We start from the raw sequence: 288,358 nt of genomic DNA, 5'->3' as shown, positions 1-288,358 counted from the left end.
AAATATATCTACCAATATATACCACAAATATATCTACCTATATACTTACCAATATATACCACAAATATATCTACCAATATATACCTCAAATATATCTACCTATATACTTACCAATGTATACCACAAATATATATCTACCAATATATACCACAAATATATATATCAATTTATACCACAAATATATCTATCAATGTATACCACAAATGTATCTACCAATAGAAACACCAGGATCTGCACGTGGGCCTGGTCAATTTGAGCTGGCTTTTGTTTGTGTGTCTAATTTCGATGTGGTAGCAAGTTAACAGTACTTCAGAACTGCAAAACAAACATTTACACTTCAAATCCACAAACTTTTCCTCTAACCTTAATCTATCAGCTAACCTCTCCCTCACCCTGCTGGATGATTAATTCAAGGCTTTAAATAAAACCGGCAGGGTTGATTAATCATAGCAAGGGTGAGGTGCTTGACTGTCCCTGCTGCCATTTCATGGCCCCCTCTGTGAATGTGCAGAGCCAGCATGGGACCTGGGTCCTGTGTAAAAGGCAAAAGGGTGAAGAGCCAGCTGGCAGCATGGACAGTCTGCTGCTGTGACCAGCGAGAGCAAGGGATCAGCAACTATCAACAACGGGACCATTTGTTTTCTTGAGCGGATGGTCGAGGGGCCAGAACATAATTACAAGTCATTTGTAGACTGTAATTTGACCGCAAGAATCCTAAAAGAGACGTGCATTCGGAAAGTATTCAGACCCCTTCACTTTTTCTACATTTTGTTACGTTACAGCCTTATTCTAAAATTGATTAAATAGCTTTTTTCCCCTCATCAATCTACACACAATACCCCATAATGACATCACAATACCCCATAATGACATCACAATACCCTATAATGACAAAGCAAAAACTGTTTTATATATTTTTTTAACTGATATCACATTTACAAAAGTATTCAGACCCTTTACTCAGTACTTTGTTGAAGCATCTTTGGCAGTGATTACAGCATCGATTCTTCTTGGGTATGACGCTACAAGCTTGGCACACCTGTATTTGGGGAGTTTCTCCCATTCTTCTCTGCAGATCCTCTCAAGCTCTGTCAGGTTGGATGGGGAGCGTCGCTGCACAGCTATTTTCAGGTCTTTCCAGATACTTTCGATCGGGTTCAAGTCCGGACTCTGGCTGGGTCACTCAAGGACATTCAGAAACTTGTCCCGAAGCCACTCCTGTGTTGTCTTGGCTGTGTGCTTACGGTTGTTGTCCTGTTAGAAGGTGAACCTTCTCCCCAGTCTGAGGTCCTGAGCGCTCTGGAGCAGGTTTTCATCAAGGATCTCTCTGTACTTTGCTCCGTTCATCTTCCCCTCGATCCTGACTCGTCTCCCAGTTCCTACCTCTATAAAAACATTCCCACAGCATGATGCTGCCACCACCATGCTTCACCATGCTTCACCGTAGGGATGGTCTTGGCCAGGTGATGAGCGGTGCCTGGTTTCCTCCAGACGTGAAGCTTGACATTCAGGCCAAAGAGTTCAGTCTTGTTTTTATCAGACAGGAGAATCTTGTTTCTCATGGTCTGGAGTCCAGGTGGACTCCAATCAAGTTGTAGAAACATCTCAAGGATGATCAATGTAAACAGGATGCACATGAGCTCAATTTCGAGTCTCATAGCAAAGGGTCTGAATACTTATGTAAATAAGGTACTTCTGTTTTTGAAATGCCAAACAGTCTAAAAAACAGTTTTTCCGCTTTGTCATTATGGGGTATTATGATGTCATTATGGGGTATTGTGATGTCATTATGGGGTATTGTGTGTAGATTGATGAGGAAAATGTTTTATTTAATAAATTTTAGAATAAGGCTGTAACGTAACAAAATGTGGGACAAGAGGGAAGGGGACTGAATATTTTTCCAAATGCACTGTATAATACGAATTGTAATTTGTAACATATCATATGAAAATGGTTAATGGAAATCCAAAAATGTATAGATACCATACGAAACATAGCATAACATACTATATGGAGTTTCCCCGGGATTTACGTACAGAATCATACGAAACGCTCTGAGACCAGGTTGAGGACATCAACAGCCAGCCAAGGGTTTCATGACATAAACTATTGACGCAATACTTTATAATGCACATTTAGGCCTAAATTAAACGGATGCCTTTGGCGATGTTCAACTTCAGTTCACTGTGAAGAATAGCTTAGCCTCATTGATAGCCTAATATATTATTTAACATACAGTACTTTTGGAGAATTTACGAGACATTGTAAAGACAAGACATTGTGAGATAATGAATACCAAGATATAGCCTATGTGCACGGTTCTGTCTGTCTGCCTGTCTGCCTGTCTGCCTGCCTGCCTGCCTGCCTGCCTGCCTGCCTGCCTGTCTGTCTGTCTGTCTGTCTGCCTGCCCTGATCCGATCTTCTCTCTACCTTGAAAAACGCTAGTGTGTGTGTTTGGTCTTCGGTGTGTTGCGTGGAGAAAAGCTCAGCTTACTCATTGATAGACTTTACTATAGTGAACATCTTTTGATTTACCGATGCACAGTTCTGACTGTCTGCCTGGTGGTCCAGCATGCCTACTACCTATACCTGGCTGTGCCCCTCCAATCTCCCCCCCCCCCTCTCTTCCCCTCACAAGCTCGCGCTTTCTTGGCTCTGGAAGATGCAAGAGCTTGTGTTCTCGGGAAGTAGCCTACGTTGCAAAAATATTGAATCTTAGGAGTCGATTCCTAGCAGAACGGAATATTACATTATTTACACCACTCTAACTACTCTGATTTACAGTATTTACACCACACCACTCTAACTACTCTGATTTACAGTATTTATACCACACCACTCTAACTACTCTGATTTACAGTAAATACACCACACCACTCTGATTTACAGTATTTACACCTCAGCTCTCTAACTACTCTGATTTACAGTATTTACACCACACCAACTACTCTGATTTACAGTATTTACACCACACCACTCTAACTACTCTGATTTACAGTATTTACACCACACCACTAACTACTCTGATTTACAGTATTTATACCACACCAACTACTCTGATTTACAGTATTTACACCACACCACTCTAACTACTCTGATTTACAGAATTTACACCACACCACTCTAACTACTCTGATTTACAGTAAATACACCACTCTAACTACTCTGATTTACAGTATTTATACCACACCACTCGAACTACTCTGATTTACAGTATTTACACCACACCACTCTAACTACTCTGATTTACAGTATTTATACCACACCACTCTAACTACTCTGATTTACAGTATTTACACCACACCAACTACTCTGATTTACAGTATTTATACCACACTACTCTGATTTACAGTATTTACACCACACCACTCTAACTACTCTGATTTACAGTATTACAGTATTTACACCACTCTAACTACTCTGATTTACAGTATTTATACCACACCACTCTAACTACTCTGATTTACAGAATTTACACCACACCACTCTAACTACTCTGATTTATAGTATTTACACCACACCACTCTAACTACTCTGATTTACAGTAAATACACCACTCTAACTACTCTGATTTACAGTATTTACACCACACCACTCTAACTACTCTGATTTATAGTATTTACACCACACCACTCTAACTACTCTGATTTACAGTAAATACACCACTCTAACTACTCTGATTTACAGTAAATACACCACTCTAACTACTCTGATTTACAGTATTTACACCACACCACCACCCCTGTTTCCTGACCGTGACTACCTCAGAGAGGCCTGTTTCCTGACCGTGACTACCTCAGAGAGGCCTGTTTCCTGACCGTGACTACCTCAGAGAGGCCTGTTTCCTGACCGTGACTACCTCAGAGAGGCCTGTTTCCTGACCGTGACTACCTCAGAGAGGCCTGTTTCCTGACCGTGACTACCTCAGAGAGGCCTGTTTCCTGACCGTGACTACCTCAGAGAGGCCTGTTTCCTGACCGTGACTACCTCAGAGAGGCCTGTTTCCTGACCTTGACTACCTCAGAGAGGCCTGTTTTGTTTCCTGACCTTGACTACCACTACTGACACCTGACCACAGACACACGAGCCTCATTTTATAAGTTGACATTATGTCTGTAATGGTGCTAAAGAGACACCTCCATTCCTACACTCCATTATATACCATCATTCACAGACCAGCACGGGGTCCCTCACACCATAACCAAATATAGATTCATAACTGAGCAGTCATATCATGTGCTCTCACTCTAAGGACAGGATCTGTAACCAACTGCACTTTAATCACAGGAGGCCGGTGGCACCTTAACTAACACCTTAACATTCCGCTGAAAAGGCAGAGCGCGAAATTCAATTTCTTTTTGTTGTTGAAATATGTAACTTTCATACATTCACAAGTGCAATACATCGAATTAAAGCTTAACTTCTTGTTAATCTACCCATTGTGTCCGATTTCAAAAAGGCTTTACAGCAAAAGCACACCATATGATTATGTCACAAAAACACACACAGCCATTTTTCCAGCCAAAGAGAGGAGTCACAAAAACCAGAAATAGAGATAAAATGAATCACTAACCTTTGACTTCATGTTACACAATACATGTATGTTTTGTTCGATAAAGTTCATATTTATATCCAAAAAATCTCAGTTTACATTGGTGCTTTATGGTCAGTAATGTTGTGCCCCGTGTGGCTCAGTTGGTAGAGCATGGCGCTTGCACTGCCAGGGTTGTGGGTTCATTCCCCACGGGGGGACCAGGATGAATATGTATGAACTTTCCAATTTGTAAGTTGCTCTGGATAAGAGCGTCTGCTAAATGACTTAAATGTAAATGTAAAACATCTGGTGATTTTGCAGAGAGCCACATCAATTTACAGAAATACTCATCATAAACTTTGATAAAAGATACAAGTATTACACACAGAATTATAGATATACTTCTCCTTAATGCAACAGCTGTGTCAGATTTAAAAAAAGCTTTATGAAAAAAGCAAACCATGCAATAATCTGAGTACAGCGCTCAGCCACCAAACAGATACCCGCCATGTTGTGGAGTCAGTAAAAGTCAGAAATAGCGTTATAAATATTCACTTACCTTTGATGATCTTCATCAGAATGCACTCCCAGGAATCCCAGTTCCACAATAAATGTTTGTTTTATTCGATAAAGTCCATCATTTATGTCCAAATACCTCCTTTTGTTAGCTCATTTGGTAAACAAATCCAAACCCACGAGGCGCAGGCAAGTCCAGGCAAAAGTTCCGACGAAAAGTTCAAAAAGTTATATTACAGTTCGTAGAAACATGTCAAACGATGTATAGAATTAATCTTTAGGATGTCTTTACATAAATCTTCAATAATGTTCCAACCGGAGAATTCCTTTGTCTTTAGAATTGCAATGGAACGCAGGTCACTCTCACGGGTACTCTCTGCCAGACCCCCTGACTCATTCAGCTCATTACATTACATTACATTTACATTTAAGTCATTTAGCAGACGCTCTTATCCAGAGCGACTTACAAATTGGTGCATTCACCTTATGACATCCAGTGGAACAGCCACTTTACAATAGTGCATCTAAATCTTTTAAGGGGGGGGGGGGGGTGAGAAGGATTACTTTATCCTATCCTAGGTATTCCTTAAAGAGGTGGGGTTTCAGGTGTCTCCGGAAGGTGGTGATTGACTCCGCTGTCCTGGCGTCGTGAGGGAGTTTGTTCCACCATTGGGGGGCCAGAGCAGCGAACAGTTTTGACTGGGCTGAGCGGGAACTGTATACTTCCTCAGTGGTAGGGAGGCGAGCAGGCCAGAGGTGGATGAACGCAGTGCCCTTGTTTGGGTGTAGGGCCTGATCAGAGCCTGGAGGTACTGAGGTGCCGTTCCCCTCACAGCTCCGTAGGCAAGCACCATGGTCTTGTAGCGGATGCGAGCTTCAACTGGAAGCCAGTGGAGAGAGCGGAGGAGCGGGGTGACGTGAGAGAACTTGGGAAGGTTGAACACCAGACGGGCTGCGGCGTTCTGGATGAGTTGTAGGGGTTTAATGGCACAGGCAGGGAGCCCAGCCAACAGCGAGTTGCAGTAATCCAGACGGGAGATGACAAGTGCCTGGATTAGGACCTGCGCCGCTTCCTGTGTGAGGCAGGGTCGTACTCTGCGGATGTTGTAGAGCATGAACCTACAGGAACGGGCCACCGCCTTGATGTTAGTTGAGAACGACAGGGTGTTGTCCAGGATCACGCCAAGGTTCTTAGCGCTCTGGGAGGAGGACACAATGGAGTTGTCAACCGTGATGGCGAGATCATGGAACGGGCAGTCCTTCCCCGGGAGGAAGAGCAGCTCCGTCTTGCCGAGGTTCAGCTTGAGGTGGTGATCCGTCATCCACACTGATATGTCTGCCAGACATGCAGAGATGCGATTCGCCACCTGGTCATCAGAAGGGGGAAAGGAGAAGATTAGTTGTGTGTCGTCTGCATAGCAATGATAGGAGAGACCATGTGAGGTTATGACAGAGCCAAGTGACTTGGTGTATAGCGAGAATAGGAGAGGGCCTAGAACAGAGCCCTGGGGGACACCAGTGGTGAGAGCACGTGGTGAGGAGACAGATTCTCGCCACGCCACCTGGTAGGAGCGACCTGTCAGGTAGGACGCAATCCAAGCGTGGGCCGCGCCGGAGATGCCCAACTCGGAGAGGGTGGAGAGGAGGATCTGATGGTTCACAGTATCGAAGGCAGCCGATAGGTCTAGAAGGATGAGAGCAGAGGAGAGAGAGTTAGCTTTAGCAGTGCGGAGCGCCTCCGTGATACAGAGAAGAGCAGTCTCAGTTGAATGACTAGTCTTGAAACCTGACTGATTTGGATCAAGAAGGTCATTCTGAGAGAGATAGCGGGAGAGCTGGCCAAGGACGGCACGTTCAAGAGTTTTGGAGAGAAAAGAAAGAAGGGATACTGGTCTGTAGTTGTTGACATCGGAGGGATCGAGTGTAGGTTTTTTCAGAAGGGGTGCAACTCTCGCTCTCTTGAAGACGGAAGGGACGTAGCCAGCGGTCAGGGATGAGTTGATGAGCGAGGTGAGGTAAGGGAGAAGGTCTCCGGAAATGGTCTGGAGAAGAGAGGAGGGGATAGGGTCAAGCGGGCAGGTTGTTGGGCGGCCGGCCGTCACAAGACGCGAGATTTCATCTGGAGAGAGAGGGGAGAAAGAGGTCAGAGCACAGGGTAGGGCAGTGTGAGCAGAACCAGCGGTGTCGTTTGACTTAGCAAACGAGGATCGGATGTCGTCGACCTTCTTTTCAAAATGGTTGACGAAGTCATCTGCAGAGAGGGAGGAGGGGGGGGGAGGGGGAGGAGGATTCAGGAGGGAGGAGAAGGTGGCAAAGAGCTTCCTAGGGTTAGAGGCAGATGCTTGGAATTTAGAGTGGTAGAAAGTGGCTTTAGCAGCAGAGACAGAAGAGGAAAATGTAGAGAGGAGGGAGTGAAAGGATGCCAGGTCCGCAGGGAGGCGAGTTTTCCTCCATTTCCGCTCGGCTGCCCGGAGCCCTGTTCTGTGAGCTCGCAATGAGTCGTCGAGCCACGGAGCGGGAGGGGAGGACCGAGCCGGCCTGGAGGATAGGGGACATAGAGAATCAAAGGATGCAGAAAGGGAGGAGAGGAGGGTTGAGGAGGCAGAATCAGGAGATAGGTTGGAGAAGGTTTGAGCAGAGGGAAGAGATGATAGGATGGAAGAGGAGAGGGTAGCGGGGGAGAGAGAGCGAAGGTTGGGACGGCGCGATACCATCCGAGTAGGGGCAGTGTGGGAAGTGTTGGATGAGAGCGAGAGGGAAAAGGATACAAGGTAGTGGTCGGAGACTTGGAGGGGAGTTGCAATGAGGTTAGTGGAAGAACAGCATCTAGTAAAGATGAGGTCGAGCGTATTGCCTGCCTTGTGAGTAGGGGGGGAAGGTGAGAGGGTGAGGTCAAAAGAGGAGAGGAGTGGAAAGAAGGAGGCAGAGAGGAATGAGTCAAAGGTAGACGTGGGGAGGTTAAAGTCGCCCAGAACTGTGAGAGGTGAGCCGTCCTCAGGAAAGGAGCTTATCAAGGCATCAAGCTCATTGATGAACTCTCCGAGGGAACCTGGAGGGCGATAAATGATAAGGATGTTAAGCTTGAAAGGGCTGGTAACTGTGACAGCATGGAATTCAAAGGAGGCGATAGACAGATGGGTAAGGGGAGAAAGAGAGAATGACCACTTGGGAGAGATGAGGATCCCGGTGCCACCACCCCGCTGACCAGAAGCTCTCGGGGTGTGCGAGAACACGTGGGCGGACGAAGAGAGAGCAGTAGGAGTAGCAGTGTTATCTGTGGTGATCCATGTTTCCGTCAGTGCCAAGAAGTCGAGGGACTGGAGGGAGGCATAGGCTGAGATGAACTCTGCCTTGTTGGCCGCAGATCGGCAGTTCCAGAGGCTACCGGAGACCTGGAACTCCACGTGGGTCGTGCGTGCTGGGACCACCAGATTAGGGTGGCCGCGGCCACGCGGTGTGGAGCGTTTGTATGGTCTGTGCAGAGAGGAGAGAACAGGGATAGACAGACACATAGTTGACAGGCTACAGAAGAGACTAAGCTAATGCAAAGGAGATTGGAATGACAAGTGGACTACGCGTCTCGAATGTTCAGAAAGTTAAGCTTACGTAGCAAGAATCTTATTGACTAGAATGATTAAGATGATACAGTACTGCTGAAGTAGGCTAGCTGGCAGTGGCTGCGTTGTTGACTTTGTAGGCTAGCTGGCAGTGGCTGCGTTGTTGACACTACACTAATCAAGTCGTTCCGTTGAGTGTAATAGTTTCTACAGTGCTGCTATTCGGGGGCTAGCTGGCTAGCTAGCAGTGTTGATTACGTTACGTTGCGTTAAAAGAACGACAGTAGCTGGCTAGCTAACCTAGAAAATCGCTCTAGACTACACAATTATCTTTGATACAAAGACGGCTATGTAGCTAGCTGTGTAGCTAGCTACGATCAAACAAATCCAACCGTTGTACTGTAATGAAATGAAATGAAAATGTGATACTACCTGTGGAGCGAAGCGGAATGCGACCGGGTTGTTGAGTGCGGAAGTTCTATTCGGTAGACGTTGGCTAGCTGTTGGCTAGCTAGCAGTGTCTCCTATGTTAAGGACGACAAATAGCTGGCTAGCTAACCTCGGTAAATTAAGATAATCACTCTAAAACTACACACTCTAAACTACACAATTATCTTGGATACGAAGACAGCAAAGACAACTATGTAGCTAGCTAACACTACACTAATCAAGTCGTTCAGTTGAGTGTAATAGTTGCTACAGTGCTGCTATTCGGTAGACGGTGGACGTTTGCTAGCTGGCTAGCTGCTGGGCAGATAGCAGTGTAGACTGCGTTAGGACGACGTAATACGATAATTACGCAATTATTTTTGATACAAAGACGGCTATGTAGCTAGCTAAGAAGAAATTGCTAAGATTAGACAAATCAAACCGTTGTACTATAATTGAATGTAATGAAATGTAATGAAAAGTTATACTACCTGCGGACCAAAGCGCAAATGCGACCGCTCGCTCCAACCCGGAAGTGCACATTCCCCTTCACAGTAGAAGCATCAAACAAGGTTCTAAAGACTGTTGACATCTAGTGGAAGCCTTAGGAAGTGCAATATGACCCCATAGACACTGTATAGTCGATAGGCAATGAGTTGAAAAACTACAAACCTCAGATTTCCCACTTCCTGGTTGGATTTTTCTCAGGTTTTCGCCTGCCATATGAGTTCTGTTATACTCACAGACATCATTCAAACAGTTTTAGAAACTTCAGAGTGTTTTCTATCCAATACTACTAATAATAGGCATATATTAGCTTCTGGGCCTGAGTAGCAGGAAGTTTACTCTGGGCACGCTTTTCATCCGAACGTGAAAATGCTGCCCCCTATCCCAAACAGGATTTATTAATTGAGGGAGGACAGGCTCATAGTGATGTCTGGAATGGAATGGTATCAAACACGTGGTTTCCATTTAAGTCCATTCCAGTCTTTAGTTTGAACCGTACTCCCTTCACCAACATCTTGTGACTTTAATAGTTAACCTACTTAATGTTACTGGGACAGTCAGGCTATTACCAGTTTTAGGGGGGAAGGGCTTGGAATAAATAACATGAATCTGCCTGGGCTCTGACAGGGTTTGGACTAGATGGGATACAGCTTTTAGGTCAGAACTGTAGTATTAATTCAGGATCCCCTTTAGCAGCAGCTAGTCTTCCTGGAGTCCAAACAGGGACATCACAACAACGGTTACATCATCAATAACACAATAAATACATCATGACACATTTACAATATAAAATACACAATACCACAACATCACTGAGTGGGTGTGTGTGTGTAGAGTGCACGTGTTAGTGTGTGTGTTAGTGTGTGTGTGTGTGTGTCTCCACAGTCCGCGTTGTGAGGTGTTTTATCTGTTAGTTTTTTAAAGGATTTAAGATCAGATGTTAATTCTTGAGTTCCCTGATGTGGCATATGTCTCGGTGTAGTACTGTGTGTTTCCCTGAAATCTTTTCTGGACCGTGTAAAGACCCCTAGTTGCCTGTCTTGTGGGGGTATGCATGGGTGAATGAGCTGTGTGTGTGTGTGTGTGGGTATGCATGGGTGAATGAGCTGTGTGTGTGTGTGTGTGTGTGTGTGTGTGTGTGTGTGTGTGTGTGTGTGTGTGTGTGTGTGTGTGTGTGTGTGTGTGTGTGTGTGTGTGTGCATGGGTGAATGAGCTGTGTGTGTGTGTGTGTGTGTGTGTGTAAAGTGCACGTGTTAGTGTGTGTGGGTATGCATGTGTGTGTGTGTTTGTGTGTGTGTGTGTGTGTGTGTGTGTGTGTGTGTGTGTGTGTGTGTGTGTGTGTGTGTGTGTGTGTGTGTAGAGTGCACGTGTTAGTGTGTGTGTGTGTGTGTGGGGGTATGCATGGGTGAATGAGCTGTGTGTGTGTGTGTGTGTGTGTGTGTGTAGAGTGCACGTGTTAGTGTGTGTGTGTATGCATGGGTAAATGAGCTGTGTGCTAGTCGGTTTAAGAACAGACAGTTCGCTGCTTTCAACACGTCAACGCCTCTCATAAAAACAAGAAGTGATGAAGTCAATCTCTCCTCTACTTTGAGCCAGAAGAGATTGACAAGCATGTTATTGATGTTCTCTCTCTGTCTACATTCAAGGGCCAGCCGTGCTGCCCTGTTCTGAGCCAATTGCAATTTTCCTAAGTCCCTCTTTGTGGCACTAGACCATATGACTGGGCATTCATCCAGGTGTGACAAAACCAGGGCCTGTAGGACTTGTTTTGTTGACAGTGTTGTTAAGGCAGAGCGGTGCTTGATTATGGACAGACTTCTCCCCATCTTATCTACTCTTGCGTCAATATGTTTTGAACGTGACAGTTTACAGTCCAGGGTTACTCCAAGCAGTTTAGACTCAACTTGCTCAATTCCCACATTATTTATTACCAGATTTATAGGATTTTAGAGCGAATAATTTGTCCCAAATACAATGTTTTTATATTCTGAAAACTGACTGCAGCTCGTTGTTAAGTGTCGCAGTGATGTCACTTGCTGTGGTAGCTGACGTGTCTATTGATGAGTCATCAGCAGGTTAGGAGAATTAACGTAGCAGGTTAGGAGAATTAACGTAGCGGGTTAGGAGAATTAACGTAGCAGGTTAGGAGAATTAACGTAGCGGGTTAGGAGAATTAACGTAGCGGGTTAGGAGAATTAACGTAGCGGGTTAGGAGAATTAACGTAGCGGGTTAGGAGAATTAACGTAGCAGGTTAGGAGAATTAACGTAGCGGGTTAGGAGAATTAACGTAGCAGGTTAGGAGAATTAACGTAGCGGGTTAGGAGAATTAACGTAGCAGGTTAGGAGAATTAACGTAGCGGGTTAGGAGAATTAACGTAGCAGGTTAGGAGAATTAACGTAGCAGGTTAGGAGAACTAACGTAGCAGGTTAGGAGAATTAAAGTAGCGGGTTAGGAGAACTAACGTAGCAGGTTAGGAGAATTAACGTAGCGGGTTAGGAGAATTAACGTAGCGGGTTAGGAGAACTAACGTAGCAGGTTAGGAGAATTAACGTAGCAGGTTAGGAGAGTTAACGTAGCAGGTTAGGAGAATTAACGTAGCAGGTTAGGAGAATTAACGTAGCAGGTTAGGAGAATTAACGTAGCAGGTTAGGAGAATTAACGTAGCAGGTTAGGAGAATTAACGTAGCAGGTTAGGAGAATTAACGTAGCCGGTTAGGAGAATTAACGTAGCAGGTTAGGAGAACTAACGTAGCAGGTTAGGAGAATTAACGTAGCAGGTTAGGAGAATTAACGTAGCAGGTTAGGAAAATTAACGTAGCAGGTTAGGAGAATTAACGTAGCAGGTTAGGAGAATTAACGTAGCAGGTTAGGAGAATTAACGTAGCAGGTTAGGGGAATTAACGTAGCAGGTTAGGGGAATTAACGTAGCAGGTTAGGAGAATTAACGTAGCAGGTTAGGAGAATTAACGTAACAGGTCAGGGGAATTAACGTAGCGGGTTAGGAGAATTAACGTAGCAGGTTAGGAGAACTAACGTAGCAGGTTAGGAGAATTAAAGTAGCGGGTTAGGAGAACTAACGTAGCAGGTTAGGAGAATTAACGTAGCGGGTTAGGAGAATTAACCCAGCAGGTTAGGAGAATTAACGTAGCGGGTTAGGAGAATTAACAGAGCAGGTTAGGAGAATTAAAGTAGCAGGTTAGGAGAATTAACGTAGCAGGTTAGGAGAATTACCGTAGCAGGTTAGGAGAATTAACGTAGCAGGTTAGGAGAATTAACGTAGCAGGTTAGGAGAATTAACGTAGCAGGTTAGGATAATTAGGAAAATAGTTAGGTCAAGGGTCAGTTAAAATGCAAACATTTTCAACCTTTGATGTACATTTGACAAAAGCTGTATCCCATCTAGCCATGTCCCTCTTACAGGCCTTATCCTTTTTACCTGCGTTGTTTTATCTGCCTTACTCTCTGCCAGGCCTCCAGCAGTGTCCGGTCCTGTCTGCCAGGCCTCCAGCAGTGTCCGGACCTGTCTACCAGGCCTCCAGCAGTGTCCGGTCCTTTCTGCCAGGCCTCCAGCAGTGTCCGGTCCTGTCTGCCAGGCCTCCAACAGTGTCCGGTCCTGTCTGCCAGGCCTCCAGCAGTGTCCGGTCCTGTCTGCCAGGCCTCCAGCAGTGTCCGGTCCTCTCTGCCAGGCCTCCAGCAGTGTCCGGTCCTCTAGCAAAATACAGTCCTGTCTGCCTGCCACTATACAGTCCTGTGTGTCTGCCACTATACAGTCCTGTGTACCTGCCACTATACAGTCCTGTCTGCCTGCCACTATACAGTCCTGTGTACCTGCCACTATACAGTCCTGTGTGTCTGCCACTATACAGTCCTGTCTGCCTGCCACTATACAGTCCTGTGTGTCTGCCACTATACAGTCCTGTGTGTCTGCCACTATACAGTCCTGTGTGTCTGCCACTATACAGTCCTGTGTACCTGCCACTATACAGTCCTGTGTGTCTGCCACTATACAGTCCTGTGTGTCTGCCACTATACAGTCCTGTGTGTCTGCCACTATACAGTCCTGTGTGTCTGCCACTATACAGTCCTGTGTGTCTGCTACTATACAGTCCTGTGTGTCTGCCACTATACAGTCCTGTCTGCCTGCCACTATACAGTCCTGTCTGCCTGCCACTATACAGTCCTGTGTGTCTGCCACTATACAGTCCTGTGTGTCTGCCACTATACAGTCCTGTCTGCCTGCCACTATACAGTCCTGTGTGTCTGCCACTATACAGTCCTGTCTGCCTGCCACTATACAGTCCTGTGTGTCTGCCACTATACAGTCCTGTGTGTCTGCCACTATACAGTCCTGTCTGCCTGCCACTATACAGTCCTGTGTGTCTGCCACTATACAGTCCTGTGTGTCTGCCACTATACAGTCCTGTGTGTCTGCCACTATACAGTCCTGTGTGTCTGCCACTATACAGTCCTGTGTACCTGCCACTATACAGTCCTGTCTGCCTGCCACTATACAGTCCTGTCTGCCTGCCACTATACAGTCCTGTGTGTCTACCACTATACAGTCCTGTGTACCTGCCACTATACAGTCCTGTCTGCCTGCCACTATACAGTCCTGTGTGTCTGCCACTATACAGTCCTGTGTGTCTGCCACTATACAGTCCTGTGTGTCTGCCACTATACAGTCCTGTGTACCTGCCACTATACAGTCCTGTCTGCCTGCCACTATACAGTCCTGTCTGCCTGCCACTATACAGTCCTGTGTGTCTGCCACTATACAGTCCTGTCTGCCTGCCACTATACAGTCCTGTCTGCCTGCCACTATACAGTCCTGTGTGTCTGTCTGCTACTATACAGTCCTGTGTGTCTGCCTGCCACTATACAGTCCTGTGTGTCTGCCACTATACAGTCCTGTGTACCTGCCACTATACAGTCCTGTCTGCCTGCCACTATACAGTCCTGTGTGTCTGTCTGCTACTATACAGTCCTGTGTGTCTGCCTGCCACTATACAGTCCTGTCTGCCTGCCACTATACAGTCCTGTGTACCTGCCACTATACAGTCCTGTGTTCCTGCCACTATACAGTCCTGTGTACCTGCCACTATACAGTCCTGTCTGCCTGCCACTATACAGTCCTGTGTGTCTGCCACTATACAGTCCTGTGTGTCTGCTACTATACAGTCCTGTGTGTCTGCCACTATACAGTCCTGTGTGTCTGCCACTATACAGTCCTGTGTTCCTGCCACTATACAGTCCTGTGTACCTGCCACTATACAGTCCTGTGTGTCTGCCTGCCACTATACAGTCCTGTCTGCCTGCCACTATACAGTCCTGTGTTCCTGCCACTATACAGTCCTGTGTACCTGCCACTATACAGTCCTGTCTGCCTGCCACTATACAGTCCTGTGTGTCTGCCACTATACAGTCCTGTGTGTCTGCCACTATACAGTCCTGTGTGTCTGCCACTATACAGTCCTGTGTACCTGCCACTATACAGTCCTGTGTGTCTGCTACTATACAGTCCTGTGTGTCTGCCACTATACAGTCCTGTCTGTCTGCCAATATACAGTCCTGTGTACCTGCCACTATACAGTCCTGTGTACCTGCCACTATACAGTCCTGTCTGCCTGCCACTATACAGTCCTGTCTGCCTGCCACTATACAGTCCTGTCTGCCTGCCACTATACAGTCCTGTGTGTCTGCCACTATACAGTCCTGTCTGTCTGCCAATATACAGTCCTGTGTACCTGCCACTATACAGTCCTGTGTGTCTGCCACTATACAGTCCTGTGTGTCTGCCACTATACAGTCCTGTGTGTCTGCCACTATACAGTCCTGTGTACCTGCCACTATACAGTCCTGTCTGCCTGCCACTATACAGTCCTGTCTGCCTGCCACTATACAGTCCTGTGTGTCTGCCACTATACAGTCCTGTGTGTCTGCCACTATACAGTCCTGTGTTCCTGCCACTATACAGTCCTGTGTACCTGCCACTATACAGTCCTGTCTGCCTGCCACTATACAGTCCTGTCTGCCTGCCACTATACAGTCCTGTCTGCCTGCCACTATACAGTCCTGTGTTCCTGCCACTATACAGTCCTGTGTACCTGCCACTATACAGTCCTGTCTGCCTGCCACTATACAGTCCTGTGTGTCTGCCACTATACAGTCCTGTGTGTCTGCCACTATACAGTCCTGTGTGTCTGCCACTATACAGTCCTGTGTACCTGCCACTATACAGTCCTGTGTGTCTGCTACTATACAGTCCTGTGTGTCTGCCACTATACAGTCCTGTCTGTCTGCCAATATACAGTCCTGTGTACCTGCCACTATACAGTCCTGTGTACCTGCCACTATACAGTCCTGTGTGTCTGCCACTATACAGTCCTGTGTGTCTGCTACTATACAGTCCTGTGTGTCTGCCACTATACAGTCCTGTGTGTCTGCCACTATACAGTCCTGTGTACCTGCCACTATACAGTCCTGTCTGCCTGCCACTATACAGTCCTGTCTGCCTGCCACTATACAGTCCTGTGTGTCTGCCACTATACAGTCCTGTGTGTCTGCCTGCCACTATACAGTCCTGTGTGTCTGCCTGCAACTATACAGTCCTGTGTGTCTGCCACTATACAGTCCTGTCTGCCTGCCACTATACAGTCCTGTCTGCCTGCCACTATACAGTCCTGTCTGCCTGCCACTATACAGTCCTGTCTGCCTGCCACTATACAGTCCTGTGTGTCTGCCACTATACAGTCCTGTCTGCCTGCCACTATACAGTCCTGTCTGCCTGCCACTATACAGTCCTGTCTGCCTGCCACTATACAGTCCTGTGTACCTGCCACTATACAGTCCTGTCTGCCTGCCACTATACAGTCCTGTCTGCCTGCCACTATACAGTCCTGTCTGCCTGCCACTATACAGTCCTGTCTGCCTGCCACTATACAGTCCTGTCTGCCTGCCACTATACAGTCCTGTGTGTCTGCCACTATACAGTCCTGTCTGCCTGCCACTATACAGTCCTGTCTGCCTGCCACTATACAGTCCTGTCTGCCTGCTACTATACAGTCCTGTGTGTCTGCCACTATACAGTCATGTGTGTCTGCCACTATACAGTCCTGTCTGCCTGCCACTATACAGTCCTGTCTGCCTGCCACTATACAGTCCTGTCTGCCTGCCACTATACAGTCCTGTCTGCCTGCCACTATACAGTCCTGTGTACCTGCCACTATACAGTCCTGTGTGCCTGCCACTATACAGTCCTGTCTGCCTGCCACTATACAGTCCTGTCTGCCTGCCACTATACAGTCCTGTCTGCCTGCCACTATACAGTCCTGTCTGCCTGCCACTATACAGTCCTGTGTGTCTGCCTGCCACTATACAGTCCTGTGTGTCTGCCACTATACAGTCCTGTCTGCCTGCCACTATACAGTCCTGTGTTCCTGCCACTATACAGTCCTGTGTGTCTGCCACTATACAGTCCTGTGTTGCTGCCACTATACAGTCCTGTGTGTCTGCCACTATACAGTCCTGTGTTGCTGCCACTATACAGTCCTGTGTGTCTGCCTGCCACTATACAGTCATGTGTGCTTTCCTGCCACAACAGAATAAATTAGACATGTGTGACAATATGGCTGGGTAGGTGGGTACGAGTTAATGCAGCAACATCCCCGTGATTGACGCAGTGTTCACCACGTACCGTCAAAATCCTCTGCTCAGCTGCTTCCTGTGTGAACTGTCACAATCAGGAAGTATTTATAGCAGGCAGGCACACGGTGTACAGTACGTCTCTCCCCGGGGGTTAAACACAACCCCGGAGGCTTTGCTTTCAGCAGCACAACATGCTGTTTGAGTGACTAATCAAGAAAACAAACATTAGGTTGAGAACTAAATCAACAGCTTCCTAATCCCGTTCAAGCTGACTGTATCACTGTAGGAAGGGAAGGGTTTTGTCACTGGGAATCTACTTGTTCCTTTTTGGGGGCCTTGCCATGTTACCGTAACACGCTCTAAAACACTGTCACCAAAGCACCTGGTGACAAATGGTGACATTTAAAAAAAAGTCGTTATAAATACATTTGATTGGATAAATCTTTACTTTATTATTATATTTTTTTCACCCCCCCAAAAAACGTCGGTCAATACTGAAGCTACTTTTTCAAAACGCTTCAAACAGTCTGCATTACCAGCATGCATCAGAGGGCCAGACCGTTCATCTCTCCTCCCAAACTCACCACCAAACCACCAACACACTTCACACATGTCTCAAAATAAGCTCGTTGGACCAAAACACTGGCAACAGTTCTCACTCAGAAAGCATAACATTGTCTCTCATAACACACCGACCTGAAAAACACTGACAACAGCGAGCATTACATAAATGATGATCTTTTCTCTTTGTAGTTTGAATGATTTTTCACATAAATCAGTATTTCATTATATGTATTGTTTGTCCTTCATGTTCTAATACTTTAATGTTACCCCTTCCTTGTGTTTTTTTGTAATAAATAACACAAACAAATATATATGTATTTTTAAAAGTATTTCATTATAGAATAAGAATAACACATTTTAACTCTATTGACTGTGTCACGAATCCCGCCGAAGATGGTGCCTCTTCCTGTTCGGGCGGTGCTCGGCGGTTGTCGTCGCCGGTCCTACTAGCTGCCACCGATCCCCTGTTCTGTTTCATTTAGTTGTGTCTGATTTGTTGCACCTGTTTCGTGTTTAGGTTTGATTGTGGGCTATTTAAACCCAGTTGGCCCGCCGGCTTCCTTAATATTTGGAATATTAAAAATCCACGTCTTTTGGAACTGCCTCTCTGCTCCTGACTCTCACCACTTATTGAAGCCTTGACAGACTGTACTAAAGTATATGTGACAAGAATGAATCGGAAATTGCAGTAATTTGCTTCATTAGTCTTCATTTTTTTCTATATTTATTTAAATATAGTAATATACTTGTGAAACATAAAAAGTTGAAAAAATAAAATAAAAAATCCTGAAATTCCAGGGCTGCAATAACAATTACAAAAACAACATGTACCTGATAATCACTCGTACTGTACAGTACTGTAATATGTAGTTCAATTATCATTGAAGGATGCTCAGCTCACCTGTTGTTTTGCCAGAAAATCCGTATTATTGATGCAGCTGTTGAACGCTGCAAATTTGGTTGCACATTTAAACCGGCCTCTCTCTCAAAGAGAGACCATGGTTTACCACATGGTCAGTAATTGTGGCCCTTATCTCGTCAGAGACCACCGCTCTTGGTCTTCCTCTCCGTTGTCCTCTGCACATTCCTCCTCTCCCTGACACTCTTCTTTCCCCCACCAACCCGTCTTCCTTGATCCATGTTTCCAAACTAAATCATTCCCGAAGCCGTCCTCTTTTTGTCAGTTTGGTAACGAGATTAAAAACATGACTTTCAGCTGAAATTGCAATCGGCTGTGTTTTGGAATTATTAAATATTCTGCTGAGATTTTCTATGTGTTTCCATCTGGTAACTGCAGAAATGCACGACATTTTGCCATCATTCTGTTTCGAATGTGTTTTTTAACAGTTTTGGAAAAAGTGTGTTTATCATTTGAAAACATCTGCTGCAGATATATAGTTTAGCAGGTGGTGGAGTGTGAATGAGACAAGAGTTGATGGATTTCAGAGAATGTGGTCATTGAATGTATTTTTGTGTGAAAACAATGAAAAAACGATTCACAGTTTGGTCCACACTTCTGTTTCGCGTGAAGAGTTTTGACCAACGTGACTTCAATGCATGTTAGAAATAAAATTTTAAAAAAGTGTAATTGATAAATGTGTTAATTTGTTGAAGGCTGCAGTGTACTATACTACATCACCTCCCATGAAGAGACTTCACATAACAACAAGAGCTCAGTGTCTGTTGCTAGAGACTGGCTGTGTTGCGTATCAGTCACCATGGGGGGCTGGTGGAAGAGCAGACAAAGGAGGATTGTTACATTACAGTCATTTAGAAGCTCTTATCCAGAGCAACGTACCTGTAAGTAGTGGGTCCATATATGTTTCTCACTGGTCCCCCGTGGGAATCGAACCCACAACCCTGGCATTGTGACAAGTGGCATGTTCTACCAACTGACCAATATACAATACAATACAATGTAAGTCGTGAGTCCATATGTAACCGATGTGAAATGGCTAGCTAGTTATCGGTGGTGTGCGCTAGCAGCCTTTCAGTCGGTGACGTCACTCGCTCTGAAACCTTGAAGTAGTGGTTCCCCTTGCTCTGCAAAGGGCCGCGGCTTTTGTGGAGCGATGGGTAACGATGCTTCGTGGGTGACTGTTGTTGACGTGTGCAGAGGGTCCCTGGTTCGCACCCGGGGCGAGGGGACGGACTAAAGTTTAACTGTTACACATACATGTTTCTCACTGGTCCCCCGTGGGAATCGAACCCACAACCCTGGCATTGTGACATGCTCTACCCACTGATCCACAAGGGACAAATATACAATACAACACAATGTCATGCTAGCACGAAGATACATCACAATGCCTGCACCAGTACAGACCCCCCCTCCTCCCCAAGACCAACTGTAAATTATTGATTTTTGACGGTGATGCTTTCGGACAAAACAATGAGACTTTTCCATCTGATCTGTCATCAATAAGTCATGTGATTAAATAGTTCATATCTGTGCGTGGCAACTTCAGCTGACGATGAAGAGGCTGTAGTTCATTTATATTTCAACACTGTAATTACTTTAGTGTGTGTGTGTGTGTGTGATTGCGTTAGTGGGTGCAACTGCTATTAGGTTAAAGTGTAGACTGTCAATTTTAATTTGAAGGTATTTTTCATCCAATAGCAGGTGAACTTGTTGAACATAGTCCCTCCCCCCATTTTAGGGGACCAAAAGTATAGGGAAAGTATTCAGACCCTTTGACTTTTTCTGCATTTTGTTACGTTACAGCTTTATTATAAAATGGATTAAATAAATTAAAAAAATAGCATCAATCTAACACATAATACCCAATAATGAAAAAGTGAAAACACATTTTTAGAAATGTTGCTAATTTATTCAAACAGAAAAACCTTATTTACATAAGTATTCAGACCCTTTGCTATGAGACTCGAAATGGAGCTCAGGTGCTTCCTGTTTCCATTGATCATCCTTGAGATGTTTCTACAACTTGAATGGAGTGCACCTGTGGTAAATCAATTGATTGGACATGATTTGGAAAGGCACACACCTGTCTATATAAGGTCCCACAGTTGACAGTGCATGTCAGAGCAAAAACCAAGCCATGAGGTCAAAGGAATTGTCCCTTGAGCTCCGAGACAGGATTGTGTCGAGGCACAGATCTGGGGAAGGGTACCAAAACATTTCTGCAGCATCGTAGCTCCCCAAGAACACAATGGCCTCCATCATTCTTAAATGGAAGAAGTTTGGAACCACCAAGACTCTTCCTAGAGCTGGCTGCCCGGCCAAACTGAGCAATCAGGGGAAAAGGGCCTTGGTCAGGGAGGTGACCAAGAACCCGATGGTCACTCTGGCAGAGCTCCAGAGTTCCTTTGTGGAGATGGAAGAACCTTCCAGAAGAAACAAGATTCTCTGGTCTGATGAAACCAAAATTGAACTCTTTGGCCTGAATGCCAAGCGTCACGTCTGGAGGAAACCTGGCACCATCCCTACGGTGAAGCATGGGGCACACGGGCCAGGGTCAGTAACTGATATGAGACAGTTATTTCTGTATGGAGTCGGAGAATTCTAATTCAGATCTTGATTAACCGGAATATATTTGTTTCGATATATTGTTGGCATGCCTATCGTGATTATATGGTCTCGTTTTCAGATGGAGAACAGACTGGTCGTGGCAGGTTTTTCCAGAGCCGCCCTCCACAGGAAATCTCTAGCCAAAGAGAGAGTGAATATTCTGCTTTCCTCCATGATGGCCGAGTTCTGACTTTTATTTTTTTGGTTTTCTTGTTTTGTTGCCAGAGCAGTGACTGATTTGGGTCCTTGAAAAAAAAGCAATATAATATTATAATTAACATTGTGTTTGTCACGTTCTGACCTTCATTTCCTTTGTTTTGTCTTTATTTAGTATGGTCAGGGCGTGAGTTGGGGTGGGCAGTCTATGTTTGTGTTTCTATGATTTTCTATTTCTGTGTTTGGCCTGATATGGTTCTCAATCAGAGGCAGCTGTTTATTGTTGTCCCTGATTGAGAACCATATTTAGGTAGCCTTTTTCCACCTGTGTGGGTGTTTGTTTCCGTGTGAGTGTTTGTTGCCACACGGTACTGTTTCGGTTTCGTTCATGTTCACATTTATTGTTTTGTATTTCATAGTGTTCAGTTTATGTTTTAAAATAAACGTTATGGACACTTACTACGCTGCGCATTGGTCCTCCTATCCTTCAAACTCCTCCTCCTCAGACGAGGAGGAAGAGGAGGACAGCCGTTACAGTGTTGTGAGAATTTCATGTGAACTTGCATTCATTCCGTTTGAAACGTTTCAAGTAAGCCACGTTTGAGTTATGTAAAGGAGTACACCTAGGTGTGACGGGTTAAATCTATCTGGCAGTAGTCTTTGTGGAGACTGGATTGTCTCACTTACATTTTACTCTCTCTCTGTCTCTCTGTCTCTCTGTCTCTCTCTCTCTCTGTGTCTCTCTCTCTCTCTGTCTCTGTCTCTGTCTCTATCTCTGTCTCTGTCTCTGTCTCTGTCTCTCTCTCGTCCTTATGTTCTTCCTTCTGTCAACACAGACTGGCTCAAACGGATCGTACACAACAAACGACAAACGAAGTGCTGTTGGCATGACGAAGGAATATTAATGAAGATGTCAAGAAAATAAATGTATAATGGGACAATTTTTTCCCCCGAGGCCACCGACCAGAAATATTTATTCAGTATTTTAGGGGATTCTACATCTGCTGTCAGTGTCAATGTTGTCAACAGATCACTTTGTTTTTATAGACCTAGTACACACTATGTCTATGATTTGACATTTTCAATAAACTCAATTCTTTATTCATTTATAGAGACTATGGCATTTGTATTCAACCTCAAGTGGGAGATTGCATCGATCTTCTACACATCGGTCTTAGGGGAAGTTCCTGTGTACTTGAGGGACACATTGCACGCTCAACAGTCACACGTACTTCACCACTGCTCCTCCGTACCTTTCTTGGTCTGTAAATGTGCGGACAGACAAGTAACTGTCCAGTGACAATCAACTTTTATAAAGTTCATATTCCGTTAACTCCTATCCAAATATTGTTGACTCGTCCTATAATCGTATTTGTGGCCGACTCATGTATTGAAGAAAAACACTTCAAAAATGTGGATCTCAAACAGACCGTTACAAAAAAAAAAAGCTATTTCCTCATAGAATATTATGTATCTCTGAGGAGGATGAGCTGGCCAATCAGCGGTCTAGAGGACTATGAGCTGGCTAATTAGCAAACTACTCCGGTGAATATTTTAAAGAAACGGTGTACGCCCACCACATTCTGTCGTTGGGGGACCGCCCACACCATTCTGTCATTGGGGGACCGCCCACACCATTCTGTCGTTGGGGGACCGCCCACACCATTCCAATACAAAACCAGCTTTTTAACAAAATTTAAAATTAAATTGGAAGGAAAATTATTAACCTTATTCAATTTATGAATCAATGAATGAATCAATGAAATGTTAGTTTCAAATCACCAATTTGCAACCCCTCCCTTATGGGATTAATTGACACATAAACAAACATTACAACAACTCTTGTAAGTAATTCTAGGTCATATTTCATGCAAATCTGGAAACACCGGGCAGTTACTTTAAGTAACGCTAGACTTGAGAGAGGCCTTGAAGATTATCTTGTCTAATCCTGAGTGTGTGTGTGTGTGTGTGTGTGTGTGTGTGTGTGTGTGTGTGTGTGTGTGTGTGTGTGTGTGTGTGTGTGTGTGTGTGTGTGTGTGTGTGTGTGTGTGTGTGTGTGTGTGTGTGTGTGTGTGTGTGTGTGTGTGTGTGTGTGTGTGTGTGTGTGTGTGTGTGTGTGTGTGTGTACAATACAGTGCACCGGAGCAAAACACAATCAGATACTGAGTTAAAGTTCATATCAGGAAATCATTCAACTTAAATAATTTAGGCTCTAATCTATGGATTTCACAGGACTGGGAATACAGATATGCATCTGTTGGTCACAGATACCTTTAAAAAGGTAGGGGTGTGGATCAGAAAACCAGTCAGTATCTGGTTTGACCACCACTTGTCTCATGCAGCGAGACACATCTCCTTCACATAGAGTTGATCAGGCTGTTGATTGTGGCCTGTGAATTTTTTTCCAACTGCTCTTCAATGGCTGTGTGAAGTTGCTGAATATTGGCGGGAACTGGAACACGCTGTCGTACACGTCGATCCAGAGCATCCCAAACATGCTCAATGGGTGACATGTCTGGTGAGTATGCAGGCCATGGAAGAACTGGGACATTTTCAGCTTCCAGGAATTGTGTACAGATCCTTGTGACATGGAGCCGTGCATTATCATGCTGAAACATGAGGTGATGGTGGTGGATGAATGGAACGACAACAGGCCTCAGGATCTCATCACGGTATCTCTATTCAAATTGCCATGGATAAAATGTATTTGTGTTCGTTGTCCGTAGTTTATGCCTGCCCATACCACAACCCCACCGCCACCATGGGGCACTCTTCACCTGCTGAATCGTCTGAGACCAGACACCCGGACAGCTGATGAAACTGTGGAGTATTTCTGTCTGTAATAAAGTGCTTTTGGCCGCCAATAATGACAGAATTACAGTATTATCCTACAACACTCACTGTAGGGCTGCGTCCCAAATGACAGAATTACAGTATTATCCTACAACACTCACTGTAGGGCTACGTCCCAAATGACAGAATAACAGTATTATCCTACAACACTCACTGTAGGGCTGCGTCCCAAATGACAGAATTACAGTATTATCCTACAACACTCACTGTAGGGCTGCGTCCCAAATGACAGAATTACAGTATTATCCTACAACACTCACTGAAGGGCTGCGTCCCAAATGACAGAATTACAGTATTATCCTACAACACTCACTGTAGGGCTCTGTCCCAAATGACAGAATTACAGTATTATCCTACAACACTCACTGAAGGGCTGCGTCCCAAATGACAAAATTACAGTATTATCCTACAACACTCACTGAAGGGCTAAATCCCAAATGACAGAATTACAGTATTATCCTACAACACTCACTGAAGGGCTGTGTCCCAAATGACAGAATTACAGTATTATCCTACAACACTCACTGAAGGGCTAAATCCCAAATGACAGAATTACAGTATTATCCTACAACACTCACTGAAGGGCTGAGTCCCAAATGACAGAATTACAGTATTATCCTACAACACTCACTGTAGGGCTGCGTCCCAAATGACAGAATTACAGTATTATCCTACAACACTCACTGTAGGGCTGCGTCCCAAATGACAGAATTACAGTATTATCCTACAACACTCACTGAAGGGCTGCGTCCCAAATGACAGCCAATTGCCTGTGGGTGCACTATTTTTGACCAATCACCATAGAGTGGTCTTTTCCCTTCTAGAAATTACATTTACATTTTGATTCACGGCAATTTACTGTAAATAATTATTATAGTATTTTACTGTTAGTTTTGTAGTATAATACAGGGGGGGGAAACTGTTGATGTGTATATGGGTGCCTACCAGTGTTAATGTGTTCAATACATGAATCTGCTCCAGGTAGTGGCCAGGTGTTCAATGGTTCTCATCAGATCAGTGGCCAGGTGTTCAATGACTCTCATCATGACTCTCATCAGATCAGTGACCAGGTGTTCCATGACTCATCAGATCAGTGACCAGGTGTTCCATGACTCTCATCAGATCAGTGACCAGGTGTTCCATGACTCTCATCAGATCAGTGACCAGGTGTTCCATGACTCTCATCAGATCAGTGGTCAGTTGTTCCATGGCTCTCATCAGATCAGTGGTCAGGTGTTCCATGCCTCTCATCAGATCAGTGACCAGGTGTTCCATGGCTCTCATCAGATCAGTGGTCAGGTGTTCCATGGCTCTCATCAGATCAGTGGTCAGGTGTTCAATGGCTCTCATCAGATCAGTGACCAGGTGTTCCCTGACTCTCATCAGATCAGTGACCAGGTGTTCCATGACTCTCATCAAATCAGTGACCAGGTGTTCCATGACTCTCATCATGACTCATCAGATCAGAGACCAGGTGTTCCATGACTCTCATCACATCAGTGGTCAGGTGTTCCATGACTCTCATCAGATCAGTGACCAGGTGTTGCCTGACTCTCATCAGATCAGTGACCAGGTGTTCCATGACTCTCATCAGATCAGTGACCATGACTCTCATCAAATCCCTGTATAAATGGCTCATGCTCTCACTGTCACTAATGTGTAATCGGATTATGAATGTGTGTCACCGAGCTGGCAACACAGATTAGCCAAAAAAAGTCAACACAAGGGACGGATTTGATTTTGCCGAGCTGCGGGGGCACCGGGTTTATTGTCTCGTGACGTGAAAAGGGGAAGAGTGGTGAGTGAGGAGAGAGCCCTTCTCACATGGGACAGTAATCTGTACCGCTCGGCCATGTTGTCAACAAGGCAGCATGGCGTAAAGTCTCCATCTCCATTACATCAAATATACGTTTTACATTTTCAAACTTGTTTTCATTGGGAAGACAGAAAGGGTTTTAATCACTTTTGTATGTGAAAACACTGAATTCTACTCAACGCTCCACGTGCTCCTACATCGCTTTTTTGTTTTGAGACGATTTCACCGTGGGGCTTTGAACGGGACTGTCACGCCCTGACCTTGGAGATCCTTTTTTATGTCTCTGTTTTGGTTGGTCAGGGCGTGAGTTTGGGTGGGCATTCTATGTCTGGTGTTCTATGTTGTTCTATGTTTTGTATTTCTATGTGTTTGGCCGGGTGTGGTTCTCAATCAGAGGCAGCTGTCTATCGTTGTCTCTGATTGAGAACCATACTTAGGTATCCTCATTCCCACCTGTGTTTGTGGGTAGTTGTTTTCTGTTTAGTGTATTGCACCTTGCAGAACTGTTCGTTTGTCGTTTTGTTTAAGTGTTTCGTATTTATTAAAAGTAATATGGACACTTACCACGCTGCACCTTGGTCCTCTTCTCCTTCTCCCGACGAACGGGGCGCCTGGCTCAGAACCCGAGAGACAGCACGGTTCCACAACGAAGAAAATCAACTTTAATCGTTACCAATGTAATGGACTGACTCTTTGTAAGGTTTGTTGATGAACACAGTAATCGCTCATCTTTCTATCTCTCCCCCCCCACAACAACAACAACTAAAACATCAGATAATCAGACAAACATCTGTAGTAAACATCCTTGTTGTTGTTGTTGTTGTTCTCGATCAAAACAGATTGATTTTAGTAGAATGTGTACGGACAGAATCCGGGTGGATGGAGACATTGACCAGCAAAACATGAGTCAGTCTGTTTTCAACGAACTCAGTATGATGGTTCATAGAGTTCTGCCTGCATGAGAGTTGAGGATGATAATTAGTACTTAGAGAGTTATGGATGATAATTGGTACTTAGAGAGTTATGGATGATAATTGGTACTTAGTTATGGATGATAACTAGTACTTAGAGAGAGGTATGGATGATAACTAGTACTTAGAGAGAGGTATGGATGATAATTAGTACTTAGAGAGAGGTATGGATGATAATTAGTACTTAAAGAGAGGTATGGATGATAATTGGTACTTAGAGAGAGTTATGGATGATAATTGGTACTTAGAGAGAGTTATGGATGATAATTGGTACTTAGAGAGAGTTATGGATGATAATTGGTACTTAGAGAGAGTTATGGATGATAATTGGTACTTAGAGAGAGCTGTACATAGAACCATCCTAATGATGCAGTGGGTCTGGCAGGAAGCTGTACATAGAACCACATGCAGTGATGCAGTGGGTCTGGCCCCATCAAACGCCTTAGGGATGAATTGGAATGCTGACTGCGAGCCAGGCCTAATCATCCACAATCAGTGCCCGACCTCACTAATGCTCTTGTGGCTGATTGGAAGCAAGTCCCCCCCCCGCAATGTTACAACATCTAGTTATAGAGCCCCCCCTGTAGTCATCCGCATAAAGGAAAAGAAGAAGCATCTTTCATATCGTTAAAACTTCTTCGGGATGGGTGTCCCTTCCCCGGGACGGTTGAGCTAACGTAGGCTAATGCGATTAGCATGAGGTTGTAAGTAACAAGAACATTTCCCAGGACATAGACATATCTGATATTGGCAGAAAGCTTAAATTATTGTTGATCTAACTGCACTGTCCAATTTACAGTAGCTATTACAGTGAAAGCATACCATGCTATTGATTGAGGAGAGTGCACAATTTTTAACATGAAAAGTTATTAATAAACAAATTAGGCACATTTGGGTAGTCCTGATACAACATTTTCAACAGAAATCCAATGGTTCATTGGATCAGTCTAAAACTTTGCACATACACTGCTGCCATCTAGTGGCCAACATCTAAATTGCACATGGGCTGGAATAATACATTATGGCCTTTCTCTTGCATTTCAAAGATGTTTTTTTCTTTGTATTGTCTTTAATCAGATCTAATGTGTTATATTGGGGCGGGAGGTAGTCTAGTGGTTAGAGCGATGGGCCAGTAACCGAAAGGTTGCCAGTTCTTATCCCAGAGCTGACAAGGTAAAAATCTGTCGTTCTGCCCCTGAACAAGGCAGTTAACCCACTGTTCCTAGACCGTCATCGTAAATAAGAATTTGTTCTTAACTGACTTGCCTAGTTAAATAAAATAAAAATATATATATGCTAAAACAATGGAAGTATTTTCGGCCTAAAGGATACATTTTGCTTAATAAATGTTGTTTTATGTTCTAAATCTAGAAAAACATGCCGAAATGCTAACGAAATTAGCCCTGGAACATTCAATAGTGCTATCCAATTAGCATTGTATATTTGTTTTAAAATCCATGAAGATTAGGTTGTTCCTTGACATGGTTATACAGTGGGGAGAACAAGCATTTGATACACTGCCGATTTTGCAGGTTTTCCTACTTACAAAGCATGTAGAGGTCTGTAATTTTTTATCATAGGTACTCTTCAACTGTGAGAGACGGAATCTAAAACAAAAATTCAGAAAATCACATTGTATGATTTTTAAGTAATTAATTTGCATTTGATGTGTGTTCGTGTGTGTTTGTGTGTGTTTGTGTGTGTTTGTGTGTGTTTGTGTGTGTTCGTGTGTGTTTGTGTGTGTTTGTGTGTGTTTGTGTGTGTTTGTGTGTGTTCGTGTGTGTGTTTGTGTGTGTTCGTGTGTGTGTGTGTGTGTTCGCGTGTGTTTGTGTGTGTTCGTGTGTGTGTGTGTGTTCGTGTGTGTTTGTGTGTGTTTGTGTGTGTTCGTGTGTGTGTGTGTGTGTGTGTGTGTGTGTGTGTGTGTGTGTGTGTGTGTGTGTTCGTGTGTGTTTGTGTGTGTTTGTGTGTGTTTGTGTGTTTGTGTGTTCGTGTGTGTTTGTGTGTGTTCGTGTGTGTTCGTGTGTGTGTGTGTGTTCGTGTGTGTTCGTGTGTGTTCGTGTGTGTTCGTGTGTGTTTGTGTGTGTTCGTGTGTGTGTGTGTGTTCGTGTGTGTTTGTGTGTGTTTGTGTGTGTTCGTGTGTGTTTGTTCGTGTGTGTTTGTGTGTGCGTTCGTGTGTGTTCGTGTGTGTTCGTGTGTGTTCGTGTGTGTTCGTGTGTGTGTGTTCGTGTGTGTGTGGCTGCTTTGTTACCCTTGGCTTTGGACTCCATGTTCTTTTTAAAAGCTTCCCTAGTGATCCTTGTTTGGAAACTTGGATGCTGGCTGAACAGGCAAGACAGATCCAATTCCCTTCCATCACTAATCCCCATCTCCTCTCCTCTCTCCCATCGCCTCGCGCCTCTCCTCTCCTTTCTTATCTTCTCTCCTCCTATCCCCTCCCCTCTCCTCTCCTCTCCTATCTTCTCTCCTCTCCTCTCTCCCCTCCCCTCTCATCTTCTCTCCTCTCCTTCTCTCCTCCTCTCTTCCCTCTCCTCTCTTCCCTCCTCTCTTTCTCTCTTCCATATCACAAACCTATCCTCTTACAGGCCTGGAGCACCAGCCACAACTCTCCCTTTGATAGTTACCACAAAGAGCCATGCAAGGCCAGGCTACATCGCTGTCTTGTTAGCTGGAATGTAAAGAGGGTTGTATTGTTGTAATAATGTTAGTCAAGGGTTTGTCTGTCTACAGGGTTCCATCGTAATGTAGCCTGGTCCCAGATCTATTTGTGTTGTCTGTTGTCAAATGGAGAGAAAAGCCATTATGTCGGTGGCTTCCTCCCTCCTTCCCTGTCAGTGCCAATCAGTGATGCGATGATCGTCTATCTTCCCTGCTCTGTGTGCCGCTACTAATCCTGCTCTTTGAACTACTACTAATCCTGCCTGTTTTGTTCTGCTCTGTGTTCACTGTCAAAGCCTTTTGTTTGAACAATGGAGCTGTCTTCTTGTCGACTACTTTAGGAACAAACATTTGCCCTGCATGACTGCCTGCCTGTCTGTCTGCCTGCCTGTCTGTCTGACTGAGTTGTAAACAACAAGCTCTCTCAGGAAAAACTATTAATAGGGCAATTAAGCAGTGTGTGTGTGTGTGTGTGTGTGTGTGTGTGTGTGTGTGTGTGTGTGTGTGTGTGTGTGTGTGTGTGTGTGTGTGTGTGTGTGTGTGTGTGTGTGTGTGTGTGTGTGTGTGTGTGTGTGTGTGTGTGTGTGTGTGTGTTAATTAAGCAGACCGGTAATGAGTTGGATTAGTGCTAATTATGACAAGATTTACTTTGGCATTTGGCTGAGGCAGCAGAGTGTGAAAGTGTGCAGCACACAGAAAGAGAAAGAGAGAGAGAGAGAGAGAGAGAAACCGGGAGAGAGAGAGAGAGAGAGAAACCGGGAGAGAGAGAGAAACCGGGAGAGAGAGAGAGAGACATCCCAATTTGCCCAAAAAAATTAAATCAGTTATAGAATCCATTGCACTCTATGGTTGTGAGGTCTGGGGTCCACTCACCAACCAATAATTCACAAAATGGGACAAGGACAAACATATACATCGTGACTATGTAAAACACCAAACAATGCAGAGCAGAATTAGGACTAGACCCAATAGTTATCAACATCCAGAAAAGAGCTGTTAAAACTTCTTACGGCCGAGATAACGGGATCGATATGACAACAGCCAGTGGAAGTGCAGGGCGCCAAAATCAAAACAACAGAAATCTCATAATTAAAATTCCTCAAACATACAAGTTCACCATTTTAAAGATACACTTGTTGTTAATCCCACCACAGTGTCCGATTTCAAATAGGGTTTTCGGCGAAAGCACCACAAACGATTATGTTAGGTCAGTACCTAGTCACAAAAAAACACAGCCATTTTTCCAGCCAAAGAGAGGAGTCACAAAAATCAGAAATAGAGATAGAATTAATCACTAACTTTTGATGATCTTCATCAGATGACACTCATAGGACTTCATGTTACACAATACATGTATGTTTTGTTCGATAAAGTTCATATTTATATCCAAAAATCTCAGTTTACATTGGCGCGTTATGTTCAGTAATGTTTTGCCTCCATAACATTAGGTGATTTTGCAGAGAGCCACATCAATTTACAGAAATACTCATAATAAACATTGATAAAAGATACAAGTATTAAACATGGAACTTTAGATAAACTTCTCCTTAATGCAACTGCTGTGTCAGATTTCAAAAAAACTTTACGGAAAAAGCACACCATGCTATAATCTGAGTACAGCGCTCAGAGCCCAAATAAGCCATAAAGATATCCGCCATTTTTTGGAGTCAACAGAAGTCAGAAATAGCATTATAAATAGTCACTTACCTTTGATGATCTTCATCAGAAGGCACTCCCAGGAATCCCAGTTCAACAATAAATGTTTGTTTTGTTCGATAATGTCCATCATTTATGTCCAAATACCTTCATTTTGTTCGCGCGATCAGTCCAGTAATCCACATTCATGATGCGCAGGTCAGACGAAAAGTCAAACAATTCCATTACAGTTCGTAGAAACATGTCAAACGATGTATAGAATCAATCTTTAGGATGTTTTTAACATAAATCTTCAATAATGTTTCAACCGGAGAATTCCTTTGTCTTCAGAAATGCAATAGAAAGCAGGTGGCTCTCACGTGACCGCGCATGTTCAGCTCGTGCCAGACACTCAAAGAGCTCTCCTTCCCTCATTCTTCACTGTAGAACATTTACATTTACATTTAAGTCATTTAGCAGACGCTCTTATCCAGAGCGACTTAAGCATCAAACAAGGTTCTAAAGACTGTTGACATCTAGTGGAAGCCTTAGGAATTGCAAAATGACAAATATCCCACTGTATATTGGATATGCAAACCTACAAACCTCAGATTTCCCACTTCCTGGTTGGATTTTGTCTCAGGTTTTTGCCTGCCATATAAGTTCTGTTATACTCACAGACATCATTCAAACAGTTTTAGAAACTTCAGAGTGTTTTCTATCCACATCTACTAATAATATGCATATCTTAGCCTCTGAGCCTGAGTAGCAGGCAGTTTACTCTGGGCACCTTTTCATCCAAGCTACTCAATACTGTCACCCAGCCATAAGAAGTTAAATTCTACAACCACCTTAAAGGAAGTGATTCCCACACGTTCCACCACAAAGCCCTCACTTACAGAGAGATGAACCGAGAGAAGAGTCACCTCAGCCAGCTGGTACTGGGACTCTGTTCACAAACACAAACAGACCCCACAGAGCCCCAGGACAGAAACACATTCAGACCCAACCAAATCATTGTTACAACACTTTACATACACAATAATAGAACATTTGAAATGTCTAATGTTGTTTTAAAACTTTTGTGAGTAATGTTTACTGATTTGTTTATTTCCCTTTTGTTTATTGTCTATTCCATTTGCTTTGGTAATGTAAACATATGCTTCCCATGCTAATAAAGCCCTTTGAATTGAATTGAATTGAATGGAATGGAATTGTATTGAATTGAATGGAATGGAATTGAATGGAAGGAAATTGAATTGAATGGAATGGAATAGAAGGGAATTGAATGGAATGGAATTGAAAGGAATTGAATAGAAGGGAATTGAATTGAATTGAAGGGAATTGAATTGATTGGAATTGAATGGAATGGAATTGAAAGGAATGGAATTGTATTGAGAGAGAGCGAGGAGTTCATCAGCACTGACCAGGATTAACAGACAGTCACAGGGGGACAATAGAAAACAGCCTAACTACAACACAATCATGAGGACACCAGGATATTGCCAGGTCGATGGCAGATATGAGTGTAGCTCTTGATAACACAGTGGGTATTACTACTAGTCTATATAAACTGTTCAGTTTTTGCTCAGAAGGTCAAAGATACAGTTTCCATCTCTAAAGGATCTTTTCACAGACAGAGCCTGATATTCTGTCTGTCTGTCTGTCTGTGTCTCTGTCTGTCTGTCTGTCTGTCTGCCTGCCTGTCTGTCTGTCTGTCTGCCTGCCTGTCTGTCTGCCTGTCTGTCTGTCTGTCTGTCTGTCTGTCTGTCTGTCTGTCTGTCTGCCTGCCTGCCTGCCTGCCTGTCTGTCTGTCTGTCTGTCTGTCTGTCACCACCTCTCTAAAGGCCCGATTCCGACCCAAGTAAATGGAATGGAATTCCCCTTTAAACACACTTTTCTCTCTATGCGTGTTCCGGCCATGAACTTTAAGCAATAATATAGAACATGTAGCCTATTGAATCATTATGGAACACAGACGTAGCAGGTTAAACCCGGAGCCTCCCGGTTCACCACGACTGGACCGTTGTCATACAGTTCCACGATTAGTGAGGATTATGGGATATATAGGACCTTGATCAGCCCCTATTTTACACGTGTTACCACCTTCCAATATTGCATGGATTTTAACTTGACTATCAGGATGTTTTTTTCTTGATTCATCAATATATTTAGAGCGTAAAGGCCAAACCTTTGTTTAATGATCCATATACACTTTCCTAACCTTAAATAAGAGTATTTTTAAATCTGCCAGTTGATGCTAAAACAGAGACAAATATGCATATAAACATTATTAAAGTGACTAGTGATTCTATGTATATAGGGCAGCAGCCTCTAAGGTGCAGGGTTGAGTAACCAGGTGGTAGCTGGCTAGTGGTGGCTGTTTAACAGTCTGATGGCCTTGAGATAGAAGCTGTTTTTCAGTCTCCCGGTCACAGCTTTGATGCACCTGTACTGACCTCGCCTTCTGGATGATAGCAGGGTGAACAGGCAGTGGTTCGGGTGGTTGTTGTCCTTGATGATCTTTTTTGCCTTCCTGTGACATCGGGTGGTGTAGGTGTCCTGGAGGGCAGGTAGTTTGTCCCCGGTGATGCGTTGTGCAGACTTCACTACCCTCTGGAGAGCCTTACGGTTGTGGGCGGAGCAGTTTTCGTACCAGGTGGTGATACAGCCCGACAGGATGCTCTCAATTGTGCCTCCGTAAAAGTTTGTGAGTGTTTTAGGTGACAAGATACATTTCTTCAGCCTCCTGAGGTTGCGCCTTCTTCACCATGCTGTCTGTTTGGGTGGACATTACATTACATTACAACCATTTCAGATTGTCAGTGATCAGAGGAACTTGAGGTTTTTCACCTTCTCCACTGCGGTCCATATCGATGAGGATAGGGGCGTACTTCATAAGGTAAGTCTTAATACCAACTACTGAGAAGAGCGTAGGAAAGGCGTAATTTCCTTAATCGGAATCGAGCCCTATGAGAGCAGAGACTACTGCCGCAAAGCCTGTCAGATTGGAGAGTTCAGTCAGTCAGGGAATGAAGAGAAGGAGGGAGGAAAGGAAGCAAGGATAGGTAGGTTAGTGGGACCTTATCTTAAGCCTCTCCTTTGTCTCCTCCTGCCTTCCTACGGCCACTCAGTCTAACGCCATCTGTGGCACATCGACACAGACTTCTCATCAACAGGAATGTTCATTGACTTGAAGGCTAAAGATGAGAGAGAGAGAGAGAGAGAGAGAGAGAGAGAGAGAGAGAGAGAGAGAGAGAGAGAGAGAGAGAGAGAGAGAGAGAGAGAGAGAGAGAGAGAGAGAGAGAGAGAGAGAGAGAGAGAGAGAGAGAGAGAGAGAGAGAGAGAGAGAGAGAGAGAGAGAGAGAGAGAGAGAGAGAGAGAGAGAGAGAGAGAGAGAGAGAGAGAGAGAGAGAGAGAGAGAGAGAGAGAGAGAGAGAGAGAGAGAGAGAGAGAGAGAGAGAGAGAGAGAGAGAGAGAGAGAGAGAGAGAGAGAGGCCTGGAGAAATCCTTGCTCTTCTTTGAACATATTTATTGAATTATAAAAGAGCCTTAAAGGATCAAAAATATGACTCGAGGATTTAAATATTTCCACGTCAAAGTTGTCATGTGCAGCAACGGCTTTAACCGTGGAATATTAACATGGAATGTTACGGGACTAAACAATCCGGCAATTATGAAACAAAAATATTGGATTGGATGCTGGATAAACAATGTGTGCGTTCCAAATACTATCCTATTCCCTTTATAGTGCACTACTTCAGACCAGGAACCTATAAACAGAAGGGTATTATCAGGCATCAAAGTAACACCCAGACTGTGTTGAAGTAACAATGTTTAATGTAACCTCGGGGGCAGGCAAACGACAGGTCAGGGCAGGCAGGGGTCGATAATCCAGAGGTGGAGCAAAGGTACAGGACGGCAGGCAGGCTCAGGGTCAGTCAGGGTGGGCTGGTACAGGACGGCAGTCAGGCTCAGGGTCAGTCAGGGTGGGCTGGTACAGGACGGCAGTCAGGCTCAGGGTCAGTCAGGGTGGGCTGGTACAGGACGGCAGTCAGGCTCAGGGTCAGTCAGGGTGGGCTGGTACAGGACGGCAGTCAGGCTCAGGGTCAGTCAGGGTGGGCTGGTACAGGACGGCAGTCAGGCTCAGGGTCAGTCAGGGTGGGCTGGTACAGGACGGCAGTCAGGCTCAGGGTCAGTCAGGGTGGGCTGGTACAGGACGGCAGTCAGGCTCAGGGTCAGTCAGGGTGGGCTGGTACAGGACGGCAGTCAGGCTCAGGGTCAGTCAGGGTGGGCTGGTACAGGACGGCAGTCAGGCTCAGGGTCAGTCAGGGTGGGCTGGTACAGGACGGCAGTCAGGCTCAGGGTCAGTCAGGGTGGGCTGGTACAGGACGGCAGTCAGGCTCAGGGTCAGTCAGGGTGGGCTGGTACAGGACGGCAGTCAGGCTCTGGGTCAGTCAGGGTGGGCTGGTACAGGACGGCAGTCAGGCTCAGGGTCAGTCAGGGTGGGCTGGTACAGGACGGCAGTCAGGCTCAGGGTCAGTCAGGGTGGGCTGGTACAGGACGGCAGTCAGGCTCAGGGTCAGTCAGGGTGGGCTGGTACAGGACGGCAGTCAGGCTCAGGGTCAGTCAGGGTGGGCTGGTACAGGGTCAGGACAGGCTCAGGGTCAGTCAGGGTGGGCTGGTACAGGGTCAGGACAGGCTCAGGGTCAGTCAGGGTGGGCTGGTACAGGGTCAGGACAGGCTCAGGGTCAGTCAGGGTGGGCTGGTACAGGGTCAGGACAGGCTCAGGGTCAGTCAGGGTGGGCTGGTACAGGGTCAGGACAGGCTCAGGGTCAGTCAGGGTGGGCTGGTACAGGGTCAGGACAGGCTCAGGGTCAGTCAGGGTGGGCTGGTACAGGGTCAGGACAGGCTCAGGGACTGGCAGGGTGGGCTGGTACAGGGTCAGGACAGGCTCAGGGTCAGTCAGGGTGGGCTGGTACAGGGTCAGGACAGGCTCAGGGTCAGTCAGGGTGGGCTGGTACAGGGTCAGGACAGGCTCAGGGTCAGTCAGGGTGGGCTGGTACAGGGTCAGGACAGGCTCAGGGTCAGTCAGGGTGGGCTGGTACAGGGTCAGGACAGGCTCAGGGTCAGTCAGGGTGGGCTGGTACAGGGTCAGGACAGGCTCAGGGACTGGCAGGGTGGGCTGGTACAGGGTCAGGACAGGCTCAGGGTCAGTCAGGGTGGGCTGGTACAGGGTCAGGACAGGCTCAGGGACTGGCAGGGTGGGCTGGTACAGGGTCAGGACAGGCTCAGGGTCAGTCAGGGTGGGCTGGTACAGGGTCAGGACAGGCTCAGGGTCAGTCAGGGTGGGCTGGTACAGGGTCAGGACAGGCTCAGGGACTGGCAGGGTGGGCTGGTACAGGGTCAGGACAGGCTCAGGGTCAGTCAGGGTGGGCTGGTACAGGGTCAGGACAGGCTCAGGGACTGGCAGGGTGGGCTGGTACAGGGTCAGGACAGGCTCAGGGACTGGCAGGGTGGGCTGGTACAGGGTCAGGACAGGCTCAGGGACTGGCAGGGTGGGCTGGTACAGGGTCAGGACAGGCTCAGGGACTGGCAGGGTGGGCTGGTACAGGGTCAGGACAGGCTCAGGGTCAGTCAGGGTGGGCTGGTACAGGGTCAGGACAGGCTCAGGGACTGGCAGGGTGGGCTGGTACAGGGTCAGGACAGGCTCAGGGTCAGTCAGGGTGGGCTGGTACAGGGTCAGGACAGGCTCAGGGACTGGCAGGGTGGGCTGGTACAGGGTCAGGACAGGCAGAGTGGTCAGGGGGGTGGGTACATGGTCAGGACAGGCAGAGTGGTCAGGGGGGAGGGTACAGGGTCAGGACAGGCAGAGTGGTCAGGGGGGAGGGTACATGGTCAGGACAGGCAGAGTGGTCAGGGGGGGTACAGGGTCTGGACAGGCAGAGTGGTTAGGAGGGCGGGTACAGGGTCAGGACAGGCAGAGTGGTCAGGGGGGTGGGTACAGGGTCAGGACAGGCAGAGTGGTCAAGGGGGGCTGGTACAGGGTCAGGACAGGCAGAGTGGTTAGGAGGGCGGGTACAGGGTCAGGACAGGCAGAGTGGTCAGGGGGGTGGGTACAGGGTCAGGACAGGCAGAGTGGTCAGGGGGGGCTGGTACAGGGTCAGGACAGGCAGAGTGGTCAGAGGGGTGGGTACAGGGTCAGGACAAGCAGAGTGGTCAGGCGGGCTGGTACAGGGTCAGGGACAGACAGAGTGGTCAGGGGGAGCGGGTACAGGGTCAGGACAAGGGTCAAAAACCCGGAGGGTGAGAAAAAGAGAAGCTGGGAAAAGACAGGAGCTGACAGGACAAACGCTGGTTAGCTTGACAAACAAGACAAACTGGCAACAGACAAACAGAGAACACAGGTATAAATACACAGGGGAAAATGGGGAAGATGGTCAACACCTGGAGGGGGGTGGAGACAATCACAAGGACAGGTGAAACAGACCAGGGCGTGACAGATATGAATATACATTTTTACGTTTCTAGGATATGAGTATTACTTGTTATTTTATATATATAAAAACAACTCATATGTAAATGTATGCAGCAGGCTATCATTACAGACGTGACGATTGGGATTGGATGAAGCTCAGTGTTTAATTCAAAATCTTCCTATCATCATATCTAAGCCAATATGAACAGGGTCATTAACAATTTGAGTTTTAAGAGTATTTCTTGTGGCTACCGAGCTCAAATTCTAGACGTCGGATTACAATAACTATAGCGTCAATAAAGTGGCCATTGGACTTAACGAAATGCCGGATTGACTAAGTTTGTAGGTGTAAAATATTTAGCTTGAATTGATCATGTATTGGTCTCACGTGCACAGTTCCGTCCGTTACTAAGAAACAACGATGTGCTACCTTTTCGTAGCATTTCTGACAACGCTAACATAATTTTCTTTTAGCCGAAGTTCAAAGTTCTAACACTGGGTTGGTTGCTCGGCAACAACAAAGCTGCTTGCACCAGTCAGAAGAAGTAAACAAACGTAGGCTACTGTAGATAGCTAGCTATATGGTGGTATTCAAGCTGAGGTTAATCAATAAGCTACTGTAGATACATTTACATTTAAGTCATTTAGCAGACGCTCTTATCCAGAGCGACTTACAAATTGGAAAGTTCATACATATTCATCCTGGTCCCCCCGTGGGGAATGAACCCACAACCCTGGCGTTGCAAGCGCCATGCTCTACCAACTGAGCCACACGGGACCACGCTAGATAGCTAGCTATATGGTGGTATTCAAGCTGAGGTTAATCAATAAGCTACTGTAGATAGCTAGCTATATGGTGGTATTCAAGCTGAGGTTAATCAATAAGCTACTGTAGATAGCTATATGGTGGTATTCAACCTGAGGTTAATCAATAAGCTACTGTAGATAGCTAGCTATATGGTGGTATTCAAGCTGAGGTTAATCAATAGGCTACTGTAGATAGCTAGCTATATGGTGGTATTCAACCTGAGGTTAATCAATAAGCTACTGTAGATAGCTAGCTATATGGTGGTATTCAACCTGAGGTTAATCAATAAGCTACTGTAGATAGCTAGCTATATGGTGGTATTCAACCTGAGGTTAATCAATAAGCTACTGTAGATAGCTAGCTATATGGTGGTATTCAAGCTGAGGTTAATCAATAAATGCAAGCAGAAGTTTTGATTAGCTAGGTAGCTACCTACCGATATTCGGACTTCGGTGATGTCATCTATAAACTAGCCTCCAACACTCTACTCAGCAAACTGGATGCAGTCTATCACAGTGCCATCCGTTTTGTCACCAAAGCCCCATATACTACCCACCATTGCGACCTGTACGCTCTCGTTGGCTGGCCCTCGCTTCATACCCGTCGCCAAACCCACTGGCTCCAGGTCATCTACAAGTCTCTGCTAGGTAAAGCCCCGCCTTCTCAGTTCACTGGTCACCATAGCAGCACCTACCTGTAGCACGCGCTCCAGCAGGTATATCTCTCTGGTCATCCCCAAAGCCAATTCTTTGGTCGTCTTTCCTTCCAGTTCTCTGCTGCCAATGACTGGAACGAACTGCAAAAATCACTGAAGCTGGAGTCTTATATCTCCCTCACTAGCTTTAAGCACCAGCTGTCAGAGCAGCTCACATATTACTGCACCTGTACATAGCCCATCTATAATTTAGCCCAAACAACTACCTCTTCCCCTACTGTAGTTATTTATTTTGCTCCTTTGCACCCCATTATTTCTATCTCTACTTTGCACATTCTTCCACTGCAAATCTACCATTCCAGTGTTTAACTTGCTATATTGTATTTACTTCGCCGCCATGGCCTTTTTTTTGCCTTTACCTCCCTTATCTCACCTCATTTGCTCACATTGTATATAGACTTATTTTTCTACTGTATTATTGACTGTATGTTTTGTTTACTCCATGTTTAACTCTGTGTTGTTGTATGTGTCGTACTGCTTTGCTTTATCTTGGCCAGGTCGCAGTTGTAAATGAGAACTTGTTCACAACTAGCCTACCTGGTTAAATAAAGGTGAAATTAAAAATATTAAATAAATGTATGTGTCATGAATGAACAAAGGTGTCTGACTTTATAGTGAGTACAGAGTCATATGATATAAAGCATTTATGTACAGTACCAGTCAAAAGTTTGGACACACCTACTCATTCAAGGGCTTTTCTTTATTTTTACTATTTTCTACATTGTAGAATAATAGTGACATCCAAACTATGAAATAACACATATGGAATCATGTAGTAACCAGAAAAAGTGTTAAACAAATCCAAATACATTTTATATTTGAGATTCTTCAAAGTAGCCACCCTTTGCCTTGATGACAGCTTTGCACACTCTTGGCATTCTCTCAACCAGCTTCAATGAGGTAGTCACCTGGAATGCATTTCCATTACCGTGAAGTCCAGTGTGATCGCTGGCTTTCTTTGGGAAGTCAGATTAAAGACTCTGATCGGAGTGATAGAAAGGAGGATTTACCAGCTTTCCTCTGCGGCGAGGCTGAGACGTTGAGCTGAGGGCTGTTAGCGATAAACTGTACTGAGCCACATCCCAGGGAAAGAGGATCCACTAATCCAGCCTAATCCCAATCAAAAGACATACCATGTGAAATTACATCCCAGAACAGGTTCGCTTACACAGATTAGGAAGACGGAGTGGAGATCCTGTCATAGTCTACTTAGCGCTCGCCGGGAAGACAAGGGCTGTCTTTAGCCGACAAAATCCTTGCTTCCTCTTCCTCCATCCTTATTTCTTAATTTCCTCTTAATGCTCATTGGAGGAGGATCCCCTCTTCTAACGCACTTAGAGAAGAACTGAGGAAATGAGTCAAGGGTTTGATGCATAGTAACGTGGCGTCAGGAGAAGACGGCCTGTAGCGTCAGGAGAAGACAGCCTGTAGCGTCAGGAGAAGACGGCTGTAGCGTCAGGAGAAGACGGCCTGTAGCGTCACGAGAAGACGGCCTGTAGCGTCAGGAGAAGACGGCCTGTAGCGTCAGGAGAAGACGGCCTGTAGCGTCAGGAGAAGACGGCCTGTAGCGTCAGGAGAAGACGGCCTGTAGCGTCAGGAGAAGACGGCCTGTAGCGTCAGGAGAAGACAGCCTGTAGCGTCAGGAGAAGACGGCTGTAGCGTCAGGAGAAGACGGCCTGTAGCGTCAGGAGAAGACAGCCTGTAGCGTCAGGAGAAGACAGCTGTAGCGTCAGGAGAAGACGGCCTGTAGCGTCAGGAGAAGACGGCCTGTAGCGTCAGGAGAAGACAGCTGTAGCGTCAGGAGAAGACGGCCTGTAGCGTCAGGAGAAGACGGCCTGTAGCGTCAGGAGAAGACGGCTGCTCCTCACTGGGAATAGAGGCAGCTCTACACTGGAAATAGAGGCAGCTCTTCACTGGGAATAGAGGCAGCTCTTCACTGGGAATAGAGGCAGCTCTTCACTGGAAATAGAGGCAGCTCCTCACTGGGAATAGAGGCAGCTCTGCACAGGAAATAGAGGCAGCTCTTCACTGGGAATAGAGGCAGCTCTGCACTGGAAATAGAGGCAGCTCCTCACTGGGAATAGAGGCAGCTCCTCACTGGGAATAGAGGCAGCTCCTCACTGGGAATAGAGGCAGCTCTTCACTGGGAATAGAGGCAGCTCCTCACTGGGAATAGAGGCAGCTCTACACTGGGAATAGAGACAGCTCCTCACTGAGAATAGAGGCAGCTCTACATTGGGAATAGAGACAGCTCCCCACTGGGAATAGAGGCAGCTCAACACTGGGAATAGAGGCAGCTCCTCACTGGGAATAGAGGTAGCTCAACACTGGGAATAGAGGCGGCTCTGCACTGGAAATAGAGGCAGCCCTTCACTGGGAATAGAGACAGATCCTCACTGGGAATAGAGGCAGCTCAACACTGGGAATAGAGGCAGCTCAACACTGGGAATAGAGGCAGCTGAACACTGGGAATAGAGACAGCTCAACACTGGGAATAGAGGCAGCTCAACACTGGGAATAGAGGCAGCTCAACACTGGGAATAGAGGCAGCTCCTCACTGGGAATAGAGGCAGCTCAACACTGGGAATAGAGGCAGCTCAACACTGGGAATAGAGACAGCTCAACACTGGGAATAGAGGCAGCTCAACACTGGGAATAGAGGCAGCTCTGAAGTAAAGAGTGGGAACAAACGTGGTCTGTGACCCAACCTCCCCCCTCTTTTCCCTTTCCTCCCACCCAACCTCCCCCTCTTTTCCCTTTCCTCCCACCCAACCTCCCCCTCTTTTCCCTTTCCTCCCACCTAACCTCCCCCCTCTTTTCCCTTTCCTCCCACCCAACCTCCCCCTCTTTTCCCTTTCCTCCCACCCAACCTCCCCCCTCTTTTCCCTTTCCTCCCACCCAACCTCCCCCTCTTTTCCCTTTCCTCCCACCCAACCTCCCCCTCTTTTCCCTTTCCTCCCACCCAACCTCCCCCTCTTTTCCCTTTCCTCCCACCCAACCTCCCCCTCTTTTCCCTTTCCTCCCACCCAACCTCCCCCTCTTTTCCCTTTCCTCCCACCCAACCTCCCCCTCTTTTCCCTTTCCTCCCACCCAACCTCCCCCCTCTTTTCCCTTTCCTCCCACCCAACCTCCCCCCTCTTTTCCCTTTCCTCCCACCCAACCTCCCCCCCTCTTTTCCCTTTCCTCCCACCCAACCTCCCCCCCTCTTTTCCCTTTCCTCCCACCCAACCTCCCCCCTCTTTTCCCTTTCCTCCCACCCAACCTCCCCCCTCTTTTCCCTTTCCTCCCACCCAACCCCAATCACCCAGCACCAATGTTCTCTGTTCTCCGTGTGACAGACAACCACGTCTTTGTTACTGTCTGAATGGAGGTTAAACATCCCTTGAAATCAGAGCTCTTTGGTTTTCTGGACGCATAATGGGAGTACCAGTCTGCCTGCGTCCCAAATGGCACCCTATTCTCTAATAGGGCTCTGGTCAACATGAGTGCACTATATAGGGAATAGGGAGCCATAGGGATTAAAGCCCAGTGTCCCCAATGCCTTTCTCATGGTAATGTGAGTGTTCTTCTCTCTTTGTAACCATGGTATCGTGGCAGGAAGAAAGCTGGGTGGTGATACGGGGCTTTTCTCTCAACTACTTTCCTACTTGTCTCGTCTCTATCCCTTTTTTACCCCCCTCTTCTCTCTCTCTCTCTTTTATCATAATCGTAATATATAATCTATATGTCATTGAGCAGACGCTTTCATCCAAAGCGACTTAAGTCATATCATCTTGGAGGGCAGGGTTGGAGGGAGGGACGGAGTAAGGTAGGTAGGGAGGGACAGAGGGACGGACAGAGGTAGGTAGGGAGGGAGGGAGGGACGGAGGGAGGGACAGAGGGACGGAGTGAGGTAGGGAGGGAGAGAGGGACGGACAGAGGGAGGTAGGTAGTTAGGGAGGGACGGAGGTAGGTAGGGAGGTAGGTAGGGAGGGAGGTAGGGAGGGAGGTAGGGGAGGGACGGAGGGAGGGAGGTAGGGAGGGAGGTAGGGAGGGAGGTAGGGGAGGGACGGAGGGAGGGAGGTAGGGACGGAGGGATGGATGGATGTAGGGAGGTAGGTAGGTAGGTAGGGGCGGAGGGAGGGAGGGGAGGGACGGAGGGATGGATGTAGGGAGGTAGGTAGGTAGGTAGGGAGGGAGGTAGGGGAGGGACGGAGGGAGGGAGGTAGGGACGGAGGGATGGATGTAGGGAGGTAGGTAGGTAGGTAGGGAGGTAGGGGAGGGACGGAGGTAGGTAGGTAGGTAGGGAGGGAGGTAGGGGAGGGACGGAGGTAGGGACGGAGGGATGGATGTAGGGAGGTAGGTAGGTAGGTAGGGAGGTAGGGGAGGGACGGAGGTAGGTAGGTAGGGGCGGAGGGAGGGAGGGAGGGAGGGAGGGAGGGACGGAGTGATTTACTGGCGGAGCTAAGAAGTGTTGTATTCCGGCTGCTGGATAAACAGGAATAATTATCCAGCCTGGATACACAGGAATAATTATCCAGCCTGGATACACACACAGAAAGCCTCCTGTACTGTTTCCTCAACTTGAATCTATCTGAGAGCAGGAAAGGGAGGGAGAGAGAAGAGAGAGAGAGAAAGACAGGGAGCAGGAACGGAAGAGAGAGAGAAGAGATAAAGAAAAGGAGAGCAAAATAAGGTTTCAGACAGAGTCTCTCTGTGCTGTATTAACACACAACAGATTATTAGATTATCCCTACCTACACAACAGATTATTAGATTATCCCTACCTACACAACAGATTATTAGATTACCCCTACCTACATAACAGATTATTAGATTATCCCTACCTACACAACAGATTATTAGATTATCCCTACCTACACAACAGATTATTAGATTATCCCTACCTACACAACAGATTATTAGATTATCCCTACCTACACAACAGATTATTATATGAAAGGAGTGAAGGACTGAGTGTGTCTGTCTAGGGTGGATCTAGCTACTAATATAATACTTAAAACCCACACCCGTGTTTTCTTAAATAATGGTTCTTGTATCGTTTCTCCCCTCAGCTGTGCGTTAATCATATAACGTATGTGAACAGCTAATTATGATTTTTAACATAAAGAGCATAACGATCCCAATAAAACACCTCTTCATCTTCACATCAAAGCAGCATAATAAATGCTCGCTGGTACCTTCTCAGGGTGTGTAGCTACGCTAAGCTACGACACAAACCTAACTACGGGCTTCACGTTGAATTACCGTAGTGGAATGCAGTCAGTGGATACTTGGAATGAACACAAAAGGGAAGTCTTTATTGTGTGACTTGACTTTCCAGAAGAAGAACTGTGGGAATCGTCTCAATAGTAAACAGTCTTTGCCAACAACATCATCAACAACAAAAAGGGCAGGAACCAGGAGGGTCTGTGACAACTGCTGATGTAAGAAAAGCTTTATCAAATACATTTGATTAATTGAGGGTGGTCCTGCCCAGTAGACAGACAGAAAAAATCCTTGTGACCCAAAACATTGACCCGAATATCCAAAACACAGTGACCCTAATATCCAAAACACAGTGACTCTAATATCCAAAACACAGTGACTCTAATATCCAAAACACAGTGACTCTAATATCCAAAACACAGTGACTCTAATATCCAAAACACAGTGACTCTAATATCCAAAACACAGTGACTCTAATATCCAAAACACAGTGACTCTAATATCCAAAACACAGTGACTCTAATATCCAAAACACAGTGACTCTAATATCCAAAACACAGTGACCCTAATATCCAAAACACAGTGACTCTAATATCCAAAACACAGTGACTCTAATATCCAAAACACAGTGACTCTAATATCCAAAACACAGTGACCCTAATATCCAAAACACAGTGACTCTAATATCCAAAACACAGTGACCCTAATATCCAAAACACAGTGACCCTAATATCCAACACAGTGACTCTAATATCCAAAACACATTGACTCTAATATCCAAAACACAGTGACTCTAATATCCAAAACACAGTGACTCTAATATCCAAAACACAGTGACTCTAATATCCAAAACACAGTGACCCTAATATCCAAAACACAGTGACTCTAATATCCAAAACACAGTGACCCTAATATCCAAAACACAGTGACCCTAATATCCAAAACACAGTGACCCTAATATCCAAAACACAGTGACTCTAATATCCAAAACACAGTGACTCTAATATCCAAAACACAGTGACTCTAATATCCAAAACACAGTGACTCTAATATCCAAAACACAGTGACCCTAATATCCAAAACACAGTGACCCTAATATCCAAAACACAGTGACCCTAATATCCAAAACACAGTGACTCTAATATCCAAAACACAGTGACTCTAATATCCAAAACACAGTGACTCTAATATCCAAAACACAGTGACCCTAATATCCAAAACACAGTGACTCTAATATCCAAAACACAGTGACCCTAATATCCAAAACACAGTGACCCTAATATCCAAAACACAGTGACCCTAATATCCAAAACACAGTGACCCTAATATCCAAAACACAGTGACTCTAATATCCAAAACACAGTGACCCTAATATCCAAAACACAGTGACCCTAATATCCAACACAGTGACTCTAATATCCAAAACACATTGACTCTAATATCCAAAACACATTGACTCCAATATCCAAAACACAGTGACTCTGATATCCAAAACACAGTGACTCTAATATCCAAAACAGAGTGACTCTAATATCCAAAACACAGTGACTCTAATATCCAAAACACAGTGACCCTAATATCCAAAACACAGTGACTCTAATATCCAAAACACAGTGACCCTAATATCCAAAACACAGTGACCCTAATATCCAAAACACAGTGACTCTAATATCCAAAACACAGTGACCCTAATATCCAAAACACAGTGACCCTAATATCCAAAACACAGTGACCCTAATATCCAAAACACAGTGACTCTAATATCCAAAACACAGTGACTCTAATATCCAAAACACAGTGACCCTAATATCCAAAACACAGTGACTCTAATATCCAAAACACAGTGACTCTAATATCCAAAACACAGTGACTCTAATATCCAAAACACAGTGACCCTAATATCCAAAACACAGTGACTCTAATATCCAAAACACAGTGACCCTAATATCCAAAACACAGTGACCCTAATATCCAAAACACAGTGACTCTAATATCCAAAACACAGTGACCCTAATATCCAAAACACAGTGACTCTAATATCCAAAACACAGTGACTCTAATATCCAAAACACAGTGACCCTAATATCCAAAACACAGTGACTCTAATATCCAAAACACAGTGACTCTAATATCCAAAACACAGTGACTCTAATATCCAAAACACAGTGACCCTAATATCCAAAACACAGTGACTCTAATATCCAAAACACAGTGACCCTAATATCCAAAACACAGTGACTCTAATATCCAAAACACAGTGACTCTGATATCCAAAACACAGTGACCCTAATATCCAAAACAGAGTGACCCTAATATCCAAAACACAGTGACCCTAATATCCAAAACAGAGTGACCCTAATATCCAAAACACAGTGACCCTAATATCCAAAACAGAGTGACCCTAATATCCAAAACACAGTGACTCTAATATCCAAAACACAGTGACCCTAATATCCAAAACACAGTGACTCTAATATCCAAAACACAGTGACTCTAATATCCAAAACACATTGATTCCAATATCCAAAACACAGTGACTCTGATATCCAAAACACAGTGACCCTAATATCCAAAACACAGTGACTCTAATATCCAAAACACAGTGACCCTAATATCCAAAACACAGTGACTCTAATATCCAAAACACAGTGACCCTAATATCCAAAACACAGTGACCCTAATATCCAAAACACAGTGACCCTAATATCCAAAACACAGTGACTCTAATATCCAAAACACAGTGACCCTAATATCCAAAACACAGTGACTCTAATATCCAAAACACAGTGACTCTAATATCCAAAACACAGTGACCCTAATATCCAAAACACAGTGACTCTAATATCCAAAACACAGTGACTCTAATATCCAAAACACAGTGACTCTAATATCCAAAACACAGTGACCCTAATATCCAAAACACAGTGACTCTAATATCCAAAACACAGTGACCCTAATATCCAAAACACAGTGACTCTAATATCCAAAACACAGTGACTCTAATATCCAAAACACAGTGACTCTAATATCCAAAACACAGTGACTCTAATATCCAAAACACAGTGACTCTAATATCCAAAACACAGTGACTCTAATATCCAAAACACAGTGACCCTAATATCCAAAACACAGTGACTCTAATATCCAAAACACAGTGACCCTAATATCCAAAACACAGTGACTCTAATATCCAAAACACAGTGACTCTAATATCCAAAACACATTGACTCCAATATCCAAAACACAGTGACTCTGATATCCAAAACACAGTGACCCTAATATCCAAAACAGAGTGACCCTAATATCCAAAACACAGTGACCCTAATATCCAAAACAGAGTGACTCTAATATCCAAAACACAGTGACCCTAATATCCAAAACACAGTGACTCTAATATCCAAAACACAGTGACCCTAATATCCAAAACACAGTGACTCTAATATCCAAAACACAGTGACTCTAATATCCAAAACACAGTGACTCTAATATCCAAAACACAGTGACTCTAATATCCAAAACACAGTGACCCTAATATCCAAAACACAGTGACTCTAATATCCAAAACACAGTGACTCTAATATCCAAACCACAGTGACTCTAATATCCAAAACACAGTGACTCTAATATCCAAAACACAGTGACTCTAATATCCAAAACACAGTGACTCTAATATCCAAAACACAGTGACCCTAATATCCAAAACACAGTGACTCTAATATCCAAAACACAGTGACCCTAATATCCAAAACACAGTGACTCTAATATCCAAAACACAGTGACTCTAATATCCAAAACACATTGACTCCAATATCCAAAACACAGTGACTCTGATATCCAAAACACAGTGACCCTAATATCCAAAACAGAGTGACCCTAATATCCAAAACACAGTGACCCTAATATCCAAAACAGAGTGACCCTAATATCCAAAACACAGTGACCCTAATATCCAAAACAGAGTGACCCTAATATCCAAAACACAGTGACCCTAATATCCAAAACAGAGTGACCCTAATATCCAAAACACAGTGACCCTAATATCCAAAACACAGTGACTCTAATATCCAAAACACAGTGACCCTAATATCCAAAACACAGTGACTCTAATATCCAAAACACAGTGACTCTAATATCCAAAACACAGTGACTCTAATATCCAAAACACAGTGACTCTAATATCCAAAACACAGTGACCCTAATATCCAAAACACAGTGACTCTAATATCCAAAACACAGTGACTCTAATATCCAAAACACAGTGACCCTAATATCCAAAACACAGTGACTCTAATATCCAAAACACAGTGACTCTAATATCCAAAACACAGTGACTCTAATATCCAAAACACAGTGACCCTAATATCCAAAACACAGTGACTCTAATATCCAAAACACAGTGACCCTAATATCCAAAACACAGTGACTCTAATATCCAAAACACAGTGACTCTGATATCCAAAACACAGTGACCCTAATATCCAAAACAGAGTGACCCTAATATCCAAAACACAGTGACCCTAATATCCAAAACAGAGTGACCCTAATATCCAAAACACAGTGACCCTAATATCCAAAACAGAGTGACCCTAATATCCAAAACACAGTGACTCTAATATCCAAAACACAGTGACCCTAATATCCAAAACACAGTGACTCTAATATCCAAAACACAGTGACTCTAATATCCAAAACACATTGACTCCAATATCCAAAACACAGTGACTCTGATATCCAAAACACAGTGACCCTAATATCCAAAACAGAGTGACCCTAATATCCAAAACACAGTGACCCTAATATCCAAAACACAGTGACCCTAATATCCAAAACACAGTGACCCTAATATCCAAAACACAGTGACCCTAATATCCAAAACACAGTGACTCTAATATCCAAAACACAGTGACCCTAATATCCAAAACACAGTGACTCTAATATCCAAAACACAGTGACTCTAATATCCAAAACAGAGTGACCCTAATATCCAAAACACAGTGACCCTAATATCCAAAACAGAGTGACTCTAATATCCAAAACACAGTGACCCTAATATCCAAAACACAGTGACTCTAATATCCAAAACACAGTGACCCTAATATCCAAAACACAGTGACTCTAATATCCAAAACACAGTGACTCTAATATCCAAAACACAGTGACTCTAATATCCAAAACACAGTGACTCTAATATCCAAAACACAGTGACCCTAATATCCAAAACACAGTGACTCTAATATCCAAAACACAGTGACTCTAATATCCAAAACACAGTGACTCTAATATCCAAAACACAGTGACTCTAATATCCAAAACACAGTGACTCTAATATCCAAAACACAGTGACTCTAATATCCAAAACACAGTGACCCTAATATCCAAAACACAGTGACTCTAATATCCAAAACACAGTGACCCTAATATCCAAAACACAGTGACTCTAATATCCAAAACACAGTGACTCTAATATCCAAAACACATTGACTCCAATATCCAAAACACAGTGACTCTGATATCCAAAACACAGTGACCCTAATATCCAAAACAGAGTGACCCTAATATCCAAAACACAGTGACCCTAATATCCAAAACAGAGTGACCCTAATATCCAAAACACAGTGACCCTAATATCCAAAACAGAGTGACCCTAATATCCAAAACACAGTGACCCTAATATCCAAAACAGAGTGACCCTAATATCCAAAACACAGTGACCCTAATATCCAAAACACAGTGACTCTAATATCCAAAACACAGTGACCCTAATATCCAAAACACAGTGACTCTAATATCCAAAACACAGTGACTCTAATATCCAAAACACAGTGACTCTAATATCCAAAACACAGTGACTCTAATATCCAAAACACAGTGACCCTAATATCCAAAACACAGTGACTCTAATATCCAAAACACAGTGACTCTAATATCCAAAACACAGTGACTCTAATATCCAAAACACAGTGACTCTAATATCCAAAACACAGTGACTCTAATATCCAAAACACAGTGACCCTAATATCCAAAACACAGTGACTCTAATATCCAAAACACAGTGACTCTAATATCCAAAACACATTGACTCCAATATCCAAAACACAGTGACTCTGATATCCAAAACACAGTGACCCTAATATCCAAAACAGAGTGACCCTAATATCCAAAACACAGTGACCCTAATATCCAAAACAGAGTGACCCTAATATCCAAAACAGAGTGACCCTAATATCCAAAACACAGTGACCCTAATATCCAAAACAGAGTGACCCTAATATCCAAAACACAGTGACCCTAATATCCAAAACAGAGTGACCCTAATATCCAAAACACAGTGACCCTAATATCCAAAACAGAGTGACCCTAATATCCAAAACACAGTGACCCTAATATCCAAAACAGAGTGACCCTAATATCCAAAACACAGTGACCCTAATATCCAAAACACAGTGACTCTAATATCCAAAACACAGTGACTCTAATATCCAAAACACAGTGACTCTAATATCCAAAACACAGTGACTCTAATATCCAAAACACAGTGACCCTAATATCCAAAACACAGTGACTCTAATATCCAAAACACAGTGACTCTAATATCCAAAACACAGTGACTCTAATATCCAAAACACAGTGACCCTAATATCCAAAACACAGTGACTCTAATATCCAAAACACAGTGACTCTAATATCCAAAACACAGTGACTCTAATATCCAAAACACAGTGACTCTAATATCCACTCGGTATCACAGGAAACGCACACAGACACACACAGTGGAACTACGGCCTATTCCTTCATGGCACCTCCTTTCTCTTCGGAGCCATGGAACTGCACATATCAAATTAGCAGTGCCTCACCCCAGTGTCCAGCTCGGCTCTAAATCCCTCTTATAGCGCTTTTAGATTCACTAGACATGTTGCCAGCGCTCTAACCTTTCATCTCCACTTATTCAGGTTTGATTTAAGTGAGGAAGCATTCTCCCTCCCTGGCAGAGAGCCACTCCGTTCTGTCTCCAAACTGCCCTCTCTCCCTGACAGAGAGCCACTCCGTTCTGCCTCCAAACTGCCCTCTCTCCCTGACAGAGAGCCACTCCGTTCTGCCTCCAAACTGCCCTCTCTCCCTGACAGAGAGCCACTCCGTTCTGCCTCCAAACTGCCCTCTCTCCCTGACAGAGAGCCACTCCGTTCTGCCTCCAAACTGCCCTCTCTCCCTGACAGAGAGCCACTACGTTCTGCCTCCAAACTGCCCTCTCTCCCTGGCAGAGAGCCACTCCGTTCTGCCTCCAAACTGCCCTCTCTCCCTGACAGAGAGCCACTCCGTTCTGCCTCCAAACTGCCCTCTCTCCCTGACAGAGAGCCACTCCGTTCTGCCTCCAAACTGCCCTCTCTCCCTGACAGAGAGCCACTACGTTCTGCCTCCAAACTGCCCTCTCTCCCTGGCAGAGAGCCACTCCGTTCTGCCTCCAAACTGCCCTCTCTCCCTGACAGAGAGCCACTCCGTTCTGCCTCCAAACTGCCCTCTCTCCCTGACAGAGAGCCACTCCGTTCTGCCTCCAAACTGCCCTCTCTCCCTGACAGAGAGCCACTCCGTTCTGCCTCCAGCTCGGACACACAGCTCAGACACACAGCTCAGACACACAGCTCAGACACACAGCTCAGACACACAGCACAAACACACACAGCTCAGACACACAGCTCAGACACACAGCACAAACACACACAGCTCAGACACACAGCTCAGACACACAGCTCAGACACACAGCTCAGACACACAGCTCAGACACACAGCACAAACACACACAGCTCAGACACACAGCTCAGACACACAGCACAAACACACACAGCTCAGACACACAGCACAGACACACAGCACAAACACACACAGCTCAGACACACAGCACAGACACACAGCACAAACACACACAGCTCAGACACACAGCACAGACACACAGCTCAGACACACAGCACAGACACACAGCACAAACACACACAGCTCAGACACACAGCACAGACACACAGCTCAGACACACAGCACAAACACACACAGCTCAGACACACAGCTCAGACACACAGCACAGACACACAGCACAAACACACACAGCTCAGACACACAGCACAGACACACAGCACAAACACACACAGCTCAGACACACAGCACAGACACACAGCACAGACACACAGCACAAACACACACAGCTCAGACACACAGCACAGACACACAGCTCAGACACACAGCTCAGACACACAGCACAGACACACAGCACAAACACACACAGCTCAGACACACAGCACAGACACACAGCACAAACACACACAGCTCAGACACACAGCACAGACACACAGCACAAACACACACAGCTTAGACACACAGCACAGACACACAGACCCCACCAGGTGTTTTACTGTATTTCAGCTCTTTCCTTAAGCTGTTCTTGTTCATTAATGTTTTGCATCATGTTTCATGTTTCATGTGGACCCCAGGAAGAGTAACTGCTGCAATCGCCACAGCTGATAAGGATCCAAATAAAAAAATACCGCTCAAAATACAAATTAACCTACATCACCGCAGTTTACAGCCCTAGACAATAATTGTGTACTCACCGGATATCAATAATACATTCCTCATTGCACTGTGTTGTTGTAGCCTAGGTAGATTTATGTTATTGCAGAGCGCAGCCTGGAGGATCTGCAATTTCCTAATGAACTGTGAGCCGCTTTGTTTTGCTGATGTTGATGGGGGGGCTGTTGTCCTGGCAACCACCCGGCCAGATCACTGACCTCCTCCCTATAGGCTGTCTCATGGTCGTTGGTCCTCAGGCCAACCACCGTTGTGTCTTCAGCTAACTTAATGATGGTGTTGGAGTCATGCCCGGCCACGCAGTCGTGGGCGAACAGGGAGTACAGGAGGGGACTAAGCACGCACCCCTGAGGTGCCCCCGTGTTGAGGGTCAGCGTGGTGGTTGTGTTGTTGCCTACAATTTACCACCTGAGGGGCGGCCTGTCAGGAAGTCCAGGATCCAGTTGCAGAGGGAGGTGTTTAGGCCCAGGGTCCTGAGCTTAGTGATGAGCTTTGAGGGCACTATGGTGTTGAACGCTGAGCTGTAGTCAATGAACAGCATTCTCACATAGGTGTCCCTCTTGTTGAGGTGGGTGAACGCAGTGTAAAGCGCAATAGAGATTGTGTCGACTATGGATCTGTTGGGGTGGTATCTAATTTAGAGTGGGTCTAGGTTGTCTGGGATGATGGAGTTGATGTGTGCCATAAACCAGTCTTTCTAAACACTTCAGGACTACAGATGTAGTCGAAACAGGAATGATGATGATGAAGATGTGGGGATTACAGACTGGAAAAACGACAGGTTGAAAATGACCATGAATATGCCTTCCCAGCTGATCTGCGCATGATCTGAGAACGCGCCCTGGAATTTCGTCCGGGCCCCGCGGCCTTGCCACTGTTGACCTGATTAAAGACCTTACTTACGTCGGCATCGGAGAGCGAGATCACCCAGTCCTCTGGGTCGGTGGGTGCCATCACGGATGGTACGGTGTTATTTTTAAAGTGTGCATACAATGCATTGTGTTCGTCTGGAAGAGAGGCATCATTGGGCAGATCACGGCTGGGTCTTCCTTTGTAATCCGTAACGGACTGTAGCCACGTGGCGGCCGCCGGAGCCTGTGTAATATGATTCCACATTTTTCCTATATCGTTTATTGACTCTGTGGAGGTCACAGCGGGACGACTTGTTTTCCTATCTTCAGCTGTAGCCTCGGGGGTTGTCTGTGATAGCTCTGTGTGCGATAGCCCTGTCCTTTAGCTTAGCGCCAACCTCAGTGTTAATCCAGGGCTTTTGATTGGGGAAACAGCGAACCTTCACTGTGGGGACAATGTCGCCGATGCACTTCCTTATGAAGCCGGTGACTGAGGGGGTTAACTCGTCAATGTTATCGGCGGATTCTCAGAACATATTCCAAATAGCACTAGCAAAGCAGTCCTCTAGCATACTCTCTGATTCGGATGACAATTTCTCAATGGGTACTTCCTGTTTGAGCTTCTGCTTGTAAATATCAAGCAGGGGTACGGAGCCATGATCTGATTTGCCGAATAGTGGAGCAGGGAGGGCCTTGTTTGCTTACTTGTGGGTAGAATAACAGTGGTGTAGGACCCTAGTGACGAAGGAGACGTATTGATGGAAGTTGGTCATCACGTGTCTTATTAATGACGCAGAATTAAAATCGGCGGTGACAAGAAAGGCAGCCGCCGAATACATGTTTTCCTGCTTGTTTATGGCATCCTACAGTTTGTTAAGTGTCAGCTTGTTCAGCAGTCTTATGGCTTGTGGCTAGAAGCTGTTCAGGAGCCTTTTGGTTCCAGACTTGACACTACGGGACCGCTTGATGTGAGGTTGCACGGTGAACAGTCTATGTCCCGTCAAACTCAACTCTGAACCTCAAAGCCAGTTCCACTGCATTTTTTTCAGGGACTGATTTAGACCTGGGACACCAGGTGGGTGATTCCCCTCTAATCAGGGACTGATTTAGACCTGGGACACCAGGTGGGTGATTCCCCTCTAATCAGGGACTGATTTAGACCTGGGACACCAGGTGGGTGATTCCCCTCTAATCAGGGGCTGATTTAGACCTGGGACACCATTTGGGTGATTCCCCCTCTAATCAGGGGCTGATTTAGACCAGGTGGGTGATTCCCCTCTAATCAGGGACTGATTTAGACCTGGGACACCAGGTGGGTGATTCTCCTCTAATCAGGGCCTGATTTAGACCTGGGACACCAGGTGGGTGCAATTAATTATCAAGTAGAAGAGAAAACCAGCACGCTCCGGACCTCGTAGGGTAAAAGTTCCCTGGTCTATGGCTTGGGTGGCTGGGGGCTTAAACAATTTTCCGGACGTTCCTCTAACACCCCCTAGTATAGGAAATGGAAATGAGGCTAGTACAGGCTATAACAGCATCATTTTCCAAATGTGGTTTTGGCAGAGGCACACTTTTGAGAACAGCCACAATGATGACACTACACTGTCATTGTAATGATGAATCTATTAAAATACCTTAAATACGATCTTTGCATAAAAATGACATGAATGGGTTGTTAGATATGCTATGGGTATATTTCACGAACCTTTTTCATAATGCGGTCGGGACCTGTTATAACACGTTCATGACATGCTTATAGATGTGTAATGAATGCCTTGTGGATACGTAGTCAAAGTAAGTCGTTAGCGAACACGATGATTAATGTGTCTAGATGAACCGATGACCTAAATATAGTTCATATATTCACATAGATATCTACTACAGCGATGATAATAATTGCAGAGATACTAAACTGTCAATGTCACCCGTGTAAGTTCAAACTTCCCATACGAACGCTAGTTCTCCATTTAGGTACCAAGTAGTAGGGTTATAGCTAGCCTAGTAAATAAAGATATAACTCTATTAGGGTTATATGCATTTCTTTAACTAGAAAGAGGTTTAAAGTTAAACCCAACGCTAGTTCTCCATTAGGTATCAGCAGTAGGGTTATAGCTAGCCTAGTAAATAAAGATATAACTCTAAAGGGTTATATGCATTTCTTTAACTAGAAAGAGGTTTAAAGTTAAACCCAACGCTAGTTCTCCATTAGGTATCAGCAGTAGGGTTATAGCTAGCCTAGTAAATAAAGATATAACTCTAAAGGGTTATATGCATTTCTTTAACTAGAAAGAGGTTTAAAGTTAAACCCAACGCTAGTTCTCCATTAGGTATCAGCAGTAGGGTTATAGCTAGCCTAGTAAATAAAGATATAACTCTAAAGGGTTATATGCATTTCTTTAACTAGAAAGAGGTTTAAAGTTAAACCCAACGCTAGTTCTCCATTAGGTATCAGCAGTAGGGTTATAGCTAGCCTAGTAAATAAAGATATAACTCTATTAGGGTTATATGCATTTCTTTAACTAGAAAGAGGTTTAAAGTTAAACCCAACGCTAGTTCTCCATTAGGTATCAGCAGTAGGGTTATAGCTAGCCTAGTAAATAAAGATATAACTCCATAGGGTTATATGCATTTCTTTAACTAGAAAGAGGTTTAAAGTTAAACCCAACGCTAGTTCTCCATTAGGTATCAGCAGTAGGGTTATAGCTAGCCTAGTAAATAAAGATATAACTCCATAGGGTTATATGCATTTCTTTAACTAGAAAGAGGTTTAACGCTACAAGTCCCTCAGGAGCCCATTGTCTCCTCTCCTCACTGTTCAGTTCTCTTGGAACATCTGTTAACTCACAGCAGAGATGTATTTACATTTACTGGCCCACTTCCAATTAGTTCCTGTGTTTGAGTACATGTGAGGCCTGTAAAACAACCCACAGCTCCGTTTACATGGTTACTGAAGCACACGCATCAGCCTGGTGGAACACCGATTCACTTGAGATGCATATAGGTACAGGGAGTGTTTCTATAGGCTTAATACACAGGCCATCTCAAGGGCTTTTCACACATGCTGAGCCTCACCAAGCTGTACTGGGCTGGTTCAACCACAGGCCATCTCAAGGGCTTTTCACACATGCTGAGCCTAACCAAGCTGTACTGGGCTGGCCTGGTTTAACCACAGGACATCACTGGCAGTAAAGAGGACATCTCATTGACATGGCTACACTTAGCAACAAAGTGGCTAAAATAAAGCATTGTGGTTAATTTTGTATTAAAATTAAAAAAACGTTTGTTGAAATATCAACAACTGTACACATGTCCAGTGACGATGACCAAAATAACTTGCTACTTAACATTGAAATACCCTCACCCCTTCTACCAGTCCATAATGTTGATAAACCCTCACCCCTTCTATCCAGTCCATAATGTTGAGAAACCCTCACCCCTTCTATCAGTCCATAATGTTGAGAAACCCTCACCCCTTCTACCAGTCCATAATGTTGAGAAACCCTCACCCCTTCTACCAGTCCATAATGTTGAGAAACCCTCACCCCTTCTACCAGTCCATAATGTTGATAAACCCTCACCCCCTCTACCAGTCCATAATGTTGAGAAACCCTCACCCCTTCTATCAGTCCATAATGTTGAGAAACCCTCACCCCCTCTACCAGTCCATAATGTTGATAAACCCTCACCCCCTCTACCAGTCCATAATGTTGATAAACCCTCACCCCTTCTATCAGTCCATAATGTTGATAAACCCTCACCCCTTCTACCAGTCCATAATGTTGATAAACCCTCACCCCTTCTATCCAGTCCATAATGTTGATAAACCCTCACCCCTTCTACCAGTCCATAATGTTGATAAACCCTCACCCCTTCTATCCAGTCCATAATGTTGATAAACCCTCACCCCTTCTACCAGTCCATAATGTTGATAAACCCTCACCCCTTCTACCAGTCCATAATGTTGATAAACCCTCACCCCCTCTACCAGTCCATAATGTTGATAAACCCTCACCCCTTCTATCCAGTCCATAATGTTGATAAACCCTCACCCCTTCTACCAGTCCATAATGTTGAGAAACCCACCCCTTCTACCAGTCCATAATGTTGAGAAACCCTCACCCCCTCTACCAGTCCATAATGTTGAGAAACCCTCACCCCTTCTATCCAGTCCATAATGTTGAGAAACCCTCACCCCTTCTATCCAGTCCATAATGTTGATAAACCCTCACCCCTTCTATCCAGTCCATAATGTTGATAAACCCTCACCCCTTCTACCAGTCCATAATGTTGATAAACCCTCACCCCTTCTACCAGTCCATAATGTTGAGAAACCCTCACCCCTTCTACCAGTCCATAATGTTGAGAAACCCTCACCCCTTCTACCAGTCCATAATGTTGATAAACCCTCACCCCTTTTACCAGTCCATAATGTTGAGAAACCCTCACCCCTTCTATCCAGTCCATAATGTTGAGAAACCCTCACCCCTTCTATCCAGTCCATAATGTTGAGAAACCCTCACCCCTTCTATCCAGTCCATAATGTTGAGAAACCCTCACCCCCTCTACCAGTCCATAATGTTGAGAAACCCTCACCCCCTCTACCAGTCCATAGGATGAATGGAAAGTTACCTAATAATATGAAGACAAAAACACTTGCAGACTTGAGTGATTGAACACAACAGCGAGTGGCCACTCGATAAAAGGCTTAGGGACCAAGTGGTGGGTTTGATATTCAGCCTTGGACAATACAGAGCCAATACCCAACCGTGTTGATCTAGCCCTGCCACCTACATACTGTAGGTAACTGACTGACTGTGAAACATCCCGTGTGCATCAGTCACTAACAGTCCACAGGAGTAAAAGGAGCTAGGCTTTTACATGTGGATGATTTGAGGATTGTATGCAGAGAGAATATACTGTTCAGTTAGTGAACTGGATACACCCCATGAACAGGTCTGGGTGAGATGACCAAAATATATATCACAATATATAGTACTCAACAAAAATATGAACGCAACATGTAAAGTATTGGTCCCATGTTTCATGAGCTGAAATAAAATACACCAGAAATATTCCAAACTCACAAAAAAAGCTTATTTCTTTAAAATGTTGTGCACAAATTTGTTTACATTCCTGTTCGTGAACATTTCTCCTTTTGCCAAGATAATCCATCCACCTGACAGGTGTGGCATATCAAGAAGCTGATTAAATAGCGTGATCATTACACAGGTGCACCTTGTGCTGGGGACAATAAAAGGTCATTCTAAAATGTGCAGTTTTGTCTCAACACAATATCACAGATGTCTCAAGTTTTTAGGGAGAGTGTAATTGGAATGCTGACTACAGGAATGTCCACCAGAGCTGTTGCCAGGGAACTGGACGTCCGTATCTCTACCATGAGCCGCCTCCAATGTCGTTTTAGAGAATTTGGCAGTACGTCCAAACGGCCTTACAATCGCAGACCACTTGTAACCACGCCAGTCCAGGATCTTCACATCCTGCTTCTTCACCTGCGGGATCATCTGAGACCAACCACCCGTACAGTCAATATTTCTGTCTGTAATAAAGCCTTTTCCATGTGGAAAAACTAATCCTGATTGGCTGGGCCTGGCTCCCCAATGGGTCATCCTGGTCCACCCACGGCTGCAGCCAATCAGGATGAGTTGCTGCAGCCCTGCCCAGTCATGTGAAATCCATAGATTAGGGCCAGATTAATTTCTTTCAATTGGACTGATTTCCTTACATGAACTGTAAATTAGTAAAATCTTTGACAATTTCTTTTTACAAATGTTGCGTTTATATTTTTGGTTCAGTATATTTCTCATTTTTGACGGTATGACAGTATTTGATGTTTCAGAATAAAAACATTTGTAAATGTGTTTTATAAGTAATGAATGACCATAGAAGGGTACCCAATGAATTCCAGGGTTTCACCAAAGAATGTAAGAGCACCTCCTTGTGGACTGGCTGCACTAAACCATCATTTAAGGCCTTCCTCTAGATTACAGAACATGGCTGTTACAGACAGACTCTATACAGGGTCCTGGTCTGGTAACAGCTCCATCTCTACTACTCTATACAGGGTCCTGGTCTGGTAACAGCTCCATCTCTACTACTCTATACAGGGTCCTGGTCTGGTAACAGCTCCATCTCTACTACTCTATACAGGGTCCTGGTCTGGTAACAGCTCCATCTCTACTACTCTATACAGGGTCCTGGTCTGGTAACAGCTCCATCTCTACTACTCTATACAGGGTCCTGGTCTGGTAACAGCTCCATCTCTACTACTCTATACAGGGTCCTGGTCTGGTAACAGCTCCATCTCTACTACTCTATACAGGGTCCTGGTCTGGTAACAGCTCCATCTCTACTACTCTATACAGGGTCCTGGTCTGGTAACAGCTCCATCTCTACTACTCTATACAGGGTCCTGGTCTGGTAACAGCTCCATCTCTACTACTCTATACAGGGTCCTGGTCTGGTTACAGCTCCATCTCTACTACTCTATACAGGGTCCTGGTCTGGTAACAGCTCCATCTCTACTACTCTATACAGGGTCCTGGTCTGGTAACAGCTCCATCTCTACTACTCTATACAGGGTCCTGGTCTGGTAACAGCTCCATCTCTACTACTCTATACAGGGTCCTGGTCTGGTAACAGCTCCATCTCTACTACTCTATACAGGGTCCTGGTCTGGTTACAGCTCCATCTCTACTACTCTATACAGGGTCCTGGTCTGGTAACAGCTCCATCTCTACTACTCTATACAGGGTCCTGGTCTGGTAACAGCTCCATCTCTACTACTCTATACAGGGTCCTGGTCTGGTAACAGCTCCATCTCTACTACTCTATACAGGGTCCTGGTCTGGTAACAGCTCCATCTCTACTACTCTATACAGGGTCCTGGTCTGGTAACAGCTCCATCTCTACTACTCTATACAGGGTCCTGGTCTGGTAACAGCTCCATCTCTACTACTCTATACAGGGTCCTGGTCTGGTAACAGCTCCATCTCTACTACTCTATACAGGGTCCTGGTCTGGTAACAGCTCCATCTCTACTACTCTATACAGGGTCCTGGTCTGGTAACAGCTCCATCTCTACTACTCTATACAGGGTCCTGGTCTGGTAACAGCTCCATCTCTACTACTCTATACAGGGTCCTGGTCTGGTAACAGCTCCATCTCTACTACTCTATACAGGGTCCTGGTCTGGTAACTGCTCCATCTCTACTACTCTATACAGGGTCCTGGTCTGGTAACAGCTCCATCTCTACTACTCTATACAGGGTCCTGGTCTGGTAACAGCTCCATCTCTACTACTCTATACAGGGTCCTGGTCTGGTAACAGCTCCATCTCTACTACTCTATACAGGGTCCTGGTCTGGTAACAGCTCCATCTCTACTACTCTATACAGGGTCCTGGTCTGGTAACAGCTCCATCTCTACTACTCTATACAGGGTCCTGGTCTGGTAACAGCTCCATCTCTACTACTCTATACAGGGTCCTGGTCTGGTAACAGCTCCATCTCTACTACTCTATACAGGGTCCTGGTCTGGTAACAGCTCCATCTCTACTACTCTATACAGGGTCCTGGTCTGGTAACAGCTCCATCTCTACTACTCTATACAGGGTCCTGGTCTGGTAACAGCTCCATCTCTACTACTCTATACAGGGTCCTGGTCTGGTAACAGCTCCATCTCTACTACTCTATACAGGGTCCTGGTCTGGTAACAGCTCCATCTCTACTACTCTATACAGGGTCCTGGTCTGGTAACAGCTCCATCTCTACTACTCTATACAGGGTCCTGGTCTGGTAACAGCTCCATCTCTACTACTCTATACAGGGTCCTGGTCTGGTAACAGCTCCATCTCTACTACTCTATACAGGGTCCTGGTCTGGTAACAGCTCCATCTCTACTACTCTATACAGGGTCCTGGTCTGGTAACAGCTCCATCTCTACTACTCTATACAGGGTCCTGGTCTGGTAACAGCTCCATCTCTACTACTCTATACAGGGTCCTGGTCTGGTAACAGCTCCATCTCTACTACTCTATACAGGGTCCTGGTCTGGTAACAGCTCCATCTCTACTACTCTATACAGGGTCCTGGTCTGGTAACAGCTCCATCTCTACTACTCTATACAGGGTCCTGGTCTGGTAACAGCTCCATCTCTACTACTCTATACAGGGTCCTGGTCTGGTAACAGCTCCATCTCTACTACTCTATACAGGGTCCTGGTCTGGTAACAGCTCCATCTCTACTACTCTATACAGGGTCCTGGTCTGGTAACAGCTCCATCTCTACTACTCTATACAGGGTCCTGGTCTGGTAACAGCTCCATCTCTACTACTCTATACAGGGTCCTGGTCTGGTAACAGCTCCATCTCTACTACTCTATACAGGGTCCTGGTCTGGTAACAGCTCCATCTCTACTACTCTATACAGGGTCCTGGTCTGGTTACAGCTCCATCTCTACTACTCTATACAGGGTCCTGGTCTGGTAACAGCTCCATCTCTACTACTCTATACAGGGTCCTGGTCTGGTAACAGCTCCATCTCTACTACTCTATACAGGGTCCTGGTCTGGTAACAGCTCCATCTCTACTACTCTATACAGGGTCCTGGTCTGGTCTGGACACAGACAGGGGTATTGTTTGCTACAATCCACTAGACATGATGTTTCACGTGTTCCTCTCGTGCTTTTGTTCAGTGCTCCAGTAAAACATGTCATTTTCTACGAAGGGGGGGGGGGGGGGGTTGGATAATATTCTAATTACATTTCAGGAAAAGGTCACGCTGGAAAAGGAACATGACAAAAGAAAAGCAGCAAAGATGAAAACAGGAAAATATAAATCCTTTTTTATAAAGATATTCATCGCCCTGAGAGGGAGAGATCCAAGGAGAGGACAGAACATGTACAATTTTTTATTTCACCTTTATTTAACCAGGCAAGTCAGTTAAGAACAAATTAATATTTACAATGACGGCCTACCCCCCCCCCCCCCGGCCAAACCCGGACGATGCTGGGCCAATTGTGCGCCACCCTATGGGACAGGGTCCGGCCGGATGTGCAGCCTGGATTCGAACCAGGGACTGCAGTGACGCCTCTTGGACGGAGATGCAGTGCCTTCGACCACTCGGGAGCCCAATAATACATGCAGAGAGAACCATCACACAGGCAGAACCAGAGAGAGTGGATCTGGACACCAGAATATAAAGGCCTGTTATTCTGCCGTCTTGTACACTAGCTAAACTACTATGTACATTTGACTTTACACAGGCTGCTTCTTCACGCTGAACCTCTCCTCTATCCTCTATCCTCTCTGTGCCGCCGCGACACAAAAAACAAATAGAAAAACTAAATTTCTCTTCTCTTAGTTCTTCTGGAGCTTAACTCACTCAGCTAGTGTAGTGCTACTCCTTAGTCCTAACGAGTGAGGGCCTGAGACACGATACCAGACTGGTCAAGTTTGGCCAAACTCAGCCTGGCCCGGCCCTCCTACCCAGGTCAGCGAAGCATCCCAGATAGCCAGTCAGGGGGGGCTGTGGGCCAGCAGACTCCAGAACGCCAACATCACATCCAGGATGTGTGTCTCTGTGAGGGAGGTAGGAGTAATCCAGTGTTCCTGAGCATGATGAGGTCCTCCACTCCACCATAATCCAATCTGAGGTCCTCCACTCCACCATAATCCAATCTGAGGTCCTCCACTCCACCATAATCCCATCTGAGGGCCTCCACTCCACCATAATCCCATTTGAGGTCCTCCACTCCACCATAATCCCATCTGAGGTCCTCCACTCCACCATAATCCAATCTGAGGTCCTCCACTCCACCATAATCCCATCTGAGGTCCTCCACTCCACCATAATCCCATCTGAGGTTCTCCACTCCACCATAATCCCATTTGAGGTCCTCCACTCCACCATCATCCCATCTGAGGTCCTCCACTCCACCATAATCCCATCTGAGGTCCTCCACTCTACCATAATCCCATCTGAGGTCCTCCACTCCACCATAATCCAATCTGAGGTCCTCCACTCCACCATAATCCCATCTGAGGTCCTCCACTCCACCATAATCCCATCTGAGGTCCTCCACTCCACCATAATCCAATCTGAGGTCCTCCACTCCACCATAATCCCATCTGAGGTCCTCCACCACCTTAATCCCATCTGAGGTCCTCCACTCCACCATAATCCCATCTGAGGTCCTCCACTCCACCATAATCCCATCTGAGGTCCTCCACTCCACCATAATCCCATCTGAGGTCCTCCACTCCACCATAATCCCATCCGAGGTCCTCCACTCCACCATAATCCCATTTGAGGTCCTCCACTCCACCATAATCCCATCTGAGGTCCTCCACTCCACCATAATCCCATTTGAGGTCCTCCACTCCACCATAATCCCATCTGAGGTCCTCCACTCCACCATAATCCCATCTGAGGTCCTCCACCATAATCCCATCTGAGGTCCTCCACCATAATCTCATCCCATCGTCTGCGTGTCTGTCTCTAGTAGATGACCTCGTAGACAGTAGCCTTCTTGTCCCCGGAGCCTGTGACGATGTACTTGTCGTCTGCAGAGATGTCACAGCTCAGGACTGACGAAGACTCCTTCGACTGTAGAGGGGAGATACAACACATTTAGTCACTTACACTCAAACCAAGTGGACAGAGGACATCAGACCACAATGCTATATTTCGTGACATAGATTTGACAGCTATCTAGGCCTATTTCACACTCTCTCAAGCCTTGTTTGTGTTTAAATACATGTAAAAGGTTAAATTGGGAAAAAGGACGGCTGACTAAAAGGCCAGGGCCGGGTTTCCCAAAAGCGTCTTAAGGCTTAAATTCATCTTTAGAACCGTTAGATTCTGGGTGAAACTTGGAAATGTGTTATACTCAGAAGCATAGTATATAAAGGAGTGATAGAGACCGGTTGTTACATCAGTATTACTATAGTATCTGAGGGGTGACACACACACACACACACACACACACACACACACACACACACACACACACACACACACACACACACACACACACACACACACACACACACACACACACACACACGTTTATCTTGTCCTGTGCTCTAGTGTATTGACCAGTATACATACCTGGAATATACTGGCACCATATGGAGTCCTCCAGGCATTCAGCAGATTGTCCTTCCCTGTAGACACAAACCATTTACCTGCAGAGAGGAGGGAGAGAAGGGAGGGAGGGAGAGAAGGAGAGAGAGAGGGGTGAGGGAGGTAGAGACGGAGGGAGAAGGAGAGAGAGAGGGAGAGGCGGAGGGAGAGGAGGGAGGGAGGGACGGAGGGAGGGAGGGAGAGGAGGGACGGAGGGAGGGGAGGGAGGGAGGGAGAGGAGGGAGGGAGGGAGGGAGGGAGAGGAGGGAGAAGAGAGAGACGGAGGGAGAGGGAGAAGGAGACGGAGGGAGAAGGAGAGAGAGAGAGACGGAGGGAGGGAGGTAGAGACGGAGGGAGGTAGAGACGGAGGGAGAAGGCGAGAGAGAGGGGTGAGGGAGATAGAGACAGAGGGAGAGGGAGAAGGAGAGAGACGGGTGAGGGAGGTAGAGACGGAGAGAGAGACGGAGGGAGAAGGAGAGAGAGAGAGGGGTGAGGGAGGTAGAGACGGAGGGAGAGGGAGAAGAGAGAGGGGTGAGGGAGGTAGAGACGGAGGGAGAGGGAGAAGAGAGAGGGGTGAGGGAGGTAGAGACGGAGGGAGAGGGAGAAGAGAGAGGGGTGAGGGAGGTAGAGACGGAGGGAGAGGGAGAAGGAGAGAGAGAGAGGAGGGAGGGAGGTAGAGACGGAGGGAGAGGGAGAAGGAGAGAGAGAGAGGAGGGAGTGAGGTAGAGACGGAGGGAGAGGGAGAAGGAGGGAGGGAGGGAGGGAGGGAGGGAGGGAGGGAGGGAGGGAGAGGAGGGAGGTAGAGACGGAGGGAGAGGGAGAAGAGAGAGGGGTGAGGGAGGTAGAGACGGAGGGAGAGGGAGAAGAGAGAGGGGGGAGGGAGGTAGAGACGGAGGGAGAGGGAGAAGAGAGAGGGGTGAGGGAGGTAGAGACGGAGGGAGAGGGAGAAGGAGAGAGAGAGAGGAGGGAGGGAGGTAGAGACGGAGGGAGAGGGAGAAGGAGAGAGAGAGAGGAGGGAGGGAGGTAGAGACGGAGGGAGAGGGAGAAGGAGGGAGGGAGGGAGGGAGAGGAGGGAGGTAGAGACGGAGGGAGAGGGAGAAGAGAGAGGGGTGAGGGAGGTAGAGACGGAGGGAGAGGGAGAAGGAGAGAGAGAGAGGAGGGAGGGAGGTAGAGACGGAGGGAGAGGGAGAAGGAGAGAGAGAGGGGTGAGGGAGGTAGAGACGGAGGGAGAGGGAGAAGAGAGAGGGGTGAGGGAGGTAGAGACGGAGGGAGAGGGAGAGAGAGAGGGGTGAGGGAGGTAGAGACGGAGAGAGAAGGAGAGAGAGAGGGGGATGAGGAAGAAAGGGAGAGATCAGGCCATGGAGTCATGGAAATAGCAACGGATGGAACAGCCACATCCACAATGCAGATAACAAGCATCTAGGTGGATAAGGAACCACTAAGCCAAGTCTAGGTGGATAAGGAACCACTAAGCCAAGTCTAGGTGGATAAGGAACCACTAAGCCAAGTCTAGGTGGATAAGGAACCACTAAGCCAAGTCTAGGTGGATAAGGAACCACTAAGCCAAGTCTAGGTGGATAAGGAACCACTAAGCCAAGTCTAGGTGGATAAGGAACCACTAAGCCAAGTCTAGGTGGATAAGGAACCACTAAGCCAAGTCTAGGTGGATAAGGAACCACTAAGCCAAGTCTAGGTGGATAAGGAACCACTAAGCCACGTCTAGGTGGATAAGGAACCACTAAGCCAAGTCTAGGTGGATAAGGAACCACTAAGCCAAGACACCCCCAAACAAACTGGACTGGGGCAGATATCCCCTCCTCCATTGTCCTTTTCAGCAAGCTACCAGCCACTATGTAACCAGGTCAGCTCAGCTCAACTTGGCAAAGTAGTGTGTGTTTTCCTGAGCTTCGGTCAGGGCAGTTTGTACCGTGGTGTGTGTGTGTGTGTGTGTGTGTGTGTGTGTGTGTGTGTGTGTGTGTGTGTGTGTGTGTGTGTGTGTGTGTGTGTGTGTGTGTTCTTACCGCAGTTAGCGAACTTGAGGGAGAGGACACAACTCTCATGAAGATGTAGCTGGTACTTGTCAGGTTTGGTGTGGTGGAGGACCTCTACGTTACTGCTCTCCATCCCTACAGCTAACCACTCCCCTGTCGGACAGTATCCCAGAGAGAAGATCTGGAGGAACAGATTGATCTTTAGTAATACATTTGGACTCTGAGTTACATACAATATGCTGAGCTTTTTTTAAATATTTTTTTTACAAGGAGCACGTGTATTGCTTAAGTTGGAAAAATGTAGAAACACACAAAGATATTTAGGAGTACAATGAAAAAATATTTGAGTTAATAAAGCTAGAATCCTTCATTTTTCCGAGACGCACTGGTGATCCTAAAGTAAACTTCCTGTTCGCAGAGCAAAACATTTTAGACACATTTGCAAGTAAAAAGGTCACACTGTAGAGCCCTGGTTTTGAGGGTTATAAGCCTTACTCAAGGGCACAACGGCAGTAGGTAGCAACTGGGATTTTGATACCAGTGTGTGTGTGTGTGTGTGAGAGAGAGCGTACATGTGAGGTGAAGTCGTGTGTGTGTGTGTGTGTGTGTGTGTGTGTGTGTGTGTGTGTGTGTGTGTGTGTGTAAGAGCGTACCTGTGAGGTGAAGTCGTGTGTGTGTGTGTGAGAGCGTACCTGTGAGGTGAAGTCGTGTGTGTGTGTGTGTGTGTGTGTGTGTGTGTGTGTGTGTGTGTGTGTGTGTGTGTGTGAGAGCGTACCTGTGAGGTGAAGTCGTGTGTGTGTGTGAGAGAGCGTACCTGTGAGGTGAAGTCGTGTGTGTGTGTGTGTGTGTGTGTGTGTGTGTGTGTGTGTGTGTGTGTGTGTGTGTGTGTGTGTGTGTGTGTGTGTGTGAGCGTACCTGTGAGGTGAAGTCGTGCTGCTGTAGTTGCCGTCCCTCTCTCAGGTCCCAGGAACGTACCGTATTGTCTAGACCTCCTGTCCACAGCTTGGTCCCGTCATGAGAGATATCTATACAGCTGGCCCCGTCCGTATGGCCCTGGAACTGCCTGTGAGAAACCAGAAAGGTTATTTTTTACAAAGCACGTCCGTATAAACCATGTATGTACAGATAATGTATCCTTGGAAACCATGTCTTTACCACTAAACACCTGTAGAGCCACGACACCAACACAACCACAGGTAGTCTAATAATGTCCTCACAGACCATGTCCTAAACCCTCTGGTAGTCTAATACTGTCCTAACAGACCATGTCCTAAACCCTCTGGTAGTCTAATAATGTCCTTACAGACCATGTCCTAAACCCTCTGGTAGTCTAATAATGTCCTCACAGACCATGTCCTAAACCCACTGGTAGTCTAATAATGTCCTTACAGACCATGTCCTAAACCCACTGGTAGTCTAATACTGTCCTAACAGACCATGTCCTAAACCCTCTGGTAGTCTAATAATGTCCTCACAGACCATGTCCTAAACCCACTGGTAGTCTAATAATGTCCTTACAGACCATGTCCTAAACCCTCTGGTAGTCTAATACTGTCCTAACAGACCATGTCCTAAACCCTCTGGTAGTCTAATAATGTCCTCACAGACCATGTCCTAAACCCACTGGTAGTCTAATAATGTCCTTACAGACCATGTCCTAAACCCACTGGTAGTCTAATAATGTCCTTACAGACCATGTCCTAAACCCTCTGGTAGTCTAATACTGTCCTAACAAACCATGTCCTAAACCCTCTGGTAGTCTAATAATGTCCTCACAGACCATGTCCTAAACCCACTGGTAGTCTAATACTGTCCTAACAGACCATGTCCTAAACCCTCTGGTAGTCTAATAATGTCCTCACAGACCATGTCCTAAACCCTCTGGTAGTCTAATAATGTCCTTACAGACCATGTCCTAAGCCCACTGGTAGTCTAATAATGTCCTCACAGACCATGTCCTAAACCCACTGGTAGTCTAATAATGTCCTCACAGACCATGTCCTAAACCCACTGGTAGTCTAATAATGTCCTTACAGACCATGTCCTAAACACACTGGTAGTCTAATAATGTCCTCACAGACCATGTCCTAAACCCACTGGTAGTCTAATAATGTCCTCACAGACCATGTCCTAAACCCACTGGTAGTCTAATAATGTCCTTACAGACCATGTCCTAAACCCTCTGGTAGTAATAATGTCCTCACAGACCATGTCCTAAACCCACTGGTAGTCTAATAATGTCCTTACAGACCATGTCCTAAACCCACTGGTAGTCTAATAATGTCCTTTCAGACCATGTCCTAAACCCACTGGTAGTCTAATAATGTCCTCACAGACCATGTCATAAACCCACTGGTAGTCTAATAATGTCCTTACAGACCATGTCCTAAACACACTGGTAGTCTAATAATGTCCTTACAGACCATGTCCTAAACCCACTGGTAGTCTAATAATGTCCTTACAGACCATGTCCTAAACCCACTGGTAGTCTAATAATGTCCTCACAGACCATGTCCTAAACCCACTGGTAGTCTAATAATGTCCTTACAGACCATGTCCTAAACCCACTGGTAGTCTAATAATGTCCTTTCAGACCATGTCCTAAACCCACTGGTAGTCTAATAATGTCCTCACAGACCATGTCCTAAACCCACTGGTAGTCTAATAATGTCCTTACAGACCATGTCCTAAACCCACTGGTAGTCTAATAATGTCCTTACAGACCATGTCCTAAACCCTCTGGTAGTCTAATAATGTCCTTACAGACCATGTCCTAAACCCACTGGTAGTCTAATAATGTCCTTTCAGACCATGTCCTAAACCCACTGGTAGTCTAATAATGTCCTTACAGACCATGTCCTAAACCCACTGGTAGAGTGACAAATGTGTCCTTAAAAACCCCTACCATAAAATCACAGATTTAAATAATAAACCACCATGAAAGCCATACAAAATACCAAACATACAAAACCACTGGTAGTCAACAAAAAATGTCCTTACGATCTATACCTTCTTACAAACCACATGGTGGGACAAGATGGCGCCCGACAGACCCGGTCGCCCTGTTTCTAGCTCTCTGTTTTTTCAGACATGATTTGCTCAGAACGTTTCTTGTATTATCTCCTGGAAATAACTTTTGGATAATAGATCGGAGGTCACGCACCAGAAACTAGACTTCCCTGAGATGGATCCTTTGCCTGAACTTCCCGAAGCAGCTCTACTCAGCCTGGGGGCTGCACCAAAAACGCAGACGCCAGAGAAGAAGAAGTAAGGAGTGGGGCCCTAGTCAGACTCAGGTGGCGTGCACCGCTGCGGAGTATATTACTCACTACATTCAGTCCCTGGACAATAAAGTACACAAGCTCAGGGCGAGGATCTCCTTCCGGTGAGAGACAGGGACTGTAAACATGCTATTTTCAGGTCTCTCCAGAGATGTTTTATCGGGCTCTGGCTGGGCTACTCAAGAACATTCAGAAACTTGTCCCGAAGCCACTCCTGCGTTGTCTTGGCTGTGTGCTTAGGGTCGTTGTCCTGTTGGAAGGTGAACCATCACCCCAGTCTGAGGTCCGGAGCGCTCTGGAGCAGGTTTTCATCAAGGATCTCTCTGTGCTCTGTTCATCTTTGCCTCGATCCTGACTAGTCTCCCAGTCCTTGCCACTGAAAAACATCCACACAGCATGATGCTGCCACCACCATGCTTCACCATGGGGATAGTGTCAGGTTTCCTCCAGACGTGACGCTTGGCATTCAGGCCAAAGAGTTCAATCTTGGTTTCATCAGACCAGAGAATCTTGTTTCTCATGGTCTGAGAGCCTTTAGGTGCCTTTGGGCAAACTCCAAGCGGGCTGTCATGTGCCTTTTACTGAGGAGTGGCTTCCGTCGGGTCACTCTACCATAAAGACCTGATTGGTGGAGTGCTGCAGAGATGGTTGTCCTTCAGAAAGGTTATCCTATCTCCACAGAGGAACTCTGGAGCTCTGTCAGAGTGACCATCGGGTTCTTGGTCACCTCCCTGACCAAGGCCCTTCTCCCCTGATTGCTCAGTTTGGCCAGGCTGCCAGCTCTAGGAAGAGTCTTGGTGGTTCCAAACTTCTTCCATTTAAGAATGATGGAGGCCACTGTATTCTTGGGGACCTTCAATGCTGCAGAAATGTTTTGGTACCCTTCACCAGATCTGTGCCTCGACACAATCCTGTCTCGGAGCTCTACGGACAATTCCTTCGACGTCATGGCTTGGTTTTTGCTCTGACATGCACTGTCAACTGTGGGACCTTATATAGACAGGTGTGTGTGCCTTTCCAAATAATGTCCAATCAATTGAATTTACCACAGGTGGACTCCAATCAAGCTGTAGAAACATCTCAAGGATGATCAATGGAAACAGGATGCACCTGAGTTCAATTTCTAGTCTCAGGGCAAAGGGTCTAAATACTTAAGTAAATAATATATCCGTTTTAAATTTTTAACACATTTGCAAAAAAAAATCTAAACCTGTTTTTGCTTTGTCATTATTGGGTATTGTGCGTAGATTGCTGAGGATATATATATATTTTAAATATATTTTAGGCTGTAACGTAAAAACAAGTCAAGGGGTCTGAATACTTTCCGAAGGAACTGTTTGTGTAAAGTGGAAACTGCATATCGTGAGGCCACATTTACTGTAGCTTGGGACTTTACACTGTAGCTTGGGACTTTACACTGTAGCTTGGGACTTTACACTGTAGCTTGGGACTTTAATAAAATAAATGTGAGGTAAACCCTGCCAAATTTGTATCAATCCATCTCTTGTGCTACACGGAAACACAGACCCTGAATCATTGCTAGTCTCCCTTCAGGGACCAAGATGTTGTTCCTACAGTGATGATTACAACTTATCCAAACCAGTAACGGCGGATAGACGGCAGCTTTCACGCAAAACTGAAAGTGCAAACCATTTAACGGTGGCAAAGTGACTGGGAACACGGAGGTTTACAAACAGACCAGCTATGATCTCCGTAAGGCAATACGACAGTACAAAGACAAAAGTAGAGTCGCAATTCAACGGCTCAGACGCTAGACGTATGTAGGAGGGACTCCAGACAATCACCGATTATAAAGGGAAAGCAAGAACAACGTAAGTAATTTAAGCATGTTAACCGTTGCAAAGCTGCCGGCCCAGATAGCATCCCCAAGCCGCATCCTCAGGGCATGTGGAGAGATTACATCTTCTGAATTCGTCCTGCTTGGTGACCTAAACTGGGACATGCTTAAACCACCTGACCAAGTCCTAAAGCAATGGTACTCCCTAAATCTTTCTCTGATTATCACCAATCCCACAAGATATGACTCCAAACACCCAGAAAAGGCTACTCTCCTCGATGTTATCCTCACAAATAATCCTGATAGGTATCCGTCTGGTGTTTTCTGTAATGACCTTAGTGATCACTGTTTTACAGCCTGTGTTCGTAATGGCCGCTCAGTGAAACAACCTGTCCTGATTTGTCATAGACGCTTGCTAAAACACTTTAATGAGCAAGCCTTCCTTCATGAACTGGAATCTGTAAAATGGTATAGAATCAGCTTGATCCCCTCTGTCGAAGACGCTTGGACCTTCTATTGATGTTTTCAGTGGTATTGTTAACAAATACGCCCCCATAAAGAAAATGAGAATTAAAAACCGGTTCACCCCCTGGTTCGACCGTGATCTGGCAGAGTTACTCCACCTCAAGAATTGCATTTGGCGAAAGGCTCGGCACACGCATACTCAGGCTGACTGGCTCTCGTTCAGAAACATGAGAAATAAGTGCACTCAGGCTATCCGGAAGGCCAAAGTTAGTTACTTTAAGGAGCAGTTCTCTCTCTGTAGGTCTCACCCCAAGAAGTTCTGGAAAACGGTTAAAGACCTGGAGAATAAACCCTCCTCCTCCCAGCTGCCCGTTTCCCTTAACGTTGATGATGTCGTTGTTACTGACAAGAAGCTTTAATCACCACTTCATTAAGTCAGGATTCCTATTTGACTCAGCCATGCCTCCTTGCCCGTCCAACATTTCCTCATCTCCCACCCCTTCTACTGCGACTATCCCCGATGCTTCTCCCTCTTTTCCCCCTGCCCCGCTACAAAGTTTCTCCCTGCTGGCGGTCACTGAGTCCGAGGTGCTAAAGGAGCTCCTTAAACTTGACCCCAAAAACCCTTTCTTCTTTAAGGTTGCTGCCCCTATCGTCACCAAGCCTATCTCTGACCTTTTTAACCTGTCTCTCCTTTCTGGGGAGGTTCCCATTGCTTGGAAGGCAGCCACATGTTGTCCTTTATTTAAAGGGGAGATCAAGCTGATCCTAACTGTTATAGGACTATTTCTATTTTGCCCTGTTCATCAAAAGTGTTGGAAAAACCTGTCAATAATCAACTGACAAGCTATCTTGATGTCTATAGTATTCTCTCTGGTATGTAATCTGGTTTCCTCTCAGGTTATGGATGTGTCACTGCAACCTTAAAGGTCCTCAATGATGTCACAATCGCCCTTGATTCTAAGCAATATTATTCTGCTATTTTTATTGACTTGGCTTTAGATACGCTAGACCATTCCATTCTAGTGGGCCAGGCTAAGGAGTATTGGTGTCTCTGAGGGGTCTTTGGCCTGGTTTGCTAACTACCTCTCTCAAAGAGCGCAGTGTATAAAGTCAGAACATCTGCTGTCTCAGCCACTGCTTGTCATCAAGGGAGTACCCCAAGGCTCGATCCTAGGCCCCATGCTATTCTCAATTTACATCAACAACATAGCTCAGGCAGCAGGAAGCTCTCTCATCCATTTATATGCAGATGATACAGTGTTATACTCAGCTGACCCCCGGATTTTGTGTTAAATGCTCTACAACAAAGCTTTCTTAGAGTCCAATAAGCTTTCTCAACCCTTAACCTTATTCTGAACACCTCCAAAACAAAGGTAATGTGGTTTCGTAAGAATAATGCCCCTCTCCCCACAGGTGTGATTACTACCTCTGAGGATTTAGAGCTTGAGGTAGTCACCTCATACAAGTACATGGGAGTTTGGCTAGACGGTACACTGTCCTTCTCTCAGCACATATCAAAGCTGCAGGCTAAAGTTAAATCTAGACTTGGTTTCCTCTATCGAAATCGCTCCTCTTTCACCCCAGCTGCCAAACTAACCCTGATTCAGATGACCATCCTACCCATGCTAGATTACGGAGACATAATTTATAGATCGGCAGGTAAGGGTACTCTCGAGCGGCTAGATACTCAACCCTGTACCCGGTACCCAACCCTGCACCTTAGAGACTACTGCCCTATGTACATAGAGTCATTGAACACTGGTCACTTTAATAATGTTTACATACTGGTTTACCCACTTCATATGTATATACTGTATTCTAGTCAAGGCCTGTCCTATTTAACTACTACTGTCCACTTCATATGTATCTACTGTATTCTAGTCCTGGTTCATCCTATATAACTACTGCTGTCCACTTCATATGTATATACTGTATTCTAGTCAAGGCCTGTCCTATTTAACTACTACTGTCCACTTCATATGTATATACTGTATTCTAGTCAAGGCCTGTCCTATTTAACTACTACTGTCCACTTCATATGTATATACTGTATTCTAGTCCTGGTTCATCCTATTTAACTACTACTGTCCACTTCATATGTATATACTGTATTCTAGTCAAGGCCTGTCCTATTTAACTACTACTGTCCACTTCATATGTATATACTGTATTCTAGTCCTGGTTCATCCTATTTAACTACTACTGTCCAACTTAAAAATCTGTATTATGTGTGAATTGTTTTTCATTATTGCTAGGTATTACTGCACTGTTGGAACTAGAAACACAAACATTAAGCTCAGAAACCCAGACATATCAGTAGAAGCCACATACATTCCATCTTCTCCTACCTGACGAGAGTCTGGTTGTGCAGGTCCCAGACAGCGATGTTCCCATCGCTGCAGCAGGAGAAGCAGACCTTGGCGTCTGGGGAGATGGCGAGGGCGTAGCAGGCCGGGGCGGAAGACGTCAGCTCAGCCTTGATACGAGGCGTCTGGGAGGCCAGATCCCAGATGGTTAAAGTACTGGCCTCTCCTCCTACGATGAGGGTACGACCGTCGGGGAGCAGCTTACAGGAACGGATGTAGTTATCCCTGTTCTGGTGGACAGAGGGAACAGACTAATCAATACAGCTTAAGGGATCAGGTCTGAGGTTCTAGCCACAGACAGACAGGCAGACAGACAGACAGACAACAGGACAGACAGACAGACAACAGGACAGAGAGACAGACAGACAGGCAGACAGACAACAGGACAGACAGACAGACAACAGGACAGAGAGAGAGACAGACAGGCAACAGGACAGACAGACAACAGGACAGACAGACAGACAGACAGACAACAGGACTGACAGACAGACAACAGGACAGAGAGACAGACAGACAGGCAGACAGACAGACAGACAACAGGACAGAGAGACAGACAGACAGGCAGACAGACAACAGGACAGACAGACAGACAACAGGACAGACAACAGGACAGACAGACAGACAGACAGGCAGACAGACAGACAACGGGACAGACAGACAGACAACAGGACAGACAACAGGACAGACAGACAGACAGACAGACAGACAACAGGACAGACAGACAGACAGACAGAACATTCATTGTATTCCTACCATCGTAGTAAACATATCTCGACTGTAGCAGAGTGGTACTGTTTGGTTGGTTATTAAGGCCATGTTAAGGTCAAGGGTTCAATTCCCACTCAGGGATCACACATACACAGACTAAAATGACTTAGATCAAAGTAAACAAGTGAAGTAGTAGCAACAACAGCAGTATTAAGATATTCCAAAGAATTATATAGTATTATATAGTATTATGTAGTATAATATAGTATTATATAGTTTTATATAGTATAATATAGTATTATATAGTATAATATAGTATTATATTGTCCTCACCAGACAGTCTAGTAGAGAGACAGGACTCTTGTTGACTGGCTGGTGTCCTAGATATTCCATAGTATTATATATTATTATATAGTATTATATAGTATAATATTGTCCTCACCAGACAGTCTAGTAGAGAGACAGGACTCTTGTTGACTGGCTGGTGCCCTAGATATTCCATAGTATTATATAGTATTATATTGTCCTCACTAGACAGTCTAGTAGAGAGACAGGACTCTTGTTGACTGGCTGGTGCCCTAGATATTCCATAGTATTATATAGTATTATATTGTCCTCACTAGACAGTCTAGTAGAGAGACAGGACTCTTGTTGACTGGCTGGTGCCCTAGATATTCCATAGTATTATATAGTATTATATTGTCCTCACTAGACAGTCTAGTAGAGAGACAGGACTCTTGTTGACTGGCTGGTGTCCTAGATATTCCATAGTATTATATAGTATAATATTGTTCTCACCAGACAGTCTAGTAGAGAGACATGACTCTTGTTGACTGGCTGGTGTCCTAGATATTCCATAGTATTATATAGTATAATATTGTCCTCACCAGACAGTCTAGTAGAGAGACAGGACTCTTGTTGACTGGCTGGTGTCCTAGATATTCCATAGTATTATATAGTATTATATAGTATAATATTGTCCTCACCAGACAGTCTAGTTGGGAGACAGGGCTCTTGCTGCCGGGCTGGCTGATGTCCCAGATCTTGACACAGCCCTTCCCTCCCGTGTAGACGTGTCTGGTTGGATTGGAGATGGTGACGGCACATACCACCTCGCCGTGGCTCAGCGTGTTGATCTGACGGGCGTGCCGGGGGATCCCCGGGCCTATCAGGGCGTCCGGAGGGAACGGCACCGGCTGCATCTGGCCGTCCGCACTCACGTGGAAGGAGTAGGCTCTGGCAGATGAGACACAGGCTCTCGTTAGTACTGCTGGGTAGTGTTCATTTGGTACCAAATGGAAGAAAACGGACTGAAACAGGAAGAGACTCCCTGGAGTTATCTAATAACAAACACTCATTTTAGCTTTCCTTTGCAAGAGGTTTTGTTACGGTAATGAACATGACCCTGATGATTGTTATTCTAAGAGATAAGTAGTGTAGGACTGAAGGACTTCATCTAAGACAGACAGAGAGACAGACAGGGAGAGAGAGAAACAGACAGGGAGAGAGCGAGCGAGAATGAAAGAGAGACAGACAGAGAAAGACAGAGAGACAATCAGACAGAGAGACAGTCAGACAGAGACAGCCAGAGAGAGAGCCAGAGAGAGAGACAGACAGAGAGACAGTCAGACAGACAGACAGACTAAGAGCAGAACCCAGAGCGTGTAAGGTACTTACGGTTTCCCTCCAGATATGGAGGTGTGACTGGCTGGAAGACCTGGTCTCATGTGGGGATGAGGATCAAAACCCTGCAACAGAACAACACAACTTACACAACATACTATTTACATAACATACCGAGTAGCCTTGCGGAGAAGCAGGCGTCCCTACAGGGAAAGCCTGGTGAAGTCAATGGTACAAAGTAGATACAGATGGGTGGAAACCCTGTTCAAATCAGTAACGCCTAGCAACATGTCAAACCAATCAAATGCCTTGCGTGGGCGGAGCTCCAAAGGTGCCCACTCATAATGTGTTCAAACAGAGAAGGTGTGATGCCTTCATCAGATGGATGTTGGGTATAGACCTCAGTCGCTGGATGTTGGGTGTAGACCTCATCAGATGGATGTTGGGTATAGACCTCATCAGATGGATGTTGGGTATAGACCTCATCAGATGAATGTTGGGTATAGACCTCATCAGATGGATGTTGGGTATAGACCTCATCAGATGGATGTTGGGTATAGACCTCATCAGATGAATGTTGGGTATAGACCTCATCAGATGGATGTTGGGTATATACCTCATCAGATGGATGTTGGGTATAGACCTCAGTCGCTGGATGTTGGGTGTAGACCTCATCAGATGGATGTTGGGTATAGACCTCATCAGATGGATGTTGGGTATAGATCTCATCAGATGGATGTTGGGTATAGACCTCAGTCGCTGGATGTTGGGTGTAGACCTCATCAGATGGATGTTGGGTATAGACCTCATCAGATGGATGTTGGGTATAGACCTCATCAGATGAATGTTGGGTAAAGACCTCATCAGATGGATGTTGGGTATAGACCTCATCAGATGGATGTTGGGTATAGACCTCATCAGATGGATGTTGGGTATAGACCTCATCAGATGAATGTTGGGTATAGATCTCATCAGATGGATGTTGGGTATAGACCTCAGTCGCTGGATGTTGGGTGTAGACCTCATCAGATGGATGTTGGGTATAGACCTCATCAGATGGATGTTGGGTATAGACCTCATCAGATGGATGTTGGGTATATACCTCATCAGATGGATGTTGGGTATATACCTCATCAGATGAATGTTGGGTATAGACCTCATCAGATGGATGTTGGGTATAGACCTCATCAGATGAATGTTGGGTATAGATCTCATCAGATGGATGTTGGGTATAGACCTCAGTCGCTGGATGTTGGGTGTAGACCTCATCAGATGGATGTTGGGTATAGACCTCAGTCGCTGGATGTTGGGTATAGACCTCATCAGATGGATGTTGGGTATAGACCTCATCAGATGGATGTTGGGTATATACCTCATCAGATGGATGTTGGGTATAGACCTCATCAGATGGATGTTGGGTATAGACCTCATCAGATGGATGTTGGGTATAGACCTCATCAGATGGATGTTGGGTATAGACCTCATCAGATGGATGTTGGGTATAGACCTCATCAGATGGATGTTGGGTATAGACCTCATCAGATGGATGTTGGGTATAGACCTCATCAGATGGATGTTGGGTATAGACCTCATCAGATGGATGTTGGGTATAGACCTCATCAGATGGATGTTGGGTATAGACCTCATCAGATGGATGTTGGGTATAGACCTCATCAGATGGATGTTGGGTATAGATCTCATCAGATGGATGTTGGGTATAGACCTCATCAGATGGATGTTGGGTATAGACCTCATCAGATGGATGTTGGGTATAGACCTCATCAGATGGATGTTGGGTATAGCCCTCATCAGATGGATGTTGGGTATAGATCTCATCAGATGGATGTTGGGTATAGATCTCATCAGATGGATGTTGGGTATAGACCTCATCAGATGGATGTTGGGTATAGACCTCATCAGATGGATGTTGGGTATAGACCTCATCAAATGGATGTTGGGTATAGACCTCATCAGCTGGATGTTGGGTATAGACCTCATCAGATGGATGTTGGGTATATACCTCATCAGATGGATGTTGGGTATAGACCTCATCAGATGGATGTTGGGTATAGACCTGATCAGATGGATGTTGGGTATAGACCTCATCAGATGGATGTTGGGTATAGACCTCATCAGATGGATGTTGGGTATAGACCTCATCAGATGGATGTTGGGTATAGACCTCATCAGATGAATGTTGGGTATAAACCTCATCAGATGGATGTTGGGTATAGACCTCATCAGATGGACGTTTGGTATAGAACTCATCAGATGGATGTTGGGTATAGACCTCATCAGATGGATGTTGGGTATAGACCTCATCAGACAGATGTTGGGTATAGACCTCATCAGTCGGATGTTGGGTATAAACCTCATCAGACGGATGTTGGGTATAGATCTCATCAGCTGGGTGTTGGGTATAGACCTCATCAACTGGATGTTGGGTATAGACCTCATCAGATGGATGTTGGGTATAGACCTCATCAGATGGATGTTGGGTATAGACCTCCTCAGATGGATGTTGGGTATAGACCTCATCAGATGGATGTTGGGTATAGACCTCATCAGATGGATGTTGGGTACAGACCTCATCAGATGGGTGTTGGGTATAGACCTCATCAGATGGATGTTGGGTATAGACCTCGTCAGATGGGTGTTGGGTATAGACCTCGTCAGATGGATGTTGGGTATAGATCTCGTCAGCTGGATGTTGGGTATAGACCTCATCAGATGGATGTTGGGTATAGACCTCCTCAGATGGATGTTGGGTATAGACCTCATCAGATGGATGTTGGGTATAGATCTCATCAACTGGATGTTGGGTATAGACCTCATCAGATGGATGTTGGGTATATACCTCATCAGATGGATGTTGAGTATAGACCTCATCAGATGGATGTTGGGTATAGATCTCATCAGATGGATGTTGGGTATATACCTCGTCAGATGGATGTTGGGTATAGACCTCATCAGATGGATGTTGAGTATAGACCTCATCAGCTGGATGTTGGGTATAGACCTCATCAACTGGATGTTGGGTATAGACCTCATCAACTGGATGTTGGGTATATACCTCATCAGATGGATGTTGGGTATAGACCTCATCAGATGGATGTTGGGTATAGACCTCATCAGATGGATGTTGGGTATAGACCTCCTCAGATGGATGTTGGGTATAGACCTCACCAGATGGATGTTGGGTATAGACCTCATCAGATGGATGTTGGGTATAGACCTCATCAGATGGATGTTGGGTATAGACCTCATCAACTGGATGTTGGGTATAGACCTCACCAGATGGATGTTGGGTATAGACCTCATCAGATGGATGTTGGGTATAGATCTCATCAACTGGATGTTGGGTATAGACCTCACCAGATGGATGTTGGGTATAGACCTCATCAACTGGATGTTGGGTATATACCTCATCAACTGGATGTTGGGTATAGACCTCACCAGATGGATGTTGGGTATAGACCTCATCAACTGGATGTTGGGTATATACCTCATCAACTGGATGTTGGGTATAGACCTCACCAGATGGGTGTTGGGTATATACCTCATCAACTGGATGTTGGGTATAGACCTCACCAGATGGATGTTGGGTATAGACCTCATCAACTGGATGTTGGGTATAGACCTCACCAGATGGATGTTGGGTATAGACCTCACCAGATGGATGTTGGGTATAGACCTCACCAGATGGATGTTGGGTATAGACCTCATCAACTGGATGTTGGGTACAGACCTCACCAGATGGATGTTGGGTATAGACCTCATCAACTGGATGTTGGGTATAGACCTCATCAACTGGATGTTGGGTATAGACCTCACCAGATGGATGTTGGGTATAGACCTCATCAACTGGATGTTGGGTATAGACCTCATCAACTGGATGTTGGGTATAGACCTCACCAGATGGATGTTGGGTACAGACCTCATCAACTGGATGTTGGGTATAGACCTCACCAGATGGATGTTGGGTACAGACCTCATCAACTGGATGTTGGGTACAGACCTCATCAGATGGATGTTGGGTATAGACCTCATCAACTGGATGTTGGGTATAGACCTCATCAACTGGATGTTGGGTACAGACCTCATCAGATGGATGTTGGGTACAGACCTCATCAACTGGATGTTGGGTATAGACCTCATCAACTGGATGTTGGGTACAGACCTCATCAGATGGATGTTGGGTACAGACCTCATCAACTGGATGTTGGGTACAGACCTCATCAGATGGATGTTGGGTATAGACCTCATCAACTGGATGTTGGGTACAGACCTCATCAGATGGATGTTGGGTACAGACCTCATCAACTGGATGTTGGGTATAGACCTCATCAACTGGATGTTGGGTATAGACCTCATCAACTGGATGTTGGGTACAGACCAACTTCTGGATAGTTTTTCCTGCAGGTTTTCTTCCATTTTCTGCAATGTTGCAAACTAACAACTCTCCAAGATGTTTCCTATCTGGTCGTAAAACAGCGACGAACATAACGTAATGCTTCTACGGGCTTGTGGGTGGGAGGGTTCTTGACAGGTAACATCCAATAAAAATGTAGCTGCTTGAATCTAACATTTTTGGCTAAAACAAAATTCTCCACACCACCGAAAAAGGAGGCGCGATTTTAGAGATTTTAGCAACACGAGACTATCTATAGTAAAAACCTACAAAAAAAACGAAAAGATTCAACATTATAATACCTCTACGATTAACTCACACAAACCCACACCGAGATAGATACGACCGCTAGTGATGCGCGGCGTGTTGTATATCTCACCATGGGTGAGGTAGATACGGCCGCTAGTTATCCGCAGCGTGCTGTATATCTCACCATGGGTGATCGTCCGTACGCGGCGGCGGCAGCGCTCATCTGAGGAGAGATGTGTAGCCCGGCGTAGACACCAGGGCTGGTCAGACCTCCGTTCATCTCATGGTGGTGACCCATCATAACGAAGGGAGGGTACAGGGGAGTCCTCAAGGCTGGGGCCGCTGGAGAGGAGAATTACCATCATATTACTGTTGATGTTATGAATATACAGTATATTTGGCAATATATAATGTCATGCCAATAAAGCACTGAAAATGAACTGAGGTGAAGAGAAACAAGAGATAGAAGTAGAGACAGAGAGAGGTGGAACACATTACTATTAAATACACCCAGGTCACAGCAGAGGACACATTACTATTAAATACACCCAGGTCACAGCAGAGGACTGAGGACACATTACTATTAAATACACCCAGGTCACAGCAGAGGACACATTACTATTAAATACACCCAGGTCACAGCAGAGGACACATTACTATTAAATACACCCAGGTCACAGCAGAGGACACATTACTATTAAAAACACCCAGGTCACAGCAGAGGACACATTACTATTAAATACACCCAGGTCACAGCAGAGGACACATTACTATTAAAAACACACAGGTCACAGCAGAGAACACATTACTATTAAATACACCCAGGTCACAGCAGAGGACACATTACTATTAAATACACCCAGGTCACAGCAGAGGACAGAGGACACATTACTATTAAATACACCCAGGTCACAGCAGAGGACACATTACTATTAAATACACCCAGGTCACAGCAGAGGACAGAGGACACATTACTATTAAATACACCCAGGTCACAGCAGAGGACAGAGGACACATTACTATTAAATACACCCAGGTCACAGCAGAGGACACATTACTATTAAATACACCCAGGTCACAGCAGAGGACACATTATTATTAAATACACCCAGGTCACAGCAGAGGACAGAGGACACATTACTATTAAATACACCCAGGTCACAGCAGAGGACACATTACTATTAAATACACCCAGGTCACAGCAGAGGACACATTACTATTAAATACACACAGGTCACAGCAGAGAACACATTACTATTAAATACACCCAGGTCACAGCAGAGGACAGAGGACACATTACTATTAAATACACCCAGGTCACAGCAGAGGACACATTACTATTAAATACACCCAGGTCACAGCAGAGAACAGAGGACACATTACTATTAAATACACCCAGGTCACAGCAGAGGACAGAGGACACATTACTATTAAATACACCCAGGTCACAGCAGAGGACACATTACTATTAAATACACCCAGGTCACAGCAGAGGACACATTACTATTAAATACACCCAGGTCACAGCAGAGGACACATTACTATTAAATACACCCAGGTCACAGCAGAGGACAGAGGACACATTACTATTAAATACACCCCGGTCACAGCAGAGGACAGAGGACACATTACTATTAAATACACCCAGGTCACAGCAGAGGACAGAGGACACATTACTATTAAATACACCCAGGTCACAGCAACGGACACATTACTATTAAATACACCCAGGTCACAGCAGAGGACACATTATTATTAAATACACCCAGGTCACAGCAGAGGACACATTACTATTAAATACACCCAGGTCACAGCAGAGGACACATTACTATTAAATACACCCAGGTCACAGCAGAGGACACATTACTATTAAATACACCCAGGTCACAGCAGAGGACACATTACTATTAAATACACCCAGGTCACAGCAACGGACACATTACTATTAAATACACCCAGGTCACAGCAGAGGACAGAGGACACATTACTATTAAATACACCCAGGTCACAGCAGAGGACACATTATTATTAAATACACCCAGGTCACAGCGGAGGACACATTACTATTAAATACACCCAGGTCACAGCAGAGGACACATTACTATTAAATACACCCAGGTCACAGCAGAGAACACATTACTATTAAATACACCCAGGTCACAGCAGAGGACACATTACTATTAAATAAACCCAGGTCACAGCAGAGGACACATTACTATTAAATACACCCAGGTCACAGCGGAGGACACATTACTATTAAATACACCCAGGTCACAGCAGAGGACACATTACTATTAAATACACCCAGGTCACAGCAGAGGACACATTACTATTAAATACACCCAGGTCACAGCAGAGGACACATTACTATTAAATACACCCAGGTCACAGCAGAGGACACATCACTATTAAATACACCCAGGTCACAGCAGAGGACAGAGGACACATTACTATTAAATACACCCAGGTCACAGCAGAGGACACATTACTATTAAATACACCCAGGTCACAGCAACGGACACATTACTATTAAATACACCCAGGTCACAGCGGAGGACAGAGGACACATTACTATTAAATACACCCAGGTCACAGCGGAGGACAAATTACTATTAAATACACCCAGGTCACAGCAGAGGACACATTACTATTAAATACACCCAGGTCACAGCAGAGGACACATTACTATTAAATACACCCAGGTCACAGCAGAGGACACATTACTATTAAATACACCCAGGTCACAGCAGAGGACAGAGGACACATTACTATTAAATACACCCAGGTCACAGCAGAGGACACATTACTATTAAATACACCCAGGTCACAGCAGAAGACACATTACTATTAAATACACCCAGGTCACAGCAGAGGACACATTACTATTAAATACACCCAGGTCACAGTGGACCTAACTAGGCAAGTAAGTTAAGAACATAGCGGTACCTATGGAGGAGTGGTACCTATGGAGGAGTGGTACCTATGGAGGAGTGGTACCTATGGAGGAGTGGTACCTATGGAGGAGTGGTACCTATGGAGGAGTGGTACCTATGGAGGAGTGGTACCTATGGAGGAGTGGTACCTATGGAGGAGCGGTACCTATGGAGGAGTGGTACCTACGGAGGAGCGGTACCTACGGAGGAGTGGTACCTATGGAGGAGCGGTACCTATGGAGGAGCGGTACCTATGGAGGAGTGGTACCTATGGAGGAGTGGTACCTATGGAGGAGTGGTACCTATGGAGGAGTGGTACCTATGGAGGAGTGGTACCTACGGAGGAGAGGTACCTATGGAGGAGTGGTACCTATGGAGGAGCGGTACCTATGGAGGAGTGGTACCTATGGAGGAGTGGTACCTATGGAGGAGCGGTACCTACGGAGGAGTGGTACCTATGGAGGTACCTATGGAGGAGTGGTACCTATGGAGGAGTGGTACCTATGGAGGAGTGGTACCTATGGAGGAGTGGTACCTATGGAGGTACCTATGGAGGAGTGGTACCTATGGAGGAGTGGTACCTATGGAGGAGTGGTACCTATGGAGGAGTGGTACCTATGGAGGAGTGGTACCTATGGAGGAGTGGTACCTATGGAGGAGAGGTACCTATGGAGGAGTGGTACCTATGGAGGAGTGGTACCTATGGAGGAGTGGTACCTATGGAGGAGAGGTACCTATGGAGGAGAGGTACCTATGGAGGAGAGGTACCTATGGAGGAGTGGTACCTATGGAGGAGTGGTACCTATGGAGGAGTGGTACCTATGGAGGAGTGGTACCTATGGAGGTACTTATGGAGGAGCGGTACCTATGGAGGAGTGGTACCTACGGAGGAGCGGTACCTATGGAGGAGTGGTACCTATGGAGGAGTGGTACCTATGGAGGAGTGGTACCTATGGAGGAGTGGTACCTATGGAGGAGTGGTACCTACGGAGGAGTGGTACCTATGGAGGAGTGGTACCTATGGAGGAGTGGTACCTATGGAGGAGTGGTACCTATGGAGGAGTGGTACCTATGGAGGAGTGGTACCTATGGAGGAGAGGTACCTATGGAGGAGTGGTACCTATGGAGGAGTGGTACCTATGGAGGAGCGGTACCTATGGAGGAGCGGTACCTATGGAGGAGTGGTACCTATGGAGGAGCGGTACCTATGGAGGAGTGGTACCTATGGAGGAGTGGTACCTATGGAGGAGCGGTACCTATGGAGGAGTGGTACCTATGGAGGAGCGGTACCTACGGAGGAGAGGTACCTATGGAGGAGAGGTACCTATGGAGGAGTGGTACCTATGGAGGTACCTATGGAGGAGTGGTACCTACGGAGGAGAGGTACCTATGGAGGAGAGGTACCTATGGAGGAGTGGTACCTATGGAGGTACCTATGGAGGAGTGGTACCTATGGAGGAGTGGTACCTATGGAGGAGTGGTACCTATGGAGGAGTGGTACCTATGGAGGAGAGGTACCTATGGAGGAGTGGTACCTATGGAGGAGTGGTACCTATGGAGGAGTGGTACCTATGGAGGAGTGGTACCTATGGAGGTACTTATGGAGGAGCGGTACCTATGGAGGAGCGGTACCTATGGAGGAGTGGTACCTATGGAGGAGTGGTACCTATGGAGGAGTGGTACCTATGGAGGAGCGGTACCTACGGAGGAGAGGTACCTATGGAGGAGTGGTACCTATGGAGGAGTGGTACCTATGGAGGAGTGGTACCTATGGAGGAGCGGTACCTATGGAGGAGTGGTACCTATGGAGGAGCGGTACCTATGGAGGAGCGGTACCTACGGAGGAGCGGTACCTATGGAGGAGTGGTACCTATGGAGGAGCGGTACCTATGGAGGAGCGGTACCTATGGAGGAGCGGTACCTACGGAGGAGTGGTACCTATGGAGGAGTGGTACCTATGGAGGAGCGGTACCTATGGAGGAGCGGTACCTATGGAGGAGCGGTACCTACGGAGGAGCGGTACCTATGGAGGAGCGGTACCTATGGAGGAGCGGTACCTTCATTCATTCTTCATTCAGACTCCACACAGACAGTGTGTTGACATGCTGCTCCAGAGCCAGAACTGTTCTTCCTTCAGACTCCAGACTCCACACAGACATAGTGTTGACATGCTGCTCCAGAACCAGAACTGTTCTTCCTTCAGACTCCAGACTCCACACAGACACAGTGTGTTCACATGCTGCTCCAGAACCAGAACTGTTCTTCCTCCAGACTCCAGACTCCACACAGACACAGTGTGTTGACATGCTGCTCCAGAGCCAGAACTGTTCTTCCTTCAGACTCCACACAGACACAGTGTGTTGACATGCTGCTCCAGAGCCAGAACTGTTCTTCATTCAGACTCCAGAATCCACACAGACACAGTGTGTTGACATGCTGCTCCAGAGCCAGAACTGTTCTTCCTTCAGACTCCACACAGACACAGTGTGTAGACATGCTGCTCCAGAGACAGTAGTGTTCTTCCTCCAGACTCCACACAGACACAGTGTGTAGACATGCTGCTCCAGAGACAGTAGTGTTCTTCCTCCAGACTCCACACAGACACAGTGTGTAGACATGCTGCTCCAGAGACAGTAGTGTTCTTCCTCCAGACTCCACACAGACACAGTGTGTAGACATGCTGCTCCAGAGACAGTAGTGTTCTTCCTCCAGACTCCAGACTCCACACAGACACAGTGTGTTGACATGCTGCTCCAGAAACCGTACTGTTCTTCCTTCATACAAGCATGTGTCAAAACTTTGTTCATTTGCACAATGTCTCTCGTTCATATTCGCTTGTAAAACTCACCAAAATGACATTCGGTAGCTCCTACCTACAGTGGGGAGAACAAGTATTCATATCAAATACTTGTTCTCCCCACTGTATATATGTAGAACTTTATGAGCTGGACTGCTTGTCTTTGCAATAAGATATTTTTGTTTGGCAACATTATAATATTTAGTTAGCCTCCATCGAAACTTGTGCTAATTTTGTTAGCATTTTGGGTAATAGACTACTTTTGACCAGAGCTCTATGGGCCTAATTAAAAGTAGTGCACTAGATGGGGAAGTGGGTTGAATTTGGGACGCATGGCAGAGATTGCCAGTGAGAGTGCAGTACTAACCCAGAGCGTCCAAGCCAGGGGGTTTGCCCAGGATGGGCCGCAGCCCAGGAGTGGTGGAGGTGCCAGGGGTGGGGGCGTCGCTACGAGGGGTGGGAGTGGTCGACTTCAGGCCTGGCATTGATGACTTGTCATTCTGCACAAGAGGAGAGAGAGAGAGAGAGAGAGAGAGAGAGATAGAGATTAACAAATGTGGGGCCGCCAACTGCTTTGTAGTCACTCTTCAGTGGCTTTAGCCATAACTGTCTGTTTCCCTGTCCTGTCTGTGTCCCTGCTCCTGTCTGTTTCCCTGTCCTGTCTGTTTCCCTGCTCCTGTCTGTTTCCCTGCTCCTGTCTGTTTCCCTGTCCTGTCTGTTTCCCTGCTCCTGTCTGTGTCCCTGCTCCTGTCTGTTTCCCTGTCCCGTCTGTTTCCCTGTCCTGTCTGTTTCCCTGCTCCTGTCTGTTTCCTTGTCCTGTCTGTTTCCCTGCTCCTGTCTGTTTCCCTGTCCTGTCTGTTTCCCTGTCCTGTCTTCTAGTTACTGTAGAATCAGTCAGCTTCTCTGTCTCTAACAGCTCACTGGATTTAACTAACCCAACATTTTATACTTATATATTTCTGCCCTGTGAACAGAGTAATATTTGGGATTTCTTAGGGTCTTGGTTAAACGTAGTCCCCTAAACAGGGAATTTGATTCCATTAGGGTCTTGGTTAAACGTAGTGCCCTAAACAGGGAATTTGATTCCACATATGTCATACTGTACACCGTGCTTCTACATCTACATTGCTTGCTGTTTGGGGGTTTTAGGCTGTGTTTCTGTACAGCACTTTGTGACATCAGCTGATGTAAGAAGGGCTTTATAAATACATTTGATTTGATTTTGATTTGGGAACCAGTTTAGAGCAAAGCAGTGAGGGAGGGAGAGCAGGCTTAATCTCTATTGTAACTAATAGGGTTTTAATACATAGCAGTTTCTAAACTCTGTAAGGACTACGGTGGTTGTCACAACTACATTTTATCACTGAATCCTCCCGTCTTTCCCGTTCCAGTTTCATAGCTCTCTCGTCTCACACACACACACACACACACACACACACACACACACACACACACACACACACACACACACACACACACACACACACACACACGTTCTTTACATGGTTTTCCTTGTTCTTGGAGGAGGGCGTGCTGCTGGACGACGCTACAGAGGCGGGGCTGGTGGGCGTGTCCTTCTGGGGGCGGGGCTTACCGATGCTGTTCCCCTCGGGCGAGTGGGCGGGGCTAGCCCGAGGGGTAGCGGGGTCCTGGAGTAAACAGACAAACAATCACTCTGAGGACACGCCTATGGTAACTATGGTAACGCACTTACAGGACAAACCACGCCCACTAACCTCTAGCAACCACACCCCTTATTGTACTAAGTCACTGAGACGTGCCGGGATACAGTACAGCTGAAGTCAGAAGTTTACATACACCTTAGCCAAATACATTTAAACTCAGTTTTTCACAATTCCTGACATTTAATCCTAGTAATAATTCCCTGTTTTAGGTCAGTTAGAATCACCACTTTATTTTACGAATGTGAAATGTCAGAATAATAGTAGAGAGAATGATTTATTTCAGCTTTTATTTCTTTCATCACATTCCCAGTGGGTCAGAAGTTTACATACACTCAATTAGTATTTGGTAGCATTGCCTTTAAATTGTTTAACTTGGTTCAAACGTGTCGGGTAGCCTTCCACAAGCTTCCCACAATAAGTTGGGTGAATTTTGGCCCATTCCTCCTGACAGAGCTGGTGTAACTGAGTCAGGTTTGTAGGCTTCCTTGCTCACACACGCTTTTTCAGTTCTGCCAACAAATGTTCCATAGGATTGAGGTCAGGGCTTTGATGGCCACTCCAATACCTTGACTTTGTTGTCCTTAAGCCATTTTGCCACAACTTTGGAAGTATGCTTGGGGTCATTGTTCATTTGGAAGACCCATTTGTGACCAAGCTTTAACTTCCTGACTGAGGTCTTGAGATGTTGCTTCAATATATCCACATAATTTTCCTGCCTCATGATGCCATCTATTTTGTGAAGTGCACCAGTCCCTCCTGCAGCAAAGCACCCCCACAACATGATGCTGCCACCCCTGTGCTTCATGGTTGGGATGGTGTTCTTCGGCTTGCAAGCATCCCCCTTTTTCCTCCAAACATAACGATGGTCATTATGGCCAAACAGTTATATTTTTGTTTCATCAGACCAGAGGACATTTCTCCAAAAAGTACGATCTTTGTCCCCATGTGCAGTTGCAAACCGTAGTCTGGAATTTTTATGGCGTTTTTTGGAGCAGTGGCTTCTTCCTTGCTGAGCGGCCTTTCAGATTATGTCGATATAGGACTCGTTTTACTGTGGATATAGATACTTTTGTACCTGTTTCCTCCAGCATCTTCACAGGGTCCTTTGCTGTTGTTCTGGGATTGATTTGCACTTTTCGCACCAAAGTACGTTCATCTCTAGGAGACGGAACGCGTTTCCTTCCTGAGCGGTATGACGGCTGCGTGGTCCCATGGTGTTTATACTTGCGTACTATTGTTTGTACAGATGAACGTGGTACCTTCAGGTGTTTGGAAATTGCTCCCAAGGATGAACCAGACTTGTGGAGGTCTACAATTTTGTTGTTATTAGTATAGACTGAGTATCACTGTATTAATACACCTGTATGTTGTTATTAGTAGACTACTGAGTATCACACCTGTATTAATACACCTGTATGTTGTTATTAGTATAGACTACTGAGTATCACACCTGTATTAATACACCTGTATGTTGTTATTAGTATAGACTACTGAGTATCACACCTGTATTAATACACCTGTATGTTGTTATTAGTATAGACTACTGAGTATCACACCTGTATTAATACACCTGTATGTTGTTATTAGTATAGACTACTGAGTATCACACCTGTATTAATACACCTGTATGTTGTTATTAGTAGACTACTGAGTATCACACCTGTATTAATACACCTGTATGTTGTTATTAGTATAGACTACTGAGTATCACACCTGTATTAATACACCTGTATGTTGTTATTAGTATAGACTACTGAGTATAACACCTGTATTAATACACCTGTATGTTGTTATTAGTATAGACTACTGAGTATCACACCTGTATGTTGTTATTAGTATAGACTACTGAGTATAACACCTGTATTAATACACCTGTATGTTGTTATTAGTATAGACTACTGAGTATCACACCTGTATTAATACACCTGTATGTTGTTATTAGTATAGACTACTGAGTATCACACCTGTATGTTGTTATTAGTATAGACTACTGAGTATAACACCTGTATTAATACACCTGTATGTTGTTATTAGTATAGACTACTGAGTATCACACCTGTATTAATACACCTGTATGTTGTTTTTAGTATAGACTACTGAGTAATACACCTGTATGTTGTTATTAGTATAGACTACTGAGTATAACACCTGTATTAATACACCTGTATGTTGTTATTAGTATAGACTACTGAGTATAACACCTGTATTAATACACCTGTATGTTGTTATTAGTATAGACTACTGAGTATCACACCTGTATTAATACACCTGTATGTTGTTATTAGTATAGACTACTGAGTATCACACCTGTATGTTGTTATTAGTATAGACTACTGAGTATAACACCTGTATTAATACACCTGTATGTTGTTATTAGTATAGACTACTGAGTATAACACCTGTATTAATACACCTGTATGTTGTTATTAGTATAGACTACTGAGTATCACACCTGTATGTTGTTATTAGTATAGACTACTGAGTATCACACCTGTATGTTGTTATTAGTATAGACTACTCAGTATCACACCTGTATTAATACACCTGTATGTTGTTATTAGTATAGACTACTGAGTAATACACCTGTATGTTGTTATTAGTATAGACTACTGAGTATCACACCTGTATTAATACACCTGTATGTTGTTATTAGTATAGACTACTGAGTAATACACATGTATGTTGTTATTAGTATAGACTACTGAGTATTACACCTGTATTAATACACCTGTATGTTGTTATTAGTATAGACTACTGAGTATCACACCTGTATTAATACACCTGTATGTTGTTATTAGTATAGACTACTGAGTAATACACATGTATGTTGTTATTAGTATAGACTACTGAGTATTACACCTGTATTAATACACCTGTATGTTGTTATTAGTATAGACTACTGAGTATCACACCTGTATGTTGTTATTAGTATAGACTACTGAGTATCACACCTGTATTAATACACCTGTATGTTGTTATTAGTATAGACTACTGAGTATCACACCTGTATGTTGTTATTAGTATAGACTACTGAGTATCACACCTGTATTAATACACCTGTATGTTGTTATTAGTATAGACTACTGAGTAATACACCTGTATGTTGTTATTAGTATAGACTACTGAGTATCACACCTGTATGTTGTTATTAGTATAGACTACTGAGTATCACACCTGTATTAATACACCTGTATGTTGTTATTAGTATAGACTACTGAGTATCACACCTGTATTAATACACCTGTATGTTGTTATTAGTATAGACTACTGAGTATCACACCTGTATGTTGTTATTAGTATAGACTACTGAGTATCACACCTGTATGTTGTTATTAGTATAGACTACTGAGTATCACACCTGTATGTTGTTATTAGTATAGACTACTGAGTATCACACCTGTATTAATACACCTGTATGTTATTATTAGTATAGACTACTGAGTATCACACCTGTATTAATACACCTGTATGTTGTTATTAGTATAGACTACTGAGTATCAAACCTGTATTAATACACCTGTATGTTGTTATTAGTATAGACTACTGAGTATCACACCTGTATTAATACACCTGTATGTTGTTATTAGTATAGACTACTGAGTATCACACCTGTATTAATACACCTGTATGTTGTTATTAGTATAGACTACTGAGTATCACACCTGTATTAATACACCTGTATGTTGTTATTAGTATAGACTACTGAGTAATACACCTGTATGTTGTTATTAGTATAGACTACTGAGTATCACACCTGTATTAATACACCTGTATGTTGTTATTAGTATAGACTACTGAGTATCACACCTGTATGTTGTTATTAGTATAGACTACTGAGTATCACACCTGTATTAATACACCTGTATGTTGTTATTAGTATAGACTACTGAGTATCACACCTGTATTAATACACCTGTATGTTGTTATTAGTATAGACGACTGAGTATCACACCTGTATTAATACACCTGTATGTTGTTATTAGTATAGACTACTGAGTATCACACCTGTATGTTGTTATTAGTATAGACTACTGAGTATCACACCTGTATTAATACACCTGTATGTTGTTATTAGTATAGACTACTGAGTATCACACCCGTATTAATACACCTGTATGTTGCTATTAGTATAGACTACTGAGTATCACACCTGTATTAATACACCTGTATGTTGTTATTAGTATAGACTACTGAGTATCACACCTGTATGTTGTTATTAGTATAGACTACTGAGTATCACACCTGTATTAATACACCTGTATGTTGTTATTAGTATAGACTACTGAGTATCACACCTGTATTAATACACCTGTATGTTGTTATTAGTATAGACTACTGAGTATCACACCTGTATGTTGTTATTAGTATAGACTACTGAGTATCACACCTGTATTAATACACCTGTATGTTGTTATTAGTATAGACTACTGAGTAATACACCTGTATGTTGTTATTAGTATAGACTACTGAGTATCACACCTGTATTAATACACCTGTATGTTGTTATTAGTATAGACTACTGAGTATAACACCTGTATTAATACACCTGTATGTTGTTATTAGTATAGACTACTGGGTATCACACCTGTATTAATACACCTGTATGTTGTTATTAGTATAGACTACTGAGTATCACACCTGTATGTTGTTATTAGTATAGACGACTGAGTATCACACCTGTATTAATACACCTGTATGTTGTTATTAGTATAGACTACTGAGTAATATTTACATTTACATTTAAGTCATTTAGCAGACACTCTTATCCAGAGCGTACACCTGTATGTTGTTATTAGTATAGACTACTGAGTATCACACCTGTATTAATACACCTGTATGTTGCTCACCTCATTGGACACATCTACGACCAGGTCATCACTCTTATCTCCATCACTGTCCTAAGGAGGAACATTGGAGAAACAGTCAAAATTACATGAAATACCTTTCTATAAACCAGCACATCTACAGCATTCGTTCCAATCCACTGTGTTTGTCAATAGTCCTGAATCCCCAATCTACAGCATTCGTTCCAATCCACTGTGTCTGTCAATAGTCCTGAATCCCCAATCTACAGCATTCGTTCCAATCCACTGTGTCTGTCAATAGTCCTGAATCCCCAATCTACAGCATTCGTTCCAATCCACTGTGTCTGTCAATAGTCCTGAATCCCCAATCTACAGCATTCGTTCCAATCCACTGTGTCTGTCAATAGTCCTGAATCCCCAATCTACAGCATTCGTTCCAATCCACTGTGTTTGTCAATAGTCCTGAATCCCCAATCTACAGCATTCGTTCCAATCCACTGTGTCTGTCAATAGTCCTGAATCCCCAATCTACAGCATTCGTTCCAATCCACTGTCTGTCAATAGTCCTGAATCCCCAATCTACAGCATTCGTTCCAATCCACTGTGTCTGTCAATAGTCCTGAATCCCCAATCTACAGCATTCGTTCCAATCCACTGTGTTTGTCAATAGTCCTGAATCCCCAATCTACAGCATTCGTTCCAATCCACTGTGTCTGTCAATAGTCCTGAATCCCCAATCTACAGCATTCGTTCCAATCCACTGTGTCTGTCAATAGTCCTGAATCCCCAATCTACTGTGTTTGTCAATAGTCCTGAATCCCCAATCTACAGCATTCGTTCCAATCCACTGTGTCTGTCAATAGTCCTGAATCCCCAATCTACAGCATTCGTTCCAATCCACTGTGTTTGTCAATAGTCCTGAATCCCCAATCCACTGTGTCTGTCAATAGTCCTGAATCCCCAATCTACAGCATTCGTTCCAATCCACTGTGTCTGTCAATAGTCCTGAATCCCCAATCAACAGCATTCGTTCCAATCCATTGTGTTTGTCAATAGTCCTGAATCCCCAATCTACAGCATTCGTTCCAATCCACTGTGTCTGTCAATAGTCCTGAATCCCCAATCTACAGCATTTGTTCCAATCCACTGTGTCTGTCAATAGTCCTGAATCCCCAATCAACAGCATTCGTTCCAATCCACTGTGTTTGTCAATAGTCCTGAATCCCCAATCTACATCATTCGTTCCAATCCACTGTGTCTGTCAATAGACCTGAATCCCCAATCCACTGTGTTTGTCAATAGTCCTGAATCCCCAATCCACTGTGTCTGTCAATAGTCCTGAATCCCCAATCTACAGCATTCGTTCCAATCCACTGTGTTTGTCAATAGTCCTGAATCCCCAATCTACACCATTCGTTCCAATCCACTGTGTCTGTCAATAGTCCTGAATCCCCAATCTACAGCATTCGTTCCAATCCACTGTGTTTGTCAATAGTCCTGAATCCCCAATCCACTGTGTCTGTCAATAGTCCTGAATCCCCAATCTACAGCATTCGTTCCAATCCACTGTGTCTGTCAATAGTCCTGAATCCCCAATCTACATCATTCGTTCCAATCCACTGTGTTTGTCAATAGTCCTGAATCCCCAATCCACTGTGTTTGTCAATAGTCCTGAATCCCCAATCAACCCCAGCCCCTGAACACTACTGTAGATCTGACGATTGGATTGGTGTAAACAATGTGGTCATAGCTCCATCTTGCCCTCTGATAGGCCAGCTGGAATTGTTGCCATATTGCATACACCTATTCAGCCCTCTCAGATCTAGTGCCTAGGGGGCTAGGAGCTAGGAGCTAGGGGTCGATATATGGGACTGAGAGGACTTACATATCTGCTCATACTGTCCTTCTCGTCCACTTTGCGTTTCTTAGAGTCCAGACTGTATTCAGAGGAGCTGTGTTTCTCACTGGCTGTCCTCAAACTGTCGGTCGGGGAGACGTTATTCTGGAACAACATTTAACATCCAACTGATAATTCTGTCTTTAAAAGATGTTAATCCACATTTGTCTGTTCACACTTTGACAAGTTAATCTGCCTCCTATAAAATGATTATGGAGAGATGAGGTTTGTAATCCCTGGGTTTAACCCAGAAAGGGAAATGACTGGTTGTTTCACGCTGCTGCCACAGGGATTAACACAACATGTAGCCTAGGAGTTAAAGCGATGGACCAGTAACCCAAATGTTGCTGGATCGAATCCCCCAAAAACTGACATGGTAAGAATCTGTCGTTCTGCACCCGAGCAAGGCAGTTAACCCAGTGTTCCCCTGAACAAGGCAGTAAACCCACTGTTCCCCTGAACAAGGCAGTTAACCCACTGTTCCCCGGGTGCCGAAGACGTGGACGTCGATTGAGGCAGCCCCCCCCCTGCACCTCTCTGATTCAGAGGGGTTGGGTTAAAGACACATTTCAGATGAATACATTCAGTAGTACAACTGACTAGGTCTCCCCCCTTTCCTACAGCAGAGCTGACTGTAAATTCATTACAATTAAAGAAAAGACTTGGACTATATATTACAGGATTTATCTGGTCCCCCTAAATTATTGTCATAGCTACACGGCCTGCATAGCTACACGGTCTGCATAGCTACACGGTCTGCATAGCTACACGGTCTGCATAGCTACACGGTCTGCATAGCTACACGCCTGCATAGCTACACGGTCTGCATAGCTACACGGCCTGCATAGCTACACGCCTGCATAGCTACACGGTCTGCATAGCTACACGGTCTGCATAGCTACACGCCTGCATAGCTACACGGTCTGTATAGCTACACGACCTGCATAGCTACACGGTCTGCATAGCTACACGGTCTGCATAGCTACACGGTCTGCATAGCTACACGGCCTGCATAGCTACACGGTCTGCATAGCTACACGGTCTGCATAGCTACACGGTCTGCATAGCTACACGGTCTGCATAGCTACACGGTCTGCATAGCTACACGGTCTGCATAGCTACACGGTCTGCATAGCTTCACGCCTGCATAGCTACACGCCTGCATAGCTACACGGTCTGCATAGCTACACGGCCTGCATAGCTACACGGCCTGCATAGCTACACGGTCTGCATAGCTACACGGTCTGTATAGCTACACGACCTGCATAGCTACACGGCCTGCATAGCTACACGGTCTGCATAGCTACACGGCCTGCATAGCTACACGCCTGCATAGCTACACGGTCTGCATAGCTACACGCCTGCATAGCTACACGGTCTGCATAGCTACACGGTCTGCATAGCTACACGGTCTGCATAGCTACACGGTCTGCATAGCTACACGGTCTGCATAGCTACACGCCTGCATAGCTACACGGCCTGCATAGCTACACGGTCTGCATAGCTACACGGCCTGCATAGCTACACGGTCTGCATAGCTACACGGTCTGCATAGCTACACGGTCTGCATAGCTACACGCCTGCATAGCTACACGGCCTGCATAGCTACACGGCCTGCATAGCTACACGGTCTGCATAGCTACACGCCTGCATAGCTACACGGTCTGCATAGCTACACGGTCTGCATAGCTACACGCCTGCATAGCTACACGGTCTGCATAGCTACACGGTCTGCATAGCTACACGCCTGCATAGCTACACGGTCTGCATAGCTACACGCCTGCATAGCTACACGGTCTGCATAGCTACACGGCCTGCATAGCTACACGCCTGCATAGCTACACGGTCTGCATAGCTACACGGTCTGCATAGCTACACGCCTGCATAGCTACACGGTCTGCATAGCTACACGGTCTGCATAGCTACACGGTCTGCATAGCTACACGGCCTGCATAGCTACACGGCCTGCATAGCTACACGGTCTGCATAGCTACACGGCCTGCATAGCTACACGGCCTGCATAGCTACACGGCCTGCATAGCTACACGCCTGCATAGCTACACGGTCTGCATAGCTACACGGTCTGCATAGCTACACGGTCTGCATAGCTACACGGTCTGCATAGCTACACGGTCTGCATAGCTACACGGTCTGCATAGCTACACGCCTGCATAGCTACACGGCCTGCATAGCTACACGCCTGCATAGCTACACGGTCTGCATAGCTACACGGCCTGCATAGCTACACGGCCTGCATAGCTACACGGTCTGCATAGCTACACGGTCTGCATAGCTACACGGTCTGCATAGCTACACGGTCTGCATAGCTACACGGTCTGCATAGCTACACGGTCTGCATAGCTACACGGTCTGCATAGCTACACGGTCTGCATAGCTACACGGTCTGCATAGCTACACGCCTGCATAGCTACACGGTCTGCATAGCTACACGGTCTGCATAGCTACACGGCCTGCATAGCTACACGGTCTGCATAGCTACACGGTCTGCATAGCTACACGGTCTGCATAGCTACACGGTCTGCATAGCTACACGGTCTGCATAGCTACACGGTCTGCATAGCTACACGGCCTGCATAGCTACACGGCCTGCATAGCTACACGGCCTGCATAGCTACACGGTCTGCATAGCTACACGGCCTGCATAGCTACACGGCCTGCATAGCTACACGGCCTGCATAGCTACACGGTCTGCATAGCTACACGGTCTGCATAGCTACACGGTCTGCATAGCTACACGGTCTGCATAGCTACACGGTCTGCATAGCTACACGGTCTGCATAGCTACACGGTCTGCATAGCTACACGCCTGCATAGCTACACGGTCTGCATAGCTACACGGTCTGCATAGCTACACGGTCTGCATAGCTACACGGTCTGCATAGCTACACGCCTGCATAGCTACACGGTCTGCATAGCTACACGGCCTGCATAGCTACACGGCCTGCATAGCTACACGGTCTGCATAGCTACACGGTCTGCATAGCTACACGGTCTGCATAGCTACACGGTCTGCATAGCTACACGCCTGCATAGCTACACGGTCTGCATAGCTACACGGCCTGCATAGCTACACGGCCTGCATAGCTACACGGTCTGCATAGCTACACGGTCTGCATAGCTACACGGTCTGCATAGCTACACGGTCTGCATAGCTACACGGTCTGCATAGCTACACGCCTGCATAGCTACACGGTCTGCATAGCTACACGGTCTGCATAGCTACACGCCTGCATAGCTACACGGTCTGCATAGCTACACGGTCTGCATAGCTACACGGTCTGCATAGCTACACGGCCTGCATAGCTACACGGCCTGCATAGCTACACGGTCTGCATAGCTACACGGCCTGCATAGCTACACGGCCTGCATAGCTACACGCCTGCATAGCTACACGCCTGCATAGCTACACGGTCTGCATAGCTACACGGTCTGCATAGCTACACGGTCTGCATAGCTACACGCCTGCATAGCTACACGGTCTGCATAGCTACACGGTCTGCATAGCTACACGGTCTGCATAGCTACACGGTCTGCATAGCTACACGCCTGCATAGCTACACGGTCTGCATAGCTACACGGCCTGCATAGCTACACGGCCTGCATAGCTACACGCCTGCATAGCTACACGGCCTGCATAGCTACACGGCCTGCATAGCTACACGGCCTGCATAGCTACACGGCCTGCATAGCTACACGGCCTGCATAGCTACACGCCTGCATAGCTACACGGTCTGCATAGCTACACGGCCTGCATAGCTACACGGCCTGCATAGCTACACGGCCTGCATAGCTACACGGTCTGCATAGCTACACGCCTGCATAGCTACACGGTCTGCATAGCTACACGCCTGCATAGCTACACGGTCTGCATAGCTACACGGCCTGCATAGCTACGTAGAGTAAACAGCTCGAGTTGGACACAATTGAATAACATTCGGGGTTAAAGTTTCAGATTGGCACAGTTTCCTGCGTACAACACCTGCATCACTATACTGGACGTCAGTGTGTTCCAGTTCCCGCCAATATCCAACGTTGTGAACAAGACGTGTACAACAGTGTGTTCCAGTTCCCACCAATGTACAGAAACTTTGCAGAAACACACAGCCATTGAAGAGCAGTGGGACAACATTCCACAGGCCACCAATCAGGCCACCAATCAGGCCACCAATCAACAGCCTGATCAACTCTATGTGAAGGAGATGTGTCCTTTGCATGAGGAAAATGGTGGTCACACCAGATACTGACTGGTTTTCTGATCCACACCCCTACCTGTTTTTAAAGGTATCTGTGACCAACAGATGCATATCTGTATTCCCAGTCATGTGAAATCCATAGATTAGGGAATAATTAATTAATTAAAATCAAATTAGTTCCTTAAATGAACTGTAACTCAGTAAAATCTTAGAATTTGTTGTTATATTTCTGTTCAGTGTAGATTTAAGGAAAATAGTAAATACCACGCACACACATTATCTTACAGTACACATGCAGCAACAAAACAAACAAACAAAGAGATTGAATTTGGCAAAACTCACCGTGCTCTCTGCTTATTGGCCACGGCAGGAGAGATGTGATGACCAGCCATGAAAAGAAAAACAAATCAGTTTGGCATATCAAAACAAGACCGCAGGACTAGCTGTTCCAGCCAATCACAGCCTGAGAATGTACCAGCTCATTACCCAGAAAGAATGTAGGAGAATTCATAAAGGCTGTGCTTTCTCTTAACGAGCTGGACTAAAGGGGAAGGGAGAATTCATAAAGGCTGTGCTTTCTCTTATAACAAACTGGCCTAAAGGGGTAGGGATGGGCGTTTCAAATGATTCCACTATTCAAATAATATCATGACATTTCTTCGGATAACCTGGTTAGTCGAAATACGTGTTTTACTTCAACGGAGACTGGCTCGCATGACCAGAGAGAGTGCCGGTGCGCTGCCCTATAGGGGTGAGGGAGGGGCGAGAGAGGGGCAGGGGCCGGTGTGCTGCCCTATAGGGGTGAGAGAGGGGCGAGAGAGGGGCAGGGGCCGGTGCGCTGCCCTATAGGGGTGAGGGAGGGGCGAGAGAGGGGCAGGGGCCGGTGCGCTGCCCTATAGGGGTGAGAGAGGGGCAGGGGCCGGTGCGCTGCCCTATAGGGGTGAGGGAGGGGCAGGGGCCGGTGCGCTGCCCTATAGGGGTGAGAGAGGGGCAGGGGCCGGTGCGCTGCCCTATAGGGGTGAGGGAGGAGCAGGGGCCGGTGCATGCCCTATAGGGGTGAGAGAGGGGCAGGGGCCGGTGCGCTGCCCTATAGGGGTGAGGGAGGAGCAGGGGCCGGTGCATGCCCTATAGGGGTGAGAGAGGGGAAGGGGCCGGTGCGCTGCCCTATAGGGGTGAGAGAGGGGAAGGGGCCGGTGTGCTGCCCTATAGGGGTGAGAGAGGGGCGAGAGAGGGGAAGGGGCCGGTGTGCTGCCCTATAGGGGTGAGGGAGGGGCGAGAGAGGGGCAGGGGCCGGTGCGCTGCCCTATAGGTGTGTGGGAGGGGCGAGAGAGGGGAAGGGGCCGGTGTGCTGCCCTATAGGGGTGAGGGAGGGGCGAGAGAGGGGCAGGGGCCGGTGCGCTGCCCTATAGGTGTGTGGGAGGGGCGAGAGAGGGGAAGGGGCCGGTGTGCTGCCCTATAGGGGTGAGGGAGGGGCGAGAGAGGGGCAGGGGCCGGTGCGCTGCCCTATAGGGGTGAGGGAGGGGAAGGGGCCGGTGCGCTGCCCTATAGGGGCGAGAGAGGGGCAGGGGCCGGTGTGCTGCCCTATAGGGGTGAGGGAGGGGCAGGGGCCGGTGCATGCCCTATAGGGGTGAGAGAGGGGAAGGGGCCGGTGCGCTGCCCTATAGGGGTGAGAGAGGGGCAGGGGCCGGTGCGCTGCCCTATAGGGGTGAGGGAGGGGAAGGGGCCGGTGCGCTGCCCTATAGGGGTGAGGGAGGGGTGAGAGAGGGGCAGGGGCCGGTGCGCTGCCCTATAGGGGTGAGGGAGGATGCGTGCCCTATAGGGGTGAGAGAGGGGCAGGGGCCGGTGCGCTGCCCTATAGGGGTGAGGGAGGAGCAGGGGCCGGTGCATGCCCTATAGGGGTGAGAGAGGGGAAGGGGCCGGTGTGCTGCCCTATAGGGGTGAGAGAGGGGCGAGAGAGGGGAAGGGGCCGGTGTGCTGCCCTATAGGGGTGAGGGAGGGGCGAGAGAGGGGCAGGGGCCGGTGCGCTGCCCTATAGGGGTGTGGGAGGGGCGAGAGAGGGGAAGGGGCCGGTGTGCTGCCCTATAGGGGTGAGGGAGGGGCGAGAGAGGGGCAGGGGCCGGTGCGCTGCCCTATAGGGGTGAGAGAGGAGCAGGGTCCGGTGTGCTGCCCTATAGGGGTGAGGGAGGGGTGAGAGAGGAGCAGGGGCCGGTGCGCTGCCCTATAGGGGTGAGGGAGGGGTGAGAGAGGGGCAGGGGCCGGTGCGCTGCCCTATAGGGGTGTGGGAGGGGTGAGAGAGGGGCAGGGGCCGGTGTGCTGCCCTATAGGGGTGTGGGAGGGGTGAGAGAGGAGCAGGGGCCGGTGCGCTGCCCTATAGGGGTGAGGGAGCAGCGAGAGAGGGGCAGGGGCCGGTGCGCTGCCCTATAGGGGTGAGAGAGGGGCAGGGGCCGGTGCGCTGCCCTATAGGGGTGAGGGAGGGGCAGGGGCCGGTGCGCTGCCCTATAGGGGTGAGAGAGGGGCAGGGGCCGGTGCGCTGCCCTATAGGGGTGAGGCAGGAGCAGGGGCCGGTGCATGCCCTATAGGGGTGAGAGAGGGGCAGGGGCCGGTGCGCTGCCCTATAGGGGTGAGGGAGGAGCAGGGGCCGGTGCATGCCCTATAGGGGTGAGAGAGGGGAAGGGGCCGGTGTGCTGCCCTATAGGGGTGAGAGGGAGAGGGGCCGGTGTGCTGCCCTATAGGGGTGAGGGAGGGGCGAGAGAGGGGCAGGGGCCGGTGCGCTGCCCTATAGGGGTGTGGGAGGGGCGAGAGAGGGGAAGGGGCCGGTGTGCTGCCCTATAGGGGTGAGGGAGGGGCGAGAGAGGGGCAGGGGCCGGTGTGCTGCCCTATAGGGGTGAGGGAGGGGCAGGGGCCGGTGCATGCCCTATAGGGGTGAGAGAGGGGAAGGGGCCGGTGCGCTGCCCTATAGGGGTGAGAGAGGGGCAGGGGCCGGTGCGCTGCCCTATAGGGGTGAGAGAGGGGAAGGGGCCGGTGCGCTGCCCTATAGGGGTGAGAGAGGGGCGGGGGCCGGTGCGCTGCCCTATAGGGGTGAGGGAGGAGCAGGGGCCGGTGCATGCCCTATAGGGGTGAGAGAGGGGCAGGGGCCGGTGCGCTGCCCTATAGGGGTGAGGGAGGAGCAGGGGCCGGTGCATGCCCTATAGGGGTGAGAGAGGGGAAGGGGCCGGTGTGCTGCCCTATAGGGGTGAGAGAGGGGCGAGAGAGGGGAAGGGGCCGGTGTGCTGCCCTATAGGGGTGAGGGAGGGGCGAGAGAGGGGCAGGGGCCGGTGCGCTGCCCTATAGGGGTGTGGGAGGGGCGAGAGAGGGGAAGGGGCCGGTGTGCTGCCCTATAGGGGTGAGGGAGGGGCGAGAGAGGGGCATGGGCCGGTGTGCTGCCCTATAGGGGTGAGGGAGGGGCGAGAGAGGGGCAGGGGCCGGTGTGCTGCCCTATAGGGGTGAGGGAGGGGCGAGAGAGGGGCAGGGGCCGGTGCGCTGCCCTATAGGGGTGAGAGAGGAGCAGGGGCCGGTGTGTTGCCCTATAGGGGTGAGGGAGGGGCGAGAGAGGGGCAGGGGCCGGTGTGCTGCCCTATAGGGGTGAGGGAGGGGCGAGAGAGGGGCAGGGGCCGGTGTGCTGCCCTATAGGGGTGAGGGAGGGGCGAGAGAGGGGCAGGGGCCGGTGTGCTGCCCTATAGGGGTGAGAGAGGGGCGAGAGAGGGGCAGGGGCCGGTGCGCTGCCCTATAGGGGTGAGAGAGGGGCAGGGGCCGGTGCGCTGCCCTATAGGGGTGAGGGAGGAGCAGGGGCCGGTGCATGCCCTATAGGGGTGAGAGAGGGGAAGGGGCCGGTGTGCTGCCCTATAGGGGTGAGGGAGGGGCGAGAGAGGGGCAGGGGCCGGTGTGTTGCCCTATAGGGGTGAGGGAGGGGCGAGAGAGGGGCAGGGGCCGGTGTGCTGCCCTATAGGGGTGAGGGAGGGGCGAGAGAGGGGCAGGGGCCGGTGTGCTGCCCTATAGGGGTGAGGGAGGGGCGAGAGAGGGGCAGGGGCCGGTGTGCTGCCCTATAGGGGTGAGAGAGGGGCGAGAGATGGGCAGGGGCCGGTGCGCTGCCCGATAGGGGTGAGAGAGGGGCAGGGGCCGGTGCGCTGCCCTATAGGGGTGAGGGAGGAGCAGGGGCCGGTGCATGCCCTATAGGGGTGAGAGAGGGGAAGGGGCCGGTGTGCTGCCCTATAGGGGTGAGGGAGGGGCGAGAGAGGGGCAGGGGCCGGTGCGCTGCCCTATAGGGGTGTGGGAGGGGCGAGAGAGGGGAAGGGGCCGGTGTGCTGCCCTATAGGGGTGAGGGAGGGGCGAGAGAGGGGCAGGGGCCGGTGTGCTGCCCTATAGGGGTGAGGGAGGGGCAGGGGCCGGTGCATGCCCTATAGGGGTGAGAGAGGGGAAGGGGCCGGTGCGCTGCCCTATAGGGGTGAGAGAGGGGAAGGGGCCGGTGCGCTGCCCTATAGGGGTGAGAGAGGGGCGGGGGCCGGTGCGCTGCCCTATAGGGGTGAGGGAGGAGCAGGGGCCGGTGCATGCCCTATAGGGGTGAGAGAGGGGCAGGGGCCGGTGCGCTGCCCTATAGGGGTGAGGGAGGAGCAGGGGCCGGTGCATGCCCTATAGGGGTGAGAGAGGGGAAGGGGCCGGTGTGCTGCCCTATAGGGGTGAGAGAGGGGCGAGAGAGGGGAAGGGGCCGGTGTGCTGCCCTATAGGGGTGAGGGAGGGGCGAGAGAGGGGCAGGGGCCGGTGCGCTGCCCTATAGGGGTGTGGGAGGGGCGAGAGAGGGGAAGGGGCCGGTGTGCTGCCCTATAGGGGTGAGGGAGGGGCGAGAGAGGGGCAGGGGCCGGTGTGCTGCCCTATAGGGGTGAGGGAGGGGCGAGAGAGGGGCAGGGGCCGGTGTGCTGCCCTATAGGGGTGAGGGAGGGGCGAGAGAGGGGCAGGGGCCGGTGCGCTGCCCTATAGGGGTGAGAGAGGAGCAGGGGCCGGTGTGTTGCCCTATAGGGGTGAGGGAGGGGCAGGGGCCGGTGCGCTGCCCTATAGGGGTGAGGGAGGGGTGAGAGAGGAGCAGGGGCTGGTGCGCTGCCCTATAGGGGTGAGGGAGGGGTGAGAGAGGAGCAGGGGCCGGTGCGCTGCACTATAGGGGTGAGGGAGGGGCGAGAGAGGGACAGGGGCCGGTGCGCTGCCCTATAGGGGTGTGGGAGGGGTGAGAGAGGGGCAGGGGCCGGTGTGCTGCCCTATAGGGGTGAGGGAGGGGCGAGAGAGGAGCAGGGGCCGGTGCGTTGCCCTATAGGGGTGTTGGAGGGGTGAGAGAGGGGCAGGGGCCGGTGTGCTGCCCTATAGGGGTGTTGGAGGGGTGAGAGAGGGGCAGGGGCCGGTGCGCTGCCCTATAGGGGTGAGGGAGGGGCGAGAGAGGAGCAGGGGCCGGTGCGTTGCCCTATAGGGGTGTGGGAGGGGCGAGAGAGGAGCAGGGGCCGGTGCGTTGCCCTATAGGGGTGTGGGAGGGGCGAGAGAGGGGCAGGGGCCAGTGTGCTGCCCTATAGGGGTGTGGGAGGGGCGAGAGAGGAGCAGGGGCCGGTGCGTTGCCCTATAGGGGTGAGAGAGGGGCGAGAGAGGGGCAGGGGCCGGTGCGTTGCCCTATAGGGGTGAGGGAGGGGTGAGAGAGGAGCAGGGGCCGGTGCGCTGCCCTATAGGGGTGAGGGAGGGGCGAGAGAGGGGCAGGGGCCGGTGCGCTGCCCTATAGGGGTGAGGGAGGGGTGAGAGAGGAGCAGGGGCCGGTGCGCTGCCCTATAGGGGTGAGGGAGGGGCGAGAGAGGGGCAGGGGCCGGTGCGTTGCCCTATAGGGGTGAGGGAGGGGCGAGAGAGGGGCAGGGTCCGGTGCGCTGCCCTATAGGGGTGAGGGAGGGGTGAGAGAGGGGCAGGGGCCGGTGTGCTGCCCTATAGGGGTGAGGGAGGGGCGAGAGAGGGGCAGGGGCCGGTGTGCTGCCCTATAGGGGTGAGAGAGGGGCGAGAGAGGGGCAGGGGCCGGTGCGCTGCCCTATAGGGGTGAGAGAGGGGCAGGGGCCGGTGCGCTGCCCTATAGGGGTGAGGGAGGAGCAGGGGCCGGTGCATGCCCTATAGGGGTGAGAGAGGGGAAGGGGCCGGTGTGCTGCCCTATAGGGGTGAGGGAGGGGCGAGAGAGGGGCAGGGGCCGGTGTGTTGCCCTATAGGGGTGAGGGAGGGGCGAGAGAGGGGCAGGGGCCGGTGTGCTGCCCTATAGGGGTGAGGGAGGGGCGAGAGAGGGGCAGGGGCCGGTGTGCTGCCCTATAGGGGTGAGGGAGGGGCGAGAGAGGGGCAGGGGCCGGTGTGCTGCCCTATAGGGGTGAGAGAGGGGCGAGAGAGGGGCAGGGGCCGGTGCGCTGCCCTATAGGGGTGAGAGAGGGGCAGGGGCCGGTGCGCTGCCCTATAGGGGTGAGGGAGGAGCAGGGGCCGGTGTGCTGCCCTATAGGGGTGAGGGAGGGGCGAGAGAGGGGCAGGGGCCGGTGCGCTGCCCTATAGGGGTGTGGGAGGGGCGAGAGAGGGGAAGGGGCCGGTGTGCTGCCCTATAGGGGTGAGGGAGGGGCGAGAGAGGGGCAGGGGCCGGTGTGCTGCCCTATAGGGGTGAGGGAGGGGCAGGGGCCGGTGCATGCCCTATAGGGGTGAGAGAGGGGAAGGGGCCGGTGCGCTGCCCTATAGGGGTGAGAGAGGGGAAGGGGCCGGTGCGCTGCCCTATAGGGGTGAGAGAGGGGCGGGGGCCGGTGCGCTGCCCTATAGGGGTGAGGGAGGAGCAGGGGCCGGTGCATGCCCTATAGGGGTGAGAGAGGGGCAGGGGCCGGTGCGCTGCCCTATAGGGGTGAGGGAGGAGCAGGGGCCGGTGCATGCCCTATAGGGGTGAGAGAGGGGAAGGGGCCGGTGTGCTGCCCTATAGGGGTGAGAGAGGGGCGAGAGAGGGGAAGGGGCCGGTGTGCTGCCCTATAGGGGTGAGGGAGGGGCGAGAGAGGGGCAGGGGCCGGTGCGCTGCCCTATAGGGGTGTGGGAGGGGCGAGAGAGGGGAAGGGGCCGGTGTGCTGCCCTATAGGGGTGAGGGAGGGGCGAGAGAGGGGCAGGGGCCGGTGTGCTGCCCTATAGGGGTGAGGGAGGGGCGAGAGAGGGGCAGGGGCCGGTGTGCTGCCCTATAGGGGTGAGGGAGGGGCGAGAGAGGGGCAGGGGCCGGTGCGCTGCCCTATAGGGGTGAGAGAGGAGCAGGGGCCGGTGTGTTGCCATATAGGGGTGAGGGAGGGGCAGGGGCCGGTGCGCTGCCCTATAGGGGTGAGGGAGGGGTGAGAGAGGAGCAGGGGCTGGTGCGCTGCCCTATAGGGGTGAGGGAGGGGTGAGAGAGGAGCAGGGGCCGGTGCGCTGCACTATAGGGGTGAGGGAGGGGCGAGAGAGGGACAGGGGCCGGTGCGCTGCCCTATAGGGGTGTGGGAGGGGTGAGAGAGGGGCAGGGGCCGGTGTGCTGCCCTATAGGGGTGAGGGAGGGGCGAGAGAGGAGCAGGGGCCGGTGCGTTGCCCTATAGGGGTGTTGGAGGGGTGAGAGAGGGGCAGGGGCCGGTGTGCTGCCCTATAGGGGTGTTGGAGGGGTGAGAGAGGGGCAGGGGCCGGTGCGCTGCCCTATAGGGGTGAGGGAGGGGCGAGAGAGGAGCAGGGGCCGGTGCGTTGCCCTATAGGGGTGTGGGAGGGGCGAGAGAGGAGCAGGGGCCGGTGCGTTGCCCTATAGGGGTGTGGGAGGGGCGAGAGAGGGGCAGGGGCCAGTGTGCTGCCCTATAGGGGTGTGGGAGGGGCGAGAGAGGAGCAGGGGCCGGTGCGTTGCCCTATAGGGGTGAGAGAGGGGCGAGAGAGGGGCAGGGGCCGGTGCGTTGCCCTATAGGGGTGAGGGAGGGGTGAGAGAGGAGCAGGGGCCGGTGCGCTGCCCTATAGGGGTGAGGGAGGGGCGAGAGAGGGGCAGGGGCCGGTGCGCTGCCCTATAGGGGTGAGGGAGGGGTGAGAGAGGAGCAGGGGCCGGTGCGCTGCCCTATAGGGGTGAGGGAGGGGCGAGAGAGGGGCAGGGGCCGGTGCGTTGCCCTATAGGGGTGAGGGAGGGGCGAGAGAGGGGCAGGGTCCGGTGTGCTGCCCTATAGGGGTGAGGGAGGGGTGAGAGAGGGGCAGGGGCCGGTGCGCTGCCCTATAGGGGTGTGGGAGGGGCGAGAGAGGGGCAGGGGCCGGTGCGCTGCCCTATAGGGGTGAGGGAGGGGTGAGAGAGGGGCAGGGGCCGGTGCGCTGCCCTATAGGGGTGTGGGAGGGGTGAGAGAGGAGCAGGGGCCGGTGCGCTGGCCTATAGGGGTGAGAGAGGGGCAGGGGCCGGTGTGCTGCCCTATAGGGGTGAGGGAGGGGTGAGAGAGGGGCAGGGGCCGGTGCGCTGCCCTATAGGGGTGAGGGAGGGGTGAGAGAGGAGCAGGGGCTGGTGCGCTGCCCTATAGGGGTGAGGGAGGGGCGAGAGAGGGGCAGGGGCCGGTGCGTTGCCCTATAGGGGTGTGGGAGGGGCGAGAGAGGGGCAGGGGCCGGTGTGCTGCCCTATAGGGGTGAGGGAGGGGTGAGAGAGGGGCAGGGGCCGGTGTGCTGCCCTATAGGGGTGTGGGAGGGGCAGGGGCCGGTGCGCTGCCTTATAGGGGTGTTGGAGGGGCGAGAGAGGGGCAGGGGCCGGTGCGTTGCCCTATAGGGGTGTGAGAGGAGCAGGGGCCGGTGCGCTGCCCTATAGGGGTGTTGGAGGGGTGAGAGAGGGGCAGGGGCCGGTGCGCTGCCCTATAGGGGTGAGAGAGGGGCGAGAGAGGGGCAGGGGCCGGTGCGCTGCCCTATAGGGGTGTGGGAGGGGCGAGAGAGGAGCAGGGGCCGGTGCGTTGCCCTATAGGGGTGTGGGAGGGGCGAGAGAGGGGCAGGGGCCGGTGCGCTGCCCTATAGGGGTGAGGGAGGGGCGAGAGAGGGGCAGGGGCCGGTGCGCTGCCCTATAGGGGTGTGGGAGGGGTGAGAGAGGGGCAGGGGCCGGTGCGCTGCCCTATAGGGGTGAGGGAGGGGTGAGAGAGGAGCAGGGGCCGGTGCGCTGCCCTATAGGGGTGAGGGAGGGGCGAGAGAGGGGCAGGGGCCGGTGCGTTGCCCTATAGGGGTGTGGGAGGGGCGAGAGAGGGGCAGGGGCCGGTGTGCTGCCCTATAGGGGTGAGGGAGGGGTGAGAGAGGGGCAGGGGCCGGTGCGTTGCCCTATAGGGGTGTGAGAGGAGCAGGGGCCGGTGCGCTGCCCTATAGGGGTGTGGGAGGGGCGAGAGAGGGGCAGGGGCCGGTAAGTTGCCCTATAGGGGTGTGGGAGGGGCGAGAGAGGGGCAGGGGCCGGTGTGCTGCCCTATAGGGGTGTTGGAGGGGCGAGAGAGGGGCAGGGGCCGGTGTGCTGCCCTATAGGGGTGAGGGAGGGGTGAGAGAGGGGCAGGGGCCGGTGTGCTGCCCTATAGGGGTGTGGGAGGGGCAGGGGCCGGTGCGCTGCCCTATAGGGGTGTTGGAGGGGCGAGAGAGGGGCAGGGGCCGGTGCGTTGCCCTATAGGGGTGTGAGAGGAGCAGGGGCCGGTGCGCTGCCCTATAGGGTTGTGGGAGGGGTGAGAGAGGGGCAGGGGCCGGTGCGCTGCCCTATAGGGGTGAGGGAGGGGCGAGAGAGGGGCAGGGGCCGGTGCGTTGCCCTATAGGGGTGTGGGAGGGGCGAGAGAGGGGCAGGGGCCGGTGTGCTGCCCTATAGGGGTGAGGGAGGGGCGAGAGAGGGGCAGGGGCCGGTGCGCTGCCCTATAGGGGTGAGAGAGGAGCAGGGGCCGGTGTGTTGCCCTATAGGGGTGAGGGAGGAGCAGGGGCCGGTGCATGCCCTATAGGGGTGTGGGAGGGGTGAGAGAGGAGCAGGGGCCGGTGTGCTGCCCTATAGGGGTGAGGGAGGGGTGAGAGAGGAGCAGGGGCCGGTGCGCTGCCCTATAGGGGTGAGGGAGGGGCGAGAGAGGGACAGGGGCCGGTGCGCTGCCCTATAGGGGTGTGGGAGGGGTGAGAGAGGGGCAGGGGCCGGTGTGCTGCCCTATAGGGGTGAGGGAGGGGCGAGAGAGGAGCAGGGGCCGGTGCGTTGCCCTATAGGGGTGTTGGAGGGGTGAGAGAGGGGCAGGGGCCGGTGTGCTGCCCTATAGGGGTGTTGGAGGGGTGAGAGAGGGGCAGGGGCCGGTGCGCTGCCCTATAGGGGTGAGGGAGGGGCGAGAGAGGAGCAGGGGCCGGTGCGTTGCCCTATAGGGGTGTGGGAGGGGCGAGAGAGGAGCAGGGGCCGGTGCGTTGCCCTATAGGGGTGTGGGAGGGGCGAGAGAGGGGCAGGGGCCAGTGTGCTGCCCTATAGGGGTGTGGGAGGGGCGAGAGAGGAGCAGGGGCCGGTGCGTTGCCCTATAGGGGTGAGAGAGGGGCGAGAGAGGGGCAGGGGCCGGTGCGTTGCCCTATAGGGGTGAGGGAGGGGTGAGAGAGGAGCAGGGGCCGGTGCGCTGCCCTATAGGGGTGAGGGAGGGGCGAGAGAGGGGCAGGGGCCGGTGCGCTGCCCTATAGGGGTGAGGGAGGGGTGAGAGAGGAGCAGGGGCCGGTGCGCTGCCCTATAGGGGTGAGGGAGGGGCGAGAGAGGGGCAGGGGCCGGTGCGTTGCCCTATAGGGGTGAGGGAGGGGCGAGAGAGGGGCAGGGGCCGGTGCGCTGCCCTATAGGGGTGAGGGAGGGGTGAGAGAGGGGCAGGGGCCGGTGCGCTGCCCTATAGGGGTGTGGGAGGGGCGAGAGAGGGGCAGGGGCCGGTGCGCTGCCCTATAGGGGTGAGGGAGGGGTGAGAGAGGGGCAGGGGCCGGTGCGCTGCCCTATAGGGGTGTGGGAGGGGTGAGAGAGGAGCAGGGGCCGGTGCGCTGCCCTATAGGGGTGAGAGAGGGGCAGGGGCCGGTGTGCTGCCCTATAGGGGTGAGGGAGGGGTGAGAGAGGGGCAGGGGCCGGTGCGCTGCCCTATAGGGGTGAGGGAGGGGTGAGAGAGGGGCAGGGGCCGGTGCGCTGCCCTATAGGGGTGAGGGAGGGGTGAGAGAGGGGCAGGGGCCGGTGCGTTGCCCTATAGGGGTGTGAGAGGAGCAGGGGCCGGTGCGCTGCCTTATAGGGGTGTTGGAGGGGCAGGGGCCGGTGCGTTGCCCTATAGGGGTGTGGGAGGGGCGAGAGAGGGGCAGGGGCCGGTGTGCTGCCCTATAGGGGTGAGGGAGGGGTGAGAGAGGGGCAGGGGCCGGTGTGCTGCCCTATAGGGGTGTGGGAGGGGCAGGGGCCGGTGCGCTGCCTTATAGGGGTGTTGGAGGGGCGAGAGAGGGGCAGGGGCCGGTGCGTTGCCCTATAGGGGTGTGAGAGGAGCAGGGGCCGGTGCGCTGCCCTATAGGGGTGTTGGAGGGGTGAGAGAGGGGCAGGGGCCGGTGCGCTGCCCTATAGGGGTGAGAGAGGGGCGAGAGAGGGGCAGGGGCCGGTGCGCTGCCCTATAGGGGTGTGGGAGGGGCGAGAGAGGAGCAGGGGCCGGTGCGTTGCCCTATAGGGGTGTGGGAGGGGCGAGAGAGGGGCAGGGGCCGGTGCGCTGCCCTATAGGGGTGAGGGAGGGGCGAGAGAGGGGCAGGGGCCGGTGCGCTGCCCTATAGGGGTGTGGGAGGGGTGAGAGAGGGGCAGGGGCCGGTGCGCTGCCCTATAGGGGTGAGGGAGGGGTGAGAGAGGAGCAGGGGCCGGTGCGCTGCCCTATAGGGGTGAGGGAGGGGCGAGAGAGGGGCAGGGGCCGGTGCGTTGCCCTATAGGGGTGTGGGAGGGGCGAGAGAGGGGCAGGGGCCGGTGTGCTGCCCTATAGGGGTGAGGGAGGGGTGAGAGAGGGGCAGGGGCCGGTGCGTTGCCCTATAGGGGTGTGAGAGGAGCAGGGGCCGGTGCGCTGCCCTATAGGGGTGTGGGAGGGGCGAGAGAGGGGCAGGGGCCGGTAAGTTGCCCTATAGGGGTGTGGGAGGGGCGAGAGAGGGGCAGGGGCCGGTGTGCTGCCCTATAGGGGTGTTGGAGGGGCGAGAGAGGGGCAGGGGCCGGTGTGCTGCCCTATAGGGGTGAGGGAGGGGTGAGAGAGGGGCAGGGGCCGGTGTGCTGCCCTATAGGGGTGTGGGAGGGGCAGGGGCCGGTGCGCTGCCCTATAGGGGTGTTGGAGGGGCGAGAGAGGGGCAGGGGCCGGTGCGTTGCCCTATAGGGGTGTGAGAGGAGCAGGGGCCGGTGCGCTGCCCTATAGGGTTGTGGGAGGGGTGAGAGAGGGGCAGGGGCCGGTGCGCTGCCCTATAGGGGTGAGGGAGGGGCGAGAGAGGGGCAGGGGCCGGTGCGTTGCCCTATAGGGGTGTGGGAGGGGCGAGAGAGGGGCAGGGGCCGGTGTGCTGCCCTATAGGGGTGAGGGAGGGGCGAGAGAGGGGCAGGGGCCGGTGCGCTGCCCTATAGGGGTGAGAGAGGAGCAGGGGCCGGTGTGTTGCCCTATAGGGGTGAGGGAGGAGCAGGGGCCGGTGCATGCCCTATAGGGGTGTGGGAGGGGCGAGAGAGGAGCAGGGTCCGGTGTGCTGCCCTATAGGGGTGAGGGAGGGGTGAGAGAGGAGCAGGGGCCGGTGCGCTGCCCTATAGGGGTGAGGGAGGGGCGAGAGAGGGACAGGGGCCGGTGCGCTGCCCTATAGGGGTGTGGGAGGGGTGAGAGAGGGGCAGGGGCCGGTGTGCTGCCCTATAGGGGTGAGGGAGGGGCGAGAGAGGAGCAGGGGCCGGTGCGTTGCCCTATAGGGGTGTTGGAGGGGTGAGAGAGGGGCAGGGGCCGGTGTGCTGCCCTATAGGGGTGTTGGAGGGGTGAGAGAGGGGCAGGGGCCGGTGCGCTGCCCTATAGGGGTGAGGGAGGGGCGAGAGAGGAGCAGGGGCCGGTGCGTTGCCCTATAGGGGTGTGGGAGGGGCGAGAGAGGAGCAGGGGCCGGTGCGTTGCCCTATAGGGGTGTGGGAGGGGCGAGAGAGGGGCAGGGGCCAGTGTGCTGCCCTATAGGGGTGTGGGAGGGGCGAGAGAGGAGCAGGGGCCGGTGCGTTGCCCTATAGGGGTGAGAGAGGGGCGAGAGAGGGGCAGGGGCCGGTGCGTTGCCCTATAGGGGTGAGGGAGGGGTGAGAGAGGAGCAGGGGCCGGTGCGCTGCCCTATAGGGGTGAGGGAGGGGCGAGAGAGGGGCAGGGGCCGGTGCGCTGCCCTATAGGGGTGAGGGAGGGGTGAGAGAGGAGCAGGGGCCGGTGCGCTGCCCTATAGGGGTGAGGGAGGGGCGAGAGAGGGGCAGGGGCCGGTGCGTTGCCCTATAGGGGTGAGGGAGGGGCGAGAGAGGGGCAGGGGCCGGTGCGCTGCCCTATAGGGGTGAGGGAGGGGTGAGAGAGGGGCAGGGGCCGGTGCGCTGCCCTATAGGGGTGTGGGAGGGGCGAGAGAGGGGCAGGGGCCGGTGCGCTGCCCTATAGGGGTGAGGGAGGGGTGAGAGAGGGGCAGGGGCCGGTGCGCTGCCCTATAGGGGTGTGGGAGGGGTGAGAGAGGAGCAGGGGCCGGTGCGCTGCCCTATAGGGGTGAGAGAGGGGCAGGGGCCGGTGTGCTGCCCTATAGGGGTGAGGGAGGGGTGAGAGAGGGGCAGGGGCCGGTGCGCTGCCCTATAGGGGTGAGGGAGGGGTGAGAGAGGGGCAGGGGCCGGTGCGCTGCCCTATAGGGGTGAGGGAGGGGTGAGAGAGGGGCAGGGGCCGGTGCGCTGCCCTATAGGGGTGAGGGAGGGGCGAGAGAGGGGCAGGGGCCGGTGCGTTGCCCTATAGGGGTGTGGGAGGGGCGAGAGAGGGGCAGGGGCCGGTGTGCTGCCCTATAGGGGCGAGGGAGGGGTGAGAGAGGGGCAGGGGCCGGTGTGCTGCCCTATAGGGGTGTGGGAGGGGCAGGGGCCGGTGCGCTGCCCTATAGGGGTGTTGGAGGGGCGAGAGAGGGGCAGGGGCCGGTGCGTTGCCCTATAGGGGTGTGAGAGGAGCAGGGGCCGGTGCGCTGCCCTATAGGGGTGTTGGAGGGGTGAGAGAGGGGCAGGGGCCGGTGCGCTGCCCTATAGGGGTGAGAGAGGGGCGAGAGAGGGGCAGGGGCCGGTGCGCTGCCCTATAGGGGTGTGGGAGGGGCGAGAGAGGAGCAGGGGCCGGTGCGTTGCCCTATAGGGGTGTGGGAGGGGCGAGAGAGGGGCAGGGGCCGGTGCGCTGCCCTATAGGGGTGAGGGAGGGGCGAGAGAGGGGCAGGGGCCGGTGCGCTGCCCTATAGGGGTGTGGGAGGGGTGAGAGAGGGGCAGGGGCCGGTGCGCTGCCCTATAGGGGTGAGGGAGGGGTGAGAGAGGAGCAGGGGCCGGTGCGCTGCCCTATAGGGGTGAGGGAGGGGCGAGAGAGGGGCAGGGGCCGGTGCGTTGCCCTATAGGGGTGTGGGAGGGGCGAGAGAGGGGCAGGGGCCGGTGCGCTGCCCTATAGGGGTGAGGGAGGGGTGAGAGAGGGGCAGGGGCCGGTGCGTTGCCCTATAGGGGTGTGAGAGGAGCAGGGGCCGGTGCGCTGCCCTATAGGGGTGTGGGAGGGGCGAGAGAGGGGCAGGGGCCGGTGCGTTGCCCTATAGGGGTGTGGGAGGGGCGAGAGAGGGGCAGGGGCCGGTGTGCTGCCCTATAGGGGTGTTGGAGGGGCGAGAGAGGGGCAGGGGCCGGTGTGCTGCCCTATAGGGGTGTTGGAGGGGCGAGAGAGGGGCAGGGGCCGGTGCGCTGCCCTATAGGGGTGAGAGAGGGGCGAGAGAGGGGCAGGGGCCGGTGCGCTGCCCTATAGGGGTGTGGGAGGGGCGAGAGAGGAGCAGGGGCCGGTGCGTTGCCCTATAGGGGTGTGGGAGGGGCGAGAGAGGGGCAGGGGCCGGTGCGCTGCCCTATAGGGGTGAGGGAGGGGCGAGAGAGGGGCAGGGGCCGGTGCGCTGCCCTATAGGGGTGTGGGAGGGGTGAGAGAGGGGCAGGGGCCGGTGCGCTGCCCTATAGGGGTGAGGGAGGGGTGAGAGAGGAGCAGGGGCCGGTGCGCTGCCCTATAGGGGTGAGGGAGGGGCGAGAGAGGGGCAGGGGCCGGTGCGTTGCCCTATAGGGGTGTGGGAGGGGCGAGAGAGGGGCAGGGGCCGGTGTGCTGCCCTATAGGGGTGTTGGAGGGGCGAGAGAGGGGCAGGGGCCGGTGTGCTGCCCTATAGGGGTGAGGGAGGGGTGAGAGAGGGGCAGGGGCCGGTGTGCTGCCCTATAGGGGTGTGGGAGGGGCAGGGGCCGGTGCGCTGCCCTATAGGGGTGTTGGAGGGGCGAGAGAGGGGCAGGGGCCCGGTGCGTTGCCCTATAGGGGTGTGAGAGGAGCAGGGGCCGGTGCGCTGCCCTATAGGGGTGTGGGAGGGGTGAGAGAGGGGCAGGGGCCGGTGCGCTGCCCTATAGGGGTGAGGGAGGGGTGAGAGAGGAGCAGGGGCCGGTGCGCTGCCCTATAGGGGTGAGGGAGGGGCGAGAGAGGGGCAGGGGCCGGTGCGTTGCCCTATAGGGGTGTGGGAGGGGCGAGAGAGGGGCAGGGGCCGGTGTGCTGCCCTATAGGGGTGTTGGAGGGGCGAGAGAGGGGCAGGGGCCGGTGTGCTGCCCTATAGGGGTGAGGGAGGGGTGAGAGAGGGGCAGGGGCCGGTGTGCTGCCCTATAGGGGTGTGGGAGGGGCAGGGGCCGGTGCGCTGCCCTATAGGGGTGTTGGAGGGGCGAGAGAGGGGCAGGGGCCGGTGCGTTGCCCTATAGGGGTGTGAGAGGAGCAGGGGCCGGTGCGCTGCCCTATAGGGGTGTTGGAGGGGTGAGAGAGGGGCAGGGGCCGGTGCGCTGCCCTATAGGGGTGAGAGAGGGGCGAGAGAGGGGCAGGGGCCGGTGCGCTGCCCTATAGGGGTGTGGGAGGGGCGAGAGAGGAGCAGGGGCCGGTACGTTGCCCTATAGGGGTGTGGGAGGGGCGAGAGAGGGGCAGGGGCCGGTGCGCTGCCCTATAGGGGTGAGGGAGGGGCGAGAGAGGGGCAGGGGCCGGTGCGCTGCCCTATAGGGGTGAGGGAGGGGCGAGAGAGGGGCAGGGGCCGGTGTGCTGCCCTATAGGGGTGAGGGAGGGGCGAGAGAGGGGCAGGGGCCGGTGTGCTGCCCTATAGGGGTGAGGGAGGGGAGAGAGAGGGGCAGGGGCCAGTGCACTGCCCTATAGGGGTGCAGGAGGGGCGAGAGAGGGGCTTGTTGACTATTTTTGCTTCCAGTCCTTGTCTACAACTCCATTCATATGAAACAGCCTACCTGTTGATTGATCATCGTAACCTACTCATCACTTAGACAACTTCCTTCTGTAAATAATACTCCTCACTGAGACAACTTCATTCTGTAAATAATGTAACTCCATTTTGCATAGATTAGAAATGTGTTGACTTTACTTGCTACACACATGGACCCTCTGGCCGCTTTGATCGACCGATGATGACAAGTGTGTAGGCTACCAGAGTCTTTTATAATGTGTCGGGTCTCATTGAAACTGTTGTTTAATTAAACTGCAGAATGTAATGGTCTATCTTGTAGGCTCTCTCTGTCACACAAATGTCACATAGATCATTTAAAATATATATATATTTTTTTTTTACAAAAATGAATACTATCCCAAGTAATCGAATATCAACATCCGTTAGGATATTCCGTCCAAAATGGCAGATTCCACTTCCCAAACACGAAAGATTCTCAATTTTGGCCACCTTTTTATGATGTAATTTAGGCTAGTATTCTTCACACTGCTGCATGTAAACATCACTACACCATTTACACCAAGACATCCACCTGAACCACAAATAGTACTTCCTGATACAGAAGTAGTACGGCTACTAGTAGAGTAGAGTCATTTCATCACCTCTGTGCTCCACGTCATGGTGGTTCTTCTCATCTTTAACGGGGAGGTTAGCCTGACTCCCCAGAGCTCCCAGGGCCAGCAGCCCAGACCCTGGGATTATTCCAGGAGGCTGGAGCCCCGCTGCCAGAAGGGGAGGACCACCTTGGGCTGCATGGGACAGGTGCTGAGCCTGGAGCTGTTGCTGCTGTAGAGAGGGCAGAGAGACAGAGCAAGAAGAGGACAAGTGGGTCGGAGGGTAAGAGAAAAGAGACGTCATACACTAACCACCTAACCCATAGAATTACAGGATCTCTGTAACACAAACTGAGGTAGGTTTCCCCAGAGGATTCATTACTAAAGTAGTATATTATTTCTTGAACAGATCTAGACTCACGCCAATCGTTGAACAGGCAAAGTTCCTCAAGTTACGAATTGCAACACTATCAAACACTTTGTGGCGGCTGTTTGTCTAGGTTGTGGCGATAACATAGTAATTTACCTACGACAGGCTTTGGGAAATCCAACTATGTTTAGCCAGGCCGATCAGTTAAACGGTGATTATTTGCTCTGAGACACCATGAGATATGAGGCTCTGCTCAGAGACACCATGAGATATGAGGCTCTGCTCAGAGACACCATGAGATTTGAGACTCTGCTCAGAGACACCATGAGATATGAGGCTCTGCTCAGAGACACCATGAGATATGAGGCTCTGCTCTGAGACACCATGAGATATGAGACTCTGCTCAGAGACACCATGAGATATGAGGCTCTGCTCAGAGACACCATGAGATATGAGACTCTGCTCAGAGACACCATGAGATATGAGGCTCTGCTCAGAGACACCATGAGATATGAGGCTCTGCTCAGAGACACCATGAGATATGAGGCTCTGCTCAGAGACACCATGAGATATGAGGCTCTGCTCTGAAATACCATGAGATATGAGGCTCTGCTCTGAAATACCATGAGATATGAGGCTCTGCTCAGATACATTAAGATGAAACAATAGGAACACTCATCATACTCTGAACTGTATGACAGAGGAATGGAGACACTGGGCTTTAGAACCCCAGCTGACTAGAACTGTCAATCTCCATCTTGTCATCTTGTTTCACAGAAATGGCTGAATCCCAAAATTGGCTGAAAAAAAACCGGTGTGAATTAATAAGCAAAATTTGCTCCTGTCAAACCGAAATACGAAAACACAATACATATTTTAAAAGCTGAGAAACAGCTCTTTCAAATGATATGACATACAATAGCACCATATCAATCAAAACGGTAATCAATCAAGATTAAAACACAGGTGAAAATGTGCATCTAAATACTAAAATCGATGCTTTTCTTCCAATTTTTGAGCACATTGTCGTCCTTGTTTTTTGTAAGGATTGATCATCTGAAATCAGAATAGAAATACCTTTTACTGTGAATGGGTTACAGATGTTTCCGGAATGGAACATGCTTAACACCCCGGCCATCCTACAATCTCAGCTTGATGCCCTCAATCTCACACAAATTATCAATGAACCTACCAGGTACAACCCCAAATCCGTAAACACGGGCACCCTCATAGATATCATCCTAACTAACTCGCCCTCCAAATACACCTCTGCTGTTTTCAACCAAGATCTCAGCGATCACTGCCTCATTGCCTGCATCCGTAATGGGTCAGCGGTCAAACGACCTCCACTCATCACTGTCAAACGCTCCCTAAAACACTTGAGCGAGCAGGCCTTTCTAATCGACCTGGCCCGGGTATCCTGGAAGGATATTGACCTCATCCCGTCAGTAGAGGATGCCTGGTTATTCTTTAAAGGTGCCTTCCTCACCATCTTAAATAAGCATGCCCCGTTCAAAACATTTCGAAACCAAGAACAGATATAGCCCTTGGTTCACTCCAGACCTGTCTGCCCTTGACCAACACAGAAACATCCTGTGGCGTTCTGCATTAGCATCGAATAGCCCCCGTGATATGCAACTTTTCAGGGAAGTTAGGAACAAATACAGGCAGTTAGGAAAGCTAAGACTAGCTTTTTCAAGCAGAAATTTGCATCCTGTACCACAAACTCAAAAAAGTTCTGGGACACTGTAAAGTCCATGGAGAATAACAGCACCTCCTCCCAGCTGCCCACTGCACTGAGGCTAGGAAACACTGTCACCACCGATAAATCTACTATAATCGAGAATTTCAATAAGCATTTTTCTAAGGCTGGACATGCTTTCCACCTGGCTACCCCTACCCCGGTCAACAGCCCTCCACCCCCCACAGAAACTTGCCCAAGCCTCCCTCATTTCTCCTTCACCCAAATCCAGATAGCTGATGTTCTGAAAGAGCTGCAAAATCTGAACCGCTACAAATCAGCCGGGCTAGACAATCTGGACCCTCTCTTTCTAAAATTGTCTGCCGAAATTGTTGCAACCCCTATTACTAGCCTGTTCAACCTCTCTTTCGTATCGTCTGAGATCCTCAAAGATTGGAAAGCTGCCGCGGTCATCCCCCTCTTCAAAGGGGGAGACACTCTAGACCCAAACTGCTACAGACCTATATCTATCCTACCCTGTCTTTCTAAGGTCTTCGAAAACCAAGTTAACAAATTACCGACCATTTCGAATCCCACCGTACCTTCTCCGCTATGCAATCTGGTTTAAGAGTTGGTCATGGGTGCACCTCAGCCACGCTCAAGGTCCTAAACGACATCATAACCGCCATCGATAAGAGACATTACTGTGAGGCCGTATTCATTGACCTGGCCAAGGCTGTCGGCTCTGTCAATCACCACATCCTCATCGGCAGACTCGATAGCCTTGGTTTCTCTAATGACTGCTTCGCCTGGTTCACCAACTACTTCTCAGATAGAGTTCAGTGTGTCAAATCGGAGGGCCTGTTGTCCGGACCTCTGGCGGTCTCTATGGGGGTACCACAGGGTTCAATTCTCGGCCGACTCTTTTCTCTGTATACATCAATAATGTCGCTCTTGCTGCTGGTGATTCTCTGATCCACCTCTACGCAGACGACACCATTCTGTATACTTCTGGCCCTTCTTTGGACACTGTGGTAACTAACCTCCAGACGAGCTTCAACGCCATACAACTCTCCTTCTGTGGACTCCAACTGCTCTTAAATGCAAGTAAAACTAAATGCATGCGATTCAATCGATCGCTGCCCGCACCTGCCCGCCCGTCCAGCATCACTACTCTGGACGGTTCTGACTTAGAATATGTGGACAACTACAAATTCCTAGGTGTCTGGTTAGACTGTAAACTCTCCTTCCAGACTCACATTAAGCATCTCCAATCCAAAATTAAATCTAGAATCGGCTTCCTATTTCACAACAAAGCATCCTTCACTCACGCTGCCAAACATACCCTCGTTAAACTGACCAGTAAGATAAGGTCGGGCTTTAGCTAGCAGAGACTTGTAGATAACCTGGGTTTGGAGACGAGTATGAAGCGAGGGCCAGCCTCCGTTTTGTCACCAAAGCCCCATATACTACCCACCACTGCGACCTGTACACTATCGTTGGTTGGCCCTCGCTTCATACTCATTGCCAAACCCACTGGCTCCAGGTCATCTACAAGTCTCTGCTAGGTAAAGCCCCGCCTTATCTCAGCTCACTGGTCACCATAGCAGCACCCACTCGTAGCACGCGCTCCAGCAGGTATATCTCACTGGTCATCCCCAAAGCCAATTCCACCTTTGGCCGCCTTTCCTTCCAGTTCTCTGCGAACGAACTGCAAAAATCACTAAATTAAAATAATTTATTTATCTTGCTCCTTTGCACCCCAGTATCTCTACTTGCACATTCATCTTCTGCACATTCTACCATTCCAGTGTTTATTTGCAATTACCTCGCCACCGTGGCCTATTTATTGCCTTACCTCCCTTATCTCACCTCATTTGCACATGCTGTATATAGACTTTTTGTTTTCTTTTGTTCTACTGTATTATTGACTGTATGTTTTGTTCTACTCCATGTGTAACTCTGTGTTGTTGTTTGTGTCGAACTGCTTTGCTTTATCTTGGTCAGGTCGCAGTTGTAAATGAGAACTTGTTCTCAACTGGCCGAACTGGTTAAATAAAGGTGAAATAAAACAGTTCCATGGAATGTTCTCTGGAATGTTCTATGGAATGTTCTGTGATCAGACAGTTTATCAGGATAGTATATTAAAGACCTAGTCATGTGAGGAAGTAAGTACACCCCCTGGAAAGTTGGATATGTAATCTCCACTTCAACACTATTGACAGATCAAGGAAACCTGATTTAACAAATTACACTGTAAGATTATACTGTGTAATCATGTATTCATCAAAAATCTACAGAAATGCAATTCCATAGTGCAGAAAAAATAAGGGACACTCCTAGGTACACTGTGTTGCCCCCTTTGGCTGAAATAACTTACGCTAGTCGTTCCTTGTAACTGTCAGTCTCTTACATTGACTGGGAGTAATATCTGCTCACTCTTCTGTACAGTACTGATTCAACTGTGTCATGTTCCGGGGCTTTCTGGCTCAGCCCACTTCAAGTCCCCCCCACAGAATTTGGACAGGATTGAGATCTGGACTTTGACTCGGCCGTTCCATAACCCTCCATTTCTACAGGATTGAGATCTGGGCTTTGACTCGGCCGTTCCATAACCCTCCATTTCTACAGGATTGAGATCTGGGCTTTGACTCGGCCGTTCCATAACCCTCCATTTCTACAGGATTGAGATCTGGGCTTTGACTCGGCCGTTCCATAACCCTCCATTTCTAAAGGATAGAGATCTGGGCTTTGACCCGGCCGTTCCATAACCCTCCATTTCTACAGGATTGAGATCTGGGCTTTGACTCGGCCGTTCCATAACCCTCCATTTCTACAGGATAGAGATCTGGGCTTTGACTCGGCCGTTCCATAACCCTCCATTTCTACAGGATAGAGATCTGGGCTTTGACTCGGCCGTTCCATAACCCTCCATTTCTACAGGATAGAGATCTGTGCTTTGACTCGGCCGTTCCATAACCCTCCATTTCTACAGGATTGAGATCTGGGCTTTGATTCGGCCGTTCCATAACCCTCCATTTCTCCAGGATTGAGATCTGGCTAGGCTGTTCCATAACCCTCCATTTCTACAGGATTGAGATCTGGGCTTTGACTCGGCCGTTCCATAACCCTCCATTTCTACAGGATAGAGATCTGGGCTTTGACTCGGCCGTTCCATAACCCTCCATTTCTACAGGATAGAGATCTGGGCTTTGACTCGGCCGTTCCATAACCCTCCATTTCTACAGGATTGAGATCTGGCTAGGCCGTTCCATAACCCTCCATTTCTACAGGACTGAGATCTGGGCTTTGACTCGGCCGTTCCATAACCCTCCATTTCTACAGGATTGAGATCTGGGCTTTGACTCGGCCGTTCCATAACCCTCCATTTCTACAGGATAGAGATCTGGGCTTTGACTCGGCCGTTCCATAACCCTCCATTTCTACAGGATAGAGATCTGGGCTTTGACTCGGCCGTTCCATAACCCTCCATTTCTACAGGATAGAGATCTGGGCTTTGACTCGGCCGTTCCATAACCCTCCATTTCTACAGGATAGAGATCTGGGCTTTGACTCGGCCGTTCCATAACCCTCCATTTCTACAGGATTGAGATCTGGGCTTTGACTCGGCCGTTCCATAACCCTCCATTTCTACAGGATTGAGATCTGGCTAGGCCGTTCCATAACCCTCCATTTCTACAGGATTGAGATCTGGGCTTTGACCCGGCCGTTCCATAACCCTCCATTTCTACAGGATTGAGATCTGGGCTTTGACTCGGCCGTTCCATAACCCTTCATTTCTACAGGATTGAGATCTGGGCTTTGACTCGGCCGTTCCATAACCCTCCATTTCTACAGGACTGAGATCTGGGCTTTGACTCGGCCGTTCCATAACCCTCCATTTCTACAGGACTGAGATCTGGGCTTTGACTCGGCCGTTCCATAACCCTCCATTTCTACAGGATTGAGATCTGGGCTTTGACTCGGCCGTTCCATAACCCTCCATTTCTTATTTTTGAGCCATTCTGTTTCACATGACTGTATATGCACCAATGTTTGGGGGTTATTTTTATTTTACCTTTATTTTACCAGGCAAGTCAGTTAAGAACAAATTCTTATTTACAATGACGGCCTACACCGGCCAAACCCTAACCCGGACGACGCTGGGCCAATTGTGTGCTGCCCTATGGAACTCCCAATCACTGCCGGATGTGATACAGCCTGGATTCGAACCAGGGACTGTAGTGATGCCTCTTGCACTGAGATGCAGTGCCTAACTCGGGAGCCCAATAAGCACCAAAACAAATGACAAATAGCATTTAGTCTTAGATATGATAAAGAAAGACAAAAACAAGCGATATAATATAAAACCACTTTATTGAAATAATCATCTTACATTGTCTCATTCAAACCTGAAAATGAAGACATTTAAAATTGCCACCATAACATTATTCAACACTCATTTCAGGGCTAATTTCATCAAAATATGAAACAAATAATATATAACAATTATTAGCTTTTACTTTTAATTAACTTCAATTTCTAAATTCAACTAGCATATAGTCTATTACACAGAGTCAGAACAGGAACAATTCCTAAAGCACAACATTATTTTACAGTCATTTTACAATGTACAGGTACGATACATCCAAGGCCATTAGAGGCATGAATGAAACAAAAAGGGAGGCTGGAATGCAGGAGAAGGAGGACACGCAGGAGAAGGAGGACACGCAGGAGAAGGAGGACAAGCAGGAGAAGGAGGACAAGCAGGAGAAGGGGGACACGCAGGAGAAGGGGGACACGCAGGAGAAGGAGGACACGCAGGAGAAGGGGGTCACGCAGGAGAAGGAGGACACGCAGGAGAAGGAGGACACGCAGGAGAAGGGGGACACGCAGGAGAAGGAGGACACGCAGGAGAAGGAGGACACGCAGGAGAAGGAGGACACGCAGGAGAAGGGGGACACGCAGGAGAAGGAGGACACGCAGGAGAAGGGGGACACGCAGGAGAAGGAGGACACGCAGGAGAAGGGGGACACGCAGGAGAAGGAGGACACGCAGGAGAAGGAGGACACGCAAGGGAAGGAGGACACGCAAGGGAAGGAGGACACGCAAAAGAAGGAGGACACGCAAAAGAAGGAGGACAAGCTGGAGAAGGGGGACACGCAGGAGAAGAGGGACACGCAGGAGAAGAGGGACACGCAGGAGAAGGGGGACACGCAGGAGAAGGGGGACACGCAGGAGAAGGGGGACACGCTGGAGAAGGGGGACACGCTGGAGAAGGAGGACACGCAAGAGAAGGAGGACACGCAGGAGAAGGAGGACACGCAGGAGAAGGGGGACACGCAGGAGAAGGAGGACACGCAGGAGAAGGAGGACACGCAGGAGAAGGAGGACACGCAGGAGAAGGAGGACACGCAGGAGAAGGAGGACACGCAGGAGAAGGGGGACACGCAGGAGAAGGAGGACACGCAGGAGAAGGGGGACACGCAGGAGAAGGAGGACACGCAGGAGAAGGAGGACAAGCAGGAGAAGGAGGACACGCAGGAGAAGGGGGACACGCAGGAGAAGGGGGACACGCAGGAGAAAGAGGACACGCAGGAGAAGGAGGACACGCAGGAGAAGGAGGACACGCAGGAGAAGGGGGACACGCAGGAGGCAAAATTACTATATTTTTATTTTACTTAACTAGGCAAGTCAGTTAAGAAGAAAATCATATTTACAATGACGGCCTACTGGGGAACAGTGGGTTAACTGCCTTGTTCAGGGGCAGAACAACAGATTTTAACCTTGTCGCCTCGGGGATTCAAAATTGGAACCTTTGGGTTACTGGCCTAACACTCTAACCACTAGGCTACCTGCCGTACTACTGAATACCTGAGCTTCATCCGAGTCCCTTTACTAGCACCTATTTTCACACTCAGTGGCCACAACAAACCAACCAACCAGGTTCTGTTCTCCTTTCTGTCTTTCCTGTAACACAGCCAACCAATTCTAGAGGGGTCTTTGAGGGCACGTGCCGTGTGAAAAGATGAGCTTACAGTTTTTTCACAGACAAAAAAAAAAGTCTGTCAAAAAGACGGACACGTCCTTAATACCTTTTCCGAACCGTCGAGAAAAAAAACATGTTTCTCTCTGAATGTAAACTGTCAGTAAACCAGGTGCTGTAGTGTTTCCTCTGACATTCCATGGAAACCAAACAGGTAACCGTTGACAACTGCAACGTCAACACAGTTGGGGAAAACAAAGGGGTTTTCTCGAACACTTGTGCTAAACATAGTTCAGTGTATCAAACCCATCCGTCTATTATCAATGGTGGATTACAGCAGGCTGGCGGACCACCTGCCTATTCCCAACACCAGTTTGATTAGCCTCGTTACTGGAGTGGAATCATTTACAGTGTGAAAGTTGGAAAGGCAGGTAACAGTATGTTTCTATCTACTGTAAAAGCCAATACATTGCCTCCTATCTACTGTAAAAGCCAATACATTGCCTCCTATCTACTGTAAAAGCCAATACATTGCCTCCTATCTACTGTAAAAGCCAATACATTGCCTCCTATCTACTGTAAAAGCCAATACGTTGCCTCCTATCTACTGTAAAAGCCAATACGTTGCCTCCTATCTACTGTAAAAGCCAATACATTGCCTCCTATCTACTGTAAAAGCCAATACGTTGCCTCCTATCTACTGTAAAAGCCAAACGTTGCCTCCTATCTACTGTAAAAGCCAATACGTTGCCTCCTATCTACTGTAAAAGCCGATACGTTGCCTCCTATCTACTGTAAAAGCCAATACATTGCCTCCTATCTACTGTAAAAGCCAATACGTTGCCTCCTATCTACTGTAAAAGCCAATACATTGCCTCCTATCTACTGTAAAAGCCGATACGTTGCCTCCTATCTACTGTAAAAGCCAATACGTTGCCTCCTATCTACTGTAAAAGCCAATACATTGCCTCCTATCTACTGTAAAAGCCAATACGTTGCCTCCTATCTACTGTAAAAGCCAATACATTGCCTCCTATCTACTGTAAAAGCCAATACATTGCCTCCTATCTACTGTAAAAGCCAATACGTTGCCTCCTATCTACTGTAAAAGCCAATACGTTGCCTCCTATCTACTGTAAAAGCCAATACATTGCCTCCTATATACTGTAAAAGCCAATACATTGCCTCCTATCTACTGTAAAAGCCAATACATTGCCTCCTATCTACTGTAAAAGCCAATACATTGCCACCTATCTTACACCAACGCATATCCCCAAGCTCGGTTTGATGTCCTTAAAACGCACCAGGAAACCGTTTCCATTTTACACTGTAAAGTCCCACATGCATTGAATCCCTGTTCTCTCAGACTAGTTACGAGTGACGTGCAAAAGTTGTCAAACCAAACGTTGTAACCCTGGTTTGCATATGGCACAAACCCAATTCCTCAACAACTTTCCTCAGCTAGGTCAACTACACGACCATTACAAACCTCTGGCCACCCAATGCCTGACCATTACAAACCTCTGGCCACCCAATGCCTGACCATTACAAACCTCTGGCCACCCAATGCCTGACCATTACAAACCAAATGCCACCCAATGCCTGACCATTACAAACCTCTGGCCACCCAATGCCTGACCATTACAAACCAACTGCCACCCAGTGCCTGACCATTACAAACCAACTGCCACCCAATGCCTGACCATTACAAACCAAATGCCACCCAATGCCTGACCATTACAAACCTCTGGCCACCCAATGCCTGACCATTACAAACCAACTGCCACCCAGTGCCTGACCATTACAAACCAACTGCCACCCAATGCCTGACCATTACAAACCAACTACCACCCAATGCCTGACCATTACAAACCTCTGGCCACCCAATGCCTGACCATTACAAACCAACTGCCACCCAATGCCTGACCATTACAAACCAACTACCACCCAATGCCTGACCATTACAAACCTCTGGCCACCCAATGCCTGACCATTACAAACCAACTGCCACCCAATGCCTGACCATAACAAACCAACTGCCTCCCAATGCCTGACCATAACAAACCTCTGGCACCCAATGCCTGACCATTACAAACCTCTGGCCACCCAATGCCTGACCATTACAAACCTCTGGCCACCCAATGCCTGACCATTACAAACCAACTGCCACCCAATGCCTGACCATTACAAACCAACTGCCACCCAATGCCTGCGTGGAAAAACAACACAAAGAAGTCTAATCTCCATTAAGTCTTTCCTGAGTGGTCGACCGAAACTGTTTTGACGTACGAGATCTAAACCAACTGGATGTTCAGGCCTGAAAGGGATGGGATCCCGGTGTCTGTGTATCAACATCATCGTAGGACTGAAACGTGCTTATCGGACAAGACAGAGGGTTTACTCCTATGGGGACGTGGAGCAAGAACAGAAAGACTGAAGAGAAAACAGATCATTGTCAGTATACTCAATAATATATGCAGAAAAAAACGGCCCATATATATATATATATATATATACACACACAATATATATAAAGGCCTGATGATACATAACAATAAGACATTATTTATAGTTACATTCCAGTTGAAGCCCCACCAAGGCCTCAGTTAGCAGCTCCTTAACTTCCTCTGGCTCCTTGATCTCCTTCTCTTCATCCTCGTCTTCTCCCAGTAGTTCAGCATCTCCCTCTAAGAAGGTCTCCCAGTAGCTCAGCATCTCCCTCTAAGAAGGTCTCCCAGTAGTCCAGCATCTTCCTCTAAGGTCTCCCAGTAGCTCAGCATCTTCCTCTAAGAAGGTCTCCCAGTAGTTCAGCATCTCCCTCTAAGAAGGTCTCCCAGTAGCTCAGCATCTCCCTCTAAGAAGGTCTCCCAGTAGTCCAGCATCTTCCTCTAAGAAGGTCTCCCAGTAGCTCAGCATCTTCCTCTAAGAAGGTCTCCCAGTAGTTCAGCATCTTCCACTAAGAAGGTCTCCCAGTAGCTCAGCATCTTCCTCTAAGAAGGTCTCCCAGTAGTTCAGCATCTTCCTCTAAGAAGGTCTCCCAGTAGTTCAGCATCTTCCTCTAAGAAGGTCTCCCAGTAGCTCAGCATCTTCCTCTAAGAAGGTCTCCCAGTAGTTCAGCATCTTCCTCTAAGAAGGTCTCCCAGTAGCTCAGCATCTTCCTCTAAGAAGGTCTCCCAGTAGTTCAGCATCTTCCTCTAAGGTCTCCCAGTAGCTCAGCATCTTCCTCTAAGAAGGTCTCCCAGTAGTTCAGCATCTTCCTCTAAGAAGGTCTCCCAGTAGCTCAGCATCTTCCTCTAAGAAGGTCTCCCAGTAGCTCAGCATCTTCCTCTAAGAAGGTCTCCCAGTAGTTCAGCATCTTCCTCTAAGAAGGTCTCCCAGTAGCTCAGCATCTTCCTCTAAGAAGGTCTCCCAGTAGTTCAGCATCTTCCTCTAAGAAGGTCTCCCAGTAGCTCAGCATCTTCCTCTAAGAAGGTCTCCCAGTAGTTCAGCATCTTCCTCTAAGAAGGTCTCCCAGTAGCTCAGCATCTTCCTCTAAGAAGGTCTCCCAGTAGTTCAGCATCTTCCTCTAAGAAGGTCTCCCAGTAGCTCAGCATCTTCCTCTAAGAAGGTCTCCCAGTAGTTCAGCATCTTCCTCTAAGAAGGTCTCCCAGTAGTCCAGCATCTTCCTCTAAGAAGGTCTCCCAGTAGCTCAGCATCTTCCTCTAAGAAGGTCTCCCAGTAGTTCAGCATCTTCCTCTAAGAAGGTCTCCCAGTAGTTCAGCATCTTCCTCTAAGAAGGTCTCCCAGTAGCTCAGCATCTTCCTCTAAGAAGGTCTCCCAGTAGTTCAGCATCTTCCTCTAAGAAGGTCTCCCAGTAGCTCAGCATCTTCCTCTAAGAAGGTCTCCCAGTAGCTCAGCATCTTCCTCTAAGAAGGTCTCCCAGTAGTTCAGCATCTTCCTCTAAGAAGGTCTCCCAGTAGTCCAGCATCTTCCTCTAAGAAGGTCTCCCAGTAGCTCAGCATCTTCCTCTAAGAAGGTCTCCCAGTAGTTCAGCATCTTCCTCTAAGAAGGTCTCCCAGTAGCTCAGCATCTTCCTCTAAGAAGGTCTCCCAGTAGCTCAGCATCTTCCTCTAAGGCCATGTCGTCATTGTCCTCCTCGTCCTGCAGGTTTTTCGCTGAAATGACCCGCAGCTCATCTGCCCTCAAATGTCCTCCTCCTCATGGACAGGGACAATATCCTGCTGGTACCGGTCTTCTTTGTCTATTTCTACAACTCAAAACATAAAAGTCAAACAATGAAAATGTACATTTCAAATGTAAATCAGTGACAATCCCTCCAAAAGAACTACCTAAGATTGACAAAAAGTTATATTCCGAAAACACTTCAGTACATAAAAACTAGAATCAATGAAAGTGAAGTGTATCCACAAGTTATAAATTGCAAGGTGACAAAGTAACATTTTCCTATCCAAAAGTTTTCATCGTAACATTTCAGAAAACATGTCATATAATTGTATGTATGATAGTCCATAATTGCAATACTATGATAATGTATGTCTGTCAGTAGCAAAGTCACAAACCAGCTGGACCAGGAACATTAACTTTAACAAGCTGACCGCCACAAAATCATTATTTATAATCTATTATCGCAAGGTTTAGGCTATAACTTTACATTCATTCTTGCGATCAACAGCCAGAAGGCTTAATAATTGATAGGAATCATACCAAAGATAAACAGATACCTAGTAAAATACAGTCATGTAGACATCAGGTTACGGGGATATGACTAGCAGCTAGTAAAATACAGTCATGTAGACATCAGGCTACGGGGATATGACTAGCAGCTAGTAAAATACAGTCATGTAGTCATCAGGTTACGGGGATATGACTAGCAGCTAGTAAAATACAGTCATGTAGACATCAGGCTACGGGGATATGACTAGCTAGTAAAATACAGTCATGTAGACATCAGGCTACGGGGATATGACTAGCAGCTAGTAAAATACAGTCATGTAGACATCAGGTTACGGGGATATGACTAGCAGCTAGTAAAATACAGTCATGTAGACATCAGGTTACGGGGATATGACTAGCAGCTAGTAAAATACAGTCATGTAGACATCAGGCTACGGGGATATGACTAGCAGCTAGTAAAATACAGTCATGTAGACATCAGGCTACGGGGATATGACTAGCAGCTAGTAAAATACAGTCATGTTGACATCAGGCTACGGGGATATGACTAGCAGCTAGTAAAATACAGTCATGTAGTCATCAGGCTACGGGGATATGACTAGCTAGTAAAATACAGTCATGTAGACATCAGGTTACGGGGATATGACTAGCAGCTAGTAAAATACAGTCATGTAGTCATCAGGCTACGGGGATATGACTAGCAGCTAGTAAAATACAGTCATGTAGTCATCAGGCTACGGGGATATGACTAGCTAGTAAAATACAGTCATGTAGACATCAGGCTACGGGGATATGACTAGCAGCTAGTAAAATACAGTCATGTAGTCATCAGGCTACGGGGATATGACTAGCAGCTAGTAAAATACAGTCATGTAGTCATCAGGCTACGGGGATATGACTAGCTAGTAAAATACAGTCATGTAGACATCAGGTTACGGGGATATGACTAGCAGCTAGTAAAATACAGTCATGTAGTCATCAGGCTACGGGGATATGACTAGCAGCTAGTAAAATACAGTCATGTAGACATCAGGCTACGGGGATATGACTAGCAGCTAGTAAAATACAGTCATGTAGACATCAGGCTACGGGGATATGACTAGTAGCTAGTAAAATACAGTCATGTAGTCATCAGGCTACGGGGATATGACTAGCAGCTAGTAAAATACAGTCATGTAGACATCAGGCTACGGGGATATGACTAGCTAGTAAAATACAGTCATGTAGACATCAGGCTACGGGGATATGACTAGCTAGTAAAATACAGTCATGTAGACATCAGGTTACGGGGATATGACTAGCTAGTAAAATACAGTCATGTAGACATCAGGCTACGGGGATATGACTAGCTAGTAAAATACAGTCATGTAGACATCAGGCTACGGGGATATGACTAGCAGCTAGTAAAATACAGTCATGTAGACATCAGGTTACGGGGATATGACTAGCAGCTAGTAAAATACAGTCATGTAGACATCAGGCTACGGGGATATGACTAGCAGCTAGTAAAATACAGTCATGTAGACATCAGGCTACGGGGATATGACTAGCAGCTAGTAAAATACAGTCATGTAGACATCAGGTTACGGGGATATGACTAGCAGCTAGTAAAATACAGTCATGTAGACATCAGGCTACGGGGATATGACTAGCAGCTAGTAAAATACAGTCATGTAGACATCAGGCTACGGGGATATGACTAGCAGCTAGTAAAATACAGTCATGTAGACATCAGGCTACGGGGATATGACTAGCTAGTAAAATACAGTCATGTAGTCATCAGGCTACGGGGATATGACTAGCAGCTAGTAAAATACAGTCATGTAGACATCAGGCTACGGGGATATGACTAGCAGCTAGTAAAATACAGTCATGTAGACATCAGGCTACGGGGATATGACTAGCAGCTAGTAAAATACAGTCATGTAGTCATCAGGCTACGGGGATATGACTAGCTAGTAAAATACAGTCATGTAGACATCAGGCTACGGGGATATGACTAGCAGCTAGTAAAATACAGTCATGTAGACATCAGGCTACGGGGATATGACTAGCTAGTAAAATACAGTCATGTAGACATCAGGTTACGGGGATATGACTAGCAGCTAGTAAAATACAGTCATGTAGACATCAGGCTACGGGGATATGACTAGCAGCTAGTAAAATACAGTCATGTAGACATCAGGCTACGGGGATATGACTAGCTAGTAAAATACAGTCATGTAGACATCAGGCTACAGGGATATGACTAGCAGCTAGTAAAATACAGTCATGTAGTCATCAGGCTACGGGGATATGACTAGCTAGTAAAATACAGTCATGTAGACATCAGGCTACGGGGATATGACTAGCAGCTAGTAAAATACAGTCATGTAGTCATCAGGCTACGGGGATATGACTAGCAGCTAGTAAAATACAGTCATGTAGTCATCAGGCTACGGGGATATGACTAGCTAGTAAAATACAGTCATGTAGACATCAGGCTACGGGGATATGACTAGCAGCTAGTAAAATACAGTCATGTAGACATCAGGCTACGGGGATATGACTAGCAGCTAGTAAAATACAGTCATGTAGACATCAGGCTACGGGGATATGACTAGCAGCTAGTAAAATACAGTCATGTAGTCATCAGGCTACGGGGATATGACTAGCAGCTAGTAAAATACAGTCATGTAGTCATCAGGCTACGGGGATATGACTAGCAGCTAGTAAAATACAGTCATGTAGACATCAGGTTACGGGGATATGACTAGCAGCTAGTAAAATACAGTCATGTAGACATCAGGCTACGGGGATATGACTAGCAGCTAGTAAAATACAGTCATGTAGACATCAGGCTACGGGGATATGACTAGCAGCTAGTAAAATACAGTCATGTAGACATCAGGTTACGGGGATATGACTAGCAGCTAGTAAAATACAGTCATGTAGACATCAGGCTACAGGGATATGACTAGCAGCTAGTAAAATACAGTCATGTAGTCATCAGGCTACGGGGATATGACTAGCAGCTAGTAAAATACAGTCATGTAGTCATCAGGCTACGGGGATATGACTAGCAGCTAGTAAAATACAGTCATGTAGACATCAGGCTACGGGGATATGACTAGCAGCTAGTAAAATACAGTCATGTAGACATCAGGCTACGGGGATATGACTAGCAGCTAGTAAAATACAGTCATGTAGTCATCAGGCTACGGGGATATGACTAGCAGCTAGTAAAATACAGTCATGTAGTCATCAGGCTACGGGGATATGACTAGCAGCTAGTAAAATACAGTCATGTAGACATCAGGTTACGGGGATATGACTAGCAGCTAGTAAAATACAGTCATGTAGACATCAGGCTAAGGGGATATGACTAGCAGCTAGTAAAATACAGTCATGTAGACATCAGGCTACGGGGATATGACTAGCAGCTAGTAAAATACAGTCATGTAGACATCAGGTTACGGGGATATGACTAGCTAGTAAAATACAGTCATGTAGACATCAGGCTACGGGGATATGACTAGCTAGTAAAATACAGTCATGTAGACATCAGGCTACGGGGATATGACTAGCAGCTAGTAAAATACAGTCATGTAGACATCAGGCTACGGGGATATGACTAGCAGCTAGTAAAATACAGTCATGTAGACATCAGGCTACGGGGATATGACTAGCAGCTAGTAAAATACAGTCATGTAGACATCAGGCTACGGGGATATGACTAGCAGCTAGTAAACTACAGTCATGTAGACATCAGGTTACGGGGATATGACTAGCAGCTAGTAAAATACAGTCATGTAGACATCAGGCTACGGGGATATGACTAGCAGCTAGTAAAATACAGTCATGTAGACATCAGGCTACGGGGATATGACTAGCAGCTAGTAAAATACAGTCATGTTGACATCAGGCTACGGGGATATGACTAGCAGCTAGTAAAATACAGTCATGTTGACATCAGGCTACGGGGATATGACTAGCAGCTAGTAAAATACAGTCATGTTGACATCAGGCTACGGGGATATGACTAGCAGCTAGTAAAATACAGTCATGTAGTCATCAGGCTACGGGGATATGACTAGCAGCTAGTAAAATACAGTCATGTAGACATCAGGCTACGGGGATATGACTAGCAGCTAGTAAAATACAGTCATGTTGACATCAGGCTACGGGGATATGACTAGCAGCTAGTAAAATACAGTCATGTAGTCATCAGGCTACGGGGATATGACTAGCTAGTAAAATACAGTCATGTAGACATCAGGTTACGGGGATATGACTAGCTAGTAAAATACAGTCATGTAGTCATCAGGCTACGGGGATATGACTAGCAGCTAGTAAAATACAGTCATGTAGACATCAGGCTACGGGGATATGACTAGCAGCTAGTAAAATACAGTCATGTAGACATCAGGCTACGGGGATATGACTAGCAGCTAGTAAAATACAGTCATGTAGACATCAGGCTACGGGGATATGACTAGCTAGTAAAATACAGTCATGTAGTCATCAGGCTACGGGGATATGACTAGCAGCTAGTAAAATACAGTCATGTAGACATCAGGTTACGGGGATATGACTAGCAGCTAGTAAAATACAGTCATGTAGTCATCAGGCTACGGGGATATGACTAGCAGCTAGTAAAATACAGTCATGTAGACATCAGGCTACGGGGATATGACTAGCAGCTAGTAAAATACAGTCATGTAGTCATCAGGCTACGGGGATATGACTAGCAGCTAGTAAAATACAGTCATGTAGACATCAGGTTACGGGGATATGACTAGCAGCTAGTAAAATACAGTCATGTAGTCATCAGGCTACGGGGATATGACTAGCAGCTAGTAAAATACAGTCATGTAGACATCAGGCTACGGGGATATGACTAGCAGCTAGTAAAATACAGTCATGTAGACATCAGGCTACGGGGATATGACTAGCAGCTAGTAAAATACAGTCATGTAGTCATCAGGCTACGGGGATATGACTAGCAGCTAGTAAAATACAGTCATGTAGACATCAGGCTACGGGGATATGACTAGCAGCTAGTAAAATACAGTCATGTAGACATCAGGCTACGGGGATATGACTAGCAGCTAGTAAAATACAGTCATGTAGACATCAGGCTACGGGGATATGACTAGCAGCTAGTAAAATACAGTCATGTAGTCATCAGGCTACGGGGATATGACTAGCAGCTAGTAAAATACAGTCATGTAGACATCAGGTTACGGGGATATGACTAGCTAGTAAAATACAGTCATGTAGACATCAGGCTACGGGGATATGACTAGCAGCTAGTAAAATACAGTCATGTAGACATCAGGCTACGGGGATATGACTAGCAGCTAGTAAAATACAGTCATGTAGACATCAGGCTACGGGGATATGACTAGCAGCTAGTAAAATACAGTCATGTAGACATCAGGCTACGGGGATATGACTAGCAGCTAGTAAAATACAGTCATGTAGACATCAGGCTACGGGGATATGACTAGCTAGTAAAATACAGTCATGTAGTCATCAGGCTACGGGGATATGACTAGCTAGTAAAATACAGTCATGTAGTCATCAGGCTACGGGGATATGACTAGCTAGTAAAATACAGTCATGTAGACATCAGGCTACGGGGATATGACTAGCAGCTAGTAAAATACAGTCATGTAGTCATCAGGTTACGGGGATATGACTAGCTAGTAAAATACAGTCATGTAGACATCAGGCTACGGGGATATGACTAGCAGCTAGTAAAATACAGTCATGTAGTCATCAGGCTACGGGGATATGACTAGCAGCTAGTAAAATACAGTCATGTAGACATCAGGCTACGGGGATATGACTAGCAGCTAGTAATATACAGTCATGTAGTCATCAGGCTACGGGGATATGACTAGCAGCTAGTAAAATACAGTCATGTAGACATCAGGCTACGGGGATATGACTAGCAGCTAGTAAAATACAGTCATGTAGTCATCAGGCTACGGGGATATGACTAGCAGCTAGTAAAATACAGTCATGTAGACATCAGGCTACGGGGATATGACTAGCAGCTAGTAAAATACAGTCATGTAGTCATCAGGCTACGGGGATATGACTAGCAGCTAGTAAAATACAGTCATGTAGTCATCAGGCTACGGGGATATGACTAGCAGCTAGTAAAATACAGTCATGTAGACATCAGGCTACGGGGATATGACTAGCTAGTAAAATACAGTCATGTAGACATCAGGTTACGGGGATATGACTAGCTAGTAAAATACAGTCATGTAGTCATCAGGCTACGGGGATATGACTAGCTAGTAAAATACAGTCATGTAGACATCAGGTTACGGGGATATGACTAGCAGCTAGTAAAATACAGTCATGTAGTCATCACGCTACGGGGATATGACTAGCTAGTAAAATACAGTCATGTAGACATCAGGTTACGGGGATATGACTAGCAGCTAGTAAAATACAGTCATGTAGTCATCAGGCTACGGGGATATGACTAGCAGCTAGTAAAATACAGTCATGTAGACATCAGGTTACGGGGATATGACTAGCAGCTAGTAAAATACAGTCATGTAGTCATCAGGTTACGGGGATATGACTAGCAGCTAGTAAAATACAGTCATGTAGTCATCAGGCTACGGGGATATGACTAGCTAGTAAAATACAGTCATGTAGACATCAGGTTACGGGGATATGACTAGCAGCTAGTAAAATACAGTCATGTAGTCATCAGGCTAAGGGGATATGACTAGCAGCTAGTAAAATACAGTCATGTAGACATCAGGTTACGGGGATATGACTAGCAGCTAGTAAAATACAGTCATGTAGACATCAGGTTACGGGGATATGACTAGCAGCTAGTAAAATACAGTCATGTAGACATCAGGCTACGGGGATATGACTAGCAGCTAGTAAAATACAGTCATGTAGTCATCAGGCTACGGGGATATGACTAGCTAGTAAAATACAGTCATGTAGACATCAGGTTACGGGGATATGACTAGCAGCTAGTAAAATACAGTCATGTAGACATCAGGTTACGGGGATATGACTAGCAGCTAGTAAAATACAGTCATGTAGACATCAGGCTACGGGGATATGACTAGCAGCTAGTAAAATACAGTCATGTAGTCATCAGGCTACGGGGATATGACTAGCAGCTAGTAAAATACAGTCATGTAGACATCAGGCTACGGGGATATGACTAGCAGCTAGTAAAATACAGTCATGTAGACATCAGGCTACGGGGATATGACTAGCAGCTAGTAAAATACAGTCATGTAGACATCAGGCTACGGGGATATGACTAGCAGCTAGTAAAATACAGTCATGTAGACATCAGGCTACGGGGATATGACTAGCAGCTAGTAAAATACAGTCATGTAGTCATCAGGCTACGGGGATATGACTAGCAGCTAGTAAAATACAGTCATGTAGACATCAGGCTAAGGGGATATGACTAGCAGCTAGTAAAATACAGTCATGTAGTCATCAGGCTAAGGGGATATGACTAGCTAGTAAAATACAGTCATGTAGTCATCAGGCTACAGGGATATGACTAGCTAGTAAAATACAGTCATGTAGTCATCAGGCTACGGGGATATGACTAGCAGCTAGTAAAATACAGTCATGTAGTCATCAGGCTAAGGGGATATGACTAGCAGCTAGTAAAATACAGTCATGTAGTCATCAGGCTACAGGGATATGACTAGCTAGTAAAATACAGTCATGTAGTCATCAGGCTACAGGGATATGACTAGCTAGTAAAATACAGTCATGTAGTCATCAGGCTACGGGGATATGACTAGCTAGTAAAATACAGTCATGTAGTCATCAGGCTACGGGGATATGACTAGCTAGTAAAATACAGTCATGTAGACATCAGGCTACGGGGATATGACTAGCTAGTAAAATACAGTCATGTAGACATCAGGCTACGGGGATATGACTAGCAGCTAGTAAAATACAGTCATGTAGACATCAGGCTACGGGGATATGACTAGCAGCTAGTAAAATACAGTCATGTAGACATCAGGCTACGGGGATATGACTAGCTAGTAAAATACAGTCATGTAGTCATCAGGCTACGGGGATATGACTAGCTAGTAAAATACAGTCATGTAGTCATCAGGCTACGGGGATATGACTAGCTAGTAAAATACAGTCATGTAGACATCAGGCTACGGGGATATGACTAGCAGCTAGTAAAATACAGTCATGTAGTCATCAGGTTACGGGGATATGACTAGCTAGTAAAATACAGTCATGTAGACATCAGGCTACGGGGATATGACTAGCAGCTAGTAAAATACAGTCATGTAGTCATCAGGCTACGGGGATATGACTAGCAGCTAGTAAAATACAGTCATGTAGACATCAGGCTACGGGGATATGACTAGCAGCTAGTAATATACAGTCATGTAGTCATCAGGCTACGGGGATATGACTAGCAGCTAGTAAAATACAGTCATGTAGACATCAGGCTACGGGGATATGACTAGCAGCTAGTAAAATACAGTCATGTAGTCATCAGGCTACGGGGATATGACTAGCAGCTAGTAAAATACAGTCATGTAGACATCAGGCTACGGGGATATGACTAGCAGCTAGTAAAATACAGTCATGTAGTCATCAGGCTACGGGGATATGACTAGCAGCTAGTAAAATACAGTCATGTAGTCATCAGGCTACGGGGATATGACTAGCAGCTAGTAAAATACAGTCATGTAGACATCAGGCTACGGGGATATGACTAGCTAGTAAAATACAGTCATGTAGACATCAGGTTACGGGGATATGACTAGCTAGTAAAATACAGTCATGTAGTCATCAGGCTACGGGGATATGACTAGCTAGTAAAATACAGTCATGTAGACATCAGGTTACGGGGATATGACTAGCAGCTAGTAAAATACAGTCATGTAGTCATCACGCTACGGGGATATGACTAGCTAGTAAAATACAGTCATGTAGACATCAGGTTACGGGGATATGACTAGCAGCTAGTAAAATACAGTCATGTAGTCATCAGGCTACGGGGATATGACTAGCAGCTAGTAAAATACAGTCATGTAGACATCAGGTTACGGGGATATGACTAGCAGCTAGTAAAATACAGTCATGTAGTCATCAGGTTACGGGGATATGACTAGCAGCTAGTAAAATACAGTCATGTAGTCATCAGGCTACGGGGATATGACTAGCTAGTAAAATACAGTCATGTAGACATCAGGTTACGGGGATATGACTAGCAGCTAGTAAAATACAGTCATGTAGTCATCAGGCTAAGGGGATATGACTAGCAGCTAGTAAAATACAGTCATGTAGACATCAGGTTACGGGGATATGACTAGCAGCTAGTAAAATACAGTCATGTAGACATCAGGTTACGGGGATATGACTAGCAGCTAGTAAAATACAGTCATGTAGACATCAGGCTACGGGGATATGACTAGCAGCTAGTAAAATACAGTCATGTAGTCATCAGGCTACGGGGATATGACTAGCTAGTAAAATACAGTCATGTAGACATCAGGTTACGGGGATATGACTAGCAGCTAGTAAAATACAGTCATGTAGACATCAGGTTACGGGGATATGACTAGCAGCTAGTAAAATACAGTCATGTAGACATCAGGCTACGGGGATATGACTAGCAGCTAGTAAAATACAGTCATGTAGTCATCAGGCTACGGGGATATGACTAGCAGCTAGTAAAATACAGTCATGTAGACATCAGGCTACGGGGATATGACTAGCAGCTAGTAAAATACAGTCATGTAGACATCAGGCTACGGGGATATGACTAGCAGCTAGTAAAATACAGTCATGTAGACATCAGGCTACGGGGATATGACTAGCAGCTAGTAAAATACAGTCATGTAGACATCAGGCTACGGGGATATGACTAGCAGCTAGTAAAATACAGTCATGTAGTCATCAGGCTACGGGGATATGACTAGCAGCTAGTAAAATACAGTCATGTAGACATCAGGCTAAGGGGATATGACTAGCAGCTAGTAAAATACAGTCATGTAGTCATCAGGCTAAGGGGATATGACTAGCTAGTAAAATACAGTCATGTAGTCATCAGGCTACAGGGATATGACTAGCTAGTAAAATACAGTCATGTAGTCATCAGGCTACGGGGATATGACTAGCAGCTAGTAAAATACAGTCATGTAGTCATCAGGCTAAGGGGATATGACTAGCAGCTAGTAAAATACAGTCATGTAGTCATCAGGCTACAGGGATATGACTAGCTAGTAAAATACAGTCATGTAGTCATCAGGCTACAGGGATATGACTAGCTAGTAAAATACAGTCATGTAGTCATCAGGCTACGGGGATATGACTAGCTAGTAAAATACAGTCATGTAGTCATCAGGCTACGGGGATATGACTAGCTAGTAAAATACAGTCATGTAGACATCAGGCTACGGGGATATGACTAGCTAGTAAAATACAGTCATGTAGACATCAGGCTACGGGGATATGACTAGCAGCTAGTAAAATACAGTCATGTAGACATCAGGCTACGGGGATATGACTAGCAGCTAGTAAAATACAGTCATGTAGTCATCAGGCTAAGGGGATATGACTAGCAGCTAGTAAAATACAGTCATGTAGTCATCAGGCTACGGGGATATGACTAGCAGCTAGTAAAATACAGTCATGTAGACATCAGGCTACGGGGATATGACTAGCAGCTAGTAAAATACAGTCATGTAGTCATCAGGCTACGGGGATATGACTAGCTAGTAAAATACAGTCATGTAGACATCAGGCTACGGGGATATGACTAGCTAGTAAAATACAGTCATGTAGACATCAGGCTACGGGGATATGACTAGCTAGTAAAATACAGTCATGTAGACATCAGGCTACGGGGATATGACTAGCAGCTAGTAAAATACAGTCATGTAGACATCAGGCTACGGGGATATGACTAGCAGCTAGTAAAATACAGTCATGTAGACATCAGGCTACGGGGATATGACTAGCAGCTAGTAAAATACAGTCATGTAGACATCAGGTTACGGGGATATGACTAGCTAGTAAAATACAGTCATGTAGACATCAGGCTACGGGGATATGACTAGCTAGTAAAATACAGTCATGTAGACATCAGGCTAAGGGGATATGACTAGCTAGTAAAATACAGTCATGTAGACATCAGGCTACGGGGATATGACTAGCAGCTAGTAAAATACAGTCATGTAGTCATCAGGCTAAGGGGATATGACTAGCAGCTAGTAAAATACAGTCATGTAGACATCAGGCTACGGGGATATGACTAGCTAGTAAAATACAGTCATGTAGACATCAGGCTACGGGGATATGACTAGCTAGTAAAATACAGTCATGTAGACATCAGGCTACGGGGATATGACTAGCTAGTAAAATACAGTCATGTAGACATCAGGCTACGGGGATATGACTAGCAGCTAGTAAAATACAGTCATGTAGACATCAGGCTAAGGGGATATGACTAGCTAGTAAAATACAGTCATGTAGACATCAGGCTACGGGGATATGACTAGCAGCTAGTAAAATACAGTCATGTAGACATCAGGCTACGGGGATATGACTAGCAGCTAGTAAAATACAGTCATGTAGACATCAGGCTACGGGGATATGACTAGCTAGTAAAATACAGTCATGTAGACATCAGGCTACGGGGATATGACTAGCAGCTAGTAAAATACAGTCATGTAGACATCAGGCTACGGGGATATGACTAGCTAGTAAAATACAGTCATGTAGACATCAGGCTACGGGGATATGACTAGCTAGTAAAATACAGTCATGTAGACATCAGGCTACGGGGATATGACTAGCTAGTAAAATACAGTCATGTAGACATCAGGCTACGGGGATATGACTAGCTAGTAAAATACAGTCATGTAGACATCAGGCTACGGGGATATGACTAGCAGCTAGTAAAATACAGTCATGTAGACATCAGGCTAAGGGGATATGACTAGCTAGTAAAATACAGTCATGTAGACATCAGGCTACGGGGATATGACTAGCAGCTAGTAAAATACAGTCATGTAGACATCAGGCTAAGGGGATATGACTAGCAGCTAGTAAAATACAGTCATGTAGTCATCAGGCTACGGGGATATGACTAGCAGCTAGTAAAATACAGTCATGTAGTCATCAGGCTACGGGGATATGACTAGCAGCTAGTAAAATACAGTCATGTAGATATCAGGCTACGGGGATATGACTAGCTAGTAAAATACAGTCATGTAGACATCAGGCTAAGGGGATATGACTAGCAGCTAGTAAAATACAGTCATGTAGACATCAGGCTACGGGGATATGACTAGCAGCTAGTAAAATACAGTCATGTAGACATCAGGCTACGGGGATATGACTAGCTAGTAAAATACAGTCATGTAGACATCAGGCTACGGGGATATGACTAGCTAGTAAAATACAGTCATGTAGACATCAGGCTACGGGGATATGACTAGCAGCTAGTAAAATACAGTCATTTAGACATCAGGCTACGGGGATATGACTACCTAGTAAAATACAGTCATGTAGACATCAGGCTACGGGGATATGACTAGCAGCTAGTAAAATACAGTCATGTAGACATCAGGCTACGGGGATATGACTAGCAGCTAGTAAAATACAGTCATGTAGTCATCAGCGACTGTGTTGACTTCAAAATCGGGGGTGTGAACTAGGTTTCTATTCAAGCGTTGATCGACATGGTAATGGCTCTATAATATTGGAGAAAAGTTGAAAAAACAGACCCTCCGTTACATCGTGACGTGTCATGTCGTAACGTACAGCACGCATAAAGCAACTATTTCTGTCTTACAATCTCTCTCCACCAGGTGTAGCACTTCTCTCATCGTTTAAAAACAGGAAATGGACAGTGACGGGGGTAAGGGGGCGATACCTAGTCATTTTTAACGTCATCATTGCATACGATCATCATTCTCAAAGCCGCTGTTTACTTCTAAGATCACTTTAGCACCGCCCTAAAAACCCGATTCAAATCTGACTCAAACCTTCAAATAGGTATGTAATGACACATTATATAAACTCTTTATAGTGTTTTATTTACATTTTGGAGGCGATAAGGTGATAAGTTGGACAGATCGAGTGAAAAAAAGCAATTGTCCCACACAACATCTCTCCTTCTCACTATCACGCATTAGTTTCGCTTCCCCACCCGCCATTTTTAAAAAGACCGGACGGGGCTCATTGCCTGCTTGAATTATGCAGAAACGGGCAGCGTTTAGGTCATGTAATTGATTCTGTTGGAAAGGGGAGAAATTGTGCTTTACAATGGTATTGACATTACAGTTGATCTGGAAGTATTACGTTTTTGGGGCGCTAAAATAAGGGCAATTGTACGGACCAAGGCGATGTACGAGTTTACGTTACAGCCTTCCAAAATTCTTCAACGGTATTGGGAGCTAATCAGGTAACAACAGTGCACCTCTGAAAGAATCCCTAAGGGCACAGAACAGCTGAATAAAAAAAACATATTTGTAACTAATAAAGAACCCTCTCCTTTAGCTGGCTAGCTAGAGACAAAATATAAATCCCTAGCCAGTTTGTTTTTTAGCTCTAATAGCTAATGACGAATCCATTTTATTTTGTACAGTTATCAAAGAAAACATTAACATCAAATAGACAAGCGCTAAATCAAGAAGGCTACCTTGCTCCGTCTTGGTTGACTAACTTGGACCAACATAGATGAACTAGCCATCATAGTTAGCTACGTGGCTAGCTAGCAATCTAGATAGTTAGCTAACATTATTTGAGGATATTTAAAAAAAATAATAATAATAATCTGACTCACTTCATAAAGCTTTTCATATACTTTAAAAAAGATGGATGTCATTGATCAGATAATATTAACTTTTACCTCAGATAGAAATGTTAAACTCACTTTCAAGCCGATTCTACTTTCAAGTCTAATACTGGGCTTGGTAGCTAACGTTAGGTGGCTAACGTTAACCAGGTGTCAAAAGTTAATTTCACAGACTCCTCTTATCAATCGGGGAAAATACTCTAAAACTTAAATATCATTACCAACATTAAAAACAAAAAAGTTCCCTACCTTGATATTGTTGTCCAAATCTGAATGATGGCACTGCCAAAAGTGGTCATAACCTGTCAGATTGAGTCGGGTAGAGAGCCGCCTTCCTGTGGCAGCAACGTAAATTTTCCTGTTGACTTTTTCCCTTTTGAGAGAAAACCTCATTCCCGCCTCTTAACCAATCATATATCATCATGCAGACATTGTAACCTATCAAACGTCGGGGATTTACGAAGAAGAAAATGGTGATCGTAGCACAGAGATATTGACGTGACAAACATCGAAAAGAGGTTTCCGACTTTTGAATGGACGGACTGGAAAGGGTTTAAATGCACACTAATTCCCGCCTCTTAACCAATCATATATCATCATGCAGACATTGTAACCTATTCAAAGGGTTTAAATGCACACTAATTCCCACCTCTTAACCAATCATATACCATCATGCAGACATTGTAACCTATCAAAGCGTTTAAATGCACACTAATTCCCGCCTCTTAACCAATCATATACCATCATGCAGACATTGTAACCTATCAAAGCGTTTAAATGCACACTAATTCCCGCCTCTTAACCAATCATATACCATCATGCAGACATTGTAACCTATCAAAGCGTTTAAATGCACACTAATTCCCGCCTCTTAACCAATCATATATCATCATGCAGACATTGTAACCTATCAAAGGGCTTAAATGCACATGTTTATAGATGTGGATAGAATACATATCTTTAACTTACTAAAGTGTTTCCGTTCCCCTTCAATAAAAACAGATGAATCTTAATTCCCACCATTATGCCAGGCTTGTCACTAAACCCATAATAATCTCTGGATTAATTCATATTACACACGGTGTTAACGTTTACAGTATCACACAGACAGCCAGAGTGACGCTCCAAAACAACAGTTTAAAAAACCGCACAGTCAAACTTATATTTACTTACTTCACATCCAGTCTGGTGGATCCACAGCCACACAACGAGTCATCACTATGCTACGTGGGTGGTCCAGTCTGGTGGATCCACAGCCACACAACGAGTCATCACTATGCTACGTGGGTGGTCCAGTCTGGTGGATCCACAGCCACACAACGAGTCATCACTATGCTACGTGGGTGGTCCAGTCTGGTGGATCCACAGCCACACAACGAGTCATCACTATGCTACGTGGGTGGTCCAGTCTGGTGGATCCACAGCCACACAACGAGTCATCACTATGCTACGTGGGTGGTCCAGTCTGGTGGATCCACAGCCACACAACGAGTCATCACTATGCTACGTGGGTGGTCCAGTCTGGTGGATCCACAGCCACACAACGAGTCATCACTATGCTACGTGGGTGGTCCAGTCTGGTGGATCCACAGCCACACAACGAGTCATCACTATGCTACGTGGGTGGTCCAGTCTGGTGGATCCACAGCCACACAACGAGTCATCACTATGCTACGTGGGTGGTCCAGTCTGGTGGATCCACAGCCACACAACGAGTCATCACTATGCTACGTGGGTGGTCCAGTCTGGTGGATCCACAGCCACACAACGAGTCATCACTATGCTACGTGGGTGGTCCAGTCTGGTGGATCCACAGCCACACAACGAGTCATCACTATGCTACGTGGGTGGTCCAGTCTGGTGGATCCACAGCCACACAACGAGTCATCACTATGCTACGTGGGTGGTCCAGTCTGGTGGATCCACAGCCACACAACGAGTCATCACTATGCTACGTGGGTGGTCCAGTCTGGTGGATCCACAGCCACACAACGAGTCATCACTATGCTACGTGGGTGGTCCAGTCTGGTGGATCCACAGCCACACAACGAGTCATCACTATGCTACGTGGGTGGTCCAGTCTGGTGGATCCACAGCCACACAACGAGTCATCACTATGCTACGTGGGTGGTCCAGTCTGGTGGATCCACAGCCACACAACGAGTCATCACTATGCTACGTGGGTGGTCCAGTCTGGTGGATCCACAGCCACACAACGAGTCATCACTATGCTACGTGGGTGGTCCAGTCTGGTGGATCCACAGCCACACAACGAGTCATCACTATGCTACGTGGGTGGTCCAGTCTGGTGGATCCACAGCCACACAACGAGTCATCACTATGCTACGTGGGTGGTCCAGTCTGGTGGATCCACAGCCACACAACGAGTCATCACTATGCTACGTGGGTGGTCCAGTCTGGTGGATCCACAGCCACACAACGAGTCATCACTATGCTACGTGGGTGGTCCAGTCTGGTGGATCCACAGCCACACAACGAGTCATCACTATGCTACGTGGGTGGTCCAGTCTGGTGGATCCACAGCCACACAACGAGTCATCACTATGCTACGTGGGTGGTCCAGTCTGGTGGATCCACAGCCACACAACGAGTCATCACTATGCTACGTGGGTGGTCCAGTCTGGTGGATCCACAGCCACACAACGAGTCATCACTATGCTACGTGGGTGGTCCAGTCTGGTGGATCCACAGCCACACAACGAGTCATCACTATGCTACGTGGGTGGTCCAGTCTGGTGGATCCACAGCCACACAACGAGTCATCACTATGCTACGTGGGTGGTCCAGTCTGGTGGATCCACAGCCACACAACGAGTCATCACTATGCTACGTGGGTGGTCCAGTCTGGTGGATCCACAGCCACACAACGAGTCATCACTATGCTACGTGGGTGGTCCAGTCTGGTGGATCCACAGCCACACAACGAGTCATCACTATGCTACGTGGGTGGTCCAGTCTGGTGGATCCACAGCCACACAACGAGTCATCACTATGCTACGTGGGTGGTCCAGTCTGGTGGATCCACAGCCACACAACGAGTCATCACTATGCTACGTGGGTGGTCCAGTCTGGTGGATCCACAGCCACACAACGAGTCATCACTATGCTACGTGGGTGGTCCAGTCTGGTGGATCCACAGCCACACAACGAGTCATCACTATGCTACGTGGGTGGTCCAGTCTGGTGGATCCACAGCCACACAACGAGTCATCACTATGCTACGTGGGTGGTCCAGTCTGGTGGATCCACAGCCACACAACGAGTCATCACTATGCTACGTGGGTGGTCCAGTCTGGTGGATCCACAGCCACACAACGAGTCATCACTATGCTACGTGGGTGGTCCAGTCTGGTGGATCCACAGCCACACAACGAGTCATCACTATGCTACGTGGGTGGTCCAGTCTGGTGGATCCACAGCCACACAACGAGTCATCACTATGCTACGTGGGTGGTCCAGTCTGGTGGATCCACAGCCACACAACGAGTCATCACTATGCTACGTGGGTGGTCCAGTCTGGTGGATCCACAGCCACACAACGAGTCATCACTATGCTACGTGGGTGGTCCAGTCTGGTGGATCCACAGCCACACAACGAGTCATCACTATGCTACGTGGGTGGTCCAGTCTGGTGGATCCACAGCCACACAACGAGTCATCACTATGCTACGTGGGTGGTCCAGTCTGGTGGATCCACAGCCACACAACGAGTCATCACTATGCTACGTGGGTGGTCCAGTCTGGTGGATCCACAGCCACACAACGAGTCATCACTATGCTACGTGGGTGGTCCAGTCTGGTGGATCCACAGCCACACAACGAGTCATCACTATGCTACGTGGGTGGTCCAGTCTGGTGGATCCACAGCCACACAACGAGTCATCACTATGCTACGTGGGTGGTCCAGTCTGGTGGATCCACAGCCACACAACGAGTCATCACTATGCTACGTGGGTGGTCCAGTCTGGTGGATCCACAGCCACACAACGAGTCATCACTATGCTACGTGGGTGGTCCAGTCTGGTGGATCCACAGCCACACAACGAGTCATCACTATGCTACGTGGGTGGTCCAGTCTGGTGGATCCACAGCCACACAACGAGTCATCACTATGCTACGTGGGTGCTTGTAATGGATGTGGGTTAGAAAACACTTAGCAGTACAGGAGTAAGAGGTTTAAAACCAGGTTAAATAACCCTCCAGGAACACTTAGCAGTACATAAAACCAGGTTAAAACCAGGTTAAATAACCCTTCAGGAACACTTAGCAGTACAGGAGTAAGAGGTTTAAAACCAGGTTAAATAACCCTTCAGGAACACATAGCAGTACATAAAACCAGGTTAAATAACCCTTCAGGAACACTTAGCAGTACAGGAGTAAGAGGTTTAAAACCAGGTTAAATAACCCTCTAGGAACACTTAGCAGTACAGGAGTAAGAGGTTTAAAACCAGGTTAAATAACCCTTCAGGAACACTTAGCAGTACAGGAGTAAGAGGTTTAAAACCAGGTTAAATAACCCTCTAGGAACACTTAGCAGTACAGGAGTAAGAGGTTTAAAACCAGGTTAAAACCAGGTTAAATAACCCTTCAGGAACACTTAGCAGTACAGGAGTAAGAGGTTTAAAACCAGGTTAAATAACCCTTCAGGAACACATAGCAGTACATAAAACCAGGTTAAATAACCCTTCAGGAACACTTAGCAGTACAGGAGTAAGAGGTTTAAAACCAGGTTAAATAACCCTCTAGGAACACTTAGCAGTACAGGAGTAAGAGGTTTAAAACCAGGTTAAATAACCCTTCAGGAACACTTAGCAGTACAGGAGTAAGAGGTTTAAAACCAGGTTAAATAACCCTCCAGGAACACTTAGCAGTACATAAAACCAGGTTAAAACCAGGTTAAATAACCCTTCAGGAACACTTAGCAGTACAGGAGTAAGAGGTTTAAAACCAGGTTAAATAACCCTTCAGGAACACATAGCAGTACATAAAACCAGGTTAAATAACCCTTCAGGAACACTTAGCAGTAAAGGAGTAAGAGGTTTAAAACCAGGTTAAATAACCCTCTAGGAACACTTAGCAGTACAGGAGTAAGAGGTTTAAAACCAGGTTAAATAACCCTTCAGGAACACTTAGCAGTACAGGAGTAAGAGGTTTAAAACCAGGTTAAATAACCCTCTAGGAACACTTAGCAGTACAGGAGTAAGAGGTTTAAAACCAGGTTAAAACCAGGTTAAATAACCCTTCAGGAACACTTAGCAGTACAGGAGTAAGAGGTTTAAAACCAGGTTAAATAACCCTTCAGGAACACATAGCAGTACATAAAACCAGGTTAAATAACCCTTCAGGAACACTTAGCAGTACAGGAGTAAGAGGTTTAAAACCAGGTTAAATAACCCTCTAGGAACACTTAGCAGTACAGGAGTAAGAGGTTTAAAACCAGGTTAAATAACCCTTCAGGAACACTTAGCAGTACAGGAGTAAGAGGTTTAAAACCAGGTTAAACAACCCTTCAGGAACACTTAGCAGTACATAAAACCAGGTTAAAACCAGGTTAAATAACCCCCCAGGAACACTTAGCAGTACAGGAGTAAGCGGTTTAAAACCAGGTTAAATAACCCTTCAGGAACACTTAGCAGTACAGGAGTAAGAGGTTTAAAACCAGGTTAAATAACCCTTCAGGAACACTTAGTAGTACATAAAACCAGGTTAAAACCAGGTTAAAACCAGGTTAAATAACCCCCCAGGAACACTTAGCAGTACAGGAGTAAGAGGTTTAAAACCAGGTTAAATAACCCTTCAGGAACACTTAGTAGTACATAAAACCAGGTTAAAACCAGGTTAAATACCCCTTCAGGAACACTTAGTAGTACATAAAACCAGGTTAAAACCAGGTTAAATAACCCTTCAGGAACACTTAGTAGTACATAAAACCAGGTTAAAACCAGGTTAAAACCAGGTTAAATAACCCTTCAGGAACACTTAGCAGTACATAAAACCAGGTTAAATAACCCTCCAGGAACACTTAGCAGTACATAAAACCAGGTTAAAACCAGGTTACATAACCCTCTAGGAACAACCAATAGACATCCTTTATTACAGCCATCTACAAGCGCTCAATACCTAAAGACTATTATGGCAGTGTATGTGTTGTCTCTCTCCCCATCTCTTTTACAAGCCTCAACGCAAATACAGATCATTTGTGGTCTTTTTTTGAATATTCGTTTAAAAAAAAAAACGTGTTTATAGGGAGAAGAACTTAAACCTACTAGGAACGTTATACTGTTGTCTTTGGAGAATAATAACAAAGGCATTAAGCATTCTGTAGATAAACAACCCTGATATATAGTCTATAGCATTAAATTGTCCAAGTGAATACTATAATATGTATTTTCAAAGCGTCATCATAAGTCAGGGAGGCTGGGGTACTCAGAGTGTAGGCACATCATTATCATAGGGCTTTTCTGGAGGGCAGGTTAGCCTAAGTACAGCTCACCACACACACGACTGACACTAACGAAGCTGCCATCATCCTGAGGAAGGCAAAGGCTACTCTCAGGTCAAAACAGACACTGGTTTTGTTACTCAATTAAAATGTGAATGACCATACACGGGTTTGGTTGTTTAGCAACAATACGTAACTAAGTAACTAAGGGGCAAAGTTGGCTTAGATTGTTGACGTGTAAACTATATTTTGTCTCCAAATGTTTATAGAAAACATTTGCACAATGAGCACTTGTCTAGATAAGTTTTGCCATAAAAGAGTTGACATGAAATCAGTCAAAACACCTAAAAAAAAGACATGGTATCAAGATAGATAGAGTTCTTAAATGCATCCAATCAGCACAGCTCAATTCCTCTCCACCAATAAGAGATCCGATATTAGTCCTATAGATGGCTGGTTTCTCTCCACCAATAAGAGATCAGATATTAGTCCTATAGATGGCTGGTTTCTCTCCACCAATAAGAGATCAGATATTAGTCCTATCGATGGCTGGTTTCTCTCCACCAATAAGAGATCAGATATTAGTCCTATCGATGGCTGGTTTCTCTCCACCAATAAGAGATCCGATATTAGTCCGATAGATGGCTGGTTTCTCTCCACCAATAAGAGATCAGATATTAGTCCTATAGATGGCTGGTTTCTCTCCACCAATAAGAGATCAGATATTAGTCCTATAGATGGCTGGTTTCTCTCCACCAATAAGAGATCAGATATTAGTCCTATAGATGGCTGGTTTCTCTCCACCAATAAGAGATCAGATATTAGTCCTATAGATGGCTGGTTTCTCTCCACCAATAAGAGATCCGATATTAGTCCTATAGATGGCTGGTTTCTCTCCACCAATAAGAGATCAGATAATAGTCCTATAGATGGCTGGTTTCTCTCCACCAATAAGAGATCAGATAATAGTCCTATAGATGGCTGGTTTCTCTCCACCAATAAGAGATCAGATAATAGTCCTATAGATGGCTGGTTTATCTCCTTCATGGTACTTGGTTTGCACGCTCCCCCACCACCCACACGCTCCCTCACCACCCACACGCTCCCTCACCACCCACACGCTCCCTCACCACCCACACGCTCCCTCACCACCCACACGCTCCCTCACGCTCCCTCACCACCCACACGCTCCCTCACCACCCACACGCTTCCGCACCACCCACACGCTCCCTCACCACCCACACGCTCCCTCACCACCCACACGCTCCCACACGCTCCCTCACCTCCCACACGCTCCCTCACCACCCACACGCTCCCTCACCACCCACACTCTCCCTCACGCTCCCTCACCACCCACACGCTCCCACACGCTGCTTCACCACCCACACGCTCCCTCACCACCCACTCTCCTTCACCACCCACACGCTCCCTCACTCTCACTCACCACCCACGCGCTCCCTCACTCTCCCTCACTCTCCCTCACCACCCACGCGCTCCCTCACGCTCCCTCACCACCCACACGCTCCCTCACCACCCACACGCTCCCTCACCACCCACACGCTCCCTCACCACCCACACGCTCCCTCACCTCCCACACGCTCCCTCACCACCCACACGCTCCCTCACCACCCACACTCTCCCTCACGCTCCCTCACCACCCACACGCTCCCACACGCTCCTTCACCACCCACACGCTCCCTCACCACCCACTCTCCTTCACCACCCACACGCTCCCTCACTCTCCCTCACCACCCACGCGCTCCCTCACGCTCCCTCACTCTCCCTCACCACCCACGCGCTCCCTCACGCTCCCTCACCACCCACACGCTCCCTCACCACCCACACGCTCCATCACCACCCACACGCTCCCTCACGCTCCCTCACCACCCACACTCTCCTTCACCTCCCTCACCACCCACACTCTCCCTCACCACACCTTGCTTGCTGTACAATATGCATGAAGCTGCTGGCATCGACTACACAGCCGTCGTGACATGAATTATGAACGCTGCCTAGGTAGTAGTCACAACCAGCACTACACTTCCCCCACTTACAACCAACCAACCCTGAACGACACAGAGATCAAAATGAAATGCTGAATGATTCAGAGGAAAACTATCAGGTTGGACCACATATAGGCCTTGACCTTTGAATTAAACCTTGACCTTTGAATTAAACCATGTCCTTTGAAATAAACCAAATGTTATTTGTCACATGCGCCGAATACAACAGGTGTTGGTAGACCTTACCGTGATATGCTTACCTACAAGCCCTTAACCAACAATGCAGATTTAAGAAAAATAAGAGTTAAGAAAATATTTACTAAATATTAGTCCTATAGCTGGCTGGTTTCTCTCCACCAATAAGAGATCAGATATTAGTCCTATAGATGGCTGGTTTCTCTCCACCAATAAGAGATCCGATATTAGTCCTATAGATGGCTGGTTTCTCTCCACCAATAAGAGATCAGATAATAGTCCTATAGATGGCTGGTTTCTCTCCACCAATAAGAGATCAGATAATAGTCCTATAGATGGCTGGTTTATCTCCTTCATGGTACTTGGTTTGCACGCTCCCTCACCACCCACACGCTCCCTCACCACCCACACGCTCCCTCACCACCCACACGCTCCCTCACCACCCACACGCTCCCTCACCACCCACACGCTCCCTCACCACCCACACGCTCCCACACGCTCCCTCACCTCCCACACGCTCCCTCACCACCCACACGCTCCCTCACCACCCACACTCTCCCTCACGCTCCCTCACCACCCACACGCTCCCACACGCTGCTTCACCACCCACACGCTCCCTCACCACCCACTCTCCTTCACCACCCACACGCTCCCTCACTCTCCCTCACCACCCACGCGCTCCCTCACTCTCCCTCACCACCCACGCTCTCCCTCACGCTCCCTCACCACCCACACGCTCCCTCACCACCCACACGCTCCTTCACCACCCACACGCTCCCTCACCACCCACACGCTCCCTCACCACCCACACTCTCCCTCACGCTCCCTCACCACCCACACGCTCCCACACGCTCCTTCACCACCCACACGCTCCCTCACCACCCACTCTCCTTCACCACCCACACGCTCCCTCACTCTCCCTCACCACCCACGCGCTCCCTCACGCTCCCTCGCGCTCCCTCACCACCCACGCGCTCCCTCACGCTCCCTCACCACCCACACGCTCCCTCACCACCCACACGCTCCATCACCACCCACACGCTCCCTCACGCTCCCTCACCACCCACACTCTCCTTCACCTCCCTCACCACCCACACTCTCCCTCACCACACCTTGCTTGCTGTACAATATGCATGAAGCTGCTGGCATCGACTACACAGCCGTCGTGACATGAATTATGAACGCTGCCTAGGTAGTAGTCACAACCAGCACTACACTTCCCCCACTTACAACCAACCAACCCTGAACGACACAGAGATCAAAATGAAATGCTGAATGATTCAGAGGAAAACTATCAGGTTGGACCACATATAGGCCTTGACCTTTGAATTAAACCTTGACCTTTGAATTAAACCATGTCCTTTGAAATAAACCAAATGTTATTTGTCACATGCGCCGAATACAACAGGTGTTGGTAGACCTTACCGTGATATGCTTACCTACAAGCCCTTAACCAACAATGCAGATTTAAGAAAAATAAGAGTTAAGAAAATATTTACTAAATATTAGTCCTATAGATGGCTGGTTTCTCTCCACCAATAAGAGAACAGATATTAGTCCTATAGCTGGCTGGTTTCTCTCCACCAATAAGAGAACAGATATTAGTCCTATAGCTGGCTGGTTTCTCTCCACCAATAAGAGATCAGATATTAGTCCTATAGATGGCTGGTTTCTCTCCACCAATAAGAGATCAGATATTAGTCCTATAGATGGCTGGTTTCTCTCCACCAATAAGAGATCAGATATTAGTCCTATAGATGGCTGGTTTCTCTCCACCAATAAGAGATCAGATATTAGTCCTATAGATGGCTGGTTTCTCTCCACCAATAAGAGATCAGATATTAGTCCTATAGATGGCTGGTTTCTCTCCACCAATAAGAGATCCGATATTAGTCCTATAGATGGCTGGTTTCTCTCCACCAATAAGAGATCCGATATTAGTCCGGTACAGAATCAATGTGGAGGCTATATACAGGGGGTACCGGTACCGAGTCAATGTGGAGGCTATATACAGGGGGTACCGGTACCGAGTCAATGTGGAGGCTATATACAGGGTGTACCGGTACAGAGTCAATGTGGAGGCTATATACAGGGGGTACCGGTACCGAGTCAATGTGGAGGCTATATACAGGGGGTACCGGTACAGAATCAATGTGGAGGATATACAGGGGGTACCGGTACAGAATCAATGTGGAGGATATACAGGGGGTACCGGTACCGAATCAATGTGGAGGCTATATACAGGGGGTACCGGTACAGAGTCAATGTGGAGGATATACAGGGGGTACCGGTACAGAGTCAATGTGGAGGCTATATACAGGGGGTACCGATACAGAATCAATGTGGAGGCTATATACAGGGGGTACCGGTACAGAATCAATGTGGAGACTATATACAGGGGGTACCGGTACCGAGTCAATGTGGAGGCTATATACAGGGGGTACCGGTACAGAGTCAATGTGGAGGCTATATACAGGGGGTACCAGTACAGAGTCAATGTGGAGGCTATATACAGGGGGTACCGGAGGGGGCTCAACATAAATAGTTTTGGTGGCCATTTGATTAACTGTTCAGGAGTCTTATGACTTGGGGGTTAGAAGCTGTTAAAACCTGTTTGGGATAGGGGGCAGTATTTTCACATCCGGAAGCGTGCCCAAAGTAAACTGCCTGCTACTCAGGCCCAGAAGCTAGAATATGCATATAATTGGTAGTATTGGATAGAAAACACTCTAAAGTTTCTAAAACTGTTAAAATAATATCTGTGAGTATAACAGAACTTATTTGGCAGGCGAAACCCAGAGGACAAACCATCCAGGGTTGTTTTTGTTTTTTTGAGTTCACTGTGTTTTCAATTAGTTTTCTATGGGAACCTAGATTTCTGTGGGACTTGGTTGCAGTTCCTATTGCTTCCACTAGATGTCAACAGTCTTTAGAAATTGGTTGATGTTTTTTCTTTAGAGAAATTAAGAAGTAGGGCTATTCAGAGCGAGGGTCCAGCATAGTGTACTCCTTTGTTTGGGGCGCGTGACCTGAAGCTCGCTCCACTTTCATTTGATCAGCTATTGAACACGGTATAGTCCGTCTTAAATTTTTATCGATTATTTACGTTTTAAAATACCTAAAGATGGAGGATTAGGAAAGTTGTTTGAAATGTTTGGACCAAGATTACAGATAACTTATTAGATAAATGGTAGTCATGTTGGGTGAGTTGGAACCGGTGTTTTTCTGAATCAAACGCGCCAAATTAATGGACATTTTGGAGATATATGGAGATATGGAGAATTTATCAAACAAAAGGACCATTTGTGATGTTTAATGGACATATTGGAGTGCCAACAGAAGAAGATCTTCAAAGGTAAGGCATGAATTAGATCGTTATTTCTGAGTTTTGTGTCGCGCCTAGCGGGTTGAATTATGATTGTCATGTGTATGTTTGATGGGGTGCTGTCCTCAGATAATAGCATGGTTTGCTTTCGTCGTGAAGCCGTTTTGAAATCTGAAACGGTGGCTAGATTAACAAGAAGTTAAGCTTTGGTGTATTGCACTTGTGATTGTATGAAAGTTAAATATTTCAACAACAAAAAAAATTTGCGCTCTGCCATTTTCACTGGATGTTGTCGAAACGTTCCGCTAACGGAACCCCCAGCCGTAACAGGTTTAAGAGGCCTTTTGGACCTCGACTTGGTGATCCGGTTCACATCATGTGCACCGCACAACAGAGACTCGCTGAAGGACTCACCAGCTCCCTACAGACTCACCGGCTCCCTACACACTCACCGGCTCCCTACAGACTCACCCGCTCCCTACACACTCACCCGCTCCCTACAGACTCACCCGCTCCCTACAGACTCACCCGCTCCCTACAGACTCACTCACCGGCTCCCTACAGACTCACTCACCGGCTCCCTACAGACTCACTCACCGGCTCCCTACAGACTCACTCACCGGCTCCCTACAGACTCACTCACCGGCTCCCTACAGACTCACTCACCGGCTCCCTACAGACTCACTCACCGGCTCCCTACAGACTCACTCACCGGCTCCCTACAGACTCACTCACCGGCTCCCTACAGACTCACTCACCGGCTCCCTACAGACTCACTCACCGGCTCCCTACAGACTCACTCACCGGCTCCCTACAGACTCACTCACCGGCTCCCTACAGACTCACTCACCGGCTCCCTACAGACTCACTCACCGGCTCCCTACAGACTCACTCACCGGCTCCCTACAGACTCACTCACCGGCTCCCTACAGACTCACTCACCGGCTCCCTACAGACTCACTCACCGGCTCCCTACAGACTCACTCACCGGCTCCCTACAGACTCACTCACCGGCTCCCTACAGACTCACTCACCGGCTCCCTACAGACTCACTCACCGGCTCCCTACAGACTCACTCACCGGCTCCCTACAGACTCACTCACCGGCTCCCTACAGACTCACTCACCGGCTCCCTACAGACTCACTCACCGGCTCCCTACAGACTCACTCACCCGCTCCCTACAGACTCACTCACCGGCTCCCTACAGACTCACTCACCGGCTCCCTACAGACTCACTCACCGGCTCCCTACAGACTCACCGGCTCCCTACAGACTCACCGGCTCCCTACAGACTCACCGGCTCCCTACAGACTCACCGGCTCCCTACAGACTCACCCGCTCCCTACAGACTCACCCGCTCCCTACAGACTCACCGGCTCCCTACAGACTCACCGGCTCCCTACAGACTCACCGGCTCCCTACAGACTCACCGGCTCCCTACAGACTCACTCACCGGCTCCCTACAGACTCACTCACCGGCTCCCTACAGACTCACCCGCTCCCTACAGACTCACCCGCTCCCTACAGACTCACCCGCTCCCTACAGACTCACCCGCTCCCTACAGACTCACCGGCTCCCTACAGACTCACCGGCTCCGTCTTTCTCCTGTTGTGTTATTTACAAACAAACACGTGACTGGATCAACTGTTCTGGTTAAACTACGGTGAGCTTTATAATGTAACATAAAGGTGACAGGTGAAATGAACAACGTAATGTGAATCATCTCCTAACGTTTTACACAAGTTGACTGCAGGTATTAATTAAAAAGTAGCTAAAAATAATATATTAGAATGTATTAAACCATTCCATGCTGGTCAAAATATTAGAATGTATTAAACCATTCCTTGCTGGTCAAAATATTAGAATGTATTAAACCATTCCATGCTGGTCAAAATATTAGAATGTATTAAACCATTCCATGCTGGTCAAAATATTAGACTGTATTTGACCATGCTGGTCATTTATGAACATTTGATCATCTTGGCCATGTTCTGTTATAATCTCCACCCGGCACAGCCAGAAGAGGACTGGCCACCCCTCATAGCCTGGTTCCTCTCTAGGTTTCTTCCTAGGTTCTGGCCTTTCTAGGGAGTTTTTCCTTAGCCACCGTGCTTCTACACATGCATTGCTTGCTGTTTGGGGTTTTAGGCTGGGTTTCTGTACAGCACTTTGAGATATCAGCTGATGTAAGAAGGACTATATAAAATAAACTTGATTTGATTCCTTGGCTTTTTCCAAATACTCCGGTACACAGTACATACGGTAACCTGCCCAAGCCTACTATAATTAGGCTACGTAGATAGTGTTGTAAAGCTGGCTGGCTGAGTGTGTATGCTGTGTCAGGCCTCCTGTGGTAGGCCTCCTGTGTCAGGCCTCCTGTGTCAGGCCTCCTGTGGCTCCAGCACTAGGCTACCAGCAGAACAGTCTTGTGTTGTTCCTCACCCCCCCTGCCTGTAATTCCCACCAGCAGCAGTACCAACAGCTATCCTATCCAGGTCAGCAGTGAGCCAATGAGGGATGAGCTGAGGATCCTTATTAAAACCACAGCCAATTAAACCAGGAAAGCAGGGAGGGGGAGCTGACTATATAGGGGGGGGAGCTGACTATAGAGGGGGGAGCTGACTATAGAGGTGGAGGAACTATAGAGGGGGAGCTGACTATAGAGGGGGGATGCAGTATATACCTCAGGTTAACTACAGTACTGATGCAGTATATACCTCAGGTTAACTACAGTACTGATACAGTATATACCTCAGGTTAACTACAGTACTGATACAGTATATACCTCAGGTTAACTACAGTACTGATGCAGTATATACCTCAGGTTAACTACAGTACTGATGCAGTATATACCTCAGGTTAACTACAGTACTGATACAGTATATACCTCAGGTTAACTACAGTACTGATACAGTATATACCTCAGGTTAACTACAGTACTGATACAGTATATACCTCAGGTTAACTACAGTACTGATACAGTATATACCTCAGGTTAACTACAGTACTGATACAGTATATACCTCAGGTTAACTACAGTACTGATACAGTATATACCTCAGGTTAACTACAGTACTGATGCAGTATATACCTCAGGTTAACTACAGTACTGATACAGTATATACCTCAGGTTAACTACAGTACTGATACAGTATATACCTCAGGTTAACTACAGTACTGATACAGTAAATACCTCAGGTTAACTACAGTACTGATACAGTATATACCTCAGGTTAACTACAGTACTGATACAGTATATACCTCAGGTTAACTACAGTACTGATACAGTAAATACCTCAGGTTAACTACAGTACTGATACAGTATATACCTCAGGTTAACTACAGTACTGATACAGTATATACCTCAGGTTAACTACAGTACTGATGCAGTATATACCTCAGGTTAACTACAGTACTGATGCAGTATATACCTCAGGTTAACTACAGTACTGATGCAGTATATACCTCAGGTTAACTACAGTACTGATACAGTATATACCTCAGGTTAACTACAGTACTGATGCAGTATATACCTCAGGTTAACTACAGTACTGATACAGTATATACCTCAGGTTAACTACAGTACTGATGCAGTATATACCTCAGGTTAACTACAGTACTGATACAGTATATACCTCAGGTTAACTACAGTACTGATACAGTATATACCTCAGGTTAACTACAGTACTGATACAGTATATACCTCAGGTTAACTACAGTACTGATACAGTATATACCTCAGGTGAACTACAGTACTGATGCAGTATATACCTCAGGTTAACTACAGTACTGATACAGTATATACCTCAGGTTAACTACAGTACTGATACAGTATATACCTCAGGTTAACTACAGTACTGATACAGTATATACCTCAGGTTAACTACAGTACTGATACAGTATATACCTCAGGTTAACTACAGTACTGATACAGTATATACCTCAGGTTAACAACATGACTGATGCAGTATATACCTCAGGTTAACTACAGTACTGATGCAGTATATACCTCAGGTTAACTACAGTACTGATACAGTATATACCTCAGGTTAACTACAGTACTGATACAGTATATACCTCAGGTTAACTACAGTACTGATGCATCACCACAATAGCATCACCACCTTCTCAAATCAAACTAAAATAATCCATGACAAAAGGCAAAACTGCAGTAGGTAAAGACTTGAACTAACATGAATAAATCTGTAACTAATATTACTCCTGTAATAATGTGTAATTCACTGTCCTGTTGTCTGATAATCAGCGTAACTGTTGCCAGGCAAGGCCAGCAGCGAGACACGGAAAGTTTTAGACCAGACATTAGAAACGGGTAGTCAGTACAGTAGTCACGTTAATACAGGTTTGTCCCTGGCCTTAGTCAGTACAGTAGTCACGTTAATACAGGTTTGTCCCTGGCCTTAGTCAGTACAGTAGTCACGTTAATACAGGTTTGTCCCTGGCCTTAGTCAGTACAGTAGTCACGTTAATGCAGGTTTGTCCCTGGCCTTAGTCAGTACAGTAGTCACGTTAATGCAGGTTTGTCCCTGGCCTTAGTCAGTACAGTAGTCACGTTAATGCAGGTTTGTCCCTGGCCTTAGTCAGTACAGTAGTCACGTTAATGCAGGTTTGTCCCTGGCCTTAGTCAGTACAGTAGTCACGTTAATGCAGGTTTGTCCCTGGCCTTAGTCAGTACAGTAGTCACGTTAATGCAGGTTTGTCCCTGGCCTTAGTCAGTACAGTAGTCACGTTAATACAGGTTTGTCCCTGGCCTTAGTCAGTACAGTAGTCACGTTAATGCAGGTTTGTCCCTGGCCTTAGTCAGTACAGTAGTCACGTTAATGCAGGTTTGTCCCTGGCCTTAGTCAGTACAGTAGTCACGTTAATGCAGGTTTGTACCTGGCCTTAGTCAGTACAGTAGTCACGTTAATACAGGTTTGTCCCTGGCCTTAGTCAGTACAGTAGTCACGTTAATGCAGGTTTGTACCTGGCCTTAGTCAGTACAGTAGTCACGTTAATACAGGTTTGTCCCTGGCCTTAGTCAGTACAGTAGTCACGTTAATGCAGGTTTGTCCCTGGCCTTAGTCAGTACAGTAGTCACGTTAATACAGGTTTGTCCCTGGCCTTAGTCAGTACAGTAGTCACGTTAATACAGGTTTGTCCCTGGCCTTAGTCAGTACAGTAGTCACGTTAATGCAGGTTTGTCCCTGGCCTTAGTCAGTACAGTAGTCACGTTAATGCAGGTTTGTCCTTGGTCTTAGTCAGTACAGTAGTCACGTTAATACAGGTTTGTCCCTGGCCTTAGTCTGTACAGTAGTCACGTTAATGCAGGTTTGTCCCTGGCCTTAGTCAGTACAGTAGTCACGTTAATACAGGTTTGTACCTGGCCTTAGTCTGTACAGTAGTCACGTTAATGCAGGTTTGTCCCTGGTCTTAGTCAGTACAGTAGTCACGTTAATACAGGTTTGTCCCTGGTCTTAGTCAGTACAGTAGTCACGTTAATACAGGTTTGTCCCTGGCCTTAGTCAGTACAGTAGTCACGTTAATGCAGGTTTGTCCCTGGCCTTAGTCAGTACAGTAGTCACGTTAATGCAGGTTTGTCCCTGGCCTTAGTCAGTACAGTAGTCACGTTAATGCAGGTTTGTCCCTGGTCTTAGTCAGTACAGTAGTCACGTTAATACAGGTTTGTCCCTGGCCTTAGTCAGTACAGTAGTCACGTTAATGCAGGATTGTCCCTGGCCTTAGTCAGTACAGTAGTCACGTTAATGCAGGTTTGTCCCTGGTCTTAGTCAGTACAGTAGTCACGTTAATGCAGGTTTGTCCCTGGTCTTAGTCAGTACAGTAGTCACGTTAATGCAGGTTTGTCCCTGGCCTTAGTCAGTACAGTAGTCACGTTAATGCAGGTTTGTCCCTGGCCTTAGTCAGTACAGTAGTCACGTTAATGCAGGTTTGTCCCTGGCCTTAGTCAGTACAGTAGTCACGTTAATGCAGGTTTGTCCCTGGTCTTAGTCAGTACAGTAGTCACGTTAATGCAGGTTTGTCCCTGGCCTTAGTCAGTACAGTAGTCACGTTAATGCAGGTTTGTCCCTGGTCTTAGTCAGTACAGTAGTCACGTTAATGCAGGTTTGTCCCTGGTCTTAGTCAGTACAGTAGTCACGTTAATGCAGGTTTGTCCCTGGCCTTAGTCAGTACAGTAGTCACGTTAATGCAGGTTTGTCCCTGGTCTTAGTCAGTACAGTAGTCACGTTAATGCAGGTTTGTCCCTGGTCTTAGTCAGTACAGTAGTCACGTTAATGCAGGTTTGTCCCTGGCCTTAGTCAGTACAGTAGTCACGTTAATACAGGTTTGTCCCTGGCCTTAGTCAGTACTGTAGTCACGTTAATACAGGTTTCTCCCTGGCCTTAGTCAGTACAGTGGTCACGTTAATACAGGTTTGTCCCTGGCCTTAGTCAGTACAGTAGTCACGTTAATACAGGTTTGTCCCTGGTCTTAGTCAGTACAGTAGTCACGTTAATACAGGTTTGTCCCTGGTCTTAGTCAGTACAGTAGTCACGTTAATACAGGTTTGTCCCTGGCCTTAGTCAGTACAGTAGTCACGTTAATGCAGGTTTGTCCCTGGTCTTAGTCAGTACAGTAGTCACGTTAATGCAGGTTTGTCCCTGGCCTTAGTCAGTACAGTAGTCACGTTAATGCAGGTTTGTCCCTGGTCTTAGTCAGTACAGTAGTCACGTTAATGCAGGTTTGTCCCTGGCCTTAGTCAGTACAGTAGTCACGTTAATACAGGTTTGTCCCTGGCCTTAGTCAGTACAGTAGTCACGTTAATGCAGGTTTGTCCCTGGTCTTAGTCAGTACAGTAGTCACGTTAATGCAGGTTTGTCCCTGGTCTTAGTCAGTACAGTAGTCACGTTAATGCAGGTTTGTCCCTGGTCTTAGTCAGTACAGTAGTCACGTTAATGCAGGTTTGTCCCTGGTCTTAGTCAGTACAGTAGTCACGTTAATGCAGGTTTGTCCCTGGCCTTAGTCAGTACAGTAGTCACGTTAATGCAGGTTTGTCCCTGGCCTTAGTCAGTACAGTAGTCACGTTAATACAGGTTTGTCCCTGGCCTTAGTCAGTACAGTAGTCACGTTAATGCAGGTTTGTCCCTGGTCTTAGTCAATACAGTAGTCACGTTAATACAGGTTTGTCCCTGGCCTTAGGCAGTACAGTAGTCACGTTAATACAGGTTTGTCCCTGGTCTTAGTCAGTACAGTAGTCACGTTAATGCAGGTTTGTCCCTGGCCTTAGTCAGTACAGTAGTCACGTTAATGCAGGTTTGTCCCTGGTCTTAGTCAGTACAGTAGTCACGTTAATACAGGTTTGTCCCTGGCCTTAGTCAGTACAGTAGTCACGTTAATGCAGGTTTGTCCCTGGCCTTAGTCAGTACAGTAGTCACGTTAATACAGGTTTGTCCCTGGCCTTAGTCAGTACAGTAGTCACGTTAATGCAGGTTTGTCCCTGGTCTTAGTCAGTACAGTAGTCACGTTAATGCAGGTTTGTCCCTGGCCTTAGTCAGTACAGTAGTCACGTTAATACAGGTTTGTCCCTGGCCTTAGTCAGTACAGTAGTCACGTTAATACAGGTTTGTCCCTGGCCTTAGTCAGTACAGTAGTCACGTTAATGCAGGTTTGTCCCTGGCCTTAGTCAGTACAGTAGTCACGTTAATGCAGGTTTGTCCCTGGCCTTAGTCAGTACAGTAGTCACGTTAATGCAGGTTTGTCCCTGGCCTTAGTCAGTACAGTAGTCACGTTAATGCAGGTTTGTCCCTGGCCTTAGTCAGTACAGTAGTCACGTTAATGCAGGTTTGTCCCTGGCCTTAGTCAGTACAGTAGTCACGTTAATGCAGGTTTGTCCCTGGCCTTAGTCAGTACAGTAGTCACGTTAATGCAGGTTTGTCCCTGGCCTTAGTCAGTACAGTAGTCACGTTAATGCAGGTTTGTCCCTGGCCTTAGTCAGTACAGTAGTCACGTTAATGCAGGTTTGTCCCTGGCCTTAGTCAGTACAGTAGTCACGTTAATGCAGGTTTGTCCCTGGCCTTAGTCAGTACAGTAGTCACGTTAATGCAGGTTTGTCCCTGGCCTTAGTCAGTACAGTAGTCACGTTAATGCAGGTTTGTCCCTGGCCTTAGTCAGTACAGTAGTCACGTTAATGCAGGTTTGTCCCTGGCCTTAGTCAGTACAGTAGTCACGTTAATGCAGGTTTGTCCCTGGCCTTAGTCAGTACAGTAGTCACGTTAATGCAGGTTTGTCCCTGGCCTTAGTCAGTACAGTAGTCACGTTAATGCAGGTTTGTCCCTGGCCTTAGTCAGTACAGTAGTCACGTTAATGCAGGTTTGTCCCTGGCCTTAGTCAGTACAGTAGTCACGTTAATGCAGGTTTGTCCCTGGCCTTAGTCAGTACAGTAGTCACGTTAATGCAGGTTTGTCCCTGGCCTTAGTCAGTACAGTAGTCACGTTAATACAGGTTTGTCCCTGGCCTTAGTCAGTACAGTAGTCACGTTAATGCAGGTTTGTCCCTGGTCTTAGTCAGTACAGTAGTCACGTTAATGCAGGTTTGTCCCTGGCCTTAGTCAGTACAGTAGTCACGTTAATACAGGTTTGTCCCTGGCCTTAGTCAGTACAGTAGTCACGTTAATACAGGTTTGTCCCTGGCCTTAGTCAGTACAGTAGTCACGTTAATACAGGTTTGTCCCTGGCCTTAGTCAGTACAGTAGTCACGTTAATACAGGTTTGTCCCTGGCCTTAGTCAGTACAGTAGTCACGTTAATACAGGTTTGTCCCTGGCCTTAGTCAGTACAGTAGTCACGTTAATGCAGGTTTGTCCCTGGCCTTAGTCAGTACAGTAGTCACATTAATGCAGGTTTGTCCCTGGTCTTAGTCAGTACAGTAGTCACGTTAATGCAGGTTTGTCCCTGGCCTTAGTCAGTACAGTAGTCACGTTAATGCAGGTTTGTCCCTGGCCTTAGTCAGTACAGTAGTCACGTTAATACAGGTTTGTCCCTGGCCTTAGTCAGTACAGTAGTCACGTTAATGCAGGTTTGTCCCTGGCCTTAGTCAGTACAGTAGTCACGTTAATGCAGGTTTGTCCCTGGCCTTAGTCAGTACAGTAGTCACGTTAATGCAGGTTTGTCCCTGGTCTTAGTCAGTACAGTAGTCACGTTAATACAGGTTTGTCCCTGGCCTTAGTCAGTACAGTAGTCACGTTAATGCAGGTTTGTCCCTGGTCTTAGTCAGTACAGTAGTCACGTTAATGCAGGTTTGTCCCTGGTCTTAGTCAGTACAGTAGTCACGTTAATGCAGGTTTGTCCCTGGTCTTAGTCAGTACAGTAGTCACGTTAATGCAGGTTTGTCCCTGGTCTTAGTCAGTACAGTAGTCACGTTAATGCAGGTTTGTCCCTGGCCTTAGTCAGTACAGTAGTCACGTTAATGCAGGTTTGTCCCTGGCCTTAGTCAGTACAGTAGTCACGTTAATACAGGTTTGTCCCTGGCCTTAGTCAGTACAGTAGTCACGTTAATGCAGGTTTGTCCCTGGTCTTAGTCAATACAGTAGTCACGTTAATACAGGTTTGTCCCTGGCCTTAGGCAGTACAGTAGTCACGTTAATACAGGTTTGTCCCTGGTCTTAGTCAGTACAGCAGTCACGTTAATGCAGGTTTGTCCCTGGCCTTAGTCAGTACAGTAGTCACGTTAATGCAGGTTTGTCCCTGGTCTTAGTCAGTACAGTAGTCACGTTAATACAGGTTTGTCCCTGGCCTTAGTCAGTACAGTAGTCACGTTAATGCAGGTTTGTCCCTGGCCTTAGTCAGTACAGTAGTCACGTTAATACAGGTTTGTCCCTGGCCTTAGTCAGTACAGTAGTCACGTTAATGCAGGTTTGTCCCTGGTCTTAGTCAGTACAGTAGTCACGTTAATGCAGGTTTGTCCCTGGCCTTAGTCAGTACAGTAGTCACGTTAATACAGGTTTGTCCCTGGCCTTAGTCAGTACAGTAGTCACGTTAATGCAGGTTTGTCCCTGGCCTTAGTCAGTACAGTAGTCACATTAATGCAGGTTTGTCCCTGGTCTTAGTCAGTACAGTAGTCACGTTAATGCAGGTTTGTCCCTGGCCTTAGTCAGTACAGTAGTCACGTTAATGCAGGTTTGTCCCTGGCCTTAGTCAGTACAGTAGTCACGTTAATACAGGTTTGTCCCTGGCCTTAGTCAGTACAGTAGTCACGTTAATGCAGGTTTGTCCCTGGCCTTAGTCAGTACAGTAGTCACGTTAATGCAGGTTTGTCCCTGGCCTTAGTCAGTACAGTAGTCACGTTAATGCAGGTTTGTCCCTGGCCTTAGTCAGTACAGTAGTCACGTTAATGCAGGTTTGTCCCTGGCCTTAGTCAGTACAGTAGTCACGTTAATGCAGGTTTGTCCCTGGCCTTAGTCAGTACAGTAGTCACGTTAATGCAGGTTTGTCCCTGGCCTTAGTCTGTACAGTAGTCACGTTAATGCAGGTTTGTCCCTGGCCTTAGTCAGTACAGTAGTCACGTTAATACAGGTTTGTCCCTGGCCTTAGTCAGTACAGTAGTCACGTTAATGCAGGTTTGTCCCTGGTCTTAGTCAGTACAGTAGTCACGTTAATGCAGGTTTGTCCCTGGCCTTAGTCAGTACAGTAGTCACGTTAATGCAGGTTTGTCCCTGGTCTTAGTCAGTACAGTAGTCACGTTAATGCAGGTTTGTCCCTGGCCTTAGTCACGTTAATACAGGTTTGTCCCTGGCCTTAGTCAGTACAGTAGTCACGTTAATGCAGGTTTGTCCCTGGTCTTAGTCAGTACAGTAGTCACGTTAATGCAGGTTTGTCCCTGGCCTTAGTCAGTACAGTAGTCACGTTAATGCAGGTTTGTCCCTGGTCTTAGTCAGTACAGTAGTCACGTTAATGCAGGTTTGTCCCTGGCCTTAGTCAGTACAGTAGTCACGTTAATACAGGTTTGTCCCTGGCCTTAGTCAGTACAGTAGTCACGTTAATGCAGGTTTGTCCCTGGTCTTAGTCAGTACAGTAGTCACGTTAATGCAGGTTTGTCCCTGGCCTTAGTCACGTTAATACAGGTTTGTCCCTGGCCTTAGTCAGTACAGTAGTCACGTTAATGCAGGTTTGTCCCTGGTCTTAGTCAGTACAGTAGTCACGTTAATACAGGTTTGTCCCTGGCCTTAGTCAGTACAGTAGTCACGTTAATGCAGGTTTGTCCCTGGCCTTAGTCAGTACAGTAGTCACGTTAATGCAGGTTTGTCCCTGGCCTTAGTCAGTACAGTAGTCACGTTAATGCAGGTTTGTCCCTGGCCTTAGTCAGTACAGTAGTCACGTTAATACAGGTTTGTCCCTGGCCTTAGTCAGTACAGTAGTCACGTTAATGCAGGTTTGTCCCTGGCCTTAGTCAGTACAGTAGTCACGTTAATACAGGTTTGTCCCTGGCCTTAGTCAGTACAGTAGTCACGTTAATGCAGGTTTGTCCCTGGTCTTAGTCAGTACAGTAGTCACGTTAATGCAGGTTTGTCCCTGGCCTTAGTCAGTACAGTAGTCACGTTAATGCAGGTTTGTCCCTGGTCTTAGTCAGTACAGTAGTCACGTTAATGCAGGTTTGTCCCTGGCCTTAGTCACGTTAATACAGGTTTGTCCCTGGCCTTAGTCAGTACAGTAGTCACGTTAATGCAGGTTTGTCCCTGGTCTTAGTCAGTACAGTAGTCACGTTAATACAGGTTTGTCCCTGGCCTTAGTCAGTACAGTAGTCACGTTAATGCAGGTTTGTCCCTGGCCTTAGTCAGTACAGTAGTCACGTTAATACAGGTTTGTCCCTGGCCTTAGTCAGTACAGTAGTCACGTTAATGCAGGTTTGTCCCTGGCCTTAGTCAGTACAGTAGTCACGTTAATGCAGGTTTGTCCCTGGCCTTAGTCAGTACAGTAGTCACGTTAATGCAGGTTTGTCCCTGGCCTTAGTCAGTACAGTAGTCACGTTAATGCAGGTTTGTCCCTGGCCTTAGTCAGTACAGTAGTCACGTTAATGCAGGTTTGTCCCTGGCCTTAGTCAGTACAGTAGTCACGTTAATGCAGGTTTGTCCCTGGCCTTAGTCTGTACAGTAGTCACGTTAATGCAGGTTTGTCCCTGGCCTTAGTCAGTACAGTAGTCACGTTAATACAGGTTTGTCCCTGGCCTTAGTCAGTACAGTAGTCACGTTAATACAGGTTTGTCCCTGGTCTTAGTCAGTACAGTAGTCACGTTAATGCAGGTTTGTCCCTGGCCTTAGTCAGTACAGTAGTCACGTTAATGCAGGTTTGTCCCTGGTCTTAGTCAGTACAGTAGTCACGTTAATGCAGGTTTGTCCCTGGCCTTAGTCAGTACAGTAGTCACGTTAATACAGGTTTGTCCCTGGCCTTACTCAGTACAGTAGTCACGTTAATGCAGGTTTGTCCCTGGCCTTAGTCAGTACAGTAGTCACGTTAATGCAGGTTTGTCCCTGGTCTTAGTCAGTACAGTAGTCACGTTAATACAGGTTTGTCCCTGGCCTTAGTCAGTACAGTAGTCACGTTAATGCAGGTTTGTCCCTGGCCTAGCTGATGTTTAATAAATGAAGTGTTTTTAAAAAGAAGAAGGTTTACACACGGTGAGGGGCAGATTGGGAAGCCCACGTACCCCGATGATGGCATTGAGCTCAGTCATGGTAACCTGTTTAGCTCGGTCTACTGCCTGGGCTACCTGCTGTTGGTGCTGTAGGGGAAGAGGGGAGAAACGCAGAGGGACCCGTTAGGACACTGCATTTATTTAGACAGCTGTAGGGTTGTAAAAAACTCCCTGCTTTCTCCAGAAAATGTCATGCTTACTCCCATCCGATTACAGAAATCTTTCCAACTGGGAATTCTGGGAAAGTTTTTGCAACCCTACAGTTGTAAACAACAACAACAACAACAACAGAGTTGACCAATCATGGGTCTCATCTTCCCCACACACAATAACACACTTTTACATTCACAATAACACACTTTTACATTCACAATAACACACTTTTACATTCACAATAACACACTTTTACATTCACAATAACACACTTTAACATTCACAATAACACAGTTTTACATTCACAATAACACACTTTTACAATCACAGTAACACACTTTTACATTCACATTCTCGATGACAAAGATAGATTGTGTTTGAACAATTTAAAAATAACAGACCATTTAAAAAAAAAATATGAAAATTTTATTCACACAAGTGGATAAACTTGAATTGGGGACAAGTGCCGTACACAATTATTGAAAAGCATCTAACCTTGTTCAAAAAGTACGACAGTTACAGCTGGACTAAATATGCACCAGGACTAGCGCTACGTGGTCACCTCTAACTTCCAACACTCCACAGTGTGACACTAGAAACCAAAAAGGCCATTTTATAAAACACTCACCTCTTGTGACAGGAAAGGCATAATTTGAGCTAGAATCGCGTTGAGCCGCTTGGCGATCTCCGTCTGAAAAAAAGAAAAAAGAAAAGAGGACGACATTCCAATTTAGAACGCTGTAAAGTACATAGATAGTAGAATGACTTCACGCAACCCTGTTCGGTTCCCTAATGTTTACAGCGATTATGGCCAATTACTGCTGCGGGCGGTAGTGCTTGACTCAACATCCTCTCTAAACTGCATGATATTGACATGAGAGATATTTAAAACATTACACACAGAAAGAGGGGGAGAGAGAGAGAGAGAGAGGACGGAGAGAGATGGGGAGAGAGAGATGGGGGAGAGAGAGATAGGGGAGAGAGAGGTAGGGGAGAGAGAGACAGACAGAGAGAGAGACAGACAGACAGAGAGAGAGACAGAGAGAGGGGTGGGAGAGAGAGAGAGAGAGAGAGAGAGGGAAAGAGAGAGAAAGAGAGAAAGCGAGAGAGCGAGAGAGAAAGAAAGAGAGGGAGAGAGAGAAAGAGAGAGAGAGAAAGAGAGAGAGAGAGAGAGAGAAAGAAAGAGAGGGAGAGAGAGAAAGAGAGAGAGAGCAAGAGAGAGAGAGAGAGAGACAGAGACGGAGAGAGAGACAGAGAGAGACAGAGAAAGAGAGAGAGAGAGCGCAAGAGAGAGAGACAGAGACGGAGAGAGAGAGAGAGAGAGAGAGACAGAGAGAGAGAGAGAGAGAGAGAGAGAGAGAGAGAGAGAGAGAGAGAGAGAGAGAGAGAGAGAGAGAGAGACAGACAGAGAGAGAGACGGAGACAGAGACAGAGACAGAGACAGAGACAGAGAGAGAGAGAGAGAGAGAGAGAGAGAGAGAGAGAGAGAGAGAGAGAGAGAGAGGATGGATGAAGGACCAGTGAGAACAGCTGGACTGACTGACTAAATGATGAGTGCTCTCCTCTCCTCTCCACTGTAGACAAGAGGGGAAACGAGGAGGCAGGTGGTGTGTGTCTCTTTCACTCCAAGTGGCTGAACTCCTTCCTCTTATCCTGACTGTTTCATCCAGCATGTCAACTGTCTGTTAACTGACTAACCACACTACTTACATGTATAGTTTGACCAAATGACCCAGAACATCATTACACATCAGGGTATATCAGGGTATATCTACAGTCTTTAGTCATCCTATTTATCTAGCCAGCCAGCCTGACAATATTATCTCTGTTCTCTCCATACTCTGTCTTTAGTCATCCTATTTATCTAGCCAGCCAGACAATATTATCTCTATTCTCCCCATACTCTGTCTTTAGTCATCCTATTTATCTAGCCAGCCAGACAATATTATCTCTGTTCTCCCCATACTCTGTCTTTAGTCATCCTATTTATCTAGCCAACCAGACAATATTATCTCTGTTCTCCTCATACTCTGTCTTTAGTCATCCTATTTATCTAGCCAGCCAGCCTGACAATATTATCTCTGTTCTCCCCATACTCTGTCTTTAGTCATCCTATTTATCTAGCCAGCCAGACAATATTATCTCTGTTCTCTCTATACTCTGTCTTTAGTCATCCTATTTATCTAGCCAGCCTGACAATATTATCTCTGTTCTCCTCATACTCTGTCTTTAGTCATCCTATTTATCTAGCCAGCCAGACAATATTATCTCTATTCTCCCCATACTCTGTCTTTAGTCATCCTATTTATCTAGCCAGCCAGACAATATTATCTCTGTTCTCCCCATACTCTGTCTTTAGTCATCCTATTTATCTAGCCAGCCTGCCAGACAATATTATCTCTGTTCTCCCCATACTCTGTCTTTAGTCATCCTATTTATCTAGCCAGCCAGACAATATTATCTCTGTTCTCCTCATACTCTGTCTTTAGTCATCCTATTTATCTAGCCAGCCAGCCAGACAATATTATCTCTGTTCTCCCCATACTCTGTCTTTAGTCATCCTATTTATCTAGCCAGCCAGACAATATTATCTCTGTTCTCCTCATACTCTGTCTTTAGTCATCCTATTTATCTAGCCAGCCAGACAATATTATCTCTGTTCTCCCCATACTCTGTCTTTAGTCATCCTATTTATCTAGCCAGCCTGCCAGACAATATTATCTCTGTTCTCCTCATACTCTGTCTTTAGTCATCCTATTTATCTAGCCAGCCAGACAATATTATCTCTGTTCTCCCCATACTCTGTCTTTAGTCATCCTATTTATCTAGCCAGCCTGCCAGACAATATTATCTCTGTTCTCCTCATACTCTGTCTTTAGTCATCCTATTTATCTAGCCAGCCAGCCAGACAATATTATCTCTGTTCTCCCCATACTCTGTCTTTAGTCATCCTATTTATCTAGCCAGCCAGCCAGACAATATTATCTCTGTTCTCCCCATACTCTGTCTTTAGTCATCCTATTTATCTAGCCAGCCTGCCAGACAATATTATCTCTGTTCTCCCCATACTCTGTCTTTAGTCATCCTATTTATCTAGCCAGCCAGACAATATTATCTCTGTTCTCCTCATACTCTGTCTTTAGTCATCCTATTTATCTAGCCAGCCAGCCAGACAATATTATCTCTGTTCTCCCCATACTCTGTCTTTAGTCATCCTATTTATCTAGCCAGCCAGACAATATTATCTCTGTTCTCCTCATACTCTGTCTTTAGTCATCCTATTTATCTAGCCAGCCAGACAATATTATCTCTGTTCTCCCCATACTCTGTCTTTAGTCATCCTATTTATCTAGCCAGCCTGCCAGACAATATTATCTCTGTTCTCCTCATACTCTGTCTTTAGTCATCCTATTTATCTAGCCAGCCTGCCAGACAATATTATCTCTGTTCTCCCCATACTGTCTTTAGTCATCCTATTTATCTAGCCAGCCTGCCAGACAATATTATCTCTGTTCTCCCCATACTCTGTCTTTAGTCATCTTATTTATCTAGCCAGCCAGCCAGACAATATTATCTCTGTTCTCCCTATACTCTGTCTTTAGTCATCCTATTTATCTAGCCAGCCAGACAATATTATCTCTGTTCTCCCCATACTCTGTCTTTAGTCATCTTATTTATCTAGCCAGCCAGCCAGACAATATTATCTCTGTTCTCCCTATACTCTGTCTTTAGTCATCCTATTTATCTAGCCAGCCTGCCAGACAATATTATCTCTGTTCTCCCCATACTCTGTCTTTAGTCATCCTATTTATCTAGCCAGCCAGACAATATTATCTCTGTTCTCCCCATACTCTGTCTTTAGTCATCCTATTTATCTAGCCAGCCAACCAGACAATATTATCTCTGTTCTCCCCATACTCTGTCTTTAGTCATCCTATTTATCTAGCCAGCCAGCCAGACAATATTATCTCTGTTCTCCCCATACTCTGTCTTTAGTCATCCTATTTATCTAGCCAGCCAGCCAGACAATATTATCTCTGTTCTCTCCATACTCTGTCTTTAGTCATCCTATTTATCTAGCCAGCCAGCCAGACAATATTATCTCTGTTCTCCCTATACTCTGTCTTTAGTCATCCTATTTATCTAGCCAGCCTGCCTAGGTATGCTGCAGAGCTGTCTGACAGAATCATTTTACTAGTTCTTCAAAATAGATAAGGTACACGTTCAGGAAGTGTATCTGTACCTCTCGTTGTTGTGTACATTCCACTCTCACGCGGTCTGAGTGTATCTGATCTAATGTAGCAGGTGTAAAAGTCTATCCTTGTGAGTCGCTGACCCAAAAGCAGGAAGTCAAGTGACAAGCTTAAGACCATAGAAACTCATTGGGCTTATTTTGGACAGATTTTGGCAAGTGAAACCTCTCAAAGCCAGAAAAAATGTATTATGGTCATTGTAGTTCATTACCACGTTTCTGCCATGAACTACGTTGAATATTTTCTCAAATGAAAACTACAACTCCCTTCGGCCCAGCGTCCCACATAGTTCTGGACTTTTAATTCTCTCGAGAGAAACAGCGCGTTAGGTTTCAAGAGATGTAACTGAAGTTGGTCATTTGGGTATTTAATAACCCGAAAAGAAAGAGAGAGAGAGAAAATCCTATTTGGCCCGAAACAGAGAGTACACATTGGCAGAATACCTGACCACTGTGACTGACCCAAACTTAAGGAAAGCTTTGACTCCGTACAGACTCAGTGAGCATAGCCTTCTGGATTGACTGACCTTCATGTTTTAAAAGTAATGATGGACTGTCGTTTCTCTTTGCTTATTTGAGATGTTCTTGCCATAATATGGACTTGGTATTTTACCAAATAGGACTATCTTCTGTATACCACCCCTACCTTGTCACAACACAACTGATTGGCTCAAACGCATTAAGAAGAAAAGGAATTCCACAAATTAACTTTTTACAAGGCACACCTGTTAATTGAAATGCATTCCAGGTGCCTCATGAAGCTAGTTGAGAGAATGCCAAGAGTGTGCAAAGCTGTCATCAAGGCAAAGGGTGGCTACTTTGAAGAATCTCAAATATAAAATATATTTTGATTTAACACCTGTTTTTGGTTACTACATGATTCCATATGTGTTATTTCAAAGTTTTGATGTCTTCACTATTAATCTACAATGTTGAAAATAGTACAAATAAAGAAAAACCCTGGAATGAGTAGGTGTGTCCAAATGTTTGATCGGTACTGTATGTGTGTGTGTGTGTGTGTGTGTGTGTGTGTGTGTGTGTGTGTGTGTGTGTGTGTGTGTGTGTGTGTGTGTGTGTGTGTGTGTGTGTGTAAGCAGAGCAGGTCCATTGTTGCCTTTAGAGTTTTGGCATGGTTCTCCCCATCTGAGTACCTGCTGTAATGAACAGATCTGAGTACCTGCTGAAATTAACAGATCTGAGTACCTGCTGTAATGAACAGATCTGAGTACCTGCTGAAATTAACAGATCTGAGTACCTGCTGTAATGAACAGATCTGAGTACCTGCTGAAATTAACAGATCTGAGTACATGCTGTAATGAACCGATCTGAGTACCTGCTGTAATGAACCGATATGAGTACCTGCTGTAATGAACAGATCTGAGTACCTGCTGTAATGAACCAATCTGAGTACCAGCCTGTAATGAACCAATCTGAGTACCAGCCTGTAATGAACCAATCTGAGTACCAGCCTGTAATGAACCAATCTGAGTACCAGCCTGTAATGAACCAATCTGAGTACCTGCTGTAATGAACCAATCTGAGTACCAGCCTGTAATGAACCAATCTGAGTACCTGCTGTAATGAACCAATCTGAGTACCTGCTGTAAATGAACCAATCTGAGTACCAGCCTGTAATGAACCAATCTGAGTACCAGCCTGTAATGAACCAATCTGAGTACCTGCTGTAATGAACCAATCTGAGTACCAGCCTGTAATGAACCAATCTGAGTACCAGCCTGTAATGAACCAATCTGAGTACCTGCTGTAATGAACCAATCTGAGTACCAGCCTGTAATGAACCAATCTGAGTACCAGCCTGTAATGAACCAATCTGAGTACCAGCCTGTAATGAACCAATCTGAGTACCTGCTGTAAATGAACCGATCTGAGTACCAGCCTGTAATGAACAGATCTGAGTACCAGCCTGTAATGAACCGATCTGAGTACCAGCCTGTAATGAACAGATCTGAGTACCAGCCTGTAATGAACAGATCTGAGTATCAGCCTGTAATTAACAGATCTGAGTATCAGCCTGTAATTAACAGATCTGAGTACCAGCCTGTAATTAACAGATCTGAGTACCTGCTGTAAATGAACCGATCTGAGTACCAGCCTGTAATGAACCGATCTGAGTACCAGCCTGTAATGAACCGATCTGAGTACCAGCCTGTAATGAACCGATCTGAGTACCTGCTGTAATGAACCGATCTGAGTACCAGCCTGTAATGAACAGATCTGAGTACCTGCCTGTAATGAACCGATCTGAGTACCAGCCTGTAATGACGGATTACCAGGATGTGTACTCCAAGCATGCGCTGACCAACTGGCAAGTGTCTTCACTGACATTTTCAACCTCTCCCTGACCAAATCTGTAATACCAACATGTTTCAAGCAGACCACAATAGTCCCTGTACCCAAGAACACCAAGGTAACCTGCCTAAATGACTACCGACCCGTAGCACTCACGTCTGTAGCCATGAAGTGCTTTGTAAGGCTGGTCATGGCTCACATCAATACCATTATCCCAGAAACCCTAGACCCACTCCAATTTGCATACCACCCCAACAGATCCACAGATGATGCCATCTCTATTGCACTCCACACTGCCCTTTCCCACCTGGACAAAAGGAACACCTATGTGAGAATGCTATTCATTGACTACAGCTCAGCGTTCAACACCATAGTGCCCTCAAAGCTCATCAATAAGCTAAGGATCCTGGGACTAAACACCTCCCTCTGCAACTGGATTCTGGACTTCCTGACGGGCCGCCCCCAGGTGGTGAGGGTAGGGGAAAAGTTTTAAGTTCCTCTGCGTACACGTCACAGACAAACTGAAATGGTCCACGCACACAGACAGGAGGCTGAAGAAATGTTGCATGTCACCTAAAACCCTGACTAACTTTTACAGATGCACAATCGAGAGCATCCTGTCGGGCTGTATCACAGCCTGGTACGGCAACTGCTCCGCCCACAACCGCAAGGCTCTCCAGAGGGTAGTGAGGTCTGCCCAACGCATCACCGGGGGCAAACTACCTGCCCTCCAGGACACCTACACCACCCGATGTCACAGGAAGGCCAAAAAGATCATCAAGGACATCAACCACCCGAGCCACTGCCTGTTCACCCTGCTATCATCCAGAAGGCGAGGTCAGTACAGGTGCATCAAAGCAGGGACCGAGAGACTGAAAAACAGCTTTTATCTCAAGGCCATCAGACTGTTAAACAGCCATCACTAACTCAGAGAGGCTGCTGCCTAAATTAGAGACCCGATCACTGGACCGTTTAATAAATGGATCACTAGTCACTTTAAATAATGCCACTTTAGTAATGTCTACATATCTTACATTACTCATATCATATGTATATACTGTATTCTATACCATCTACTGCATCTTGCCTATGCCGCTCGGCCATCGCTCATCCATATATTTATATGTACATATTCTCATTCACCCCTTTAGATTTGTGTGTATTAAGTAGTTGTTGTGGAATTGTTAGATTACTTGTTAGATATTACTGCACGGTCGGAAACTAGAAGCACAAGCATTTCGCTACACTCGCATTAACATCTGCAAACCATGTGTATGTGACCAATCCAATTCCATTTTGACTTGGATTTGAAAACAAAATGGCTTTTTTCTCTAATTCAATGATGACGAGATACCTCAGCTGAACCTGGTTCTGTTGCCCTCCATGTTTACAGTTGATAGTCAACTTTAGCTCTGTTCAATACTTAAGACTCATTTTTAAGAATAGCCTGTATAGAAGATCGTCATTGTCACGCTCTGTTTTGGTATAAATAAAAATATTCTGCTCGTCTCCAGTCATATAAAAATGACGCAATAAAATCTGTACAACGGCTTATCTAAGGCTGGAGTCTGAGTGAGGGTCAACGACATGTTCTCTGCTATCTACTTTGTTTAAGTTATTATCTGGGGTATATCGAGTCTGAGTGAGGGTAAACGGCATGTTCTCTGCTATCCACTTTGTTTAAGTTACTATCTGGGGTATATCGAGTCTGAGTGAGGGTAAACGGCATGTTCTCTGCTATCTACTTTGTTTAAGTTATTATCTGGGGTATATCGAGTCTGAGTGAGGGTCAACGACATGTTCTCTGCTATCCACTTTGTTTAAGTTATTATCTGGGGTATATCGAGTCTGAGTGAGGGTAAACGGCATGTTCTCTGCTATCTACTTTGTTTAAGTTATTATCTGGGGTATATCGAGTCTGAGTGAGGGTAAACGGCATGTTCTCTGCTATCCACTTTGTTTAAGTTATTATCTGGGGTATATCGAGTCTGAGTGAGGGTCAACGACATGTTCTCTGCTATCCACTTTGTTTAAGTTACTATCTGGGGTATATCGAGTCTGAGTGAGGGTCAACGACATGTTCTCTGCTATCCACTTTGTTTAAGTTATTATCTGGGGTATATCGAGTCTGAGTGAGGGTCAACGACATGTTCTCTGCTATCCACTTTGTTTAAGTTACTATCTGGGGTATAGGGAAGGGACACTTGCTTATTTCTTTATTTTTTTCAAGCGTTCAGGAAGAATCAGGTAAAAATAAATTTGAATGAAGGGAGGGGTCATCCATGTTAATTTCAGAGAGGTCAGATTTTCTCCAGGTATCCCTCATTATAAATAAGGTACAGTCCCTTTATCCGTTATTATTAAACATCATTAAATAGCCTAGCTAAAAGATGACACGAGTCTCTCTCTCAACAGAACACTATGACACAGTCTCTCTCTCAACAGAACACTATGACACAGTCTCTCTCAACAGAACACTATGACACAGTCTCTCTCTCAACAGAACACTATGACACAGTCTCTCTCTCAACAGAACACGATGACACAGTCTCTCTCTCAACAGAACACGATGACACAGTCTCTCTCTCAACAGAACACTATGACACAGTCTCTCTCTCAACAGAACACTATGACACAGTCTCTCTCTCTCAACAGAACACTATGACACAGTCTCTCTCTCAACAGAACACGATGACACAGTCTCTCTCTCAACAGAACACGATGACACAGTCTCTCTCTCAACAGAACACTATGACACAGTCTCTCTCTCAACAGAACACTATGACACAGTCTCTCTCTCAACAGAACACTATGACACAGTCTCTCTCTCTCAACAGAACACTATGACACAGTCTCTCTCTCAACAGAACACTATGACACAGTCTCTCTCTCTCAACAGAACACTATGACACAGTCTCTCTCTCAACAGAACACTATGACAGTCTCTCTCTCTCAACAGAACACTATGACACAGTCTCTCTCTCTCAACAGAACACTATGACACAGTCTCTCTCTCAACAGAACACTATGACACAGTCTCTCTCTCAACAGAACACTATGACACAGTCTCTCTCTCTCAACAGAACACTATGACACAGTCTCTCTCTCAACAGAACACTATGACACAGTCTCTCTCTCTCAACAGAACACTATGACACAGTCTCTCTCTCAACAGAACACTATGACACAGTCTCTCTCTCTCAACAGAACACTATGACACAGTCTCTCTCTCAACAGAACACTATGACACAGTCTCTCTCTCTCAACAGAACACTATGACACAGTCTCTCTCTCTCAACAGAACACGATGACACAGTCTCACTCTCTCAACAGAACACGATGACACAGTCTCACTCTCTCAACAGAACACTATGACACAGTCTCTCTCTCAACAGAACACTATGACACAGTCTCTCTCTCAACAGAACACGATGACACAGTCTCACTCTCTCAACAGAACACTATGACACAGTCTCTCTCTCTCAACAGAACACTATGACACAGTCTCTCTCTCAACAGAACACTATGACACAGTCTCTCTCTCTCAACAGAACACTATGACACAGTCTCTCTCTCAACAGAACACGATGACACAGTCTCTCTCTCAACAGAACACTATGACACAGTCTCTCTCTCTCAACAGAACACGATGACACAGTCTCACTCTCTCAACAGAACACGATGACACAGTCTCACTCTCTCAACAGAACACTATGACACAGTCTCTCTCTCAACAGAACACTATGACACAGTCTCTCTCTCAACAGAACACGATGACACAGTCTCTCTCTCTCAACAGAACACTATGACACAGTCTCTCTCTCTCAACAGAACACTATGACACAGTCTCTCTCTCTCAACAGAACACTATGACACAGTCTCACTCTCTCAACAGAACACGATGACACAGTCTCACTCTCTCAACAGAACACTATGACACAGTCTCTCTCTCTCAACAGAACACTATGACACAGTCTCTCTCTCAACAGTACACTATGACACAGTCTCTCTCTCAACAGAACACGATGACACAGTCTCACTCTCTCAACAGAACACTATGACACAGTCTCTCTCTCTCAACAGAACACTATGACACAGTCTCTCTCTCAACAGAACACTATGACACAGTCTCTCTCTCAACAGAACACTATGACACAGTCTCTCTCTCTCAACAGAACACTATGACACAGTCTCTCTCTCAACAGAACACTATGACACAGTCTCTCTCTCAACAGAACACTATGACACAGTCTCTCTCTCTCAACAGAACACTATGACACAGTCTCTCTCTCAACAGAACACTATGACACAGTCTCTCTCTCAACAGAACACTATGACACAGTCTCTCTCTCAACAGAACACTATGACACAGTCTCTCTCTCTCAACAGAACACTATGACACAGTCTCTCTCTCAACAGAACACTATGACACAGTCTCTCTCTCAACAGAACACGATGACACAGTCTCACTCTCTCAACAGAACACTATGACACAGTCTCTCTCTCTCAACAGAACACTATGACACAGTCTCTCTCTCAACAGAACACTATGACACAGTCTCTCTCTCTCAACAGAACACTATGACACAGTCTCTCTCTCAACAGAACACTATGACACAGTCTCTCTCTCAACAGGACACTATGACACAGTCTCTCTCTCAACAGAACACTATGACACAGTCTCTCTCTCAACAGAACACTATGACACAGTCTCTCTCTCAACAGAACACTATGACACAGTCTCTCTCTCTCAACAGAACACTATGACACAGTCTCTCTCTCTCAACAGAACACTATGACAGTCTCTCTCTCAACAGAACACTATGACACAGTCTCTCTCTCAACAGGACACTATGACACAGTCTCTCTCTCTCAACAGAACACTATGACACAGTCTCTCTCTCAACAGAACACTATGACACAGTCTCTCTCTCAACAGGACACTATGACACAGTCTCTCTCTCTCAACAGAACACTATGACACAGTCTCTCTCTCAACAGAACACTATGACACAGTCTCTCTCTCTCAACAGAACACTATGACACAGTCTCTCTCTCAACAGAACACTATGACACAGTCTCTCTCTCTCAACAGAACACTATGACACAGTCTCTCTCTCAACAGAACACTATGACACAGTCTCTCTCTCAACAGGACACTATGACACAGTCTCTCTCTCTCAACAGAACACTATGACACAGTCTCTCTCTCTCAACAGAACACTATGACACAGTCTCTCTCTCAACAGAACACTATGACACAGTCTCTCTCTCTCAACAGAACACTATGACACAGTCTCTCTCTCAACAGAACACTATGACACAGTCTCTCTCTCAACAGGACACTATGACACAGTCTCTCTCTCAACAGAACACTATGACACAGTCTCTCTCTCTCAACAGAACACTATGACACAGTCTCTCTCTCAACAGAACACTATGACACAGTCTCTCTCTCAACAGAACACTATGACACAGTCTCTCTCTCTCAACAGAACACTATGACACAGTCTCTCTCTCAACAGAACACTATGACACAGTCTCTCTCTCAACAGGACACTATGACACAGTCTCTCTCTCTCAACAGAACACTATGACACAGTCTCTCTCTCAACAGAACACTATGACACAGTCTCTCTCTCAACAGGACACTATGACACAGTCTCTCTCTCTCAACAGAACACTATGACACAGTCTCTCTCTCAACAGAACACTATGACACAGTCTCTCTCTCTCAACAGAACACTATGACACAGTCTCTCTCTCAACAGAACACTATGACACAGTCTCTCTCTCTCAACAGAACACTATGACACAGTCTCTCTCTCAACAGAACACTATGACACAGTCTCTCTCTCAACAGGACACTATGACACAGTCTCTCTCTCTCAACAGAACACTATGACACAGTCTCTCTCTCTCAACAGAACACTATGACACAGTCTCTCTCTCAACAGAACACTATGACACAGTCTCTCTCTCTCAACAGAACACTATGACACAGTCTCTCTCTCAACAGAACACTATGACACAGTCTCTCTCTCAACAGGACACTATGACACAGTCTCTCTCTCAACAGAACACTATGACACAGTCTCTCTCTCTCAACAGAACACTATGACACAGTCTCTCTCTCAACAGAACACTATGACACAGTCTCTCTCTCAACAGAACACTATGACACAGTCTCTCTCTCTCAACAGAACACTATGACACAGTCTCTCTCTCTCAACAGAACACTATGACACAGTCTCTCTCTCTCAACAGAACACTATGACACAGTCTCTCTCTCAACAGAACACTATGACACAGTCTCTCTCTCAACAGGACACTATGACACAGTCTCTCTCTCAACAGAACACTATGACACAGTCTCTCTCTCTCAACAGAACACTATGACACAGTCTCTCTCTCAACAGAACACTATGACACAGTCTCTCTCTCTCAACAGAACACTATGACACAGTCTCTCTCTCTCAACAGAACACTATGACACAGTCTCTCTCTCAACAGGACACTATGACACAGTCTCTCTCTCAACAGAACACTATGACAGTCTCTCTCTCAACAGAACACTATGACACAGTCTCTCTCTCTCAACAGAACACTATGACACAGTCTCTCTCTCTCAACAGAACACTATGACACAGTCTCTCTCTCAACAGAACACTATGACACAGTCTCTCTCTCTCAACAGAACACTATGACACAGTCTCTCTCTCTCAACAGAACACTATGACACAGTCTCTCTCTCAACAGGACACTATGACACAGTCTCTCTCTCAACAGAACACTATGACAGTCTCTCTCTCAACAGAACACTATGACACAGTCTCTCTCTCTCAACAGAACACTATGACACAGTCTCTCTCTCAACAGAACACTATGACACAGTCTCTCTCTCAACAGAACACTATGACACAGTCTCTCTCAACAGAACACTATGACACAGTCTCTCTCTCAACAGAACACTATGACACAGTCTCTCTCTCAACAGAACACTATGACACAGTCTCTCTCTCAACAGAACACTATGACACAGTCTCTCTCTCTCAACAGAACACTATGACACAGTCTCTCTCTCAACAGAACACTATGACACAGTCTCTCTCTCAACAGAACACTATGACACAGTCTCTCTCTCAACAGAACACTATGACACAGTCTCTCTCTCTCAACAGAACACTATGACACAGTCTCTCTCTCTCAACAGAACACTATGACACAGTCTCTCTCTCTCAACAGAACACTATGACACAGTCTCTCTCTCTCAACAGAACACTATGACACAGTCTCTCTCTCAACAGGACACTATGACACAGTCTCTCTCTCAACAGAACACTATGACAGTCTCTCTCTCAACAGAACACTATGACACAGTCTCTCTCTCTCAACAGAACACTATGACACAGTCTCTCTCTCAACAGAACACTATGACACAGTCTCTCTCTCAACAGAACACTATGACACAGTCTCTCTCTCAACAGGACACTATGACACAGTCTCTCTCTCTCAACAGAACACTATGACACAGTCTCTCTCTCTCAACAGAACACTATGACACAGTCTCTCTCTCAACAGAACACTATGACACAGTCTCTCTCTCAACAGAACACTATGACACAGTCTCTCTCTCAACAGGACACTATGACACAGTCTCTCTCTCAACAGAACACTATGACACAGTCTCTCTCTCTCAACAGAACACTATGACACAGTCTCTCTCTCAACAGAACACTATGACACAGTCTCTCTCTCAACAGAACACTATGACACAGTCTCTCTCTCTCAACAGAACACTATGACACAGTCTCTCTCTCAACAGAACACTATGACACAGTCTCTCTCTCAACAGGACACTATGACACAGTCTCTCTCTCTCAACAGAACACTATGACACAGTCTCTCTCTCAACAGAACACTATGACACAGTCTCTCTCTCAACAGGACACTATGACACAGTCTCTCTCTCTCAACAGAACACTATGACACAGTCTCTCTCTCAACAGAACACTATGACACAGTCTCTCTCTCTCAACAGAACACTATGACACAGTCTCTCTCTCAACAGAACACTATGACACAGTCTCTCTCTCTCAACAGAACACTATGACACAGTCTCTCTCTCAACAGAACACTATGACACAGTCTCTCTCTCAACAGGACACTATGACACAGTCTCTCTCTCTCAACAGAACACTATGACACAGTCTCTCTCTCTCAACAGAACACTATGACACAGTCTCTCTCTCAACAGAACACTATGACACAGTCTCTCTCTCTCAACAGAACACTATGACACAGTCTCTCTCTCAACAGAACACTATGACACAGTCTCTCTCTCAACAGGACACTATGACACAGTCTCTCTCTCAACAGAACACTATGACACAGTCTCTCTCTCTCAACAGAACACTATGACACAGTCTCTCTCTCAACAGAACACTATGACACAGTCTCTCTCTCAACAGAACACTATGACACAGTCTCTCTCTCTCAACAGAACACTATGACACAGTCTCTCTCTCTCAACAGAACACTATGACACAGTCTCTCTCTCTCAACAGAACACTATGACACAGTCTCTCTCTCAACAGAACACTATGACACAGTCTCTCTCTCAACAGGACACTATGACACAGTCTCTCTCTCAACAGAACACTATGACACAGTCTCTCTCTCTCAACAGAACACTATGACACAGTCTCTCTCTCAACAGAACACTATGACACAGTCTCTCTCTCTCAACAGAACACTATGACACAGTCTCTCTCTCTCAACAGAACACTATGACACAGTCTCTCTCTCAACAGGACACTATGACACAGTCTCTCTCTCAACAGAACACTATGACAGTCTCTCTCTCAACAGAACACTATGACACAGTCTCTCTCTCTCAACAGAACACTATGACACAGTCTCTCTCTCTCAACAGAACACTATGACACAGTCTCTCTCTCAACAGAACACTATGACACAGTCTCTCTCTCTCAACAGAACACTATGACACAGTCTCTCTCTCAACAGAACACTATGACACAGTCTCTCTCTCAACAGAACACTATGACACAGTCTCTCTCTCAACAGAACACTATGACACAGTCTCTCTCTCAACAGAACACTATGACACAGTCTCTCTCTCAACAGAACACTATGACACAGTCTCTCTCTCAACAGAACACTATGACACAGTCTCTCTCTCAACAGAACACTATGACACAGTCTCTCTCTCAACAGAACACTATGACACAGTCTCTCTCTCTCAACAGAACACTATGACACAGTCTCTCTCTCTCAACAGAACACTATGACACAGTCTCTCTCTCAACAGAACACTATGACACAGTCTCTCTCTCTCAACAGAACACTATGACACAGTCTCTCTCTCTCAACAGAACACTATGACACAGTCTCTCTCTCAACAGGACACTATGACACAGTCTCTCTCTCAACAGAACACTATGACAGTCTCTCTCTCAACAGAACACTATGACACAGTCTCTCTCTCTCAACAGAACACTATGACACAGTCTCTCTCTCAACAGAACACTATGACACAGTCTCTCTCTCAACAGAACACTATGACACAGTCTCTCTCAACAGAACACTATGACACAGTCTCTCTCTCAACAGAACACTATGACACAGTCTCTCTCTCAACAGAACACTATGACACAGTCTCTCTCTCAACAGAACACTATGACACAGTCTCTCTCTCTCAACAGAACACTATGACACAGTCTCTCTCTCAACAGAACACTATGACACAGTCTCTCTCTCAACAGAACACTATGACACAGTCTCTCTCTCAACAGAACACTATGACACAGTCTCTCTCTCTCAACAGAACACTATGACACAGTCTCTCTCTCTCAACAGAACACTATGACACAGTCTCTCTCTCAACAGAACACTATGACACAGTCTCTCTCTCAACAGAACACTATGACACAGTCTCTCTCTCAACAGAACACTATGACACAGTCTCTCTCTCAACAGAACACTATGACACAGTCTCTCTCTCAACAGAACACTATGACACAGTCTCTCTCTCAACAGAACACTATGACACAGTCTCTCTCTCAACAGAACACTATGACACAGTCTCTCTCTCAACAGAACACTATGACACAGTCTCTCTCTCTCAACAGAACACTATGACACAGTCTCTCTCTCTCAACAGAACACTATGACACAGTCTCTCTCTCAACAGAACACTATGACACAGTCTCTCTCTCAACAGAACACTATGACACAGTCTCTCTCTCAACAGAACACTATGACACAGTCTCTCTCTCTCAACAGAACACTATGACACAGTCTCTCTCTCTCAACAGAACACTATGACACAGTCTCTCTCTCAACAGAACACTATGACACAGTCTCTCTCTCAACAGAACACGATGACACAGTCTCACTCTCTCAACAGAACACTATGACACAGTCTCTCTCTCTCAACAGAACACTATGACACAGTCTCTCTCTCAACAGAACACTATGACACAGTCTCTCTCTCTCAACAGAACACTATGACACAGTCTCTCTCTCAACAGAACACTATGACACAGTCTCTCTCTCAACAGGACACTATGACACAGTCTCTCTCTCAACAGAACACTATGACACAGTCTCTCTCTCAACAGAACACTATGACACAGTCTCTCTCTCTCAACAGAACACTATGACACAGTCTCTCTCTCTCAACAGAACACTATGACACAGTCTCTCTCTCTCAACAGAACACTATGACACAGTCTCTCTCTCTCAACAGAACACTATGACACAGTCTCTCTCTCTCAACAGAACACTATGACACAGTCTCTCTCTCTCAACAGAACACTATGACACAGTCTCTCTCTCAACAGAACACTATGACACAGTCTCTCTCTCAACAGAACACTATGACACAGTCTCTCTCTCAACAGAACACTATGACACAGTCTCTCTCTCAACAGAACACTATGACACAGTCTCTCTCTCTCAACAGAACACTATGACACAGTCTCTCTCTCAACAGAACACTATGACACAGTCTCTCTCTCAACAGAACACTATGACACAGTCTCTCTCTCAACAGAACACTATGACACAGTCTCTCTCTCAACAGAACACTATGACACAGTCTCTCTCTCTCAACAGAACACTATGACACAGTCTCTCTCTCTCAACAGAACACTATGACACAGTCTCTCTCTCTCAACAGAACACTATGACACAGTCTCTCTCTCTCAACAGAACACTATGACACAGTCTCTCTCTCTCAACAGAACACTATGACACAGTCTCTCTCTCAACAGAACACTATGACACAGTCTCTCTCTCAACAGAACACTATGACACAGTCTCTCTCTCTCAACAGAACACTATGACACAGTCTCTCTCTCAACAGAACACTATGACACAGTCTCTCTCTCAACAGAACACTATGACACAGTCTCTCTCTCAACAGAACACTATGACACAGTCTCTCTCTCAACAGAACACTATGACACAGTCTCTCTCTCTCAACAGAACACTATGACACAGTCTCTCTCTCTCAACAGAACACTATGACACAGTCTCTCTCTCTCAACAGAACACTATGACACAGTCTCTCTCTCTCAACAGAACACTATGACACAGTCTCTCTCTCTCAACAGAACACTATGACACAGTCTCTCTCTCTCAACAGAACACTATGACACAGTCTCTCTCTCAACAGAACACTATGACACAGTCTCTCTCTCAACAGAACACTATGACACAGTCTCTCTCTCTCAACAGAACACTATGACACAGTCTCTCTCTCTCAACAGAACACTATGACACAGTCTCTCTCTCAACAGAACACTATGACACAGTCTCTCTCTCAACAGAACACTATGACACAGTCTCTCTCTCTCAACAGAACACTATGACACAGTCTCTCTCTCAACAGAACACTATGACACAGTCTCTCTCTCAACAGAACACTATGACACAGTCTCTCTCTCAACAGAACACTATGACACAGTCTCTCTCTCTCAACAGAACACTATGACACAGTCTCTCTCTCTCAACAGAACACTATGACACAGTCTCTCTCTCTCAACAGAACACTATGACAGTCTCTCTCTCAACAGAACACGATGACACAGTCTCTCTCTCAACAGAACACTATGACACAGTCTCTCTCTCAACAGAACACTATGACACAGTCTCTCTCTCTCAACAGAACACTATGACAGTCTCTCTCTCAACAGAACACTATGACAGTCTCTCTCTCAACAGAACACTATGACACAGTCTCTCTCTCAACAGAACACTATGACACAGTCTCTCTCTCAACAGAACACTATGACACAGTCTCTCTCTCTCAACAGAACACTATGACAGTCTCTCTCTCAACAGAACACTATGACACAGTCTCTCTCTCTCAACAGAACACTATGACACAGTCTCTCTCTCAACAGAACACTATGACACAGTCTCTCTCTCAACAGAACACTATGACACAGTCTCTCTCTCAACAGAACACGATGACACAGTCTCTCTCTCTCAACAGAACACTATGACACAGTCTCTCTCTCTCAACAGAACACTATGACACAGTCTCTCTCTCTCAACAGAACACTATGACACAGTCTCTCTCTCTCAACAGAACACTATGACACAGTCTCTCTCTCTCAACAGAACACTATGACACAGTCTCTCTCTCAACAGAACACTATGACACAGTCTCTCTCTCTCAACAGAACACTATGACACAGTCTCTCTCTCTCAACAGAACACTATGACACAGTCTCTCTCTCTCAACAGAACACTATGACACAGTCTCTCTCTCAACAGAACACTATGACACAGTCTCTCTCTCAACAGAACACTATGACACAGTCTCTCTCTCTCAACAGAACACTATGACACAGTCTCTCTCTCTCAACAGAACACTATGACACAGTCTCTCTCTCAACAGAACACTATGACACAGTCTCTCTCTCTCAACAGAACACTATGACACAGTCTCTCTCTCAACAGAACACTATGACACAGTCTCTCTCTCAACAGAACACTATGACACAGACTCTCTCTCAACAGAACACTATGACACAGTCTCTCTCTCAACAGAACACTATGACACAGTCTCTCTCTCAACAGAACACTATGACACAGTCTCTCTCTCTCAACAGAACACTATGACACAGTCTCTCTCTCAACAGAACACTATGACACAGTCTCTCTCTCAACAGAACACTATGACACAGTCTCTCTCTCAACAGAACACTATGACACAGTCTCTCTCTCTCAACAGAACACTATGACACAGTCTCTCTCTCTCAACAGAACACTATGACACAGTCTCTCTCTCAACAGAACACTATGACACAGTCTCTCTCTCAACAGAACACTATGACACAGTCTCTCTCTCAACAGAACACTATGACACAGTCTCTCTCTCAACAGAACACTATGACACAGTCTCTCTCTCAACAGAACACTATGACACAGTCTCTCTCTCTCAACAGAACACTATGACAGTCTCTCTCTCAACAGAACACTATGACACAGTCTCTCTCTCTCAACAGAACACTATGACAGTCTCTCTCTCAACAGAACACTATGACACAGTCTCTCTCTCAACAGAACACTATGACACAGTCTCTCTCTCTCAACAGGACACTATGACACAGTCTCTCTCTCAACAGAACACTATGACACAGTCTCTCTCTCAACAGAACACTATGACACAGTCTCTCTCTCAACAGAACACTATGACACAGTCTCTCTCTCAACAGAACACTATGACACAGTCTCTCTCTCAACAGAACACTATGACACAGTCTCTCTCTCAACAGAACACTATGACACAGTCTCTCTCTCAACAGAACACTATGACACAGTCTCTCTCTCAACAGAACACTATGACACAGTCTCTCTCTCAACAGAACACTATGACACAGTCTCTCTCTCAACAGAACACTATGACACAGTCTCTCTCTCAACAGAACACTATGACACAGTCTCTCTCTCAACAGAACACTATGACACAGTCTCTCTCTCAACAGAACACTATGACACAGTCTCTCTCTCAACAGAACACTATGACACAGTCTCTCTCTCAACAGAACACTATGACACAGTCTCTCTCTCAACAGAACACTATGACACAGTCTCTCTCTCAACAGAACACTATGACACAGTCTCTCTCTCAACAGAACACTATGACACAGTCTCTCTCTCAACAGAACACTATGACACAGTCTCTCTCTCAACAGAACACTATGACACAGTCTCTCTCTCAACAGAACACTATGACAGTCTCTCTCTCAACAGAACACTATGACACAGTCTCTCTCTCAACAGAACACGATGACACAGTCTCTCTCTCAACAGAACACTATGACACAGTCTCTCTCTCTCAACAGAACACTATGACACAGTCTCTCTCTCAACAGAACACTATGACACAGTCTCTCTCTCTCAACAGAACACGATGACACAGTCTCTCTCTCAACAGAACACTATGACACAGTCTCTCTCTCTCAACAGAACACTATGACACAGTCTCTCTCTCAACAGAACACGATGACACAGTCTCTCTCTCAACAGAACACTATGACACAGTCTCTCTCTCTCAACAGAACACTATGACACAGTCTCTCTCTCAACAGAACACTATGACACAGTCTCTCTCTCAACAGAACACTATGACACAGTCTCTCTCTCTCAACAGAACACTATGACACAGTCTCTCTCTCAACAGAACACTATGACACAGTCTCTCTCTCAACAGAACACTATGACACAGTCTCTCTCTCTCAACAGAACACTATGACACAGTCTCTCTCTCAACAGAACACTATGACACAGTCTCTCTCTCTCAACAGAACACTATGACACAGTCTCTCTCTCAACAGAACACTATGACACAGTCTCTCTCTCTCAACAGAACACTATGACACAGTCTCTCTCTCAACAGAACACTATGACACAGTCTCTCTCTCAACAGAACACTATGACACAGTCTCTCTCTCAACAGAACACTATGACACAGTCTCTCTCTCAACAGAACACTATGACACAGTCTCTCTCTCTCAACAGAACACTATGACACAGTCTCTCTCTCAACAGAACACTATGACACAGTCTCTCTCTCTCAACAGAACACTATGACACAGTCTCTCTCTCAACAGAACACTATGACACAGTCTCTCTCTCAACAGAACACTATGACACAGTCTCTCTCTCAACAGAACACTATGACACAGTCTCTCTCTCAACAGAACACTATGACACAGTCTCTCTCTCTCAACAGAACACTATGACACAGTCTCTCTCTCAACAGAACACTATGACACAGTCTCTCTCTCTCAACAGAACACTATGACACAGTCTCTCTCTCAACAGAACACTATGACACAGTCTCTCTCTCTCAACAGAACACTATGACACAGTCTCTCTCTCAACAGAACACTATGACACAGTCTCTCTCTCTCAACAGAACACTATGACACAGTCTCTCTCTCAACAGAACACTATGACACAGTCTCTCTCTCTCAACAGAACACTATGACACAGTCTCTCTCTCTCAACAGAACACTATGACACAGTCTCTCTCTCTCAACAGAACACTATGACACAGTCTCTCTCTCAACAGAACACTATGACACAGTCTCTCTCTCAACAGAACACTATGACACAGTCTCTCTCTCAACAGAACACTATGACACAGTCTCTCTCTCTCAACAGAACACTATGACACAGTCTCTCTCTCAACAGAACACTATGACACAGTCTCTCTCTCTCAACAGAACACTATGACACAGTCTCTCTCTCTCAACAGAACACTATGACACAGTCTCTCTCTCAACAGAACACTATGACACAGTCTCTCTCTCTCAACAGAACACTATGACACAGTCTCTCTCTCAACAGAACACTATGACACAGTCTCTCTCTCTCAACAGAACACTATGACACAGTCTCTCTCTCTCAACAGAACACTATGACACAGTCTCTCTCTCTCAACAGAACACTATGACACAGTCTCTCTCTCTCAACAGAACACTATGACACAGTCTCTCTCTCTCAACAGAACACTATGACACAGTCTCTCTCTCAACAGAACACTATGACACAGTCTCTCTCTCTCAACAGAACACTATGACACAGTCTCTCTCTCAACAGAACACTATGACACAGTCTCTCTCTCTCAACAGAACACTATGACACAGTCTCTCTCTCTCAACAGAACACTATGACACAGTCTCTCTCTCAACAGAACACTATGACACAGTCCCGGGTGAAGATGAAATGTATTCTTGAGTTCCGTCACAGCGTTCCGATGTTCCGAGGCCTTTTGACAAATCCTGTCAAATGTCTGGCGGCTATTGACTGGGCTTATCCTTCCAAACAGGCGTTACATTATACACCAGCTTTACTGTGTGTGGTGGTTCTCTTTGGCTGATGAATGAATACTTGGGATGAGGAAGCAGGCTATACTAGCGGCAGTTCTATATCAGTGTCAGATTACGGTCAGCGGTTCCAGGTATTTGCTCTCTCTGCCTGCTATTGCAGCTTTCCATCTAAAGGTCCATTGATCCAGTCGCTCTTCTATCTAAAGGTCCATTGATCCGGCCGCTCTTCTATCTAAAGGTCCATTGATCCGGCCGCTCTTCCATCTAAAGGTCCATTGATCCGGCCGCTCTTCCATCTAAAGGTCCATTGATCCGGCCGCTCTTCTATCTAAAGGTCCATTGATCCGGCCGCTCTTCCATCTAAAGGTCCATTGATCCGGCCGCTCTTCCATCTAAAGGTCCATTGATCCGGCCGCTCTTCCATCTAAAGGTCCATTGATCCGGCCGCTCTTCTATCTAAAGGTCCATTGATCCGGCCGCTCTTCCATCTAAAGGTCCATTGATCCGGCCGCTCTTCTATCTAAAGGTCCATTGATCCGGTCGCTCTTCCATCTAAAGGTCCATTGATCCGGCCGCTCTTCTATCTAAAGGTCCATTGATCCGGCCGCTCTTCTATCTAAAGGTCCATTGATCCGGCCGCTCTTCCATCTAAAGGTCCATTGATCCGGCCGCTCTTCCATCTAAAGGTCCATTGATCCGGTCGCTCTTCCATCTAAAGGTCCATTGATCCGGCCGCTCTTCTATCTAAAGGTCCATTGATCCGGCCGCTCTTCTATCTAAAGGTCCATTGATCCGGCCGCTCTTCTATCTAAAGGTCCATTGATCCGGCCGCTCTTCTATCTAAAGGTCCATTGATCCGGCCGCTCTTCTATCTAAAGGTCCATTGATCCGGCCGCTCTTCCATCTAAAGGTCCATTGATCCGGCCGCTCCTCCATCTAAAGGTCCATTGATCCGGCCGCTCTTCTATCTAAAGGTCCATTGATCCGGCCGCTCTTCTATCTAAAGGTCCATTGATCCGGCCGCTCCTCCATCTAAAGGTCCATTGATCCGGCCGCTCCACCATCTAAAGGTCCATTGATCCGGCCGCTCCTCTATCTAAAGGTCCATTGATCCGGCCGCTCCTCTATCTAAAGGTCCATTGATCCGGCCGCTCTTCTATCTAAAAGTCCATTGATCCGGCCGCTCTTCCATCTAAAGGTCCATTGATCCGGCCGCTCTTCCATCTAAAGGTCCATTGATCCGGCCGCTCTTCTATCTAAAGGTCCATTGATCCGGCCGCTCCTCCATCTAAAGGTCCATTGATCCGGCCGCTCCTCCATCTAAAGGTCCATTGATCCGGCCGCTCTTCTATCTAAAGGTCCATTGATCCGGCCGCTCTTCTATCTAAAGGTCCATTGATCCGGCCGCTCTTCTATCTAAAGGTCCATTGATCCGGTCGCTCTTCCATCTAAAGGTCCATTGATCCGGCCGCTCTTCTATCTAAAGGTCCATTGATCCGGCCGCTCTTCTATCTAAAGGTCCATTGATCCGGCCGCTCTTCCATCTAAAGGTCCATTGATCCGGCCGCTCTTCCATCTAAAGGTCCATTGATCCGGTCGCTCTTCCATCTAAAGGTCCATTGATCCGGCCGCTCTTCTATCTAAAGGTCCATTGATCCGGCCGCTCTTCTATCTAAAGGTCCATTGATCCGGCCGCTCTTCTATCTAAAGGTCCATTGATCCGGCCGCTCTTCTATCTAAAGGTCCATTGATCCAGCCGCTCCTCCATCTAAAGGTCCATTGATCCGGCCGCTCTTCTATCTAAAGGTCCATTGATCCGGCCGCTCTTCTATCTAAAGGTCCATTGATCCGGCCGCTCCTCCATCTAAAGGTCCATTGATCCGGCCGCTCCACCATCTAAAGGTCCATTGATCCGGCCGCTCCTCTATCTAAAGGTCCATTGATCCGGCCGCTCCTCTATCTAAAGGTCCATTGATCCGGCCGCTCTTCTATCTAAAAGTCCATTGATCCGGCCGCTCTTCCACCTAAAGGTCCATTGATCCGGCCGCTCCTCTATCTAAAGGTCCATTGATCCGGCCGCTCTCCTATCTAAAAGGTCCATTTAGCCAGCCACTCTTCTATCTAAAAGGTCCATTTAGTGTCTATTCTACATTAGATTGAGGCCGGCACGACCCTTTCCTCTTGACATGACACACCAAATCACCCTGGCTCTGCTCGGTCCACTGCTAATGTCACTGCTGTTCAGAGAGCTAACACAGAAACTCCCATCGGCTGCCAAACGTATTTCTGCTGCCCGGTGTAATAAATAAGACGGTCTGGCCTGGACCTGGTCTGGACCTGGCGTGTACCTGGTCTGACTGCAGAGTGTGATGTGTGTGTGTGTGTGTGTGTTCAGCATTTGCCCTGGGTTGTGATGTGTGTGTGTGTGTGTGTGTGTTCAGCATTTGCCCTGGGGCGAACTGAGGCTTCATAAATTCCACAGATGATCTAGCCCTGCCAGTGTGTTCTCCTGTGCTCAGTAAAAAGCCTGAGACCTCTTAGAGCTGCTGAGACGTTGTCATTTCTCATCCTGGAAGGGAGGGAGGGGACTCCAAATGGGTCAGGAGGAGGGATAAACCAATGAAGTTAGTTGTTGACTATTTTGTCAAATGGTGACGCCTTTATCCATCTCTGTGGGGTTTTACACACGTGACACGTACGTACACATGAACACAATCTGAGCGGAGTTTCTGTTCCGTCTGTGTGCATGCTGCCAGCTGATCTGCAATCCACATGAAGTTCCTCCTCCTCAATAATAACAACAAGGAACTGTTAGAGGAATGGATTTCCTCAGATAAACCTCCCACTACTTCCTCTTCCTCCCCCTACTTCCTCTTCCTTTCTTCCTCCCCATACTTCCTCTTCCTCCCCTACTTCCTCTTCCTTTCTTCCTCCCACTACTTCCTCCCCTACTTCCTCTTCCTCCCCTACTTCCTATTCCTTTCTTCCTCCCCATACTTCCTCTTCCTCCCCCCTACTTCCTCTTCCTTTCTTCCTCCCCCCTAATTCCTCTTACTTTCTCCTTCCCCCCTACTTCCTCTTCCTTTCTTCCTCCCAATACGTCCTCTTCCTTTCTCCTTCCCCCCTACTTCCTCTTCCTTTCTTCCTCCCGCTACTTCCTCTTCCTTTCTTCCTCCCTCTACTTCCTCTTCCTTTCTTCCTCCCCCTACTTCCTCTTCCTTTCTTCCTCCCCCTACTTCCTCTTCCTTTCTTCCTCCCCCTACTTCCTCCCCCTACTTCATCTTCCTTTCTTCCACCACATACTTCCTCTCCTCCTCCCCCTACTTCCTCTCTTCCTCCCCCTACTTCCTCTCTTCCTCCCCCTACTTCCTCTCTTCCTCCCCCTACTTCATCTTCCTTTCTTCCTCCCCCTACTCCCTCTTCCTCCCCCTACTTCCTCTTCCTTTCTTCATCTTCCTTTCTTCCTCCCCCTACTTCCTCTTCCTTTCTTCCTCCCTCTACTTCCTCTTCCTATCTTCCTCCCTCTACTTCCTCTTCCTTCCTCTACTTCCTCTTCCTATCTTCCTCCCTCTACTTCCTCTTCCTATTTTCCTCCCTCGACTTCCTCTTCCTATCTTCCTCCCTCTACTTCCTCTTCCTTTCTTCTTTCATCTACTTCCTCCCTCTACTTCCTCTTCCTTTCTTCCTCCCTCTACTTCCTCTTCCTCCTGTGTAAGCAGCTGCAGGATTGGAGCCTGAGATGCTCTGTTTGATTACTAACACTGTGTTCAGCTGGTTAGGGCTTCCTCCTCTTCCCCCCTTGTCACTGAGCCTGAGATGCTCTGTTTAATTACTAACACTGTTCAGCTGGTTAGGGCTTCCTCCTCTTCCCCCCTTGTCACTGAGCCTGAGATGCTCTGTTTAATTACTAACACTGTGTTCAGCTGTTTCAGGTTGGGGCCTGGTTAGACTGACGAATAATTCAGTCAGCTTCCATCAGCTCTGTCTCGTTGAGGTTCTTGATTAAAGTCAGCCTGCCTGCCGCTTAAATGCATGAAGTCGATTAACCCGTTTACACAGGGCCTGGCTTGTCATCCCCTCCAGTCCTCCCTCACCACACCACTCTAGCTACATCCAGTCCTCCCTCACCACACCACTCTAGCTACATCCAGTCCTCCCTCACCACACCACTCTAGCTACATCCAGTCCTCCCTCACCACACCACTCTAGCTACATCCAGTCCTCCCTCACCACACCACTCTAGCTACATCCAGTCCTCCCTCACCACACCACTCTAGCTACATCCAGTCCTCCCTCACCACACCACTCTAGCTACATCCAGTCCTCCCTCACCACACCACTCTAGCTACATCCAGTCCTCCCTCACCACACCACTCTAGCTACATCCAGTCCTCCCTCACCACACCACTCTAGCTACATCCAGTCCTCCCTCACCACACCACTCTAGCTACATCCAGTCCTCCCTCACCACACCACTCTAGCTACATCCAGTCCAGCTACATCCAGTCCTCCCTCACCTCACCACTCTAGCTACATCCAGTCCTCCCTCACCACACCACTCTAGCTACATCCAGTCCTCCCTCACCACACCACTCTAGCTACATCCAGTCCTCCCTCACCACTCTAGCTACATCCAGTCCTCCCTCACCACTCTAGCTACATCCAGTCCTCCCTCACCACTCTAGCTACATCCAGTCCTCCCTCACCACTCTAGCTACATCCAGTCCTCCCTCACCACACCACTCTAGCTACATCCAGTCCTCCCTCACCTCACCACTCTAGCTACATCCAGTCCTCCCTCACCACACCACTCTAGCTACATCCAGTCCTCCCTCACCACACCACTCTAGCTACATCCAGTCCTCCCTCACCACACCACTCTAGCTACATCCAGCCCTCCCTCACCACACCACTCTAGCTACATCCAGTCCTCCCTCACCACACCACTCTAGCTACATCCAGTCCTCCCTCACCACACCACTCTAGCTACATCCAGTCCTCCCTCACCTCACCACTCTAGCTACATCCAGTCCTCCCTCACCACTCTAGCTACATCCAGTCCTCCCTCACCACACCACTCTAGCTACATCCAGTCCTCCCTCACCACACCACTCTAGCTACATCCAGTCCTCCCTCACCACACCACTCTAGCTACATCCAGTCCTCCCTCACCACTCTAGCTACATCCAGTCCTCCCTCACCACACCACTCTAGCTACATCCAGTCCTCCCTCACCACACCACTCTAGCTACATCCAGTCCTCCCTCACCACACCACTCTAGCTACATCCAGTCCTCCCTCACCTCACCACTCTAGCTACATCCAGTCCTCCCACACCTCACCACTCTAGCTACATCCAGTCCTCCCTCACCACACCACTCTAGCTACATCCAGTCCTCCCTCACCACACCACTCTAGCTACATCCAGTCCTCCCTCACCACACCACTCTAGCTACATCCAGTCCAGCTACATCCAGTCCTCCCTCACCTCACCACTCTAGCTACATCCAGTCCTCCCTCACCACACCACTCTAGCTACATCCAGTCCTCCCTCACCACACCACTCTAGCTACATCCAGTCCCCCCTCACCACACCACTCTAGCTACATCCAGTCCTCCCTCACCACTCTAGCTACATCCAGTCCTCCCTCACCACTCTAGCTACATCCAGTCCTCCCTCACCACTCTAGCTACATCCAGTCCTCCCTCACCACTCTAGCTACATCCAGTCCTCCCTCACCACACCACTCTAGCTACATCCAGTCCTCCCTCACCTCACCACTCTAGCTACATCCAGTCCTCCCTCACCACACCACTCTAGCTACATCCAGTCCTCCCTCACCACACCACTCTAGCTACATCCAGTCCTCCCTCACCACACCACTCTAGCTACATACAGCCCTCCCTCACCACACCACTCTAGCTACATCCAGTCCTCCCTCACCACACCACTCTAGCTACATCCAGTCCTCCCTCACCTCACCACTCTAGCTACATCCAGTCCTCCCTCACCACTCTAGCTACATCCAGTCCTCCCTCACCACACCACTCTAGCTACATCCAGTCCTCCCTCACCACACCACTCTAGCTACATCCAGTCCTCCCTCACCACACCACTCTAGCTACATCCAGTCCTCCCTCACCACTCTAGCTACATCCAGTCCTCCCTCACCACACCACTCTAGCTACATCCAGTCCTCCCTCACCACACCACTCTAGCTACATCCAGTCCTCCCTCACCACACCACTCTAGCTACATCCAGTCCTCCCTCACCTCACCACTCTAGCTACATCCAGTCCTCCCACACCTCACCACTCTAGCTACATCCAGTCCTCCCTCACCACACCACTCTAGCTACATCCAGTCCTCCCTCACCACACCACTCTAGCTACATCCAGTCCTCCCTCACCACACCACTCTAGCTACATCCAGTCCTCCCTCACCACTCTAGCTACATCCAGCCCTCCCTCACCACACCACTCTAGCTACATCCAGTCCTCCCTCACCACACCACTCTAGCTACATCCAGTCCTCCCTCACCACTCTAGCTACATCCAGCCCTCCCTCACCTCACCACTCTAGCTACATCCAGTCCTCCCTCACCTCACCACTCTAGCTACATCCAGTCCTCCCTCACCTCACCACTCTAGCTACATCCAGTCCTCCCTCACCACACCACTCTAGCTACATCCAGTCCTCCCTCCAACTACTGCCTCTTTCAATAGAAGCGGAACATATTCATAAACTACCAGAGGAGAGGACTTTTACCCTCCAGCTTCCTGTAACGAACTACCAGAGGAGAGGACTTTTACCCTCCAGCTTCCTGTAACGAACTACCAGAGGAGAGGACTTTTACCCTCCAGCTTCCTGTAACGAACTACCAGAGGAGAGGACTTTTACCCCTGGGCTTCCTGTAACGAACTACCAGAGGAGAGGACTTTTACCCTCCAGCTTCCTGTAACGAACTACCAGAGGAGAGGACTTTTACCCTCCAGCTTCCTGTAACGAACTACCAGAGGAGAGGACTTTTACCCTCCAGCTTCCTGTAACGAACTACCAGAGGAGAGGACTTTTACCCTCCAGCTTCCTGTAACGAACTACCAGAGGAGAGGACTTTTACCCTCCAGCTTCCTGTAACGAACTACCAGAGGAGAGGACTTTTACCCTCCAGCTTCCTGTAACGAACTACCAGAGGAGAGGACTTTTACCCTCCAGCTTCCTGTAACGAACTACCAGAGGAGAGGACTTTTACCCTCCAGCTTCCTGTAACGAACTACCAGAGGAGAGGACTTTTACCCTCCAGCTTCCTGTAACGAACTACCAGAGGAGAGGACTTTTACCCTCCAGCTTCCTGTAACGAACTACCAGAGGAGAGGACTTTTACCCTCCAGCTTCCTGTAACGAACTACCAGAGGAGAGGACTTTTACCCCTGGGCTTCCTGTAACGAACTACCAGAGGAGAGGACTTTTACCCCTGGGCTTCCTGTAACGAACTACCAGAGGAGAGGACTTTTACCCCTGGGCTTCCTGTAACGAACTACCAGAGGAGAGGACTTTTACCCTCCAGCTTCCTGTAACGAACTACCAGAGGAGAGGACTTTTACCCCTGGGCTTCCTGTAACGAACTACCAGAGGAGAGGACTTTTACCCCTGGGCTTCCTGTAACGAACTACCAGAGGAGAGGACTTTTACCCCTGGGCTTCCTGTAACGAACTACCAGAGGAGAGGACTTTTACCCCTGGGCTTCCTGTAACGAACTACCAGAGGAGAGGACTTTTACCCTCCAGCTTCCTGTAACGAACTACCAGAGGAGAGGACTTTTACCCCTGGGCTTCCTGTAACGAACTACCAGAGGAGAGGACTTTTACCCTCCAGCTTCCTGTAACGAACTACCAGAGGAGAGGACTTTTACCCCTGGGCTTCCTGTAACGAACTACCAGAGGAGAGGACTTTTACCCTCCAGCTTCCTGTAACGAACTACCAGAGGAGAGGACTTTTACCCTCCAGCTTCCTGTAACGAACTACCAGAGGAGAGGACTTTTACCCTCCAGCTTCCTGTAACGAACTACCAGAGGAGAGGACTTTTACCCCTGGGCTTTCTGTAACGAACTACCAGAGGAGAGGACTTTTACCCTCCAGCTTCCTGTAACGAACTACCAGAGGAGAGGACTTTTACCCCTGGGCTTCCTGTAACGAACTACCAGAGGAGAGGACTTTTACCCTCCAGCTTCCTGTAACGAACTACCAGAGGAGAGGACTTTTACCCCTGGGCTTTCTGTAACGAACTACCAGAGGAGAGGACTTTTACCCTCCAGCTTCCTGTAACGAACTACCAGAGGAGAGGACTTTTACCCCTGGGCTTCCTGTAACGAACTACCAGAGGAGAGGACTTTTACCCTCCAGCTTCCTGTAACGAACTACCAGAGGAGAGGACTTTTACCCCCGGGCTTCCTGTAACGAACTACCAGAGGAGAGGACTTTTACCCTCCAGCTTCCTGTAACGAACTACCAGAGGAGAGGACTTTTACCCTCCAGCTTCCTGTAACGAACTACCAGAGGAGAGGACTTTTACCCCTGGGCTTCCTGTAACGAACTACCAGAGGAGAGGACTTTTACCCTCCAGCTTCCTGTAACGAACTACCAGAGGAGAGGACTTTTACCCCCGGGCTTCCTGTAACGAACTACCAGAGGAGAGGACTTTTACCCTCCAGCTTCCTGTAACGAACTACCAGAGGAGAGGACTTTTACCCTCCAGCTTCCTGTAACGAACTACCAGAGGAGAGGACTTTTACCCTCCAGCTTCCTGTAACGAACTACCAGAGGAGAGGACTTTTACCCTCCAGCTTCCTGTAACGAACTACCAGAGGAGAGGACTTTTACCCTCCAGCTTCCTGTAACGAACTACCAGAGGAGAGGACTTTTACCCTCCAGCTTCCTGTAACGAACTACCAGAGGAGAGGACTTTTACCCTCCAGCTTCCTGTAACGAACTACCAGAGGAGAGGACTTTTACCCTCCAGCTTCCTGTAACGAACTACCAGAGGAGAGGACTTTTACCCCTGGGCTTCCTGTAACGAACTACCAGAGGAGAGGACTTTTACCCTCCAGCTTCCTGTAACGAACTACCAGAGGAGAGGACTTTTACCCTCCAGCTTCCTGTAACGAACTACCAGAGGAGAGGACTTTTACCCCTGGGCTTCCTGTAACGAACTACCAGAGGAGAGGACTTTTACCCTCCAGCTTCCTGTAACGAACTACCAGAGGAGAGGACTTTTACCCTCCAGCTTCCTGTAACGAACTACCAGAGGAGAGGACTTTTACCCCTGGGCTTCCTGTAACGAACTACCAGAGGAGAGGACTTTTACCCTCCAGCTTCCTGTAACGAACTACCAGAGGAGAGGACTTTTACCCTCCAGCTTCCTGTAACGAACTACCAGAGGAGAGGACTTTTACCCCTGGGCTTCCTGTAACGAACTACCAGAGGAGAGGACTTTTACCCCTGGGCTTCCTGTAACGAACTACCAGAGGAGAGGACTTTTACCCTCCAGCTTCCTGTAACGAACTACCAGAGGAGAGGACATTTACCCCTGGGCTTCCTGTAACGAACTACCAGAGGAGAGGACTTTTACCCTCCAGCTTCCTGTAATGAATAGTTGTCTTGACATCAGCAGTGTTCTGTCTGTAGTCATCAAGTCAAAGGGATCACCTGACACACACCCCCTGCCTTTAATCTCATTAAAGCTGTCTGACCTCACGGCTGACTCTGTGCCACTTTGCCAATCTCAAAACAAAGGCTGTGTGTGTCCGTCTCTCTCCAGATATGGTAAGTGAACCCAGGTCTTGTCACTGATTCCCAGCTCAGCTCACAACACAAGAATGTCTCCAGTTCCTCCCTCTTCCCTCTCCAGTTCCTCCCTCTTCCCTCTCCAGTTCCTCCCTCTTCCCTCTCCAGTTCCTCCCTCTCCCCTCTCCAGTTCCTCCCTCTCCCCTCTCCAGTTCCTCCCTCTCCCCTCTCCAGTTCCTCCCTCTGCTCCTCTCCAGTTCCTCCCTCTCCCCTCTCCAGTTCCTCCCTCTCCCCTCTCCAGTTCCTCCCTCTCCCCTCTCCAGTTCCTCCCTCTCCCCTCTCCAGTTCCTCCCTCTCCCCTCTCCAGTTCCTCCCTCTTCCCTCTCCAGTTCCTCCCTCTTCCCTCTCCAGTTCCTCCCTCTTCCCTCTCCAGTTCCTCCCTCTTCCCTCTCCAGTTCCTCCCTCTGCTCCTCTGAGCTGTCCACTGACACGGAGACCATCTCTCTAACCCAGAGAAGCTCTGAGGCACTACTATACAGAGCCTTCAGAAAGTATTCACACCCCTTGACTTATTCCACATTTCTGAGTTACAGCCGGAATTCAAAATGGATTAAATCCCAAAAAATTCCAGCAACCATCAACACACATTACCCCATAACGACAAAGTGAAATCAAGTTTAGATTAAAATAATTAAAATATTGAAAATGAAATACAGATATACCTAATTTACAGAAGTATTCACACCCAAGTCAACACGTTAGAATCACCTTTAGCAGTAATTACAGCTGTGAGTCTTTCTGGGTAAGTGTAAGAGTGCTTACAGCTGTGAGTCTTTCTGGGTAAGTCTAAGAGCTTTGCACACCTGGATTGTACAATATTTGCACATTATTCTTTTTTTAAATTCTACAAGCTCTGTCAAGATGGTTGTTGATCATTGATAGACAGCCATTTTCAAGTAATGTCATAGACTTTCAAGCTAATTTAAGGTAAAACTAGTGATGCGTCGATATGACATTTTTGTCAGATACCGATATTAAATGTTTTAGCAGCCATTTAATCATCCTAGTACAGTTAACTTCTTATGGCTGGGGGTGCTATTTTCACGTTCGGATGAAAATCGTGCCCAGAGTAAACTGCCTGCTACTCAGGCCCAGAAGCTAAGATTTGCATGTTATTAGTAGATTTGGATAGAAAACTCTGAAATTTCTAAAACTGTTTGAATGATGTATGTGAGTATAACAGAACTCATATGGCAAGCAAAAACATGAGAGAAATCCAACCAGGAAGTGGTTGATTGCACTTCCTACGATTGCACTTCCAATGTTCTAAAGACTGCTTCCACTAGATGTCAACAGTCTTTAGAACGTTGTTTCAGGCTTCTACTGTGAAGGAGGAGGGAATACGAGCTGTTTGAATCAGGGGTCTGGGATAAAGACATTAGTTTAGTCACGAACAAGCTCTGTTCGTTTTCATTTCTAAAGACAAAGGAATTGTTCGGTTGAAACATTATTGAAGATTTATGATAAAAACATCCTAAAGATTGATTCTATACATCGTTTGACATGTTTCTACGAACTGTAATATAACTTTTTGGACTTTTCGTCTGGACCTAGTGCCTGCGCCTCGTGCATTTGGATTACTGGACTAAAGGCGCGAACAAAAACGAGGTATTTGGACATAAATGATGGACTTTATCGAACAAAACTAACATTTATTGTGGAACTGAGATTCATGGGAGTGCATTCTGATGAAGATCATCAAAGGTAAGTGAATATTTATGATGCTATTTCTGACTTTTACTGACTCCACAACATGGCGGGTATCTGTTTGGTGGCTGAGCGCTGTACTCAGATTATCACATGGTGTGCTTTTGCCGTAAAGCTTATTTGAAATCTGACACAGCGGTTGCATTAAGGAGAAGTATATCTTTAATTCTATGCATAACACTTGTATCTTTCATCAACGTTTATGATGAGTATTCCTGTAAATTGAGGTGGCTCTCTGCAAAATCATCGGATGTTTTGGAGGCAAAACATTACTGAACATATCGCGCCAATGTAAACTGAGATTTTTGGATATAAATATGAACTTGTACGAACAAAACATACATGTATTGTTTAACATGAAGTCCTATGAGTGTCATCTGATGAAGATTATCAAAGGTTAGTGATTAATTTTATCTCTATTTCTGCTTTTTGTGACTCCTCTCTTTGGCTAGAAAATGGCTGTGTTTTTTGTGACTAGGCGCTGACCTAACATAATCGCATGGTTTGTTTTCGTCGTAAAGCCTTTTTGAAATCGGACACTGTGGTGGGATTAACAACAAGTTTATCTTTAAAATGGTGAACAATACTTGTATGTTTGAGGAATTTTAATGATGAGATTTCTGTTGTTTGAATTTGATGCCCTGCACTTTCACTGGCTGTTATCAAATCGATCCCGTTAACGGGACTTCAGCCGTAAGAAGTTAACTGGTTAACACACACACGGACACAGCGGTTTAAGACACGGCATCTCAGTGCAAGAGGCATCACTACAGCCCCTGGTTCGAATCCAGGCTGTATCACACCCGGCCGTGATTGGGAGTCCCATAGGGCAGCGCACAATTGGCCCAGCGTCGTCCGAGTTTGGCCGGGGTAGGCTGTCATTGTGAATAACAATTTGTTCTAATTAACTGACTTGACTTGTTAAATAAAAGGTTACACACACCACACTGACTAAAAAGCCTCTCTTCCTCTGTGCGTTCTGTCACTGTGTCCGTTTCCATCTTGTCCAGCTGTGTGTGTAACATTTCACGTAAACCCTGTTCCTTGTCTGCATCGAAGTAGCGGTCCTTATACAGTTGAAGTCGGAAGTTTACAAAGACTTAGGTTGAAGTCATTAAAACTCGTTTTTCAACCACTCCACAAATTTCTTGTTAACAAACTATAGTTTTGGCAAGTTGGTTAGGACATCTACTTTGTGCATGACACAAGTAATTTTTCCAACAATTGTTTATAGATTATTTCACTTATAATTCACTGTATCACAATTTCAGTGGGTTAGAAGTTTACATACACTAAGTTGACTGTGCTTTTAAACAGCTTGGAAAATTCCAGAAAAGAATGTCATGGCTTTAGAAGCTTCTGATAGGCTAATTGACATAATTGGAGGTGTACCTGTGGATGTATTTCAAGGCCTACCTTCAAACTCAGTGCCTCTTTGCTTGACATCATGGGAAAATCAAAAGAAATCAGCCAAGACCTCAGAAAACAATTGTAGACCTGGTTCATCCTTGGGAGCAATTTCCAAAACGCCTGAACGTACAACGTTTCATCTGTACAAACAATAGTACGCAAGTATAAACACCATGGGACCACGCAGCCGTCATACCGCTCAGGAAGGAGACGCGCTCTGTCTCCTAGAGATGAACGTACTTTGCAAATCAATCCCAGAACAAGAGCAAAGGACCTTGTGAAGATGCTGGAGGAAACAGGTACAAAAGGATCTATATCCACAGTAAAACGAGTCCAATATCGACGTAACCTGACAGGCCGCTCAGCAAGGAAGAAGCCACTGCTCCAAACCCGGCATAAAAAAAGCCAGACTAAGGTTGCAACTGCACATGGGGACAAAGATCAGACTTTTTGGAGAAATGTCCTCTGGTCTGATGAAACAAAAATAGAACTGTTTGGTCATAATGACCATCGTTATGTTTGGAGGGAAAAGGGGGAGGCTTTGCCAGCCGAAGAACACCATCCCAACCGTGAAGCACGGGGGTGGCAGCATTATGTTGTGGGGGTGCTTTGCTGCAGGAGGGACTGGTGCACTTCACAAATAGACGGCATCATGAGGCAGGAAAATTATGTGGATATATTGAAGCAACATCTCAAGACATCAGTCAGGAAGTTAAAGCTTGGTCACAAATGGGTCTTCCAAATGGACAATGACCCCAAGCATACTTCTAAAGTTGTGGCAAAATGGCGTAAGGACAACAAAGTCAAGGTATTGGAGTGGCCTTCACAAAGCCCTGACCTCAATCCTATAGGCAATTTGTGGGCAGAACTGAAAAAGCGTGTGCGAGCAAGGAGGCCTACAAACCTGACTCAGTTACACCAGCTCTGTCAGGAGGAATGGGCCAAAATTCACCCAAATTGTTGTGGGAAGCTTGTGGAAGGCTACCCGAAACATTTGACCCAAGTTCAACAATTTAAAGGCAATGCTACCAAATACTAATTGAGTGTATGTAAACTTCTGACCCACTGGGAATGTGATGAAAGAAATAAAAGCTGAAATAAATCATTCTCTCTACTATTATTCTGACATTTCACATTCTTAAAATAAAGTGGTGATCCTAACTGACCTAAAACAGGGAATTATTACTAGGATTAAATGTCAGGAATTGTGAAAAACTGAGTTTAAATGTATTTGGCTAAGGTGTATGTAAACTTCCGACTTCAACTGTACATAGCATCGAGCATGGTGGCGACACAGTAATGAGAGAATGCCACCGAATCGCTTGTTCACAGGCTGCGTGGGCAGTTTTGCTTCCTGGGGCAAACTGTTGTCAAGGGCAACTGTTTCATTCGCCAATGTGGGCCAGTAAAAACATCCACCTCGCCGGGAAAAAAGGGCTTCACTCCATAGATACTAGTCAGCACTAACATCACACACTAGCTGCTAGCTAACTGGTTAGCTTAGCACTGGCGAAGTCAGAATGGGCATGTGCACTACACTGTCATGTGACAGAATCGGTGGTGTTAGAGTTAGGAATTAGAATACTATCCTGAACAAAAATATAAATCAACATGTAAAGTTTGTCTCATGTTTCATGAGCTGAAAAAAAGAAGAAAAAGCTCCAAGAAATGTTCCACACACACATAAAGCTCATCTCAAAGTGTGTGCATTTGTTTTACGTCCCTGTCAGTTTTGTTGAGCAAGCGTTTCAATGCCATGACAGAGGGTGTCACGTCTCCTGCAGGCACAGTTGATGAGCTTATTTCTCCAGGCAGTTGGTAGAATGGAGCTAGGAGTGTGTTCATGTTTCCATGTTTCAAACATGTTCTCAAATGCCATTTAAAATGGCAGCAGCAGTATGACTACTAGCATATTCATGAGCAATATGACTTTCCTCAGTACGAAATCCTCGATGCAGTTTACTTTAGTGCCTTGTTGAAAACAAGGATGCAAGTTTTGAAAAATGTTTATTCTGTACAGGCATCCTTCTTTTCACTCTGTCATTTAGGTCAGTATTGTAAAATAACTACAATGTTGTTGATCCATTCTCAGTTTCCTCCGTTCACAGCGATTAAACTCCGTAACTCTTTGAAAGTCACCCTCAGACTCAAGGTGAAATCCCTGAGCGGTTTCCTTCCTCTCCAGCAACTGAGGTAGGAAGGACTCCTGTATCTTTGTAGTGACTGGGTGTATTGATACACCATCCAAAGTGTAATTAATAACTGCACCATGCTCAAAGGAATATTCAATGTCTGTTTTTTATTTTTCATCCACCAATAAGTGCCCTTCTTTGAGGCATTGGAATACCTCCCTGGTCTTTGTGGTTGAATCTGTGTTTAAAATTCACTTCTTGACTGAGGGACCTTACAGATAATTGTGTGTGTGTGGGGGTACAGAGATGAGGTAGTCATTTAAAAATAATATTAAACACTATTATTGCACACAGAGTGAGTCCATGCAACTTATTATGTGACTTGTTAAGCAAATGTTTACTGCTGAACTTATTTAGGCTCCTTACCATAACAAAGGGGTTAAATACTTATTGACTCAAGACATTTCAGCTTTTCATTTTTAATGAATTTGTAAAAAATTTTGAAATCATAATTTCACTTTGACATTATGGGGTATTGTGGGTAGACCAGTGACACAAAATCTCAATTAAATCCATTTTAAATTCAGACTGAGGTGACAGGGTAGGTAGCCTAGTGGTTAGGGGGGGGGGGTAGGTAGCCTAGTGGTTAGGGGGGGGGGGGGGGGGTAGCCTAGTGGTTAGGGGGGGGGGGGTAGGTAGCCTAGTGGTTAGGGGGGGGGGGGGTAGGTAGCCTAGTGGTTAGAGGGGGGGGGGTAGGTAGCCTAGTGGTTAGAGGGGGGGGGGTAGGTAGCCTAGTGGTTAGAGGGGGGGGGAGGTAGGTAGCCTAGTGGTTAGGGGGGGGGGGGTAGGTAGCCTAGTGGTTAGAGGGGGGGGGTAGGTAGCCTAGTGGTTAGAGGGGGGGGGGGGGGTAGGTAGCCTAGTGGTTAGAGGGGGGGGGTAGGTAGCCTAGTGGTTAGAGGGGGGGGGGGGGGGGTAGGTAGCCTAGTGGTTAGAGGGGGGGGGGGGGTAGGTAGCCTAGTGGTTAGAGGGGGGGGGGGGGTAGGTAGCCTAGTGGTTAGAGGGGGGGGGGGGGTAGGTAGCCTAGTGGTTAGAGGGGGGGGGGGGTAGGTAGCCTAGTGGTTAGAGGGGGGGGGGTAGGTAGCCTAGTGGTTAGAGGGGGGGGGGGTAGGTAGCCTAGTGGTTAGAGGGGGGGGGTAGGTAGCCTAGTGGTTAGAGGGGGGGGGGGGGTAGGTAGCCTAGTGGTTAGAGGGGGGGGGGGGGGTAGGTAGCCTAGTGGTTAGAGGGGGGGGGGGGGGGGTAGGTAGCCTAGTGGTTAGAGGGGGGGGGGGTAGGTAGCCTAGTGGTTAGAGGGGGGGGGGGGGGGGGTAGGTAGCCTAGTGGTTAGAGGAGGGGGGGGGGGGGTAGGTAGCCTAGTGGTTAGGGGGGGGTAGGTAGCCTAGTGGTTAGGGGGGGGGGGGGTAGGTAGCCTAGTGGTTAGAGGAGGGGGGGGGGTAGGTAGCCTAGTGGTTAGGGGGGGGGGGGGTTAGGTAGCGTAGTGGTTAGGGGGGGGGGGTAGGTAGCCTAGTGGTTAGGGGGGGGGGGGTAGGTAGCCTAGTGGTTAGGGGGGGGGGGGTAGGTAGCCTAGTGGTTAGGGGGGGGGGGTAGGTAGCCTAGTGGTTAGAGGAGGGGGGGGGGGTAGGTAGCCTAGTGGTTAGGAGGGGGGGGTGGGGGGTAGGTAGCCTAGTGGCTAGAGGGGGGGGGGGGGGTAGGTAGCCTAGTGGTTAGAGGGGGGGGGGGGTAGGTAGCCTAGTGGTTAGAGGGGGGGGGGGTAGGTAGCCTAGTGGTTAGAGCGTTGGACTAGTAATCAAAAGGTTGCTAGATCGAATCCCCGAGCTGACAAGGTACATATCTGTCGTTCTTCCCCTGAACAGGGCAGTTAACCTTGGTCGGTCGTCATTGTAAATAAGAATGTGTTCTTAACTGACTTGCCTAGTTAAAAAAAGGTTAAATAAAAAATTAAAGTTAAAAATGTGGAAAAGGTCAAGGGGTGTGAATACTTTCAGAAGGAACTGTACAGCCACATAAGCAGACACTTTTATCCAACATACAGTGAGAATACATTGTTACTGTATGTAATCCCTACCACAAAGAGGCGTGGTAGTGATGGTAACATACCTGTTTCTGCATCTCTATGTTGAGCCCATAGGACATCTCGTAATACTGCAACACAAGAGGAAATGGCAGGATTATTTTCACCACAAGATTATTTTAGCTAAAACAATATGAAAATGCTACCATATTCCCTACAGTCACACTACACACGGTACCATATTCCCTACAGTCACACTACACACGGTACCATATTCCCTACAGTCACACTACACACGGTACCATATTCGCTACAGTCACACGGTACCATATTCGCTACAGTCACACGGTACCATATTCGCTACAGTCACACGGTACCATATTCGCTACAGTCACACGGTACCATATTCCCTACAGTCACACGGTACCATATTCCCTACAGTCACACTACACACGGTACCATATTCCCTAGTCACACTACACACGGTACCATATTCCCTACAGTCACACTACACACGGTACCATATTCCCTACAGTCACACTACACACGGTACCATATTCCCTACAGTCACACTACACACGGTACCATATTCCCTACAGTCACACGGTACCATATTCCCTACAGTCACACGGTACCATATTCCCTACAGTCACACGGTACCATATTCCCTACAGTCACACTACACCTGGTACCATATTCCCTACAGTCACACTACACCTGGTACCACATTCCCTACAGTCACACTACACCTGGTACCATATTCCCTACAGTCACACTACACACGGTACCATATTCCCTAGTCACACTACACACGGTACCATATTCCCTACAGTCACACTACACACGGTACCATATTCCCTACAGTCACACTACACACGGTACCATATTCCCTACAGTCACACGGTACCATATTCCCTACAGTCACACGGTACCATATTCCCTACAGTCACACTACACCTGGTACCATATTCCCTACAGTCACACTACACCTGGTACCACATTCCCTACAGTCACACTACACACGGTACCATATTTCCTACAGTCACACTACACACGGTACCATATTCGCTACAGTCACTACACACGGTACCATATTCCCTACAGTCACACTACACACGGTACCATATTCGCTACAGTCACACCATGCTTCATCATAGCGCTTGATGGTTTTTACGACCTCACCTGAAGAAACGTTCAAAGTTCTTAATTTTCCGTATTGACTTGTCTTATAGTAATGATGGACTGTCATTTCTCTTTGCTTATTTGAGATGTTCTTGCCATAATATGGACTTGGTATTTTACAAAATAGGACTATCTTCTGTATACCACCCCTACCTTGTCACAACACAACTGATTGGCTCAAACGCATTAAGAAGGAAAGAAATTCCACAAATTAACTTTTAACAAGGCACACCTGTTAATTGAAATGCATTCCAGGTGACTTCCTCATGAAGCTGGTTGAGAGAATGCTAAGAGGGTGCAAAGCTGTCATCAAGGCAAAGAGTGGCTACCTTGAAGAATCTCAAATATAAAATATATTTTGATTTGTTTAACACTTCTTTGGATACTACATGATTGCATATGTGTTATTTCATAGTTTTGACGTCTTCACTATTATTCTACAATGTAGAAAACAGTAAAAAAATTAAGAAAAACCCTTGAATGAGTAGGTGTTCTAAAACTTTTGACCGACAGTGTAAAAAATTCCCGAAATGAGTGCGTTGGGCCTTTACCCCTCCTGTATTAGCGGACTGATAACCACCAGCCAACCACTGTTGACAGCAGAATTATGAAACCAACTGTCATTTTATGTCATTTAAAAAGAAAATAGTTTGTGGAAAACAGTTCTTTAAAAAAGAAATGACTTGTTTAAAAAATGTATTTGATCTGTGTGTTAATTCACCACTCGTCACTCGTGGTGGGGCGTCTCGTGACTCAAAAGACACCTCCATTGGTGGGTCACGGAGCCAAACAGATCGGGAACCGCTGCTGAAGAATGGTTCTGACAATGTTCTGTTGTGTCGTGATGATGCAATCAGTTGGTTCTTCTATGGAAGTGTATTCTGTTATCCCTAGGTAAGCAGGAGAGCAGGGATGGGGATGAAAAACAACAGAGCAGGGGGATGAGGATGAAAAACAACAGAGCAGGGTTGAGGATGAAAAACAACAGAGCAGGGATGAGGATGAAAAACAACAGAGCGGGGATGAGGATGAAAAACAACAGAGCAGGGATGAGGATGAAAAACAACAGAGCAGGGATGAGGATGACAAACAACAGAGCGGGGATGAGGATGACAACAACAGAGCAGGGATGAGGATGACAACAACAGATTAAAACAACAGAGCAGGGATGAGGATGAAAAACAACAGAGCAGGGATGAGGATGAAAAACAACAGAGCAGGGATGAGGATGACAACAACAGATTAAAACAACAGAGCAGGGATGAGGATGACAAACAACAGAGCAGGGATGAGGATGACAACAACAGATTAAAACAACAGAGCAGGGATGAGGATGAAAAACAACAGAGCAGGGATGAGGATGAAAAACAACAGAGCAGGGATGAGGATGACAACAACAGATTAAAACAACAGAGCGGGGATGAGGATGAAAAACAACAGAGCGGGGATGAGGATGAAAAACAACAGAGCAGGGATGAGGATGAAAAACAACAGAGCAGGGATGAGGATGAAAAACAACAGAGCAGGGATGAGGATGAAAAACAACAGAGCAGGGATGAGGATGAAAAACAACAGAGCAGGGATGAGGATGAAAACAACAGAGCAGGGATGAGGATGAAAACAACAGAGCAGGGATGAGGATGAAAACAACAGAGCAGGGATGAGGATGAAAACAACAGAGCAGGGATGAGGATGAAAAACAACAGAGCAGGGATGAGGATGAAAAACAACAGAGCAGGGATGAGGATTACAACAACAAAGCAGGGATGAGGATGACAAACAACAGAGCGGGGATGAGGATGACAACAACAGAGCGGGGATGAGGATGAAAAACAACAGAGCAGGGATGAGGATTACAACAACAGGGCAGGGATGAGGATGACAAACAACAGAGCGGGGATGAGGATGACAACAGAGCGGGGATGAGGATGACAACAACAGAGCAGGGATGAGGATGAAAAACAACAGAGCAGGGATGAGGATGAAAAACCACAGAGCAGGGATGAGGATGAAAAACAACAGAGCGGGGATGAGGATGAAAACAACAGAGCAGGGATGAGGATGAAAAACAACAGAGCAGGGATGAGGATTAAAACAACAGAGCAGGGATGAGGATGACAACAACAGAGCAGGGATGAGGATGAAAAACAACAGAGCAGGGATGAGGATTAAAACAACAGAGCAGGGATGAGGATTAAAACAACAGAGCAGCATTGTGTAGTGGGGGAGGGAGGAGGCTAGGTAAACAGTTCAATATTAATGTAGCGAGAGGGAGGCAGCAGTAGCTCCCACCGTTAGCCTTGCACAGTGCTGTCTATCTCCAAATGAAATGGTACCCTATGGCCTACAGAGTAGTGCACTACTTTTGACAGGGGAAAATGGTACCCTATTGCCTACAGAGTAGTGCACTACTTTTGACTGGGGAAATGGTACCCTATTGCCTACAGAGTAGTGCACTACTTTTGACAGGGGAAAATGGTACCCTATTGCCTACAGAGTAGTGCACTACTTTTGACTGGGGAAATGGTACCCTATTGCCTACAGAGTAGTGCACTACTTTTGACTGGGGAAATGGTACCCTATTGCCTACAGAGTAGTGCACTACTTTTGACAGGGGAAATGGTACCCTATTACCCATACAGTAGTGAACTACTTTTGACAGGGGAAACGGTACAGTAGTGCACTACTTTTGACAGGGGAAATGGTACAGTAGTGCACTACTTTTGACAGGGGAAATGGTACAGTAGTGCACTATATAGGGAATAGGTTGCCACCTGGGGCACAGCCGGTATGTCTGTCGAAGGAGTCCGGTTACACCAGGGAGGGCCAGTGTCTCTCTGATCTGCTATCAGACATACCAGCTCTCTCCTTGTCTTGTCTTGGTTCAAAGGTCATTTTGGAAAGAAGCTAATGGACTGAATAGTACATTGAGCTCCTCCAAGTAATTGCGCACACACACACACACACACACACACACACACACACACACACACACACACACACACACACACACACACACACACACACACACACACACACACACAGGAAAGCCATTTCTGCCCCTGAGTCTCTGACCGCCACTGCCTGTGGTCTCGATGGATTACGTGTCACTCACACACCTGCCTGAGGTATCACAGGAGAACAGAGCAACATAGTTAAACTGAGCAAATAGACATTTCTGTGTGTGTTCTAGACGTGTGTGTGTGTGTTCTCCTAGACGTGTGTGTGTGTTCTTCTAGACGTGTGTGTGTGTTCTTCTAGACGTGTGTGTGTGTGTTCCTCTAGACGCGTGTGTGTGTGTGTGTTCTAGACGTGTGTGTGTGTGTTCTTCTAGATGTGTGTGTTCTTCTAGACGTGTGTGTTCTTCTAGACGTGTGTGTTCTTCTAGACGTGTGTGTGTGTTCTTCTAGACGTGTGTGTTCTTCTAGACGTGTGTGTTCTTCTAGACGTGTGTGTTCTTCTAGACGTGTGTGTGTGTTCTTCTAGACGTGTGTGTGTGTTCTTCTAGACGTGTGTGTTCTTCTAGACGTGTGTGTTCTTCTAGACGTGTGTGTTCTTCTAGACGTGTGTGTTCTTCTAGACGTGTGTGTTCTTCTAGACGTGTGTGTGTGTTCTTCTAGAACCAGTGGTTCCCAAATGTTTTATAGTCCCGTATCCCTTTAAACATTCAACCTCCAGCTGTACCCCCTCTAGCACCAGGGTCAGCTGTACCCCCTCTAGCACCAGGGTCAGCTGTACCCCCTCTAGCACCAGGGTCAGCTGTACCCCCTCTAGCACCAGGGTCAGCTGTACCCCCTCTAGCACCAGGGTCAGCTGTACCCCCTCTAGCACCAGGGTCAGCTGTACCCCCTCTAGCACCAGGGTCAGCTGTACCCCCTCTAGCACCAGGGTCAGCGCACTCTCAAATGTTTTGTTTTTGTTGCCATCATTATAAGCCTGCCAGACACACACACACTACTCTATATTTAACCATCTTACATATAAAACCTTATTTGTTCATCAAAAAAATGTGATTAACCCCAGGTTAATGAGAAGGGTGTGCTTGAAAGGATGCACATAACTCTGCAATGTTGGGTTGTATTAGAGAGAGTCTCAGTCTTAAATCATTTTCCACACACAGTCTGTGCCTGTATTTAGTTCATGCTAGTGAGGGCCGAGAATCCACTCTCACATAGGTACGTGGTCGCAAAGGGCACCAGTGTCTTAACAGCGCGATTTGCCAAGGCAGGATACTCTGAGCACAGCCCAATACAGAAATCTGGCAATGGATTCTGGTTAAATTCAATTTTCACAGAAACACGTCGATGAGGCTGTCTTGTTCAGATATTGGTAAGTGGACTGGAGGCAGGGCCATGAAAGGGATAACGAATCCAGTTGCTTGTGTCATTCATTTCGGGAAAGTACCTGCGTAAATGCGCACCCAACTCACTCAGGTGCTTCACTATATCACATTTGACATTGTCCATAAGCTTGAGTTCATTTGCACACAACAACAAAAAATCATACAATGATGGAAAGACCTGTGTGTTGTCCTTGTTAACACAGACAGAGAAGAGCTCCAACTTCTTAAATCATAGCCTCAATTTTGTCCCGCACATTGAATATAGTTGCAGAGAGTCGCTGTAATTCTAGATTCAGATCATTCAGGTGAGAAAAAACATCAGCCAGACAGGCCAGTCGTGTGAGAAACTCGTCATCATGCAAACAGTCAGACAAGTGAAAATTATGGTCAGTAAAGAAAACTTTAAGCTCGTCTCTCAATTATTTTTTTTATTTTTAAACTGGCAATACTTTGCCCCTTAATAACCAGCGTTACATGGTCGCTGCCCATATCATTGCATACTGCAGAAAATACACGAGAGTTCAGGGGCCTTGCTTTAACAAAGTTAACCATTTTCACTGTAATGTCCAAAACGTCTTTCAAGCTGTCAGAACTGCTTGCACACGCGTTTCCACTCCACTATGTCTCCCTGTCATGGCTTTTGCGCCATCAGTACAGATACCAACAAATCTTGACCACCAAAGACCATTTGATGTCACAAAGCTGTCCAGTACTTTAAAAATATCCTGTTGTCCTGGTTTCCAGTGGTTTCCAGAAGAGGATGTCTTCCTTAACTGACTCCCCATTAACGTAACGGACATATACCAGGAGCTGTGCCAGGCCCGCCACGTCTGTTGACTCATCCAGCTGTAACGCACATAATTCACTGGCTTGTATGTGAAGCAGTAATTGTTTCAAAACATCTCCTGCCATGTCACTGATGCGTCGTGAAACAGTGTTGTTTGATGAAGACGTTGTCTGTGTAGTTGTTTGGGTCTTTTCCCCCAGCATTGTCCCAGCCATATCCGCGGCAGCAGGAAGAATGAAATCCTCCACAATAGTATGGAGCTTGCCTGTCCTAGCCACTCGGTAGCTCACCCACCATATAAGATGCTTCTAGACCCTTCTTATTAATGGTATCTGTTGCTTTTAAACATGTCATACTACTCGAAAGTCGTCTTAATTCTTGCAACAAAAAAACTCCCGTGACGTATTATTCAAATTGTCATGTTTCGTTTCTAATGAACTGGACACAGGTCGTTAAACCCAACCCAACTACCCACCCCCCGCCCCCCCTCCCGGGCCTTTCTCTGACCCGTACCTACCTGGCTGTCTACCTGAGAAGAACCTATACTAACCTGCCAATCAGATTAACGCCTATTATAAACAGGGTGGTTCAAGTCCTGAATGCTGATTGGCTGACAGCTGTGGTACATCAGACCGTATAGCACGGGTATGACAAAACATTTATTTTTACTGCCATAATTACTTTGGTAACCAGTTTATAATAGCAATAAAGCACCTCAGGGGTTTGAGTGTATATTGGCCATATACCACACCCCCCTCGGGCCTTATTGCATAAATAACCCACCTACAGTTGAAGTCGGAAGTTTACATACGCCTTGGCCAAATATATTTAAACTCAGTTTTTCACAATTCCTGACATTTAATCCTGGTAAAAAGTCCCCGTCTTAGATCAGTTAGGATCACCACTTTATTTTAAGAATGTGAAATGTCAGAATAATAGTAGAGAATGATTTATTTCAGCTTTTATTTCTTTCATCACATTCCCAGTGGGTCAGAAGTTTACATGCACTCAATTAGTATTTGGTAGCATTGCCTTTAAATTGTTTAACTTGGTTCAAACGTGTCGGGTAGCCGTCCACAAGCTTCCCACAATTAGTTGGGTGAATTTTGGCCCATTACTCCTGACAGAGCTGGTGTAACTGGGTCAGGTTTGTAGGACTCCTTGCTCACACACGCTTTTTCAGTTCTGCCCACAAATTGTCTATAGGATTGAGGTCAGGGCTTTGTGAAGGCCACTCCAATACCTTGACTTTGTTGTCCTTAAGCCATTTTGCCACAACTTTGGAAGTATGCTTGGGGTCATTGTTCATTTGGAAGACCCATTTGCGACCAAGCTTTAACTTCCTGACTGATGTCTTGAGATGTTGCTTCAATATATCCACATAATTTTCCTGCCTCATGATGCCATCTATTTTGCGAGGTGCACCAGTCCCTCCTGTAGCAAAGCACCCCACAATATGATGTTGCCATCCCCGTGCTTCACAGTTGGGATGGTGTTCTTCGGCTTGCAAGCCTCCCCCTTTTTCCTCCAAACATAACGATGGTCATTATGGCCGAACAGTTCTATTTTTGTTTCATCAGACCAGAGGACATTTCTCCAAAAAGTACAATCCTTGTCCCCATGTGCAGTTGCAAACCGTAGTCTGGCTTTTTATGGTGGTTTTGGAGCAGTGGCTTCTTCCTTGCTGAGCGGCCTTATGTCGATATAGGACTCGTTTTACTGTGGATACAGATCCTTTTGTACCTGTTTACTCCAGCATCTTCACAAGGTCCTTTGCTGTTGTTCTGGGATTGATTTGCACTTTTCGCACCAAAGTACGTTCATCTCTAGGAGACAAAACGTGTCTCCTTCCTGAGCGGTATGACGGCTGCATGGTCCCATGGTGTTTATACCTGCGTACTATTGTTTGTACAGATGAACATGGTACCTTCAGGCATTTGGAAATTGCTCCCAAGGATGAACCGGACTTGTGGAGGTCTTGGCTGATTTTCCCATGATGTCAAGCAAAGAGGCACTGAGTTTGAAGGTAGGCCTTGAAATACATCCACAGGTACACCTCCAATTGACTCAAATTATGTCAATTAGCCTAACAGAAGCTTCTAAAGCCATGACATTTTCTGGAATTTACCAAGCTGTTTAAAGGCACAGTCAACTTAGTGTATGTAAACTTCTAAACCACTGGAATTGTGATACAGTGAATTATAAGTGAAATAATCTGTCTGTAAACAATTGTTGGAAAAATGACTTGTGTCAATCACAGTAGATGTAGATGTCCCAACCGACTTGCCAAAACGATAGTTTGTTAACAAGACATTTTGCTAACAAGTTTTTCAACCACTCCAACTTAAGTGTATGTAAACTTCCGACTTCAACCTGTACCAACCATAGGCACAACACACACCCCTATCAACCACAGAAACAACACACCCCCCTATCAACCACAGAAACAACACACACCCCTATCAACCACAACACACCCCCCTATCAACCACAGAAACAACACACACCCCTATCAACCACAACACACACCCCTATCAACCACAGAAACAACACACCCCCCTATCAACCACAGAAACAACACACACCCCTATCAACCACAACACACACCCCTATCAACCACAGGCACAACACACACCCCTATCAACCACAACACACACCCCTATCAACCACAGAAACAACACACACCCCTATCAACCACAACACACACCCCTATCAACCACAGAAACAACACACACCCCTATCAACCACAACACACCCCCCTATCAACCACAGAAACAACACACCCCCCTATCAACCACAGAAACAACACACACCCCTATCAACCACAACACACACCCCTATCAACCACAGGCACAACACACACCCCTATCAACCACAACACACCCCCCTATCAACCACAGAAACAACACACCCCCCTATCAACCACAGAAACAACACACACCCCTATCAACCACAACACACCCCCCTATCAACCACAGAAACAACACACCCCCCTATCAACCACAGAAACAACACACACCCCTATCAACCACAACACACACCCCTATCAACCACAGGCACAACACACACCCCTATCAACCACAACACACACCCCTATCAACCACAACACACACCCCTATCAACAACAGAAACAACACACACCCCTATCAACCAGCTACCACACGGCGGGCGGTACCGGCAATACCGGAGAACCAAGTCCATGTTCAAAAGGTTTCTTAACAGCTTCTGCCCCCAAGCCATAAGATTCCTGAACAGCTAATCAAAGGGCTACCCAGACGCCACTTTTACACTGCTGCTACTCTCTGTTTATTATCTATGCATAGTCACTTTTAACTCTACCTAAATGTTCATATTACCTCGATTACCTCGACTAACCGGTGCCACAGCACATTGACTCTGTACCGGTTCCTCCATGTATATAGCCTCGCTATAGTTATTTTACTGCTGCTGTTTAATTATTTGTTACTTAAAATTTTCAATTTCTTACTTAACATTTATTTTCTTAAAATGTCTTAAACATTGTTGGTTAAGGGCTTGTAAGTAAGCATTTCACTGTAAGGTCTACACCTGTTGTATTCGGTGCATGTGACAAATAACATTTGATTTGAGGTATGAGACACACACACCTATCAACCACATGTACAACACACACACAACCACACACACACCTATCAACCACATGTACAACACACACACACAACCCCACCTATGAAGCACAGAAAGATAAATGAAACCCAGAGGTGAAGATAATCCCTCGACAAGCCTGTTCATTCAGACCCATAATGATCTCCTATTGTACCCATACTCTTACCATGACATAGTGCCCATACTCTTACCATGACATAGTGCCCATACTCTTACCATGACATAGTGCCCATACTCTTACCATGACATAGTGCCCATACTCTTACCATGACATAGTGGCGCTGCATCTCTGTCTTCTCATTGGCCAGCTTGTCGTACTCCACCTTAAGACTTTAAACAGGGAGACAAGGTGTCAATTTACGTCTCTCTGGATCCCTCCTCAATGGTACCCTATTCCAATTGGCTCTGGTCCAAAGTAGTGCACTACATAGGGAATAGGGCTCTGGTCTAAAGTAGTGCACTATATAGGGAATAGGGTGCCAGCCCTGGTCTATAGTAGTGCACTATATAGGGAATAGGGTGCCAGCCCTGGTCTAAAGTAGTGCACTATATAGGGAATAGGGCTCTGGTCCAAAGTAGTGTCCTAATAGGGAATAGGGCCCTGGTCTAAAGTAGTGTACTATATAGGGAATAGGGCCCTGGTCTAAAGTAGTGTACTATATAGGGAATAGGGCCCTGGTCTAAAGTAGTGTACTATATAGGGAATAGGGCCCTGGTCTAAAGTAGTGCACTACATAGGGTATAGGGCTCCATTAAGGACGATCTGCTGTAGCCTCTTCAATAAATCACTGTCAGTCAGTCTAGTTTGAAGACAAATGCAACAAAGTGTCAACTTCAGCACGTTTGTTTTCCCTCTGAAACAGCGACGCCATTGCGCGGTCAAACACGGTGTTAATTAACTCTCATAAATGTAGATGAGTTTGCAAATAACGAGGTAGAGCCAGGTATACGAAGCCCTCTGTTCAAATCAGATTACATTCAGTGTCTGTAAGGGACATTTTTACCACAGTGAAGATTTTGGCTAGCAATTTAAACCGTGTCCAGACTTCTCCATTTTGATATAGACTAGCATCTAAAATGAAATCAACAAACGTAGCGAATTCAGTTCGGATGACAGCAGAACTCTACGCTGACCATTTTTTCAGGGAGCACCTGGGCCTGCATAGAACTGGCTAGTTACGTGTGATATTGGGCCTGCGTGGAACTAACTAGTTACCTGTGATATTGGGTCTGCATGGAACTGACTAGTTACCTGTGATATTGGGCCTGCGTGGAACTAACTAGTTACCTGTGATATTGGGTCTGCATGGAACTGACTAGTTACCTGTGATATTGGGCCTGCGTGGAACTGACTAGTTACCTGTGATATTGGGCCTGCATGGAACTGACTAGTTACCTGTGATATTGGGCCTGCGTGGAACTGACTAGTTACCTGTGATATTGGGCCTGCATGGAACTGACTAGTTACCTGTGATATTGGGCCTGCGTGGAACTGACTAGTTACCTGTGATATTGGGCCTGCGTGGAACTGACTAGTTACCTGTGATATTGGGCCTGCGTGGAACTAACTAGTTACCTGTGATATTGGGCCTGTGTGGAACTAACTAGTTACCTGTGATATTGGGCCTGCATAGAACTAACTAGTTACCTGTGATATTGGGTCTGCGTGGAACTGACTAGTTACCTGTGATATTGGGCCTGCGTGGAACTGACTAGTTACCTGTGATATTGGGCCTGCGTGGAACTGACTAGTTACCTGTGATATTGGGCCTGCGTGGAACTGACTAGTTACCTGTGATATTGGGCCTGCATGGAACTAACTAGTTACCTGTGATATTGGGCCTGCATGGAACTAACTAGTTACCTGTGATATTGGGCCTGCATGGAACTAACTAGTTACCTGTGATATTGGGCCTGCATGGAACTAACTAGTTACCTGTGATATTGGGCCTGTATGGAACTAACTAGTTACCTGTGATATTGGGCCTGTATGGAACTAACTAGTTACCTGTGATATTGGGGCCGCATAGAACTGACTAGTTACCTGTGATATTGGGCCTGCAGGAACTAACTAGTTACCTGTGATATTGGGCCTGCAGGAACTAACTAGTTACCTGTGATATTGGGCCTGCATGGAACTAACTAGTTACCTGTGATATTGGGCCTGTATGGAACTAACTAGTTACCTGTGATATTGGGCCTGCATAGAACTGACTAGTTACCTGTGATATTGGGCCTGCAGGAACTGGCTAGTTACCTGTGATATTGGGCCTGCAGGAACTGGCTAGTTACCTGTGATATTGGGCCTGCATAGAACTAGCTAGTTACCTGTGATATTGGGCCTGCAGGAACTGAAACTCGTCTTTGATCCTGTCGCAGGACTCCGCTACGGTGAACTTGAACCCGGGCTGACTCGGCTGACCATGTCCAGGTGCCTGAAACAACAAGGCGAAAACATCACATCGTCAGATGAGATCATTAGAAAGGAGAGATATGATGCACATGCAAGAAATACAAGTTTGATCTTGTTTAATCTTCACATTTATTGAAATCAATAGGCTATATTTCAGCTCATCACTAGGACAGGACATGTGTGTATATATACACTGCTCAAAAAAATAAAGGGAACACTTAAACAACACAATGTAACTCCAAGTCAATCACACTTCTTTGAAATCAAACTGTCCACTTAGGAAGCAACACTGATTGACAATACATTTCACATGCTGTTGTGCAAATGGAATAGACAACAGGTGGAAATTATAGGCAATTAGCAAGACACCCCCAATAAAGGAGTGGTTCTGCAGGTGGTGACCACAGAGCACTTCTTGGTTCTTATGCTTCCTGGCTGATGTTTTGGTCACTTTTGAATGCATGGCGGTGCTTTCACTCTAGTGGTAGCATGAGACGGAGTCTACAACCCACACAAGTGGCTCAGGTAGTGCAGCTCATCCAGGATGGCACATCAATGCGAGCTGTGGCAAGAAGGTTTGCTGTGTCTGTCAGCGTAGTGTCCAGAGCATGGAGGCGCTACCAGGAGACAGGCCAGTACATCAGGAGACGTGGAGGAGGCCGTAGGAGGGCAACAACCCAGCAGCAGGACCGCTACCTCCGCCTTTGTGCAAGGAGGAGCACTGCCAGAGCCCTGCAAAATGACCTCCAGCAGGCCACAAATGTGCATGTGTCTGCTCAAACGGTCAGAAACAGACGCCATGAGGGTGGTATGAGGGCCCGACGTCCACAGGTGGGGGTTGTGCTTACAGCCCAACACCGTGCAGGACGTTTGGCATTTGCCAGAGAACACCAGGATTGGCAAATTCGCCACTGGCGCCCTGTGCTCTTCACAGATGAAAGCAGGTTCACACTGAGCACATGAGCACATGTGACAGACGTGACAGAGTCTGGAGACGCTGTGGAGAACGTTCTGCTGCCTGCAACATCCTCCAGCATGACCGGTTTGGCGGTGGGTCAGTCATGGTGTGGGGTGCCATTTCTTTGGGGGGCCGCACAGCCCTCCATGTGCTCGCCGAGATGAGATCCTCAGACCCCTTGTGAGACCATATGCTGGTGCGGTTGGCCCTGGGTTCCTCCTAATGCAAGACAATGCTAGACCTCATGTGGCTGGAGTGTGTCAGCAGTTCCTGCAAGAGGAAGGCATTGATACTATGGACTGGCCCGCCCGTTCCCCAGACCTGAATCCAATTGAGCACATCTGGGACATCATGTCTCGCTCTATCCACCAACGCCACGTTGCACCACAGACTGTCCAGGAGTTGGCGGATGCTTTAGTCCAGGTCTGGGAGGAGATCCCTCAGGAGCCCAGGCGTTGTAGGGAGGTCATACAGGCACGTGGAGGCCACACACACTACTGAGCCTCATTTTGACTTATTTTAAGGACATTACATCAAAGTTGGATCAGCCTGTAGTGTGGTTTTCCACTTTAATTTTGAGTGTGACTCCAAATCCAGACCTCCACGGGTTGATAAATTTGATTTCCATTGATAATTTGTGTGTGATTTTGTTGTCAGCACATTCAACTATGTAAAGAAAAAAGTATTTAATAAGAGTATTTCATTCATTCAGATCTAGGATGTGTTATTTTAGTGTTCCCTTTATTTTTTTGAGCAGTGTATATCAGCCCATCACTAGGACAGGACATGTGTATATATCTCAGCTCATTACATGGGGCATCAGTATTTCACATTGGATGGATTGGATGCATCAAATGTGTATTCCACACGGTCTGCTGTTTGGCACTCTGGGACAGTGCTCATAGTGTCTCAGATCTATTATCACCCCCCCCCCCCCCCAGTCCATGTAATAGAATTCATAATGAAAGGCAGAACTGATCCTAGATCTGGGACAGTGCTCATAGTGTCTCAGATCTAGTATCAGCCCCCTTCCCCCCCCCAGTCCATGTAATAGAATTCATAATGAAAGGCAGAACTGATCCTAGATCTGGGACAGTGCTCATAGTGTCTCAGATCTAGTATCAGCCCCCCCCCCCCAGTCTATGTAATAGAATTCTTAATGAAAGGCAAAACTGATCCTAGACCTGGACTTCTACTCTGAAACACTATGTGAACACAGGATTTCATTCATAGATCTAGCTATTATTGTGTTCCAGATTATAATGAGTGTTTGTGTACGGGTCCATCTGCAGTAGCTATGCCAACAGTAGCGTTCTGACAAAAAAGAGGGAGTGAGATTTTTTTTTACAACCAGCTCCAGACGTGCAGCCCTTGTAAAATGCTGAGCATAAAACACCATCACATTCACAGCGCTTTAATTCGCACGGATGGATGGGCTGACAGTGCCACAGAAGAGAGGGGTTTGGTCTAAAAACACTTATTTTTATTTTTTTTTACCTTTGAAATTCAAAGCAGATGTCACTTTTTTATGTGGGTATATAGCATGTAAACAATCATCTCTCCAACATCAAATCATTAGACACACACAAATGTGACTTCTGCTATGAGTATGATAGCTAATATTGTTGTTAATGTAGCTAGCTACAGTATTATATTTCAGTCAATTCAGTTCAAGGCAACATTATGGTGAAAAATCTTTTGAAAGACAGATAGCTAGAACAGGACTCAAGTGTTGCAGGACTCTCCGTGCAAACAAAAAAAATGCAATTCTGTGTTCAGAGAAGGATAAAACATTACAAAAAAAGAGGCAACAACATACCGGATGTCGGCCCTGCGGATACATCTTGAAATGTATCCTTTGTTTATTTGTGGGAGAAGCGAGAGCTTCGGTTACTCTGGTGATGAGACGGTCAGTGTCTGGCTGGTCTCTGCTCCTCTCAACAACAACAGTCTGTGGGGGTTAGAGAACTCCTCAAAATCCTTCCTTGAAGACGCGATTTAATCTGTTGGTTGAAAACAGGAGAAGGAAGATTTTTCAGCCCAAATAGGCTGATAAAAATCGTTGGGCAAAAACTGTCATAGGCTAAAGAAAATGTATTACAAAGGCGGACAACAAAATACACATGATCATCATTAACTAGCTAACAGTCGCTAACATGATAGTTCCACATTTTCACACCAGCAGTAGTGTGTCCGATCTAACCACCGTGTGGCTGTAAATTCCACTTTCCCAACTTGATATAGCAGCGACGGCTAGCTTAAACGGTAAGTAACCTGTTTAGCTAGCTAGTTTGCCCAGCGCTAGCCTAGCCACACATGTTAACGTGAAGCTAGCTAAGTTACCTAACTACGTACTCTGTCTTGACTTTATTTGTCATTCTCCTACCTGTGTGTTTGGTACTCAGATGATTTGATGTCAAAAGTACGGATATTTAGCTACACAAATCCGCTTTTAAATCCGTCCAAGGGTGTCTGGATGGCGAGAAGGTTCTTGATCAACGCAGACCACACCAGTCATCTTCTCTCGGCGCACCCCGCTTCTCGAGAAGGACTAGCTAGCCAACGAATTTGGTCTGGTTCAAGACGAAACGGTTTCTCTAGCTTACTTGCTGTACTTGAGCCGTTTTGTTTTGATAAAAGATGGCTGCTTTAGTAATCCCAAGGTAATGTTCTCAAGTACGTCTTCCCCGAATTTGAAGAGTTTTGAAAATGTTTAAAAGCGTAGCTAACATGGTAACAGTTACACCTTCGACAATGTCACATATGGCAGTTTATCCACAGCAAGCTTTTCCCCCGGTCGGTGCCACACACAGGCAGTCTACAGCACTAGGGCTGAAACGGCCGTGAAAGCGCGCCTCTGTCTGTCCAATCACATTTGCTCTGAAGGAGTGTACGGTTGCTCAGGGACCTATCAGAGAACGATGCCCCCACGTGGGGTCCTCGGTTCCACTTGAGCGTTCGTTTTGTGACGCGATCTTTTATCTCGTCAGAGGAGTCGGTTCAAATCAAAGTGACGTAGGATAAGGACAACCTCGGAGGGATTTAAAAGCGGATAGCCATAACACTGCTTAATAGTTCATTAATGGTTACCCGGACTATCTGCACCAACGCTATATTGCACAGACTATGCATGAAGGCTATATATATCACATCCACACACATATGCGTACTGACACAACACACACACACTTTTACACTCATCAACTTTACCCTGCCTTCATGTACATATCTACCTCAAATACCTTATTATTATCTATCCTGATGCCTAGTCACTTTACCCTGCCTTCATGTACATATCTACCTCAAATACCTTATTATTATCTATCCTGATGCCTAGTCACTTTACCCTGCCTTCATGTACATATCTACCTCAAATACCTTATTATCTATCCTGATGCCTAGTCACTTTACCCTGCCTTCATGTACATATCTACCTCAAATACCTTATTATTATCTATCCTGATGCCTAGTCACTTTACCCTGCCTTCATGTACATATCTACCTCAAATACCTTATTATTATCTATCCTGATGCCTAGTCACTTTACCCTGCCTTCATGTACATATCTACCTCAAATACCTTATTATTATATATCCTGATGCCTAGTCACTTTACCCTGCCTTCATGTACAGATCTACCTCAAATACCTTATTATTATCTATCCTGATGCCTAGTCACTTTACCCTGCCTTCATGTACATATCTACCTCAAATACCTTATTATTATCTATCCTGATGCCTAGTCATTTTACCCTGCCTTCATGTACATATCTACCTCAAATACCTTATTATTATCTATCCTGATGCCTAGTCACTTTACCCTGCCTTCATGTACATATCTACCTCAAATACCTTATTATTATCTATCCTGATGCCTAGTCACTTTACCCTGCCTTCATGTACATATCTACCTCAAATACCTTGTACCTCTGCACAATGATCTAGTACTGGTACTTCCTGTATATAGCTCCACATTGATCTGGTTCTCCCTGTATATAGCTCCACATTGATCTGGTACTTCCTGTATATAGCTCCACATTGATCTGGTACTGGTACTTCCTGTATATAGCTCCACATTGATCTGGTACTGGTACTTCCTGTATATAGCTCCACATTGATCTGGTACTGGTACTTCCTGTATATAGCTCCACATTGATCTGGTACTGGTACTTCCTGTATATAGCTCCACATTGATCTGGTACTGGTACTTCCTGTATATAGCTCCACATTGATCTGGTACTGGTACTCCCTGTATATAGCTCCACATTGATCTGGTACTTCCTGTATATAGCTCCACATTGATCTGGTACTGGTACTCCCTGTATATAGCTCCACATTGATCTGGTACTGGTACTTCCTGTATATCACTCCACATTCTTGTGTATTTTATTTCTCTTTTGCTACTATCAATCTTTGTATCATTACTTTTTAACTCTGCATCGTTGGGAAGGGTTCCTGAAAAAGCATTTCACGGTTAAGTCTACACCCGTTGCATTCAGCACATGTGACAAATAAAATGTTATTTTCACCGGTTTCCTCCTGTCACGTGACGAAATCGCTGGCCGGTGCAGTCAAATGGAACGCACCTAATGATATCTGACGTCATCCTTTTCACCCTAGCCTACATTTTTTTGTCGACATTATTGTAACTACGAGAATATTAAGTCAACATACTTTACTCTGCATATTCTATAGATGTGCTTAGTGTCTTTTTATTTGCAAGCATTTTTGAATTTGCGATATATGCCAAAGGCCTACATTTAAAATATTGTGCTCTCCGTTCAGAACAAACAGTTCGGTTGCGCCTGCCCGTTGCCTGGGTACCGTCTTAAGGAGTGGAATGAGAGCTTAACGTACGGTACCCAGGCTATCCTGCCGCTGCTGCGAAGTGCGAACTATGTCCTTTGATGCATATAATAATAGTACATGGGCGGGTAAATGGGTAACATCATGTGGGTAACATTATGCAGGCGTTGTCTCATCGTGATCATTGAACCATTCATGAATTCCTATTACATTCCGTCTAGCTACAAACCCTGAATGCGTAATTAGCCGTATAGGTTATATAGAAAATAATGCCTAGCCACAATGGTTCCCGAACTTTTTCGGTTACTGAACCACCAACTGAATGTTGCTCAGCCAAGGAGTACCCCTGAAGTACCTCTTTCGTGTGCATTTTACTAGTAAGCCTATGGTCTCATGAGTCCTCTCAATTACCCCCTGTGGATGGGCCAAGTAACCCCTGTTTAAGAACGAAATACTGGCCTAATGGATATAGGGTTATTTTATTGCTGGTTTACTAAATTGCACAGCATCTTTTAACAACATATAGATCAGAGTGTACATATAAACATCTGGATGTTACTGAGCTCGGGATGATTGTTCAGGATCTGATCTGCGTGAACGACATTTATTAACAAGCTTTCGCATGCCTGAGCTCGCGCAGAGCTCCACAGCTACAGCGGCTCTGTACCCACGTGGGTTCCCTTCACAAACTTTACAAGCTCCTCGTCCAATCGCCGCGCAGCACTCTTACTCGCTCGCCTGCTATTGGTCGGGTTGTTTCAAGCCTGTTTACCCAAGAGCTAGGCTGTCAATCAAGGCCACGCGGGGGGGGGGGGGGGGGGGGTCAAAGCACTAACAAAATGTCTGCTCCTCGGTCCGGGGGTACTGCTCTGGCGGTGAATAGTGGGGGCTGGCCCCGGGAATGGATGCTTCATTAATTATCTTAGAATCTCTTTCCTCTCCAGTTGAAACAATCTGTTCTGTTAGCACCACGTGGGTAATGAGAGTCTCAGATTAAACAAAAAGAATAGCATGAAAACACTTACTAACAAGCTGAAGTGGTGTTTGTTGTTATCTACAAAGAATTCATTAATTAATTAAATGATCAAACATGATGGGAATGAAATCAACATATTCTGTTCATGTCACCTTACTAGTGACAACTGGAATATGATCAAGTGTCACAAACAGTCAAATGAGCAACAGAATAATTCAGGTGTGAATAGTGCCAGTTGGAACATGCATAGAGGATGTATGTAAAGAGTATGTATAAGTAATATGTATTCAGTTGATATGCTATGTTTACATAATGTAATGTATATGAAAAGGTCATGAATTCATTGTAAAGCATTGTGGTAACGCTGTCCCTTCCACCATCACTAAACACACTTCTACATAGTATCAGGCCTTTTCAAATCAAACTTTGATTTGATTTCAAACACAAACTATTAAAATGACAGTTTGAATCTCTCGCTATATATATATACAGTATATATATGATCAAGCATAATGTCGCTTTGCTGGTATTTGTGGTGTAGGTTAGAAAGGACACAGTGAAACACATTAAGATATGAGACATATGACTTAACACAATTGCCTAAATTTGATTTGATTTGATCCTCACCAACAAGCAAAGGGATGTGGAATATGTTATTTCAGAAGGGATGTGGGATATATTATTTCAGAAGGGATGTGGGATATGTTATTTCAGAAGGGATGTGGGATATATTATTTCAGAAGGGATGTGGGATATGTTATTTCAGAAGGGATGTGGGATATGTTATTTCAGAAGGGATGTGGGATATGTTATTTCAGAAGGGATGTGGGATATGTTATTTCAGAAGGGATGTGGGATATGTTATTTCAGAAGGGATGTGGGATATGTTATTTCAGAAGGGCTGTGGGATATGTTATTTCAGAAGGGATGTGGGATATGTTATTTCAGAAGGGATGTGGGATATGTTATTTCAGAAGGGATGTGGAAAAAGGTTATTTCAGAAGGGCTGTGGGATATGTTATTTCAGAAGGGATATGGGATATGTGTGCTATTTCCAAGGCAGAGAGAAGAAGAACTGGCCTGTGAGAAACTCGAGCAGTATTGTACACAGGCTAATCTTTCACAGGCTACCACCCACATACCTTTCAGTAGAGAGTGATCTTAGGAGGAAGTGCCCTAGGAGGAAGTCCACTGTGTTCAGCTTACCCTGCACTTACATAAATAACCTGAGCATGTCCACTTCTGCTAAGCTTCTCAGTAAAGAAATACAATCAAGTAAGCCATCCCTGAAGAAAAGTGCTCAACATAGCCCACTTTAACATTATGTGGCTTAAGAAACAAGGTTTATGAAGTCAATAAATTGCTTGTAACAGATGACATTCATATTCTGACTATCTCTGAAACACTCTTAGATAATACCTTTGATACAGTATACAATACAGGGTTATAACATCGAAAGAAAATCTAGAAATGCCAAAGGTGGAGGTGTTGCTGTTTGTATTCAGAACCACATTCCTGTAAAGATTAGAGAGGACCTCATGTTAAATACTGTTGAGGTAATATGGCTGTAGGTTCATCTGCCTCACCTGAAGCCCATTCTGGTGAGACGCTGCTATAGACCACCAAGTGTTAACAGTCAGTATCTGGATAATGTGTGAAATGCTTGATAATGTATGTGATAAACAGAGAGGTATGTGTTCTGGGTGATTTATGTATTGACTGGCTTTCATCAAGTTTCCCACTCAAGACAAAGTTTCAAACTGTAACCAGTGCCTGCAACCTGGTTCAAGTTATCAGTATTTACAAACAACACAGGAGTTAAATCATCAACATGTATTGATCACATTTTTACTAACGCTGCAGAAATGTGTGTGAAAGCAGTATCCAAATCCATCAGATGTAGTGATCACAATATAGTAGCCATATCTAGGAAAACCAGAGTTCCAAAGCCTGGACCTCATATAGTGTATAAGAGGTCATACAATACGTTTTGTAGTGATTCCTATGTTGTTGATGTAAATAATATTTGTTGGTCCATGGTGTGTAATGAGGAGCAACCAGACGCTGCACTTAACACGTTTATGAAATTGCTTATACCAGTTACTAATAAACACGCACCCATTAAGAAAATGACTGTAAAAACTGTTAAATCCCCGTGGATTGATGAGGAATTGAAAAAATTCGTTGTGAGTGATGAGGCAAAAGGAATTGCAAGTAAGTCTGGCTGCACAAACAATTGGCAAACGTCCTGTAAATTGAGAAATCATGTGACCTAGACTGAATAGAAAATAAGAAGAAACTACACTATGAAACAAAGATAAAAGACGTACAGAATGATAGTAAAAAGCTTTTGAGCACCTTAAATTACAGTAGAGAGAAAAAAGCCAAACTCAGCTCCATCATTCATTGAATCAGATCAAATCAAATGTATTTATAAAGCCCTTCAGTACATCAGCTGATATCTCAAAGTGCTGTACAGAAACCCAGCCTAAAACCCCCAAACAGAAAGCAATGCAGGTGTAGAAGCACGGTGGCTAGGAAAAACTCCCATGATTCATTGAATCAGATGGTTCATTCATCACAAAAAGTGAGTGTGGAAGAGGTGAAAAATTATTGTTGTCTGTCAACAATGACAAGCCACCGTGGTTTGACAACTGGGATGGAAAATTACTGAGGATAATAGTGGACGATATTTGCCACATTTTAAGCCTACTAGAAAGTGTGCGCCCTCAGGCCTGGAGGGAAACAAAAGTCATTCCGCTACCTAAGAATAGTAAAGCCCCCTTTACTGGCTCAAATAGCCGACCAATCAGCCTGTTACCAACCCTTAGTAAAAATTTTGAAAAAATTGTGTTTGACCAGATACAATGCTATTTTACAGTGAACAAATTGACAACAGACTTTCAGCATGCTTATAGAGAAGGACATTCAACAAGCACAGCACTTGCACAAATTACGGATGATTGACTGAGAGAATTGAATGCTTAAAAAGATTGTGGGGGCTGTTTTGTTAGACTTCAGTGCAGCTTTTGACATTATTGATCATAGTCTGCTGCTGGAAAAACTGATGTGTTAGGGCTTTACACCCCTGCTATATATATGCTATAGTAGAGTTACTTGTCTAACAGAACACAGAGGGTGTTTTTTAAGAAGCCTCTCCAACATAATCCAGGTAGAATCAGGAATTCCCCAGGGCAGCTGTCTAGGCCCCTTACTTTTTTCTAACTTTACTAACGTCATGCCACTGGCGTTGAGTAAAGCCAGAGTGTCTATGTATGTGGATGACTCAATACTACACATGTCAGCAACTGAAATGACTGCAACACTTAACAAAGAGTAGTAGTTAGTTTCAGAGTGGGTGGCAAGGAATATGTTAGTCCTAAATATTTCCAAAACTAAAAGCATTGTATTTGGGACAAATTATTCACTAAACCCTTAACATCAACTACATCTTATAATACATGTGGAAATTGAGCAAGTTGAGGTGACTAAACTGCTTGGAGTAACCCTGGATTGTGAACTGTCATTGTCAAAACATATTGACAGTCTGTCCATAATAAAGCGCAACTCTGCATTCTTAACAACACTATCAACAAGGCAGGTCCTACAGGCCCTAGTTTCTACCTTCTTAACAACACTATCAACAAGGCAGGTCCTACAGGCCCTAGTTTCTACCTTCTTAACAACACTATCAACAAGGCAGGTCCTACAGGCCCTAGTTTCTACCTTCTTAACAACACTATCAACAAGGCAGGTCCTACAGGCCCTAGTTTCTACCTTCTTAACAACACTATCAACAAGGCAGGTCCTACAGGCCCTAGTTTCTACCTTCTTAACACCACTATCAACAAGGCAGGTCCTACAGGCCCTAGTTTCTACCTTCTTAACAACACTATCAACAAGGCAGGTCCTACAGGCCCTAGTTTCTACCTTCTTAACAACACTATCAACAAAGCAGGTCCTACAGGCCCTAGTTTCTACCTTCTTAACAACACTATCAACAAGGCAGGTCCTACAGGCCCTAGTTTCTACCTTCTTAACAACACTATCAACAAGGCAGGTCCTACAGGCCCTAGTTTCTACCTTCTTAACACCACTATCAACAAGGCAGGTCCTACAGGCCCTAGTTTCTACCTTCTTAACAACACTATCAACAAGGCAGGTCCTACAGGCCCTAGTTTCTACCTTCTTAACAACACTATCAACAAGGCAGGTCCTACAGGCCCTAGTTTCTACATTCTTAACAACACTATCAACAAGGCAGGTCCTACAGGCCCTAGTTTCTACCTTCTTAACAACACTATCAACAAGGCAGGTCCTACAGGCCCTAGTTTCTACCTTCTTAACAACACTATCAACAAGGCAGGTCCTACAGGCCCTAGTTTCTACCTTCTTAACAACACTATCAACAAGGCAGGTCCTACAGGCCCTAGTTTCTACCTTCTTAACAACACTATCAACAAGGCAGGTCCTACAGGCCCTAGTTTCTACCTTCTTAACAACACTATCAACAAGGCAAGTCCTACAGGCCCTAGTTTACTCACACCTGGACTACTGTTCAGTCGTGTGGTCAGGTGCCACAAAGAGACACTTAAGACAATTGCAATTGTCTCAGAACAGGGCAGCACGGCTGGCCCTTGAATGTACACAGAGAGATAACATTAATAATATGCATGTCAATCTCTCCTCACTCAAAGTGGAGGAGAGATTGACTTCATCACTACTTTTATTTATGAGAGGTATTGACATGTTGAATGCACCAAGCTGTCTGTCTAAACTAGCAGCACACAGCTCAGACAACCATGCATACCCCACAAGACATGCCACCAGAGGTCTCTTCACAGTCCTCAAGTCCAGAACAGACTATGGGAGGCGCACAGTACTACATAGAGCCATGACTACATGGAACTCTATTCCACATCACTGATGTAGCAGTAGAATCAGATTTTTTTTAAACAGATAAAAATACACCTTATGGAACAGCGAGGACTGTGAAGCAACACAAACATAGACACAGACACATGATAACATATGCACTATACATACACATGGATTTAGTACTGTAGATATGTGGTAGTGGTGGAGGAGGGGCCTGAGGGCACACAGTGTGTTTTTAAAATTATGTAAGCTGCCTTGATTTTGCTGGAACCCAGGAAGAACAGGAACTAATGGGGATCCATAATAAACCCCAGGAAGAGTAGCTGTTGCCTTGGCAGGAACTAATGGGGATCCATAATAAACACCAGTAAGAGTAGCTGCTGCCTTGGCAGGAACTAATGGGTATCCATAATAAACCCCAGGAAGAGTAGCTGCTGCCTTGGCAGGAACTAATGGGGATCCATAATAAACCCCAGGAAGAGTAGCTGCTGTCTTGGTAGGAATTAATGGGGATCCATAATAAACCCCAGGAAGAGTAGCTGCTGCCTTGGCAACAGGAACTAATGGGGATCCATAATAAACCCCAGGAAGAGTAGCTGCTGCCTTGGCAACAGGAACTAATGGGGATCCATAATAAACCCCAGGAAGAGTAGCTGCTGCCTTGGCAACAGGAACTAATGGGGATCCATAATAAGCCCCAGGAAGAGCAGCTGCTGCCTTGGCAGGAACTAATGGGGATCCATAATAAATACAAATACAACAAAATATTTGATTAAATGTGACAATAGGCCTGAGCCTAACCTTGCCCAGGGAGGGAGATCAGGGCGGCAGGTAGCCTAGTGGTTAGAGCGTTGGGCCAGTAACCGAAAGGTTGCTTGATCAAATCCCCAGCCTACGCCACAGCCCCTCCCCCAACACCAACCTCCACCTGCAGCCACAGCCCCTCCCCCAACACCAGCCTCCACCTGCAGCCACAGTCCCTCCCCCAACACCAGCCTCCACCTGCAGCCACAGCCCCTCCCCCAACAACAGCCTCCACCTGCAGCCACAGCCCCTCCCCCAACACCAGCCTCCACCTGCAGCCACAGCCCCTCCCCCAACACCAGCCTCTACCTGCAGTCACAGCCCCTCCCCCAACACCAGCCTCAGCCCCTCCCCCAACACCAGCCTCCACCTGCAGCTACAGCCCCTCCCCCAACACCAGCCTCCACCTGCAGCCACATCCCCTCCCCCAGCACCAGCCTCCACCTGCAGCCACAGCCCCTCCCCCAACACCAGCCTCCACTTGCAGCTACAGCCCCTCCCCCAGCACCAGCCTCCACCTGCAGCCACAGCCCCTCCCCCAACACCAGCCTCCACCTGCAGCCACAGCCCCTCCCCCAACACCAGCCTCCACCTGCAGCCACAGTCCCTCCCCCAACACCAGCCTCCACCTGCAGCCGCAGCCCCTCCCCCAACACCAGCCTCCACCTGCAGCCGCAGCCCCTCCCCCAACACCAGGCTCCACCTGCAGCCGCAGCCCCTCCCCCAACACCAGCCTCCATCTGCAGCCACAGCCCCTCCCCCAACACCAGCCTCCACCTGCAGCCACAGCCCCTCCCCCAACACCAGCCTCCACTTGCAGCTACAGCCCCTCCCCCAGCACCAGCCTCCACCTGCAGCCACAGCCCCTCCCCCAACACCAGCCTCCACCTGCAGCCACAGCCCCTCCCCCAACACCAGCCTCCACCTGCAGCCACAGCCCCTCCCCCAACACCAGCCTCCACCTGCAGCCACAGCCCCTCCCCCAACACCAGCCTCCACCTGCAGCCACAGCCCCTCCCCCAACAGTAGAGAGGCTATAACAGTAGAGAGGCTATGGTCCAACTTTTGGAAAACGAACACATGATGAACTACATGAAGATAGTCAAAACAAAGAGCATGTTACTTGTAAGGACATGTATTTGCTGTTCAGCATGACAAGTCTGCTTTTTTTCCTTCTCTACAAGAAGTCCTTAGGCACTGGTGTCTTTCTCCAGATGCCTTCTCTCTTCGTCACCAGTGTTGGGGAGTAGTAAACGACATGTAGTTGACTGGTAATTAAACTACATTTTGCAGTAGCTTGGTGGTAGCTAAACTCAATGCAAACCTAGCTAGTGTTTTCAGTAGTATTTTTTAACCATGTAGCAGTGTAGCTACTGGAATCAAACACACTTTGTTTTGCAAAAAAATAATATATATATATGTTTTTGGGGCATCAGACCTGCCTAATTTTCACTTGAAACATTGTATTTGTGTTTAATTGGCTGAATTACACATTCTGTTAACCTCTGACTCCAGAGGGATCTGTTCTTGCAGTTTGTAGTCTATGACGGGTTTTTCACTAAGTAGTTTGGATGTAATGAACTACTTTTTTCAAAGCATCTTTACGTAACTAAACTATATATTTCTAAAGGCTAGCTTTAGTGCAGTTACACCTCTTCCAGTAGGAAGTAACTGGTAGCTTGGTAAACTACATTTTCAGAGTAGATTTCCCCAACACTGCTAATCACTACCTTTTGAGTAAAAAACATAAATTCCAAACAACATTTAATCCTTATTAAAAGTGAGATTGAATCACCAAATCCTTATCCGGACGATCAGAAACTCCGTTTTCAGTTTTTGAAAAACTCAATTGTAACATTTAAATGCTATCCGAATGAGGGAAATCCTATCAGATTACTTTAAGGAAAAACTGGCCCCAGATCTAACGCTCTCTCTCCATTAACGTTGTTGTCACTCTAATCCAGTTTGTTAAGTGGTTGATTTGTTTAAAAAAAAACTCTTTAGGACTAATGAGTTAAATCAGGAATATGGTTCGTCGTTACATTCACATGATATGAATGACTTCACATGACTTGGTCGCCGACTAGGCTAGGAGAAAATAGGACTGTGGGAACGCTTCAATAACCCAACAATGTACAACTTCGAGCCATCTAAATTACACAATTAGCAGACACTCTGTTGCTGCTCACATATGGTAGTGTGGGCGATGGGTGTTGCTAAGTGACTACAAAGCGTTGACATTTGTTATTCTCTGAGGTGTTCTAGTATTGTAGGACAGACTTGTAGATTTTATAAGATTGTCTGCTATTTATAAATGTATTACAATTCATATTTTCAGAACTATATACTGTAGTATTCTCCACTTATATATATATATACACACACACACTGTCATTTCAGGCCTCCTCTTAGATGCTGTGATTTCAGCATGTCATTTCAGAGCTTCCATTCACACTGAGAGGAGCATTCAGTATGTCGTCTCAGACAGGCCTACTGTCATTTCAGAGCTTCCATCACCCTTTCCTATTCCCTGCCTGTCACACGGTAATATAGCTCTTGTCCTCCAGGGTGAATTGACGGCACACAAGTGCTTCCTCCAGCTGTTGACTTCACACACGTTAGCTCCTCCACACGTTAGCTCCTCCACACGTTAGCTCCTCCAGCTAGCCCCGTTAGCTCCTCCACGCGTTAGCTCCTCCACACGTTAGCTCCTCCACACGTTAGCTCCTCCACACGTTAGCTCCTCCACACGTTAGCTCCTCCACACGTTAGCTCCTCCAGCTAGCTCCGTTAGCTCCTCCACACGTTAGCTCCTCCAGCTAGCTCCGTTAGCTTCTCCACACGTTAGCTCCTCCAGCTAGCTCCTCCACCCGTTAGCTCCTCCACACGTTAGCCCCTCCACACGTTAGCTCCTCCAGCTAACTCCGTTAGCTCCTCCACACGTTAGCTCCTCCAGCTAGCACCGTTAGCTCCTCCACACGTTAGCTCCTCCAGCTAGACCCGTTAGCTCCTCCACACGTTAGCTCCTCCAGCTAAATCCGTTAGCTCCTCCTGCTGTTGACTTCACACACGTTAGCGCTCTGTGGGTGCAGTGCCGTAACTACGTGTGAGGACACCGAGGTCCTGACCTCTGTCGTTAAAATAAACACGTAAAAACAATGTAGGAACTCAGTCGAAGGTCTCACCTTATGGTTAGTAGTAATAGTAGAATACACAAGGTGCCATTTTGAAAAACTTGTTTGTGAATATTTTCTCTTCTCTCTCTGACAGTGGGTACGGTTAACATGCACACAATAATACCGTTATTCAGATTTATTTTTTTTATTATTATTTTTATATATATATATATATTTTTTTTTTTTACCTTTATTTTACTAGGCAAGTCAGTTAAGAACAAATTCTTATTTTCAATGACGGCCTAGGAACAGTGGGTTAACTGCCTGTTCAGGGGCAGAACGACAGATTTGTACCTTGTCAGCTCGGGGATTCGATCTTGCAACCTTTTGGTTACTAGTCCAACGCTCTAACCACTAGGCTACGCTGCCGCCCCAGCGGCATATAATAGTTTGATTTAAATGTTTACATGTTTTGCAAGAAGAATGATTTTCCTAATAATCATATTTACATGGACACATCTGAAATCAGGGAACGTGATTGGACATTGATAAATGCAGAAAATGGCCAATCAAAATAAAGGTTCTACCACAGAGACCATGTTCTTTTTGGGAAGCCTATTTGATTCTGACTTTATACCGTCAACACCGTCAACACCGTCAACACAGTCAACACAGTCAACACAGTCAACACCGTCAAACACCGTCAAACACCGTCAACACCGTCAAACACCGTCAAACACCGTCAAAACAGTCAACACCGTCAAACACCGTCAAACACCGTCAACACCGTCAAACACCGTCAACACCGTCAACACCGTCAAACACCGTCAATACTGTCACCACAGTCAAACACCGTCAAACACCGTCAACACCGTCAAACACCGTCACCACCGTCACCACAGTCACCACCGTCAAACACCGTCAAACACCGTCAACACTGTCAACACTGTCAACACCGTCAACACTGTCAAACACCGTCAATACCGTCAACACCGTCAACATTGTCACCACAGTCAAACACCGTCAACACCGTCAACACTGTCAAACACTGTCACCACAGTCAAACACCGTCAAACACCGTCAAACACCGTCAAACACTGTCAACACTGTCAACACTGTCAACACTCTCAAACACTGTCAATACCGTCAACACCGTCAACACCGTCAACACTGTCAACACAGTCAAACACTGTCACCACCGTCAAACACCGTCAAACACCGTCAAACACTGTCAAACACCGTCAACACCGTCAACACCGTCAACACCGTCAACACTGTCAAGCCAGACAATGTGCGTTCTCCCTACTGTACTTCCACTGCAGCTGTATTAGTGAGTATTGCAAAGTGTTCCGATGAGCTTGTGTTGTTATGATCAGCAGCGTGTCTTTGTTTTAATATCGAGGAATATTTAACTTTCTTTGGTTGGTAGGAGTAACAACATGAAGTGATGCATGAGGCGGAAATAATGTCGACCTGAATTCAGCTATCACCTGGAAGACTGTCCTCTTTTCTCAGCAGAGGGGATGGGAGGAGAGAGGGGAGGAGAGAAGGGAGGAGAGAAGAGGGGATGGGAGGGGAGGGGATAGGAGGAGAGAGGAGAGAAGAGAGAAGAGGGGAGGAGAGAGAGAAGAGGGGAGGAGAGAGAGAAGAGGGGAGGAGAGAGGAGAGAAGAGGGGAGGAGAGAAGAGGGGAGGGGAGGGGAGGAGAGAAGAGGGGAGGAGAGAAGAGGGGAGGGGAGGAGAGAAGAGGGGAGGGGAGGAGAGAGAAGAGAAGAGGGGAGGAGAGAAGAGAAGAGGGGAGGGGAGGAGAGAGGAGAGAAGAGGGGAGGAGAGAAGAGGGGAGGGGAGGAGAGAGAAGAGAAGAGGGGAGGGGAGAGTAGAGCGGAGAAAAGGGGAGGAGAGAAGAGGGGAGACGAGGAGGGGAGGAGAGAAGAGGGGAGACGAGACAGCCAGCAGCAGTAGAGTATCAGCGGTGGCTTCAGTGGTGGGCAGAGGGATAGTGGCTGGATTACATGGTGCTAGTAGAGCTGTGGTCTGGATGGCACTGTCGTGGCTTTAGCACCCATGAGCTCCGTTCTGCTCCGTACCGCTCCGTTCCGATCCGCTCCGTTCCGCTCCGTTCCGCTCCGTTCCGCTCCATTCTGTTCCGTTCTGCTCCGTTCTGCTCCGTTCTGCTCCGTTCTGCTCCGTTCTGTTCACCCTCAACCCTCAGTCTTCAGTATGACTTATGTGACACAATCAATTGAGCTGCCACATGCCTATAGGCGCGTACACACACACACACACACACACACACACACACACACACACACACACACACACACACACACACACACACACACACACACACACACACACACACACACACACACACACACACACATACACACACACACACACACACACACACACAAAAACATTTTTGAGGAATCTCGGAGTTACCAATGATGACTGGGACCAGGATGCAGGAAGTGGAGAGAGACTTGGGGCTGTGTTCGGAACAGGTGAAACTAGCATCCCAACGTGGGCATAGTGAGACGGCTGGTTAAATACAGGGCCCTGGTTTGGATGACTGCTTGGTGGTCTCTTGACGGCTGGTTAAATACAGGGCCCTGGTTTGGATGACTGCTTGGTGGTCTCTTGACGGCTGGTTAAATACAGGGCCCTGGTTTGGATGACTGCTTGGTGGTCTCTTGACGGCTGGTTAAATACAGGGCCCTGGTTTGGATGACTGCTTGGTGGTCTGTTGACGGCTCCTGGGAGTTTCCCGGGTGACGAAGAGGACTTAGTTCCAGGACAGCCACCTCCTCACGCTACGGGACACCTAGTATCCAACGCATCGTTCGTAGCTCTATGCCTCAGGGTGGCTGTACGTTTGGAGGTGAAGTGGCCGTCTTCACCCCACGGTGGGGAAGTACCTGCCACAGTCAAGTACCACCTACCCTTGTTTCCGGAGTTCATTGAAGAATTGACAACAACCTGGTCCAACTGGCACTAAGTCGATGATGTATGAGTGGATCAGGAAAGGATGAAGGAGGCAGGGCTGGTTCACACGCCTCCGCTGGATGGCAGGTTAGCTGGCTACCTAGCCCCGTTGGTTAATGCGAATCCTAAACGCTCCCTGACAACAACTGTCTTTTTTGGGCTGCCCGCCCGGTGCAGAGGAGGTGGCTGTCCGGTGCAGAGGAGGTGTCTGTCCGGTGCAGAGGAGGTGGCTGTCCGGTGCAGAGGGGGTGGCTGTCCGGTGCAGAGGGGGTGGCTGTCCGGTGCAGAGGAGGTGGCTGTCCGGTGCAGAGGGGGTGGCTGTCCGGTGCAGAGGTGGTGGCTGTCCGGTGCAGAGGGGGTGGCTGTCCGGTGCAGAGGTGGTGGCTGCCCGGTGCAGAGGAGGTGGCTGTCCGGTGCAGAGGGGGTGGCTGTCCGGTGCAGAGGAGGTGGCTGTCCGGTGCAGAGGGGGTGGCTGTCCGGTGCAGAGGAGGTGGCTGTCCGGTGCAGAGGAGGTGGCTGTCCGGTGCAGAGGGGGTGGCTGTCCGGTGCAGAGGGGGTGGCTGCCCGGTGCAGAGGGGGTGGCTGTCCGGTGCAGAGGAGGTGTCTGTCCGGTGCAGAGGAGGTGGCTGTCCGGTGCAGAGGGGGTGGCTGTCCGGTGCAGAGGAGGTGGCTGTCCGGTGCAGAGGGGGTGGCTGTCCGGTGCAGAGGGAGTGGCTGTCCGGTGCAGAGGGGGTGGCTGTCCGGTGCAGAGGGGGTGGCTGTCCGGTGCAGAGGGGGTGGCTGTCCGGTGCAGAGGGGGTGGCTGTCCGGTGCAGAGGGGGTGGCTGTCCGGTGCAGAGGAGGTGGCTGTTCGGTGCAGAGGGGGTGGCTGTCCGGTGCAGAGGGGGTGGCTGTCCGGTGCAGAGGGGGTGGCTGATCCCTGTCATCTGTCACTATTGAATTGAATTTATTTTGGGCAACAGATACATATAAAACAAAATACACAATGTGGACCCAGAGGATATCACTTGAAAGTATTAATTAAAACGTATATTTCCAAAGTGGTCCTCGATAGTAAAAACAATAACATATATAATGATTAAAAGACAAGACAAAATTACAAAAACAACCGTAAATACTGTACATACATTCATATTGACATCCTAAAAAGTGGCACTATTCACGTTACCCTAAACTTAAAAATCAACCGTTTCACATTAAAACAATCTATTAATTACACATCATACCGATCCTTCACATAATACACCTGACCAGCAGTAGGGGGCACAAGGAGCAGTGGAGTGGTTTCTCTTACTGAGACAAACCCTTGTCCAAATGAAAACCTTTGCCTGCTTTTTAAAAGCTATTTTTACTTTTTAATTTCCTTGATCTCTAAGGGAAGGCTATTCCATAGAGTAATGCCTGCTCCTCGCAGTCCTGTTTACTATCGGGATTTTACAAACAAAAACACTTACTCTGGTAGTGTGAATGTGTTGATGTTGATAGACCATATCCATGTGGTTTTTCAATATAACCTGGGGCACAATCATTTAAGATGTCAAACATATGATTAAATCGATCCACTCTGGACTCCCAAGGCAACTAGCCCATCTCCCGGGACTCCTGTAGCCCGATGTGGGTCCTGGGGGGGGGGGGGGGGGGACATTCAGCATATACCTGATAACATTATGTGGGTCCTGGGGGAGGGGGGGGGGACATTCAGCATATACCTGATAACATTATGTGGATCCTGGGGGGGGGGCAGACATTCAGCATATACCTGATAACATTATGTGGGTCCTGGGGGGGGACATTCAGCATATACCTGATAACATTATGTGGATCCTGGGGGGGGGGACATTCAGCATATACCTGATAACATTATGTGGGTCCTGGGGGGGACATTCAGCATATACCTGATAACATTATGTGGGTCCTGGGGGGGGGGGGGACATTCAGCATATACCTGATAACATTATGTGGGTCCTGGGGGGGGGGGGGGACATTCAGCATATACCTGATAACACTATGTGGGTCCTGGGGGGGACATTCAGCATATACCTGATAACATTATGTGGGTCCTGGGGGGGGGGGACATTCAGCATATACCTGATAACATTATGTGGGTCCTGGGGGGGGGACATTCAGCATATACCTGATAACATTATGTGGGTCCTGGGGGGGGACATTCAGCATATACCTGATAACATTATGTGGATCCTGGGGGGGGGGACATTCAGCATATACCTGATAACATTATGTGGGTCCTGGGGGGGGGGCATTCAGCATATACCTGATAACATTATGTGGGTCCTGGGGGGGGGACATTCAGCATATACCTGATAACATTATGTGGGTCCTGGGGGGGGGAGGACATTCAGCATATACCTGATAACATTATGTGGGTCCTTGGGGGGGGGACATTCAGCATATACCTGATAACATTATGTGGGTCCTGGGGGGGGGGGGGGGGACATTCAGCATATACCTGATAACATTATGTGGGTCCTGGGGGGGGGGGACATTCAGCATATACCTGATAACATTATGTGGGTCCTGGGGGGGGGACATTCAGCATATACCTGATAACATTATGTGGGTCCTGGGGGGGGGGGGACATTCAGCATATACCTGATAACATTATGTGGGTCCTGGGGGGGACATTCAGCATATACCTGATAACATTATGTGGGTCCTGGGGGGGGGACATTCAGCATATACCTGATAACATTATGTGGGTCCTGGGGGGGGGACATTCAGCATATACCTGATATCATTATGTGGGTCCTGGGGGGGGGGACATTCAGCATATACCTGATAACATTATGTGGGTCCTGGGGGGGGGGGACATTCAGCATATACCTGATAACATTATGTGGGTCCTGGGGGGGGGGACATTCAGCATATACCTGATAACATTATGTGGGTCCTGGGGGGGGGGGACATTCAGCATATACCTGATAACATTATGTGGGTCCTGGGGGGGACATTCAGCATATACCTGGTAACATTATGTGGGTCCTGGGGGGGGGGACATTTAGCATATACCTGGTAACACTATGTGGGTCCTGGGGGGGGGCCATTCAGTATATACCTGATAACATTATGTGGGTCCTGGGGGGGGGCCATTCAGTATATACCTGATAACATTATGTGGGTCCTGGGGGGGGGAGGACATTCAGTATATACCTGATAACATTATGTGGGTCCTGGGGGGGGGGACATTCAGCATATACCTGATAACATTATGTGGATCCTGGGGGGGGGACATTCAGTATATACCTGATAACATTATATGGGTCCTGGGGGGGGGGGGACATTCAGCATATACCTGATAACATTATGTGGGTCCTGGGGGGGGGGACATTCAGCATATACCTGATAACATTATGTGGGTCCTGGGGGGGGGGACATTCAGCATATACCTGATAACATTATGTGGGTCCTGGGGGGGGGGACATTCAGTATATACCTGATAACATTATGTGGGTCCTGGGGGGGGGACATTCAGCATATACCTGATAACATTATGTGGGTCCTGGGGGGGGGACATTCAGCATATACCTGATAACATTATGTGGGTCCTGGGGGGGAGACATTCAGCATATACCTGATAACATTATGTGGGTCCTGGGGGGGGGGACATTCAGCATATACCTGATAACATTATGTGGGTCCTGGGGGGGGGGGACATTCAGCATATACCTGATAACATTATGTGGGTCCTGGGGGGGACATTCAGCATATACCTGATAACATTATGTGGGTCCTTGGGGGGGGACATTCAGCATATACCTGATAACATTATGTGGGTCCTGGGGGGGGGGACATTCAGCATATACCTGATAACATTATGTGGGTCCTGGGGGGGGGGGGGGGACATTCAGCATATACCTGATAACATTATGTGGGTCCTGGGGGGGGGGACATTCAGCATATACCTGATAACATTATGTGGGTCCTGGGGGGGGGGGACATTCAGCATATACCTGATAACATTATGTGGGTCCTGGGGGGGGGGACATTCAGCATATACCTGATAACATTATGTGGGTCCTGGGGGGGGGGGACATTCAGCATATACCTGATAACATTATGTGGGTCCTGGGGGGGACATTCAGCATATACCTGGTAACATTATGTGGGTCCTGGGGGGGGGGACATTCAGCATATACCTGGTAACACTATGTGGGTCCTGGGGGGGGGGCATTCAGTATATACCTGATAACATTATGTGGGTCCTGGGGGGGGGCCATTCAGTATATACCTGATAACATTATGTGGGTCCTGGGGGGGGAGGACATTCAGTATATACCTGATAACATTATGTGGATCCTGGGGGGGGGACATTCAGCATATACCTGATAACATTATGTGGATCCTGGGGGGGGGACATTCAGTATATACCTGATAACATTATATGGGTCCTGGGGGGGGGGGGACATTCAGCATATACCTGATAACATTATGTGGGTCCTGGGGGGGGGGGGACATTCAGCATATACCTGATAACATTATGTGGGTCCTGGGGGGGGGGGACATTCAGCATATACCTGATAACATTATGTGGGTCCTGGGGGGGGGGGACATTCAGTATATACCTGATAACATTATGTGGGTCCTGGGGGGGGGACATTCAGCATATACCTGATAACATTATGTGGGTCCTGGGGGGGGGGACATTCAGCATATACCTGATAACATTATGTGGGTCCTGGGGGGGAGACATTCAGCATATACCTGATAACATTATGTGGGTCCTGGGGGGGGGGACATTCAGTATATACCTGATAACATTATGTGGGTCCTGGGGGGGGGACATTCAGCATATACCTGATAACATTATGTGGGTCCTGGGGGGGGGGGACATTCAGCATATACCTGATAACATTATGTGGGTCCTGGGGGGGGGGGGGGGGAGACATTCAGCATATACCTGATAACATTATGTGGGTCCTGGGGGGGGGGGGGGGACATTCAGCATATACCTGATAACATTATGTGGGTCCTGGGGGGGGGGGGGACGACATTCAGCATATACCTGATAACATTATGTGGGTCCTGGGGGGGACATTCAGCATATACCTGATAACATTATGTGGGTCCTGGGGGGGGGGGACATTCAGCATATACCTGATAACATTATGTGGGTCCTGGGGGGGGGGGACATTCAGCATATACCTGATAACATTAGTTTGCGTAACCTGCATTCACTTTTTCAGCTGTTTTTGAAAGCCCCCTATACCAAGCAAAGCAGGCATAATCAAAATGACACTGAATCAAGGTTGGGACAGGCTTTAATGTTAAAATACCTAGTGTTACGATATATTTTGTTTGCCATTTTAGAAAGAATTTTTGCAGAAATCAGGTCTCCAGAAAGGGGTTGATCTAGGGACACACACCCAGATAAGTTACACTTGTTTTAGATTCAATCTCCTTGCCTGTAACAGTTTACAGGCCCTAAAGCAATCTACGTTTTGTTCCAAACAAAATCGATTCAGTTTTTCCCAAATGTAGTGACAATTTGTTGTCAGACAACCAATCTCTAACAAAATGCATTTCCTTACTCAGGGTCTCCTCTATGTAAACTGTATCCTTCCCTGATACCAGTATGGCTGAGTCATTAGCATAAAGCAGGAGTTTGCACTCTACTGTATCTGGCATATCATTAACGTATAGAAGAAATTAGAGAGGTCCTAAAATGGATCCCTGTGGTACTCCACGGGATATTTATTTGGCCTCTGACAGAACATCATCAACATTACATACTTCTGTTCTGTTTTCACCTTTATTTAACCAGGTAGACCAGATCACCTTTATCTAACCAGGTAGACCAGATCACCTTTATTTAACCAGGTAGACCAGATCACCTTTATTTAACCAGGTAGACCAGATCACCTTTATTTAACCAGGTAGGCCAGATCACCTTTATTTAACCAGGTAGACCAGTTCACCTTTATTTAACCAGGTAGACCAGATCACCTTTATTTAACCAGGTAGACCAGATCACCTTTATTTAACCAGGTAGGCCAGATCACCTTTATTTAACCAGGTAGACCAGTTCACCTTTATTTAACCAGGTAGACCAGATCACCTTTATTTAACCTGGTAGACCAGATCACCTTTATTTAACCAGGTAGGCCAGATCACCTTTATTTAACCAGGTAGGTCAGATCACCTTTATTTAACCTGGTAGACCAGATCACCTTTATTTAACCAGGTAGACCAGATCACCTTTATTTAACCTGGTAGACCAGATCACCTTTATTTAACCAGGTAGGCCAGATCACCTTTATTTAACCAGGTAGACCAGATCACCTTTATTTAACCAGGTAGACCAGATCACCTTTATTTAACCAGATCACCTTTATTTAACCAGGTAGACCAGATCACCTTTATTTAACCAGGTAGACCAGATCACCTTTATTTAACCAGGTAGGCCAGATCACCTTTATTTAACCAGGTAGACCAGATCACCTTTATTTAACCAGGTAGACCAGATCACCTTTATTTAACCAGGTAGACCAGATCACCTTTATTTAACCAGGTAGACCAGATCACCTTTATTTAACCAGGTAGGCCAGTTCACCTTTATTTAACCAGGTAGACCAGATCACCTTTATCTAACCAGGTAGACCAGATCACCTTTATTTAACCTGGTAGACCAGATCACCTTTATTTAACCAGGTAGGCCAGTTCACCTTCATTTAACCAGGTAGACCAGATCACCTTTATTTAACCAGGTAGGCCAGTTCACCTTTATTTAACCAGGTAGACCAGATCACCTTTATCTAACCAGGTAGACCAGATCACCTTTATTTAACCTGGTAAGCTAGTTGAGAACAAGTTCTCATTTGCAACTGCGACCTGGCCAAGATAAAGCAAAGCAGTTCGACACAAACAACAACACAGAGTTACACATGGAATAAACAAAACATACAGTCAATAATACAGTAGAAAAAAAGTATATATACGGTGTGTGCAAATGAGTTAGGATAAGAGAGGTAAGGCAATAAATAGGCCATGGTGGCAAAGTAATTACAATATAGCAATTAAACACTGGAATGGTAGAATGTGCAGAAGATGAATGTGCAAGTAGAGATACTGGGGTGCAAAGGAGCAAGATAAATAAATAAATACAGTATGGGGATGAGGTATTTGGATGGGCTATTTACAGATGGGCTATGTACAGGTGTAGTTGGGCAGATAAGACCTAAACCAATCACTGCTACATAATTTAGACCCATGAATTTCAGTTTCATCAGGAGAATAACATGATCTACAGTGTCCAAAGCTTTCTGCAAGTCTAACATGACCATACCTGTATAGTTCCCTCTTCTCACTTTCCTGCTTAAAGTATCAGTGGAATGAGCTGAGCTAAAGCCAGACTGGAGTACATAAAGAAGTTTGTGCTCGAGAAGGTATCCCGTATGTGTCACGGCTGTTGAAAGAGGAGGACCAAGGTGCAGCGTGGGTAGCGTACATTTTCCTTTAATTACAAAAATGACGCCAGCAAAACAAACACTACCAAAAACAAACCGTGAAGCTCAAAGACTATGTGCCCTAAACAAAGTCAGTTTCCCACAAAGACAGGTGGGAAAAAGGGCTACCTAAGTATGGTTCCCAATCAGAGACAACGATAGACAGCTGCCTCTGATTGAGAACCACACCCGGCCAAAACACAAAGAAAATATAGAAATAAAGAAACTAGAATGCCCACCCTAGTCACACCCTGGCCTAACCAAAATAGAGAATAAAAACCTCTCTGGCCAGGGTGTGACAGTATCCCTCAAGTTGATTTAAAAACTAGTCTCTCAACAATTTTGGATAAGATGCTGAGGATTGACACAGGCCTGTAGCTTCCTGTATTTGTTTTACTGCTCTTGTGGAGATGAACCACCCCGGGGCTGTTTTGAGATCATTGGGTAATGTACCACTACTAATAGAAAGGTTTATAATATGTGTTATCATTTTAGCAGTGACACAAGCATTATCCTTTATGAATCTTGCAGGAAGGTTATCCAGCTCAGTTGCTTTGTTTGTTGTTCATTAAGCATAGTAGATTGGCAACGTTGTCCTCTGTTATCATACACAGCTCAAACAACTAATTTGTGATACCTTTGCAATGGTAAAAGTTGTTAATTAATGACTGGCCTAGTGTCCAGAGAAGGTGGGTAACTTCTTAACCAGAGATGAGGCTATAGTGGTAAGAAATGTGTTCAAATAATATGCAATCATTATTTGAACACATTTCTGTGGACATAAAACAGCATCAATATCCAGGCCAATACTACAGGACTTTACCTTATGGGGAGTTTTTGAGCCAATGTCCTTTAAAATGTTCCACAGTTCACGAGGCTGATGTAAGTTGTCATTAGCGGCGTCTATATAATATTGGGATTTGGCCTTATCCATTTGGCCTTATCCATTTTTCCCTGACCGCTGTTTGATTCAAATTTGTATATGTGTGTGTGTGTGTGTGTGTGTGTGTGTGTGTGTGTGTGTGTGTGTGTGTGTGTGTGTGTGTGTGTGTGTGTGTGTGTGTGTGTGTGTGTGTGTGTGTGTGTGCGTGCATGCACGTGTTTTCCAGCTACACCATGCCACCGTGCCACCATGCCACCGTGCAGGCAGTAAATCAGAAGATTATTTGTTTTATGATCCCAGAGAGAGAGGAATTACCAATGATCTCAGAGCCATGGGAATGAAAGGTAATGGGCCAGCTGATTGGTGCATACTTCCAGCCCAAACCCACCTCCTTTATTATTCTACTATTACTGATAAAATACAATTCCTGTTGTAAGGACTAAGTCAGATGTAGTAAGGTTGAAGGAGATCGTTCCTGTAGTAAGGACTAAGTCAGATGTAGTAAGGTTGAAGGAGATCGTTCCTGTTGTAAGGACTAAGTCAGATGTAGTAAGGTTGAAGGAGATCGTTCCTGTTGTAAGGACTAAGTCAGATGTAGTAAGGTTGAAGGAGATCGTTCCTGTTGTAAGGACTAAGTCAGATGTAGTAAGGTTGAAGGAGATCGTTCCTGTTGTAAGGACTAAGTCAGATGTAGTAAGGTTGAAGGAGATCATTCCTGTTGTAAGGACTAAGTCAGATGTAGTAAGGTTGAAGGAGATAGTTCCTGTTGTAAGGACTAAGTCAGATGTAGTAAGGTTGAAGGAGATCGTTCATGTTGTAAGGACTAAGTCAGATGTAGTAAGGACTAAGTCAGATGTAGTAAGGACTAAGTCAGATGTAGTAAGGTTGAAGGAGAACGGTCCTGTTTGAGGAGGAAGCACTGGCGTAATGTAGATTCTCTGGACCTCCCGCAAGGTCCGTGTTGGAAACAGTGCCAGGGACATAAACCCAAGGTTTGGATAAACTATCCCCCTTAAATTATAATGGTTGAGTTCCCCTGCTTAGACGTTGCGTGGATCAACCAATGGCTGCATGCCACTTCATCGACTGTGCCGTCGGGCACCAGATTGATGTAACATGTGATGTGGTTAGCTGATACGTAAAATACCTATCCAGGCGTGTTAAGATCTAGCATGTGTCAGCAACGGGACGCGCCGACGCTCAATGTGAGCACAGACACCGGTGCAAAAAATATTGTGAAAGGAAATGCTAGTGTTAGCCAGTGATAGCTAGTGTTAGCCAGTGATAGCTAGTGTTAGCCAGTGACAGCTAGTGTTAGCTAGTGATAGCTAGTATTAGCTAGTGATAGCTAGTGATAGCTAGTGTTAGCCAGGGATAGCTTGTGTTAGCTAGTGATAGCTAGTGTTAGCCAGTGATAGCTAGTGTTAGCTAGTGATAGCTAGTATTAGCTAGTGATAGCTAGTGATAGCTAGTGTTAGCCAGGGATAGCTAGTGATAGCTAGTGATAGCTAGTGTTAGCTAGTGTTAGCTAGTGATAGCTAGTGTTAGCTAGTGATAGCTAATGTTAGCTAGTGATAGCTAGTGTTAGCTTGTGATAGCTAGTGTTAGCCAGTGATAGCTAGTGTTAGCTAGTGATAGCTAGTGTTAGCCAGTGATAGCTAGTGTTAGCTAGTGATAGCTGGTGATAGCTAGTGTTAGCTTGTGATAGCTAGTGTTAGCCAGTGATAGCTGGTGATAGCTAGTGTTAGCTTGTGATAGCTAGTGTTAGCTTGTGATAGCTAGTGTTAGCTAGTGATAGCTGGTGATAGCTAGTGTTAGCTTGTGATAGCTAGTGATAGCTAGTGTTAGCTTGTGATAGCTAGTGTTAGCCAGTGATAGCTAGTGTTAGCTAGTGTTAGCTAGTGATAGCTGGTGATAGCTAGTGATAGCTAGTGTTAGCTAGTGATAGCTAGTGTTAGCCAGTGATAGCTAGTGTTAGCTAGTGATAGCTGGTGATAGCTAGTGTTAGCTAGTGTTAGCTAGTGATAGCTGGTGATAGCTAGTGTTAGCTAGTGATAGTGATTCACATGCTAGGCCTATTTGAAACATTGCCATCTCCTACCCACTTTGCCCAAAGTTTAGAACAACTGAACATAATTCATAATGACTTTTATTTTCTGTTAGTTTTGGAGGCAAAGATAATAGTTTTAGTATGGTTTTCGTTTTTTCCAAACGGGCTTATTAATGATTTACACACACCGCATGTCTGTTTTTAAAGGCCTGTCAACGTAATCTTACAGCTACAGTGTTGGCTTCAGTGGCGGGGCAACACACACACACACACACACACACACACACACACACACACACACACACACACACACACACACACACACACACACACACACACACACGCACTCCGTATCTGAAGCGAAGCCACAAACCACCAACCACAGTCAGCAGCGTCTGCAGCACAGCTTCTCTCTGACTGACTTCAAACATGAAGAAGCTGGAATAACATTTAGCTTGGGGTGTGTGTGTGGTGTGTGTGTGTGTGTGTGTGTGTGTGTGTGTGTGTGGTGGGTGGCGATGGCTTCTCCCGACATGTCCCAGCTGCTGGCAGACTGATGTAATGTGAGGAAGAGAAGAGAGGATTTATTACAGGGCTATGTAGCGTTGAAAACCATAACCACACACACGTCGTCTTGGCTTTGTGTGGAAATAATACATCCAGGACGACAAGGTCTTTCTAAAACGAAGCTCTTTATTAGCTAGCGATAACGTGACTGCGGCCATGATGAACTGCAATGACCTCACGACCTGGGTGGTCTTAACCAATCATAGCGAACAATGAAATGACAGTGGAATGCCCCACAAAAAATGTAATTCACTATGTTGACACGTATGAATATTACATCACCCTATATCACACACGTTTTCAAGCTTTTCTTTTGAATTCATACTCTGTAGTTTGAACTCAAAGTAACTTACCATGTATACTACATCAACATAACAGACTCTGTAACAATGTTTCAACGTTCTGTCACTTTTAGAACCAACCTCATCAACAATGTTTCAACGTTCTGTTACTTTTAGAACCAACCTCATCAACATAACAGACTCTGTAACAATGTTTCAACGTTCTGTTACTTTTAGAACCCACCTCATCAACAATGTTTCAACGTTCTGTTACTTTTAGAACCAACCTCATCAACATAACAGACTCTGTAACAATGTTTCAACGTTCTGTCACTTTTAGAACCAACCTCATCAACATAACAGACTCTGTAACAATGTTTCAACGTTCTGTTACTTTTAGAACCCACCTCATCAACATAACAGACTCTGTAACAATGTTTCAACGTTCTGTTACTTTTAGAACCAACCTCATCAACATAACAGACTCTGTAACAATGTTTCAACGTTCTGTTACTTTTAGAACCCACCTCATCAACATCTCAGCTTGTCACTGTAACGATGCAATATCAAAACGTTTCAAGTTAACTTTTCAATAACAACTTGACGGTCTGGAACTCTGTTAGGGCAGCGATCCGCCTACACCCCCTTTGACATTTCACAGGTCTAGGACAGCGCTAGGCTTGACCTCTCTTCCTGACCTTGTGTGGTATGAAGCTGATCATGCTTCCATGTCTGTCAACAGGTCTTGTGTGTGGCCTTGCAGATAAGTAGGGTGTGTGTTAAGTCCATGGCGTCATCTCGGCAGTGTGTTGTTCTGGCATGCTCAGTTGGTGATGACCACCACTCCTTCTGCAGTGGAGCGGACGTGATATGAACGTGATACGGGGCGACAGCGTAGCCTAGTGGTTAGAGTGTTGGACTAGTAACTGAAAGGTTGCGAGATCGAATCCCCTGAGCTGACAAGGTACAAAATCTCTCGTTCTGCCCCTGAACAAGGCAGTTAACCCACTGTTCCTAGACCGTCATTGTAAATAAGAATTGGTTCTTAACTGACTTGCCTAGTTAAATAAAGGTTAAATAAATATGAACGTTCAGTGTCAGCTGGCTGGATGGTTGACTGCTGGGTGATTGAAAGAGGAACGAGGTCGGTGGTGGTAAAGCACCTAATTTATGAAAGTTGCCAATCGCAATATAAAGTCCAGAGAAGAAAAAGCCTGGAAGGAGGAGAGATGACTAGAAACGATTCGGTTGACCGTTTTATGTGTGGATTAATTGTCGGAGAAGAGGACCTTGTGCATTTCAGGTAAAATAACAAAACAGCAGGGATACCTCATGCTGTCTGTCTGCTCTCAGCAGGGATACCTCATGCTGTCTGTCTGCTCTGACTGGTTGACTTGCTGACTGGTTGACCGGCTGACTGGTTGACTGGCTGGCTGACTGGTTGACTGACTGGCTGGCTGATTGGTTGACTAGCTGGCTGACTGGTTGACTGGCTGGTTGACTAGCTAACTGGTTGACTGGCTGACTGGCTGGCTGACTGGTTGACTGACTGGCTGATTGGTTGACTAGCTGGCTGACTGACTGGCTGGCTGACTGACTGGCTGGTTGATTGACTGGCTGACTGACTGGTTGACTGACTGGCTGACTGGTTAACTGACTGGTTGACTGGTTGACTGACTGGCTGACTGTGTGGGTGCAACCAGTGTGCGACCAGCGCGCGACCAGTGTGGGTGCAATAAATGAATAATATAGATTTCTAAATGTATTTTGCAACACTCGCGTCGTCAGCCTGTTATAGTTAACACACGCTCTGTAGCTCATACCAATACAATCCTTATAGCCAGAGGGCTAACACGCACTATCAAACATTACGCTGATACTATCTACTTTCATCTCTTTAATGTTTGATGGTATTTGTTTGAAAGCAAAAGCAACAAGTATGTAATTATTACCTAATTAAGATGCTAAAGCACACACACAGTGAATGCACACACACCTCATTATCATCTTGAGGAAGAGCATTGATCATCTAACAACCAATTAGCACAGTGTTACCGTTAGCGACGGGTGTGGACATAACATCCCAAGCTAATTCCTTCCTGTGTGTGTGTGTGTGTGTGTGTGTGTGTGTGTGTGTGTGTGTGTGTGTGTGTGTGATGATACAACACAATATATTCCAGAGCTGTTAGAGAAATGAAACAGTCGGTATAGCTGGTGCTGCTGCTGCTGCTTATGCCCAGGAGGATTCAACATCTAGTCTCGAGGCTCCACACGGCACACCATATATAATGCATCACTTTTGACCAGGACCCACAGAGAATAGACTGCTACTTGGGATGCAGCCCCAGTCAGTGTGCCACACTCTGTGCCCATATGGCACAATCATAGTGTCGCTAGTTGGCAGCAAGCCAGAGGGAGGTGAGGATGGCAGCCAGGTGGCAGGAGACAATCTGACAGACAGACAGACAGACAGACAGACAGACAGACAGACAGACAGACAGACAGACAGACAGACAGACAGACAGACAGACAGACAGACAGACAGACAGACAGACAGACAGACAGACAGACAGACAGTACAAGAAACTCGGTATAGAGGAGATGGACCCACTGGTTGCCCTCTAAATTACAAACAGCTGGTAGTCCCATTCACCACACTACCAGGTGTGAAACAGGGAAGAGACTCAGGGGGTATGCTAATCTGGTATAGAGCAGACTTAACCCACTATATTAAATTTGGTTATAAATAAATAAGGAAATAGTCTCAACAGAAAAAAAGATTCCCCTATGTGCTACCTATATCCCCACACTAGAATCACTTCCCTTTAATGAAGACAGCTTCTCCATCCTGGAGGGGGAAATCAACCATTTCCAGGCCCAGGGACATGTACTAGTCTGTGGCGAACTAAATGCCAGAACCGGACAAGAACCCGACACCCTCAGCACACAGGGGGACAAACACCTACCTGGAGGTGACAGCATTCCCTCCCCCCATATGCCCCCCTAGACACAACTAGGACAACATAACCAAACAAAAACAGGTCAAAACTGCTGCAGCTCTGTCGCACGCTGGGTATGTACATAGTCAATACCTACGGTAGGTACACCTATAGCTCATCTCTTGGCAGTAGTACTGTAGACTACTTTATCACCGTCTTCAACCCATAGTCTCTCAGAGCGTTCACAGTCAGTCATCTAACACCCCTAACTAACACCCCATCTAACACCCCTATCTAACACCCCATCTAACACCCCATCTAACACCCCCATCTAACACCCTATCGAACACCCCTATCTAACACCCCTATCTAACACCCCTATATAACACCCCCATCTAACACCCCTATCTAACACCCCTATCTAACACCCTATCTAACACCCTCATCTAACACCCCCATCTAACACCCCTATCTAACACCCCTATCTAACACCCCTATCTAACACCCCTATCTAACACCCCTATCTAACACCCCAATCTAACACCCTATCTAACACCCCCATCTAACACCCCCATCTAACACCCCATCTAACACCCCTATCTAACACCCCTATCTAACACCCCATCTAACACCCCTATCTAACACCCCTATCTAACACCCCTATCTAACACCCCTATCTAACACCCCCATCTAACACCCCTATCTAACACCCCCATCTAACACCCCTATCTAACACCCCTATCTAACACCCTATCTAACACCCTATCTAACACCCCTATCTAACACCCCTATCTAACACCCCAATCTAACACCCTATCTAACACCCCTATCTAACACCCCAATCTAACACCCTATCTAACACCCCCATCTAACACCCCTATCTAACACCCCTATCTAACACCCCTATCTAACACCCCATCTAACACCCCATCTAACACCCCATCCTAACACCCCATCCTAACACCCCTATCTAACACCCCTATCTAACACCCTATCTAACACCCTATCTAACACCCTATCTAACACCCCTATCTAACACCCCTATCTAACACCCCTATCTAACACCCCTATCTAACACCCTATCTAACACCCTATCTAACACCCCCATCTAACACCCCTATCTAACACCCTATCTAACACCCCTATCTAACACCCCTATCTAACACCCCAATCTAACACCCCTATCTAACACCCCCATCTAACACCCTATCTAACACCCCCATCTAACACCCCATCTAACACCCCTATCTAACACCCCTATCTAACACCCTATCTAACATCCCATCTAACGCCCCATCTAACACCCCTATCTAACACCCCATCTAACGCCCCATCTAACACCCCTATCTAACACCCCTATCTAACACCCCTATCTAACACCCCTATCTAACACCCCTATCTAACACCCCATCTAACACCCCTATCTAACACCCCTATCTAACACCCCTATCTAACACCCCTATCTAACACCCCTATCTAACACCCTATCTAACACCCCTATCTAACACCTGTACGGCACGGCTGTCGACCTGTACGTCACGGCAGTCAATTTTTTGGTCCTTAAATTAAACTGATATACTTTTTTTGTTTATCACAATTTTCTTTAACCAATTTTGTTTTTTAATGTCCCTTACTTTAAAAAAGACAACTTCTCCATCCTGGAGGGGGACGTCAATCACTTCCTGACCCAGGGGCATATAGTAGTCTGTGGCGACCTAAACACCAGAACTGGACCTGACACCCTCAGCACACAGGGACACAAACACCTACATGGAGGTGACAGCATTCCCTCCCCCATATTTCCCCATAGACACAACAACAAAACAGCTATCGAAAACGGGTCACAACTCCTGCAACTCTGTCGCACGCTGGGTATGTACATAGTCAATGGTAGGCTTCGAGGGGACTCCTACGGTAGGTTCACCTATAGCTCATCTCTTGGCTGTAGTACTGTAGACTACTTTATCACTGACCTCAACCCAGAGTCTCTCAGAGCGTTCACAGTCAGCCCACTGACACCCCTATTAGATCACAGCAAAATCAGTCTACTTGAACAGAGCAATATTCAATCATGAGGCATCAAAGCCAAACAAACTGCATCCTATAGAAATGCTTTAGATGGAAGAAAAGTAGTGTGGAAACCTACCAGAAAACTATCAGCCGACAACAAATTCAATCCCTTTTGGACAACTTCCTGGACAAAACTTTTCACTGCAACAGTGTTTTACTACCAGCTTAGGCAGTAGAAAGCCTAAATCATATATTTGACCTCTCACCTTCCTTATCAAATCTAAACATTTCAAGCAGACAACCTAAGAAAATGAATAACAATGACAAATTGAGGCTCGCAACCCGAAGAACCCCATCCCAACCGTGATGCACGGGGGTGGCAGCATCATGTTGTGGGGGTGCTTTGCTGCAGGAGGGACTGGTGCACTTCACAAAACAGATGGCATCATGAGGCAGGAAAATTATGTGGATATATTGAAGCAACATCTCAAGACATCAGTCAGGAAGTTAAAGCTTGGTCGCAAATGGGTTTTCCAAATGGACAATGACCCCAAGCATACTTCCAAAGTTGTGGCAAAATGGCTTAAGGACAACAAAGTCAAGGTATTGGAGTGGCCATCACAAAGCCCTGACCTCAATCCTATAGAAAATGTGTGAGCAGAACTGAAAAAGGGTGTGCGAGCAAGGAGGCCTACAAACCTGACTCAGTTACACCAGCTCTGTCAGGAGGAATGGGCCAAAATTCACCCAACTTATTGTGGGAAGCTTGTGGAAGGCTTCCCAAAACGTTTGACCCACGTTCAACAATTTATAGGCAATGCTACCAAATACTAATTGAGTGTATGTAAACTTATGACTCACTGGGAATGTGATGAAAGAATTAAAAGCTGAAATAAATTATTCTCTCTACTATTAGAGAGAATATTATTATTCTAGACATTTCACATTCTTAAAATAAAGTGGTGATCCTAACTGACCTAAGACAGGGAATTTTTACTAGGATTAAATGTCAGGAATTGTGAAAAACTGAGTTGAAATGTATTTGGCGAAAGGTGTATGTAAACTTCCGACTTCAACTGTATATCAACAAATGAGCGAGGGCACTAGAACAGTCTGCAGCACCCGGCCTCACCCTACTAGAATCTGTCAAATGTCTACTGTTTGCTGATGATCTGGTGCTTCTGTCCCCAACCAAGGAGGGCCTACAGCAGCACCTAGATCTTCTGCACAGATTCTGTCAGACGTGGGCCCTGACAGTCAATCTCAGTAAGACCAAAATAATTGTGTTCCAAAAAATGGTCCAGTAGCCAAGATAACAAATACAAAATTCCATCTAGACACCGTTTCCCTAGAGCACACAAAAAACTATACATACCATAGCCTAAACATCAGAGCCACAGGTAAGTTCCACAAAGCTGTGAACAAGCTGAGAGACAAGGCAAGAAGGGCCTTTTATGTCATTAAAAGGAACATAAAATTCGACATCCCAATTAGGATCTGGCAAAAAATACTTGAATCAGTTATAGAATTCATTGACCTTCATGGTTGTGAGGTCTGGGATCCGCTCACCAACCAAGAAAAACATCCTCTGTGTACAATATATAACACCAAATAACCAATAATTCACAAAATGGGACAAGGACAAACATATACTTTGTGTACTATGTAAAACACCAAACAATGCAGAGCAGAATTAGGACTAGACCCACTAGTGATCAACATCCAGAAAAGAGCTGTTCAATTCTACAACCACCTTAAAGGAAGTGATTCCCACACGTTCCACCACAAAGCCCTCACTTACAGTGAGATGAACCGAGAGAAGAGTCACCTCAGCCAGCTGGTACTGGGACTCTGTTCACAAACACAAAAACAGACCCCTCCCCAGAGCCTCTGGACTAGAGGAGGCTGGTGCGAGGAGCTATAGGAGGACGGGCTCATTGTAATGGCTGGAATGGAATAAAAGGAACGGTATCAACCACATCAAACATACGGAAGCCACATGTTTGACTCCGTTTCATTAATTCCATTCCAGCCATTACAATGAGCCCGTCCTCCTATAGCTCCTCCCACCAGCCTGGTAAAGAACTGAATCAGCTCTTGTGTCAGCCACTGGTAAAGAACTGAATCAACTCTTATGCTCTACTAAGGTTTTACAGCACCACAATGCCTACTCCACCCATGCTCTACTAAGGTTTTACAGCACCACAATGCCTACTCCACCCATGCTCTACTAAGGTTTTACAGCACCACAATGCCTACTCCACCCATGCCCTACCAAGGTTTTACACCACCACAATGCCTACTCCACCCATGCTCTACCAAGGTTATACACCACCACAATACCTACTCCACCCATGCTCTACCAAGGTTTTACAGCACCACAATGCCTACTCCACCCATGCTCTACCAAGGTTTCCCATCACACAGATTTGACCTACTACATAAGCTATGTTGGTCTATTGTACTTCGAACTATGTGTAGGCTGTTTGAGAATGTTTGAATCCTAAGCAACCTAGCGTGCGTGAAGGCCCCCCAACCGACCCAGAGGACTGGGTGATTTTGCTCTCCGAGGCTGAACGAGAGTAATGTCTTTAATCAAGTTAACGATCGCAAGGCCGTGCGGGGCCTGACGGTATTCCAGAGCGTTCTCAGAGCATGCGCAGAACAGCTGGCATATTCAACCTCTCCTTGTCCATGTCTGAAATCCCCACGTGTCTCAAGCTGACCACCATCATTCCACAATGACTATTGTCCTGTAACACTGACATCTGTGGCCATGAAGTGCTTTGAAAGGCTGATTACGGCAGACATCAACTCCATCATCCCAGACACTTGATGTGTACTACTGTTGACCAGGGACCTATTGATGTGTACTACTGTTGACCAGGGCCCTATTGATGTGTACTACTGTTGACCAGGGCCCTATTGATGTGTACTACTGTTGACCAGGGCCCTATTGATGTGTACTACTGTTGACCAGGGCCCTATTGATGTGTACTACTGTTGACCAGGGCCCTATTGATGTGTACTACTGTTGACCAGGGCCCTATTGATGTGTACTACTGTTGACCAGGGCCCTATTGATGTGTACTACTGTTGACCAGGGCCCTATTGATGTGTACTACTGTTGACCAGGGCCCTATTGATGTGTACTACTGTTGACCAGGGCCCTATTGATGTGTACTACTGTTGACCAGGGCCCTATTGATGTGTACTACTGTTGACCAGGGCCCTATTGATGTGTACTACTGTTGACCAGTGCCCTATTGATGTGTACTACTGTTGACCAGGGCCCTATTGATGTGTACTACTGTTGACCAGGGCCCTATTGATGTGTACTACTGTTGACCAGTGCCCTATTGATGTGTACTACTGTTGACCAGGGCCCTATTGATGTGTACTACTGTTGACCAGGGCCCTATTGATGTGTACTACTGTTGACCAGGGCCCTATTGATGTGTACTACTGTTGACCAGGGCCCTATTGATGTGTACTACTGTTGACCAGGGCCCTATTGATGTGTACTACTGTTGACCAGTGCCCTATTGATGTGTACTACTGTTGACCAGTGCCCTATTGATGTGTACTACTGTTGACCAGGGCCCTATTGATGTGTACTACTGTTGACCAGGGCCCTATTGATGTGTACTACTGTTGACCAGGGCCCTATTGATGTGTACTACTGTTGACCAGGGCCCTATTGATGTGTACTACTGTTGACCAGGGCCCTATTGATGTGTACTACTGTTGACCAGGGCCCTATTGATGTGTACTACTGTTGACCAGGGCCCTATTGATGTGTACTACTGTTGACCAGGGCCCTATTGATGTGTACTACTGTTGACCAGGGCCCTATTGATGTGTACTACTGTTGACCAGGGCCCTATTGATGTGTACTACTGTTGACCAGGGCCCTATTGATGTGTACTACTGTTGACCATCACCCTATAGATACCACCCCTAACCACTCCATAGACGACGCAATCTCAATTGCTCTCCACACTGCCCTTCACCCACCTAGACAAGAGGAACAACTATGTGAGAATGCTGTTCATTGTCTACAGCTTAGTGTTCAACACCATTGTCCCCTCTAAGCTTGTCACCAAGCTTAGAGACCGGGAGTGAACACCTCCCTCTGCAACTGGATGAGGGACTACTGGCTTTAGGGACCTTTAACAGAATGTGACTGGCAGAATGGGTGTTGTATGTGGAGGATGAGGGCTGTAGTAGATATCTCAGATAGGGGGGGAGTGAGGCCTAAGAGGGTTTTTATAAATAAGCATCAACCAGTGGGTCTTGCGACGGGTATATACAGAGATGACCAGTTTACAGAGGAGCATAGAGTACAGTGATGTGTCTTATAAGGAGCATTGGTGGTAAATCTGATGGCCGAATGGTAAAGAACATCTAGCCGCTTGAGAGCACCCTTACCTACCGATCTATAAATTACTTCTCCGTAATCTAGCATGGGTAGGCCAAGCTCCAGGACCTCTATGTCAGGCGGTGTGAAAGGAAGACCCGGAAAATCATTAAAGACTCCAGCCAGCCAAGCCATAGACTGATTGTTCTCTCTGCACAGCAAGCGGTACCGGTGCATCAAGTATGACACCAACAGGCTCCTGAGCAGTTTTATCCCCAAGCCGTAAGACTGATAAATAGCTAACACAATGGCTACCTGGACTATTGGAGTTGACCATTGTATTCGTAACCATGGCGCCGGATGGCGTTTTACGTGTCCCCAACCGATTGTGTTTTTTTGTTCATTTATTTACTTTGTTTGTAATTTTTTTTTTTTTTTTTTTTAACTTATTTTGAACATAATGTTGCCGGTGCCGTCTCTTATGACCGAAAATAAATTCTAGACATCAGGACTGAGATTACTCACCACGGACTAGCAGAATCCTTTTTTTCCCTTTAACAAGTCTGACGAGCAACAACGCGAATGATATACTGCTTTTTCGGGAACAGGCTCAGATCCTCGTGATTTGCGTGAAGAGGAGGCGGAGAAAAAGGGGCCAGAGGGCGGACTGCCTTCTGAGAATTCGTAGGCGATCGAATAAACCCCCACTTCCTTCCATTCTACTAGCAAACGTGCAATCCTGAAATAATAAAATAGATGACCTACGCTGAAGATTAAACTACCAACGGGACATTCAAAACTGTAACATCTTATGCTTCACGGAGTCGTGGCTGAACGACGATATAATCAACATACAGCCGGCTGGTTATACTCTGTACCGGCAGGATAGAACAGCGGCGTCTGGTAAGACAAGAGGCGGAGGACTATGTATTTTTGTAAACAACAGCTGGTGCACGATATCTAAGGAAGTCTCGAGCTATTGCTCGCCTGAGGTAGAGTATCTCATGATAAGCTTCAGACCACACTATCTACCTAGAGAGTTTTCATCTGTATTTTTCATAGCTGTTTTACATACCACGACAGACTGATGCTGGCACTAAGACAGCCTTGAATGAGCTGTATTCCGCCATAAGTAAACAAGAAAACGATCACCCAGAGGTGGCGCTCCTAGTAGCCGGGGACTTTAATTCAGGGAAACTTAAATCTGTTATACCAAATTTCTATCAGCATGTTAAATGTGCAACCAGAGGGGGAAAATAAACTCTGAACCACCTTTACTCCACACACAGAGACACATACAAAGCTCTCCCTCTCCCTCCATTTGGCAAATATGATCAAAGTTCTATCCTTCTGATTCCTGCTTACAAGTAAAAATTAAAGCAGGAAGTACCAGTGACTAGATCAATAAAAATGTGTTCAGATGAAGCAGATGCTAAGCTACAGGACGGTTTTGCTAGCACTGGAATATGGAATATGTTCTGGGATTCCTCCGATGGCATTGAGGAGAACACCAATCAGTCATTGGCTTCATCAATAAGTGCATCAATGACGACGTCCCCACAGTGACCGTACGTATATACCCCAACCAGAAGCCATGGATTACAGGCAACATCCACACTGAGCTAAAGGGTAGAGCTGCCGCTTTCAAGGAGTGGGACTCTAACCCGGAAGCTTATAAGAAATCCCGCTATGCCCTCTGACGAACCATCAGACAGGCAAAGCATCAATACAGGACTAAGATCGAATCGTACCTCACCTGCTCAGACGCTCGTCGGATGTGGCAGGGCTTACAAACCATTACAGACTACAAAGGAAAGCACAGCCGAGAGCTGTCCAGTGACACGAGCCTACCAGACGAGCTAAACTACTTCTATGCTCACTTCGAGGCAAATAACACTGAAATATGCATGAGAGCACCAGCTGTTGCGGAAGACTGTGCGAACACTCACTCCGCAGCCAATGTGAGTAAGACCTTTAAATAGGTCAACATTCACAAGGCCGCGGGGCCAGACAGATTACCAGGACGTGTACAGCGAGTATGCGCTGACCAACTGGCAAGTGTCTTCACTGACATTTTCAACCTCTCCCTGTCCGAGTCTGTAATACCAACATGTTTCAAGCAGACCACCGTAGTGCCTGTGCCTAAGAACATTAAAGTAACCTGTCTAAATGACTACCGACCCGTAGCACTCACGTCTGTAGCCATGAAGTGCTTTGAAAGGCTGGTCATGGCTCACATCAACACCATTATCCCAGAAACCCTAGACCCACTCCAATTTGCATATGATGATGCAATCTCTCACTCCACACTGCCCTTTCCCACCAGGACAAAAGGAACACCTATGTGAGAATGCTATTCATTGACTACAGCTCAGCGTTCAACACCATAGTGCCCTCAAAGCTCATCAATAAGCTAAGGACCCTGGGACTAAACACCTCCCTCTGCAACTGGATCCTGGACTTCCTGATGGGACACCCCCAGGTGGTAAGGGTAGGTAACAACACAGCCGCCCCTATTCTCATCAACTGTGCTGCAGTGGAGCAGGTTGAGAGCTTCAAGTTCCTTGGTGTCCACCTCACCAACAAACTCACATGGTCCAAGTTGTGAACAGGGCACGACAAAACCTATTCCCCCTCAGGAGACTCAAAAGATTTGGCATGGGTCCTCATATCCTCAAAAAGGTTTTACAGCTGCACCATTGAGAGCATCCTGACTGGTTGCATCACCGCCTGGTATGGCAACTGCTCGGCCTCCAACCGCAAGGCACTACAGAGGGTAGTGCGAACGGCCCAGTACATCACTGGGGCCAAGCTTCCTGCCATCCAGGACCTATATACCAGGCTGTGTCAGAGGAAGGCCCTAAAAATGGTCAAAGACTCCAGCCACCCTAGTCATAGACTGTTCTCTCTACTACCGCACGGCAAGCGGTACTGGAGCACCAAGTCCAAAAAGCTTCTCAACAGTTTTTACCCCCAAGCCATAAGACCCCTGAACAGGTAATCAAATGGCTACCTGAACTATTTACATTGTCCCGCCCCCCCAACCACTCTTTTACGCTGCTGCTACTCTCTGTTTATCATATTTGCATAGTCACTTTAACTCTACATTCAAATACATACTACCTCAATTAGCCCGACTAACCAGTGCTCCCGCACATTGGTTACACGGACTATCTGCATTGTGTCCCGCCACAAACCACACGCCATCCCCATCTCCTGAACATCTAATCAAATGGCTACCCAGACTATTTGCTTTCCCCCCCCCCTTTTACACCGCTGCTACTCTCTGTTGTTATCATCTATGCATCGTCACTTTAATAACTCTACCTACATGTACATATTACCTCAACTAACCAGTGTCCCTTCACATTGACTCTGTACCGGTTCTCCCTTGTATATAGACTCGCTATTGTTATTTTACTGCTGCTCTTTAAATTACTTGTTACTTTTATTTCTCATTCTTATCCATATTTTTTTTTAAACTGCATTGTTGATTAGGGGCTTGTAAGTAAGCATTTCACTGTAAGATCTGCACCTGTTGTATTCAGCACATGTGGGGCGGCCTAGTGGTTAGAGCATTGGACCAGTAACCCAAAGGTTGCAAGATCGAATCTCCACGCTGACAAGGTAAAAATCTGTCGTTCTGAACATGGCAGTTAACCTGCTGTTCCTAGGCCGTCATTGAAAATAAGAATATGTTATTAACTGACTTGCCTAGTTAAATTTAAAAAAAAAATTTTTTTTAAATGTTACTAATTTGATTTATAGTTTTTGCACTTATTTTTAGTATTACATTGACATTGATTACTGTTGGGTTTAGAGCTTGCAAGAAAGGCATTTAGCTGTACTGACTAGTGTATAATCAACAATTGGTTAACTGCCTTGCTCAAGGGCAGAACAGCAGATTTTCCCACCTTGCCAGCTCACAGATTTGAACCATCAACCTTTCAGTTACCCGATGCTCTTAACCGCTACTTGCCTCTCATCCGACTGGTGTTAGCTAGCTACGAGTGCTTTGGTCCGGTTTTAACATATTCAGAAACGCTACAAAAAGGTAGCACATCGTTGGTTCTTAATAAAGCTGCAATATGTAACTTTTTTTGGGGGGGGGGGGCAACCCGACCAGATTCTCATAGAAATGTGAGTTATAGATCTGTCATTCTCATTGAAAGCAAGTCTAAGACGCTGTAGATCTGTTCTATGTTCACCATTTCTATGCTTCCTGTAAGTTTTTGTTTTTTGCGTCTTTTACTTTCGGTTTGGTGCACCAGCTACAAACAGCTGAAAATACAATATTTATGGTTATTGAAAATATATTTCACAGTGGTTTGGATGTTACAATGATTCTCTACACTGTGCATTTCTTGTTTTGTCGCATAAACTGAAATTAGGTGAACTATTAGAATTTTAGTAACCAGGAAATGGTGGGAGTGATTTCTGCATAATGCGATAATCTCCCCCCAAAAAATGAAGTTACCTAATGGAAGCTATAGTCTCGTTTTAATCCGACGTCTAAAATTTGAGTTCGGTCGGCGCAGAAAATACTCTGAAAGCTCTATTGCTGACGAACCCTTAAAAAAACATCCCGAGTCTGGTTCTCGGTAACGGCCAGACGGCTCATGGCGAGAGGCGTGGAGTACGTTGTGTCCCTCCAATCAAGTTGATTTGTGAATTTACATCGACATTGTTGTCATGTTGGGTCGGCAGCGTAGCCTAGTGGTTAGAGTGTTGGACTAGTAACCAAAAGGTTGCAAGATTGAATCCCCCGAGTTGACAAGGTACAAAATCTCTCGTTCTGCCCCCTGAACAAGGCAGTTAACCCACTGTTCCTAGACCAGTTAACCCACTGTTCCCAGACCAGTTAACCCACTGTTCCTAGACCAGTTAACCCACTGTTCCTAGACCAGTTAACCCACTGTTCCTAGACCAGTTAACCCACTGTTCCCAGACCAGTTAACCCACTGTTCCTAGACCAGTTAACCCACTGTTCCTAGACCAGTTAACCCACTGTTCCTAGACCAGTTAACCCACTGTTCCCAGACCAGTTAACCCACTGTTCCTAGACCAGTTAACCCACTGTTCCTAGACCAGTTAACCCACTGTTCCTAGACCAGTTAACCCACTGTTCCTAGACCAGTTAACCCACTGTTCCTAGACCAGTTAACCCACTGTTCCCAGACCAGTTAACCCACTGTTCCTAGACCAGTTAACCCACTGTTCCTAGACCAGTTAACCCACTGTTCCTAGACCAGTTAACCCACTGTTCCTAGACCAGTTAACCCACTGTTCCTAGACCAGTTAACCCACTGTTCCTAGACCAGTTAACCCACTGTTCCTAGACCAGTTAACCCACTGTTCCTAGACCAGTTAACCCACTGTTCCTAGACCAGTTAACCCACTGTTCCTAGACCAGTTAACCCACTGTTCCTAGACCAGTTAACCCACTGTTCCTAGACCAGTTAACCCACTGTTCCTAGACCAGTTAACCCACTGTTCCTAGACCAGTTAACCCACTGTTCCTAGACCAGTTAACCCACTGTTCCTAGACCAGTTAACCCACTGTTCCTAGACCAGTTAACCCACTGTTCCTAGACCAGTTAACCCACTGTTCCTAGACCAGTTAACCCACTGTTCCTAGACCAGTTAACCCACTGTTCCTAGACCAGTTAACCCACTGTTCCTAGACCAGTTAACCCACTGTTCCTAGACCAGTTAACCCACTGTTCCTAGACCAGTTAACCCACTGTTCCTAGACCAGTTAACCCACTGTTCCTAGACCAGTTAACCCACTGTTCCCAGACCAGTTAACCCACTGTTCCTAGACCAGTTAACCCACTGTTCCTAGACCAGTTAACCCACTGTTCCTAGACCAGTTAACCCACTGTTCCTAGACCAGTTAACCCACTGTTCCTAGACCAGTTAACCCACTGTTCCTAGACCAGTTAACCCACTGTTCCTAGACCAGTTAACCCACTGTTCCTAGACCAGTTAACCCACTGTTCCTAGACCAGTTAACCCACTGTTCCTAGACCAGTTAACCCACTGTTCCTAGACCAGTTAACCCACTGTTCCTAGACCAGTTAACCCACTGTTCCTAGACCAGTTAACCCACTGTTCCTAGACCAGTTAACCCACTGTTCCTAGACCAGTTAACCCACTGTTCCCAGACCAGTTAACCCACTGTTCCCAGACCAGTTAACCCACTGTTCCTAGACCAGTTAACCCACTGTTCCTAGACCAGTTAACCCACTGTTCCTAGACCAGTTAACCCACTGTTCCTAGACCAGTTAACCCACTGTTCCTAGACCAGTTAACCCACTGTTCCTAGACCAGTTAACCCACTGTTCCTAGACCAGTTAACCCACTGTTCCTAGACCAGTTAACCCACTGTTCCTAGACCAGTTAACCCACTGTTCCTAGACCAGTTAACCCACTGTTCCTAGACCAGTTAACCCACTGTTCCTAGACCAGTTAACCCACTGTTCCTAGACCAGTTAACCCACTGTTCCTAGACCAGTTAACCCACTGTTCCTAGACCAGTTAACCCACTGTTCCTAGACCAGTTAACCCACTGTTCCTAGACCAGTTAACCCACTGTTCCTAGACCAGTTAACCCACTGTTCCTAGACCAGTTAACCCACTGTTCCTAGACCAGTTAACCCACTGTTCCTAGACCAGTTAACCCACTGTTCCTAGACCAGTTAACCCACTGTTCCTAGACCAGTTAACCCACTGTTCCTAGACCAGTTAACCCACTGTTCCTAGACCAGTTAACCCACTGTTCCTAGACCAGTTAACCCACTGTTCCTAGACCAGTTAACCCACTGTTCCTAGACCAGTTAACCCACTGTTCCTAGACCAGTTAACCCACTGTTCCTAGACCAGTTAACCCACTGTTCCTAGACCAGTTAACCCACTGTTCCTAGACCAGTTAACCCACTGTTCCTAGACCAGTTAACCCACTGTTCCTAGACCAGTTAACCCACTGTTCCTAGACCAGTTAACCCACTGTTCCTAGACCAGTTAACCCACTGTTCCTAGACCAGTTAACCCACTGTTCCTAGACCAGTTAACCCACTGTTCCTAGACCAGTTAACCCACTGTTCCCAGACCAGTTAACCCACTGTTCCCAGACCAGTTAACCCACTGTTCCCAGACCAGTTAACCCACTGTTCCCAGACCAGTTAACCCACTGTTCCCAGACCAGTTAACCCACTGTTCCCAGACCAGTTAACCCACTGTTCCTAGACCAGTTAACCCACTGTTCCTAGACCAGTTAACCCACTGTTCCTAGACCAGTTAACCCACTGTTCCTAGACCAGTTAACCCACTGTTCCTAGACCAGTTAACCCACTGTTCCTAGACCAGTTAACCCACTGTTCCTAGACCAGTTAACCCACTGTTCCTAGACCAGTTAACCCACTGTTCCTAGACCAGTTAACCCACTGTTCCTAGACCAGTTAACCCACTGTTCCTAGACCAGTTAACCCACTGTTCCTAGACCAGTTAACCCACTGTTCCTAGACCAGTTAACCCACTGTTCCTAGACCAGTTAACCCACTGTTCCTAGACCAGTTAACCCACTGTTCCTAGACCAGTTAACCCACTGTTCCTAGACCAGTTAACCCACTGTTCCTAGACCAGTTAACCCACTGTTCCTAGACCAGTTAACCCACTGTTCCTAGACCAGTTAACCCACTGTTCCTAGACCAGTTAACCCACTGTTCCTAGACCAGTTAACCCACTGTTCCTAGACCAGTTAACCCACTGTTCCTAGACCAGTTAACCCACTGTTCCTAGACCAGTTAACCCACTGTTCCTAGACCAGTTAACCCACTGTTCCTAGACCAGTTAACCCACTGTTCCTAGACCAGTTAACCCACTGTTCCTAGACCAGTTAACCCACTGTTCCTAGACCAGTTAACCCACTGTTCCTAGACCAGTTAACCCACTGTTCCTAGACCAGTTAACCCACTGTTCCTAGACCAGTTAACCCACTGTTCCTAGACCAGTTAACCCACTGTTCCTAGACCAGTTAACCCACTGTTCCTAGACCAGTTAACCCACTGTTCCCAGACCAGTTAACCCACTGTTCCCAGACCAGTTAACCCACTGTTCCCAGACCAGTTAACCCACTGTTCCTAGACCAGTTAACCCACTGTTCCTAGACCAGTTAACCCACTGTTCCTAGACCAGTTAACCCACTGTTCCTAGACCAGTTAACCCACTGTTCCTAGACCAGTTAACCCACTGTTCCTAGACCAGTTAACCCACTGTTCCTAGACCAGTTAACCCACTGTTCCTAGACCAGTTAACCCACTGTTCCTAGACCAGTTAACCCACTGTTCCTAGACCAGTTAACCCACTGTTCCTAGACCAGTTAACCCACTGTTCCTAGACCAGTTAACCCACTGTTCCTAGACCAGTTAACCCACTGTTCCTAGACCAGTTAACCCACTGTTCCTAGACCAGTTAACCCACTGTTCCTAGACCAGTTAACCCACTGTTCCTAGACCAGTTAACCCACTGTTCCTAGACCAGTTAACCCACTGTTCCTAGACCAGTTAACCCACTGTTCCTAGACCAGTTAACCCACTGTTCCTAGACCAGTTAACCCACTGTTCCTAGACCAGTTAACCCACTGTTCCTAGACCAGTTAACCCACTGTTCCTAGACCAGTTAACCCACTGTTCCTAGACCAGTTAACCCACTGTTCCTAGACCAGTTAACCCACTGTTCCTAGACCAGTTAACCCACTGTTCCTAGACCAGTTAACCCACTGTTCCTAGACCAGTTAACCCACTGTTCCTAGACCAGTTAACCCACTGTTCCTAGACCAGTTAACCCACTGTTCCTAGTGGTGGTGTATGTTGGCTTAGATATGATGGTAGAGAGATTTTGAATTTAACATTGAGCTTCAACCAATGCTGTGCTATCGCCCCCCCCCCACACAATAATAATCAAGATGATGCCAATATGGTTATTCACGAGTATGTCGTAAGGGTTAATGTTACACAGGAGTAAAGGAGGAGGCCAAGAGGATCTCACAGAGGGCAGTCGTTATTTCAGCTCCTTACACCTATCCCTCCACTTTACTGCTCTAGTCTAATCAAATGAAATGTCATTTATCATTGAATACAACTGGTGTAGACTTTCCACTGAAAATGCTTACAAACCTTTCCCAGCGATGAAGAGAAAAAATAGTAACTAACACAAGAATGGAGCTATATACAGGAAGTACCAGAACAACGTGGAGCTATATACAGGAAGTACCAGAACAACGTGGAGCTATATACAGGAAGTACCAGAACAACGTGGAGCTATATACAGGAAGTACCAGAACAACGTGGAGCTATATACAGGAAGTACCAGAACAACGTGGAGCTATATACAGGAAGTACCAGATCAATGTGGAGCTATATACAGGAAGTACCAGATCAATGTGGAGCTATATACAGGAAGTACCAGATCAATGTGGAGCTATATACAGGAAGTACCAGTACCAGATCAATGTGGAGCTATATACAGGAAGTACCAGATCAACGTGGAGCTATATACAGGAAGTACCAGTACCAGATCAATGTGGAGCTATATACAGGAAGTACCAGTACCAGATCAATGTGGAGCTATATACAGGAAGTACCAGAACAACGTGGAGCTATATACAGGAAGTACCAGATCAATGTGGAGCTATATACAGGAAGTACCAGTACCAGATCAATGTGGAGCTATATACAGGAAGTACCAGAACAACGTGGAGCTATATACAGGAAGTACCAGATCAATGTGGAGCTATATACAGGAAGTACAAGAACAACGTGGAGCTATATACAGGAAGTACCAGATCAATGTGGAGCTATATACAGGAAGTACCAGATCAACGTGGAGCTATATACAGGAAGTACCAGAACAACGTGGAGCTATATACAGGAAGTACCAGATCAATGTGGAGCTATATACAGGAAGTACCAGTACCAGATCAATGTGGAGCTATATACAGGAAGTACCAGATCAACGTGGAGCTATATACAGGAAGTACCAGATCAACGTGGAGCTATAAACAGGAAGTACCAGTACCAGATCAACGTGGAGCAGTGTGTTTATATAATGATAGAGGTAACAATAGCAGTGTAATGATAGAGGTAACAATAGCAGTGTAATGATAGAGGTAACAATAGCAGTGTGTTTATATAATGATAGAGGTAACAATAGCAGTGTGTTTATATAATGATAGAGGTAACAATAGCAGTGTGTTTATGTAATGATAGAGGTAACAATAGCAGTGTAATGATAGAGGTAACAATAGCAGTGTAATGATAGAGGTAACAATAGCAGTGTAATGATAGAGGTAACAATAGCAGTGTAATGATAGAGGTAACAATAGCAGTGTAATGATAGAGGTAACAATAGCAGTGTGTTTATATAATGATAGAGGTAACAATAGCAGTGTAATGATAGAGGTAACAATAGCAGTGTGTTTATATAATGATAGAGGTAACAATAGCAGTGTAATGATAGAGGTAACAATAGCAGTGTAATGATAGAGGTAACAATAGCAGTGTGTTTATATAATGATAGAGGTAACAATAGCAGTGTGTTTATATAATGATAGAGGTAACAATAGCAGTGTAATGATAGAGGTAACAATAGCAGTGTGTTTATATAATGATAGAGGTAACAATAGCAGTGTAATGATAGAGGTAACAATAGCAGTGTGTTTATATAATGATAGAGGTAACAATAGCAGTGTAATGATAGAGGTAACAATAGCAGTGTAATGATAGAGGTAACAATAGCAGTGTAATGATAGAGGTAACAATAGCAGTGTGTTTATATAATGATAGAGGTAACAATAGCAGTGTGTTTATATAATGATAGAGGTAACAATAGCAGTGTAATGATAGAGGTAACAATAGCAGTGTGTTTATATAATGATAGAGGTAACAATAGCAGTGTAATGATAGAGGTAACAATAGCAGTGTGTTTATATAATGATAGAGGTAACAATAGCAGTGTAATGATAGAGGTAACAATAGCAGTGTAATGATAGAGGTAACAATAGCAGTGTGTTTATGTAATGATAGAGGTAACAATAGCAGTGTAATGATAGAGGTAACAATAGCAGTGTAATGATAGAGGTAACAATAGCAGTGTAATGATAGAGGTAACAATAGCAGTGTAATGATAGAGGTAACAATAGCAGTGTAATGATAGAGGTAACAATAGCAGTGTGTTTATATAATGATAGAGGTAACAATAGCAGTGTGTTTATATAATGATAGAGGTAACAATAGCAGTGTGTTTATGTAATGATAGAGGTAACAATAGCAGTGTGATGATAGAGGTAACAATAGCAGTGTAATGATAGAGGTAACAATAGCAGTGTGTTTATATAATGATAGAGGTAACAATAGCAGTGTGTTTATATAATGATAGAGGTAACAATGGCAGTGTGTTTATATAATGATAGAGGTAACAATGGCAGTGTGTTTATATAATGATAGAGGTAACAATGGCAGTGTGTTTATATAATGATAGAGGTAACAATGGCAGTGTGTTTATATAATGATAGAGGTAACAATAGCAGTGTAATGATAGAGGTAACAATAGCAGTGTGTTTATATAATGATAGAGGTCACATTAGCAGTGTAATGATAGAGGTAACAATAGCAGTGTGTTTATATAATGATAGAGGTAACAATAGCAGTGTAATTATAGAGGTAACAATAGCAGTGTGTTTATATAATGATAGAGGTAACAATAGCAGTGTAATGATAGAGGTAACAATAGCAGTGTAATGATAGAGGTAACAATAGCAGTGTGTTTATATAATGATAGAGGTAACAATAGCAGTGTAATGATAGAGGTAACAATAGCAGTGTAATGATAGAGGTAACAATAGCAGTGTGTTTATATAATGATAGAGGTAACAATAGCAGTGTGTTTATGTAATGATAGAGGTAACAATAGCAGTGTAATGATAGAGGTAACAATAGCAGTGTAATGATAGAGGTAACAATAGCAGTGTGTTTATGTAATGATAGAGGTAACAATAGCAGTGTAATGATAGAGGTAACAATAGCAGTGTGTTTATATAATGATAGAGGTAACAATAGCAGTGTAATGATAGAGGTAACAATAGCAGTGTAATGATAGAGGTAACAATAGCAGTGTGTTTATATAATGATAGAGGTAACAATAGCAGTGTGTTTATATAATGATAGAGGTAACAATAGCAGTGTGTTTATATAATGATAGAGGTAACAATAGCAGTGTAATGATAGAGGTAACAATAGCAGTGTGTTTATATAATGATAGAAGTAACAATAGCAGTGTAATGATAGAGGTAACAATAGCAGTGTGTTTATGTAATGATAGAGGTAACAATAGCTGTCACGCCCTGGCCTTAGTATTCTTTGTTTTCTTTATTATTTTAGTTAGGTCAGGGTGTGACATGGGGTTAGGTTTGTGTTTCTGTATTGTCTTGGGTGGTTTGGAGTGTCTAGGGGGATTTGTTAGAGTGTATGGGTTTGTGTTGAGTGGATGTGTCTAGAATAGTCTATGGTTTAGTGTATGTGTCTAGTATAGTCTATGGTTGAGTGTAGGTGTTTAGAAAAGTCTATGGCTGCCTGATTTGGTTCTCAATCAGAGACAGCTGGTCATAGTTGTCTCTGATTGGGAGCCATATTTAAGGGAGCCATAGGCTTTAGGTATTTGTGGGAAATTGTCTATGTAGAACGTTTGTAGCCTGTATGTATGTGCACAACGTTATTTAGCTTCACGGTCGTTTTTGTTGTTTTGTTAGTTTGTATAGAGTTTTGTGTCGTGTTCATCTTCGTGGTGTTAATAAAGGAAGATGGCTTATTTTCCAAATGCTGCGTTTTGGTCCGTCTCTCAACCACACGATCGTGACAGAATTTCCCACCAAAGGACCAAGCAGCGTGTGAAACGGCAACAGGACCCACCTACACAGGATTTCTGGAGATGGGAGGATGAATTGGATGGAAAGGGACCTTGGGCTCAACCTGGAGAATATCGCCCGCCCAAAGCTGAGCTGGAGGCAGCGAAAGCAGAGAGGCGGCGATATGAGGAGGCAGCACGGAGGCAAGGCTGGAAGCCCGTGAGTACTACCCAAAAATTTCTTGGGGGGGGCTAGGAGGTAGTGGGCCAAGGGCAGGTAGGAGACCTGCGCCCATTTCCCAGGCTAACCGTGGAGAGCGGGAGTACGGGCAGACACCGTGTTACGTAGTAGAGCGCACGGTGTCTCCTGTACGTGTGCATAGCCCAGTGCGGGTTATTCCACCTCCCCGCACTGGTAGGGCTAGATTGAGCATTGAGCCAAGTGCCATGAAGCCGGCTCTACCTATCTGGCCACCAGTGCGTCTCCTCGGGCCGGCTTACATGGCACCAGCCTTACGCATGGTGTCCCCGGTTCGCCTACATAGCCCGGTGCGGGTTATTCCACCTCCCCGCACTGGTCGGGCGACGGGGAGCATTCAACCAGGTAAGGTTGGGCAGGCTCGGTGCTCAAGGGAGCCAGTACGCCTGCACGGTCCGGTATTTCCGGCGCCACCTCCCCGCCCCAGTCCTGTTCCACCAGTGCCAACACCACGCACCAGGCTTCCAGTGTGTCTCCAGAGCCCTGTTCCTCCTCCACGCACTCGTCCAATGGTGCGTGTCTCCAGCCCATTACCACCAGTGCCTACACCACGCACCAAGCCTCCTGTGTGTCCCCAGAGTCCTGTGCGTCCTGTTGCTGCTCCCCGCACTAGCCTTGAAGTGCGTGTCCCCAGCCCGGTACCACCAGTGCCGGCACCACGCACTAGGCCAGATGTGCGTATCCAGGGTCCAGTATGCCCTGTTCCTTCTCCCCGCACTAGCCTTGAAGTGCGTGTTCCCAGCCCGGTACCACCAGTGCCGGCACCACGCACCAGGCCTACAGTGCGCCTCATCCGGCCAGAGCCATCCGTCTCCCCAGCGCCATTTGAGCCATCCGTCTCCCCAGCGCCATCTGAGCCATCCGTCTCCCCAGCGCCATCTGAGCCATCCGTCTCCCCAGCGCCATCTGAGCCATCCGTCTCCCCAGCGCCATTAGAGCCGCCCGTCTGTCCCGAGCCGTCAGAGCCGTTCGTCAGTCAGGATCTGCCAGAGCCGCCAACCAGACAGGATCTGCCAGAGCCGCCAACCAGACAGGATCTGCCAGAGCCGCCAACCAGACAGGATCTGCCAGAGCCGCCAACCAGACAGGATCTGCCAGAGCCGCCAACCAGCCAGGATCTGCCAGAGCCGTCAGCCAGCCATGAGCAGCCAGATCCGTCAGCCAGCCATGAGCAGCCAGATCCGTCAGCCAGCCATGAGCAGCCAGATCCGTCAGCCAGCCATGAGCAGCCAGATCCGTCAGCCAGCCATGAGCAGCCAGATCCGTCAGCCAGCCATGAGCAGCCAGATCCGTCAGCCAGCCATGAGCAGCCAGATCCGTCAGCCAGCCATGAGCAGCCAGATCCGTCAGCCAGCCATGAGCAGCCAGATCCGTCAGCCAGCCATGAGCAGCCAGATCCGTCAGCCAGCCATGAGCAGCCAGATCCGTCAGCCAGCCATGAGCAGCCAGATCCGTCAGCCAGCCATGAGCAGCCAGATCCGTCAGCCAGCCATGAGCCATCCAGCCAGGATCCGCCCTTCAGTCCGGTGCTGCCCTTCAGTCCGGAGCTGCCGTACCTCAGTCCGGAGCTGCCCCTTATCCTGGGGCTACCCCTTATTCTGGTACTTATCCTGGTGCTGTCCCTTATCCTGGTGCTGCCCCTTAGTCCGGTACTGCCCCTTAGTCCGGTGCTGCCCCTTATCCTGGTGCTGCCCCTTAGTCCGGTACTGCCCCTTAGTCCGGTGCTGCCCCTTAGTCCGGTGCTGCCCCTTAGTCCGGTGCTGCCCCTTAGTCCGGTGCTGCCCCTTATTCCAGTGGGGTTAAGTAAACGATTAGTGACTATGGTGGGGTGGGGACCACGACCAGTGCCGAAGCCGCCGCCGTGGACGGAAGCCCACCCAGACCCTCCCCTAGACTATGTACTGGTGCGCCCGGAGTTCGCACCTTAAGGGGGGGGTTATGTCACGCCCTGGCCTTAGTATTCTTTGTTTTCTTTATTATTTTAGTTAGGTCAGGGTGTGACATGGGGTTAGGTTTGTGTTTCTGTATTGTCTTGGGTGGTTTGGAGTGTCTAGGGGGATTTGTTAGAGTGTATGGGTTTGTGTTGAGTGGATGTGTCTAGAATAGTCTATGGTTTAGTGTATGTGTCTAGTATAGTCTATGGTTGAGTGTAGGTGTTTAGAAAAGTCTATGGCTGCCTGATTTGGTTCTCAATCAGAGACAGCTGGTCATAGTTGTCTCTGATTGGGAGCCATATTTAAGGGAGCCATAGGCTTTAGGATTTTGTGGGGAATTGTCTATGTAGAACGTTTGTAGCCTGTATGTATGTGCACAACGTTATTTAGCTTCACGGTCGTTTTTGTTGTTTTGTTAGTTTGTATAGAGTTTTGTGTCGTGTTCATCTTCGTGGTGTTAATAAAGGAAGATGGCTTATTTTCCAAATGCTGCGTTTTGGTCCGTCTCTCAACCACACGATCGTGACAATAGCAGTGTAATGATAGAGGTAACAATAGCAGTGTGTTTATATAATGATAGAGGTAACAATAGCAGTGTAATGATAGAGGTAACAATAGCAGTGTAATGATAGAGGTAACAATAGCAGTGTGTTTATGTAATGATAGAGGTAACAATAGCAGTGTAATGATAGAGGTAACAATAGCAGTGTGTTTATATAATGATAGAGGTAACAATAGCAGTGTGTTTATGTAATGATAGAGGTAACAATAGCAGTGTAATGATAGAGGTAACAATAGCAGTGTAATGATAGAGGTAACAATAGCAGTGTAATGATAGAGGTAACAATAGCAGTGTAATGATAGAGGTAACAATAGCAGTGTAATGATAGAGGTAACAATAGCAGTGTAATGATAGAGGTAACAATAGCAGTGTGTTTATGTAATGATAGAGGTAACAATAGCAGTGTAATGATAGAGGTAACAATAGCAGTGTGTTTATATAATGATAGAGGTAACAATAGCAGTGTAATGATAGAGGTAACAATAGCAGTGTGTTTATATAATGATAGAGGTAACAATAGCAGTGTAATGATAGAGGTATCAATAGCAGTGTAATGATAGAGGTAACAATAGCAGTGTGTTTATATAATGATAGAGGTAACAATAGCAGTGTAATGATAGAGGTAACAATAGCAGTGTGTTTATATAAAGATAGAGGTAACAATAGCAGTGTGATGATAGAGGTAACAATAGCAGTGTAATGATAGAGGTAACAATAGCAGTGTGTTTATATAATGATAGAGGTAACAATAGCAGTGTAATGATAGAGGTAACAATAGCAGTGTAATGATAGAGGTAACAATAGCAGTGTAATGATAGAGGTAACAATAGCAGTGTAATGATAGAGGTAACAATAGCAGTGTAATGATAGAGGTAACAATAGCAGTGTGATGATAGAGGTAACAATAGCAGTGTGATGATAGAGGTAACAATAGCAGTGTAATGATAGAGGTAACAATAGCAGTGTGTTTATATAATGATAGAGGTAACAATGGCAGTGTGTTAATATAATGATAGAGGTAACAATAGCAGTGTAATGATAGAGGTAACAATAGCAGTGTGTTTATATAATGATAGAGGTCACAATAGCAGTGTAATGATAGAGGTAACAATAGCAGTGTGTTTATATAATGATAGAGGTAACAATAGCAGTGTAATTATAGAGGTAACAATAGCAGTGTGTTTATATAATGATAGAGGTAACAATAGCAGTGTAATGATAGAGGTAACAATAGCAGTGTAATGATAGAGGTAACAATAGCAGTGTGTTTATATAATGATAGAGGTAACAATAGCAGTGTAATGATAGAGGTAACAATAGCAGTGTGTTTATATAATAATAGAGGTAACAATAGCAGTGTAATGATAGAGGTAACAATAGCAGTGTAATGATAGAGGTAACAATAGCAGTGTGTTTATGTAATGATAGAGGTAACAATAGCAGTGTGTTTATATAATGATAGAGGTAACAATAGCAGTGTGTTTATATAATGATAGAGGTAACAATAGCAGTGTGTTTATATAATGATAGAGGTAACAATAGCAGTGTAATGATAGAGGTAACAATAGCAGTGTGTTTATATAATGATAGAGGTAACAATAGCAGTGTAATGATAGAGGTCACAATAGCAGTGTAATGATAGAGGTAACAATAGCAGTGTGTTTATATAATGATAGAGGTAACAATAGCAGTGTGATGATAGAGGTAACAATAGCAGTGTAATGATAGAGGTAACAATAGCAGTGTGTTTATATAATGATAGAGGTAACAATAGCAGTGTGTTTATATAATGATAGAGGTAACAATAGCAGTGTAATGATAGAGGTAACAATAGCAGTGTGTTTATGTAATGATAGAGGTAACAATAGCAGTGTAATGATAGAGGTAACAATAGCAGTGTGTTTATATAATGATAGAGGTAACAATAGCAGTGTAATGATAGAGGTAACAATAGCAGTGTAATGATAGAGGTAACAATAGCAGTGTGTTTATGTAATGATAGAGGTAACAATAGCAGTGTAATGATAGAGGTAACAATAGCAGTGTGTTTATATAATGATAGAGGTAACAATAGCAGTGTAATGATAGAGGTAACAATAGCAGTGTAATGATAGAGGTAACAATAGCAGTGTGTTTATATAATGATAGAGGTAACAATAGCAGTGTAATGATATAGGTAACAATAGCAGTGTGTTTATGTAATGATAGAGGTAACAATAGCAGTGTGATGATATAATGATAGAGGTAACAATAGCAGTGTAATGATAGAGGTAACACTAGCAGTGTGTTTATATAATGATAGAGGTAACAATAGCAGTGTAATGATAGAGGTAACAATAGCAGTGTAATGATAGAGGTAACAATAGCAGTGTAATGATAGAGGTAACAATAGCAGTGTGTTTATATAATGATAGAGGTAACAATAGCAGTGTGTTTATATAATGATAGAGGTAACAATAGTAGTGTGTTTATATAATGATAGAGGTAACAATAGTAGTGTGTTTATGTAATGATAGAAGTAACAATAGCAGTGTGATGATAGAGGTAACAATAGCAGTGTAATGATAGAGGTAACAATAGCAGTGTAATGATAGAGGTAACAATAGCAGTGTAATGATAGAGGTAACAATAGCAGTGTAATGATAGAGGTAACAATAGCAGTGTAATGATAGAGGTAACAATAGCAGTGTAATGATAGAGGTAACAATAGCAGTGTGTTTATATAATGATAGAGGTAACAATAGCAGTGTAATGATAGAGGTAACAATAGCAGTGTGTTTATATAATGATAGAGGTAACAATAGCAGTGTAATGATAGAGGTAACAATAGCAGTGTAATGATAGAGGTAACAATAGCAGTGTAATGATAGAGGTAACAATAGCAGTGTAATGATAGAGGTAACAATAGCAGTGTAATGATAGAGGTAACAATAGCAGTGTGTTTATATAATGATAGAGGTAACAATAGCAGTGTAATGATAGAGGTAACAATAGCAGTGTATTGATAGAGGTAACAATAGCAGTGTAATGATAGAGGTAACAATAGCAGTGTAATGATAGAGGTAACAATAGCAGTGTGTTTATATAATGATAGAGGTAACAATAGCAGTGTGTTTATATAATGATAGAGGTAACAATAGCAGTGTGTTTATATAATGATAGAGGTAACAATAGCAGTGTGTTTATATAATGATAGAGGTAACAATAGCAGTGTGTTTATATAATGATAGAGGTAACAATAGCAGTGTGTTTATATAATGATAGAGGTAACAATAGCAGTGTGTTTGTGTTCAAGGATGAACGAGGTAGAGGTTCTTAATCTAAATGGTTAATCTGTTGGCAGTAGGAAGATGTTTTGAGTTTAGGGTGCTGCCAGGGGGGGGGGGGGTAATAATTTATAACAAAACATTGCATCTGATGTGTAATTGCATTTGCATAGTGGCATGCAGTTCAGCAGATCCCTTGTTAGGATTTCTACACTTGGGGCTCATCATTTCGGCTCTGGGAGAATTTCTTTTGCCTTTTATTAAGGAATTGAATGATTCTATGTCCTTTACATGACAGAAGACATTTGCATAATCTTTTTTTACAGTTTTGTTTCAATTGCTAACATGCATACAACTCTCCTTCTGTGGCCTCCATCTACTCTTAAACACTAGTTAAACCAAATGCATGCTTTTCAACCGATCGCTGCTCGCACCCGCCCGCCCGCCCGCCTAGCATCACTACTCTGGACAACTACAACGTGTCTGTAAACTCTCCTTCCAGACTCACATGAAGCATCTCCAATCCAACATTAAGTCTAGAATCGGCTTCCTATTTCGCAACAAAGCCTCCTTCACTCACGCCGCCAAACATACCCTCGTAAAACTTTGGTGATGTCATTTATAAAATAGCCTCCAACACTCTACTCAGCAAACTGGATGCAGTCTATCACAGTGCCATCCGTTTTGTCACCAAAGCCCCATATACCACCCACCATTGCGACCTGTACGCTCTTGGTTGGTTGGCCCTCGTGTTACGCACGCCTCTAAGAAGAGGGAACGCAACTCCCTGCTGCAACTCAACTCCCTGTGAAGTGTAAGAGGTATGGACTGTAGGCGTGAGTAAGGACGACAAAGGCAGATTTTACCGTTACTAGGATTTATTTCCTTACGGTAATATGGGGAAAAGGGGCTGGACGGAACCAAAGCAAAGAAAGTAAATATCAAAACTTCCCCCTTTCCTATCTAACCTGCCTACCCACTACTTACCTATCTTAGCACCACCTGGTGCCCTAACCAAAATACAGGGGGTGGTCCGCCCAGGTCTTACCTAGTGTGCCTAGACAATGAATATACTACGGGTATATGTATGCCCGCGGGCCTCTTGCCTAAGCACTCCCAAAGTGCCTTCTCCTTCCCCCCTGGGAACAAATGAAACAGAACAATTATTAACAAACAATTTCAATAATCAAAACAGTGCGTCCTATAACACATAAGACATAACCAATCAGCTCCCTCAGCAACAACTTATATAGTACATACCAAATCTGAGAAACAACCAACACTTTATCACAATCAAATTCTCAAGCAAGGATCTCTCTCTCCAATCGTTCCAAAATCTTCGATCTAAAGATTTCTCTCCCTCCAAAAAATATCTCCCTTCCTGAACAGAACACTGGCTTTTATATTCCTCAGTTGGCAAAGGTAATTAGTGTCAGCTGCTTCTTGACGAGGGGGCGTGGTCAGCTCTCCAATTATCAATTAGCCATGGAGAACTCAGGAAGCTATCTCCTGAAACACACACTCAAATACATACCACAACACAGAAAACTGGGGAACGTAACACCTCGCTTCATACTCGTCGCCAAACCCACTGGCTCCAGGTCATCTATAAGTCTTTGTTAGGTAAAGCTCCGCCTTATCTCAGTTCACTGGTCACCATAACAACACCCACCCATAGCACGCGCTCCAGCAGGTATATCTCACTGGTCATCCCCAAAGCCAACACCTCCTTTGGCCGCCTTTCCTTCCAGTTCTTTGCTGCCAGTGACTGGAACGAATTGCAAAAATCGCTGAAGCTGGAGACTTATATTTCCCTCACTAACTTTAAACATCAACTATCTGAGCAGCTAACCGATCGCTGCAGCTGTACATAGTCCATCTGAAAATAGCCCACCCAATCTACCTACCTCATCTCGATATAGTTTTTTTCCCCTGCTCTTTTGCACACCAGTATCCCTACTTACACACCTTCATCTGCTCATCATCATCTGCTCATCTATCACTCCAGTGTTAATCTGCTAAATTGTAATTACTTCGCTACTATGGCCTATTTATTGCCTTACCTCGTCACGCCATTTGCACACACTGTATATAGACTTTCTTTTTTTCTATTGTATTATTGACTGTATGTTTGTTTATCCCATGTGTAACTCTGTTGTTGTTTGTGTCGCACTGCTTTGCTTTATCTTGGCCAGGTCGCAGTTGTAAATGAAAACTTGCTGTCAACTAGCCTACCTGGTTATTAAATAAAGGTCACATCAAACCACTGGCCCTGTCACTGCAATACTGATGTTGGGACCACGTCAAACCACTGGCCCTGTCACTGTAATACTGATGTTGGGACCACGTCAAACCACTGGCCCTGTCACTGTAATACTGATGTTGGGACCACGTCAAACCACTGGCCCTGTCACTGTAATACTGATGTTGGGACCACGTCAAACCACTGGCCCTGTCACTGCAATACTGATGTTGGGACCACGTCAAACCACTGGCCCTGTCACTGTAATACTGATGTTGGGACCACGTCAAACCACTGGCCCTGTCACTGTAATACTGATGTTGGGACCACGTCAAACCACTGGCCCTGTCACTGTAATACTGATGTTGGGACCACGTCAAACCACTGGCCCTGTCACTGTAATACTGATGTTGGGACCACGTCAAACCACTGGCCCTGTCACTATAATACTGATGTTGGGACCACGTCAAACCACTGGCCCTGTCACTGTAATACTGATGTTGGGACCACGTCAAACCACTGGCCCTGTCACTGTAATACTGATGTTGGGACCACGTCAAACCACTGGCCCTGTCAGTGTAATACTGATGTTGGGACCACGTCAAACCACTGGCCCTGTCACTGTAATACTGATGTTGGGACCACGTCAAACCACTGGCCCTGTCACTGTAATACTGATGTTGGGACCACGTCAAACCACTGGCCCTGTCAGTGTAATACTGATGTTGGGACCACGTCAAACCACTGGCCCTGTCACTGTAATACTGATGTTGGGACCACGTCAAACCACTGGCCCTGTCACTGTAATACTGATGTTGGGACCTCGTCAAACCACTGGCCCTGTCACTGTAATACTGATGTTGGGACCACATCAAACCACTGGTCCTGTCACTGTAATACTGATGTTGGGACCACATCAAACCACTGGTCCTGTCACTGTAATACTGATGTTGGGACCACGTCAAACCACTGGCCCTGTCACTGTAATACTGATGTTGGGACCACGTCATACCACTGGCCCTGTCACTGTAATACTGATGTTGGGACCACGTCAAACCACTGGCCCTGTCACTGTAATACTGATGTTGGGACCACGTCAAACCACTGGCCCTGTCACTGTAATACTGATGTTGGGACCACGTCAAACCACTGGCCCTGTCACTGTAATACTGATGTTGGGACCACGTCAAACCACTGGCCCTGTCACTGTAATACTGATGTTGGGACCACGTCAAACCACTGGCCCTGTCACTGTAATACTGATGTTGGGACCACGTCAAACCACTGGCCCTGTCACTATAATACTGATGTTGGGACCACGTCAAACCACTGGCCTTGTCACTGTAATACTGATGTTGGGACCACGTCAAACCACTGGCCCTGTCACTGTAATACTGATGTTGGGACCACGTCAAACCACTGGCCCTGTCAGTGTAATACTGATGTTGGGACCACGTCAAACCACTGGCCCTGTCACTGTAATACTGATGTTGGGACCACGTCAAACCACTGGCCCTGTCACTGTAATACTGATGTTGGGACCTCGTCAAACCACTGGCCCTGTCACTGTAATACTGATGTTGGGACCACATCAAACCACTGGTCCTGTCACTGTAATACTGATGTTGGGACCACGTCAAACCACTGGTCCTGTCACTGTAATACTGATGTTGGGACCACGTCAAACCACTGGCCCTGTCACTGTAATACTGATGTTGGGACCACGTCATACCACTGGCCCTGCCACTGTAATACTGATGTTGGGACCATGTCAAACCACTGGCCCTGTCACTGTAATACTGATGTTGGGACCACGTCAAACCACTGGCCCTGTCACTGTAATACTGATGTTGGGACCACGTCAAACCACTGGCCCTGTCACTGTAATACTGATGTTGGGACCACATCAAACCACTGGTCCTGTCACTGTAATACTGATGTTGGGACCATGTCAAACCACTGGCCCTGTCACTGTAATACTGATGTTGGGACCACATCAAACCACTGGTCCTGTCACTGTAATACTGATGTTGGGACCACATCAAACCACTGGCCCTGTCACTGTAATACTGATGTTGGGACCACGTCAAACCACTGGCCCTGTCACTGTAATACTGATGTTGGGACCATGTCAAACCACTGGCCCTGTCACTGTAATACTGATGTTGGGACCACATCAAACCACTGGCCCTGTCACTGTAATACTGATGTTGGGTCCTCGTCAAACCACTGGTCCTGTCACTGTAATACTGATGTTGGGACCACATCAAACCACTGACCCTGTCACTGTAATACTGATGTTGGGTCCTCGTCAAACCACTGACCCTGTCACTGTAATACTGATGTTGGGACCATGTCAAACCACTGGCCCTGTCACTGTAATACTGATGTTGGGACCATGTCAAACCACTGGCCCTGTCACTGTAATACTGATGTTGGGACCACGTCAAACCACTGGCCCTGTCACTGTAATACTGATGTTGGGACCACGTCAAACCACTGGCCCTGTCACTGTAATACTGATGTTGGGACCACGTCAAACCACTGGCCCTGTCACTGTAATACTGATGTTGGGACCACGTCAAACCACTGGCCCTGTCACTATAATACTGATGTTGGGACCACGTCAAACCACTGGCCTTGTCACTGTAATACTGATGTTGGGACCACGTCAAACCACTGGCCCTGTCACTGTAATACTGATGTTGGGACCACGTCAAACCACTGGCCCTGTCAGTGTAATACTGATGTTGGGACCACGTCAAACCACTGGCCCTGTCACTGTAATACTGATGTTGGGACCACGTCAAACCACTGGCCCTGTCACTGTAATACTGATGTTGGGACCTCGTCAAACCACTGGTCCTGTCACTGTAATACTGATGTTGGGACCACGTCAAACCACTGGTCCTGTCACTGTAATACTGATGTTGGGACCACGTCAAACCACTGGCCCTGTCACTGTAATACTGATGTTGGGACCACGTCATACCACTGGCCCTGTCACTGTAATACTGATGTTGGGACCATGTCAAACCACTGGCCCTGTCACTGTAATACTGATGTTGGGACCACGTCAAACCACTGGCCCTGTCACTGTAATACTGATGTTGGGACCACGTCAAACCACTGGCCCTGTCACTGTAATACTGATGTTGGGACCACATCAAACCACTGGTCCTGTCACTGTAATACTGATGTTGGGACCATGTCAAACCACTGGCCCTGTCACTGTAATACTGATGTTGGGACCACATCAAACCACTGGTCCTGTCACTGTAATACTGATGTTGGGACCACATCAAACCACTGGCCCTGTCACTGTAATACTGATGTTGGGACCACGTCAAACCACTGGCCCTGTCACTGTAATACTGATGTTGGGACCATGTCAAACCACTGGCCCTGTCACTGTAATACTGATGTTGGGACCACATCAAACCACTGGCCCTGTCACTGTAATACTGATGTTGGGTCCTCGTCAAACCACTGGTCCTGTCACTGTAATACTGATGTTGGGACCACATCAAACCACTGACCCTGTCACTGTAATACTGATGTTGGGTCCTCGTCAAACCACTGACCCTGTCACTGTAATACTGATGTTGGGACCATGTCAAACCACTGGCCCTGTCACTGTAATACTGATGTTGGGACCATGTCAAACCACTGGCCCTGTCACTGTAATACTGATGTTGGGACCACGTCAAACCACTGGCCCTGTCACTGTAATACTGATGTTGGGACCACGTCAAACCACTGGCCCTGTCACTGTAATACTGATGTTGGGACCACGTCAAACCACTGGCCCTGTCACTGTAATACTGATGTTGGGACCACGTCAAACCACTGGCCCTGTCACTATAATACTGATGTTGGGACCACGTCAAACCACTGGCCCTGTCACTGTAATACTGATGTTGGGACCACGTCAAACCACTGGCCCTGTCACTGTAATACTGATGTTGGGACCACGTCAAACCACTGGCCCTGTCAGTGTAATACTGATGTTGGGACCACGTCAAACCACTGGCCCTGTCACTGTAATACTGATGTTGGGACCACGTCAAACCACTGGCCCTGTCACTGTAATACTGATGTTGGGACCTCGTCAAACCACTGGCCCTGTCACTGTAATACTGATGTTGGGACCACATCAAACCACTGGTCCTGTCACTGTAATACTGATGTTGGGACCACATCAAACCACTGGTCCTGTCACTGTAATACTGATGTTGGGACCACGTCAAACCACTGGCCCTGTCACTGTAATACTGATGTTGGGACCACGTCATACCACTGGCCCTGTCACTGTAATACTGATGTTGGGACCATGTCAAACCACTGGCCCTGTCACTGTAATACTGATGTTGGGACCACGTCAAACCACTGGCCCTGTCACTGTAATACTGATGTTGGGACCACGTCAAACCACTGGTCCTGTCACTGTAATACTGATGTTGGGACCATGTCAAACCACTGGCCCTGTCACTGTAATACTGATGTTGGGACCACATCAAACCACTGGCCCTGTCACTGTAATACTGATGTTGGGTCCTCGTCAAACCACTGACCCTGTCACTGTAATACTGATGTTGGGACCATGTCAAACCACTGGCCCTGTCACTGTAATACTGATGTTGGGACCACGTCAAACCACTGGCCCTGTCACTGTAATACTGATGTTGGGACCACATCAAACCACTGGCCCTGTCACTGTAATACTGATGTTGGGACCACATCAAACCACTGGCCCTGTCACTGTAATACTGATGTCTGATGTTGGGACCCTGTCCGAGGAGAGGTTTGGAACAGTTGGGGGTCCCTGAGGAGAGGTTTGGAACGGTTGGGGGTCCCCGAGGAGAGGTTTGGAACAGCTGGGGGTCCCTGAGGAGAGGTTTGGAACAGCTGGGGGTCCCTGAGGAGAGGTTTGGAACAGCTGGTGGTCCCTGAGGAGAGGTTTGGAACAGCTGGGGGTCCCTGAGGAGAGGTTTGGAACAGCTGGGGGTCCCTGAGGAGAGGTTTGGAACAGCTGGTGGTCCCTCAGGAGAGGTTTGGAACAGCTGGGGGTCCCTGAGGAGAGGTTTGGAACAGTTGGGGGTCCCTGAGGAGAGGTTTGGAACAGCTGGGGGTCCCTGAGGAGAGGTTTGGAACAGTTGGGGGTCCCTGAGGAGAGGTTTGGAACAGTTGGGGGTCCTGAGGAGAGGTTTGGAACAGTTGGGGGTCCCTGAGGAGAGGTTTGGAACAGCTGGGGGTCTCCTAGGAGAGGTTTGGAACAGTTGGGGGTCCCTGAGGAGAGGTTTGGAACAGCTGGGGGTCCCTGAGGAGAGGTTTGGAACGGCTGGAGGTCCCTGAGGAGAGGTTTGGAACAGTTGGGGGTCCTGAGGAGAGGTTTGGAACAGCTGGGGGTCCCTGAGGAGAGGTTTGGAACAGTTGGGGGTCCTGAGGAGAGGTTTGGAACAGCTGGGGGTCCCTGAGGAGAGGTTTGGACCAGTTGGGGGTCCCCGAGGAGAGGTTTGGACCAGCTGGGGGTCCCCGAGGAGAGGTTTGGAACAGTTGGGGGTCCCCGAGGAGAGGTTTGGACCAGCTGGGGGTCCCCGAGGAGAGGTTTGGAACAGCTGGGGGTCCCCGAGGAGAGGTTTGGAACAGCTGGGGGTCCCTGAGGAGAGGTTTGGAACAGTTGGGGGTCCTGAGGAGAGGTTTGGAACAGCTGGGGGTCCCTGAGGAGAGGTTTGGACCAGTTGGGGGTCCCCGAGGAGAGGTTTGGACCAGCTGGGGGTCCCCGAGGAGAGGTTTGGAACAGTTGGGGGTCCCCGAGGAGAGGTTTGGACCAGCTGGGGGTCCCCGAGGAGAGGTTTGGAACAGCTGGGGGTCCCCGAGGAGAGGTTTGGAACAGCTGGGGGTCCCTGAGGAGAGGTTTGGAAATGAGAGGCACTAGAGGAATAAGCTGTTCACTTACCATCGTCACCTCTGAATAAAACACCTCCTTCTGTGACCTCATGGGAGACCAGTACTGTACTGGTCCTTGGAACCGGCCGGGATAGATACATCAGTGTTTACGGGAAGTAGGCCTCTTCAACACGCTTATTATCTCTAGTCACTAGCACGGAGGTGAGAATACAAAATGACTTGCGTCTCACATGGCACGCTATTCCCTAATTAGTGCACCATTCTTGGACAACTATAGTACTATAGTAGTGCACTATATAGGGATTAGGTTGCTATTTGGGAGGCAGAAACAGAACACTGCTCCCGTGTGATTCAACACCGTTAAAACCACTCAGGTCTTCAGTCATAATGAGGAAAATGACATGTCATCATTATCATAAGAAAGGAAAATTCTTTAGTAGTCTCTCTGTCTCTCGCTCTCTCTCTCCCCTCCTTTCTTTCTTTCCCTCTCTCTCTCTCGCCCCCCTTATTTCTCTCTCTCCCCTCCTTTCTTTCTTTCTTTCCCTCTCTCTCTCTCTGTCTCTCTCTCTCTCCCCTTCTTTCTCTCTCTCTTCCCTTCTTTCTTTCTTTCTCTCTCTCTCTCTCTCTCTCTGTCTCTCTCTCTCTCTCCCCTCCTTTCTTTCTTTCTTTCTTTCTTTCTTTCTTTCTTTCTTTCTTTCTTTCTTTCTCTCTCTCTCTCCCTCTCTCCCCTTCTTTCTTTCTCTCTCTCTCCCCCTTTTCTCTCTCTCTCTCTTCCTTGTTGACAAGAAACCGTGTTTATGCAAAAAAATAAATAGCAGACATAATTTGCTTATAAATAATTGACTTCTCCCTGCTTAGATCTCTGTAGAGGCTTTCAGTTTATTCATGAGAGTTCTGTCTCTGTCAGGCAGCATGGCACGGCAAATTAGCCTCTCGGAGAGGCGTGTGTGTGTGTGTGTGTGTGTGTGTGTTAACGAGTTGCCTTTCTACTC

The 288,358-nt window shown here is 46.8% G+C and overlaps 1 protein-coding gene across 1 annotated transcript; it reads right to left on the bottom strand.

Moving 5' to 3' along the window:
* Positions 1 to 62,924: 62,924 nt before the first annotated feature.
* Positions 62,925 to 225,114, bottom strand: tle3a (TLE family member 3, transcriptional corepressor a). Its single transcript, XM_071405171.1, has 21 exons — positions 224,567 to 225,114; positions 224,000 to 224,183; positions 221,138 to 221,244; positions 219,076 to 219,139; positions 208,940 to 208,984; positions 169,386 to 169,448; positions 168,587 to 168,691; positions 117,440 to 117,623; positions 100,716 to 100,723; positions 96,148 to 96,264; positions 94,305 to 94,355; positions 89,275 to 89,421; positions 88,140 to 88,272; positions 82,227 to 82,384; positions 77,437 to 77,507; positions 76,746 to 76,995; positions 75,034 to 75,281; positions 68,054 to 68,201; positions 67,169 to 67,319; positions 65,133 to 65,209; positions 62,925 to 64,628 (listed from the first exon to the last, which is right to left on the bottom strand). Exons 2-21 carry the CDS (start codon positions 224,021 to 224,023, stop codon positions 64,521 to 64,523), a joined length of 2,259 nt encoding a protein of 752 aa, XP_071261272.1. The 5' UTR covers positions 224,024 to 224,183; positions 224,567 to 225,114; the 3' UTR covers positions 62,925 to 64,520.
* Positions 225,115 to 288,358: the final 63,244 nt, after the last annotated feature.

This window comes from Salvelinus alpinus, chromosome 6 (assembly GCF_045679555.1).
Source record: "Salvelinus alpinus chromosome 6, SLU_Salpinus.1, whole genome shotgun sequence".
NCBI lineage: Eukaryota > Metazoa > Chordata > Actinopteri > Salmoniformes > Salmonidae > Salvelinus > Salvelinus alpinus.
The sequence above is the reverse complement of the archived record's forward strand: the minus strand, read 5'-3'. Positions and strand labels throughout refer to the sequence as shown.

Excerpts from the sequence above, each read along its gene's own strand:
- tle3a (XM_071405171.1), bottom strand. The coding sequence starts at position 224,023 with ATGTATCCGCAGGGCCGACATCCG. Across the intron at positions 88,273-89,274 it reads CCAAGAACAAGGAAAACCAT|AATGACAAGTCATCAATGCC; the intron begins GTAAAGAACGTG and ends CCTCTTGTGCAG. Across the intron at positions 77,508-82,226 it reads CGTACGGACGATCACCCATG|GGTTTTGATCCTCATCCCCA; the intron begins GTGAGATATACA and ends GTTCTGTTGCAG.